Source organism: Delphinapterus leucas, chromosome 11 (genome assembly GCF_059928025.1).
Source record: "Delphinapterus leucas isolate spDelLeu-1000000601 "Yukka" chromosome 11, BTC_Dleu_Yukka2, whole genome shotgun sequence".
NCBI lineage: Eukaryota > Metazoa > Chordata > Mammalia > Artiodactyla > Monodontidae > Delphinapterus > Delphinapterus leucas.
Genome location: NC_143139.1, coordinates 31,560,439 through 31,848,796, shown reverse-complemented (window position 1 = coordinate 31,848,796; position 288,358 = coordinate 31,560,439). Strand labels below are relative to the sequence as shown.

The 288,358-nt window shown below is 35.4% G+C and overlaps 2 protein-coding genes and 1 non-coding gene across 3 annotated transcripts; all 3 read right to left on the bottom strand.

Moving 5' to 3' along the window:
- Positions 1 to 53,269: 53,269 nt before the first annotated feature.
- Positions 53,270 to 167,488, bottom strand: LOC149747983 (contactin-1-like). Its single transcript, XM_089921573.1, has 11 exons — positions 167,431 to 167,488; positions 161,511 to 161,669; positions 150,766 to 150,915; positions 142,208 to 142,278; positions 139,562 to 139,796; positions 137,150 to 137,253; positions 129,725 to 129,911; positions 120,125 to 120,294; positions 119,181 to 119,337; positions 87,190 to 87,311; positions 53,270 to 53,410 (listed from the first exon to the last, which is right to left on the bottom strand). The coding sequence occupies exons 1-11, from the start codon at positions 167,486 to 167,488 to the stop codon at positions 53,270 to 53,272; spliced, it is 1,554 nt and encodes a 517-aa protein (XP_089777699.1).
- Positions 167,489 to 169,245: 1,757 nt separating this feature from the next.
- CNTN1 (contactin 1) lies at positions 169,246 to 240,296 on the bottom strand. The gene is made up of 15 exons (XM_022572461.2): positions 239,939 to 240,296; positions 238,498 to 238,530; positions 229,943 to 230,075; positions 226,346 to 226,518; positions 224,501 to 224,596; positions 217,037 to 217,243; positions 213,607 to 213,706; positions 213,272 to 213,453; positions 209,917 to 210,041; positions 209,141 to 209,258; positions 205,288 to 205,438; positions 199,580 to 199,707; positions 199,094 to 199,269; positions 183,599 to 183,719; positions 169,246 to 169,599 (listed from the first exon to the last, which is right to left on the bottom strand). Exons 1-15 carry the CDS (start codon positions 239,997 to 239,999, stop codon positions 169,520 to 169,522), a joined length of 1,884 nt encoding a protein of 627 aa, XP_022428169.2. The 5' UTR covers positions 240,000 to 240,296; the 3' UTR covers positions 169,246 to 169,519.
- On the bottom strand, positions 196,298 to 196,428 carry LOC115803539 (small nucleolar RNA SNORA18). Its single transcript, XR_004024278.1, has one exon. It is a non-coding gene; the product is annotated as a small nucleolar RNA SNORA18 (small nucleolar RNA).
- Positions 240,297 to 288,358: the final 48,062 nt, after the last annotated feature.

Sequence of the window (288,358 nt, the reverse complement as noted above, 5' to 3'; positions counted from 1 at the left end):
AAGTGCACAGTCCAGTAGTGGTAAATATATTCACACTGTTGTACAACCAATCTCCAGATCTTTTTCTTCTTGCAAATCTGAAATCCTATGCACATTAAGCAACAACTCCCCATTTCCTTCCCTAGCAATCCCCTGGCAACCACTCTTCTACTTTCTGTCTCCATGAGTTCAACTACTCTAGGTACTTCATATAAGTGGAATTAGACAGTATTTGTCCTTTTGTTTAGCATATTGTCTTTTTTTTTTTTAACATCGTTATTGGGGTAAAATTGCTTTACAATGGTGTGTTAGTTTCTGCTTTATAACAAAGTGAATCAGTTATACATATACATATGTTCCCATGTGTCCTCCCTCTTGCATCGCCTCCCTCCCACCTTCCCTATCCCACCCATCCAGGTGGTCACAAAGCACCCAGCTGATCTCCCTGTGCTATGCGGCTGCTTCCCACTAGCTATCTATTTTATGTTTGGTAGTGTATATATGTCCATGCCTCTCTCTCACTTTGTCACAGCTTACGCTTCCCCCTCCCCATATCCTCAAGTCCATTCTCTAGTAGGTCTGTGTCTGTATTCCAGTCTTACCCCTAGGTTCTTCATGACATTTTTTTTCTTAGATTCCATATATATGTGTTAGCATACAGTATTTGTCTTTCTCTTTCTGACTTACTTCACTCTGTATGACAGACTCTACGTCCATCCACCTCACTACAAATAACTCAATTTCCTTTCTTTTTATAGCTGAGTAATAGTTCATTGTATATATGTGCCACATCTTCTTTATCCATTCATCTGATGAAGGACACTTAGGTTGTTTCCATCTCCTGGCTATTGTAAATAGAGCTGCAATGAACATTTTGGTACATGACTCTTTTTGAATTATGGTTTTCTCAGGGTATATGCCCAGTAGTGGGATTGCTGGGTCATATGGTAGTTCTATTTGAAGTTTTTTAAGGAACCTCCATACTGTTCTCCATAGTGGCTGTACCAATTCACATTCCCACCAGCAGTGCAAGAGCGTTCCCTTTTCTCCACACCTTCTCCAGCATTTATTGTTTCTAGATTTTTTGATGATGGCCATTCTGACCGGTGTGAAATATCTCATTGTAATTTTGATTTTCATTTCTCTAATGATTAATGATGTTGAGCATTCTTTCATCTGTTTGTTGGCAATCTGTATATCTTCTTTGGAGAAATGTCTATTTAGGCCTTCTGCCCATTTTTGGATTGGGTTGTGGTTTTTTTTGTTGTTATTGAGCTGCATGAGCTAAACAGTGTCTTTTGTGTTGTTGAAATCTCAGCTTTGTCAATACAACAAAACTTTAATACAGTTTGTAATAATTCAGCATATGATTGTAGCTGGACAAGTTTTTAACAGACTTGATTTGCTAGCAAATTAATACTATAGCCCAAATATCAGGTTGTAAATTGAATATATTTAAGAGACTCTGTTCACTCAAGGCAATTTAAAATATTCACTCATATATGGTGTGCAGTCAGAGGAAATCAATCCCATCACCATTTACTCAATATCAGTTTTTGATGACTCTCTGTTCTACTGGGAATTATTATTAGGCAAACACATCAAGTTAATATCCCACCTTGGGAAAAAAAACCCAAAACACAATTATACACCCAAATCACATGAAATAATTTTTGTACATATAGAAGTTATTAGAAAAAATATTCCAAAATTAAAAGAATACTTCTAAATTATTTGTTGCTGAGATATATTTTAGACAACACTGTGAAAAATAATAATCAGTTTCTTGACCTGCTTTAAATAAACTCTCATTCTATTGAAACTGAAAAATGGGTGTTTAGTCATTATTGTAGGCAACATCTAAGAAATTTTCATGTCTTCCCTGTCGGGGAAATGTCCCTAATTATAATCTCACAGGTGATCATTTTCCAAGCAGGCACACAGCCCCTGAGCTGAGGTGACTGTCATTCAGCACCCAGGGTGGGGTCTGGATGAACTAGCCTGGCCAGGGGCTCGTTGTCCTGAAGCCCAGTTGGGTATTGCAGTGTCTAGATTAGTTTCCCAAAGGCCAAAGTGGGGTCTGGAAAATACGTTCTGCTTCACAGTATTTCTTTTGAAATGACAATCTTACCCTGGAGTCTTCTCTGTGTTTTAGGGCATTTCTGTGCTGAGGTAGAGAAGGGATTGAGTGAGCTGGACTTTGCAATTCCCAATCTTATTTCAATCAGAGTGACTCTACTTTTATATTGGATTCCCGGTAAATTGCTTTATGAAGAAAGGATTCACTGAACAAAAGAGAAAATAAGTGTGTTAAAACAAAACAAAACAAAAAAAAAAAACTACTACAGAGTATCAGAGAAATGACTGTTATGATAGGATAAAAGGTAGATGCTACTACATATTTTTTAAAATCTGCAAAGCCAAAAGTATCTTTCATCATATGAAATACCTAAGACAAAATTACTAAAATTAGCAATCAAGTAGCCTTATTAACACTTAAAAGAACCTATATTTGTGGTGCTGTTACAGCATAACACTTCATGGTCAAGCATTTTTTAAATGACAAGTCAAAGCTATCTCTGTAGGTAGAAAATTTAGTACTCAAAGATTTTAGAGAAAAATGAGACTATGAGTTATTATTCCTCTTACATATATAAGTGTATTTTTCTCACCCTATTATCTTTTTCCATGATTATTTCCTTAAAGAGAGAAGAACACTTTATTTATGACATACAAAGCTTACATTTGGGTAATACCTCAAAATCCAATTATTACTTTTAATAATCGTGTTATTAAAATTATAAAGAAAAAAGAGGAAGAAGAGGAGAAAAAATCCAATTTAGAGGAAAAAATAACTATCTATAGTTAAAAAAGTCATCTGTGGCATCAGGAGCTCTGTTTGAAACCCTCTCACCTAATATGTACTATGACTTCTCTGAACTCCTGTTTCTTCATCTGTGAACTGAGTTAATGACAACTTTTAACGTGGAATGCCGGATACTTTTCTAAGTATATTGTGTTCATTAATACAATTCTCACATAACCCTATGAGATGGTTGCTACTATGATCATCATCTTTCAGATGAGGAATGTTGAAATCAGTTGCAGTGAAGTAACTCATCCAAGATCACATAGCAAAGAATGGTAAAGTAAATGCTAAAGCTGGGCTTCCAACCCAAGCACTCTGACTCCAAGGTTACACGTTTTAACAGCTACCTTACGTTGACTCTATGGGGAGTTGAGCCCAGACATTAAGATTACTGTCTTTGTTCTTTACCCCTAGTTCAATCACTTATTTAATCATTCATTCTACAGATATTTATTTACATCTATTAAGTGTAGGTTGCAATGAGGACAGAGCTCAGAATGAAAGCAGGAAAAATGGTCACTCTCATGATGCTTATGATGTAGCGGGGGGGGGGAACAAAACAAACAAAATGTATATAATATGTCAGACGATAATAAATGCTAAGAAGAAAAACAGCTTAGGAAAAGGGGACTGAGATGATAAGAGGAATTTCTATTTAGGTAGGTTTATAAAGACTTTATATGGCTTTCCTGATAGAGTGATGTTTGAACAGAAATAGAAATAAAATGAGTGAATCTTTCAGAGCAGTTTGAGGATTACATGACATAAGTACAGCAAGTACCTAAAACAGTGCCTGTCTCATCATAGGGACTGGCTAAAAGTTTCTTTCTTCTCCCCTTAGAGTTAAAAGAAATTGAGAGGGGGAAATTTAGCTCTATGAAAAGACAAAGTGTTGATGGGAAGTTTGTTGATTCAAACTTTTTTTTTTTTATGAAATAGTAAAAAATAAACATGATCAACAGTCCCCAAATTCCCTTGAGCATTCAAATTTACAAAAGCAAGTGCATCACAAACTGAGAAAGGAAGTGTAAGCTGTGGGGTGTGTGTGTGTGTGTGTGTGTGTGTGAGAGAGAGAGAGAGAGAGAGAGAGAGAGAGAGAGAGAGAGAGAGAGAAACAGGGCAAAAGAGCAAAAGTGGATAGGGACATTCAAAGGTTTAAGCAGAATGTGCCGACAGACTTGTGAGCATTTCAGAGCTTGAAGCATCTACTGGGCTAATAAATAATGTTTCTGGCAGATCAGAATTCAGAACTTTTGTGCAGAGATGGGAAGAGGAGTATTTGCTTCTGGATTTCATCCTGTTCAATTAATATCATATATATATATATATATATATATATATATATATATATATATATGACTCACCCAAATCCATAAATCAGAGGTAAAATTACCATTATTTTTCTAATAGTGCCATGACTATCATAATGCCATGCAGAGAAATTCAAGTTTCCTTTGGGAAAATTATGTGAACATTAAAATTTTATATGACTAACTGGAGAATAAACATGGAAATATAATAGCTCTAAACTTCTTTTTATAATATATAACTGTAGCTATCATATCAAATCATCTAACTTGACTGAGTCCACCGGTGCATTTAGGGTGACTTCATTTCAGGGTTTTGGTATTAAATTAAGGTGAAATTTGTATAAAAACCAACCTGAAATTTATTACAGAACCCAGGTGCAGGGATTGTTAAATGGCAATTACTTTGGTGTTCTTGGCATGGACAGATGGATCAGATGAAGTCAGTGTTAACTTATATTACACTGCTGCTGTTATTTCAACCACTTCCTGATATTCACACCCATCATATTTAATCTGTAAATATGTAGTCAGTAGATAAAATGAACGGAGGTTTGAGTATTGGAAGTTTCTGGATATAAACGTGCTTTCGTTTCTCTATGGTAACAAAAGTCCTTTGCAGGAGGAAATAACCAAGGAAACTCTAATCCAGGGGACAGCTCACTGTCGAATTTATTTCAGGATGTGATGAATCTTCCGGCTTCCCCAGGGGAGCTCCTGCAGGGAGTGGGGGCTTCAGGGAGAGCGTGCCTTCCCAGCACTTCTTCCCTCTGCTCTTCCATCTTGTCCTTTCCTTCACCCAACACCTATCCCTTCGCTTTTGCAGACCTCTGCATGTCATGTGCTCTTGCCCAAACTGTTGCACTCCTCCAGACTGAGACTCAGATTATTTTATCTGAGGAAGGAATTCCCCCAACTTAAGGCACAAGGCATGCAATATTTCAGTTACATAATAAAATTTGTTAGTCTGACTTCAGGCCACAGCTCTTTAAAATAGATCAGATTAGAGCTGCAAAACTGGAAACTGTCAGAAGGAACAGTGTGTCACTCCTGTCCATGGCTGAAGCCTCTATTCATCTTCTCCCTGAATTTCTCCATAAAAACTAGGCCTAATTTTTTTTGAAAGAGGCAGTAAGTAGTATGTACTCTGCATATCCAGAGAATGGATTCATTCTTTTGAAGCACAGTATTTTTTTACTTAATAGGTTAATAGTAAAATCAGATACTAATAATAAATGTAGTCCCTCAAATCAAGCTGTATAGAAGGGATAATTTCTGAGAGTAGATCTAGCCATATCTATCTCCAAAAGACTAAATTATATGAAACTTTAAAATGTCTTCCTCATTAACAGAAAAAAGCATAGAAGATTTGTCCCCTTTATTTTTAGACATATATTCCATATAAATTTTAAATAATCATTTAAATTGAATTTCATATTTTAGCAACCAAGTAACATTAAAAAATACAGTGGCCTATCACACAGTGCGTGATCTGGGTAATAGTATTGTAACTATGGAAACAGCTTTGATCAAAAACACCGTCAAGGGCTTCCCTGGTGGCACAGTGGTTAAGAATCTGCCTGCCAATGCAGGGGACATGGGTTTGAGCCCTGGTCCGGGAAGATCCCACATGCCGAGGAGCAACTAAGCCTGTGTGCCACAACTACTGAAGCCCACACACCTAGCGCCCGTGCTCCGCAACAAGAGAAGCCACCGCAGTGAGAAGTCCGCGCACTGCAATGAAGAGTAGCCCCCACTCGCCTCAACTAGAGAACGTCCGCATACAGCAATGAAAACACACCACCACCAAAAATAAACCAAAATACTGTCAAGACACAGACCTTTTCATGAGTGTTGCATTCAATGTGCACACCCTTTCTAGCTGTGGTATGACATTTTTTCATTCCTTGTAAAATCTAAATACTAAATATAAATAATGCTGACCGTATAGTTTACACTGTAACAGATAATTTCCATTTCAGAAAGCTACATTTCTGATTTTAGAGTAGTATGGATCACTAATACATTTAAATCATATCTTAACACTTAGAGGAAACTTATTGCACATCCTGTCATGAAACTCAAAAGAGACAATTTGTTATTCTAAACAAAGCATTCTTTCCTTTGTACTGGTGGCTTAAGCCTACGAATTTGATTCAAAAAAGGTTCCTTTATCTCCATGGACATTCGTTGTAATTTTGAGGTACAGTCCCAAGTCCAATAGTCTTTTGTCAAGGGAGATAGTGGGCAAGTGTATGAATTTAATGTTAAATAGGAACTGTTTTGTTGTATTTTCAGACCTGTGAATCACTTTCCAGATTCACTTCTAATCAGTTAATACATCAATCAGCCTGCCTTTTGAGGCATGTACAATGTATGGGAAAAGCAAAATTTCCTGTGCCTATTTATAATCTAATTGGGCCATCTTGAAATGTGAAATATATATGACAAAATATAATCAAGTGTTAAGGGGTGTGATATAATTGGAAGGGGCTAAATAAATTCATAGGAGTAAATAGGTTTCAAACATTGTCAGAGAATTCAAGGCCGCCTGCCCTTGATGAATGGGCAAAGAATGAAGATGCAGGAAGACAAGGAAGAGATTTCAGGAGAAAGACACTAAGCTTTGGAGGAGAAGTGGATCTGGTTAAGAACATCCTCCAGAAATGGAAGGAATTCCTCTGACCAGAATTTGACAGAAAATGAAATTAGACTGTTTGAGTGAAGGTAGATAATAAATGACTTTGAAATCTTGGTAGGGAATGGACTTAAAATAGTGAGCTTTTTACACTCAATTTTTGTAGAATTTTCAGCAGGTACATGAAAACTATATATGAGAAATTTTGACATGGATTGGAATGGAGAGAAACTGTAGTCATAAGACCTAAAATCAGGTAGAAGCTTGTTTTTTTTCTTCTAATTTTCAGATAATAATCCTAGCAAAGAATTAACTGCCTGTGGAGAGATAAGTTGGAAAAGCCATCAAAATCAAAGGAAGGTGTAGTTATTCTGAACTAATAGTTACAGACTAGTGGAAGCTTCAAAAATATTTGTGGAATTTATCAGGTCAACCAGAGATGTATACTGTTTGTTTCCCAAATGTGGCCTGGCTACTTCCTATTGCCATATTTAGGTTCTGCAAACTGAGCATTATTTTCTTTGGAATGCACTTACTCTTCCTTGTTATTTATAAAAATAATAGCACCTGATATTTACAGAGTGGTTTCTTTTTTAATTAATTAATTTATTTTTGGCTGCGTTGGGTCTTCGTTGCTGTGTGAGGGCTTTCTCTAGTTGTGGCAAGTGGGGGCTACTCTTCATTGCGGTGCGCGAGCTTCTCATTGCAGTGGTTTCTCTTGTTGTGGAACATGGGCTCTAGGCACGTGGGCTTCAGTAGTTGTGGCACGTGGACTCAGTAGTTGTGGCTTGTGGGCTCTAGAGTGCAACCTCAGTAGTTGTGGCACACAGGCTTAGTTGCTCCGCGGCATGTGGGATCTTCCCGAACCAGGGCTCGAACCTGTGTCCCCTGCATTGTCAGGCGGATTCTTAACCACTGTGCCACCAGGGAAGCCCTATAGAGTGTTTTATACTTATGACTTTGGGAAATGGTTAGCTTTGCTTTAAAGATGGGACCAGAAGAAAGTGATTTGTCCAATCACATAATCTGAGATAAGATACATGCCATTTGATACCAGTATTAGCCTTTGAGGTATCTAATAGTGCTACAAAAATATAACCTCTAACAAGCCTAAATAAATTATAAAACATGGAGCTCAACTATGAAGAGATTCCTAGGACTTGCTATGGGTGATGGTAGCTATTAGCATGTTGGCATGTCAACTTGTCAAATTAGGGATGATTGGTTGACTCTTCATCCTTTTGTTCAGTCTTTCCTAGAGTAGATTTATAATCTTTACACCTTATACCTCCATACTGTGTATTGATGGAAAATTCACCTGTTTCCTCTTTGGCCCTATGCTTAGAGAGAACATAGTTGAATGGCCTCTCAATGGGTCTAAAATTTTGCACTGAATACTGTTGTTTCCACATAGAATCTGTTTTCTAGGCAGAACGTCCAGTTTCATTTACATTCTTGTTTATTAGTTGTTCAACATTCCACATGCTCTTCAGCCTACTGCTTTGTGAATACGTTCACATTTGGCTTGCTGTTCTGTAAAAGGAGCAGTGCCATTTTAAGACAGGGAATGGATGTATATCTGCAATGGGATAAAATTTGTAATTCTGAGATTTTTATGCTCTGCCGTTCATACAAGAACATTTCCTGACTGCTGTGGGGCTACACTGAGGAAAAGAGCCTTTCTGAGGTTCACACATGTTGTCATGGCAATACCTGGCATAACAAAAATGTAGGAAAATTAAGAAAAAATTGGATTCATGGGCTAGCAATAATATGCCAGTTTTTTTTTTTAACAGATTTTATTTCAAGTGATTTTTCAATAATTTGTGGGTTGTAGAACAGCTTGGGGCATGTGGGTTACAGTCAGTTAACATGTTTCATGTATTAATGGGTGAAAAGTATTATTTGTGTGTGTGTGTGTCTGTGAGAGAGAGACAGAGACAGAGACAGAGAGACTTTTCCCTTACTCTTCTATTCTTGCCATGGTTGGCTATAAATTACCTAAATAAAAATATGTATTCAGTCGTAACTTAACAGAAAAAGTATGATGAAACAGTCCCACTTAGATGAAGGTGCCCCCTCTACTACTATGAATCAATGGAAGAAGGTACATTTTTTGGTGACTTGTATCAATTAAAACTTATAGAATTTTTATTTCACTATTTATGGCACTGTGAGAGATACTACTGTGGATGCCAAGCTTGGTAGAAGTTTAATCAGGGGAAGGGGAGAAAGGGAGTGATGGTCACAGTGAGCTATTTGTAAAAGTAAGTGGGCTTTCAATAAAGTGAGACACATTGGGAGATAGAAGGTGTCTTGTGTTTTGTAGGATAGTGGGAAATGGAAAGATAGCAGCAATGGTTGAAACTGGTAGGCAAGGGCAAGGTAACATATTGTATGTTATTCAAAAGGATTCATAATTTATTCTGGACAGTTCCATGTGAGGGTGTAATGGATTTACTTTGTCTGTCCCAAATTGGTGTGTTGAAACCCTACCCCTCAATGTGGTGGTATCAGAAGGTGAGGCTTTTGGGAAGGGATTAGGATTAGATGAAGTCATGACGGTGGAGCCCTCATGAGTGGGATTAGTGCCTTTATAAGAGTCCTGTGAGACCTTGCTTCCTCTCTCTGCTCTTGCCATGTAAGGATACAATAAGATGTTGGCAGGCTGCAACCAGGAAGAGGGCACTCACCAGAAATTGAAAATGCTAGTAACCTGATCTTGGACTTCCATGCTCTAGAACTGTGAGAAATAAATTTCAATTGTTTATAAACCACCCAGTCTATTGTGCTGTGTCATAGCAGTCTGAACTAAGCCAGAAATTGATACCAAAATGTGGGAATGCTGCTGTAACAAATACCTAAAAATGTGGAAGCAGCTTTGGAACTGAGTAATGAGTAGGGGCCGGAAGACTTATTGTTTAAAAAACTGAGGCAAAGTTGATTTACAATGTATTAGTTTCATGTGCATAGCATACTGATTCAAATTTTTATAGATTATACTCCATTTAAAGTTATTATAAAATATTGGCTATATTCCCTGTGTTGTGCAATGCATCCTTGTAGCTTGTAGCTTGTTTATTTTAGAGAAAGTAGTTTGTACCTCTTAATCCCCTGCTCCAATCTTGCCCCTCCCCCCTCCCCTCTCCCCACTGGTAACCACTAGTTTGTTCTCTACATCTGTGAGTCTGCTTCTGTTTTGTTGTATTCATTCCTTTGTTTTATTTTTCAGATTCCACATATAAGTGATAACATACAGTATTTGTTTTTCTGTCAGTCCATTCCATAGATTTTGGATTATTATGTTTACATTTGCAATAGTTTGCAGGTATTTTTAAATTTCTTTTTTGATTTCTTCATTTGTTGTTTAGCAATATACTGATAAACCTCCATGTGGTTGTGGTTTTCTGCAGTATTTTACTTGTAATTAATTTCTAGTCTCATAGCACTGTGGCTGAAAATATGCTAGATATGATTTCAATTTTCCTAAATTTACTGAGACTTATTTTGTTGCCCAGCATGTGATCTATCCTGGAGAATGTTCCATATGCACTTGAAAAGAATGTGTATTCTACTGCATTTGGATGGAATGTCATATGCACATATATATATGAACATCCATTCATTTAGTCTGGTGTGTCATTCAAGGCCAGAGTTTTCTTATTGATTTACTGTCTGAACAACATGCCCATTGTTGTAAGTGGAGTGTTAAAGTCCCCTACTATTATTGTGTTATTGTCAATTTCCCATCATGTCTGTTAATATTTGCTTTAGGTATTTAGATGATCTTAGGGTGAATATATATTTATAATGTTAGATCTTGTTCTTGGATTGATCCCTGACCGTTCTGTTATGTTTTTCTTTGTCTCTTTTCTTTGTCTTTCTTTAAAATCTATTAGGGAGATTGGTTCAAGACAGCAGAGTAGAAGGACGTATGCTCACTCCCTATTGCAAGAACACCGGAATCACAATTAACTGCTGAACAATCATCAGTAGGAAGACACTGGAACTCACCAAGAAAGATGCCCCACATACAAGGACAGGGGAGAAGCCACAATGAGATGGTAGGAGGGGCACAATAACAATAAAATCAAATCCCATGGCCACTGGGAGGGTGACTCAAAAACTGGAGAACACTTATACCACAGAGGTCCACCCACTGGAGTGAAGGTTCTGAGCCCCACATCAGGCTTCCAAACCTGGGGGTCCAGCAAAAGGAGGAGGAATTCCTAGAGAATCAAACTTTGAAGGCTGGTGGGATTTGACTGCAGGACTTTCACAGGACTTGGGGAAGTGGAGACTCCACTCTTGGAGGGCATGCACAAAGTAGTGTGCACATTAGGACCCTGGGGAGGGAGTGACCCCATGAGAGACTGAAGCTGACCTACCTGCTAGTGTTAGAGGGTCTCCTGCAGAGATGGGGAGTGGCTGTGGCTCACTGCAGGGACATGGACACTGACAGCAGAAGTTCTGGGAAACACTCCTTGGTGTGAGCCCTCCCAGAGTCCGCCATTAGCCCCATTAGGCTCCAGTGCTGGCTCGCCTCAGACCAAACAGCCAACAGGGAGGGAACCCAGGCCCATCCATCAGCAGACAAGCAGATTAAAGTTTTACTGAGCTCTGCCAACCAGAGCAACACACAGCTCCACCCACCAGCAGTCCCTCCCATCAGGAAGCTTGCACAAGCCTCTTAGACAGCCTCATCCACCAGAGGGCAGACAGCAGAAGCAAGAAGTACAACAATTCTACAGCCTGTATAATGAAAACTGCATTCACAGAAAGATAGGCAAAATGAAAAAGCAGAGGGCTATGTACCAGATGAAGGAACAAGATAAAACCCCAGGAAAAAAAACTAAACCAAGTGAAGATAGGTAACCTCCAGAAAAAGAATTCAGAATAATAATAGGGAAGATGATCCAAGACCTCAGAGAAAGGATGGAGGCAAAGATCAACAAGATGCAAGAAATGTTTAATAAAGACCAAGAAGAACTAAAGAACAAACACTTAGAAGAATTAAAGAACAGACAAACATAGCTGAACAATGCAATAATTGAAATGAAAAATACACTAGAAAGAATCAATAGCAGAATAACTGAGGCAGAAGAACGGATAAGTAACCTGGAAGACAAAATGGTGGAATTCACTGCCACGGAACAGAATAAAGAAAAAAGAATGAAAAGAGATGAAGATAGCCTAAGAGACCTCTAGCACAACATTAACCACACCAACATTGTCATTATAGGGTCCTGAAGGAGAAGAGAGAGAGAAAGGATCCGAGAAAATATTTGAAGACATTACAGTTGAAAAATTCCCTAACATGGGAAAGGAAATAGCCACCCAAGTCCAGGAAACTCACAGAGTCCCAGGTAAGATATACCCAAGGAGAAACAGGCTGAGACACATAGTAATCAAATTGACAAAAATTAAAGACAAAGAAAAATTATTAAAAGCCACAAGAGAAAAATGACAAATAGCATACAAGGGAACTCACATAAGATTAACAGCTGATCTCTGAGCAGAAACACTACAAGCCAGAAGGGAGTGGCATGATATACTTAAAGTGATGAAAGGGAAGAACCAACAACCATGATTACTCTACCTGGCAAGGATCTCATTCCGATTCAGTGGAGAAATCAAAAGCTTTACTGACAGGCAAAAGCTAAGAGAATTCAGCAACACTAAGCCAGCTCTACAACAAATGCTAAAGGAACTTCTCTAAGTGGGAAAGACAGAGAAGGAAGGACATACAAAAACAAACCCAAACAATTAAGAAAATGGTAATAGGAGCATACATATCGCTAATTAACTTAAATGTGAATGGATTAAATGCTCCAACCAAAAGACACAGGCTTGCTGTATGGCTACAAAAACAAAACCCATATATATGCTGTCTACAAGAGACTCACTTCAGACCTAGGGACACATACAGACTGAAAGTGAGGGGATGGAAAAAGATAGTCCATGCAAATGGAAATCAAAAGAAAGCTGGAGTAGCAATACTCATATCAGATGAAAATAGACTTTAAAGTAAAGAATGTTAGAAGAGCCAAGGAAGGACCCTACATAATGATCAAGGGATCAATCCAAGAAGAAGATAAAACAATTATAAATATATATGTACCCAACATAGGAACACCTCAGTACATAAGGTAAATGCTAATAGCTATAAAAGAGGAAACTGACATTAGCACAATAATACTCGGGGACTTTAACACCTCACTTTTACCAATGGAAAGATCATAAAGACAGAAAATTAATACGGAAATGCAAGCTTTAAATGACACAATAGACCAGTAGGTTTAATTGACATTATAGGACATTCCATCCGAAAACACCAGATTACACTTTCTTCTCAAGTGCACACAGAACATTCTTCAGGATAGATCACACCTTGGGTCACAAATCAATCTTTCATAAATTTAAGAAAATTGAAATCATATCAAGCATCTTTTCCAACCACAACGTGATGAGACTAACCTATGACAAAGGAGGCAAGGATATACAATGGAGAAAAGACAGTCTCTTCAGTAAGTGGTGCTGGGGAAACTGGAAAGCTGCATGTAAAAGAATGAAATTAGAACATTCCCTAACACCAGACACAAAAATAAACTCAAAATGGATTAAAGACCAAAATGTAATACTGGACACTATAAAACTGTTAGAGGAAAACATAGGAAGAATACTCTTTGACATAAATCACAGCAAGATCTTTTTTTTTTTTTTTTTTGTGGCATGTGGGCCTCTCACTGTTGTGGCCTCTCCCATTGTGGAGCACAGGCTCCGGACACGCAGGCTCAGTGGCCATGGCTCACAGGCCTAGCCGCTCCGCGACATGTGGGATCTTCCCAGACCGGGGCACAAACCCGTGTCTCCTGCATCAGCAGGCAGACTCTCAACCACTACACCACCAGGGAAGCCCACAGCAAGATCTTTTTTGACCCACCTCCTAGAGTAATGGAAATAAAAACAAAAATAAACAAATGGGACCTAATGAAACTTCAAAGGTTTTGCACAGCAAAGGAAACTATAAACAAGGTGAAAAGACAACCCTCAGAATGGGAGAAAATATTTGCAAACAAATCAATGGACAAAGGATTAATCTCCTAAATATATAAACAGATCATTTGGGTCAATATTAAAAAAACAAACAACCTATTCAAAAAATGGGAAGAAGACCTAAATAGACATCTCTCCAAAGAAGACATACAGATGGCCAAGAGGCATATGAAGAACTGCTCAACATCACTAATTATTAGAGAAATGCAAATCAAAACTACAATGAGGGATCACCTTACACCAGTCAGAATGACCATCATCAAAAAACCTACAAATAAGTGCTGGAGAGGGTGTGGAATAAATGAACCTTCTTGTACTCTTGGTGGGAATGTAAATTTATACAACCACTATGGAGAACAGTATGGAAGTTCCTTAAAAAGTTAAAAATAGAATTACCATATGACCCAGCAATCCCACTACTGGGCAAATACCCAGAGAAAACCATAATTCAAAAAGACACATGCACCCCAATAGTCATTGCAGTACTACTTACAATAGCCAGGTCATGGATGCAACCTAAAAGCCCAATGACAGATGAATGGATAAAGAAGATGTGGTACCTATATACAATGGAATATTACTCAGCCATAAAAAAGAACAAAATTGGATCATTTGTAGAGATGTGGTGGACCTAGAGACTGTTATACGGAGTGAGGTAAGTCAGAAAGAGAAAAACAAATATTGTATGAAGTCTATCATGTTCTGATATAAGTTTTGCTATCCCAGATTTCTGTTGATTTTCATTTGGATGGAATATCTTTTTCCATTCTCTTACTTTCAGTCTCTTTGTGTCTTTAGACCTGAAGTGAGTCTCTTGTAGGCAACATGTATATGAGTCTTGATTTCATTTTTATTTAGCCACTCTATGTTTTATGATTGGCACATTTAGTCTATTTACATTTAAAGTGATTATTAATAAGTACGTACTTATTGCCATTTTAAAAAAAGGTTTAGGGGTGTTTGGATAGTTCTTTTTTGTTCCTTTCTTCACTTGTTCTCTTATGACTTGATGACTACATTTAATGTTATGCTTGAATTTTCTTTGTGTGTGGATCTAGTATAGTTTAAGTGTTTATTACCATGAATTTTATATATAGCAATCTCTCTTTCTCTCTCTTTGTATATATATATATATAATATATGATATATATCATATAAAACATAGTAAGATGTGATATGATATAATATATATTATATATGATATATATGATCATATATGATATATATTGTATATATGTATATATGTATCATATATATATCATAATATACATATATTTTTAAAATATATGTTTAAAAATGATATATTTCATACATAATATATATGATATATAATGTTATATGATATATATAGTATATATCATATTTGTGATATATTTATATTATTATAAGTTGTATTATTATTATATATTATTATATAATAATAAATTATATATTTATTTTATTATTATGAATAATAATTTTAATGATAGTAATTAAATTATATAATTCAATGTATATTATAATTATTATAATTAAAAATACTACCAATAGTAATTAAATAATAATTTTTATTATGAATACATATTTATAATATTACATTTATTGTATATATGAATATATATTTATTATACTATATGTATTGCATACATAATAAATATATGTATTAATATATTTATTATATTATTATAATAATAAATAAATTATATTTCATTTATATATTTTTATATGTCTATTATACATATATTTATAATATATATTTATTTATATATTATACATATATATTTTTAAAATGCTTATTTATATATTTTAAAATATATATAATATATATTTATTTATGTATATATATTTACATATGATTATTTGCTGATGTATTAATTTCAAACAAATTTTAATAGTCCTGCATTTTTACTCCTCCACCTCAATTACTGTTCTCCCATGATATAATAATATATATACATATATACATGTATATCATAGTGTATACTATGATACATATATAATTATTTATTTTATATGATATATAATATATTTTACATTGTATATTATAATATAATTGTATAGTATATTATAATAATATATGATTATTTTATAATATAATAGTATAAAATTATTATATATTATATATTATTATATCATCTTATAATATATATTATTATATAAGTAATAATATTATATTAATACTAACAATATTATATATAATATATAGTTATATATAATATTATATATTATACTATTAAATTTATAAATATTAAAATATTATATTTATAAGTGTATGATTTATAAATATACCAATATAATATATTATTTGTATATTATATGTGTTATAAGATATATAATAATATACATTGTAATATTATATATTATTTTATTAATAATTATATAATATATTATAATATATAGTAGAATAAATTATATTAATATTCATAATATTATAGAATTACACTGTTATATAACATATCGTATAAGTGATATATGGTACATAATTTTTATTTATTAAATTATCATTACTACTACATATTATTATGTAATAATACATTATATATATTTTATTATTATCATGGTATATATGTATTATATTATATTTATTCCATTTTTATTCACATATATTTATTATATTATTATAAATGTATATTATCTATACATATATAATATGTATCATTATATATTTATTTATATATTATACATATATATTTGCATTTACATATGATATGTATAATATACATATCATACGTATATGATAATTTGCTGATATATTTATTTCAAACAATTTTTTAACAACCCTGCATTTGTACTTCTACCACCACCACAATTACTGTTTTGTTTTTTTTTTTTTTAATAATTTCTTTTTTTTTTGTGGTACGTGGGCCTCCCACTGCTATGGCCTCCCCCATTGCGGAGCACAGGCTCCAGATGCACAGGCCCAGTGGCCACGGCTCACGGACCCAGCTGCTCCGCGGCATGCGGGATCTTCCCGGACCGGGGCACGAACCCGTGTCCCCTGCAGCGGCAGGCGGACTCTCAACCACTGCGCCACCAGGGAAGCCCCAATTACTGTTTTTCATGTCATGTTTTACAGCTTTTTGTTTTGTGCATCCTTTAACTACTTATGCTGGAAATAGATGATTTTACTATTTTGTCTTTTACCTTCCTACTGCTAGCTTTGTACATTGTTAATTTACTATGATTACTATGTATTTATCTTTACCAATGAGCCTTTTCCTTTTGTAGTTTTATGTTTCTAGTTGTGGCCTGTTCTTTTTTGCTTAGAGAATTCCCTTTTACATTTCTGGTAAATCTGGTTTGTGTGCTAAACTCTTTTAGCTTTTGTCTGTCTGTTAAACATTAGATTTTTCCATCAAATCTGTAAAAAGTCCTTGCCTGGTGGAGTATTCTTGGTTGTTTTTCCCTATTATCACCTTAGATATATTATGTAACCTCCTCTGGTCTGGGGTTTCCACTGAAAAGTAGCCTTATGCAGGTGTCCTTGTATATAGCTTTTCCCTTGCTGCTTTTAGTATTCTCTCTTTATGTTTAATTTTTGCTATTTAAACTACAATGTGTCTTGGGTTGGTCCCCTTTGATCAATCCTGTTTAGGACTCTCTGTGCTCCCTAGACCTAGATATCTTTTCCTCTCCCAAGAAACTTAGGGAAGTTTTCAGCTTTTATATCTTTAAATATGTGCCCCTTTCTCTCTTTTTTCTCCTTCTGGTATCCCTATAATGCAGATATTACTATGCTTGATGTTGTCACAGAGGTCTCTTAAACTGTCCTCATTTCCTTTTATTTTTCTCGTCAGCTTCAGTGATTTCCATTACTCTATTTTCCAGCTCACCTTTCAGTTCTGCTGTGTATTCTAATCCACTGCTGATTCCTTCTACTGTATTTTTTATTTCAGTTATTATTTTCTTCAGCTCTGTTGGCTTCTCCTGACTCTTTCTTAAATTAGTCACTTTGTTCATCCATTCTTCTCTGAGTTTTTAGATCATCTTTAAATTGTTATCTTGAACTCTTTCTAAGGTAGATTGCCTGTCTCCTCTTCACTTAATTCTGGGGTCTTATCTTGTTCCTTCATTTGGAACATGTTTCTCTGTCACCAAAAATTTGCCTAATTTGCTTTTTTTTTGCGGTACACGGGCCTCTCACTGTTGTGGCCTCTCCCGTTGCGGAGCACAGGCTCCAGACGTGCAGACTCAGCGGCCATGGCTCACGGGCCCCACTGCTCCATGGCATGTGGGATCTTCCCGGACCGGGGCACGAACCTGTGTCCCCTGCATCGGCAGGCGGACTCGCAACCACTGTGCCACCAGGGAAGCCCTAATTTGCTTTTTTAAATTCCTATGTATCTAGTAAGTTGGTTATATTCCTCAACTTTGAAGAAGTGGCCTTTTGTAGGAGAAATTCTGTGAGTCCTAGCAGTCCACTCCCCTCTGGTCACCAGAGCTATGTGCTCCAGGGGTACCCCCTGTGTGAACTATGTGTGACCCTCTATTGTGGCAGGCTGACTACTGTAGGCTCTATGGTCGGTGTGGTCGGCCACTGGACTTGTTGTTTGGCAGTCCTTGCCTTGTGCAGAGGCTGCTGGACCTTGGTTGTGGGGGCTGGGTGACAAAGTGGCTGGCTGAGGAATCCTGGTCGGTTACAGGGCTAGTGCTGGCTCACTTATGGTCAGAGCAGGGTCCTGGGGTGGTTTTAGTGCTGACGTTCTCAGATATCCTGTCAGCCTGCTTGTCAAGCGGTCACTTCCTGACATGGATGGCTGCAGGTCACAAGGTTTCCCAAAGCTGGTGCTGGCTTGCTGGTGGGGGGGCTGGGGCCAGGGCTCAGGGGTTCTGGGGCTGATGTCAGCCTGCTTGTGAGCAAAGTTGTGTACTGAGGTCTCTGACTGCAGGGCCCTTGGGGTCCCAGGGCTAGTGCTCATACACTGGTATGTGGTCTTGGGTCCCGGTTCCTCTGGTTTATACAGCCATGTGCCGGGGTGGCTGTGGGATCAGGAGGTCTTACAGCAGCCTGCCTTCAGGTTGGTGACACTGTGTCCCCTCCTGGCTAGTTGCTTGAGCTAAAGTTTTCCAGTACTTGTCGCTAAAGGCCGGTGGGGCCAGGTCCCAGTGCTAGTAAACTAGAGGAAGGATTCCAAAATGACATTTGCCAGCACCAGTGTACATGTGGTAGAACGAGCTCCCCCAAATGGCTGCCACCTGTGTCTTTGTCCCCAGGGTGAGCTCCAGTTGCCTCCTGCTTCTCTGGGGGACTCTCCAAGTTCAGCAGGTGGGTCTGAACCTCCTTTCAAATTACTGCTTCTGCCCTGGGTCCTGGAGCATCTAAAACTTTGTGTGTGCCCTTTAAAAGGCAGTCTCTATTTTCCACAACCCTCTGGAGCTCCCAAAAGTAAGCCCCACTGGCCTTCAAAGCTAAATGTTCTGGGAGCTCATCTGTCTAGTACAGGACCCCCAGGGTGGGAAGCCAAAGTGGGGCTCAGACCTATTGCTCCTTGGGGAGAACCTTTGCAATTGTAATTATCCTCCTGTTTGTGGGTCACCCACCCAGGGTTATGGGTCTTGACTATACTGTGACTGCCCCTCCTACCCATCTCATTGTGATTTCTTCTTCATATCTTTAGTTGTAGAAGATATTTTATGCTAGATTCCTGTCTTTTTCATCAATAGTTGCTCTGTAGATGGTTGCAATTTTGGTGTGCCTGTGAGAGGAGGTGAGCTCAGGGTCTTCATACCATCTTGGCCTGAAATCTGAGGAGCCAGAAGAATTTTGAGGTGCTTGCTACAAAAAGCGTACATTGCTTTGAGTGGGCCTTTAAAGGCAGTTCTGGTGAAAGCTCAGAAAGAAAAGAGGAGAGCCATAGAGAAAGCCTTAGTTTTTTTTGAAGAATGCATAAGAAATCCTTAACAGAATGTGGGTAGAAATATGGACAGTAAAGGTCATTTTAATGAGATCTCAGACACAAATGAGGAATGTATTATTGGAAACTGGAGGAAAGGTGAAGTGGCAAAGAACTTGGCTGGTTGTGTGTGTGTCCTAGTTTTTTTGTGGAAAGAAGAGCATGCAAGTGATAAAATTGGATATTAGCCTGAAGAGATTTCTAAGCAAAGTGTTGAAGGTGCAGCTTGGCTTCTGACTGCTTATAGTAAAATGCAAGAAGAGAGAAATGACTTAAAGGTGGAATTTTTTAGCAAAGCGAAATAATAGGTAAAAGATTTGGAAACGTCTTAGTATCCATATCGTGAAAAATGAGAAAGCATGTTCAGAAGAAAACAGTAAAGGTGTGGCCAGCATCTGGTTGACAAGATGAGTATATATCTGAACCATAGACTCAATAAGCCATCGCAGCAGGAAACTGCCAGTTTGAACTGAAGAGGAAGGAGATAAGAAAGAATGAAGGAAGGCTGTGGATTTCTTGGATTTTATAGGACAGTATCATAGAGCTATTCAGCTCTGAACTTGCACTATTCTTCAGGACAGGGAAGAATGACCCTGAAGGTGATTCAGAGATCATCAGGCTGTGCCCTTTGTTTCAAAAAGGAGATTGACCATCATCTTGCTTTCAACAGGCCAGTTGGCCTCTGCCCAAAGCCCTGGGGACTGGGCCACCTGGCAGAGTTCTGGTGGGTGCAGAACTACTATTTCAGGACTACCACCTCAGTGGGCCTGGAAAGCAGACCATCAAGCCAAAGAGGTTTATTCTCAAGACTTAAGTTCTAATGTATTTTGCTCTGCTAGGTTTTGGACTTGCTTGGGACCTGTCACCCATTCCTTCTTTCCTGTTTCTCCTTTTTGGAATGAGAATATCTATTCTATGTCTGTCTTACCATTGTATTTTGGAAGTATAACTTATTTGGTTTTACAGGTTCTCAGCTGGAGAGAAATTCTGTCTCAGGATGAATAGTGTCTCCAGTCTCACCCAACTCTGATGTAAATGATATTTATATGAAACTTTGGACTTTAGAGTTAATGTTAGAATGAGTTAAGAGTTTTGGGATCATTGGGATGGAATGAATATATTTACATGTGAGAAGGACATGGATTTTGAGGGGCCAGGGACAGAATGTTATGCACTAAATATTTGTGTCCCCCCAAAATTCATATGTTGAAATCCTACTCCCTAATGTGATGCTATTATGAGGTGAGGCCTTTGGGAAGTAATTAACATTAGATTAGGCCATGAGGGTGTAACCCTCATGAGTCATATTAGTGCCCTTATAACATCACGAGAGTGCTTGCTTCCTCTCTCTGCTCTTGCTATGTAAGGATACAATGAAAAGTTGCAGTCTGCAACCATAGAGAGGGCTCCCACCAGAATGTGACCATGCAGGCACCATGATTATGGACTTCCATCTTCCAGAACTGTGAGAAATAAATTTCTGTTGTTTATAATCCTACCAGTCTATGGCAGTTTGTCATAGGAGCTGAACTAGGATGGGGTAACCATCATTTAGACATAGACCATGGTATTTTGGTTTCTGATCTCTCTTCTTTTGCCCATACCCCACTAACTCTGAAATAATAGGTGAGAATAGTAAGACAATCCCCTTAATCTTATCTTTATCAGCAGTCTCACGAAGTTTTGTAGATACTAGTCTCTAAGGATGGCTTCAGTTTGGGTATAGATATTATTGGCTATTTCATGCACTAAGATTTCAAATTCCTGGATTCTCAGTCAATTTAGACTATAGGTCAGGGGCAGTATCTTTCTTAACAAAGCTTTATTTCCCTTTGTCTCTGCTTGCAGACTAGTTCACTCTAATGTGAATTCATTGCAGAAATTTTTTGATTAATTTGTTTACTGGAAGTATCAATTGGCAGCCATTACATAAGGCCATTCTGCTTTTTTCACTAGTTATTTACCTAATGCTACAGTCTTGGCTGGCACTTGATCTGCCTTCCAAAGTACTGTAGATGATATTTTGAACAAATGCTTTGCCATTTCTTAACAAGAGTTACCATGTTTCCAACCTCCAATATCTAGCTCCTCTCTGCCTCCACTAAGTTGATGCTAACTTTTAGGTTGGTTATTTGTTATATCCTACTCCTAGTTATCAAATGTTGCAGCTGATAAAACTAATAAACAAATATATGGAAAAATTTCAATTTTGTTAATTTTCAAATATCTTTTTAAAAAATAATGGAACACATCGTCTTTCAAATTAGAAAAATAATTTTTAATCATGTTATAAGTGATAAAAACATGCAGCAAAACTGGTACTTTCATACGTGCATATTGGGAAGACCATGCTTTAGTTTAATTAGGCAATATAAATTGACTATAATTTATATTTTAATAAAGTAGTAACATTTGTGAAAACCATTCTAAGAAATAATTAATAAAATGAAAATGATGTGCATGATTTGTTTCCTATTGCTGCCAAAATAGGAACAACTTGAAAATTAAAATGAAGAAAAATGGGTGATAAAATTATGATAGATCTATTAAATGGAATAGTATGTAACTGTTAAAATAATTAGGAAAACTATGTTGCTACATGAACAAGTAAGTGTAAATGCTGCAGTGTAAAAATCAGGATATAAAATTACATGTGTGCAAGGATTGCAAGCAAGTGAAGTAATATATGGAGAATTATTAGATCGGAGTATAACAAAATGATTGTAGTTAGATGTTCTGTTGGGTGGTGAGATCATGTTGCTCTCCTACAATTTCCAATTTTCTGTCTGGGAAAAAAACCTAAAGATTTATGACCTATAAACTGACATGACTTACCTTTAAAACATAAAAAAGTGAACCTATATTATTAAATATTAATTTAATAAAATTAAATTATTAAAACTAAAGATTAAAAGAGGCACATCATTAAAATCTGGTGGGTAAAGTTAGATGCAACATACTATTGTTTGTGTTGGACATTGTGCTATTCACAGGACAGCTGTCTTCATCATTCTATCCTTTAATTATTCTTTACAATGTATTTATTTAAATTCTTAAACAAACTGCCAGTAATTAATTATCTGAATTAAATCTTATCAGATCTCCTTTAAAAGTGTTCAGAATACAGTTAAAATTATGTTTATTTAAAGATACAAAAATTCCACAATATTTCTGTAACTTTTTATGAAATTACTTTCCATTTCCTATTCTTACTATTTATTTTTCTTACATTGGGCTGCTTCCATTTCAATAATTCTGCCAAACTATGCCTATGGTATTTAAAACACTTAACATGTCCACAAAATGATTTTTTTATAGGTAATGGGGGAGAATGTTAATATAAATTTTATAGGTAGAAGATTTAAAAAAGGCATGTTTGATACACACATATTAGTAAATTCCCCCCATTCGGGATCCTGTTACCCAAGTTTAGTTAGGTCCACATTCTTTTTGTTTTCTCCATGGACCTCTGGTATTCACTACATGAGTCTATTCTCCATTTTAACGGTTTACTAAAAATAATTGTTGTAATGTTTTATGGTGAAGCTTGTGTGCCACACATATTTTCCCTTCCAACCATGTATCTCAAGATAATATTTTTCCTTTGAACAAATTATATTACCTTCCTTGAAAGAAGATTGCTTTTAGAAATTTTGCAGGTTGGATTCTGAATTATGTTCTAATAGTTGTGGTAGCCTCCTCAGGAATAACTATAATACTTGAGTTCACTCACCATTATCTCTCCTTTACGTTATATCTTACGACTTTTAACGGTCTTTTCCATCTCCAACCTGGGGGAGTTTCTAAAGTCTGTCTTCAAGCTATTGATTTTCATTATTACTTCATTTTTTAGTTAATTAAATTTGTTTTTCCTCTACCCCATTTATGTCCATCACATCTATATTCTCTTATCTGTGAACTTTGAATCTATACCTGCTTTTATAATTCTTTCTGGTCCTGAGTCTGGGTCTTTTTTTCTTAATTTAAGATGTCAATTTCCTAAAATTTCCATCTGGTTTAGTAAACATTGTTATTCCTCTGAATCTTTATGCTGCTGGACCTTTTCACTTGTTCTGCAATAATTTTGCATGGTCATTATGTATGGCTTTTTAAAAACTCAACCTTGGCTTCACAGAGATCATGACAGAACATGACACAGGCAGAAAACTGAAGTTGGTGATTTGCTCTGTTGATTTGATTGATATGAACTCTTATCACTTAAGTGATGATCACAACTAGTCAGATATATTGCTTCTGGATGTCTACAGCTCCAAACCACCAAATCAATGTCTAACTTATATCTGAGGGGCAGATATGGAACATCTTAGAATTTCTTAGCCTGTTACTTTGACATAAAACAAAAATATATATTAAAAAATTACCCCCTCACTGTTAATATTTCCACATTTTTCCAGTGTCTACTCTACCTATATAATTTTCTTGTAGGGACTCTGTTTCCAGAGTTGCAACATGACATCACTAATATCATTCCTTCCTACTTACGTATCTCCCTTCAATAGCATTGCCTTTTTCCAGCAAACTCCCAACTCAATCCCCACCACACCACCTGCTTTATATCAAATACTCTTGGAATTTTAAGCCCCTGACTAGATATAGCAGGAAAAAAAAGGGGAGAGAGAAATATGGCATTGAAGAATTAGTACCCAAGAAATTGAGGGTCAAAAGTTCAATTTTTCTAGTTTATCACACCATCAGTTAAGCTTCTCTATATGCCAGGGACTGAGCTAGGTGGTGGAAATACAACCTTAGCAAAGTAATAATAATAAACCAAAAAACTATGATCTCTGTGTTCGTGAACCTCACATTCTTGTAGGAAGTAAACATGAATAATTAAGATCTATTTTTCTATTTCTCAGGTTTCCTTTTATTTTTTATTATAAAGTGTGGTAAATATAACAAAGGGAAAGTATACAATGCCATTAGAGAACAGAGTGTTAAATAGATTAGTGGTTCAGAGAATGATTCTCTGGGTAAAAGGCATTTGAGTTGAGGACTAAAGTATGAAAAAGGGTTAATCATGTGATGAGTACATATGTGCTTGTTAGGTGATGGTGAGCAGGCAGAAGGAACACAGCCTGCTACGTGTCCTGAGGTAGAAAAGAACTTGGCCCAAATCTCATGTCTGTGAAACAAAAATCATGCAGTGAAGGAGATAAGAAGCATGATTTTCCCTGCAAGTGAACCTGATACACATAGGCCACCATCCTTTCATTATTGCTTTATTTTGTTACTTCTATTTCAACAGGTAGATTATAAATTCTGTTTTAGTGATATCATGGATTTTCAATCTTTAACAGAATATTTATAAGTATTTTTGTTGGCAGTTAGCAGAATTTGCAGCACAACTTGTTAACCAGATGGCATTTTAAGAAGACTCTATCAAGTGGTCAAACATTCCAAAAGCAGCATCATGGTGGTAACAGGCCACAGGTTGCCTTGTTACCCTACCATAGATTTGGCCAGTACAGAGTCAATGGCCCCAAATAGATTTAGACAGTTTACTACTTATGTCAAAGCAAAGTGAGATCAACATGGTCCCAGCTCCCCAAATTCTCAGTTTCACATTATGAATCTAAACCAGAAATGTCAGATGACAGACAACACAGGTGATTGGTCACTCTGTCATTGGGGATCAGTTTCTAAACCACAGCAAGCAGTTATGTAAATTTACACAGAAGCCTGCAGCTGTACTACAGAGATGAGGTGCAGTGGAAAGTCCTGTGCTCAGCTGAAACTAGGGAGATGACCAGGAATTAGCTCTGCGTCCGTCATTCACAAGATCAGGATGAAAAAATGCCTTGTGGCAGTTTCTCACAAGGCTTACCTCTGGTTGCTCCAAAACGAGTCACAGGACTCTGGATCAAAACTTGGGTTAGACTATGGTCACAGTTGGCCACACGGATTATGTGGAGGCAAAATCACTAGGGCACCATGGCGGAGCCATTTCCTTATAGAATCCCCAGTCTATTTTTAATGCTGCTTTGTGTCCTTGTGTCTTTATAATCATCAGAAATATTATATAGAAGTGACTTACAGAAAAATAGTGTAAACTAATATGATACTAGACTAAAATGCCAACTCTCTATCTCTAAATATCTGTCTGTGTATTTATCTATTTATATTTCTAAAGTAGAGGTATTTGCCCTAAGTATTTGTGTTCAAGATGATTATATTGGATCTCTGTCCTCTTATTAGGGCGATTTGGATAATGCCTAAATAATTTTAAGACTACAGAGTAATATACAGGCAGTAAGCATAGAGGTTTGTACAATTATCTATAACCCAGAGAAGAGAAATCTTAGCCTCGTTTGAGGAACTCAGGAAAGTCTTCTGGAAAAACATGACAACAAGGCTAATACCTAAAGGAAGAGAATGAATCTAGCATGTAGTTCCCAAGCTTTATCCTTGGCATATGTTGTGGCTGGAAATGAAGTAAAAAATAAGTCAGTATATGGTCTTGCATAATAGTCTAACAATCTAAGTATTATAGATTTTATCTAGAGGGAGTGTAACTTTAGGAATTAAAATTGAAAGGTGATATATTTGTGTGCCAGATAGCCCTGGTGGCAGGGACTATAGATTTAATACTGCACCCCTTCCCTCCCCAAACTAAATCAAACCAAAATAGAACAAATAAAGCAAATAGATTCACAGTTTTTCAAAATGGAAATTGACAACCTTATTCTAAAATTTATTTAGAAATACAAAAAAAGCAAGAATAATTGAGATAATCTTGAAGGCAAAGAAAGGGTAGAAAGGCTTGCTTTAATGGATATCGATGTTTGTTATAAAGGTAATACAGAGAGTGTGACTAAAGAATAGACAAATAAGCCAATGCGACAGATTAAATAACCCAGAAAGAAACCCACATTAGATATAGACATTTTATCTACGCAAAAGTTAGCACTTCCAAGAAATGGGAGAAAAATGGTCTACTTGATAAAGTGTTGAGTCAATTGGAGAGCTATGTGGGGAGAAAAAATGACCTTTTCCTCATGCCTTACTGAAAAAATTATTTTCAGATAGATTTTAGATTTTAAAGATGTGAAAGGAAAAACAAAGATAAAGATAACATAGGAAAAGCACTTCCCTTGCGGTCCAGTGGTTAAGATATTGCACTTCCATTTCAGGGGGCGTGGGTTTGATCCCTGGTTGGGGCACTAAGACCCCACATGGCACATGGTGTGGCCAAAAATTAAAAAGAAAACAAACAAACAAAATAAAATAGGAGAATATCTTCATGACCATTGGTAGGAAATCGTTTTTTAAAATAAAACAAAAAAGCATTATTCATGTGTTTCTTAAACTGACTACTTCAAAATTAAGTAAATCTTATCAAAATATACCATTTGAGAGTGAAAAAGCAGATTATAGAGTGGGAGAAGTATTTACATCATCTATAACTGAACCCCAAAGTAATATAAAATATTCCTACCAATCAATAAGAAAACGACAACTCAGCACGGAAAAAAGGCAGGAGGCTTGAACAAGCCCTTCACAAAAAAACTCTCAAGAGCCAATACATATGCGAAAGGGTATTGATACCATCAGAGCTCTGGATAGGAAAACAGAAGCCACATTATGTATTTGGGGTATGAAGCATTTTACTATCACAAATTAGAAGCTTAAATAGACATTTAAAGAGTCTGAGGAGTAAAGCTCAGGGAAGCTCCCATTTCTCTTCCTCTGCATCAGTAATGTGAGCTGTGCTCAAGAGCTCGTCAGAAGCTGCTGAGATCTCATATCTGTCAGTCTGACTACAACCTTCTCTAGGAAATATGACCTTTCCTTCCCTTCTTAAAATTCTCTCAACGTCAGACTTTAATCCAGAATCAAACAGACAGGAAGTTCTTGGAAATGCAATCTCTGGCTTCTCCTCTGTAACAAAGAGAACGTCTTGGTAGTGATGCCAAGTTGAGAACAGATAAATCAGAACAATGTCCAACCTCACTGGTAATTGGAGATATAGGAGTAAGCCTGCAAATGGGTTTACTACACAACCACCAGGTGGCTAGAAATAAAAAGACTGGCAATTGGAATTTTTGGCAAATATGTGGAGTGAGAGCAATTCTCCTACATCATGGGTGAAAGCGTAAATTGGTAAAACCGCACTGGAAAACCATTTGGCATTGTCGATGAAGTTGAGCATAGACATATCATATGACTCATTCTATTCCTAAGTATGTATCCAACAAAAACGTGTGAAATATGTAGCAAGGACCATGTCCAATAGTGTCCACAGCTGCCTGGCATATTTGAGGAAGCCAGTGTGGCTGGAGTGAGGTTGTAGGAGATGAAGTGAAATGAGGAACAGGGTGAGATTGTGCAGGGCCATGCTGGCCATTGTTAAGACTTTGAAGGGTTTCCCTCAAAGGGTTAAAATAACTGTATTGTTTTTATAAAAGGATCATTCTGGCTCTGTGTTGAGAAGTGACTGAGGGGGCACAAGGGCAAAGCAGGAAGACCAGGTAGGACGCTGTTGCAAAGACCCTGGTGAGATTGATGGTGTCTTTTACCTGGGTGGTGGGGGTGAAAGTGCTGAGAAGATGGGCAGATTCTGAATATACTTAGAAGGTAGAGCCAGGCAGGATTTATTTACGGTCTGGATGTGGGGTGAGAAAGAAGGAGAGGCTCAAGAACGACCCCAGGTTTCATGTACTGAGCAACCAGAAGACTAGAGCTGCAGATAACCAAGATGGACAAGACTGTGGAAGAATAGGTTTTACGCTCCTGGCGAGCTAGGTGTTGGGCATAATAAAGTTTGAAAGGCTTATTAGGAGGCCGAATAGTCACAGAATACGGTGTAAGTGATATAAAACCTTCATAATGTAATAAAAAACAAAATACTATCTAAACAAACAAGAAGCATAGACAGTATAACAAATGTTTAGCTATGTGGAAGAACAGGAGGTAGGTGGTAGCAGGATGAATTTGAATGTTCATTTCTTCATCTTCATAATAGGCAGTCAGTTACTACTCTCTGAACCTGAGATATTTAGTTCAAAAAATAATATAACATCTTTAGGTTTTCATGAACATTTAAAATTGAATTTGGAAAGATATTTTAGGATATGCTATCTTTTTTGGTGAAGAAACAATTACCAAAACTTCAATAATTCATTTAGTTTCAATTCATCTTTTTTCTTTTAAATTAAAATAAAATGACATTGATAATTTTTAAAATAAAAGAAGCAAGTACAGTTCCATTTTAATAACATTATTTTGGTCTCTCAATCTAGATATCTGTATCTCTATGTTTATGTAGGAATAGACAAATGTCTGGATTATGGTCACTTAAATTTAACAATGATTATACCTAGGTGATGGAATAGTTTGTTGCTTTTTTAAACTTGTTTTTTTTTTTACACTGAATAGCTTGGATACTTTTTAAACATGCAAATTTTATCTTCAAATAAACGTACAGGAGTTTCTATATTTAAGGGTAATAACAAAGTACAGATTATACAAATTTTTTTATTTCATATTTTTAAAATTTGCAAGATATTAAGCAAAATGTCTGACAGTACTTCTGGGAAGCCCATCTCCAAGCCAGACTCATGCCTAGGTGTGTCTATATTTACCACATCGATGGTGGTAAACTTATAAACAAACACCTGTTATCTAAGGTGAATAATGTATTATTTTGTTTGCAAAACTAAGTGAATATAATCACTTTTGTGGATCAGTAGTTTATCACATTAAATAATGAGTCCTGATTATTCACTAGCAGAATGGTTGACACCAAACAACATTCAGAGGTAAGAGTAAAGCAATCAATTGGTTTATCCATTTTGGGATGACTTAATCCATTGTCTATCCATCCCTACCCAGAGGAGCTGAGTTGCTTCAATTAGTTTCACTGTTTCTCTTTTCTTATAATTAAAAATAGTTATCATTCCTTTGGTTGAGTAGGTAGTCTACAGCCTATAGCTGCAATGTTCAACATAGTAGTCACTACTCATGAGGGTATTTAAATTTGTTAAAATTAAATAAAACCTAAAATTCAGTTTCTCCTTATATTGGCACATTCCAAGTGGTCAATGGCTAGTGGGTACCATTTTGAACCTTGAAGATAGAGAAAATTTTCATTATCTCAGAATGTTCTAAAGGACAGTGCTTTGTTCCATGAAGAAAGCTTTTTAAAATGCTTCTCTAAAATGTGTTATCTCTCTTTTATTTCTCTAGATCACTTTTTTTAAATTGCCTTTGCAAAATAATCAAGGTATGTTATGCATTATCCAGTGATTTAACTATTGTAAGAATTTGGAACAAAATATGAAAAATAACTTCTTGTAAGTAGGTGTTAAAGTTGACTTTTAACTGATGATGTCACTGTAGAAAGAGCTCTGATCCCAGGGCTAACAAGGATCTGAAAAAATCTTCAAATCTGAATATAAAAATATTGGCCATAGAGTTGCATATAGGGTTAATCTAACAACAAAGGATCATGAAAGTTATAATTCAGAGTAAATGCAAAAAATTTTTCATTACTTTAGGTTTGTTTCTGAGGCATTTTATAAAGCTTATAAAATATTTATTGAACACATCAAAAGTTCATTCTTAGATGTATTGGCGTAATTTTTCTATTTCTGGGAATTTAAATAGTGACTGCATCAAGTACATTACTTTGGAAGATGACTTTGTTCTTTAACAACTCAGGATCTGAGCTAATAATGGCAGTCAGCCACCCAATTTCATAGATTAGTTTAAAATATCTCTTGCTTACTAAGCAAAATGTCAAGGCCTTAGATATTAGCATTTACTTAATTTCCTCTGCCTAAGAATAATCAACACCTCTCCCTATAACTTGGGAAAAGCATTTATATTAATGAGTTACTCTGTTGACACCCATTTAATATCAATAATTTATATTAATTGCTTTTCAAAAATAATAGTGTTTGTGGTTTCCAGTACTACACACATATCATTATTCATCAGCATTTAAAACACATTTTTCTGTGAACTTGGAATTGCTTTCTGTAAATGTTCCAAGAACTTGTGATGAGATTGATGTTGCAAGCAGCTATGCTTTGTACATTTTAGCACAGAAAGATTCCCTATTCTGCAGTATTTCAGGTATTTGGTTTCACATTTTCCAAGTTTGTGTTTCCAAATATGTGCTTGCAAACAAATTCCCATCTTGTTGCATGAAAGTTGAAGACACAATTTAATTTTTATGTTGTATAATTGAAAATATAGTCTTCCTAGTTATATTTCAGGAGTTAAGAATTTTCTTATCTGTCTTATTATTGTTTATAGAGTAAAACAAACAAACCAATTATAAAACACAAAAAAATAAAATCAGGGTGTATTAAAAAAATCTACTCAAAGTATTTGGTTGATTGATTATTGGTCTTATTTTCTAAATTGCAAAATTTTATATACACATTTTCCATCTTGAGCATTTTTGAATACTCAGTAAATACTACTCGGGGTAAATACTACGTTTACATAATTATCACTTTACTGCTGAAGTAGAAGTTTAGCCCAGACAGAAAAAAAGTCTTCATGTCTTAAAGGCTAAAGTTCCACATGCTTGTGATCTTCTCTTTCCAAAGATGTCATGGAAATAATGGAATAAAGTCAGTGTTGGACAAGGGTGTTTGGGAGTGCACATGGATTCTTTAACCTAATACAAGAGGCTTGGTAGGATTCACACATTCCTGGAATCTGGGGATCCTCAAGAATCAAGACTGACCCAGTGAAAGATGTCTTCTGTGTCTTGCTGTTTACAACATGGCAGAAGGGAAGAAGGTGCTGAAGACCAGTGACTTATGTGGGACCTACCTCTCTGTTGAATCTCTGAGTGAAGTCCCTGAACTGTAGCTATTTTGGATTGCCCAGTTAGTTATCTCCTCAGCATATTGGAGGCTCTGCCTCCATTCTCTAGCTGCACTGAACCCACTTATACTAACTGATTTCTGCTGAGATTAACTGCCTTTGCTCTGTGAGTTAGGAGATCTATATGTCTGACAATAGCAAAATAACAATTATCTGTATGAAAAAGCACCATGTAAACAAAGTTAAAAGTAAAATCATTGACTGAAAAAAAGTATGCAACAACATATAACAGAAAATAAATAGCCAGAATATTCCATAATGTTTATAAGAAAAGACAAAAACACAGCAGAAAAATAGGCAAAATTTTGAACAAACCATTTGCAAAAGAGGAAATACAAATAAAGGATGTTTGCCTTAAAAAGGAAGCAAGGAAATGCAAATTAATGCAACTGTGAAATATCTTATTCTCCCATCAGATTGAGAAAAAAAGTGGTAATATCAAGTGTTGATGAAGATTCTGGGATATTAATATTCTCGTATCTGTTGATTAACTTAAATTGCTTTAGTTTTTTTTAATCCTAGGAATATCCTAGTTATAAGTAATAATAATGAACATTTTTTTACCCAATTGTCTTGATTATTCAATATCTATGCACCCTTTCTTTTTTTGTAATAAAATTCTGATATTCCTTTGGGAATCCAACTCATCTTCATTCGATTAAATCTTGTTGGAATTACTAATCACACTCCCCAAGGACAAGGGATTATCATGTGGTTTAAGTAAGGTTCCTCAGTGCCCTCTTTGGAATTAGAATCTCAATCAAAATTACAAGGACCTAAAATTATAGGAGTGCTAAAGACATTTCAGATTTTCAGATTTCATCAGTTTAAGATGCCATACATGCAAGATGCAACATTATTGCATGTATCACCTAAAAAGGGGCACCAATTACACAGATAATGCTTTCCTTTCACTTAGAAATTTTTATATTTAGTAAACAAGCTCCTTTAGATATACTTACAAATTCATTTTTGTCATATTTCACTAATGAACATAAAAAGAAAAATATAAGTGAAATAAATTGACTAAGGAATACCTAAATCCTTTGTGAATCACTTTTTTTCTCAGACTTATCAGTATTCTTGATTCTCTGGGCTAATTGAGAGAGAGTAATTGATGGAGTATGTTTTAGTCTCAGATATACTTTTCCAAGCCACTGATACCCATTCATCACATGTTGGTGCCTGTAGTCATTTCTTCAATGATGAATATTAAATTCACTAATAAAACATTTATGCACTGCTGTTGCTTTTATGTGTTTTTGCATACACAATCATTTAAAAATAAATATGACTTAATAGTATAATCAAGATATTTTAAATGTAATTAAACCAAATGTGTAGGGTGTCAATCAAACTCATTAATTAACTGTAGTAAGAACATTATTGACAACATGACCAAGTTCTCACATGCTCAGACAATGTCATCTACTTTAAAGTGCCTCAGCCCAACCAGAATTGTGATACTTCATTTAAAATATATTTTAAATATATTATAAAAAAATACAAAGTTTGAAAATGATTTATTCAGAGATATCTGTATGCTACCTAAAAGAGACTTTAGATTTAAAGACACACACAGACTGAAAGTAATAGGATAGAAAAAGCTATTCCATGCAATTGAAAATGAAAAGAAAGTGTGGGGTTACAGTACTTGTATCAGACAAAATGTTCACCCAACTTAGGAGTACCTAAATACATAGAGCAAATATTAACAAACATAAAGGGAGAAATTGACAGTAACACAATAATAGTAAGTATTGTTAACACCCCAGTTACATCAATGGACAGATCATCTAGACTAAGAACAAAACAAAACAAAACAAATAAAGAAACAAACAAAAAAACCATTAAGAAAACACTGGCCTTAAACAACACACAAGATCATTTGGACTTAACAGATGCATAGAGAACATTTCATCCAAAAGCAACAGAATACACATTATTTTCAAAAGGACATGGAACATTCTCCAGCATAGAACACATGCTAGACCACAAAACAAGTCTCAATAAATTTGAGAAGATTGAAACAACAGCACTATGAGACTAGAAATCAACTGCAAGACAAAAACTGCAATAAAACTACAAAAAATGGAGGTTAAACAGTATGCTACTAAACAACAAATGGGGCATTGAGTAGCAAAGAGAAAAAAAATACCTGGACACAAATGAAAATGAAAACAATGATCAAAAATCTATGGGGGAGGAGAGGGGGAAGATGGTGGAAGAGTAAGACGTGGAGATCACCTTCCTCCCCACAGATACACAAGAAATACATCTACCTGTGGAACAACTCCTACAGAACACCTACTGAATGCTGGCAGAAGACCTCAGACTTCCCAAAAGGCAAGAAAATACCCACATACCAGGGTAGGGCAAAAGAATAAACAGAGACAAAAGGATAGGGACAGGACCTGCACCAGTGGGAGGGAGCTGTGAGGGAGGAAAGGTTTCCACACACTAGGAAGCCCCTTCACGGGCAGAGACTGCGGGTGGCGGAGGGGGGAAGCTTTGGAGCCACGGAGGAGAGCACAGCAACAGGGGTGAGGAGGGCAAAGTGGAGAGATTCCCGCACAGAGGATTGGTGCAGACCTGCACTCACAAGCCCAGGAGGCTTGTCTGCTCACCCGCCAGGATGGGCGGGGCTGGGAGCTGAGGTTCGGGCTTCGGTCAGAGCCCAGGGAGAGGAATGGGGTTGGCAGCGTGAAAACAGCTTGCATGGGGTTAGTGCACCTCGGATAGCCAGGAGGGAGTTGGGGGAAATAGTCTGGACCTGCCAAAGAGGCAAGAGACTTTTTCTCCCCTCTTTGTTTCCTAGTGCGCGAGGAGAGGGGATTAAGAGCACAGTTAAAGGAGCTCCAGAGACGGGCGCAAGCTGCAGCTAACAGGGCGGACCCCAGAGATGGGCATGAGACACTAAGGCTGTTGCTGCCGCCACCAAGAAGCCTGTGTGTGAGCACAGGTCACTACCCACACCTCCCTTCCGGGGGGCCTGTGCAGCCTGCCACTGCCAGAGTCCCAGGATCCAGGGACAACTTCCCCAGGAGAATGCACAGCATGCCTCAGGCTGGTACAATGACCCGTCAGCCTCTGCCGCCACAGGCTCACCCAGCATCCACACCCCTCCCTCCCTCCGGCCTGAATGAGCCAGAGCCTCCAAGTCAGCTGCTCCTTTAACCCCGTCCTGGCTGAGCAAAGAACAGATGCCCTCCAGCGACCTACACGCAAAGATGGGGCCAAATCCAAAGCTGAGCCTCGGGAGCTGTGCGAACAAAGAAGAGAAAGGGAAATCTCTCCCAACAGCCTCAAAAGTAGCAGATTAAAAAGCTCCACAATCAACTTGGTGTACCCTGCATCTGTGGAATACATGAATAGACAACGATTCACCGCAAATTGAGGAGGTGGACTTTGAGAGCAAGATTTATTATTTTTTCCCCTTTTCCTCTTTTTGTGAGTGTGTATGTGTATACTTCTGTGTGAGATTTTGTCTGTATAGTGTTGCTTTCACCATTTGTCCTAGGGTTCTATCCATCTTTTTTCTTTTAATATTTTTTCCTAATAATTATTTTTTATTTTAATAACTTTATTTTATTTTATCTTTATTTTATTTTATGTTATCCTTTTTCTTTCTCTCTTTCTTTCTTTCTAATTTTTCCCCCTTTTATTCTGAGCCATGTGGATGAAAGGCTTTTGGTGCTGCAGCCAGGAGTCAGTGCTGTGTCTCTGAGGTGGGAACGCCAACTTCAGGACACTGGTCCACAAGAGACCTCCCAGCTCCACATAATATCAAATGGCAAAAATCTCCCAGAGATCTCCAGCTTCACTCAAAGACCAGCAAGCTACAGTACTGGACACCCTATGCCAAACAACTAGCAAGACAGGAACACAATCCCACCCATTAGCAGAGAGGCTTCCTAAAATCATAATAAGTCCACAGACACGCCAAAACACACCACCAGACGTGGACCTGCCCACCAGAAAGGCAAGATCCAGGCCTCATCCACCAGAGCACAAGCACTAGTCTCCTCCATCAGGAAGCCTACACAACCCACTGAAACAACTTTAGCCACTGGGCACAGACACCAAAAACAACGGGAACTATGAACCTGCAGCCTGCAAAAAGGACACTCCAAACACAATAAAATAAGCAAAATGAGAAGACAGAAAAACACACAGCAGATGAAGGAGCAAGATAAAAACCCACTAGACCTAACAAATGAAGAGGAAATAGGCAGTCTACCTGAAAAATAACTCAGGATAATGATAGTAAAAATGATCCAAAATCTTGGAAATAGAATGGACAAAATGCCGAAACATTTAACAAGGACCTAGAAGGACTAAAGATGAAACAAGCAACAATGAACAACACAATAGATGAAATTAAAAATACTCTAGATGGGATCAAGATCAGAATAACTGAGGCAAAAGAATGGATAAGTGACCTGGATGATAAAATAGTGGAAATAACTACTGCAGAGCAGAATAAAGAAAAAAAGAATGAAAAGAATTGAGGACAGTCTCGGAGACCTCTGGGACAACATTAAACGCACCAACGTTCGAATTATAGGGGTTCCAGAACAGGAAGAGAAAAAGAAAGGGACTGAGAAAATATTTGAAGACATTATAGTTGAAAACTTCCCTAATATGGCAAAGGAAATAGTTAATCAAGCCTAGGAAGAACAGAGAGTCCCATACAGGATAAATCCAAGAAGAAACATGCCAAGACACATATTAATCAAACTGTCAAAAATTAAATACAAAGAAAACATATTAAAAGCAGCAAGGGAAAAACAACAAATAACACACAAGGGAATCCCTATAAGGTTAACAGCTGATCTTTCAGCAGAAACTCCGCAAGCAAGAAGGGACTGGCAGGACATATTTAAAGTGATGAAGGAGAAAAACCTACAGCCAAGATTACTCTACCCAGTAAATATCTCATTCAGATTTGATGGAGAAATCAAAACCTTTACGGACAAGTAAAAGCTGAGAGAGTTCAGCACCACAAAACCAGCTTTACAACAAATGCTAAAGGAACTTCTCTAGGCAAGAAGCACAAGAGAAGGAAAAGACCTACAATAACAAACACAAAACAATTAAGAAAATGGGAATAGGAACATACATATCAATAATTACCTTAAATGTAAATGAATTAAATGCTCTCACCAAAAGACACAGACTGGCTGAATGGATATAAAAGCAAGACCCATATATATGCTGTCTACAAGAGACCCACTTCAGACCTAGAGACATGTACAGACTGAAAGTAAGGGCATGGAAAAAGATATTCCATGAAAATGGAAACCAAAAGAAAGCTGGAGTAGCAATCCTCATATCAGACAAAATAGACTTTAAAATAAAGAATATTAGAAGAGACAAAGAAGGACACTACATAATGATCAAGGGATCGATCCAAGAAGAAGATATAACAAATGTAAATATTTATGCACCCAACATGGGATCACCTTAATACATAAGGCAAATACTAACAGCCATAAAAGGGGAAATCAACAGTAACACATTCATAGTAGGGGACATTAACACCCCACTTTCACCAATGGACAGGTCATCCCAAATGAAAATAAAGTAGGAAACACAAGCTTTAAATGATACATTAAACAAGATGGACTTAATTGATATTTATAGGACATTCCATCCAAAAACAACAGAATACACATTTTTCTCAAGTGCTCATGGAACATTATCCAGGATAGATCATATCTTGGGTCACAAATCAAGCATTGGTAAATTTAAGAAAATTAAAATCATATCAAGTATCTTTTCTGACCACAATGCTATGAGACTAGACATCAATTACAAGAAAAGATCTGTAAAAAATACAAACACGGGGAGGCTAAACAATACACTACTTAATAACGAAGTGACCACTGAAGAAATCAAAGAGGAAATAAAAAAATACCTAGAAACAAATGACAATGGAGACACGATGACCCAAAACCTATGGGATGCAGCAAAAGCAGTTCTAAGAGGGAAGTTTATAGCAATACAATCCTACCTTAAGAAACAGGACACATCTCGAATAAACAACCTAACCTTGTACCTAATGCAATTAGAGAAATAAGAAGAAAAAAAAACCCAAAGTAGCAGAAGGAAAGAAATCATAAAGATCAGATCAGATATAAATGAAAAAGAAATGAAGGAAATGATAGAAAAGATCAATAAAACTAAAAGCTGGTTCTTTGAGAAGATAAACAAAATTGATAAACCATTATCCAGACTCATCAAGAAAAAAAGGGAGGAAACTCAAATCAATAGAATTAGAAATGAAAAAGAAGAAGTAACAACGGACACTGCAGATATACAAAGGATCATGAGAGATTACTACAAGCAACTCTGTGCCAATAAAATGTACATCCTGGAAGAAATGGACAAATTCCTAGAAATGCACAACCTGCGAAGACTGAACCAGGAATAAATAGAAAATATGAACAGACCAATCACAAACACTGAAATTGAAACTGTGATTAAAAATCTTCCAACAAACAAAGGCCCAGGAACAGATGGCTTCACAAAAAATTCTATCAAACATTTAGAGAAGAGCTAACACCTATCCTTCTCAAACTCTTCCAAAATACAGCAGAGGGAGGAACACTCCCAAACTCATTGTATGAGGCCGCCATCATCCTGATGCCAAAACGAGACAAAGGTGTCGCAAAGAAAGAAAACTACAGGCCAATATCACTGATGAACATAGATGCAAAAATCTTCAACAAAATACTAGCAAACAGAATCCAACAGCACATTAAAAGGATCATACACCTTGATCAAGTGGGGTTTATTCCAGGAATGCAAGGGTTCTTCAATATACGCAAATCCATCAATGTGATACACCATATTTACAAACTGAAGGAGAAAAACCATATGATCATCTCAGTACATGCAGAGAAAGCTTTCAACAAAATTCAACACCCATTTATGATAAAAACCCTGCAAAAAGTAGGCATAGAGGGAACTTTCCTCAACATAATAAAGGCCATATATGACAAACCCACAGCCAACATCATCCTCAATGGTGAAAAACTGAATGCATTTCCACTAAGATCAGTAACAAGATAAGGTTGCTCACTCTCACAACTGTTATTCAACATAACAGTTTTAGCCATAGCAATCAGAGAAGAAAAGGAAATAAAAGGAATCCAAATCTGAAAAGAAGTAAAGCTATAACTGTTTGCAGATGACATGACACTCTGCATAGAGAATCCTAAAGATGTTACCAGAAAACTTCTAGAGCTAATCAATGAATTTGGTAAAGTAGCAGGATACAAAATTAATGCAGAGAAATATCTGGCATTCCTATACACTAATGATGAAAAATCTGAAAGTGAAATTAAAAAAAACACTCCCATTTACCATTGCAACAAAAAGAATAAAATATTTAGGAATAAACCTGCCTAAGGAGACAAAAGACCTGTATGCAGAAAATTATAAGACACTGATGAAAGAAATTAAAGATCATACATTGTGAAAATGAATCTACTACCCAACGAAATCTACAGATTCATTGCAATCCCAATTAAACTACAACAGGCATTTTTCTCAAAAAATTTCACAATTTGTATGGAAACACAAAAGACCCCGAATAGCAAAAGCAATCTTGAGAATGAAAAACGGAGCTGGAGGAATCAGGATCCCAGACTTCAGACTATCCTACAAAGCTACAGTAATCAATACAGTATAGTACTGGCACATAAACAGAAAGAGAGATCAATGGAACAGGATAGGAAGCCCAGAGATAAACCCATACACCTATGGTCACCTTATCTTTGATAAAGGAGGCAGGAATGTACAGTGGAGAAAGGACAACCTCTTCAATAAGTGGTGCTGGGAAAACTGGACAGGTACATGTAAATGTATGAGATTAGAACTCTCCCTAACACCATACACAAAAATAAGCTCAAAATGGATTAAAGACCTAAATGTAAGGCCAGAAACTATCAAACTCTTAGAGGAGAACATAGGCAGAACACTCTATGACATAAATCACAGCAAGATCCTTTTTGACCCACCTCCTAGAGAAATGGAAATGAAAACAAAAATAAACAAATGGGACCTAATGAAACTTCAAAGCTTTTGCACAGCAAAGGAAACCATAAACAAGACCAAAAGACAGCCCTCAGAATGGGAGAGAATATTTGCAAATGAAGCAACTGACAAAGGATTAATCTCCAAAATTTATAAGCAGCTCATGCAGCTCGATAACAAAAAAACAAACAACCCAATCCAAAAATGGGCAGAAGACCTAAAGAGACATTTCTCCAAAGAAGATATACAGATTGCCAACAAACACATGAAAGAATGCTCAACATCATTAATCATTAGAGAAATGCAGATCAAAACTACAATGAGGTATCATCTCACACTGGTCAGAGTGGCCATCATTAAAATATCTAGAAACAATAAATGTGGGAGAGGGTGTGGAGAAACAGGAACACTTGCACTGCTGGTCGGAATGTGAATTGATACAGCCACTATGGAGAACAGTATGGAGGTTCCTTAAAAAACTTCAAATAGAACTACCATATGACCCAGCAATCCCACTACTGGGCATATACCCTGAGAAAACCATAATTCAAAAAGAGTCATGTACCAAAATGTTCATTGCAGCTCTATTTACAATAGCCAGGAGATGGAACCAACCTAAGTGTCCATCATCGGATGAATGGATAAAGAAGATGTGGCACATATATAGAATGGAATATTACTCAGCCATAAAAAGAAAGGAAATTGAGTTATTTGTAGTGAGTTGGATGGACCTAGGGTCTGTCATACAGAGTGAAGTAAGTGAGAAAGAGAAAGGCATATACTGTATGCTAACACATATATATGGAATCTAAGAAAAAAAATGTTATGAAGAATCTAGGGGTAAGACTGGAATACAGACACAGACCTACTAGAGAATGGACTTGAGGATATGGGGAGGGGGAAGGGTAAGTTATGACAAAGTGAGAGAGTGGCATGGACATATATACACTACCAGATGTAAAATAGATAGCTAGTGGGAAGCAGCCGCATAGCACAGGGAGATCAGCTCAGTGCTTTGTGACCACCTGGATGGGTGGTATAGGGAGGGTGGGAGGGAGGGAGATGCAAGAGGGAGGAGATATGGGCACATATGTATATGTATAACTGATTCACTTTGTTATAAAGCAGAAACTAACACACCATTGTAAAGTAATTATACTCCAATACAGATGAAAAAAAAAAAAAAAAGGGACAGAGAAAGGCCAGTTCTATGAGGGAAGTTTATAGTAATACAAGCCTACCTCAGGAAACAAGAAAAATTTGAAATAAACAACCTAACTTTATACCCAAAGGAAATAGAATAAGAACAAACAAAACCCAAAGTTAGTAGAAAGAAAGAAATCATGAATATCAGAGCAGACATTAATGAAATAGAGACTAAAAAAAAAAAAAATAGGAAAGATTAACAAAGCTGAGAGCTGCTTCCTTGAGAAGATAATCAAAATTAATAAACCTTTAGGGAGACTCATCAAGAAAAAAGAGAAAGGGTTAAAATAATCAGAAATGAAAAAGGAGAAATTACCACTGACACAAGAGAAATACAAAGAATCATAAGAAGTTACTGTGAACAGTTATACACAAATAAAATGGACAACCTAGAAAAAGCTGGACAAATTTCTAGAGACATACAATCTCCTAAAACTGAATCAGGAAGAAATATAAAATATGAAAAGTTGATTACCTGTAATGAAATTGAATCAGTAATGAAAAAAAATCCCAGCAAACAAAAATCCACAACCAGATGGCTTCAGAGGCGAATTTTACCAAACATCTAAAGAACAGTTAATGGCTATCCTTCTCAAAGTGTTCTAAAATCCTGAGGTTGACTTTTGAAATCATTCTATAAGGCCAGCATCACCCTGGCCAAAATCAGATAAAGACACCACACAAAAATAAAATTACATGTCAATATCACTGATGAATAGGAACATAAAAATCCTCAACAAATATGAGAAAACCAAATCCAAGAATGCATTAAACTGATCACACACCATTATCAAGTGGGATGCATTCCAGGGATGCAAAGATGGTTTAATATCTGCAAATCAATTGATGTGTTATACCACATTAACAAACTGAAAAATAAAAATCATATGATCATCTCTATAGATGCTGAAAAATATTTTGACAAAATTCAACATCAATTTATGGACAAAAAACTCTCCAGAAAGTGGATATAGAGGGAACATACCTCCACATAATAAAGACCATATATGACAAACCCATAGGTAACATCATACTCAGTGGTGAAAAGCCGAAAGCATTTCCTATAAGATCAGGAACAAGACAAGGTTGCTCACTTTCACCACTTTTATTTCACATAGTATCAGAACTCCTAGCCATAGCAGTCAGACAAGAAAAAGAAATAAAAGGATTCCAATCTGGAGAGGAAGATGTAAAGCTGTCACTGTTTGCAGATGACATGATACTATTGATATATATAGAAAATCCTAAAGATGACACCAAAAATGATTAGAACTAGAGTGAAATTAGTAAAATTATGGGATACAAAAATAATATAAAGAAATCTGTTGCATTTCTATATACAGCGATGAACTATTAGAAAGAGAAATTAAGGAATAAATTCTGGTAACCATTGCATTCAAAATAAACAAAAAATACCTAGGAATAAATCTAACCAAGATGGTAAAACACTTGTACTCAGAAACCTATAAGATTCTGATGAAAAAAAAGGGTAAGACGACACAAGCAGATGGAAATAAGTACCATGTTCATGGGCTGGAAGAATTAATATTGTTAAAATGACAATACTGGGCTTCCCTGGTGGCGCAGTGGTTGAGCGTCCGCCTGCCAATGCAGGTGATGTGGGTTCGTGCCCCGGTCCGGGAAGATCCCACGTGCCGTGGAGCGGCTGGGCCCGTGAGCCACGGCCAGTGAGCCTGCGTGTCCGGAGCCTGTGCTTCTCAATGGGAGAGGCCACAACAGTGAGAGCCCTGCGTACCGCAAAAAAATAAATAAATAAAATAAAAATGACAATACTATCTAAGGCAATCTACAGATTCAATGCAATCCCTATCAAAAATACCAATGGAATTTTTCAGAGAACTAGAACAAATAGTTCTAAAATCTGTATGGAAACACAAAAGACCTCAAACAGCCAAAATTATACTGAGAAAAAAAGAGCAAATCTAGAGGTATCTTGCTCTGATTTCAAACTATATTACAAAGTTACAGTAATCAAAGTGGTATGATACTGGCACAAAAGCACACATGTAGAATAGAGAGCCCTGAAATGAACTCACATTTATATGGTCAATTAATCTATGACAAAGAAGGGAAGAGTATACAGTGGGAAAAAGACAGCCTCTTCAATAATTGGTATTGGAAAAACTGGACATGCAAAAAAATCAAACTGGAACTCTTTGTCATACCATGTGCAAAAATAAACTCAAAATGGATTAAAGACTTAAAAATAAGAACTCAAAATGATAAAACTGCTAGGAAAAATAAAACAAGACAATATGCTCTTTGATGTTGGTCTTAGCAATATCTTTTCCTTTTCAGGCAAAGGAAACCAAAGCAAAAATAAATAGTTGAGATCACATCAAACTCAAAAGCTTTTGCACAGCCAGGGAAACTTATCAACAAATGAAAAGACTGCCTACTGAATGGGAGAAGATATTTGTAAACGATGTATCTGAAAATGGGTTAATTTCCAGAATTTACAAAGAACTCATACAACTTAATATCAAAAACTAAACAACTTGATTAAAAAATGGACAGAGGACCTGAAGAGACATTTTTCCAAAGAAGACATACAGATGGCCAACAGGCACATGCAAAGATGCTCAGCATTGCCAATCATCAGGGAAATGCAAATCAAAACCACAATGAGATATCACCTCACACTTATCAGAATGACTATTATCAAAACAAAAACAAATAACAAGTGCTGGAAAGGATATGGTGAAAAGAACATTTGTACATTGTTAGTGGGAATGTAAATAGGCAAAGCCACTATAGAAAACAGATGGAGATTCCTCAAAAAAGTAAAATATAACTACCATACAATCCAGCTATTCCACTTCTGGTTATTTTCCAAAGAAAACAAAAACACTAGAAAAGATATATACATCCGGGGCTTCCCTGGTGGCACAGTGGTTGAGAGTCTGCCTGCTAGTGCAGGGGACATGGGTTCAAGCCCTGGTCTGGGAGGATCCCACATGCCGCAAAGCAACTAGGCCCGTGAGCCACAAATACTGAGCCTGCGCGTCTGGAGCCTGTGCTCCGCAACAAGAGAGGCCGCGATAGTGAGAGGCCCGCACACCGCGATGAAGAGTGGCCCCCGCTCACCACAACTAGAGAAAGCCCTCGCACAGAAACGAAGACCCAACACAGCCAAAAATAAATAAATTAATTAATAAACTCCTACCCCCAACATCTAAAAAAAAAAAAAAAGAAATGCTCTATTTAAAAAAAAAAAAAAAGAAAAAGAAAAGATATATACATCCGTATGTTCACTGCAGCATTATTTGCAATAACCAATACATGGAAGCAACTAATGTCTCCATCAATAAATGAATGAATGAAGAAGATATATATATATATACACACACACAATGGAAAATTAATCAGTTACAAAAAGGATGAAATTTTGTCATTTGCAAAAGTATGTATGGACCTCGAGGGTATTATTGTAAGTGAAATAAGTCAGACAGAGGAAGACAAATACATACAATTTCATTTATATGTGGAATCTAAAGAATAAAACAAATGGATAAACAAAATAGAAACAGACTCATAGATACAGAAAAGAAACAGATGGTTGCTACAGGTGCAGGGGGTGGGGGAATGAGTGAAATAGGTGAGGGAGATTAAGAAGTACAAACTTCCAGTTACAAAATAAATGAGTTATGGGGATGAAATATACAGCATGGAGAATATTAATAATATTGTCATAATTTTTATTGTGACACAAGATAACGAGACATTTTTATGATTATTTTGTAATGTATAGCAATTTTTTTTTTTTTTTTTTTGCCGTACGCGGGCCTCTCACTGTTGTGGCCTCTCCCGTTGGGAAGCACAGGCTCCGGACACGCAGGCCCAGCGACCATGGCTCACGGGCCCAGCTGCTCCGCGGCACGTGGGATCCTCCCGGACCGGGGCACGAACCCGTGTCCCCTGCATCGGCAGGCAGACTCTAAACCACTGCGCCACCAGGGAAGCCCTGTATAGCAATTATGAATCCCTACGATTTGCAACTGGAACTAACACAGTGTTCTAGGTCAGTTATACTTCAATTTTAAAAAAGCAAAAACATGTAATCACACTGTTCTAATAGGTTCTGCAGTGGACAACATTTACATCATTATAATGATGCAAATGCTAATTATTGATGTAATTAAAAGTATGATAAAATGGTTAGAGAATGAAGGAGATATTAAATCTTCATCTCTTATACATTTATAAATTTTAAAATAGCTTTTTTTCTTTTTATTGTATCTATTTGCAATGATAGATGTTAACTAAACCTATTATGGTAATCATTTCACAGTATGTGTTATCCAAACTATCATGCTGTACATTTTAAACTTATACAGTGACATATGTCAATTATTTCTCAATAAAAATGGACAAAATAGCAATATGTAAAAATGATAATACATCACACTCAACCGGTGTCATCCCAAGAATACAAGATTGGTTTAACTTTTCTAAATCAATCAATATGATTTACAACATTAGTAGAATAATGAAAAACATGACAATTTACTAGTCAGCCCCTCTCATTTTATTGTACGCAAGAGCCCTCATTTCTTCTCTCATTTCTCCTTCCTTCCTGCCCCCATTCCTCTCTCCTTCCCTCCCTCCCTCCCTCCTTCTTTCCTTCCTTCCTTCCTCTTTCCCTCCCTTCCCCCTTCCTCCTTTCCTCCCTTCCTTTGTCCCTTTCTTCCAGCTTTCTTCTCTCCTTTACCACCCTCTCTGATTCTCTCTTTCTCTGACTCTGTTCCTCTCTCTCTCTCTCTCTTTCCTCATTATGGGCTCATGGATACCCATTTTTTAAGGATTTGTAATTCATTTAACTGTTCTTAATTGTCTTGTTCAAATTGTCCTGGATTTGACTACTAGTGCTGCCAAAAATCTTAGCTCCCTGTGCACTGATGTTGGATAGAAATATGGAGACAGAGATTTGGAGGATGAGAAATAGAGAGGCTTTTTATTTTCTTTGCCAGGCAAAGGGAAGATACAGCAGGCTAGCACCTCAAGAACTGTGCCCCCCTCTCCTGAGGAATTACAGGGATTCTTATAGGGGGAGTTTGCAGTCCAAAGTGAGTGATAAGGATCAAAATGGTGAAGGTCTTGTATTCTTCTTCTTTTTGCGTTGTTTCAAAACAGTCACCGCTGGGGTCAGGCAACCCAGTAATTGGGTCTGGCAGCCCGGTAATTGGGTCCTTTAGTTTCTGGATTACCTGCCTGTGACCTCCTTTCTGAAATGTAAACAGCTACTAGGGGTGATTTGCTACAAAAGATTACAGGGAGAGTAAATGCCAGGTGCAGGATTTAAATTACACAGAATTAGGGGTGACAGGTTAGCTTGGTGAAGGACTAATCTAGTTAGAGAAACTACAGATTAGTAACAGTTAAAATAAAACTAGCATTGATTAACACTTTACGCCAGTTTATGTTTCTTCTCTAGCCTGTTCACTGTCCCCTTTACTTTCCTTGTTTTCAGGAGAGAAAAAACTTAATTTCTATTTTTGTTGTAACAAATTCCACGCTGCTAGTTCATTTCCTCCATATCAATGGAGGAAGGGAAACGCTCATCGTTCTTGTCTGGTTGAGGACAAAATTCCAGAGGTGTAAGCATCTGCATTGTCTGTAGTTTGGACTTAGTCTTTAAATCATTCAGAAACAAAGCTATATTTCCTGACTCATCTGGTATGAAAGTGCAACACTCAGTAAACACGATAGCACATGTTCCCCCTTGGGCTGCCATCCGGTTTTGTAAGACGGCTTTTCACATTAGTGTAACTTCAGTATTCAGTAAAGACAGACTTTTTTGAGTACCACTGAGGGCCTGCTTGGTAAACTTAGCTGATGCTTCTATATGTAATGGCACACTTTCTAGGCTGATATTTGGGACAAAGAAATTTAGGTGATCGTACCATTTAAAAATGCATCTGGCCCATCTAGAGTGGATATACTGTAAATTAGCAATCTTGGTTTTTGGTAAGGACTCTTCTCGGTGTCCTTGGGCCCATGGAAATCCTAACGTACATTTGCCTATCCACCCTAGAGGGAGCCATGGCCACAGGTTGGTTCCACAAAGCCAGCGGGTCCCACTGGGGGCTCTCCAATAAATACCAGGTCTTAGATCCCAACGTGTGGCAAACCAGTCACTATTCCTTAATAACATGATGTTTTGACAATGTTCTAGAGGCATCCAACCCAGATGTCTAGTGGAATTTATCCACTGCTGGTATGAATGGTTTCTGTTCCCAGCACAACGGTGCCTGTCACTCAGGCAGCCATATTCAGGGGTTAGCCAAAATAGTCCATACCAAATTTGGATGTGCCCTTTTATTATAAGCTATAGGTTTTGTACTGGCCCAGGCTTTTTTTCTCTCTAGTGTTTTTGTAGTTGCCACATCTAAGTATATTGTGGCACCACGAGAGAAGGTGAAATTATGGCCTGGCTGATTGATTGTGTCTTTAATTGGCCATTCAGTGGGGAGGAAATTGGTGACTTCAGAAGTGACACCCCCAGCTTCCATTACTTCAAGAATGAATTCTGCCAAATGTTTCCAATCAGAGCCTTTAGGGGGAAAACCCACCAGGGCAATCTGGAGGACGCAGACACAGGTAGTTGGCAACATATCCAGCAATTAGAGTGCTTAAAAGAGTCAGCAAATGAATAAGCCCATTGCAAAAAGATATTTCTTAAATTAGGAGAGAACATAGTTACCAGTATAATACAAAGCTCTAGCCATCATTTCTCTTGCTTAAAGTGATACTTAAGGTCTCCAGTGGGATGTGAAGTCCGCTCTTGAGGCTTCCTTTCAGTGGTTGGAGTCAGCTCTGAAGTCCCGGGGTGTGGGTCCATCTCTGGAGGTCTTTTCACCTGGGGTGTGGTGGATCCATGGCTTCACCCTTTCAAGCTTGAGAGACATATGAGTGGTTAGAAGATCGTCATATGGTCCCTTCCACTTTTCTTCAAGTTGATGATCAGGCCCTTGTTCTTTCCACACTTTTAATAGCACTTGATCTCCGGCCTTGAAGGGATGTAGAGGAACTTCCAGGTGCAGAGGAGACCTGTAAAATATAAACTCATTCATAGAAATTATAACATCGTTGAGCTGTTGGACATAGTGTTTTACTTTGGACTCATGTAAGAGAGTAACATTTCCTAATTCCCTATGATGAGCAAAGAATGATCTCCCATAAAGAATTTCACAGGGGCTTAAACCTAGCCTGCTTCTAGGGGCCACCCGTATACGGAGGAGAGCAATAGGCAACCCTCTGTCCCATTTTAGCTGAGTCTCTTGGCATAGCTTGGCAAGGTTTTCTTTAATGTGTGGTTCATCTTTTTTGTTTTTCCTATTGATCGGGGTCTCCAGGCTGAGTGAAGCTTCCACTTTATTCCTAGAATTCTACTTATGGTTTCAGTTATTTCTGCTATAAAGGCCGATCCGTTATCACTTTGTATGGATGAAGGAAGGCCATACCTGGGTATAATTTCTTTAAGTAAGACTTTTGTCACTTCTTGAGATTTCTCAGTCCTGGTTGGGAAGGCCTCAACCCAACCTGAAAAGGTATCAATAAACACAAGTAAGTATTTTATGCAGCCCCTAGTCTTTGGCAGTTGGGTGAAATCTACCTGACAGTCAGCACCTGGGTGTTCTCCAGCACGTTGGATTCCTTCAGGTAGTCCTAGCTTACCTGGCTTAGGATTGCTTTTTATACAAATGGGGCAGCTTTCACTTACCCTTTGTATAGTTTGGTGTAAGTTTGGTCCACGTATATGAGGTTTGATATAAACCATTAGTGCCTCTTGGCCGTAGTGAGTGTTGTCATGTAGATGTTTTATTATTGGCCACACTAGGGCAGCAGGTAGCAAGATAAGACCATGTGGGTTAATTTTCCATTGTCCACTCAGGTTTGTGGAATCAAAGCCTCACTCTTTTGCTCTCTGATTATCTTCTACAGTATACTGGGGATGGTACTGTGACCAGTCTATTTGGGGAAGCAAGGGTCCCACCATTACCCTTTTTAATGCAGCTTGTTTTGCTGTGGCATCTGTGTTTTGGTTCCCTCTGGCTATGAATGATGTAGGTTTTTGATGTCCCGGGCGGTGCGTTATAGCTATAGCCTTTAACTCAGTCACTGCTCTCAAGAGGGCTAGAATTTCTGGAGCATGTTTGATGTCCTTATTGTTTGAATTCAGTAGCCCTCGTTCCTTCCATATGGCTCCGTGGGCATGCAAAACCATAAAGGCATATTTAGAGTTTGTATAGATGTTGGCCCTTTTCCCTTTTGATAAAGTTAGGGCTCAGGTTAGAGCAATCAGCTCTGCTTTCTGTGCAGAGGTGCCGGGAGGACTGCGGCAGGGCCAACACCTCAATTACCTGTTGTTCCGTAGCCACTATATATCCTGCATATCTTTGTCCCTCCTTCACAAAACTACTGCCGTCAGTAAACAGGTCCCAATCAGCCTTGCTCAGAGGTTTATCAGATAAATCCAGTGAGCTAGAATAAACAGTCTCTAATACCTTCAAACAGTCATGGAGGATGTCCTTTTCAGGGAGTGAGGGAAGCAGGGTAGCAGGATTTAAAGAACTGCTCACTGGAACAGTGACATTGGGGTCATGAAGGAGAATTGCCTGACATTTTCACATCCTCCGTGATGTCAACCAGTATCCACCCTTTTGTTCCAGGAGCACTAAGACTTGATGTGGGACATATACTGCTGTTGGCTGACCCAAAGTGAATTTTTCTGCCTATTTTAGCAGAGCACAGGTGGCGGCTACTGAGCATAAGCAAGGGGGCCAGCCGGCGGCTGTGGTATCCAGTTGTTTTGAAAGATAAGCCACTGGTCTGGGGATGTCTCCCACCGGTTGGTTGCATGAGTGTGCCCAGGGCCAGCCCCTGTACATACAGTTTAAATTCTTTCTGAAGGTCAGGCAGGCCCAGGGCTCATGAAGTCATGAATTTAAGTTTTAAAGTCTCGTAAGCCTTTTGGCAGTCTCCTGTCCAAACCAAGGGCTCAGAGTCTGCACTTTTCAAATCATGATATAAAGGCTTTGCAATTAACCCGAAGTTGGGTGTCCGTATGTGACAAAATCCAGCCATCCCTAGGAAACCCTGGAGTTGTCGGCGGCTTTTTGGAATGTCTAAATTACAGATAGTCTGTTTTCTGTTGGCTAACAAGCTCCGAGTTCCTTCTTGTAATTGGAATCCTAAGTAAGTGACCTGTTGTTGACAGATTTGAGCTTTCTTTTGCGAGACTTTGCAGCCACACCAGGCCAAGTGATTTAATACTGTGACAGTGTTAGATAAGCAGTGTTCTATATCTGAGCTTGCTATTAACAAATCATCCACATATGTAGGAGGACTCCTTGGTTTAAATGTAGTCCCTGTAAATCTTTGGCCAGAATTTCATTGAAAATAGTTCTTAAATCCTTGGGACAGTACTGTCCAACAGTACTGACTGATTGCTTTTGTTTTCAGGTCTTACCATTCAAATGTAAATAGCAACTGTGATTCCTCCTCTACCAGTATGCAAAAGAAGGCATCTTTCAAGTCAGGTACTGTACAGTGGAGTACTCATAGTCTCCTGGAATGTTAGTGAACAACGTATATGGGTTGGCCATGGGTTGAATATCCTGCAAGATCTCGTTAACGGCTTAGGTCCTGAACAAACCGGTATTCATTTGTGTGGGTTTTCTTTACCAGCAATATTGGGATATTGCATGGGGATCTGCAGGGTCTGATGAGATCATGTTCCAAAAATCGTGTCAGCACCGGTTGGGTTCCTTGAGTTGCTTCCCTTTTTAATGGATAATGTTTCTTTCTGGGGCATTTTACTCCATCCTGTAGGGTGATGGAAACTGGAATGGCAAATCTGGCATGCCCAGGCACCCCATTGGCCCAGACAGCTGTACTCACTTTTTCTTTGATTTGCTCCAGAATCGGTTCCATTTTATCTTCTTCCTCTTCCAGTGACTGGTGAAATCTCAGGGCACTTTCCGGCGTTATCTCTAGGCACAAAAGCCACTTTTCAGGTGGGAAAGTTATTTGAGCATTCGGTTTGCACAGCATATCCCTCCCTAATAGAGGAATGGGACAATCAGGCATGTAGAGGCTTTTTGTCCCCAATCTGACATTCCAGTGGTTTCAGGAACAGACGGTTTTGCCCATTCCTGCCCTGAGACTCCTGCTACTGATATTGCATTTTTGCTCAGGGAAGTCAGTTTGCAATTGAGAACTGAGTGGTTGGCCCCAGTATCCACCAAAAAGTCCATCATTTTGCTCCCCGCTGCTAGTTGTACCCAAGGCTCCTCTTTTGCTATGTTAATGGCAGCTGTGGGAAACTGAGCTCCTTCATTCACAGTCACCACACTCTTCCTCAGAGCTTTCTTTACTTGAGACCCCAATTGTTTTGTTTTCCCCAAGCTTCTGGGTCTCTCTGTATTGTCTGTTCAGCTTTGGGCATTCCTTTTTCCAATACTCTTTTTCTTTACAATATGCACATTGACCCCTGTCTAATTTGTCCCTATCCTCTTTATTTTCTTGCCTAGGCTCCTGTTTTTGTTCTTTGCCAGGAGACTTTTCCCTTGTATTTAGAATTGTTTGATTTGTAAGTGCTTACTTTTTTTTTTAAAGCCAATTAAATAGAGCTCATTTACAAATTAACCTCGGCAATATCACCCAAAGACAAAGACACATACTGAGACATACACATATATCCAGACAGACAGAGACCTCATAGTTTCCACTTGAGATTTAAAATGTCTCTTTGCCTCTTTTTTTTTTTTTTTCTCTTGCCTTGAAGTTCTACTAATTAACCCAAGGCTGAAGTCTCAGGCAACGTGGGCTGTGTTTGTAGCTCAAGGACATGATAAGAATTAACTTCAAGCTTTGTCCTAGGCATATTTTTATTTTCTCAGGGTCAGAATTTTGAAAAGTATTTTAACAAGATAGCTTTTTCTAATTGCACATGCAAAAAGAACTGGTTTTGCAATTTTAAAAAAGTTTTATTTTAACCAATTTTCTCCGGAGTTTAAAGAATATTGTGGCCATACTATCAAAAATCATCTTTCTCTTTCTGTGGTCATGGTTTCATAGCTAAAATTTAAACCAGATAGTGCTCAAATTGACTCTGATAACAGGGGCAGACTGGCTGATAAAATGTTGTCCCAACAGGAATTTTCCCTCTTGGGAGGTGGGGTCTTAGTTTGATCTCAAGGAGTAAAGGAACTTGCAGAAGTGGGGGAAGCTTTGTTCCCCACCCCCTGAGAGTTGGGAGAAGTTAGAAGGGGATCATTTAGAATGTGAGGAGAGTTTTTCTGATTGCTCAGGCTTTTGATTATAGGAGAAAGTCCTAGACATAAGGGAGCCGCAGTCCATTTTTCCAATCCTGTGGCAATAAAGATCTAATTGTAGGAGACCTATTTTCAGGCCATTTTTCTTTGTCATTGGATCATAGCTATAGGACGACCAGTCATTTAAAAATTTCCCCAAGGGTTCCCAGTAGCGGTGCAACCTTAGAGGAAGCGCTTCCCATTTTAGCTGGAGCTAGTACCAGATGTCTGCGCGCTGAAACCAAAGTAACCAAACCAAACCAAAACCTCGCCAGCAGGAAGTCACAAAGTAAAACAAACAGCAAAGAAATGCCAAGAAATCAAAAATCAAATGGCAGAAATGCCCCCAAATGTGACTTCCAAGTCCTGCTAAGCCTGTGACGTTTGTCCAAAGTGGTGCCTTGTAAATGGAATTTCCAAGATTGGAACCGAAGTTACCAAAATGCACAAAGTAAAAAGATCTCGGGGTGCACCCCGGGGACTTACCAAAATGCCAGCGGGTGAGTCGCGAGGTACCAAATGCCATCTTTCTGATCCTCCAAGAGTTAATGCCTTCTCGGAGTAGAAGTCCGGGCCGATGTGGGGAAGGGGAAAAGAAGCTGTCCTCCAAGCAAAGAAAGCCTCAGCAGCGGCTAGGGCAACCTCTCCACCATTCCCCGCCGCAGACTCGGAGTTCCGCAGCCGAGTAGGCAGGTCGGGTGTGATCGAGGCATGGTCCTGCCGCAGGGAGGCCCTGCCTATCTGGCTTCAGAGAAATCCCTCAACCCTCTGCTCTCCCAGAGGAGGCTGGTGTGAAGAGAAATCTCCAAGCATCTATTCAAGCCGAGGGGCCCTGCGGGGCCACCTGCCCATTATCAGATCCCAGACGAGCCCCCCAAATTTTGTTGTTCCCGGTGCACGATGCTGAATAGAAATAGGGAGGCAGAGATTTGGAGGATGAGAAATAAGAGAGGCTTTTTATTTTCTTTCAGGCAAAGGGAAGACACAGCAGGCTAGCACCTCAAGAACTGTGCCCCCCTCTCCTGGGGAATTACAAGGATTCTTATAGGGGGAGTTCGCAGTCCAAAGTGAGTGATAAGGATCAACATCGTGAAGGTCTAGCCTTCTTCTTCTTGCATTGTTTCAAAACAGTCACCGCTGGGGTCAGGCAACCCAGTAATTGGGTCTGGCAGCCTGGTAATTGGGCCGGTTAGTTTCTGGATTATCTGCCTGTGACTTCCTTTCTGAATTGTAAACAGCTACAAGGGGTGATTTGCTACAAGAGATTACAGGGAGAGTTAATGCCAGGTGCAGGATGTAAATTACACAGAATTAGGGGTGACAGGTTAGCTTGGTGAAGGACTAATCTAGTTAGAGAAACTACAGATTAGTAACAGTTAAAATAAAACTAGGATTGATTAGGCCAGTTTATGTTTCTTCTCTAGCCTGTTCACTGTCCCCTTTACTTTTTTTGTTTTCAGGATAGGAAAAACTTCATTTCTATTTTTGTTGTAACACTGACAGTCTTAAAGCCAGTTCCCATTTCATTGAGAAGTACATCATATCATTTATTGGGTATCTTCTTACTTTCTGGCATAACAAGTGTTCCAGGTTCATCTTTATCTACCCTGCCTTAGCCCTGGAATTAACCATTAGCCGGAAGAGCTCTGGTCCCTTTTAAGTTTGAATGGTAGTAGAGACTAAAATCTGGGAGCTGAATATGCTGCTTGCAGTCATTGCTATTGAGGTGTCTTTGTCTTTTCAGTAGAGAGGTCTAAAAATATGTGCATGCATATTCACATGCATACACACTCACATACATCATATATATGTTCATGTAGATAATCATACACATAAAGACATTCATATATACACATACACAGGTAGATAAACATATATACACATTCATACATATGTATATATGTATTTATACACACACACGTATATATATAAATTATACACGTATTTTGGAAATCATGAATTTAAACTATTATCTGCAATTCCAATCCATCCCCATGGGGTTCTTTCTTGCCTTGCCCCATGTCATATTTATATGTCCATTCTTCTAGGTGGGAGGGCATTTTTGTGTTTTGGTTTCATTTTTGGTTTCTAGCTCTATTCATTAAGATCAAAGAGTGCTTCTGAATAGTTCTAATTCATGGAACTTACTGTTTTTGAATGTGTGTGTCCTAATAACTGTCAATTTTTGTGACTATTCAAGTGTAGTTGAGAAAAAGATATATTATCTTTTACTGAGGTATAGTATTTGATATATATCCAAAAAATCTATAGTACTACATTGTGTAGAACTTTTATATCTTTATTTATTTTTTGGCCACTTGATCTGTCTTGTACTGAGGAGAATATGTTAAAGTCTCCTGTCATTAGTATGTTTCTATTTACTTCTCATTGCATCTCTTGTAGTTTCTGTTATATATAGGTAATCGCTGTGTTACTTGGTGCAAAACATCCATAAATCATATTTTCATTGTAGAATATCCATGGCTTTAATACTTTAATAAAATGGGTCCTTTTAGTCATTTGGCTAACGTTGGGTCATTTGACTAATGTTTTTCCCTTGAATTCTACATTTTATAATTTCAAGATCTCCACTCCTGGAAAACCTTCAAGATGGTGGAGGAGTAAGACATGGAGATCATCTTCCTACCCACAAATACAACAAAAATACATCTACATGTGGAACAACTCCTACAGAACACCGACTGAACACTGGCAGAAGACCTCAGACTTCCCAAAAGCCGTGTGGCTGACAGGGTCATGGTGCTCTGGCTGGGTGTTAGGCCTGAACCTCTGACATGGGAGAGCCACGTTCAGGACATTGGACTACAGGAGACATACCGGCCCCACATATCAATTAGTGAGAGTTCTACCAGAGATCTCTGTCTCAATGCTAAGACCCAGCTCCACTCAATGACCAGCATGCTACAGTGCTGGACACACCATGCCAAATAACTAGCAAGACAGGCACACAACCCCTCTCATTAGCAGAGAGGCTGAAATCATAATAAGTTCAAAGACACCCCAAAACACAACACTGGAAGTGACCTGCCCTTCAGAAAGACAAGATCCAACCTCATCCACCAGAACACAGGCACCAGTCCCCTTCACCAGGAATCCTACACAACCCTCTGAACTAACCTTACCAACTGAGGGCAAACACCCAAATCAATGGGAACTATGAACCAGCAGCCTGTGAAAAGGAGACCCCAAGCACACTAAGTTAAGCACAATGAGAAGACAGAGAAATACACAGCAGATGAAGGAACAAGGTAAAAACCCACCAGACCAAACAAATGAAGAGGAAATAGGCAGTCTACCTGAAAAAGAATTCAGACTAATGGTAGTAAAGATGATCCAAAATCTTGGAAATAGAGTGGAAAAAATACAAGAAATGTTTAACAAGTAACTAGAAGAACTAAAGAGCAAACAAACAGTGATGAACAGCACAATAAATGAAATTAAAAATTCTCAAGAAGGAATCAATAGCAGAATACCTGAGGCAGAAGAATGGATAAGTGACCTTGAAGATAAAATAGTGGAAATAACTACTGCAGAGCAGAATAAAGAAAAAAGAATGAAAAGAACTGAGGACAGTCTCAGAGAACTCTGGGACAACATTAAACACACCAACATTCGAATTATAGGGGTTCCAGAACAGGAAGAGAAAAAGAAAGAGACTGAGAAGATATTTGAAGAGATTATAGTTGAAAACTTCCCTAATATGGGAAAGGAAATAGTTAATCAAGTCCAGGAAGTGAAGAGAGTCCCATACAGGATAAATCCAAGGAGAAACATGCCAAGACACATATTAATCAAACTACCAAAAATTAAATACAAAGAAAAAATATTAAAAGCAGCAAGGGAAAATCAACAAATAACATACAAGGAATCCCAATAAGGTTAACAGCTGATCTTACAGCAGAAACCCTGCAAGCCATAAGGGAATGGCAAGACATATTTAAAGTGATGAAAGGGAAGAACATACAACCAAGATTACTCTACCCAGGAAGGATCTCATTCAGATTCAATGGAGAAATTAAAAACTTTACAGATGCTCAAAAGCTAAGATAATTCAGCAGCACCAAACCAGCTTTACAACAAATGCTAAAGGAACTTCTCTAGGCAGGAAACACAAGAGAAGAAAAAAACCTACAATAACAAAACCAAAACAATTAAGAAAATGGTAATAAGAACATACATATCGATAATTACCTTAAATGTAAATGGATTAAGTGCTCCAACCAAAAGGCACAGACTGGCTGAATGGATGCAAAAACAAGACCTGTATATATGCTGTCTAAAGAGACCCACTTCAGACCTAGAGACACATACAGACTGAAAGTGAGGGGATGGAAGAAGATATTCCATGCAAATGGAAATCAAAAGAAAGCTGGAGTAGCAATACTCATATCAGACAAAATAGATTTTAAAGTAAAGATGATTACAAGAGGCAAAGAAGGACACTACATAATGATCAAAGCATCAATCCAAGAAGAAGATATAACAATTGTAAATATTTATGCACTCAACATAGGAGCACCTCAATACATAAGGAAAATGCTAGCAGCCATAAAAGGGTTAATGAACAATAACACAATAATACTAGGGGACTTTAACACTTCACTTTCACCAATAGACAGATCATCCAAAATGAAAATAAAGTAGGAAACACAAGCTTTAAATGATACATTGAACAAGATGTACTTAGTTGATATTTATAGGACATTCCATCCAAAAACAACAGGATACACTTTCTTCTCAAGTGCTCATGGAACATTCTCCAGGATAGATCATGTCTTGGGTCACAAATCAAGCCTTTGTAAATTTAAGAAAATTGAAACATATCAAGTATTTTTTCCAACCACAGCTCTATGAGACTAGATATCAATTACAGGAAAAAAATCTGTAAGAAATACAAACAAATGGAAGCTAAAGAACACATTAGTAAATAACCAGTGATCACAGAAGAAATCAAAGAGGAAATCAGAAAATACCAAGAAACAAATGACATTGAAAACACAATGACCTAAAACCTATGGGATGCAGCAAAAGCAGTTCTAAGAGGTTTATAAGAAGTTTAAGTTTATTTAAGTTTATTTAAGTTCTAAGAAGGTTATAGCAATAAAATCCTAACTTAAGAAACAAGAAACATCTCAAATAAACCATCTAACCTTACACCTAAAGCAAGTAGAGAAAGAACAAAAAACCCCAAAGTTAGCAGAAGGAAAGAAATAATAAAGATCAGATCAGATATAAATGAAAAAGAAATGAAGGAAATGATAGAAAAGATCAATAAAACTAAAAGCTGGTTCTTTGAGAAGATAAACAAAATTGACAAACCATTAGCAAGACTCATCGCAAAAAAAAGGGAGAAGACTCAAATCAATAGAATTAGAAATGAAAACGGAGAAGTAACAACTGACACTGCAGAAATACAAAGGATCATGAGAGATTACTATAAGCAACTATATGCCAATAAAATGGACAACCTGGAGGAAATGGACAAATTCTTAGAAAAACACAACCTTCCATGACTGAACAAGGAAGAAATACAAAAACAAACAAACAAACAAAAAAAAAACAGACCAGTCACAAGCACTGAAATTGAAACTGTGATTAACTTCTTCCGACAAACAAAAGCCCAGGATCAGATGGCTTCACTGGCAAATTCTATTGAACATTTAGGGAAGAGCTAACACCTAACCTTTGCAAACTCTTCCAAAATATAGCAGAGAGAGGAACACTCCCAAACTGATTCTACAAGGCCACCATCACCCTGATACCAAAACAAGACAAAGATGTCACATATAAAGAAAACGACAGACCAATATCACTGATGAACATAGATGCAAAAATCCTCAACAAAATACTAGCAAACAGAATCTAACAGCACATTAAAAGGATCATACACCATGATCAAATGGGGTTTACCCCAGGAATGCAAGGTTTCTTCAATATATGCAAATCAATCAACGTGATACACCATATTAACAAATTGAAGGATAAAAACCATATGATAATTTTAATAGATGCAAAAAAAGCTTTGGACAAAATTCGACACCATTTATGATAAAAACCATCCAGAAAGCAGGCAAAGAGGGAACTTACTTCAGCGTAATAAAGGCCATATATGACAAATCCACAGCAAACATAGTTCTCAATGGTAAAAGACTGAAACCATTTCCACTAAGATCAGGAATAAGAAAAGGTTGCCCACTCTCACCATTATCATTTAACATGGTTTTGGAATTTTTAGCCAGAGCAATCAGAGAAGAAAAAGAAATAAAAGGAATCCAAATCGGAAAAGAAGAAGTAAAAATGTCACTGTTTGCATATCACATGATACTATATATAGAGAAGCCTAAGGATGCTACCAGAAAATTACACGAGCTAATCAATGAATTTAGTAAAGTAGCAGGATACAAAATTAATGCACAGAACTCTCTTGCATTCCTATACACTAATGATGAAAAATCTGAAAGAGAAATTAAGGAAACACTCCCATTTACCATTGCAACACAAAGAATAAAATACCTAGGAATAAACCTACCTAAGGAGGCAAAAGACCTGTATGTAGAAAACTATGACAGTAATGAAAGAGATTAAAGATAATACAAACAGATGGAGTGATATACCATGATCTTGGATTGCAAGAATCAACATTGTGAAAATTACTCTACAACCCAAAACAATCTACAGATTCAATGCAATCCCTATCAAATTACCAATGGCATTTTTCACAGAGCTAGAACAAAAAATTGCACAATTTGTATGGCAACACAAAAGACCCCAAATAGCCAAAGCAATCTTGAGAAAGAAAAACGGAGCTGGAGGAATAAGGCTCCCAGACTTCAGACTATATTACAAAGCTACAGTAATCAAGACAGTGTGGTACTGGCACAAAAACAGAAATATAGATCAATGGATCAGCATAGAAAGCTCAGAGATAAACCCACGCACATATGGTCACCTTATCTTTGATAAAGGAGGCAAGAATATACAATGGAGAAAAAACAGCCTCTTCAATTATTGGTGCTGGGAAAACTGGTTAACTAATGTAAAAGAATGAAATTAGAGCACTCCCTAACACCATACACAAAAATAAACTCAAAGTGGATTAATGACCTAAATGTAAGTCCAGACACTATCAAACTCTTAGAGGAAAACATAGGCAGAACACTCTATGACATAAATCATAGCAAGATCCTTTTTGACCCACCTCCTAGAGCAATGGAAATAAAACCAAAAGTAAACAAATGGGACCTAATGAAACTTAAAATCTTTTGCACAGCAGAGGAAACCATAAACAAGATAAAAAGACAACCCTCAGAATGGGAGAAAGTGTTTGCAAATGAAGCAACTGACAAAGGATTAATCTCCGAAACATAGCTCAATATAACAAAAAAACAAACAACCCAATCCAAAAATGGGCAGAAGACCTAAATAGTCATTTCTCCAAAGAAGATACACAGATTGCCAACAAACACATGAAAGGATGCTGAACATCACTAATCATTAGAGAAATGAAAATCAAAACTACAATGAGATATCACCTCATACCAGTCAGAATGGCCATCATCAAAAAACCTACAAACAATAAATGCTGGAGAGCGTTTGGAGAAAACGAACCTTCTTGCACTGTTGGTGGGAATGTAAATTGATATAGCCACTATGGCGAACAGTATGGAGGTTCCTTAAAAAACTACAAATAGAACTACCATATGACCCAGCAATCCCACTACTGGGCATATACCCTGAGAAAACCATAATTCAAAAAGAGTCATGTACCACAATGTTCATTGCAGCTCTATTTATAATAGCCAGGACATGGAACCAACATAATTGTCCATCAGCTGTTGAATAGATAAAGAAGATGTGGCACATATATATAATGGAATATTACTCAGCCATAAAAATAAATGAAACTGAGTTATTTGTAGTTAGGTGGATGGACCTAGAGTCTGTCATACAGAGTGAAGTAAGTCAGAAAGAGAAAAACAAATACCATATGCTAACACATATAAGAAAAAAAGAAAAAAAAAAAGTGGTTCTGAAAAACCTAGGGGCAGGAGAGGAATAAAGACGCAGATGTAGAGAAAGGACATGAGGACATGGGGAAGGGGAAGGGTAAGCTGGGAGCATGTGAGAGAGTAGCACTGACATATATAAACTACCAAATGTAGAATAGATAGCTAGTGGGAAGCAGCTGCATAGGACAGGGAGATTGGCTTGGTGATTTGTGACCACCTAGAGGGGTGGGATAGGGAGGGTGGGAGAGAGACACAAGAGCGAGGTTATATGGAGATATATGTATATGTGTAAGTGATTCACTTTGTTAAACATCAAAAACTAACACACCATTGTAAAGCAGTTATACTCCAATAAAGATGTTAAAAAAATTAACATAAGTCATTAACTGTATAAGGCTCAAATTGCTTATGGGAATCTATTTATTGAAATTGTCACTCTTAGAAAAGAAGTATAAGTTGAAAGAACAGATGATTTTTCTTGTAAGCTGGATAATGTTCCCCAAAGATGTTAGATCTTTATCCCAGTAATCCAAATTTATACTTGTAAATGCTAATTTATACAGCAAAGACTTTGCAGATGTGATTAAGGATATTGAGATGGGAAGACTCTCCTGGATAATCAGAGTGACCCTACATGCAATCCCTTACAAGAGGGAGGTTGAAGGGCATTTGACTACATATAGAAGAGGAAAATTTGATGTGACTGTGGAGGCAGAGATTGGAATGATGTGGCTACAGGCCAAGAAATGCCAACAGCTACCCAAAACTGGGTATGAAATGTACAGCAAGGAACGTGCTCTCCACTAGGGCCTCCAGAGGGAGTATGGCCCTGACAACACCTTGATTTTAGTTCAGTGATATTGATTTAGGATCACTGGCCTTGATAACTGTGAGAGAATAAATTTATATTATTTTATGCCACCAAGCTTGTGGTAATTTGTTATAGCAGCCACAAGAATCTAATACAGTTATCAAAGGAGATGGCAATTATTTTCTAAAGAAATATCAATTTTGCCACCTAAGAGATTATACATTGGAAATTATCTAATGAGCTATTATTATATGTGATCTACAATTGTATAATTCTTGGATGCCACTGGCTGTGGGAGAAAATAACAGAAATTCACTGTGAAAGTTTAAATAAGTCTATATTTACCTTTGCACACCTTTTGGATCAGCTTCCCAGAGATAATAACCAAAAATCTAACCAAATCCTACCAAATCTGGTAGACTCTCTAAATAAATAAAGAGAAAATATATTTAATTGCTTTAAAATAGTCTGCATTCAAGTGTGTCATGAGGTGCCCTTCAGCTCATGAGAAGCAAATGTTGTCTATTACTCACCTCTCCACCCTCCCTTGATTTTATGGGTCTGCTTCTTTAAAGCCAGAACAGTCCAACCTCCAATCTTTTAAAATTTCTTTTCCAAATAGCAATTGCCAGATTTTCTGTGGTTTAGGTTTTTAAGTGGCTGCATATTTAAATAAAATATTGACATCATATAAGCCCCATAGGAACTTTCTAGAACACTAGGTTCTTTAGAAGTATTATCAAATGACTCAGGTAAATGAAAGAATGAATGTTAAGATCTCCTTTTTGATAGCAGATTCTAAAGAATGTGCAGAAAGCAAAAGCTGCTCAGGCACCCAATCTTAAGGTGAGTCTGTTTCAGTAGGTAGAGGCAGATGGGACAAGCTGGAGATCAAAGAGTTTCCTGTCACTATTCCAGACAACTGAAATCTGAGGCAACTCTTTGCTTTTGGTGTTGCCTACCCACGTGGCATTTTATGCTTCTCTAGAATGGCTACCAAAACTAAGCTTTTCTGAGTGCCAGACAACAGATTATGTCATGGAAAAAAAGTGGAGATCTAACCATCTTGGTTTTATTTGCGTTGAAGAGACTTCAATAGGTAAAACATTGTTACATTAATTAGAAGTTTTAAAAAAAGGAGTTTGGGGGGAGAAAAGAAAGAAAAAAAATCAAACTAAAAAGCCAAAACAGATTCTTGGCAAAGAAATATTTTAGGAAGTTGGAAAGGTCACATTCTTTATTTGATCATTAATGAACAAAGATTTTGTATAGTTCTGTAGTGGCCTTGAGGCACCATTCCTCTGGTGAAAGAGAAATGATTATGCCAAATAAACAGGAAAATAAATTCATTGTAGAGTCCTGGGGATAGGTTCTTTTCCTGGGGGTGGCAATAAAAAAGACCAAAATGATTTTTTTTCAAAGATTGAGACAATAAAAACAGCATAAAAATATAGTGTATTTCTGTAGTTGAAGCACAGAAGTAGCTTTTTTGTCAGTAGTTAAGATTTAGCACACAGGCTCTTAGGAGCAAGCACAATTTTAGGGTGTGATGTTAATACTCTTTATATGATACGTGTGAGATCCAATGGAATAATTATAGGGAGAAATAATTTATTTCTCTTTTTGTTTAATATTAATTTTGGAGAGGTTTACTATGCAGATTAAAGGAAATTTCTTTAGCTGTAGGTTTAATGATACAGAGGAGTTGAGCCTGTGATTATTTTTGCCAACTTCCTCCTGCTATAGGGAACAAAACTTAAACCCATAGGAATCGTGAAGCTAGCTCAATATCACTAGATCTGAGACTCAGGTTTGTGGTTTAAGACTCCGGTAGATTATTTGTGTCAAAGAACTGTTGTATTTCCTAAGATTTTTCAAATGGTAAAATCCTTCCCAAACTGGACTGCTTGGAATATTGTATTTCATACCAAATTAACAATTTCTAAAGTATATAATCTGTCAGTTCTTAATAGAATTATTTAAAAAATAAACATTTCTGTTCAAATCAAAGAAAATCATGAACATGCAGGATCAATGGCGTTTCATATGCCAAAAATGCCGATCATTCAATCTTTTCTGAAAGCTTGTTTGCTTCAGTTAGCAACATAAAAAATTCTCTCTGAGGATTGAAACTGTTTATTTTAGAAGTCTACCTCTTTGCTTTTTTGAGCACTTTAATTCTATATCAGCATGGCTGAATTGAATAGAATAATATACTGCATCTATAATATTTACTAATGTCACAATTTTTTTTAAGTATCTATATTATGCTTTACATTCTTCCTCAGATCCTTTTTAATCATCTTCTTCTCTCTCCTGTATTATGGTCACTTTGGTCCCTGTTACCTAGTGCCTTCTAGTATCTTCCAAAAGTTTCATATCATCATTATAAATTCTTTACTTACAAATGCTTTATTTCCTAACCCCTTAACTCCAGCCAAAGACGATTGTCCTTCTTTTTCTTGACGGTCTTTTCCTTCTCTACTTTGTTTAAGTTAGAGTGTGAAAAGATCTGGTGTGCTATTCTTTACAAATATTGAATAATATTTGCATTTTAGCTCTTGCCTATCAAGGCTTAATCCAGTGTTCCTCAAGCTGGGCCTAGTCAGAGAAATTGCTTTCCACAAATTCTGAGAGTTCTCAAGGAGAATGTAAAAGTTTTGATCATCTTTGGATGATAGCTTTAAAAATAATGTAAGCATGTTCTGGATCCTCTGACTGCTGGATAGCTTAATATTGCCTATAATTTTAGCCGTGGAATTTGTATGTATAAGTCCATTGGTGCCAAGTGGTACTATTTTATTGTCTCTGGATAATAAGAAATAAAGAGATATGCACTTAATGGTAAATGATGAGCTTGCACTAAGTGATGCCCAAATGTCAGCACTGCTTGCCAGAAATCTTTATTGTAATTAGCATTGAGAAATGGCCGAAGAAGTCAGTCATCTGGTACAGGGCTGCAAGCAGCAAATTAACTATGGCAAAACAACATCAATAACCATATTAAATCAATTATTAATTTCAATATTGCTTGCCTTGTATCTTTGTATATTTATTTATTTATTTATTTATGGCTGTGTTGGGTCTTCATTGCTGCGTGCAGGCTTTCTCTAGTTGCGGAGAGCTGGGGCTACTCTTCGTTGCGGTGTGTGGACTTCTCACCGCAGTGGCTTCTCTTGTTGCAGAGCACCGACTCTAGGTGCACAGGCTTCAGTAGTTGTAGCATGCAGGCTCAGTAGCTGTGGCTCGCGGGCTCTAGAGCACAGGCTCAGTGGTTATGGCGCACAGGCTTAGTTGCTTCACGGCATGTGGGATCTTCCCAGACAAGGGATCGAACCCGTGTTCCCTGCATTGGCAGGCAGATTCTTAACCACTGTGCCACCAGGGCAGTCCATTGTATAATTTTTAAATGTACTTTGGTGTGAGTTATGAGTACAATAAATTTATAACTAATTTTATGCTGTATATATTTAGGTAACATTTTAATAATCATAATTTTAGTTAACATGGATAGCTGTGGTTGTTTGATTTTAGCTGTGCTTTTCTCAAGTTTAAGGGCCACAAAGCCAAAAGAATAAATAATACAGAAGTCTAAAATTCATTAGACAGGTGTCCTTCTGGCAATTCTCAAATCATACAGTACCAGAAGCTGCCTTCCAATATTTGGCTTTGGAAATGGCCAACATGTAAGCAGTCGATGAATGTTTCTAAGGACAGCAGATTAAATGAGAAAGGGAATGTTAACTTACTCTCTTTTAAAGTATCTGTATGACCATGTTCTCAAGAGAGATCTGAAAGCTCCTCATTGATAAACCACAAAAAAATTAGAGAAACTTTGGAACAATCTGATTTATCTCTGCACACGTAAGCAAGTCTTTTCAGTCTCATGAAGATATTTCAGACTTTTACTTTACTTCATCAGGTTATCATGCATTAAGCTGTCCTCCTCCAGATATTGTATTATTTTTTTCTAGTCATGGCCATGAACAGTATGAGCATAATATAAATGCTATAATTATAAAGATTCAGTGCAAATATTTAAAAGTACTCAAAATCATATCTGAAGTCATTTGAAAGCATTGGTTATTTTTTAGGAAAAATAGCTAAACCTGAAACAAGTAAATAATTCTCAACATTTTTCATTTCTTCTATGTACCATATCCAATCAAATGATGAGTTCTCTTAATTTGGCTTATTAGACATCTCTAACGCCTGTCTACTTTCTTTATTTTCCTCCACAACAAAAGGATTTCAGGCCACCATCCTTTCTACCTGGATTATTGCTACTACTGGCCTCTAACTGGTTTCCCTCACTCCAGTACTGCTCATTTCCAAGCCACTGTCTACACTGTAGTCTGAACTAGGCTTAAAAGGCAAACCTTATTATTTCACCCTCCAATGTGGTAAATTAAAGCCCAGTTTCATTACCAGGACTCACAGGGCCCTCATGATCCGCTAAGATATCACTCCAGCCTTGATGCTCATACTCCAGCCATACAGTCCTTTCAACTTCTAAATCTCACCTAGCCACTCTCAGCTTGGTCCCTTCACAGTGACTTTCCCTTGCCAGGCACATTCTTCTCATCTCAGCATTAACACTCTCTCCCAGCATCCCCACGCCGCCACCCCCCACACATCAGGTAGTACCTTAAACATTATCCTCTCTGAGAAGTTTTTCTTGATTCCTGGACTGCATTGCCAAGCCCACTCTACTCTGATAGCTTCTTGAATTCTCCCTATCATAGGACTTATCGTACTTGGTTATAATTTCTTCTTCAGTCATCTTTCTTGTTGATTGAGAATAATGTTTTATAACTCCTTTGTGGGAGATATATGTGAAGTCACATCTCCTAACAATGTTAATTTAAGACATAATTAGAAATGTAGACTTATGCACAATTAGGTTTATTGAATTTTTAACCAAATCTATTTTTTGAAACATACTATGCATATTGAAAAATGCATGAGTTCTAAGTGTAGAGATTAATGAATTTTCACACAGTGCAATTACCACCAAATCAGGAAAAGCCATCACCCCAGAAGTCTCTTCATATTCCCTGCCAGTCACTACCTTTACCCATCTTCTCAAAGGTAAGCAAGTATCCTGACTTCTAATGAAACAGATCAGTTTTGAACACTTTAACCTTGAACATTTTTTTTTAAATTTTTATTTATTTATTTATTTATGGCTGTATTGGGTCTTTGTTTCTGTGTGAGGGCTTTCTCCAGTTGTGGCAAGCGGGGGCCACTCTTCATCGCAGTGCGCGGGCCTCTCACTATCGCGGCCTCTCTTGTTGCAGAGTACAGGCTCCAGACGCGCAGGCTCAGTAGTTGTGGCTCACGGTCCTAGTTGCTCCGCAGCATGTGGGATCTTCCCAGACCAGGGCTCGAACCCGTGTCCCCTGCATTGGCAGGCAGATTCTCAATCACTGCGCCACCAGGGAAGCCCTTAACCTTGAACTTTTAAAACAGTACAGCATGCACTCTTTTGTGTCTAGCTTGAAAAACATGTGCATGTAAAATTCACTCTTATTGTGTGTAGCAGTAGAATATTCATATTATTTACTGTATGATATTCTATTATATTAAAAATACCATAGTGAATTTATCTAAGCCACTATTGATGGGCATTTGGGTTGATTCCAAGTTTGAGTTATATGAACAATGCTAACATTGGTACTTGCTAACTTGGTACACCTATGCACACATTTTTCTATCACACATACCCATGAGTGAAATTGCTTATTCACAGGATATGCAAATCTTCATCTTCAAGGTTTCTATAGACTGTTAAGATTTTTTTATAGGCAGTTCATAGGAGAAGAATATATGTATCGTAATCATGAAAAGAGATACTCAGGATATTTAGTAGTCAGAGAAATAAAAATTAAAGCTCTTCACACCTGGTTAGACAGGCTAAACTTTGTATCTATATAACTTTAAGTTCAGATGGGAAAATGGAAGCCATCAGGCGCTGGAAGAAGAAAAATTGGAGCCACCATTTTAAACTGGTGTCACTTTCTTTTGTTTATTGCTATACCTTCAACCACAGGTATAAGACAATATAAGTTATATACTATAACTTAATAAACTTCCACACTGAATATATACCCCAGGAAAGTTCTCCCAGAGGTGCATAAAAAGGCATGTAAAAAGATGTTTGTTTTCAAATTGTTTTTAGTGAGGAGATTTTAAGAGAGAATGGCAATGAAATGTAATAAAGGCAGCTAGAGGAATAAACTAAACTTACATAGAACAACATGGACAGATTAGAACAAATAATATTAATTGAAAGAACTGAGAAACAGAATAAAATATGCAGTGAAGTATAATTTATGTAAATAAAACCAAATATAACAATGCTATTTATTGTTCATACAACAACATGTGTAAATAAAACAAAGAAGATGAACTGAAGTGACAGTGAATGCATGGCAGGATACGGAATTGGAGTTAAATGGAAAAAACATAATACAATATATAAATAAATACATAAATAAATAAATGATAAGTATGAGAGACATTGTGCTCAGACAGTACTTAGTGTGTGCCACAAATTGCAGAATATTATTGATCATATCAACCTGATCCTGTGCTCCTGAGGTGTGAACATTTAGAAATAAAGTGTTACAGAAATAATACTCAGAGAAGGAGGTACTGGCTATTCTCTGAAAGTACAAGTGTAGATGAATCTCTTCCTCTTTGGTGATGGCCTGTTCCCCACCCAGATGTTTTCACAAACTCACACTTGTAAACACAACATTGTCAAAAGCTTATTATTCTCTTGTAATATTAAAATATTCAAATATTGCAATATTAGAATATTGTTCTCTTATAATATTAGAATATATGTAATTATCATTATTATTATATCAATCAAGTAATATGAAAATTATTTATAGAAATGCACTAAAACACTGAAAACTTAAAAATTTGTTTTTCATTCAATAATCCATTCAATATATATATATATATGTACTGAGTTCTTATTACATACAAGGTCTTATGCTACTCTATGAGGATGAAAAGAAACACACTTCAGCCTGGTAGAACACTTTGAGCTGTAATCTTTATGGTAGATGTAAATGTAGAGAGGCTATTTCCCTTGGCAGCCATGCTCATCTCAGCTCACCACTGCGATTCCAGCCACTAAGCTGGTGTCTTTCTTCTTCAGTGAACTAAACAAAACAAATTCAGCAACCTAACCTAAACATAACTCTCATCTTTAACTCAAATTTGGTCCAGAAGCTGTAAGTATTCATAAGGGTTGTTAAATACCATATTTTATCATTTCTAGTACACCCAGTGATTTTTCCATGTTAATATCTCTGAAAATGGAATGTATCTTGCAATTTATGGCACCTCTTAATGGCTGTCAGTCAGAAGACAATAATGACTTAGTTGTCACTGCCTGCGCATATGTGACTTTGGTCATAGCTGTTTATATTGGCATTACTTCAGTTGAGTTAGGAGTATTTTGGGGATAACACATGTTGAGTTTAATTGCTTTTTAAATGTCTTATGATTCATCATTAAAACCAAAATTTTTTTATGTACAGAAATTTATGGAAATAGAGCATCTGGACATATAGGGCTAACATTTTTTATTCCTGTTGGCCAGATCAGACAATTTCATTTGCTTAAAATTCTTGTCAGCAAGAGTCTTTATTTTATTCTATGTATAACATACTACCCCCAAAACTTAGTGGCCTGAAACATCAAATATTTGTTATCTCATGCAGTTTCTGAGGGTCATGAACCTGGGAGCATTTCTGTTGGGTAGCTCTTGCTCAGTGTCTTTCAAAGACTGCAATTACGCTTTTAGCCAAGGCTGTAGTCATGTGAAAGCTTGACTGGGACTGGAATGTACTTGCAAGATGGCTCACTCACATGGTTGTTGGTAGGGGCCTCAGTTTCTCACTATGTGGGCATCTTCATAGGGCTGCCTGAATGCTTCCACAACATGGCAGTTAGCATTTCCCAGAACAACTGATCTGAGAAGGAGAGAGAGAGAGACAGACAGACAGACAGACCAAAATGGAAACCATGGAAACCACATTGGCTTTTTATGACCTAGTTTCCAAAGTCCTGCACTGTCACTTCTGCTTTATTCTATTCACTAGAAATGAGTCATTAAGTCCAGCACAACCTCAAGAGGAGAATTAGTTTCTACCTCCTGAAGGGAGTACTATCAAAGAATTTATGGACATATTTTTTTAAATGTCCCTAATAACTGTCCATTAATGCCTGATAAGATTGAGAAAGTACTGGCAGAATGAGCATCAGAAGCTTGAAATAAATACTGAAGCATTCTTTTAAGAAATGATGCATATACCAATACCACCAAAGAATAGTATTTTGTGGCAAAACACAAATATCATTTACTGAGTTTAAGTTTGATTTAGAAGAGTCATATTCTGAATGTGGAAATATTTAGGACTATATTACACAATTTATTTCCTTCTTGTCTATGCATAAGAATCACAAGTCATAAAATTTTTGTGTAAATAACTATTTCCATAAATATAAAATAAAATTCTACATGATAAACAAACGTGTTATAATTTAATTTGGAGTATTTTTTCTTTCTTAATGGTAGAATTAATGGCCTTTTAGATCCAATGGGATTTGGTAAATGTGGTAGACTGCATCGTTTGGCTCCAATTCATCAGTATTCCCTATATCCACACCCTTTGCTGGTAACTATAAGGTGCCCACCCATATACGTGAATGACCTGCCCTTCTTCTTGGCTCTGGGTTTTATAATGTGACTTGATTTGGTTAATAGGATATTAGCAGTCATGAGGCAAGCGAAGGCTTTGAAAGTGTACCTGCACGTTTTCATTTGCTTCCTTGCACCTCTGCAGCTGTCATGACAACATGCCAGAATTAGCCTGTTGGAAGATGAGAGAAAAGTGGAGCAGATCCAAGTTGCCCTAAAGGCCCCAACTAAAGGCAGCCTCTAACATTTGACAGTCAGACTGCTCTCAAGCGAGTGAGAAAGCCCAGTTCACATTAGCAAAGCCACATTTCTGATCTACTGCTGACCCTGATGTGTGAGCAATTAATGTTTATTGTTACATGTCACTGAGGTTTTGTGGTTGTGTTTCTGCAGCATTATTGTGGTGATAAATAACTAATATAGTTCACTTAAAATGGTGTACGTGTTTTCACCACTTTAATATGGTGTGCCCCTTCCCATTGATTAATTGGCATGATAATCTATGTGGATAAGATTTTCCACTGAAGTTCTGAAGTCCCTTGAAAACTTGTACTATGTCTGGATATACACATCATTCTTTCTTAGAAATAATGAAAAAAGTGTAGACAGAACTGTTTGACAGTGGTTTCCCCTCACCCCTCATCATTGAAAATGTTATACATTTAAATGTAGTAAAAGGAAGATTTCAGAGCCAACAGACCCTTTTCCTTATTCTTTTACTTTCTGCTATTGCATTCAGTTCAACTAAATCAGCTCTACCTGACCAAGGATAGGTGACTTTGAGTTGACTGTGAATGCTAAGCTCTGTTCTAGATATAAACAGACAGCTATGCAATCACCTGAATTAAGATTTTTAGAAGCCCTAAATGCTAATTTGCATATATCTGGTGAAAAGTCATGGTGGGAGAGGAAATTTAAGATTTTGGGGGAATATATTAATACTATATGCCAGGCATTTTAACTCTATCATCTTTTTAACTCATAGAATTTTAGGAAGAATAAATGGAGTAGAGAATGTTTTTGTCTGTCCAATACCCTCCTTCTGTTAATAGCACCTGATATTTCTTTTAGGGGAATCATCCCTTTCTACTCCATGTGGCCCTGGTGGAATTTCTATTACAGCGCTCTTGCCACCTTCCAATTATTCAGAAGGACAGGCAGGAGGCCAATGATGGCCCCTGATGGCCAACCTCCTGGGCATAATATGAGTCTTTAATGAGATTTGGTATCTGTATTAGGTCAGAAAAAGAGTCCCTATTTCTTTGGGACCACCAGCCAGCAGAATGTAGGCTTGGAACGGTCAGCACCCATGATTCCTGTCACAAGGAGATAGCCTGCCTAAAAATGAAACGTGTGCACAGAGAGAACTAGAATCAGTGGATGGAGAGACAGTCTGCTGAGAACATTACTTAAGCCTTTAAATCCTGCCCTTATATCTCGCAGATGGCATTATTTGAGCCAATAAATTCCTTGTTTTTCTTAAGCTTATTTGAGTTGGGTATCTGTCCTTTGCAACTGAAAGAATTCTGAATGATTGAAAAGTGTTATCCTCACTTTATGGGAAAGGAAATTATCTTCCAAATGTCACATTACTTGCCCAAGGTCTCACAAGGTATCTCACAAGGTAATAACAGAGTTAGAACATGATCACAGGTTTGTCCAATGCCCATGATCTTTGCATAACTGCATTTTAAAAGTTTTTAAAATGTATATGCAGTAAAACTCACCCTTTTGTTGTACAGTTGTATGAGTTTTGACCAATAGATTTGCATCACTGCCACCAGTTTTGCACCCCCAAGACTTCCTCATGCTGTCCCTTTGTAGTCAAACCCTCCTTTTTTTTTTTTTTTTTTTTTGCGGTACGCGGGCCTCTCACTGTTGTGGCCTCTCCCGTTGCGGAGCACAGGCTCTGGATGCGCAGGCTCAGCAGCCATGGATCACGGGCCCAGCCGCTCCGCGGCATGTGGGATCTTCCCAGATCGGGGCACGAACCCGCGTCCCCTGCATCAGCAGGCGGACTCTCAACCACTGCGCCACCAGGGAAGCCCCCTCCTCCTACTCTTAATGCTTCATAACCACTGACTTGTTCTCTGTCCCTAGAGTTTTGTCTTTTCCAGAATGTCATATAAATGGAATCACACAGCCTTTCGAATCTGGCTTCTATTCATTTAGCCTAATGCATTTGAAATCCATCCATACTGTTGTATGTTATCAACATAAATGTTTTATGAAAGCATGCTTAGAGCAGCTTTTCAATCATATACTCATTAGTGTGAGTGGGGCATATACAGGTTCTAAAAAGATGAAAAGAATGTATACTGGGTTGAATAATATTCTACCAAGATTTATATCCAGCTGGAATCTATGATATGAACCAAGATTTATATCCAGCTGGAATCTATTTGGAAATAAGGTCTTTGCAGATGTAATCAAGTTAAGATGATGTCAGACTGGATTAGGGTGGGCCCTAATCCAATGACTGGTGCTCTTATGAGAAGAGAAAAATTTAGACACAAAGATACAAAGGGAGAATGTCACATGACAATAGAAGCAGAGATTGGAGACATGCAGCTGCAAACCAAGAAACACCAAGAACTGCCTGCAACCACAAGAAGCTACAAGAGAGGCATGGAACAGACAGACTGTCCCTCAGAGAACCAACCTTGCTGACACCTTGATTTCTGACTTCCAGCTTCCAGAACTGTAAGAGATAGATTTCTGTTATTGGAAGCACTCAGTTTGTGGTTATTTGTTGTGGCAGCCCTACGAAACTAATACAAGAAGGTATGAAGGTATAGGGGATTGCTTTTAGGGCAACTTCCATCAAGCAAAAGAGCCCAACTGAGGAGGTAGGAGAGATGAAGAGCAAGTTCTTTCACTTTACAGTTTTGCCTTAGGACGAGCCTGACTGAATTCTAGAGCCAAACTGTAATAGCATCACGGGTACTGGTATATTTCCCCAAGCATCAAATCTATTACTAGTAACTGAAAGTGAAACCTGTTTTTAAAATGTGATAAACAATGTACAAACCTAATTTTGGCCTCCCCATCAACTAATTTTGAAGTCAACTCATTCAAAACCGCCATGTTTCCATTGTGAAGGAAGAAAAATATTCAAGTTGGGGAGGGGCACCTTTCATCAATCTTTTTATTAAGCATCTCCAGAAGATTATAGACTCAGGAAATTAGGTATTAAAATTTAATTAACTTTCCAAGTTACTTGAAGAAAAAAGAAAGAAAAAAGTAAAATCCACATTCCTCTGGAGAAAAAAGTCTTCTGAAGTGCATTTCAGTCTGCTGCTTGGATTTTAGACACAAACAAATTAGGGGATATTTTTAATAGACAGAAAGTATATAGCCTTTTGATACTTAAGACTTAGAAGCAAAAGAGAGCAAATGAACAAATTAGCATTTTAGACAAATCAAGAGAATGGATTTTTTTCTAAGAGATATTTAAATTACGTATCCATGATGTTAATATTGTTGATTAAGTTTAAAACATCAGCTAATCTACCTTGTAATAATGATGAAAATCTGTGATTCTCAAACCTGGCTCCTTTTCAGACACTCCTGAACAACCTAGAAAGATCCCTATGCCTCACTGCCCAGATTCTGATTTGGTAAGTCTGAACTAACACCTAAGGAATCTATTTATTTTTTCAAATTCTCCAGGTCATCCTGATGGACGATCAGGTTTGAGAACTAACATAGAAAATGCTCTCACAGAAAGAAGCTTTGATCTCCCAAAGCCTGGGGAATAAGAGATGGGGTCAATCCAAGGTCAAATACCAAAAGCAAAATATTAGAATGGAAGTAATATAATCCTTAAGGTCAAGAAACAGAGGCAGGGTCTAAAAGGGAAACCAGGATGCAGGGTGGAAGCAAGCTTCATGAAACAGGAAAGGAGGTCAGAATGCCAATGAGAAATCACAATCAGAACACAGGGGAGGATTGTAAGCCAGAAACACAGGAAGCTCTGGCATTTAGAATTTGGGGCTCAGTCTGGCTCAGGACTCAGAGAAAGCTTTACCTGAACCAGATTCCTGTCTGTAGAGTTATGCTTTTATGTAAATTCCTCTATTAAGAGTATCAGTTCATTCAGGGTTTATCTAGTCTCTTATTTTTTCAGCATCTAGCAGCTTGCTTTAGTGTCCGGCATTAGACTGAGTAATATGCACTGACCTCTCCATAAACTGAAGTTATCTCTCAGGCGAGAGTATTTCACTGTAATAATGCCTGTGTGTGTGTAGCTCTATGTTTGTTTGTATATTTTTTGTAGAATGCTTCAAACATTGAACTGTTGTTTAACATGTAACATTTTTTCCCATGCTATTAAACTTTTAATGAAAACCCTTTAAAAACGAATTTTCAACTTCAGGTAAATTGAAAGGACAATTGTTATTTCTTGGGTAACAGTAAGACATTTATTTCTTTATAATTTGTTTTCATTCATAAAAAGGACAAAGCACAGTCCTATACTACTCCATTGAAAAAATGATAAAAAATAACTAAAAAAATCAATTCAATATTTATCAGTATCAAATAAAACTACTATCACCTTTCCTTGAAATACAAAGAAACAACATATGTATCTATATCTATATAAAGTTTAATTAAGAATCTTGCGTCTTAAAGCAGATGATACATTAGTTAGTTTGACAACAGTTTAAAACTGATGGTCCCAGTCAAATTTGTACACTTGTATGAGGAAATGAAAGGCTTGAGTTATCAGTGTATGAGAGATTTTAATCTACCTTATCTCTGCCACAAAGTTAAAATTAAACAAACAACCTCCAAAGTCTGTTTTCTTCTTACCGTTCAGAACCATTTCATGCAAAACCAGTTTTGCTCTTTATTATCACACATTAGAAAATAAAAGGCAAGCATGCATTTGGCAAAAGATTTAGTTGTTGACTATATAAAAATGCCCAACATGGGTCACATTGCAAAAGGAAAACCTCAAAGTGTAACAATGAAAACACAAACGTGTACAGAAGGCTCACAGAGTATTCGTTTCCCTAAAGTATGAAGAGATTTTTTTTTTCAAATAATTAAATATTTTATGAAATCTGGTAACGATCTCAAGACTGTTGACATACTTCCACTGGAGAATCATCCCTTTCACTTATTTTTAAAAAGTTTCATTTTATAACAAAGAGTTAAATGTAAACTAATGAAATATTTATTGGTATTTTCATAATGAAAACTCTAAACATTTATACATAGATATATAGTACAAAAATTATACAAATTAAAGAAAGGGGGGTAAAATAGTAATAGATCTATTTTGCTTCCTGTAAATATTTTTTTTATGAACCTATAAGGTATCCTTTCTAAAAAGATAAATTCTATCTCTAATTAGCTAGCAAGGTTGTGCTAATAAAATAGGATTATACCTCTTGAAGCATCAGACATTGCACTATTTCATAAGCCAGCTAATCCTGTATTACTTGATTTCTTTCACATCCACACTCAAACACATCTCCGTGCACACCATGGAGAATGAAGAAATGTGCATCTTCCTTTTCACAACTTATAAAATCCTAAAGCACCAACACTTGGGAGACCACTGGACAGACACGTTATTTGTCTCCTCCCGGCCTTCCAGTTTTGCATACTCTTCAAAGTACCATTAGCAACATCTTGATTTGGTATTCATAGCCAGTTTTCGGTATTGCATTGAAGCAGGAAATGAGTTTAAAACTAAATTAAAAAAAATAGGGAATACTGTAGTTTTTCCGAGCTACAGGTGATTTCTTGATTCCATACCTTTAATAAAGAGAGGTTTTACTTAGAATGAAGCACAAAAACAAAGTCACTAGAATATTAGATAATTCTGATATTCACTTAACTGTCATTTATTCCTAGCTGTGTAAAGACTGTCACATCTCAATTAAAAAATGGAAGCACTCTACTTCTCAAAATTCATCAGTTCACGTATGAATAAATACAGCAACATGATATACTCTAACACAAGGGCTGTGATTTTTTTGAGGTTTGAAATTGATGATAAGAAAAACATAAAATAATGTCAGAGTAGAATACAAAAGTAAAAAAAAAAAACTTCATGTAGTATATTAATTTTATTATTAAAAAGCTAACTTAAAAGTATTACTGATTCTGAAGACCAAATATTTAGAAAATTACTTACTTCCAAAACAAGAATACTGAAAGTAAGCTCTAGAATTTGGTCTTCAATATTCAAAATCATCCAACTCATTCAGTAGAATGTTTTGGTATTGGAAATTATGTTAAATGCTTTAGTTGTACTTTTTTCTTAAAGAAAACTCAAAATGCCATGATAGGGGCCATTCAAAAATATGCAGGACCCAAAACAGAGAGGATAGTACAAGAGACTGTATTACTCTTACATTTACCACATACGATCAACGTTTCAACCTCTATTATATTTCACAACTTGTTATTAAATTTAAAGCACCTGTGTATGGTGATTTTACTTTCACTCTACAGCCTATGGTGTTGAATTGAACACTGTAAATTGTCCCATTGGATTAAATCATGCAACTGTCACAGAATTAGGTTAAGTGGTTTATAAGGCATATTGGAACGAGTTAAAAATCATTTTATATCCATTTAAAAGTTTATTCTTTTGGATGAAGGGGTTCCTGAATGCCTCAGTCATAACATATGCTGTAAATCAGTTGGATAGTTTGTTAAAGTATAATTTATTTGGCTTAGGATGGAGTTGCAGGACTTGGAAGGAATTGTAGTCATCACAGAGATGGAGGGTGTCCTCTGAGCTGGGCTGGGAGCAGCAGTTGTCATGCCACATTCAGAATTCCAAGTACACAAGGATGCCAAGGACAGGCAGCAGGAAGCCAAGAAGACATGGTGATAGGATGGATGCACCTATAATGTAAACCAAAAAAGTGCATATTATTTCATTGATAACAGTCACTGTTGCTCATTTACCCTGCTATGGGTATTATGTAACCATGAAACTCAAGTGGTTCCTTTAAAAAAATACTAGCTTCACTTAGTCTTAAGTGACTTAAGAAAAACAAAAATGTTTGATCAAGGATTTTGTGTGTGAGACTGTGTGGACTGTTTATACCAAAAGTTCATATAAATCATTTAAGATAATAAGATCACAAATGTTTCTGTTTTTCCTGTGATCCAGCAGTCCCAAACTCCTACCATAAGGCACTAGGTCAGGAAACATGTATAAATAAGTGAAAAATTGTAAGTAAGCTGTGAAAAAATAAGATAAAGAGATGCAGCAAAAATGCTAATAATGTTACATGGGGCAATGACATCATAGGTATACTGGAAGGTCCTACATGATTTCATATCCTAATGGTTTTAAAACATTTAGGGGCTTATACGCAATGATTTTAGAAATGTACTTTTGATAATAATAAATAATCTATTCAAATTTTTATCTAAAGAACAATTGCCCTGAGAGATGTTATGTAAATGAAGAATAAAAATGATGTAATATTCTACAGACTTAAATTACGTCTTGAATGCCACCTAGAAGGGCTCTTCCTGTGGTCAGGTAAGTTTATGGGTCAAAGTCCAGCTTCACTGGAATTCTTGAGAAAGGGCTGAAAAGTGGGACCAAGAAGGTACACTCTTCCTTTCAACTCTCCACAATTATTAGGTGCTCTCTTCAATGAGCAAAAAATACAGTCAACAGCTTGTAAATATAATAGATTTGTGTCCATTTTGGGAAGTTTATTCTCTAAATTTGAAACTTTAAATCATTGTTATCTACTATATCAACAGTTGCCTAAATAGACCTTTCTTTGGAATATTCCTCTTAAGTTTAGGAAGACTCAAGGCCATTTCTCTCGAATTTGGTCATTGAAAGCACAGTCATACTCCCTGTAAGGTGGAAGATGATTGTGTCTACCTGCATTCCACTATTGCCCTGTTAGCAGCATTCAGTGCTGCATGGAAAATATAAGACAGAAAACATTATCAGACACTGATAAAGGGGTTCTTAGAAATGAGCAGGACAGCGAAGGTAAAAGTGAGGGCAGAACAGCAAGCACTATATAAACAGCCCTCGAGTAGCTGCTTATAGCCTCTTTATGATAATGCATAACGGCATTATCGGTAGCAATGATGACACAAATAATGACCATGATAGCTGCTGTTCTACAGCAGCTACAGTTCACTGTTCTACAGCCACAAGACAGACATCACACTGGCCATTTATATGTATTATGACATTTATACAATAGATTATGATGGCAGGTCTTATTTTCCTGACTTTATAGATTATGTAACTCAGATTCAGGTAGAATGACTTGTTCAAAGCCAGTGGCCAGTAGAAGGCAGAGCCAGGATTAGATCTCAGATTGGCCTGGCTCCAAAGCCCATGCTCTTTCTACCTCTCTGCCACTTTCTACAGATAACTTTGGAAAGGTACCAGTTCTAGAAAAGCATTAGGACATTACATCTTGCACTTAAAGTGTCAAGGCAAGGGCACAGGAGGAAAACAAATGACATACGGGAAAGCAGAGCACCTAAGCTGTTTCAAAGTGTGTTTATTCTTGCAGCATTTTTTCCTTCTATTTTTCTACACAGATATTTTAAAACAATGTCACAGCCCACATATTATTTTATTCAATAAGATGACCAATAATAAACCTTAATCACACAGAAAAACATTAGCTTTCAATGTTTGACCTAATTTAAATGATTTTTCCTGAAGACCTTTGTCTGAGAATGACTGCAAGGTCTCTGCAACGCTCTGTCTTTGCCCACGAATTACATCAGTGATGGGTACACATTCATGTATTTGCCTGAATATGTGGGTTGGCTAAGTACAAACTGTGGCCAAGGAAAGAAGGTTAGTCAATTGTGGATGCCATTTTGAAGTTTTGGTGTTAGTATGAAAACCAAACACAATTTCATAATTTGTGGCTTCAACATCAGGATATTTGATTTATTTAAAATAAACTCTTCATGTTTATGTGTGTTATATTTAATTTCTCTAGTGGCTCAAGCTTATGTAACTGTGGTCTTCATCTTCAATTCTCTTCCACATTGCAAACACAAATTAAAGACCTGACTGAATTACTATTTTAAAGTCATTTTAAATGTGGGATCCCTATATTCTTGAGGGGTTTTAAACATATATTGGTTTTCCATCTAGCAAAATGTATATCAAGCATAATTTCAGTACTTAACATGGTATGTAGTAAATGTATATTTTTCTTTTCACATAGCTACTGAATATCAAACATGAAAAAGTCATCAGTCTGGTTAATTACTTTTGCCTATAAGAACAAATGTAAGGCCAATTTAGAATACTATGTCTCTTCCATTGGGTTTCTTGACTTTTTTTTAACCTAAACTGCCCAGATTTATTTTTCCCTCAGGAAGGATTCCTCTAGAGGGAGTTATATATTGAGAAGAGAAATTTAATTAAAAGTTAAGCAGTGCTTAACAATCTCTCCAGGTTTTATGCTAAATAGACAGCCACTCTAGTCAGTTTTTAATACAAATCCCTTTTCTGATGCTTAAGTTTAGATACCATGGTCCAATCCAAATTGTTAATGTTTACTATTAATACTTGGAATTTTCTCCTTGTGGTGTCATGTTTATGATCACACCTGTTAATATCTCTAGATTTTGAACAACTTCAGGACAGGGAATATATCCAAATCATATTTTCATCTGTGTTGTCTAATACCAAGCCCAGCATATAGTGAGTTCTTGAACCATAAAGTTATAATATGAATAATTCTTCCAGTTAAAAGCCCTGAACCTTTTCTGATTGCAGAACACAAGGTGGGAGAGAAAGTGAAGGGGTAGGACACAGGGGTTTAAAGAAGACAAAGGCAACCACTGTGACATGCATCTCTTATCAGAGAGATGATATTAAAAATCTGCAGTATCAGAAAGGCCTTATTTTACTGCTCAGCCCGAGGGGTTCTCTAACTTTTCTTGATAGGATGTTACTCTGGATTCCTTCAAAGCCTTATAACCCTGGGCTGAGGGAAGAAAGCGTTTTGATAAGATGATTGATCCCCATGCCTAGGGGTATGTTTCATATATATTAGGTGTGTTAAGTACACATCAGTGGGTGTTTGATGTTGAAATTTGTCGAATTCAATAAAACTCCTGCTGGGATAGCAGCAAGTTTAGAGAAACATAAGAGTAAAAGTCTGTTTGGGATTGAGAGTAAAAAATCAGCTCAGAGGGAAAAAGAGCAAAGTCACCTGCCTTTATTCAGGTTAGTAGTATGACAGACACAGATAGTGCCTTGAACTTGAACTTAAATGGAGACACTGCCAAGGTCATGCAGCAGCTGGCAAATGCACAAATGACCCCTTCATTGAGTGGCTAGTGCTGTGTTACCAGTGCTATTCCATACCTGCTTTACACTTCCCATCTTTTACTAGGAACACGCAATTGCTAAACTACTCTCCCCTTGAGACGGCTCCCAACCCTAGTTAATTCCTGATACTCCTGCCCTCATCTTAGAAACAGCAACTGATCCAGAACTGATTGCTTCTTCCCTTAGACCTTCCTCTGGAATTTTCAGTAAGAACTCAAACCTTACATAAGATGTTTCTCCTTCCCACTTGAGTGGTGTTCCACAACTGCTCTGGGGTACGTTTCCTTGTTACATCCAGTCAATTACAGGGAGTCCGACTATCTATCAGACTACAGCTTTGTAACTGGTCCTTGGTTGTTTAGATTTTGAGAACAAACAGGCAAATATGAGGGTCTGTAAGCAGGTCACTGTCCTAGCAGGAGATGTAAGGGGATAGTGGGAATAGTGTAATGGGGCTCTAGAGCCAGGCAAAGAAAGCAAGAGTCCAAATACTGCCTCTGCCTTTTATTGGCTAGGTCATCTTGAGCATGTTCCTTAATATTTTTATGCCCTAGTTCCTTCAAGTATAAAACAGGGGTAATATATCTCATAGCTTTATTGTGAGTATGGAGAAGATGTATATCAATGGTTCTTAGATATATTTTAGCAGCATAACCTTTCTTCAGAAACAATCATATGTGGAAGCCCATTTACTGAACAAGCAGGGAGAGGGGATACTTTATTTAAAGATGGGCCTGGGGCAGGAGACCACAGATTTGTTGCCTCCTTTATGTTCATGCTTGTACCTGTACTCCCCCAAGCCCATCACTCCAGGCAATGTGTAGGGCTCTGCTTATCACAGTTTGAAAACAGCTGCTTTATGTAGCGCACTTCAAAAAGTGCATAGCTGGTAGAAAACTTCTGTAAATGATAGTGATTCATATTACATTTGATGTTGTTCATCTCTTTATACAGTCCTACACTGTATTTTTTGAAAAGTAGTTGGATAAAAACCAAGCAAAACAATAGATAAAGCAGGTGTCCCCTGCAGACAACTTACATTTGAGACCTGTATGTCTACTTACTGTTCCCTAGTCACACATTGTGTCCTTTTAGATCACAAACATTCCTGAAATGTCCTTTCACCTATCAACATGGGGCATATTGGACTTTTCTGTAGTAGTATAGCTCAAGTTGATCTCCTCTGTGACATGGTAGTCTGGGATCTTTGGTTTTAAGTAACTGGAGCTCAACTGAAGAAAAAGCTGATTTTACACTGCTTTGGGACAACTAGAGCTAGTTAACTGAATACCTGTGTGTGCCACATTTCTGACTTTCATGTCTTCTTCCTTTGCAGATTGCCTCACATTCTCAGACTGACTTCTCAAGGTAGACAAGAGAGTCAAGTTCACAATCATACATTCTCAAGATCAAAGAGATGATATTGTTTTTACTCCAATTCCAGTGAGAAAACTCTCAAGGAAAGATTCTTATTTGCAAAGTCTGAGTCATATACGTACTTTCAGACCAATACTGTGGCTGAATTAGTGCATTTGTGTGATTGAACTAGCTTGGAACAGGTTCCCATCCCTCAACCAATCACTGTGGCCAAGGAGGAGGGTCGCTTAAGAAGACATCAACACTTTCTGATCTCAGGTATTGATTACAAGCTTTGTTTTTGGAGTTAGCCTGACCCGTTGGCAATTCTGGGTCTATCATTTACTGGCTGTGTACACTTTGGAAAATTATTTGTGTCCATTTACCCATTAGATTGTTGTGAGGTTTAAGTGAGAAAATGGCACTTATTTTCTTAAATTTTGTGGCAGAAATGGGTGAAAACAAAAGTTAAAGGAGGAAGAGCTGTTTTTTACTTTCAGATACTGACATATAACTTAATGTATGAATGAATTTTCTGACCAAGAAAATTTTTTAAAAATTCATGTACTCTAATTTTCTTGCAGGACTTAACACTTAAAGGATGTGAAGCCATTGAGGCAAAAACAAATACTTCAAAATTTGTCTTGACCGCTGGGATTTTACAGAATGTCTGAGACAAAACAATTATAGATTTGTTATTGGTTAATTCATTTCTGGAATTTCTATCTTATATGTCTCTTCTCCCTTTCATATTTTCTTTTTCATGATTCCCCCCGACCCTTTTCCTGATTCCCACACGATTTTTTACCCTTGACTAGAAACTGGTATAGAATTTGGAATAAAACTTCTGTAACTCAGTGAGGTTAATGTTAAAATTTTCTTTGGGCCATATATCAGAATTTTTATTTTTATAAATTGTCTAATGCTTATTAAGAATTAAAAGATGTATCTCTTTAAAAAGTTAGTTGGCTCTGCTTCAAATAGGTCTCTTGGGGAAAATGCTGTTACAGCTTTCAATTTTAAATCCATTATTATAAGCATAACTACCTGCCTTTGACAAAATGGAGTTATGGATATTTACCCCAATCGGTTTTAAGAGTTTCTGGAAAAGAAAACAAAAGAGAAATCAGAAAATAAGATGGATTTTTTCTTTGAGATACAGAAGACTTTTTATATTTGATGATTGTTTTGGCCTTTGATATCTATTTTATTATAGTGTCTATGTGTATCAGCTTGCTTATTCTGTTTGAGAATTTTATCTCCTTATGCTTCTTTGAGATAGCAAAATACTAAGCTATGTGAAGAAGAAGAAGAAAAAAAGATAATTTAAGACCTATTTGCAGTTCTGTCAATAGCTAGTTGTGTAACTTTGGGCAAAAGAGAATATTTGGACTCAAAATATGGCTCTGAGGCTGGTGTGATCTTTGGCCATTTTACTTGTCAAGGCTGTGGATTTTTCCTTCTGTAAAATGATAGGGTTCAATATTATAACTCCTTAGGTTCCTAGCATTGCCATTAGTCTATGATTCTATGCAAACCATAATGTGTTCAAGAATATCAAGCATTGAGCCTAAAATTTGCAAAGATATTTGTTATATTTCCCCTTATTTATGATAAAGTTGATATGTGTTTATATATATACATTAAAAGCTTGATCATATAAGTGATAGTGGCTATGATGTTTTTTTTCAAACTGGTGAAACCCACTAATCTTGCTGCTCCTACTTACTTGGCAATTATAAACACATATGTCAAACAAAATAGTTTTTGGTTTTTTTTGGCAAGGGTGTATGGTTTGCTGACAGCTTATCCTGGCAGTCATATATTTTCCTTACTCTGGTCCTTTCCCTATCAGGAAATGTGAGATTACAAGGATGCATTTCTTCTTTGAGAAAGGATCAAGTATCTCCGTTAGAGTGATGACCAATTATTTGCTGGGAAATATAAAAGTAACTTCTAACAGTCCATTCGCTAACAAACACATTCTAAATAACCTAATTCTGATATAATTGGGGGGCAAGATGAGACTATAATTCTGAGGACTTTTAAAACTGGTTTACCTACTTTTTTAGAAATGCAAGGTAAGATTTTCACAAAAGCTTGAGACTTGGCATTAGAAAGAATTCTACTTGAATACTGTTGCCCTCGCTTGAGTGTGTGACCTCCGCTAGGTACTTAATCTCTCAGAGCCTCCATTTCCTTATCTGGAAAATGGGGAGTACAATATTTCCACAGCAGGGTATTTGTGATAATTAAATGAAAAAAAAGTTAAAAATACATAGTAAATGCCATTTGATAATTGTGAATCTGAAATATGAAATTTAGTGTGTTCATTTAAAAATTATTATATAGTGAATATGAGAATACCCTAAGCATGGGATGAGACATAAGAGACTCAGAACTCTCTCCTATTCTATAAAATGTTCAACATACATATAATGCATTTCATGGGTTTAATTTTTTCCTCAACTTATACAAAATCTTTAACAAATAACACTCAAGTTCCTTATTCACAAACAACCAGAGCCAGCTTATTAGATCATCTTTGCATTTGGTATTGGAAATAGCTGTTTGGCAGAATATGCTTACTTGGGTAACCCTGGTTTTGTGGAATGCATCAAACTAGGACTGGGATCAGTTTTTCTCAACATCAATAAAATTTAGAGAGCCTGGGGACTTTCAGATGCTCATTCTATTTTGCAATATTCATAAAAACAAATCTTAAATTATTCCCTCCACTGCCCCAGCCTTGCCTTTCCCCAATCAGTTTTTGAGGCAAAGCAATAACAAGTAGAGCTAGAGAAAAAGTTTAAAAATTTGTGTGTGCTCCATGCCAAGGCTAATGGTTCCTCTTTAGTGCTAGGCTTGAGGGCCCATTTGAACACATCTATGACTAAGACTTCCTAGACAACTTCAGGAGCTACAGACACATACCCTACCAGGTTTACTTAAGAAGAAGTACTGCTCCCTGAACCTATCCTACATCCCCCACAGACATACTTGCTTCTTCTATAGTTTTGCCACTTTACATTTTTAGGAGAACAACTGGTGTTTTGCAGTACTGACAATGAAGAGTAGGAGTAAAACTAGTTGGACATGACAGTCAATTTTCCTTAAACTTATCAGTGTATATAATCAAAAGAAAGCTAAACAAAGGGAAGCAGGCAGGTATGTCTTCTTACAAAGCCCACCGAATTTTTCGTAGCTGTTCTTTTACATAAATTTGAGCAAAGGATATTTTGCTGATTTTAATACTAATGCTCAAGGTCATGATGGGCACAATGTTTGCTTGTAGGTGAGACCATAGAACTAAAAAGGTTTAGTCTATCATGCTCCTGGATGTCATGACTATTTATTCATGGAGGGTCTATTTTGTTCAGGCACCCCTAAAATTATAGGAGAGATGAAGTACTTTTAGCAGACACATATCTGCATGCCTATTTCTAGTACCAATATTTGTGGGACAAATCATTCCCCAGTTCTAGGAAAGGATAGGTATTTTGCCTTTTAAATTTGCTTAGAACAGCAGGCTTTTCAAGAGATGAGAGGATGGGATGACACAGAAAAGCCCCTGTTAAGCTTTGGCATTGTGAGCCCCAAAGTGGCAACTATATCCAGTTTCATGTGACTCTTTTGTGGGACGGAACTAGCAGCCATCATTCACCCAGCTGGCCTTCCTGGGGGTGGTTTCCAATTCACATGTCAGGTTTTATCAAAGTATAGATGCAGATTAATTTCAATTTAAGTATTACCTCTGTTTTTCTTTTAAATCAAATCCTCTTCTGTGAGGAAAACTCCAAAAATTTAAATGTACAGATAGCTATTATATAAGAATAATAATAAGATTTCTTTAAATCATTTATTCATAAGTTTTCTGGACAGTCTGGTCTACAGCATGTCCTCAACAAATATTTGTTCGATGGATTATTATTATTTTTTAATTTATTAAGTGCCTATTCTGTCCAGGGAACTTTTGCAACATGTTATTTTGTTTAATTCTTATAATACATGTATGTCTCATATATATACAATATATACATGTACATATACATTCTTATAATATGTATTATAATATTATATTATATTAATATAATATTATATATTATAATATGTATATACATATACATTCTTATAATACATGTATGTCTCATATATAATACAAGTATGCCTCATTATCCTCATTTGCAGATTAAAGGTCTAAGAGTCAGATTTGCTGACCTAGCACAAGGCAAAATTGGTTATTGAACTAAAACCTGGTTCTAAGCCCAGTGCTATTTTCTCTACCCCAAAGATGCTTCATGAATCCTTCTTAATATGGCCAGACAATGCAGTGGTCTAACTTTCCTTAATGTAATGAGTTGAGAGTTGGATTTTATTACCAGTATATAAACACCCCCATGTCACAACAGCCAAGGATCCTAGTCCCCCACTGATTTCATGTGGTGGTTCAGAGTCACAAATACCTGGGAAGCTTTCCCAGGGCAAACCAGAGCAGAAGTCCCATTTGATTTTTCTTGATTCATCTTTACTTTGGGGCTATGACAAATGAATGACTCACCTGTTTGAGGTGGTATTTTGTTATTTAAGATTTTCGTCCCTAATATAATCCTCAACTCATTTGTTTGTCAGACCTCGGGGCCTTACTGTAGGCCCCCTACTTACTGTAGGATTCAGTGTCATCCATCTATCAGCAAGGATTAATTGGTGCTTCTCTGTTTTTCCACATGCACATGAAGTTCTTATAAGAAACAGTCTGAATTCATTGAATCTTCACAACTATTAAGAGGATCAAAATCAACTGAATCTTCTTTTTGTACTTTCACAGAAGAAACAATTTCTCAGCTATTTTCACAATAGTCTGAAACATGTAAGGAGGTACTGGCTGAAATCAACACTAATTACTCCAAAGGATTTCTAAGAGTTTCTGCTTATTCAGTAGAAGATATAAAATAATTTCAATCACTTTGGATGGCATCTACATGGAATTTTTGTTATTTTTATATATTTTTCAGAGTTCTTTTTTTTCCAGAAGGCTCATTCTTAGTCATGTTTTCATGGTGCTAAACCCTGAAATTTTAAATTCTTTCCAAATTCTTTTTAGGTTAAAAAAAGTGGAAAAAAAAGAAGGTTGACTTTCATTATGTCTGTAAGGAGTTTATTTTAAAAAATCAACAGAGTAGTTACTCCTTGCTAACCAACAGAAATTCTGGGGAATGCTTTAAGAAACCATTTTGTTTATCCTGAACAAATCAAATTCTCTCACTCTGAGTGGGAATTGAAATTCTTTTGTCAACATCTATATTTCTAACCAGTAATACCAGTCTTCTCCCAGTCATTTCATTATAAAATTTTGGGAGCCATTATTGACTATCTCTCCATAAGACTTGTGCCTTGTGTCTCCATGACTCGTGAGAGTGTGTTTTATACAGAGGGACTTTTGGATGTTGATTGATGATGATATACTAATATGCTTAAAATAACATAATTAGTTTTCAAGATATTGAAAGAAATATAAAATCTAGAAAGAAGTTTGAGACCAATGATTTGCTTTGACATTTATTTCACCTGGACTGTCCTACCTCTTGTTTCCCTTTCCTGGCTTTTCCATATTAGGTTCTTCAGAGTTTGTCAGAGCACCACTTCTCTTGCCCTCTACACCATCTGTTCCATCCTTATTCTTATAGCATTTTCCCATCCTTCTAAGTTACTTAGCTCAGTTAATGATTGCCATGTAATCAGAATGTTAAACATAGAGTCATTTTCAAAGTGCTTTTTCCTCTCACTTGCAATACACTCTCTTGGTCACCAAGTACAATTGATTCCATCTCCAACATCACTCTAGAATCTCTCTGCTCCACTTTCTCTCCTGTCTCTGCCCAGTGATCCAGGACCTCATCACCTCTTACTTAAACACAAGAAAAGTAAAAAGATGAAAAAACCAAAACCCACAAATCCAATCTGCCCCCTTTTCACAGTCTGTAATAACCTATACTCCAATTATACTACCTCCCTCTCCTTTTTGAATCCTGCATTAGAGACTCACTGAATGTGATGCCATTTTTACATATTCTCAGAGTCAACACTTGTTTCCTCAAACTCATACGCCCTATTATCCCCTTTTATGCCTGGAAAATGCTCATTGATCTTAAAAGACTCATCAAAGTATCATTCTTTTAGGTAACTGTGCATGAATTTAATGACTTCCTCCTCAGTGCTTGCTTGTACAACACTTAATACATTGTGCTGCCAATTATTTTTTCACCTGTCTTATTTATCTGTGACTTTATGGTTCCTTAAGAACAGAGACCATGTTCTTATTCATCTTCCAACTTCCAGGGACCAAGTCCTACCTAAGACATGTGGTGCTCAGTACATTTTTGTTGAATGAGTTGAACTAATTGTCCTGCTTCGGACCCCTCTCTGCTGTCATTCTACCCATGATCTCTCTTTCTCTAGGCATGTGTGAGAAGGACCATTCTTGAGAAAATGTGGTGCAATGAATTTTTTTCCCTATCAATTCTCCACTTCTTTGTAGAATCAAAATCAAGCAATCATCCCTTTTAACCAACATCCAGTAGAGTGCTCAAGATGTAAATATGAACAAACAAGGCTCTTCACTGATAGTCCATATTCTGAGGATGACTGTTAGCCAGAGGTTATTTTATAATTTGGATCAAAAGGAAATAGAATTCACTGAGAGAAATTAGCTGCACGTCAAAACTTTGCTATTTTTTCTTCTTGTGAGAGTTCTGCTAATAAACTTGTGAGCTTTTAAGTGTTATTTAACATCTTTCTTGCTTTCTGTAGTGTCTTGGCCAATTTTAAGTTGCAACTGTGTTCAGAATATAATCTTGGACCAGGAATACAAGACTGTTCCTTTAAAGGGACATATTTAGATAATATTTTAATTTGAACACATAATTTGTGCTTTAAGAATTTTAACTTTAAATCAGGTGAATTTTCCACTTGTACAGATAGAGTCTAAATAATTAAAAGAAAGTAATCTGAGTTTATTTAACTTCTTCAATGACCATTTGGATGCTGCCTCATTAGATAATGGTAGAGGCTGTGACAGATCCTGTCTACATAGTTAACAAAATGTGGTTTGGGTTTGGGTGCTGGAAATCTCACTTCTTCCTATCTGGCATTTACTACTCATTCTGCAATAATGAATTACTTATAGAAAGACCTTGGTATTTCTGGGTGTTTTCATTTATCCTCCATTGTGCCATGTCATTTCCCAGTATCAGGTTTTTGTTAAAAATTGCCACACAACATTAATCTTCTCTGGACATAGTATAGAGATTAAGAGTACACATATTAGAGCTATAAGTCATTTGAATCCTGACGTCTCTTTAACAGCGATGTGATTCTGGGCAAGTTACTTAAACTCTGATGCTCAGTTACTTCATCAGTCAAATGAGGTTAGTTTTACCTAATTGTGTCTTATAACAATAAAAGGTACAGAAAGTGCATTGCTATTATATAAAAATATGTCAGAGTTGGCAGCTTTTCCTATTGAAATTACTGGGAAGTTGTTTTTCTGATCTGTTCCATTTGTCAAGGAATAGATTGCCACTTATCTGTGGTAGCTGCAGGCCACATTCCAAAGAATTCTTTACTGGACTCAGGAAGGAAAAGGTACTGGGCCAAGCCCAAACTGAAGGGCATTTGCAAGGTAACAACTAAAATCTAGAAAACCATTCAAGACTAGCCACAAGGCATCACACTGTACTGACTACAATTTAGCCACTCTGGATTTCGAAGGTTGTACAAATTTGAAAACGGATCTTAGGTACTGAAGTGAGGCCTCTGCTTCTTTTAAAGTAAGAGCAGACCCTAGGCTATAATGCCCCAAATAGAAGCTGAGAAGACAGAGAAGGAAGTCACTGCTGAGAAAGGTACACAGACATGATCTACCTTGTAGTTAGAGTTACTGGATGTCTTAGCTAAGTAGGCAGTAACCATCTGGATGTGATTGAAATTTAATTCTGATCAACTCTGCTTCGATTTTTTTTTCTTTTTAAGATAGCTTCTCTAAGGTTTCATAGAAGAAAAAGAGCTTAACTGCCTAATATTTGTTCATGAATTCAATTTATACATAGTGAGAGCCTACTACTATTCTGCCCAGTGCTAGGGCAGAAACAGACTTTCTTCCCCCTGGAGATCACAGCTGAATCACAAGTCAACCACACTGGAGTGTTTTTTGTGCTCAGAATGCCCAAGACACCATGGAAGCAAAACTGAAATGAGGGGCAGCTGCAGGTGGTGGCACAAAAGGAGTTTTCTGGAGGAAAAGGGACCTGAGCTAAGAAAGAAGAGATGGGACAAAATATATGTATGTGCTTCACAAATGCCCTTCTATTGTGATAATAAAATATTTACCAAGAAATGCATACTAAAAACAGAGAATCTAATGAAAAGTAACCCTTGATATTCAAAAGGAAATAAACTCTTATTCTAAGCCACTGCTTTATAATAATCTAATTTTACTTAGTTATAGTTAATCCCCTCAGAGATATTAATTTCCATTTCATTAATCCATAGAACACTCCAAAATTATAAAAACATGAAAATACTTTAAAATTTAAGAAGATATTTCATCATGATATTCTTGAACATAAATTTAATAGAAGATGAATACACATTTTGTTAGACTGTATTTCAAATATAGTTGCTCAATGTAAGAGAAGTTATTAACCTGAGAAAATAGCCACAACAGAAACATCTACTACTTGGAAAAATATGTAATCTTTCATTTTAAAACTGGCAATGTTGCATTCCATCTACTTTTTAAAAGCCTGAGGATAAGCCACAGAGGATATTCTCTTCACTGACCATATAGCATATCGGTATAGAAAATATATTAAACATTAGAGACGTGGCATTTTAAAATTAACACAAATAAATAGGAATTTATCAAATTTGCACAAATGCATCCTATGACTTGACAATCTCTAAATCTAAATGTATATAAATACATTTAGTTCATCTTGTCACTAAAAAAATAATTCTCTAAATATGACATGGCAATTGATAATGTGATATGAAGACATTATTCTGTGTAAAGTACATTATTCATGTACTGGCTTGTACTGTTCACTGTAACTGCTGAAGATTAAATAAAATTATTGAGTAATTGCTATGCACTGTGATAAGCATTCTTGCCTATGCTATCAATAGGTTAATTTTAAAGACAAGAAATTTGCTCAAGTTTAAAGTAAGGAGAGAATACCATTTCATTTCTTGCTAAAGCAAAAACTGTCTGATCATATTCTCACTGTGATTTTCCATCTTTTATATAGCTAACGTTGCCTCATACACCTGACATGACAGCAAAACATATAATCTAGGATACTAGGCATTGACAACAATCATTAATTTATAGAGAAATGATTACAATCAAATGTGCTCTAGGAAATACTTATAACACTGAATTTAATATTGCCTGTAAAATATATGTCTTACTTTTCTTCCCAATATCAATGCTGGAACTCCTAGCATAATTTATTACTAATTTTATTAATCTCAAATTTTAGTAAAATAAATATTCATCCAGAAAGAATAACAAAGAGATTTTAAAATATGATATAATTTCGGGGCTTCCCTGGTGGCGCAGTGGTTGAGAGTCGGCCTGTGGATGCAGGGGACACGGGTTCGTGCCCTGGTCTGGGAAGATCCCACATGCCGCAGAGCGGCTAGCCCGTGAGCCATGGCCGCTGAGCCTGAGCGACCGGAGGCTGAGCTCCGCAACGGGAGAGGCCACAACAGTGAGAGGCCTGCGTACCGCAAAAAAAAAAAAAAAAAAAAAAAAAATCGTCCCTATTTTCACTTTAATTTCTTTGAGAACAATGTAAATTTCCCCCTTTCTGAATTAGGGAACTAGTTTATAAAATTTAGATATAGAATATTTGTATACTTCTTTTATCTGACCTAAAATATTGATTATTTAAATAAAATAACTGAATATAATTAATAGTTACAACTATATCTAATAGAAACTACTCCTTGAAGAATTAGAGAATAAGAAGACAATAGAGTAATTGGGGCTCTTGATTTAGTGATAAATTATATTCAATTGATAAACAGGCAAAAAAGAATTTAAAAAATCAAAGCAAGAAAACTCTATGTTAAATAATTCTCTTATGTTTTAACTGAACCTAAAGTTCTACAAAAGTGTAATAACTGAATAAATATGAGATATCTTTTTTGTAATGTAATTTAAATATACCTTAGTTTAAATATATTAATAATCATTTAAATTTTTTTGATAAAGACAGTGTTTTAATCCTAAGAAAAACACAAAATAATATGTGGCTTCAGAGAGCTGCAAAAAGATGTGTTCAACTATCAAAATCATCCATATAAAGGGCAAAGTTATTAACAAAACCATAAAATAACCAGGGTTTCCAGAAATGAGCGATCTTCTAAAGGACCAACTCTATGTTACCAGCAGAAAAATATATTCAATGAAAACATAAGAGACAGAAGCTAAATAATTTATCTGCATAGTACTTTATTCTCTACATCAAATTCACTTTGGATATCAGGTACCCATGACAATATATTTATATGTTTGGAGGGTTAGGCAGCCACTTATGGTGACAGTATAAAAAGAAAGAACATGTTTTCATTTATAAAAACCAAAGATTTCTCAAAAACCTTAGAATACATGAAGTTACTAAATTACTTGACGTACTTGGATGAATATAAGAATTATGATGGCCAAATGTTTCAAACGTGATGGCATCATTTTTTTATGCTTCCAATCTTTTTTCTTTTAAATTTGTTTGCTTTATGTTTTGGTTTGCTCCTTGGATTACAATCTCTTTGTAATTTTAGAATCACATATGTCAGTTTTCCATTTGTCATGAAAATTATTATAGTAAAAATATAAGCACTTTAAAATTGTGTCAATTTTTCTTCATTTTTAGCATTTTTTCTTTAGATTTTATTGGATCTTACATTTTACAATACACTCTTTATGACTTTATATGTTTTAAGAATTCTTTTTAACTTACATTTTAATCATAAAGCATATATTGGGAATCAAATACATGTGTCTTATAGTTCTAGAGAGTCAACACATGTTCTTAAGGCATTTATGATCTAAGTCTTTGAAGCATTTTAGTACATCAGTATTAATTTAGATCACTTACTTTTGCTAGTTTAATTGAAAAAATAAATATTGAGTCAAAATTCTTTGCCAGGTTCTTTGGAGAATAAAACATAAATATTTACTTATGAGTTATATGCTACCTCATTTTAAAAAGGCTTTAAGATAGTTTACAAAGATACATAAATTATGATAAAGAAAAAATATTAATTGAGGGGAAGGGAAATAAGTTTAGAAAAAATGAGACAAAGCTGAGATAATGATACATAAATAGCAACAACATCCACTAATGCTACTATTGAAAAACACTTTACCTATATTCACCTACATTCAGTTAAAATATACAATTCTCTATGTACTGATACTTTGCTGAAGGTATGTTGGAAATATGGCATTGAGTTTTGGCCAGGCAATTCAAATAGAAAAATAGATCAATCATATAGTTGAAAGATAAAAACAAGTATTGTGCTCAAGAAAAGTGTTCTACTTCTGGTCCTCAGACCAGAGAAAGGATGCAGCTTAAGGGACAGTGTCTCCCAGGGCAGTACCTGGAATAAAGGATGCTACACAATACTGGAAATGCATCTTCTCCCCCTACCATCACCCCTAGATCTTCTAAAGGAGAGTACTGTATTGAAGGAAGATATTGATAACCTATTTAGAGTGTGTATGTGTGGAGAATAAGGTTCCTATTAAATATGGTCCAGTAAGTAATATCTAAGGTGCCTACAGAGGACAATGGATTTATTTAGCTGTATGAATTTTTCTTGTGTGTGTGTGTGAAGCATGGGGTGGTGTTGAGAAGATAAATTTTTCTAGTATTTAGACAGAAGCGGTCTTTCTTCATATACTTCCTCTAATAAGATCTCACCTTCTCCATTAAATTGTGTACAGGAATTTGAAACATACTGATTTAATATTAAATATCAGACATTTTATTTAAATATTTATTTATTAGCCTGGCCCAGTGTCTTCACTTCTCTAAGTTCCACCTCACCTGAGAAAATTTTCAATCATGTTTCCATAAAAGGAGGACACTGTAGTACAGCAAACCATATCCTCAACTATCAAGGAATAGTATGGTATCAGATTTCGTGTAATTGTTTTTTGCTTTTGTTGGTTTTCTTCCTATAATGTTCCTCAATATAAGCCAATAGCACAATACCAAAGTACAATTCAATAAAAATCAATCCTATGAAGATGGAAAACACTGTCTTCTAAAGACACAGCTCACTGAAGTTTTAGATTGATCAGTTTATAAAATTGATTGGATCTCCTGGGAACAGATGGAAGGGGGTATCTGCATAGCCCATGCATTCTCTACAGGGACAATATGGCTTCCACGGAGGTGAAAATTGGTTCTTGTGAGGTGAAGAATATCTGGGCTATTACAATGTTTTTTGCATCTCCAAAGGGCTACAGTACATAAACAGATATGCAGTATTTCTGTGGTATTAAAATTTCATGGGTGGAAACAGCTGCTAAGAAAAAACATGTAAAAAGGCTTATGAGGGAGAAAAATAATGAAAAAAGATTGAGAAACTCTGGTACAGAGTATTATCTCTCCCAATCATTCTTCTATTTGGAATTGGGTGGCAAAGTTGTAAGGTACAGGAAAATAGATGTTAATTAATTAATTAATTAATTAATTATTATTTATTACTCACATAAAATATGGACACTATTGTTCTCATTTTACATGTAAAATATAGAATATACCTATGCTAAATAATCAAACCATATAAATAATAAAAATATATACAAATATATAAGAATATTGTAGGCCTCTTGATTAGAGGAGTTAAATTTGCAAATTTGCAAGATAATGGAAAAACAATTTAAAATCTCACAGAAACAGATTTATGATTTATGAGTTAGAGAGTTAATGGAAATGACCAAGGTTGACAAAAATCAGACAGAATATAAGTATGAATATGATCTAGTCCCATTCTGAGAAGATGAAAGTCATTGGAGGTTTTTGCATAGTTATTAAGACCTGACATATTTTTAAATGATCACTGTGGTCGTTCTGCTGAGAATGAATTGTAGGGTTGTAGCTAAGTGTAAATCAGAGAAAACAGTTGGATGGCTAATCAGTAATCCTGGAGACAAAGCATGATGGCTGGATCATGATGGTGGCAGCAGAGGTGGAGGTTTCTAGATATATTTTAGTGGTAAAATGAATAGGATTTCTTGATGAAATGAAACTAGTATATAGGAGGAAAAAAGAAGTCAAAGATGACTTCCAGGAAGACTGGAGATGCATTGTGGAGACAGGTGAAAGTGTAGGAAAAGTAAATATATATAAAGAAAAAAGTTTAATTTAGATATCCAAGTGGAGATAGTGATTAGACAGTTGGAGAAATCAGGGATTTATGTTTGAGAGTTTTTAGCATTTATTGCCTTGAAACAATAAGATTGCTTATGGGCTAAGAAGTATAGAGTTATTGGAAGGATGATCAAGAACCAGCAAAAGAGACATAGAACAGCATCTTATTAGGGAGGAGGAAAATTACAAGAGACTGGTGCCCAGAAAGCCAAGAAGGAGAAAGTGATCAACTGTATTCAAGCTGCTAAGAAATGGAGTAGGAGAGAACTAACTTCTGCATTAAAAATATGAAGGTCATTGGTGATCTTGACAAAGGCTATTTTGATAGAGGGTTGGGAGGATGCAAATTCAAAACAGGATTTGAGAAGGGGAATTAGAAACACTGAAGAGGGACAAATTATTTTTTGCATTTTGCTCTGTAGAAAATCATAGAACAATGCATTAGTTACAAGGGGAGATTTTCCTTTTTTCTTGTTGTTGTTGTTTGTTTGTTTTTATTTTCCCTTAACAATGGGCAAAATTGCAGAATTCTTGCATAGTGATGAGACAAATCAAATAGAAAAAAAAATGATGCAGAAGAGAAAAGAAAGAATGGCTGAAGCAATTTTCATGAATTAACAAGAGGCTATGGCATCTGGTTCACATGTGGACGGCTGCCCTTAGATAAGAATATGAAGCTCAGCCAGGGCATTAAGAAGGAAGGCAGAGCACATGGACACATATTTATGTGTTGGTTGCTTCCAATTCCTTCTATTTTCTCAGGGAAGCGGGAAGCAAGTTATTGACTAAAAAGGGAAGATAGGAAAGATACTTTGGAAATTTAAGGAAGAAGGAGGTATGTAATTGTTGTATAAGGGAGAGAAGAATAAAGATACTAGGAAAACCTAGTGGAATGGCCCAGTAGCACTGTGGGCCCACTTGACATGGTCATGAGTTCAAGGTGTAACCAGTCTTAATTTGGGGTATTTTTCTCTAGCCACCATTAAATGTGAGAGTGTAGGTTTTGAGTAAGTGGACAGTTAGATTTAATCCACAATTTTTCCAAGTGAGTATGATGAAGTGAGAGAAGTAAAAGGGTACCGGTATGTATGCCAAGGAGTAATGATAATTTATGGCTGTGGGATTTCAGCTAGATATGGAGAGATTGAGAAAGGTAGGGGACATAAGAAAAGTGGTGAGATAAAGGGTTTGTGGTTCCTGGTGGGTCAAAATTTTTCAGGAACCTGAGTACTAAAAAAAGTGAGAAGAAAATTAGGTGTCTTTCAGAGATGAGAATATTTGAGATTATGAAGACAGCAATGATAAGGGTAAAAGTGGAGCCATGGCAAGGACAACACAAATTGGATTAAGTGTTTCAAAGAACTGAGAGGACAGTGTGATGTAAGGATCATCGACATGTACATGGAAATCAGCAAAAGGTAGGAGAGAAGTAGTGTTGGAGAGAGTGCCAGTGCACCAAAATCTTCAAGGAATGAGTAGGAATGATCTCAGGGATTCATAGAAAACTTCAGGAAGGGGAAATAAGTGAGAGAAGTGGATGATATGAGGTTCTAAGCAGAGAACTTGAGACAAGAAAGAAGGAGGTTACAATGGAAGCATCATCAGGAAGGAAGGAGAGCACCTATCTTGCCACGAGGCCCAGTGTTCAAGGCATATGAATAGACTGCAGGAGGAGCAACATCATTGGGAGCGGAGTGGGCGGGGGGTGGAGTAAGGTTTCTGATAAATTAAGAAGGTGAAGGAAACATTCAGTGAAGAGATGAATATTATAAGAGGCTACTGATGACTGATAATGAATTCCAGAGGCAGAGTAGGAAGGTTTTAAGAACTAAGTTTGAACATAAATGATGCCAGAAAATGGGGCACAGAGTAGTATTAATCTGTTAGACTTGAGGGTCTCCAGGCAGTAGTGCTGGGGAAGTGGTGAATGCTGGGGATGGGGATTGAAGAGGAGATCTTGGTGGGAGTACATGGAGTTCTGCTTGTATGCAGGCATAAAATATGAGAAAAGTTGTGTTTAATCAAAATTTGGATTCAACCATGTGAGGAGCATAAAGAGAGAATGAGGCAAGGTATAGTGGTTTTAATTATGAACTATGGAATCTGAGCTCTTTAAGGCCGCAACTGAGGACATCAAGGAGAATGAGGGAAAGGAAAACAAGTGATAGGGTCAGTGGCAGGTCTGGATGGGGGAAGGTGAAAGAACTGTTGGAGATGGAAGGAGATTTGAAGGAATGAACTGGAAAGATAACAGTTAGTGGTCAGAGAATAAAAGCTTAAACTTAAAATTTTAATTTTTTGTAGCTATTGGTAAAGCCAAGATTTGCAAGGATTTTTGTGTCATAGACACCTTGGCATCCTGTGAATCTCTGAGAACACTGAAAATAATGCTTTTACATACATAAAATACAATACATAGAGTTAAAAGGAAACACATTACATTAAAATGCATTTTTAAAATATCAAGAAAACAAATATATGTTTGTTAACACATAAAATAGTGTGCTTATTAGAACATTACATAATAAGAAATTGGATATAGTCTAATAAATATATTTTTTGAAGAAGCGATATTGCAACAGGTGAACTATTATATGAGAATATCTGGGATTGTTACTGGTGACAGTGATTTGTAGCTTAAATTCATATTTGAAGAAATCATAAATTTTAGTTAGAAATTAATTAAATGTTTTATTAATTATTTCTCAGTCAAGTTTCAGGGACCACTCAAGTTCTAATTCACATTCAAGTCTGTGAAGCCCTGTCTAGATTGTAATCATGGGTGGGTGGCTGAGGCAGGCAGAGGGCAAAATCATCAAGAAACAGGAATTAAGAGGCCAGGACATTGGAAGGATCATCTCCACACATGTTGATATTCAAAGATTTCAGAACTTCCAGGTATATCTAGACTTTGAGGCAATGACTTTGGGCTAAGTGTCTTGTTGCGCTACTCCTTTGTAATCTACAGTATCCTTGACTCTTCCTAAGTCCTCTGTAACCTACAACAAACACCCTTCCATCTTTCTGCTTCTCACCGCCACGTGAGGAAGGCTGGCGATTTGCTTTAGAGATGAGAGGCAATTTTTCAGGGTTTGCCTGGAGTGATAGGTTGTAGAAGAAAGACTACTGGATGGAGAAATTCATACTCTTGGATTATGTTCCAAATGATTTATTTTCTCTTTATCTGGCTCATTTTGCATAGAAAGTGCCCTTGGAATGTCATTTGCTTCATTACATTGCTTTTATACTGTGAATAACCTACCAAAGAATCTGGCTTTTAGCCGTACTCAACTATGAAAAGTACTTTGAGACCTAAACATTCCTTCATCAATCACTAAAGTTGGTCCCTAATGTAGTATCAAATGGGCCATTTTAATATGCTGATATATCACTTGCCAGTTTAAGTGTTATATTCCCTCTTATTGGAGCATTAAAGGTTTCCTGTTCTATTTGTGACAATTTTGCAGGAATTTATTTTTAAAAATAACAAGCTCATTTTCTTTTCTAAATGGTTTTCAGATTTATGTTACAGTGAGTAAGTGTGAAACCTCAGGAGAGAAAATTTAAAACCCAACTCTCTTTCTCAGCACAGACAATTGCCTCTATATATTCCTAAGAAGGTTACAAATTTCAACAGAGCCTATAATTTTTCATAGGAAAATTAATTTTGAAATAGTACTTTAATGGTTGATGTATATATCATTTTAAGATAATATAATTATTTTAATTCACTTATTTGTTGCTCTTCTTTCAGGAGAGAATATAAAGTAATATCTTTTTAAAAATTTTTTTTAGTCTTTTTTTTTTTTTACATCTTTATTGGAGTATAATTGCTTTACAATAGTGTGCTAGTTTCTGCTTTATAACAAAGTGAATCAGTTATACATATACATATGTTCTCATATCTCTTACCTCTTGCGTCTCCCTCCCTCCCACCCTCCCAATCCCACCCCTCTAGATGGTCGCAAAGCACCGAGCTGATCTCCCTGTGCTCTGCGGCTGCTTCCCACTAGCTATCTATTTTACGTTTGGTAGTGTGTATATGTACATGCCACTCTCTCGCTTTGTCACAGCTTACCCTTCCTCCTCCCCATATCCTCAAGTCCATTCTCTAGTAGGTCTGTGTCTTTATTCCTGTCTTACCCCTAGGTTCTTCATGACATTTTTTTTTTCTTAAATTCTATATATATGTGTTAGCATACGGTATTTGACTTTCTCTTTCTGACTGACTTCACTCTGTATGACACACTCTAGGTCCATCGACCTCATTACAAATAGCTCAATTTCGTTTCTTTTTATGGCTGAGTAATATTCCATTGTGTATATGTGCCACATCTTTTTTATCCATTCATCTGATGATGGACACTTAGGTGGTTTCCATCTCCCGGCTTTTGTAAATAGAGCTGCAATGAACATTTTGGTACATGACTCTTTTTGAATTATGGTTTTCTCAGGGTATATGCCCAGCAGTGGGATTGCTGGGTCATATGGTAGTTCTATTTGTAGATTTTTAAGGAACCTCCATACTGTTCTCCATAGTGGCTGTACCAATTCACATTCCTACCAGCAGTGCAAGAGTGTTCCCTTTTTCCCACACCCTCTCCATCATTTATTGTTTCTAGATGTTTTGCTGATGGCCATTCTGACTGGTGTGAGGTGATATCTCATTATAGTTTTGATTTGCATTTCTCTAATGATTATGAAGTTGAGCATTCTTTCATGTGTTTGTTGGCAGTCTGTATATCTTCTTTGGAGAAATGTCTATTTAGGTCTTCTGCCCATTTTTGGATTGGGTTGTTTGTTTTTTTGTTATCGAGCTGCATGAGCTGCTTTTAATTTTTGGAGATTAATCCTTTGTCAGTTGCTCCATTTACAAATATTGTCTCCCATTCTGAGGGTTGTCTTTGGGTCTTGTTTATGGTTTCCTTAGCTGTGCAAAAGCTTTTAAGTTTCATTAGGTCCCATTTGTTTATTTTTGTTTTTATTTCCATTTCTCTAGCAGGTGGGTCAAAAAGGATCTTGCTGTGAATTATGTCATAGAGTGTTCTGCCTATGTTTTCCTCTAAGAGTTTGATAGCTTCTGGCCTTACATTTAGGTCTTTAATCCATTTTGAGCTTATTTTTGTGTATGGTGTTAGGGAGTGATCTAATCTCATACATTTACATGTACCTGTCCCGTTTTTCCAGCACTAATTATTGAAGAGGCTGTCTTTTCTCCACTTTACATTCCTATATCCTTTATCAGAGACAAGGTGACCATATGTGTGTGGGTTTATCTCTGGGCTTTCTATCCTGTTCCATTGATCTATATTTCTGTTTTTGTGCCAGTACCATACTGTCTTGATTACTGTAGCATTGTAGTTTAGTCTGAAGTCAGGGAGCCTGATTCCTCCAGCTCTGTTTTTCTTTCTCAAGATTGCTTTGGCTATTCGGGGTCTTTTGTGTTTCCATACAAATTGTGAAATTTTTTGTTCTAGTTCTCTGAAAAATACCAGTGGTAGTTTGATAAGGATTGCATTGAATCTATAGATTGCTTTGGGTAGTAGAGTCATTTTCACAATATTGATTCTTCCAATCCAAGAACATGGTATATCTCTCCATCTACTTGTATCATCTTTAATTTCTTTCATCAGTGTCTTATAATTTTCTGCATACAGGTCTTTTGTCTCCTTAGGTAGGTTTATTCCTAGATATTTTATTCTTTGTGTTGCACTGGTAAATGGGAGTGTTTTCTTGATTTCACTTTCAGATTTTTCATCATTAGTGTATAGGAATGCCAGAGATTTCTGTGCATTAATTTTGTTTCCTGCTACTTTACCAAATTCATTGATTAGCTCGAGTAGTTTTCTGGTAGCATTTTTAGGATTCTCTATGTATAGTATCATGTCATCTGCAAACAGTGACAGCTATACTTCTTCTTTTCCGATTTGGATTCTTTTTATTTCCTTTTCTTCTCTGATTGCTGTGGCTAAAACTTCCAAAACTATGTTGAATAAGAGTGGTGAGAGTGGGCAACCCTGTGTTGCTCCTGATCTTAGTGGAAATGGTTTCAGTTTTTCACCATCGAGGACGATGTTGGCTGTGGGTTTTTCATATATGGCCTTTATTATGTTGAGGAAAGGTCCCTCTATGCCTACTTTCTGGAGGGTTTTTATCATAAATGGTGTTGAATTTTGTCGAAAGCTTTCTCTGCATCTATTGAGATGATCATATGTATTTTCTCCTTCAATTTTTTAATATGATGTATCACATTGGTTGATTTGCATATATTAAAGAATCCTTGCATTCCTAGAATAAACCCCACTTGATCATGGTGTATGATCCTTTTAATGTGCTGTTGGATTCTGCTTCCTAGTTTTTTGTTGAGGATTTTTGCATCTATGTTCATCAGTGATATTGGCCTGTAGTTTTCTTTCTCTGTGACATGCTTGTCTGGTTTTGGTATCAGGGTGATGGTGGCCTCGTAGAATGAGTTTGGGAGTATTCCTCCCTCTGCTATATTTTGGAAGAGTTTGAGAAGGATAGGTGTTAGCTCTTCTCTAAATGCTTGGTAGAATTCACCTGTGAAGCCATCTGGTCCTGGGCTTTTGTTTGTTGTTAGATTTTTGATCACAGTTTCAATTTCAGTGCTTGTGATTGGTCTGTTCATATTTTCTATTTCTTCCTGATTCAGTCTTGGCAGGTTGTGCTTTTCTAAGAATTTGTCCATTTCTTCGAGGTTGTCCATTTTATTGGCATAGAGTTGCTTATAGTAATCTCTCATGATCTTTGGTATTTCTGCAGTGTCAGTTGTTACTTCTCCTTTTACATTTCTAATTCTATTCATTTGAGTCTTCTCCCTTTTTTTCTTCATGGGTCTGGCTAATGGTTTATCAATTTTGTTTATCTTCTCAAAGAACCAGCTTTTAGTTTTATTGATCTTTTCTATCATTTCCTTCATTTCTTTTTCATTTATTTCTGATCTGATCTTTATGATTTCTTTCCTTCTGTTAACTTTGGGGTTTTTTTGTTCTTCTTCCTCTAATTGATTTAGGTGCAAGGTTAGGTTGTTTATTCGAGATGTTTCCTGTTTCTTAAGGCAGGATTTTATTGCTATAAACTTCCCTCTTAGAATTGCTTTTGCTGTATCCCATAGGTTTTGGGTCATCGTGTCTCCATTGTCATTTGTTTCTAGGTATTTTTTGATTTCCTCTTTGATTTCTTCAGTGATCACTTCGTTATTAAGTAGTGTATTGTTTAGCCTTCATGTGTTTGTATTTTTTACAGATCTTTTCCTGTAATTGATATCTAGTCTCATAACGTTTTGGTCGGAAAAGATACTTGATACAATTTCAATTTTTTTAAATTTACCAAGGCTTGATTTGTGACCCAAGATATGACCTATCCTAGAGAATGTTCCATGAGCACTTGAGAAAAATGTGTTTTCTATTGTTTTTGAATGGAATGTCCTATAAATATCAACTAAGTCCATCTTGTTTAATGTATCATTTAAAGCTTGTGTTTCCTTATTTATTTTTATTTTGGATGATCTGTCCATTGGTGAAAGTGGGGTGTTAAAGTCCCCTACTCTGAATGTGTTACTGTTGATTTCCCCTTTTATGGCTGTTAGTATTTGCCTTATGTATTGAGGTGCTCCTATATTGGGTTCATAAATATTTACAATTGTTATATCTTCTTCTTGGATCGATCCCTTGATCATTATGTAGTGTCCTTCTTTGTCTCTTCTAATAGTCTTTATTTTAAAGTCTATTTTGTCTGATTGCTACTCCAGCTTTCTTCTGATTTCCATTTGCATGGAATATCTTTTTCCATCCCCTCACTTTCAGTCTGTATGTGTCTCTAGGTCTGAAGTGGGTCTCTTGTAGACAGCATATATATGGGTCTTGTTTTTGTATCCATTCAGCCCGTCTGTGTCTTTTGGTGGGAGCATTCATCCAGTTATATTTAATGTAATGATTGATATGTAAGTTCTTATTCCCATTTTCTTATTTGTTTTGTGTTTGTTATTGTAGGTCTTTTCCTTCTCTTGTGTATCTTGCTTAGAGAAGTTCCTTTAGCATTTGTTGTAAAGCTGGTTTGGTGGTGCTGAACTCTCTCAGCTTTTGCTTCTCTGTAAATGTTTTAATTTCTCCATCAAATCTGAATGAGATATTTACTGGGTAGAGTAATCTTGGTTGTAGGTTTTTCTCCTTCATCACTTTAAATATGTCCTGCCAGTCCCTTCTGGCTTGCAGAGTTTCTGCTGAAAGATCAGCTGTTAACCTTATGGGGATTCCCTTGTGTGTTATTTGTAGTTTTTCCCTTACTGCTTTTAATATGTTTTCTTTGTATTTAATTTTTGACAGTTTGATTAATATGTTTCTTGGTGTGTTTCTCCTTGGATTTATCCTGTATGGGACTCTCTGTGCTTCCTGGACTTGATTAACTATTTCCTTTCCCATATAAGGGAAGTTTTCAACTATAATGTCTTCAAATATTTTCTCAGTCCCTTTCTTTTACTCTTCTTCTTCTGGAAGCCCTATAATTTGAATGTTGGTGCATTTAATGTTGTCCCAGAGGTCTCTGAGACTGTCCTCAGTTCTTTTCATTGTTTTTTTTTTCTTTTTTCTGCTCTGGAGTAGTTATTTCCACTATTTTATCTTCCCGGTCACTTATCCGTTCTTCTGCCTCGGTTATTCTGCTATTGATCCCATCTAGAGTATTTTTAATTTCATTTATTGTGTTGTTCATCATTGTTTGTTTCATCTTTAGTTCTTCTATGTCCTTGTTAAATGTTTCTTTCATTTTCCCTATTCTATTTCCAAGATTTTGGATCATCTTTACTATCATTATTCTGAATTCTTTTTCAGGTAGAGTGCCTATTTCCTTTTCTTTTGTTAGGTCTGGTGGGTTTTTATCTTGCTCCTTCATCTTCTGTGTGTTTTTCTGTCTTCTCACTTTGCTTATCTTACTGTGTTTGGGGTCTCCTTTTTGCAGGCTGCAGGTTCGTAGTTCCTGTTGTTTTTGGTGTCTGTCCCCAGTGGCTAAAGTTGGTTCAGTGGGTTGTGTAGGCTTCCTCGTGGAGGGGGCTAGTGCCTGTGTTCTGGTGGATGAGGCTGGATCTTGTATTTCTGGTGGGCAGGTCCACGTCTGGTGCTGTGTTTTGAGGTGTCTGTGGACTTATTATGATTTTAGGCAGCCTTTCTGCTAATGGGTGGGGTTGTGTTCCTGTCTTTCTGGTTGTTTGGCATAGGGTGTCCAGCACTGTAGCTTGCTGGTCGTTGAGTGAAGCTGGGTGCTGGTGTTGAGATGGAGATCTCTGGGAGATTTTCGCCATTTGATATTATGTGGAGCTGGGAGGTCACTTGTGGACCAGTGTCCTGAAGTTGGCTCTCCCACCTCAGAGGCAGAGCCCTAACTCCTGGCTGCAGCACCAAGAGCCTTTCATCCACACGGCTCAGAATAAAAGGGAGAAACATTAGAAAGAAAGAAAGAAAGTAAGAAAGAGAAAGAAAGAAAGAAAGAAAGAAAGAAAGAAAGAAAGAAAGAAGGAAAGAAAGAAGGGAGGGAGGGAGGGAGGGAGGGAAGGAAGGAGGAAAGAAAAAAAGAAAGGAAGAAAGAAAGAGAGTGAAAGAAAGAAAGAAAGAGAAAGGAAGGAAGGAAAGAGGGAAGGAAGGAAGGAAGGAAGAAAGAAAGAAAAGAAAGAAAGAAGGAAAGAGGATAAAATAAATTAAAGTAAGATAAAATAAAGTTATTAAAATAAAAAATTATTAAGAAAACAATTTTTTTAAAAAAGAAAAAAAAAAAAACAAAAAAACGGACGGATAGAACCCTAGGACAAATGGTGACAGCAAAGCTATACAGACAAAATCTCACACAGAAGCATACACATACATACTCACAAAAAGAGGAAAAAATAATAAATCTTGCTCTCAAAGTCCACCTCCTCAATTTGGGATGATTCGTTGTCTATTCATGTATTCCACAGATGCAAGGTACATCAAGTTAATTGTGGAGCTTTAATCCTCTGCTTCTGAGGCTGCTGGGAGAGATTTCCCTTTCTCTTCTTTGTTCGCACAGCTCCCGGGGCTCAGATTTGTATTTGGCCCTGCCTCTGCGTGTAGGTCGCCAGAGGGCGTCTTTTTTCGCTCAGACAGGACGGGGTTAAAGGAGCAGCTGCTTCGGGGACTCACTCACTCAGGCCGGGGGGGGAGGGAGGGGCACAGAGTGCGGGGCGAGCCTGCGGCGGCAGAGGCCGGCAGGACGTTGCACCAGCCTGAGGCGCGCTGTGCGTTCTCCTGGGGAAGTTGTCCCTGGATCCCCGGACCCTGGCAGTGGCAGGCTGCACAGGCTCCCCAGAAGGGAGGTGTGGATAGTGACCTGTGCTCGCACACAGGCCCCTTGGTGGCGGCAGCAGCAGCCTTAGCGTCTCCCGCCTGTCTCTGGGGTCCGCCCTGTTTAGCCACGGCTCGCGCCCATCTCTGGAGCTCCTTTAAGCAGCACTCTTAATCCCCTCTCCTAGCGCACCAGGAAAGAAAGAGGGAAGGAAAAGTCTCTTGCCTCTTCGGCAGGTCCAGACTTTTCCCCAGACTCCCCCCGCGGCTAGCTGTGGTGCACTAACCCCCTGCAGGCTGTGTTCACGCCGCCAACCCCAGTCCTCTCCCTGGGTTCTAAGCTTTAAAGCCCGAGCTTCAGCTCCCAGCCCTGCCCACCCCGGTGGGTGGGCAGATAAGCCTCTCCGACTGGTGAGTGCTGGTCGGCACCGATCCTCTGTGCAGGAATCTCTCTGCTTTGCCCTCTGCACCCCTGTGGCTGTGCTCTCCTGCGTGGCTCCGAAGCTTTCCCCCTCTGCCACCCACAGTCTCCGCCTGCGAAGGGGCTTCCTAGTGGGTGGAAAGTTTTCCTCCTTCACAGCTCCCTCCCACTGGTGCAGGTTCTGTCCGTTTTCTTTTGTCTCTGTTTATTCTTTTTTCTTTTGCCCTACCCAGGTACGTGGGGGAGTTTCTTGCCTTTGGGGAGGTCTGAGGTCTTCTGCCAGCATTCAGTAGGTTTTCTGTAGGAGTTGTTCCACGTATAGATGTATTCCTGGTGTATCTGTGGGGAGGAAGGTGATCTCCGCGTCTTACTCTTCCGCCATCTTCCTGATTCCCCTAAAGTAATATCTTATAATTTGAGGGAGGTACATTTATCCTAATATTCCTTCCTTAGGATCATAGAATATTTCCAACCCACTTGAGTGTACAGAACAGATATCTTAATGTACTATTTTAAGCCACCAATATATAAACATTCATAAAATGCAAAATTGAGTTTACTAATAATTAAAACTATACATTTAAGATATACCATTGCACAAGATTACCCATCTTATGACTAATTTATTGATGCATAATATTATGACCCATTATAATATTTGTTGAAACTTTATATTCCACAAAACTTGGTATTATGCAAACAAGGTAAAATAAACAGATTACTATTTAGTAAGACTGTAATTTTGCTGATACCCAAAATTCAGAAAAAGAAAGCCCATTTTGAATGTACCATTGGTTCATTTTCTGAAACTTCTTCAATGTACTTACATTCTTCAAAAATGTTAAATTCCTTAATTTACGACTCTGTTTCGGAAAGCACTTATTACATATGGAAATCCCTTCTCAAGCTTGGTTCCAATTTTAGTTACATCAACAGTATTCTTTCTAGATTCCATCCTCCTAGTATAATTTCCTAAATGTAGAAAATACCACCAAATGCAGCTCTTGAGGGGAAGGGATTGTCTCACAGATTTAAGTATTGTGGACTATATAATCTAAAATGCAAAACAAAACAAAGACATGTAGAATTCTCCTGTGACAGTAATAACTTAAACTGTTCCTATGCCTATTTACCTACTTACATGTTCTTTAACAGTGGTAGTGACAAATATATAATTTTAAGGATAAACTTGTGTTTACTGACTTTGGATTAGAGTTCTCTCAACTTAGTTTATTGACATACTCTTTGGTTACTTGTTTGACATCGTAAATCTTTGTTTTACTCTCAGGATCCATGTTGGTGATCACTGTTTATTATCTAAATAAAAAATAATCCTGCCTAAATTTTCTGCTTTTGAAGCTAACTTTCTAGACTTCCTATAACATTCCTCTCTCTTCTTCTGCATTTTTATGAAGTTGCCTTTGACCTAGTTTCTTCTTCTTCCTTTTCCTACATCCATGTTTATTTACCTCTCTATTTAATTTTTAATATTAAGCAGAAATCTTTTTCTCTTTGCTTCCTTGTGAATACAGTCTCCATTTTTTGCTCAGATGTTCATTCCTCAATAATGATTTTTCCATCTTCAGATTTGTGGTAAATTTTATCACATTGAGCAATCATGGAAATGCCATATTATTTATTTAAGGGTAGACTTGTGACTCAGTTCTAGACAATATGGGAAAGATTTTCTGAGGGCCTTCTGGGAAAGGTCATTCATTTTAAGAATAGAGTTTCAAAAGAGAGAGACCCCTTCTTTCTTGGACATCATCAGGCCTCTTTGTAATAATTCCTAGCACTGCAGCAGCCATCTTGCAACCACAGAGAGGCTTAGATGAGCCTTAGAATGAACCTGATTCTGAAACCTCCCAAGTAGAGAAAGCTGGGGAGGGGGGAGGGGAAACTGGTCCTTGATTATATGTTTGAGACACTGATTTCACGAAAGACATAAGACCTACCTATCTCTCAAGCAATTTTGAGTTGAGAGTTTGTTACTGACAGCTGGAAATATTCTAATAGATTAAAAACTCTCTGTCCAGCTATTTAAATTTTTCTTTAACTAAAAGTAATGAATCCTTTTTTCCCTTGATCTCCTATTATATTAACAATAACTTTGGGCAACACCAACAACAATCTGCTATCTCTATTTCTGTATCAGACTGGTATGGGTTGTAGATACGTATACAATTATGCCAAGTGGTTCTCTGACAAATTCATTATCTGATCTCAGCTGGATTCTCAGTTTTGCTAGATAATTTTTTAAAAATCATATACACCTGGATGTCTAATAGATGTAGTATGAGGTAGCATGCCAAAATTTGAACTCCTAATTATTTTCTCTAGTGATCTATTTTCAGTAGATGATTCTGTTAAGTAGATATTCTGTTGGCCATTTAAGTAGATGATTCCACTGGTTAATCTAAATTCCTAAGAGTTATGCCAATTCCTTTTTCACACCCCTTATCATCAGAAAATATTGTTAGGTCTTCTTCCAAATAAATACTGACTATAACTATTTCTCACTTCTTCTACTGTGACCACGCTAGTCAAAGCTGACTTCATCTCTTACTTGGACTATCATCACCTTTTGGCTACTATTTCCTGCCCTCCTTATTTTCTGATATTTACAGAGATTTTCCCCACAATTCACAGGATTTCTACTTCCTTTCAAGGAATAGCAAACATACAACTTGTATAATATAAATCTGATCATATCAGTCCACATTTTAAAATACTTCAGTAGTTTCTTGTCACACTTAGAGTAAATTCCAAAGTCCTTAAGCTTGTTATGATTCAGGTCCTATCTACCTCTCCAGACTCGTTGTGCCCACTCTCCCCATGGCTTGCTCGGCCCCAGTCACACTGGCCTCCTTGCTGGAACACTGAACATTCAAACCTATTCTTTGCTTGGGGCTTTTTAATGTTCTTGTAGAAATATTTTTCTTTCCAGATAACTGCATGGACAATTTCCTCACTTCATTTGATTTTCTTTTCCACCCCGTCAGAGCAGGCTTTTCCTGCCACTCTTATTGAAAAACATGTTTTGAAAGGATAAATGTACCCTAATGTCCATTGCAGCACTCTTTACAATAGCCAAGACATGGAAGCAACCTAAACATCCATCAACAGATGAATGGGTAAAGAAGATGTGGTACATATATACCATGGAATATTACTCAACCATTAAAAAGAATGAAATAATGCCATTTGCAGCAACCTGGATGGACCTGGAGATTATCATCCTAAATGAAGTAAGTCAGACAGAGAAAGACAAATATCATATGATATCACTTATATGCAGAATCTAAAAAAAAAAATATGATACAAATGAACTTATTTACAAAACAAGAACAGACTCACAAACTTAGAGAATGAATTTATGGTTACCAGGGAAGGGCAGAGGGGAGAGATAGACTGGGGGTTTGGGATTGACATGTACACACTGCTATGTTTAAAATAAAATGCCTTTCCATGGGACAGAAAAGAAAAAGAAAACATAGGCTCTAGCCCTCTTCCATCCCTCCTTACCCACCTGCCTCTGCTTTATTTTCTTCATACATTATCTCTATCTGACAAAATGTTATATATCAATAGATTGATTTTACCTCCTCCCTATAGTATGTAAGTTCTGTGTGGTTTGCATAGAGAAATAAGACCTTCACCCACACTATTTTATGGAAGTTTTTCTCTTGAAATTACCAATGATTTTATTATGGGCTGAATTTTACCCCTGAAAATTCATATGTTGAAGCCCTAATCCTTAGTACCTCATAATGTGACTGTATTGGGAGACAGAGTCTTTAAAGGGGTAATTAAGTTAAAATAGGTTATTGGGGTGGGCTCTAGTCCAATATGATTGGTGTTCTTATAAGAAGGGGAAATTAGAACACAGACCTACACAGAGGGAAGACCATGTGAGGACAGAGGGAGAAAATGGCCATCTACAAGCCAAAAAGAGAGGCCTCCAAAGAAGCCAAACCTGCCAACACCTTCATCTCAGACTTCTAGTCTTCAGAATTGAAAGAAAATACATTTCTGTTGTTTAAATCAGTCTGTGATACTTTGTTATGGCAGGCCTAGCCAACAAATACAGACCTGTAAAATACCAAATTCAATAGTTTTTCTCCACTCTTCAATTTTGTCAAACCCCTTTTTAGTCTTACAACTTTGAAATAAATTATGTAAATTAGTATTTTTAAAAATACTATTTAAAAACAACAGAAAACACCTGTATACTTATCAGCAGGCAAACAAATATTGATAACATTGTTACCATCCTATAAGCTTCTTCCTGATTGCCCCTCACAACACTGTGCTGAATTTTGTGTTAATCATTCTCTTTTGGGGGAAGCTTTACAGGTCATATATGTATCACTTTAAAGGTTGCTTTATTATATTCTTTTTGAACTTCATATAAATAAATTTACATTGTATCTATTATTCTATTACTTCTTGTTTATGTGCAATAAATATCTGAGAATTTTTATAACTGTTCATTATTTTGCTTAAAAATTAAACATATTGGGCTTCCCTGGTGGCGCAGTGGTTGAGAGTCCACCTGCCGATGCAGGGGACACGGGTTCGTGCCCCGGTCTGGGAAGATCCCACATGCCGCGGAGCAGCTGGGCCTGTGAGCCATGCCCTCTGAGCCTGCGCGTCCGGAGCCTGTGCTCCGCAACGGGAGAGGCCACAACAGTGAGAGGCCCACGTACCACAGAAAAAATAAAAAATAAAAATAAAACATATCAATCTAGTGTCAATAACATTTAAATACAAGTTTGAAAAATATTTGCTACAAATATGGCATGAAAATATTAAAAATCTTGCTTTATAAATTGGTCATAACAATTTAAAGAAAGTAATTAATAGTAAACAAAAAAAGAATATAAACAGAACTTCATAGAACTGAAACTAAGTAGCTATTAAATATAATATATTCATTGCAATAGTAATTAAATAATAAAAATTATGAGATAATATCTTTGCTTAATTAATGAAAAATTTTTGAATAGCAAAATGCTAGTAAAAAAAGACTTGTTTAATGATAAAATGTGGGCCTCGCTATTTGGATAGCAATTTGGCAATTGTCAAGTGTTTGCCAAGTCTTTGAAAAGTCCTGCCCTTTAATCCTGTATTTCCACTTCTAGGAATCTTTTCTAAGAAAAACTTGGAAATTCAGAAAAAAGGTCTGTATGCAGTAATATCCATTATGATGTTATCATAATACTGAAAAAGGAAATATGGGGAGTGACCAAATATAGTAGCCACATTGTTATCTGTGAGTCCTAGTGATCAGGTGATATTAATCATTATTTTCCATATCTTGGGCAAATCTCCCTTTTAGATATTTTCATGATATAGCTTTAATATCTTCAGCTTCTCTTATCCTATAATTTTAATGGTGCTTCTAATAATATGAATTTCTGTATCATGAAGTCAGTTTAGAAGTTAAAACATATTTATTTTCTCTCTTTTATTTAATTTAACTTTCCCTAAAAATCCATATTTAGCTTGGTTCTTCTTGTTAGTTTTGATGTAAACCTACTTATTTTTGGAGAAGGACATATTTTTCTTGGAATTTCATCACCATTCCTCTTGCTCCCTATGACCTCCTGACTATCTCTGGGGTAGAAATGTGAAAACAATATTTCCTAGATCTCTTGACACTGAGAGGCACTAAGGGGGTGAACTGGGAGGTCATAGAAAAGCAGAAGCCACTGCTGCTCTGGCTGTGGTGGGCAGGACTGTGGGCCTCAGCTGATATCAAAGGAAGGTGGTGCCACTGCCTTTGGGATTCATCTGTGGATCCCCTACTTTGGGACTGCAAGCAGATGGAACACCAGTGGGGGTTCCTTTCAACTACTTTGCTTTTCTTAAAACCAGCAGACATTCATTCTCACAGTTCTTGTAAAAGGTTTTCTTTTTTAAGACTCTAAATTAAATTATCCAGAGAGGTTTCATTTTTTTCCTGAAAGCTGCACCATCTTTCACTGACAGAGGAGAGAGAGGAAAGAATTTTATAGTATATGTGGGTCGATCCTGATTTTATTGGAAACTAGTTCAATCATTATAGAATTGATCAGAGATCTGTAATCTGTTGATTAAAGCTATTGATAGTCTAAGGGCTGCTTGTAAAATGGGTGAATTCCCTCCTCATCACCAACAGTGTTTAAGCTGATGTTGAGAGAGCATAAGTCATCAATGTCCTGCAGAGAATTCCAGCCCTTGGGAAGGAGTTGAACAAGATGGTCTAGACATTTCCCTCCAGCAAGCCTATGAATACTTTTATAATATTTTTATCTCTAACTTTTATATTCCACCTGAAAATTTTTACAAGAAACATTCTAAAATGTACATTTTTACCCTCTGAATAGTATGTAATATCTTCTTTAGTCATTTATCCTCAAAAAGATCTTGTAATTTGCTTTGTTTGCAGAGCAAGAAAAAAGTAAACTATCCTATATATTGATTCTTTCTGAAGAAGAATCTGCTTGTGCTGATTGGGTTTCATACTTTCTCTTTACTCACCAACCCCACCAATTCCCCTTTTGTTCCACTCCAATTTATTTTCTGCACTATAGCAAAAATGATCTTAAATCAGATTGCATCACTCATCTCCTAAAGGCTCCTCAATGTTTTCCCATTGAACATAGAATAAGGTACAAACTTCTGACAAAAGCCTTTAAGGACGGGATGAGGGAGAAAGTTAAAATGAGAGGAGAAGGGTATGAGATGAGTCTGATATGGAATCAAGGCCGTTCATGGCTTTTCCCCTCTCATCTCTCCAACTCATCCCACACCTCTACATAATGGTCACACTGGTCTCCTTGAACATGTCAGGCTCCTTCCCGGTACCTAGCACTCCTAGCCCCACTTGAGGGGTCTGGCTAGTTCCTTTTCTTTAGGCTTCAGCCTAAACATTTCCTACTTAAGGGAGGCTTGAACTGATCATCTCATTTAAATCAGTGTTACCTCTTTTATTCTCTATATTAGCCACTTATATTTTCCTTATAATCCTTAATAAAGCTAAATATAAATAAACTTTATTATTTGGTGTTAGTTCTTTATTTTCCTGATATCTACTAGTTTTCTTATTTTTTTAAATTGATTTACAATGTTGTGTTAGCTGCTGGTGTATGGCAAAGTAATTCAGTTTTATATATATATAGTTTTATATTTTTTTCCATTATAGTTTATTACAAGAGACTGAATGTAGTTCCCTGTGCTATACAGTAGTTACTTGTTTATCTATTTTATATAGAGTACTGTGTATCTGTTAATCTGAAACTCCTAATTTATCCCTCCCCCACCCCCTTTCCCCTTTGGTAACCATAAGTTTGTTTTCTATGTCTGTGAGTCTTTTTCTGTTTTGTAAATAAGTTCATTTGTATCATATTTTAGATTCCACATATAAGTGATATCATATGATATTTGTCTTTCTCTGTCTGACTTAGTTCACTTAGTATGATAATTTCTAGGTCTACCCATGTTGCTGCATGTAAGCTTCGGAGGGCTTGCCAATTATTGTAACCAGTAACCTAGCAGAATGCCTGACATATTGTAGGTGTTCAGTAGATGTTTAATGAATGAATCAATTTCCTGGAGAGTAAAAGTGTTATACAAATATGGACTATTTTAAGAGTAAGGTTTATTTATCAGAGGAAAATACTATTTGCACATTGTAACACTAAAGTATAGCTTTAGAGACTAAGACCAAATTTTATAAAACAAAATTATTTTGGTAGTAAGTAAATCTTGGAGTATTATTTTTAATTTTCCCTTCTATTTTTATAATGTATTCCACTGATTAATTTTCCTATCAAATTATGTCTGAATCTAAGTAAATGAACAAATTATGTTGGGATTGTTGTGTGAATTTACTAGTAGCTAAAAAATCCATTGGGGAAGATTCAGGAGAACCTGAGTTAATTTAGATGCAGAGATGCCATCCATGGCCTGACAAAGTGGCAAAATCTGCTTCTAGAACTACTGCTCAAAGCTTCTGAAGGGTAAGTAAACCTCTGAGAACTCCCTTTGCTGGGAGTTCCTAGCCCTGTCCATCAACTGCTGAAACAACACTGAGTCATTCATAGAGCTACATTAACAATAATCAAGGCAGTCACTGTTCTAAGTCAAATTTAGAAATGCAAAAAAAATGTTTGTTCAGATAACTTCTCGTCCTTTTTCATGTTTTTTGTAAAACAAGGAATGCTATACAGTTGGAAAGGTTTTAAGTGTGTAGTCAGGACTGAATGGTAATAAAAGGAATTTATATTTTAGAGGTAATTTTAAATGTAAGCTACTTGTCAGCCTAGAAATACATAGGTTGAATTCACCCTCTTAAACTCTTGAATCCCACACAACATGTAGCAAAGTAAAGCAAAATATTTGGTAATTTCAAAATAGTTAGGGTGATAGCATTTCATGAATGATAATATCTGATTGTGTCATAATTACAAATACAAGACTTTAAAGTTATGATGATGGACCTATAAGAATGGCAAGCAACTGTAACATTATTGTCATATAATATACCATTCCAAAATTTTAGGTTAGTAGTTAATTTATTTATTGAAATCTATTTTTCCAAATGATACAGGACATTTACAAAGTTACAGATTTGGGGATCACTTAATTATATAGCATCCTGTCATTAAAGAAGGCAGGATAAAGTAAACCTAAGACCACCATGCATATTACCCTCTCCTTCTATATACAGACTATTGTACAAAATTAGATGCTCAAACTATTTTTTGGTTTTGAAAATGCTTACCAAGGATATTTTGCAAAATTGCTGACATTAATTCTTTATGAATTTTAATTTCATAAAGCATGCATTAAATCTAAACATTCTGACTATCCTCTTGTTCCTTTTATACTACACTACTTACATGGGTAATGGAGAAAGGAGCATGTGAGTAATGGAATCAAACATCTAAAGTTTCCACCTAAAGACTGGTTTACTAGCCCTTTGTCTTCTGCTACTGGGAAGAAAGGACAAAGTGAAAAAAAAATGTGTTTTTCATCAGTATTGAAGTCAGTGGCTTTGGTTTTATATATATAGTTTAACTTAATAGCTTGGAGTTACCAAAAATAGTAGGTTAAATGTTTAGATTAAATCATCTATGGTGACATCAGGATAAATTACAGATTTATTCAAAGACATGAAGTCAGCAAAATAAATATATAGTACCTTTAAATCAAGTGGAAAAGATGCCTTGTTCTTTTAGAACCTACCATAGACTTTACCACTACCCTCTTTCCAGTCCAGACCATCATCATCTTAATCCTTCTATGGCAATAACCTTGTAATTCATCTCCTTATATCTTACTCCCCTACTATATATATTTTCCATAATCATGAAAGTGATTTTTCAAGTGCAAATATCTTATCATATTACTCCCACCTTAAAGATTTCAAATGACTACTTTTTGCCCTCAGGAAGAAGTCCAGACTCTAAAATGTCCTTGAAAGTCTTCATTTGACTAAGATAGCTATAGTGTGTTTAAAACTAAAAGAAAAATAAAAGCTCAAAGTATGCACATTCACACATTAGTAATGAAATACACGCTTCTCTGTGGACATTTATGACCAAAGATCCTTGTTAATCTATATTCTAACATTCGTAAGTGAATGTCATAAGCTAAATTAATGTATTAAAATTTATATTTAGAATATTGTAGCTATCTTCACCAGATTCTTAATTTAACTCACAATGATCTATAAAAACAAAAGATTCTTAAAAGACAATATAGAATGTATTAGACATAGTATGTTTGTGATGAAACATTTACAGTATTATGTTTGCCTCACTGTGAGCTATAAACATCTGATAGGGAACAATTTATTAAGACAGCAGCTGACAGTGTTCAGGTCAGAGATAAGTGGAGTTACAGATTACCATGTCTAATAAATTTTCTAGAATATCTCTAAGTCTTAATCTTTGTAAGAATCAAACTTGTGGATGAGTATGTCATAATGTAAATCACGTACCCAATGGGAAAGCATTATCAACATTCTAGACATCTAAATTATAGTTTAAGTTGCCAAATTATTCTTACTCTATACAGAAATCATGAATTTATTCAAGAATTATTTGTTAAAACCCTGTTATGTTCCAGATATGTCCTCTGCGTTCTGGGGATTCAAGGGTTGAACAAGGCAGGCAAGAGCTTGCCTCCTCAGAGCTTACATTCAAGTAAAGATAAAGATAGACAATAAACAGTATAAATTAATAAGATAATTCTAAACAGCTATACATATTATGAATAAATTTTAAAAGTGACATGATATGACAAAACATTGGAGTAGAGGGCTATCTTACATTGATGGCTGTATAATTATTCTTCATTGAGAAGGTGACATCTGAGCAGAAACAAAAATGACAAGAATGACCTGCTGTGCCAAGATCCAGAGAATCCCAGGCAGCAGCAAGAAAAAGTACAGGTGGTTAAAGGTAATACGAACAATGTTGGTATGTTCAAGAAGCAAAAAGAGGTCAATGCACCAAGGGTGAAATCAATTAACTGAGGGGAGAGAGTTTGGCAGGGCCAGATTATAAAGATAGGTGGTGAGGAATTAGATTTCATTTTATAGGATATCTTTCTAAGAGGAAAGTTATAAGATTTGACATGTTTGAAAGGATCAGTCTGGCTGCTGCATAGGGAATGGACTATAGGAAGTCAAAACTGGAAGCTTAAAAAATTTTTAGAATTGTAATAGAGCCAGCGAGGAATGAATGTGATGTGGACTCGAAGGCATGTGGAAATGTACAAATGGTAGTACATTTTAAGTATGTAAACTATGCCTCACATATTTTAGGCATTTAATGTATATTTGTTGAATGAATGAATCAATGAATGGACAGCATAATGCATATAAATATGAAAATGTAGCAGTGTATTATATTCACGGCTACATATTTTAGGCATGAAAACTGAAACAAAGGAAAGTAGTGGGAAACTTTTAAACTTATGAGAAAGCTTAAAATTTTCATTTGTATTTAAGTGCTTTTCTCACTACAAATAATTTAAACAATTTGAAAATAAATCCAAACTTAAATGAGAAAATTCTAGAATGGTGCTATTCACCAAACATCTGACATTTCCTAATGTTAATTCTACAGGTTTTTTTTTTTTTGTACAGTTATGGTCAGATTGAGATAAATAATAGAAATTCTGCATTAATAAGAATATTTTCCATTATTTAGCAAAAACAGAGGAAACTATGTTTGAGGTTTCTAAAAAATCATACTCTGTGTCTTCTGCACATGGGCTGTTTACACTGGGCAATCAGACTATAAACTTGGTGTGCTGCAGCTGGTCCGTACTACCTTCCAAAAGGCAACCATCACATTTTAAGGAAGCTTAAGAGTTAGTTGTTGAAAACACTGTTATTAAAATTGAAATTATGTAAACTTTTTAGTTAAATGAAAAAGTTTAAAACAAAGGTAGTAAATATTCAGTCTCTTCACTTCCTAATTATTTACTACATTTTAATTGTCTTCAATGCTCTTGAGGTTATGCCTGTTGCGTCTGTATGGTGACAATCCTATCACAGTGTGCTCCTAACCACCTCTTTCCAACTCCACATTTAGTGACATCATGTGGGAACCTTGAAATCGGACATGATGAAATATTTACATCACAAAAATTGGCAAACACTATAAACCAGGGCTTCCCCCTACCCAGGAGAGTCAATTGTTTAACATTTACCAGCACACCACTAGTTATAACTGTACTAATGCTACTGTCACTGTTACAGCATCTGTCCCTGCTAAGAACTTCTATAGTCTAAATTCCAGAAACTACGTTCTGCTTTGCATTAGGAATGAATCAAGGGTAAAAATGAAGAGAGCAACAGTGTGCCACTGCTGGCTTTTAGACAGGGAAGGTCAGTGTTCAAAAGTACTTTACTTAGTTCGTTTGCATTTTACCACCCTCAAAATAATGTCCACATTTGCCTCTCATTTCCTTTTGTGAAACAGCCCTGCTAAGTGTGAAACTATTGAAGCTGTGTGTTATCAAAGTTCAAAATTTAGAAAAAGTTTCAAAAATAAAAAGATGCCATTTTCTCCTATTAAAATAGTGATGACTTAAAAGAAAGAGACTAATGTTGGAGTGGTGCAACATTAGTACTCATACAAAATGAAAATAGGAATATAAGTTGATAAATATTTTAAAATAAATTTTGAAATATAGAAGTAAAACTCTTTAACTTATTGTTTAAATTTAACCTGCAGAAAGATTATTTAAATTTAACCTGCAGAAATATTTATAAAAATGCACTCAAAATAGTGTTATTTATGATAGGAAAAACTGAAATGGGTAGATAACTTTTGTACATTTGTTTGAGAGAATATTATGTATAATTTTAAATAAAATGCATAAAGTTTTCAATGACATGGGGGATGTTCATAAAACATAATTGATAAAATTTGGATATGACACGATATATTAAATCACATGAAACTATATATGTATATAGGTTAACTAAAAGTAAATTCCACTGAACATTAGTTAAGCAGTTAGAGTGTTTGGAATATGACTATTTTCTTTTCCTTTCATATTTTCGCAATTTTCTAAAAAGACATAATAATACTGTCTAAACTAAAAGTGTTTTCAATGTAAATAATTTGAATTTATAAGAAAACCTAAAATTTCCATTTGTATTTACATGCTTTCTCACTACAAATAATTTAAATAATTTGCAAATAAATCCAAACATATTTTTTAAAAGTCTAGAATAGTACTATTCACTTAACATCTGACATTTCCTAATGTTAATTCAACAGTTTCTTTGCATAACCATGATTGGACAAAAAACACTGGAATTGTTTCAAAGGATTTTTATTTTAGGTTCATATGTAACATATTCATCTATTTAGCTATAAATCACCAAATTTTCTTCTAGATCAATTATTGCCATCTTTGCTTTAGCATCTTCTAGCACTTCATAGTCTCATAAAATTCTCAAAATGACCTCAATTTTAATTCAGTATAATTAAACTATACCATGCATACAGCGTGAGTGAAAATATCAAAATTTTTTAAATTAGTAGAGTTCTACAGGAAGAAATAACTGCCTTAAATATTTATTTCAAATTAACCAATGCTGTGAGAAATAATTAGAGTCTGCAGAAAAGGAATAGCTATACTGAGACAAATAGACATACTGGTAAAGGAAGGAACTATCATCTACTGTCTTTCTATCTTATCATATTAATATGTGTAAGATAAAGAAAAGGGGGTGAGAAGAATACTGATAGTTGTCCAGTGAATTTCCTTTTGATATAAGAGAATTTTGGATATTATTATCTAATGATCTAGTATTATGTACCATTTTAATGCATTATGGTATTTTAATTGTGCTTTGCTGTCCAGATAATAACCAAAAGGTATCTGATAGGTTGCAAATATACTTTGTGACTCATAAAGGGAGAAGTTTCAAGTTTCAGGGCATCCTTACCATTTCAAATCTGCTTACAAATGATACTGATATTCGTGTGAATATCAGTCCCACATTTACCCTTGAGAAGTCATATGGGCCTAGAACTTACGAGTACTTAATTAAAATGTGCCTTAAATGATTGGCTTACCTGAAATTTTGACTTGAGACACCACTCCATCTCCTCCATCACTGTGTGCACGAACCTCTACAACATATTCTCCATCCCTGGGGATTGGGACTTCTATGGAGTGTTTATGAGTTGAATACAGCTTGCCATCATGCTGGCCATCAGGTCTATAGAGTACCTTTAAAATTTTCAAAATATTTATATTTAATAAATTGGCAATAAGGAGTCAATGCCCTAACATTAAAACCAGAATAAAAACACTTATACTTTTATTAATTAAAAAAAAATCTTAGGGAGCTGTGTGTAATACTAGCTGGAAAATTCATGTTATTTTTAATTCACAGAAATTGATTTCATCTATTTTTAGGGTGATCCAAGAGGATGCATCTTAAGCATCTAAATTTTATTTTTTGAAATTACCAAAATAGAGAGAATGTGTCATTTTATGAAAAAGGTAAAAAATGAGGGCTCTTTCAATATATTAAATTAGTCTAAAAATTGCCTAGTAATTAAAATTTTTTCACACTGTTTCTAAAAGTTAGTGTTGACTGAAAAATGTGATAGTGTGATATAGAGAATATATAGAAATAACCTTTTATTCCATTTTTGTTCATTTACAGAGGGTACCTCATACATCAAAGAATTCACTGTGTGCTTGGCGACACTATCTTAATCATTGTCAAACAAAAATGGATTCTTTCTTTCTCTCTTTTTTAAACACTAATTATTCTAACAACTCTATTCTTTAAAGCAGTTATTCTATCTTGCTCATTTGACATAGTATTTTTCTAGAATTCACTGAAGATCTTTTCTCATTTCAAAATTTACCATGTCATCTGATTCTGCTTCACAGCTAGAATAAAAGAGAGCTGGATGGGTTTTGGCAAAAAAAACCCACCAAACATCAGTCATTCTTTGTAAGAATGAAGCTTGTGTGGGAAATAATCTAGTAATCTTTTATATACCTTATATCCTGTCACTGTGGATTCATTTGATAGTGCAACCACATGATCCCAGGTGATTATGTAGCGTGAACCAGACCTTACGGAACTGATGATCCTTGGAGGCTGGCTTGGAGCTGTGAAAGTAATAACATGCAACTGATAGTCACCATATCCAATTTCAATTCTGCAAGCTGTATCACATTGGGAATTATAATACTGATAATGACGTGACAACAAAAATGGCTAATTCTGATGTTTGTACTGTTTGCCTGGCACCATGGTATGCACTTTACATCCATGGGTTCATTTAATACACTGGGATCCTGGGAGGTAGGTAATAAAATGATCTCTTATTCTCTTCTCATCAACCTTCATTTGGATGTCTCTCTCCACCAGTCTTTTCCTTTTTTCTTTTTTTTTTGCGGTACGTGGGCCTCTCACTGTTGTGGCCTCTGCCGTTGCGGAGCACAGGCTCCGGACGCGCAGGCTCAGCGGCCATGGCTCACGGGCCCAGCCGCTCTGCGGCATGTGGGATCCTCCCAGACCGGGGCACAAACCCGCGTCCCCTGCATCAGCAGGCTGACTCTCAACCACTGCGCCACGAGGGAAGCCCCTCCACCAGTCTTTTGAAACTTCTGTTTTCAAGGTCATCAATCATCTCCACTTGGCCAAATCTAATGTCACTTTTTTATTCTTTTAAAACTTAGCATCTTTGCAGTATGTCACAGAGTTGACCTTCCAATTCTTTCTTGAATATCTTTTCTTAAATTTCATAATCTCTTATAATCTTTCCTCCTATCTCTCAGGTTCTTCCTTCTCATTAATCATCCTTTGCTAGCTCCATGTCCTCTGCCCAGTTTCCAAATGGTGGAATGACTTAGGACTTGACTCTGAGCACACTTCTCTCCTCTATATATGAATCTTCTCTAAACCTCTCACCTGGGCCCATGGTTTTGAGTACACACAATTTTATCTCAAGCTCATCTCTCTCTCGACCTCTAGACATATATGTGCAACTTCCTATCTCCTCCTAAATGTCTAAAAGGTTTCTCAAATGCAATATAATCAAGACAGAACATTTACTATGTACCCCCAAATCTGTCTTTCTGTGAGACTTTACCATATTTACTAAATGGTACAACCAAACCCCCAATTTCTCAAGCCAAAATCGATTCAGTCTTCCATTCCATTTATTGCCAACATCCAAATTAGCTGCAAATTTTCAACTCTGCCTGCTGAAAATTTTCCACTCCTTTCTATCTCCATTATCACCTAATGCTGGCTACCAACGTTTCTTCCTCAAATACTAAAAAAGGTCTCCTAATTTGCTATTCTGCCTCAAATACTAAAAAAGTCTCCTAATTTGTTATTCTGCTTTCACTTTTATTCCACCAATATCCATTGTCTACCCAGAACAATTAAAAAAAAAACATAAATTTGATATCACTCTCTGCCTTACTATCTTCCAATGATTTCTTATCACACTTAGAAAGAATTTTAACTCCTTACTATGATCTATAAGACCCTTCTTATTATGACTCCAGCACACTTCTTTCTCCTTAACTCAGAGCCTATGCTCTGGAATTATTGACCTTTCTACAAGTAAAGCATACCACACTCTTTTCATATAAAGGCTTTGTGCTAGTCATTTTATCTGCCTGATAGAATCTCCTCTGCAAAGATTTCCTTCTTATTACTCATATCCTAGGTCAAATGGCATCTTCTCTAAGAGGATATTCCCAACCATCAGATTCGAATTTGGCTCCCACCCAGGCAGTTTTAAATTGTATTATCTGTTTATTTATTGTATTTTATTTATTACTTAATTCTAATTGAAGTGTAGTTGATTTACTATATTATATTACTTTCAGGTGTACAACAGTGATTCAATATTTTTATTGATTCTACCGCTTTAAAAGTTACAAAATATTGGCTATATTCCCTATGCTGTACAATATAGCCCTGTAGTTTATTTATTTTATATATAGCAGTCTGTACCTCTTAATCCTACCCCTATTTTACTCCACCCCCTTTCCCTCTCTGCACTGGCAACCACTGGTTTGTTCTCTATATCTGTGAGTCTGCTTCTATATTGTTATGTTCATTCATCTGTTTTATATTTTATTCCACATATAAGTGATAACATTAAGTATTTGACTTTGTCTGACTTACTTCACTAAGCACAATACCCTTCAGGTCCATCCACATTGTTGCAAATGGCAAAATTTCATTCCTTCTTTAATGGCTGAGTAATACTCCATTGTATATATATACCACAGCTACTTTGTCCCTTCATCTATTGATGGACATTTAGGTTGCTTCCATATCTTGGCTGTTATAAATAATGCTATGAAGGCTGGAGTGCATGCATCGTTTCAAATTAGGGTGTTTATTTTCTTCAGATATATATCTAGGAGTGAAATTGCTGGATTTAAGTTTTTTGAGGACCTTCATATCACCTACCATAGTGGCTGCATCAATTTACATTCCAACCAATGATATACTAGGGTTCCCTTTTCTTCACATCCTTGCCAACATTTGATATTTGCAGTATTTTTGATGACAGCCATTCTGACAACTGTGAGGTGATATCTCATTTTGTTTTTGATTTGACTTTGTCAGTGATTAGTGATGTTGAGCATCTTTTCATGTGCCTATTGGCCATCTGTATGTCTTTTTGGAAAAATGCCTATTCAGATCTTCTGCCCATTTTTTTAATGGGTTGTTTGTTGTTTTGATATTGAGTTAAATGAACTGTTTACATATTTTTGATATTAATTGCTTATCTGTTATATAATATGCACATATTTTCTCCCACTCAGTAGGTTACCTTTTCATTTTTTCAACGATTTCCTTTGCTGTGCAAAAGCTTTTAGGTTTAATTTGGTTCCATTTGTTTATTTTTGCTTTTGTTTCCTTTGCCTGAGGAAACAGACCCCAAAAAATGTCAAATAGTATTCAGCCTATCTTTTCTTATAGGAATTTTATGGTTTCTGGTCTTACATTTAGCTCTTTAATCCATTTTGAGCTTATTTTTGCATATGGTATTAAGAAATCTTCTAATTTCATTCTTTTGTGTGTATCTATCCAGTTTTCCCAGTACCACTTATTGAAGAGGCTCTTTTCCCCTTTGTATACTCTTCTTTTTTTTTTTTTGCAGTACGCGGGCCTCTCACTGTTGTGGTCTCTCCTGTTGCGGAGCTCAGGCTCCGGACGCGCAGGCTCAGCGGCCATGGCTCACGGGCCCAGCCACTCTGCGGCATGTGGGATCTTCCCGGACCGGGGCACGAACCCGTGTCCCCTGCATTGGCAGGCGGACTCTCAACCACTGCGCCACCAGGGAAGCCCCTCCTCTTTGCATACTCTTGTTTCCTTTATCATATATTAATTGACTATAAGAACATGAGTTTATTTCTGGGCTCTCTATTCTGTTCTATTGACCTATGTGTCTGTATTGTGCCACTACCATACTGTTTTGATTATTGTAGCTTTGTAGTATAGTCTGAAGTCAGCAAGCATGATACCTCCAGCTCTGGTTCTTCATTCTCAGAATTATTTTGGCCATTCGGGGTATTTGTCGTTCCATAAAATTTTAGAATTATTTCTTCTAGTTGTGTGAAAATGTCATGGGTATTTTGATACGAATTGCATTAAATCTTCTCAATTGATTCATTTTGGTCTGAATTTTATTTATTTCCTCTCTTATCTTTATTATTTCCTTATTTCTGTTGATTTTAGGCTCTGTTTCCTCTTCTTTTTCTAATTCCTTTAGATGGTAGTTTAGGTTGTTTATTCAGATATTTCTTCTTTCTTCAGGTAGGCCTGTATGGCTATAAACTTCCCTCTTAGAACTACTTTTGCTGTGTCCCATAGATTTTGAAAAGCTGTGTTTTGATTTTCATTTGTCTCTAGGTATTTTCTCATTTTCTCTTTGATTTCCTTCATTGACCCATTGGTTTTTTAGTAGTATGCTTTTTAGTTCCCTAGATTTATGTCTTTCCCATTTTTCTTCCTGCAATTGATTTCTAGTTTCACACCATTTTCACTATAAAAGATGATTGATATAATTTTTATCCTCTTAAGTTTTTTGAGATTTGTTTTTTGGCCTAGCATGTGATCTATCCTGGGAAGCATGCCATTTGAACTTGAAAGAAATGTGTACTCTGCTGTTTTTGGGTGGAATGTTCTATAGATATCTATTAAGTGCAACTGGTCTACTGTGTCATTTAAGGTCACTGTTTCTTTTTTTTAATCTTTTTTTTTTAACATTGTTATTGGAGTATAATTGCTTTACAATGTTGTATTAGTTTCTGCTGTATAACAAAGTGAATTAGCTATATATATACACATATATCCCCATATCCACTCCCTCTTGTGTCTCCCTCCCAACCTCCCTACTCCACCCCTCTAGGTGGTCACAAAGCACCGAGCTGATCTCCCTGTGTTATGCAGCTGCTTCCCATTAGCCATCTATTTTACATTTGGTAGTGTATATATGTCAATGCCACTCTCACACTTCGTCCCAGCTTATGCTTGCCCCTCCCTGTGTCCTCAAGTCCATTCTCTATGTCTGAGTCCTTATTCCTGTCCTTCCCCTACGTTCTTCAGAATCTTTTTTTTTTTTTTAGATTCCATATATATGTGTTAGCATACGCTATTTGTTTATCTCTTTCTTTTTTTTTTTTTTTTTTTTGTGGTATGCGGGCCTCTCACTTCTGTGGCATCTCCCGCTGTGGAGCGCAGGCTCCAGACACGCAGGCTCAGCAGCCTCAGCTCACGGGCCCAGCCGCTCCGCAGCACGTGGGATCTTCCCAGACCAGGTCACGAACCTGTGTCCCCTGCATCGGCAGGCAGACTCTCAACCACTGTGCCACCAGGGAAGTCCTGTTTTTCTCTTTCTGACTTACTTCACTCTGTATGACAGACTCTAGGTCCATCCACCTCACTACAAATAACTCAATTCCGTTTCTTTTCATGGCTGAGTAATATTCCATTGCATATATGTGCCACATCTTCTTTACCCATTCATCTGTTGATGGACACTTAGGTTGCTTCCATGTTCTGGCTATTGTAAATAGTGCTGCAATGAACACTGGGGTGCATGTGTCTTTTTGAATTATGGTTTTCTCAGGGTATATGCCCAGTACTGGGATTTCTGGGTCATATGGTAGCTCTATTTTTAGATTTTTAAGGAACCTCCATACTCTTCTCCATAGTGGCTGTATGAATTTACATTCCCACCAACAGTGCAAGAAGGTTCCCTTTTCTCCACACCCTCTCCAGCATTTATTGTTTGTAGATTTTTTGATGATGAAGGCCACTGTTTCTTTATTGATAATCTGTCTGGATAATCTACCCGTTGATGTAAGTGGGATGTTAAAGTTCCCTACTGTTATTGTATTAGTGTCAATTTCTCCCTTTTTGTCTGTTAATATTTGATTTATATGTTTAGGTGCATACATGATAACAAATGTTATACCCTCTTCTTGCATCACTTCCTTTACCATTTTATTATATTATGCACTTCTCTATCTTTTGTTATAGACTGTATCTGTTATGAGTATTGCTACCTCAGCTTTCTTTTAGTTTCCATTTGCATGAATCTCTTTCCATCTCCTCACTTTCAGTCTCTGTGTGTCTTTAGCTCTGAAGTGAGTTTCTTGTAAGTAACAGATAGATGGGACTTTTTCCCTATTTAATCAACCACTCTGTGTCTTTTAACTGGAGCATTTAGTGTATTGACATTTGAAGTGATTATTGATAGATATATACATATTGCCATCCTGTTACTTGTTTTCTGGTCATTTTGTAGTTGTCTTTTAGTTTCTTCCCTTGTGGTTTGATTTTCTCTATTGGCGTGCTCGTGTTCCTTTCTCTCCAGTTTTTGTGTATCTATAATTGTGGGTTTTGACTTGTAGTTACCATGGAGTCCATATATGTTGACCTACAACTATAACTACTTGTTTTAAACTGATAATCATTTAAATTCAAACACATTCTAAAAGATCTACTTTTTAAACTCCCATCCACACATTTTCTGTTTTGATGTCATATTTTGCTTCTTCATGTTTATCCTTTAACAGTCTATTGTAGTTATAGTTGATTTTACAATTTTCATTTTTTAATCTTCATAGTTGCTTATTTAAGTGGTGATCCACAGCCTTTACTATATATTTGCTCTTACTAGTAGGGTTTTTTATTTCATATCAACTCTTACTACTTGTTGTAGCCTTTTCTTTTCCACTTAGAGAAGACCCTCTAAAATTTTTTGTAAGGTTGGCTTTGTATTGAAAAACTCTTTATAGTTTTTGCTTCTCCTATCTCTCCTTCAATTCTGAATGATAACCTTGCTGAGTAGAGTACCCTAGTTTGTAAGTTTTTCCCTTTCAGCACTTTAAATATATTATGCCACTCCCTTCTGGCCTGCAAAGCTTCTGTAGAAATATCAGCTAATAGCCTTATGGGGGTTCCCTTGTAAGTGATTCTTTGTTTTTCTCTTGCTGCCTTTAGAATTCTCTCCTTATCTTTAACTTTTGCCATTTCTTTATGATATGTCTTGGGTCTCTTTGGGTTCATCTTGTTTGGGATCCTCTGTGCTTCCTGTATCTGGATATCTGTTTCCTTCCTCAGGTTTGGAAAGTTTTCAGCCATAATTTCATCAAACACACTTTTGACCCCCTTCTCTCTTCTTCTTCTGGGACCCGCATAATAAAAATGTTAGTAAGGGGGCTTCCCTGGTGGCGCAGTGGTTGAGAATCTGCCTGCCAATGCAGGGGACACGGGTTCGAGCCCTGGTCTGGGAAGATCCCACATGCCGCGCAGCAACTAGGCCTGTGAGCCACAACTACTGAGCCTGCACGTCTTGAGCTTGTGCTCTGCAACAAGAGAGGCCACAACAGTGAGAGGCCCGTGCACCGAGACGAAGAGTGGTCCCCGCACACCGCAACCAGAGAAAGCCCTCTCACAGAAACAAAGACCCAACACAGCCAAAAATAAATAAATTTAAAAAAAAATGTTAGTATGCTTGATATTGTCACAGAGGTCCCTTAAACTGTTCTCAATTTTTTAAAATCTGTTTTTCTTTTGCTGTTCTGATTGGATTATTTCCATTATTCTATCATCCAGATTGCTTATGTGTTCTTCTGTATCATGTAGTCAGCTGTTAATTCCATCTAGTGTTTTTCATTTCAGTTATTGCATTCTTCAGTTGTGACTTGTTCTTTTTTACATTTTCTAATTCCTAGTTAAGATCTTCACTGTCTTCATCTATTCTTTTCCCAAGTTCAGTTAGCATTCTTATTACTAATGCTTTAAACTCTTTATCTCTGCTTCATTAGTTGTTTTTTTTACAGAGGTTCTTTTCTTTTTCTTTTGCTTGAAACTAATTTCTCTGTCTTCATATTTAACTTTCTCAGTCTCTTTGAAATTAGGTGAAACATTTAACTATTCAGTTCTTGAAGGAGTGTTTTTGTGTTGTAGTGCCCCTATCAATCTCTGTGTGTCCAGTGTCTTTGGTGGGAGAACTGGATCTGAAGTGAGCATGGGTCACATCTCCTCTTATGGTGTGCTGGTAACTATCATTCTGCTGGAATGTGGGGTTGGAGACAGAAGGACTAGGTCCAGAGCCAGGTGTGTACTGGAGCTTCTCCTATGCTCAGTGGCCATCACCACCCTACTGGGGGCAGTTTTGAGTCCCAAGGTGCTGGAGCAGAAGCCCTGAGGGTCAGGTCTAAGCTGGTTCCATTCCCTCTAAATGTGTCCTCTCCCTCCCCACAGCAACAGAATCATTGCCTCAGAGGGGAGCAGTGCTAGAGCAAGGGGGCCAGAGTGGGTGCCCAGTGTAGGCCAGAGCATGTGATAAGACAGTCCTGGCAAGCCAGTCAGAGCTTGAGACAGCTCCCAATGCGGAGCCTCTGTGAGCACAAGTAATGGCTGCCCTTGCCCCATTCAGATGCAGTGCTGGTTCTTTTCCAGTTCCTTCCCCCACAACTGCACACTGTCCTTGGCAATGTAGACTTTGTCCTATCTGGGAACTTTTCTGAAGAAGGCAACTGGTGCAGGTTGGAACACATGCTGGGAAAGCCCAAGGAAAGCCATCAGAGGATTTTCAATCTGATTCCTCTGTCGTGTTCCCAGGAGTAAGCAACTGTGTGTGCACACTCTTCATGAGTGGAGTCTTGTTTTCTACAGCCCTCTTGTAAGTCCCACTGGTGGTTTAATCTGCCATGGGGACTCATCTTCCTGGTGTTGGACCCCAGGGTTGGGGTGTCTGATATGTGGCTCAAACCCCTCATTCCCCAGGAGATCTCTGAGTCTGTGATATCCCCCTCTTCTTTTATGTCCCGTACTGGGGTCATGAGTCCCAACCTGATTACTTCTTCTCCCTTCCTACTTGACTCCATGTGGATATTACTTTACAGCCTTGGTTGTAGAAGAGTATTTCTGCCAATCTTCAGTTTGTTTTCAGTGAGAATTGCTCCATGTCTAGATGTATTTTTAATGTGTTCATGGGTGGAGGTGAGCTCAGGTCCTCTACTCTGCCATCTTGGTCTCCTCCTCCCATATTATCTGTTTATTCACTTTATTGTTCTGTCACCTGATGTTATACTTATTTATTTGTCATATTTCTCTCCCTTTCTCTCTCTTCCTCTCTTTCCATTAGTTTGTTAAACCCTTTGAGAAGAGGATCTGGGTCTTGCTTCATCCTTTCTGTATCGTCAACACTTAGACCTGTTCTGGGCATGTAGCATATTTTTCATGAATGAATAAATTGAACAAAGAACAAAGGAATGAATGCTCTTTTTACAAATTAGAAAGCTGAGGTTTAAAGATTTGATGTAATATGTCTACTGTCACACACTGAGTAAGTGATAGAGACAGATTAGAAACCCCTGTCTGATACCAAAGCCTGGATCTTACCACCATGTTTTATTATTTCATTAGAACTTTCTTTTCCCCCAAGTGAATTTCATAAATTTTCAAACTCTAATGGTAATCATGTCTTCAAATTCTTGTGAAGTTTCCCTAAATTCTGAATATAAGTTCTCCTCTTCCATCTGTTCAACTTGGGTTCAAAAAAGAGCTATCATAGTGAAGTCAGGGAGATGGGTATGACCAAAAAATGTGAGCAGGGCAGGTGGTCTTGTTATATTAACAATGAGAACATACAGTAATAAGAGAGTGAACATAATGCTACAACATTTAACTTGTATTTCACTGTGCAGTGACGAAGGTTTATAAATCAAAGCATAGAAAAATTATAGAATTTTCATTTTCTCATGTTGTTGATGCATTCCTATAAAACCAAGTTTAAAACAATAACAAATTAATTGTCTAATGATACAAAATTTTGTGGGCAGTCTTTACAAAGGGAGGTTCTGTAATGGAGCATTAAATGTGTGAAGGTATTCTCCACTTTTTTTCATCATCTACAATAACTATCAATGCTTTTGTTTGTTTTTGTTTTTGTTTTTTTAAATCTTGTGTGATTTTTAAAGGTTAAAATTGAAAACCAAAAGTGCTCGGACTACTGGGTAGTAATTTTCTCTCAAATATACCTGCATCATCACTGAATCAATTGGGAGTTTTTGACAAGTATAAAATGCAAATATTGAGACTCACGTGCTTTCTTGGTGAAGGTCTCAATCATATCACTGGGAGGTCCACACCCTGCGCTATTGCAGGCCCTGACTTCCATAAAGTACTGGGTGTCAGGCAGAAGGTTCTCCAGCCTGGCAGAGTATTCTTGGCTAGTGACTTGCACTCTGTGTGCAGCTGCTTCTTTATCATGGACAGCCCAGTACCGAATCTGCAAACATACAAGTTGAGTAATATTTTTTCATGATTCAGACACTTCAGTTGCAAAAAATTCTTTTCAAGTTGTTCTGACACTTGATGTTGGCTGAGCATCATATTCTCAAATGTTACTTAATGTTACTTACGTTTCTGTCAGTCTTAGAAAATGGCAAGGCACACAATGCATATCTGATTAGAAGTGTCAAAAGCAAATTAAAGGCTCACCTCATTGCCTGAAATAGTCACACACAGACGAAAAAAGAGAAAAAGCCAAAAAAATGTGCATAAGATTTGCTCTCAAACTATAAAACTGGTTTCTGTTTGGAATTTTTTGCCACAATAATTTATATAATTTATTTCCAGCTTTATTTGTGTTTACATGATTGCAAATTTGTTAAGAGCCATTGATAAACAAAAATAGTCATGAGGCCTAAACATGCTAGCTTAATTACTTTCTGCCAGCTTATTTCAGAAGTATGTATATAAAATTATTTCCTTTGAACTTATATAGAGGCCAGATATCAAAGAAATATTATACCTAATAACTTCAGAAGTATTTCAGAAGTATGTATATAAAATTATTTCCTTTGAACTTATATACAGGCCAGATATCAAAGAAATATTATACCTAATAACTTGATTAGCTGTAGAAGTTATCTTTAAAATAAGTTTTAAAAAATTTCATTCATGTTGTGATTAGAAATAATTACTTTTACCAACCAGCATATCAATAACAGCCTTCCTTGTCTCTTAAAGTTTAAGTAAAAGCTATGAATTATAATATTCATTCTTCCAATAAGGCTGTTTTATTGGTTAGAAATCTATAATTACATCTCAGTTATAAATAAAAAGGAGAGGATTGTTTATAAGTATACTGCAATTTTATATTTTAGATGCCCTGTCTATAAAATAATGGGATTTTAATTTCACAATTAACCAACATACTAGAAGATAATATCTAATATTTATATAATCCTGAAATGTTTATTTACATAAACACATAAAAAAACATTATAAAATGGAACTGGATGGCTCAAATTCCCTTACTAACAAAGTGAGGTTTATATGAAGAATGAGCACATTTCAGAACAAAGGCTAGTTACTACTTGCTTATTGGTTTCCTTTGTGATATTTTTATTTTGTATACTAGGGCTCATTTTTTCTGATGCCAATAATATATTTCCTAATAGTTTTGATGGAATCTCTTGGGCTTTTCTGTCCTCTGACCATAAGGATGGCTTCAGAACCGAGGAAGCGGAATATTACAAGTGGCTCCAAAGGCAGATCTCAGTTGGCAGAGAAAAGACTTTATGAGGATGGGACCCTCCTTGTGAAGGTATGAGTTTCCTGGTGTTGGAAGCATCCAGGCAGTGCCTACATTCATCTGAGAAGGAGGAAGACGGCCTATATTTTAGTGGAAATTTGAACTGTGTGACATGTAAGGCCTCTTCCACTGCTTGACTGAAGAGAAATAAAATGAACATTTATATTCTAGTGAAATGCCAGGTACTAAAGTAGGATCATCCATGTGTATTATTTTCTCAACAAACCAATAATGGTAGTATTTAGCCTGTTTTATAGCAATCAAAACTGATGTCCCCGAGGTTCAGACATTTTTATGTGGATACTTGTTGACTGAGAGCACATTTTAAAATTTTATTCATTCATTATAACAACTTTTCTATCCCGTTTAAAGAGGAGAAGATTTTTAACTAGACCATTTCTAAAAGACACTAAATATTAAAATGAGGACTTAAAGTGACAAATTTTTTTGACAGTTTACCCAAAATTCCATGAGGCATTTTGGCAATACAAAAGGAAAGAACAAAATTTTCTTTAATTTACTCTTTGCACCTATATCTTAAATGGCCAATTAGTTTATTCATCTGATTTTGGTAGGGATCTATATTACACAGTCTCCATTGAAATTCACAATAAATTTAAGCAGTGCCTTAGTTATGCCCTGGTAACTAGGGAACAGAGAGAGTTATTGAGTGTATCAAATAATCTCTGACTTTCTTATTTTAGAATATGAGATTTTTTACAGACACTTTTACAGTATTTTAAACCTCTACTAATGAAAGCATCCAATACAAAATTATTTTGGTTGAATAATCTGTCTCTCCTTAATTTAAAGCATACCTTTAGATTTAACTTGCAATGTTTTCAAAGAATTCTAAAATAAGTAGTGGATATATGTAAAATTTAGCATTATTTTTTTTTTCATCTGAACTAGGCACTGGCCATGCACTTAGAAATAATTTCCAAATAGATAATTTGGACCACTGTGTTTGATCCCTGCAGTAAGTTGCCCATTGTGGTGAAGAACCAATATTAATCTGTGAGAAAATTGTTTGGAGTGAAGGGTTGAACCTGTAGTCATGGAGCAGAACAAATGCACTCCTTTTGATTAATCACTAGGGAGACCAAAAGGCAGCTTGGATGAACTAGTGGAAAAAAATAAATAAATGAAGCAGGTCCTGCTTTATGGACAGTAGACCATAAATTCATTTTCACATGCTAGAGCAACATATAGTGTATTTATTTCTATTTAACACTGTGGCATTATATAAATTTAACTCTTTACTTACATGTTCCTAAAATCTCCACAACATCCCATGTCTAGTATTAACTTATCTTAGTGCTTATTAAACAATTATGGAATTGCCCCATTACTGGTCTCTACTATTGCTAGGTTATAAACTCCTTGAGGACAGGTATTCATTATTTCGAATGCTGTGTACATAGGACTGCATTTGATGTATGGCACTCATTCATTCATTGAACAAATATTTTCTGGGTATCTACTTTGTACCAGCTATGTGCTAGATGCTAGGAATATAGGAGTGAACCAAGCAAACATGTTTTTTTCCTCCATAGATCTTATAAATAAAGTAAGAAATCAAAATGTTTAAGTTCACATAAAATTACTAATATATTTGATAGGATGATCTAAGTGTATAATTTTGTCCCAAGAAAATTTACTCTTTATAACAGTATTGGGAAGCTGAAAAGAAAAGACTCAGAAAAAGGGCTAAATCATATAACAAAGAATAATTATAATTTCCATACATTTATGAACTACAATAACACCACTTTTGTACAAAGATAATAGTTATATCCCTTCCGAGGAAAATTTAAGAAATTTGTAGGAAAAACAGCTCTTTAATCTCATTTTCTCCAAAGAGGCTTAGAATAAAACCTGGATGTTACAATTGTGGAAGTATTTAAAGATATTTAGTACTTTTGAAAATTAGGCTTGCTCCATTTTATTATTTTCCACTTCAGTAAACTTTTGTATCAGATTTCCAAACTTTCTTCTTCAAATTCTGAATTTTCTGAAAAAAATATCTTCTGACACCTGAATATTCTTTTGTTATGGATTTAATACAGTTTTTAGGAAAAAAATCTAAACACAGTTATTTAAGTGAAAAATATCTAAAAGAGATATTATATAATAACTTTATATTATCCAGATCCCAGACTAATTCAAGTATTAGTACATTCTATGCGTTAGGAATAGTAATAATATATATCACTCAAAATCTGTATTCTCACACTTCTTGGAACCTATTCAAAGTTCTTTTTTATTCTACCCATTGGTGCAGGAACCAAACAATTCTATGTGGGCTTCAACCAGCTTCCCATAAGTACTACCAGTTAGTAGTTTTCCTCTGCTATTGCTGCTAACTTCTCACTCCCTGTCTTGGGTCATCCTTGATGCTGCAGTGTGAACCTTGTCCTGCAATCAGTGCAGGGAGGGGAGGTGATGCCCCTGGGGCCACTCTTAACCAATGGGGAATAGCAGTGGATGAACGCTTCCCCTTTCATTCTATGTGGGGTAATTCTCAACCACATTTATGAAGCTCCTTAAAGATCACAAGGGATGGAGTACCAGTGCCCACAGTGGTTGCCAACAAGATAAAGCATTTTTCTAACCCTCTCCTGTTCATTCTGCTTTTTCCTCATATCTGCTCCCTGGGATCATATTTAAAACAAACAACAATAACAACAAAAACACTAACTTCTTCTATACCTGTGTGTCAGACTTTGCTTTGGGGAGATCCAGATGAAGATAGATGCCTTCTCCAAAATAAGAAAATACAGCACTTCCTAAATATGAGCTTATGCTCACCATAATAATTTAACTTTTAAAGACATCTGTGTAAACTACTCAGGATGGTTAATCTTTTAAGATAGTTGTGAAATCAATCATCAGCATTAATCTCCAATTCAGCTGCTAAGAGGTTTTGTATTTATTATTCCTGATAGAATATTTTACTTGTTTTCATTAAGTGAATTCTTTACCTGCTGGGTGAGTAAACTAAGTCTTTTGTGGATTCCTGGGCAGGAGCCCAAATTTCTAATAAGCCTTTGATAAGAAATACTTCTTGCATTCTTCTAGTTCACCTACACTGCAGGAAATTAAGATTAAAAGTGGGGAGCTCTTTAACTAGGCCAGGGGGGGAAAAGAATAAAACTTAAACTTTCTACAAGATACACTTTAAAACCACAAGGGATTTTTTTAAATCCAATTGCCAACAGTTCTCACTTGAAATGTCAGGAAATTAACCTTGAGATGGGGTCAATCACACAGGACTTGGGCTTTTCCAACTTTTAATTTATCTTATTATATTAATGTCCTGCTTTTTTTCTCTGTTTCTTTATAACTTAGACCCATAGTACACTTTCATGGGAAGTGCAGTAGGATATTAGTTTTCTTGATCGTCTATCTTGTTAAACCACCGGCTTCTTCCTTCACATCTAAAAATAGTAACAATAACCGTATTATAGTGAGTCAAGCTTTTCCCCCATAAAGGGGCATTTTCTTACAGGAGAATAAATGTTACAGATTTTCTCTTTTAAGCTTTCATGCTTGTCTCTTTGATATTTAAATCTCTGTATGAAAGACTTAAAGGCTTTTTAAAGAAAGAATAAATGGAAACAATAATTCTATGATTTATTTCCAACATTTTTTTTTTTTTTTTTTTTGTGGTACGTGCCCTCTCACTGTTGTGGCCTCTCCCATTGCGGAGCACAGGCTCCGGACACGCAGGCTCAGCGGCCAGGGCTCACAGGCCCAGCCGCTCCGCGGCATGTGGGATCCTCCCGGACCGGGGCACGAACCCGTGTCCCCCACATCGGCAGGCGGACTCTCAACCACTGCGCCACCAGGGAAGCCCTTCCAACATTTTTAATTAACCATTCTCTGGAGAGGCAAGACCTAGGTTCAAGTCAGTTTATACCAATTATTACTCAGATAAATGTTTTTAACTTCAAGTTCTTCACCTTTAAAATGGAGAAAATAATAGTGTTTATCTCCTGGGATTGTGTGGATTCAATACGATGAGCTTAATTAAATGTTTGACATCATAGGGCTCAACAAATATTATCATTCTTATCATTATTAACATTATCATCATTGTCGTCATCATCATCGTCATCATTGTCTTCAAATGTCCAATGATATAAAACAGGGAAAAGCGTTAAACACAGGTTATTTCATTTATTCCACACAACAGGATATGAGGCATTGATTACTCTCAGCTTTAAAAGTGAGGAAACTAGGGCCCAGAAAGTTTGAATAAATTTTCCACAAAGTTTCTAAGTGACAGAGCTGAGAGATAACCCCACGTCTGTTCAGCAGCAGAGCTCATAATTTTCTCGTATGGAGTTGTGAAACGTCAGAAATCTGTGAAACTAAACTTCTCCACGGCATACGGTTTTTGATCATTTGAGAAAATCTTAGCTGTTAAGGTTATTTTTTGCTATTTAATTGAGAATCTTCTACTTAGCTTATTCCGCATCAAGAGCGTATATTCTGATTATGGTCTAAATTCACTGGTGCCAGTGCATTGTTTCACATCTCATATTTCCATTTTACTCTGCATGTCAGAAGTTATAAAATAGTCAACATATAATTCTCAGACAAAGAAAATATCTACTTCTGTGGCATGTTTTTAGCAAAGTAATAATACATCTTTAGCACTTTGAGTTAATGCATGGGTTATATATTAAATAATCATTTTTTTTCTCTTTTTTATTGCTTACAAATGAATAATATTAAAAAAAAGAAGAAATCCTAAGTCCAAAATATGGCTTGAAAGCTCTAAATATTGATGTGTTCTCCCAAGATACCTCAGACTTATTTATTACAGGGCTTTCTAACATCTAGTGAATTTCTCTCTCTTTTCCATTTCCATTTCTTTTCCACCAGATGCAAATGTAAGTTTAATAAGTTATGAATATTGGAACTTCACAGTCCACTCCTATAATTCCACTCTCTTGGTGACAACTTCAGCTGATCACTTGCAAAGATGATCTGAAAACATTTTAACATCTACCCAAATCATAACCTATGATACCAAGAAAAAAAGCTTCCTGTTAGCTTGTGAGTTTAAAACTTAAAACCTGGGGCTGCTTTTGTGGTTCTATCTCAGAAACAGGGTCTTGAGAAAGCCAGGTTGCAGCACTTTATTTGAGTATATTAGTGCTAACTAAGGCCAGTTGTTGAATCTCTCTGGTATCCATTTTCTCATCTGCAAAGGTAGGACGATGTCAGTTCCTCTTAATTTTCACTCTTTGTGCTTAAAAATATGAGACGACTTCACTTTTCCTACAAAATCAAGTCTAAATTTCATATTAAAGATCCCAGCAGAACTAGCTTCAATTCCCCAGGTCTTATTTCTGTTGACTAAGACAAGTCCTCCCCTATCCTTCTGGATAAATCCTACTACACTTTTAATACTTATTTTGAAGGAAGTTTCCTTTGAGACATTTTGAATGTTGTCAATTTTCTGCCTTCGTAGATAGCATAATGGGATACATATTTAGTATATTTAGAAGTATTTCCTTTGGAGGGCTTTTTGGAAGTGGAATTAATGAGTCAAATAGGGTAAAAAAATTAAATTACCAAACTACCAAAATGATTTCCCCAAAATTTGAGATTTACCAGCATTTTATGAGCAAAAAGATTGTGCTTAAGCCCGAGTGTTATTACCTTAGTTTTTATTTTGGCCAATTATTTACCTACACACAGGACTCTACATCTCTTATAGATAAGTCAGTTTGGAACCCCTGCTTTACTCATAATTTAGTTAATAAATATCCAACATATTAAACACAGAGAATATAGTGTTAGTTGTCACATAAATCAGAAGGACACAGAACGTTGAGAGATGCAACATATTTGAAAAGGTATGCTGATAATTATGAGCCAAGTGTATTTAGTTTGGTAAAAATTGAACTCACCTGATAGCTTTCCACTATTTTTTCTACAACATGCTCCCAATGAACAGATATCTCAGAAGATGATAAGACTTTTACGCCTACTGCTGTTGGGGCTTCACTGGGAGCTGAAATTTGATGAGAACATTACATTCTTACATAAGATGCTTATTTCGTGGTCATCAGTAATACATGCACACACACATATTCATATACATGAATGTTAATACAGACAGATACATATACATACACATATATACACACACTTATACAAAATATGGAAATCCATAAGGATTTCTCTGATATCTGTGAGCAAGAGCCATACTAATATTTTGTATTTCTTTTAACTAACCTGTTTATGAAAGCCTGTGGATGCAAATTAAAATTTATTATGTTTAGCTTATCAACTCTATATTGTCAAAGATAGGAAATTTGGTATTTATTATAGAAAATTAGTCATTACAATTAATTTTCAACTCTCTCACACTTCCTATTTAATATGAGCTAAAGATATATAGCAATACTTCCTTCTTTCTCTTTTATGTTTAAGCTAAGATCTTTTTTTTTTTTCTTTTTTTAAGATCCTTTGAAACAAGTTGTGACATCCACCGCTTCTTGTGCTCAGGAAAGCCTTTATAAGTCTAATCGTCCAACTGGGCATCTAGTCAAATATGTATCAAAAGGCTCTGTTCAGTGAAAAAAAAAGTAATTTACATCCCTTACAAAAATTACACAAAGTAACTAAGGAAATCTTAAGCAGGAGTGATCAGTTTTTATTGTCTTTTATTAATAAACCATAACCCTCTTTTATGCTAAAATGTCCTGCACATGAACACTGTCGTCTTTCCAAATCAAGGTAAACGTGTGGCACTGTGACTGATTTCTTAGCAGTAGCAGTGAAGATGAACACTTAAACAAATTTTGTCACATGCACGTTTTATGAGACTCATGAAACATTTAGGAAAGAAATGTAATTAAATACAGATGGCCATAACCAAAGAGATGACAAGCATGGCTTTTGCCTGATTACTTTATCATCGAGTAAAAAAAAAAATCATATTGGGTGAGAAGGTAACTTGTAAAATGCTTTACACTTTCATTTTCTCGTGAGATGTACTTAAGTTGTTCAAACTATTGAGTCAAGTTATCATACTTCTGCTGAATCAGAATGAGTGTAGAAAATGTGGGATTAATTACTCAGGATTAAATAGTCCTGAATTGATTATTAACTTAGAAATTTCTACTTGTTATTCTTTCTATGTATTTCATTGAGCTAACTTTAGAAAAGTATGCACGTGTTTGTGTGTGTGTGTAAACATATATACATATATATGATTGTCTTTCATGTTTGTATTGAAAGTAAAGATCATGGGATGATTTGAATAGATATTAAATTTTTAACAAATACGAAAGCTAATAACTCTATGACTGAAGAGCATAAATTCTAAGGGATAGCTGAATGTTTATTGTGGACTAAAATTAGTTTAAATTGGGTAAATTAATAGATATTGTTTTTCCTCTAAGAGATCAGAAGAGTACTTCACATAGTTTTAAGTTTAAAATCCCTTCCATTTTTACTTCTCACACATGTGCAAAGGGAAACTTGTCCAAGCACAAATGTGTTAGGTCAGAAGGCAACGAAAATCTCTACTTGCCTTTCTAGCCATTAATTATTTGCATAATGCATGTGAGTACAAAGGTATAATAAGGAAGTCTTACCTTTTTAAATAGGAAGATAAATAATAAAAAAAAGTGTAGCAGCTTAAATGGGAAGCCATAGAAATCAATGTAATTAAGTTTAATATAAAAATATGTATCATTTAGCAGAGATATATAAAGTCCTCCAGAAGTATGCTCAGTTCAGTTAAAGTTTCTAGAAAAACAAAGAGCCAGTATCTGTATTTTTTTTCCCCTGAATAGCCTTTCAGATATCTTTTTTCTTTCCAAGAAAAAAATTTCAACTTGCTTTCTGACTCCTTTTTCATAGAATTATGCCTAAGTTCACTTTAATGAAATTCTATCATGCTACTGTAATGACAAAAGAAGTTACATAAATGATACAATACACAATTTTGAGTTAAAAGGAGAAATTTTATCAAAAAAAAGTGTATGTTAAGATTCCATCAAGTCTGGAGAATTTCTGACTGCAAAATTATAATCAAGAGTCCAGGAACAGCGGTCTAAGCCAAGGATTTTAGTGGAGATTTCCTAACTACCATAAACATGATCTAAAGGATGAAAGAGATTTTGGCAACGTTCCTGTCATTTAAATGAAGAGACTGACATTTTAATTTGGCTCAAAATTTACTAACTCATTTACAAAATGTGTGGTATCTTAAAAAGATCTTAATAACTAGGCTCGAAAGACAGCAAACAAAATGTCTACTGGAGAAACAGAATCCCTCATCAGGTCAGTGGGGTCTTTCTTTCACCTACCATCTTGCGCGGAGTGGATGACGGCTGTGAGGCTGTATGGTCCATCTCCTTTGTTGTTGAAAGCTTTGACTTTGACTTGAAATGCAGTGGAAGGGCGCATGGTCTCATCTTTATGAACGTAGCGGCCAGTATCTGGGTTAGTAACTGTCACTTTTTTCCATTCTTCCCCATCAAATGGCTTAAATGCCACTATGTAACCAAAATTGTTGCCGTAGTGGTATTCTCTTGACAAAGGCTGAATAGAAATTGAAATATTTAATAGGTTTAAGCAATACGGTTAACACGGGGAAAATCCTATGCAAACAATAAATATGCTACACATGGAACCATGCTTTCTGTAAAAACATTCTTAGTTCATAAGTGAGAGCTGCCTGAAAAGGCCAGGGCACAAATGTGCTCCAACATGTGGTGACTTCATTTACCAAATTCGTTATTTCTGGAACACCCCACGGGGGCTCCCACTCTGGGCTTTTTTACTTTCAGTTCCTTCCTTCTAGGATGCTTTCCCATTTGTCAGAAGGTCCCTCTCTCACTTTCTTGAGGTTAAAAAGCCACTTGATGTTTTTCCTGGCCACAGGATCTGCCATTTCAAGACTCTGCAATAATCCATATAGAATCCCCCCACTTTATTTTTTTCTCTTTAATACAATAATAATGATCTACACTACATATTCTACTTATTGTCTACTTTACTGTCTCTCTCCACTAGTATAACATAAGTTTCATGAGGGCAGGGTTATTGTCAGTTTCATTTACCTAGACTCTAGAGCAAAGCCTCAAGTAGTATTTATTCAATGGATAAGTAAATGAATTTCTTTAGAGTTGAAAGGCTATGGTAAGACAGTTAACAATACTCTGGAATATCTGTATTGTAACCAAGCAATAGAAACTGGTCAGAGGAAAAAGAATGCAAAAGGAGGAAGGGATAACATTGCACTGATCTGTAGGAGGCTGGCTATGGGTCCTGTCTGACTCCAGGGCTGAAGTAAGAGCTTTGTTTTGCATTATTTTCTCAGAGTTATTATTATATAACAATTGCTCAATAAAGAAGTCTGTGTCAGCCCTAACAATCCATTATTTATAAATACTGACTCAAAGCAAGTTCTACTGAGTATCCATCATTTAGTCTTTTTTAGCCAATAAAGTAAATGTGCCCATTGTATATTGACTTTTTTCACCAGAATATCAAAGTTACGGTGTCTTGAGGAAAAACCTTGAACTAAATACAACACAGTAGCTTGAATATCCATAGGTTAAACAGGAATGTCTGTAAATGTACAAAGTTCAAAGGGAAAAGAAGTTGTTCTTGGTTGCACAATATAGAAATCCTGAAGCATGATCACAAGGATGTACAAAATATGATTTTACATTATTAATAGAATAGCCTAACATTCCCACCATAATTTAAATATTTTTTCTTATTGATAGTTCTATACTTAGTTTTTGCAATTTAGTAGATCAGAATTAGCTATGGAGTTTTCAAAAATTAGTGATTCTCAGGCCCTAGTCTCAGAGAATTGATTTCAAATTTTTGAAATAGGAATTCCCAATTCTGAATTTTTTGACAAGCTCCTCATCTTATTGTGACGCACATATCTACACAGTTTAAGAAAATCAAGCCTAAAGAAAGGAGGAAAATGTTAAAATTTTTCCAATATCTTCACTTTTGTGTGATACACTGACACTAGAACTGACAAATCATTTGAGATTTGAATGAAGAAAAGGCATTTTTTTTCTAAATCTTACTTAAAAATGTGATTTAAATGCCAAGTATAAAATATGACTACAGAGCACAGAGTGAAGTCAATTTCTGCTAAATATCCATTTATTATATAAATCAATTTAACTCATGTAAAGAATAAAACCTGTCATTTTTCCTGTAGTTCTCAGAATCCTTTGGAGCCTTAGTTGTGTTCTTTGACTTTCTGCAGTGATTAAATACTAAAAATATTTAACGGATACATAGAGCTATACAAAACATGTTACCTAGATAAACGCCAGATGTCTAATTCAGGCAAATCTATGTTACCAAAGCCTTTCCCACCCCCAGTATCTCTCTCACTTCAAAAATTCAGCTAAGACGCATTGTTTTCCAGACATCATAGTCTCTGAAAAAAAACTCCCCTTTGGGTCATAAAAATTTAATACAATGTTTTGGACACCTCAATAACAAGTCATTTGGGGGGACTTCTAAGACTGACCAATGATAGATTACACATGGTGATGAAAGTAAGTCTCAAGTGAGAAAGCAAGCTCCAATTTTAAAACAGATGCTGATACAAAAGATTTTTTAACTGAATCGTTGGAGTTCTGAAAGTCCAGAGCAAATGTGAATTGCAATTGGGTTACCAGGCCACAGAGAGTACAAAATATCTCTGGAATGAGAGAGTTGAATGTTTGTTTAATCTTTAAACCTACAGATACTTTAGCATCAATAATCTGTTTTGGTATAAGAATTGCACTAAGCCATAGTAAGCCAGGTAAAATCTGGCATGCATTTAAGAAAAAAAAATAATTTTAGTAATTTATTGTTGTTTGGGTTTGGGGCATTGTCTTTTATTTCAATTTATTTCAGGAAGCAAAATGGGTTTGAGATTAAGTGTAGGTAAAGCAGCCTATTAACATATGCAACTTCTTAGCACTTACCGCCCATGTTATGGTCAGTTCTCTGTTGCTTCCACCCCCACCTCCTACATCTGAAGGAGCCACGTTAGGTGCTGAAACAAATAAACAAAGCTACAAATGAGAGGCCCTGTAATTATTTTCTTATGTTAGAGTTCTTATTCACTTAGAAACTGTACACGTTTTCTTTCACCAGGAAAGACAATCTGCACACATGATCCAATGCCGCATAGTTGCTGTAATAATGTTTTACTGCCAAGAAAAGAATTGGTTCAGTGCCACAGGAAATGTACTAGTTTCCTTCAACAAAGTAGTGAAGCAAATTTGTCTTCCCATCTTTTTTTTCCTGTGTCCTTTTATTTAATATGGTTTTGAAAGATTAGACGTATTTTATTGGTAAAATATTTCACAGCTCGCTTTGAACTCTATGACCTAACAACTCACTGTTGTGTTAGTTTTATGCCTCAATCTACAAATAACTGTTAAGAAACAGTGCATGTGCATTAACATAGGATTATGCTTCCCTGAAATATTTGGAAACAGAAATCTAATGCTGTTCTTATGCTCTTATTTTCAATGCCTAAATCTCTTCTGGAACCCTGTCCCATCAGTGACTCCAGTTCTCACCTACTTCCATCTTTTTACATTATCCTTCTATTTTTCAGTCTCTACTGTAATGACTATCCTTTTCAGTCTCTCCAGCCTTAAAAATCATCCTGTAATACTGTTTTCCTCTTAATCTTACCCTTTCCTGTCACTGAACTGCAAAGAATGATATATGACTATTTTTATACTTCACTCCATAATCACTTTTTAACAACCCATAATCTGTTTCCACTTCATATTACTGAAATCACTCTCTCAAAAATCACAAAATTTCTTTTAACTACCAAGTGCAATGGCCTCTTTGTTTTTCTCCAAGTTATTCTCTCTCCTTGGAAGTCCTTCAAGGTGGGTGCTATATCTTATCAGATTTGCATACTCTTATCTTCTTGTAGCCTTTACCTTATTGGATTTGCATCTAATTGGAGTTGTACAGATAATGCTAAAGCATAGTTTGTTCCTGCACTCCAGGCAGTTGGAGACCAGCTACCCAGCTACGCAAGTGAAGACCATGTTTTTACTGAGGACATACATTTTCCCACACAACCGCTGTGGTTCAGTCTGAAATATCATTCCCGGCTCTTTTAACATTTTAAAGAACAGATGACATGTCAGTTCTTCCATGACTCCCCAAATAGTCCTTCCCTAAAGGAAACTGTCACACCTTCTACAGAGTACTCATTTACTGAGTTAGAGATCCTAACAAGTAATTGTGATTCACAGATAAATACTTCAAAACTTCCTCTATGTTAGCCACATAAATTCTTTGCTGAACTATGCACATTAATTGCACAGAAACAAACAAAATACAGGCTTTTCTTTATATCTATAAAACTATATGGTTTCCTTTCCTGATTAAGAAATTAATGTAAAGCTTGAGAGATTATATTTTATTATTCTATTTTATTTTATTATTTTATTATTTATTATTAACTGTCACCACTTGAGTGTTAGAAATTAAATTGAGTGCATGGGGGTGTTAAAAGGTAATTTACTTGTAGCACTTTAGATGAAATACATATTGAAGGCTGGGACATTAAAATACTGCTGGAAGCCCTTTAAGCCCCATAACTCATATTCTGAGGTTAAAATTTTACATGCTATACAGAAACAAAGAACATGTCTTATAATCAATGAATAAATCAAATTTTGTGTTTAAGTACAAATATTGTGGTCACAGGCAAATAATTTCAAAAATAACTCTAGAATAATTTAATTTATTATATTGCAATTTGTTGAATCAAATATTGCCTTCACCAGGACAAGTATTATTTGCCAAAGCATTTCACTATAATCTTTTAAGTTATAATCAATATTAACCTTTGTTATTTAGAACAGAGCTAAAAATAGAGTATGTTTATGTTAGAGTGAATATTTTTCCCATTTCGTCACTTTTAGTTTCAGGTCTAACACACTTCAAATAAGTAATTCAAGATTATTTTCCTCCTCAAAGATCATCCATTGAGTTCATCCATTGAGTTACATTGAGTTCACGATGCTGAAAATAAGACAGAACAAAAGCACAGAAATAAAGGTAGCTATATCTCTTTTTCTTTTTTTTTTCCGGTACGCGGGCCTCTCACTGTTGTGGCCTCTCCCGTTGTGGAGCACAGGCTCCGCGGCCATGGCTCACGGGCCCAGCCACTCCGTGGCATATGGGATCTTCGCGGACTGGGGCACGAACCCTTGTCTCCTGCATCAGCAGGCAGACTCTCAACCACTGCGCCACCAGGGAAGCCCTAGCTATATCTCTTAATAGAGTGTTTTATATCTTACTTGGAATAATAGAGTTATATTTTAGTTTCCTTCTTTAAGCTTTGAACATTCATTTGTAGCTTTAGGAGCTAAGGGATATTTTTTCACAAGTGGAATTGGCATATAACCTACGTATTTGACATGTATCTGAATACCTAACTACTCTGTATTTGTATTCAGCCCTGCAGAAAACAGGAGGACTTGGCCAAATACTGATTCCTTTCAGGGAAGTAAATCACCCTGAGCATAAGGAAGTTTACGTAACTTTAGGCTCCAGGGCATCTGATAGTGAGCGAAATAGACTTTCTCTTAACAATAAATTACTAAAAAGAATTTAAACAAATATTTAGGAAAAATACAAAATTCTTGAATTAACAATGAATAAACAATTTAAAATAGTGAGGCTTTTAAACTTGTCTTTTTGCAATGATTTCAGTCTAATAATGATTCCTTAATGATGTTTATAGGAAGGCTTTTGTATTTCAGTTGTAGATCTAAAAAATATTTAAAAAGAAAATCAAGCCAATGTCATGATTATTCTTTCCTATGAAAAGAAACTGTTGCCAATTTTACTTGTAAATTTGAATGCTTAAATATTTGCATATAAGTAACATTTGAGGCTTTGGCGTTTTATTTAACAATGTACAAACTGTCCCGTGACAAATCCTAAATTATAAAAATCATGGAGTATCGGAAGAAAGGCCCTTGATTTAAAATATATGGACTACTCAGTTTTTGTTAATTATTGCTTTCCATTTTTACAGAAATAAAGTTACCATGAATGTAGCTTGTCATTTCAATTTGCATCAGAATTTCACTGTGATTTAAAACAATTTTTTTAGTAAGAGATTCAAAATGGCATGTAAGTAATGCTCTAGGGGCTAGATAAACAAAGGGATTAAAGCCTTACATCTGCTTTTATTCTATATATAAATATATTTTCTTTCTGAAGTCATTAATAAAATCAAATGAACTGTATAATATTTGGATATTCAAATGAGTTCTTCATAACTCTTATGATCTCCTGCTCTGATGGTGGACCAGATTGCTAACATTCTTTATGCATCTACCATGTTAAATTGATGCTCTTCCCAGGTAAAAATTATATAGGGTCTGAAATTGTTCACAAAAACATTAATGTCTTTAGATCTTATCAGGCCAAAATTGTAGTTTGCTTATTAATCTAGATTTTGTTCTCAAACAGGAAAGTTAAATGGGCGTAGCAGAGTAAATTCGTTAACTGCTCAACAGAACGATAGTCTAAAGACAAGTCATCTGGGGGAATGTTTAGATGGGCAGAAAAGAATGCTACAAACTGAAATAAGCATAATGCATAGTAAAGTTATTATAAAGAACCCAAACTGATTATGGATTTTTCACTTAAGTGAAAGAATGAACACTTCCTAGTTTATCTCAGTGTATTAAAAACAAAAGCATCTAATACATATGTTAACCTTGTTTCAAACAAAACATATTATATTTGGTAATATATTTTTCTAAATTTTAATATGCAAATATCACAGTAGGTTTGATCACTACTTTTCATTATCCTCTATTAACTTACAATTGCAAGAACCATCCTCTTTCCCTTCTTGTTCCTCTCTTTTCCTTCTATAAATAATTTTAAGAACCAGTTATAGACACTGTGTTGTGTTAAGCACTAAAGTTAACAATATGAATAAAATCTGATTCTGGTCCTGAAGATGTTAGTGTAGTAAAATTAAATATGTATAACTGGTTTTAATTCAATGTGTTAAATATCCTCAATGTGTTAAAAATCCCTGGTAGAAGTTTGCTGGATGAATGGATGAATGAATAAATGAATAAAAAAGCCCAGCTTATTAAAAGACTCATCTAGAACTTAGAAATGATTTTTACATATCGTACCTAATTGGATGCTCAGGTCAGCACTTTAAAATAAATATACAGAAAAGCAGCATTATTCTTTTTTTTATAAAATAGGCAAATGAGTCCCAAAAGTAGTTAGTTAACTAGCCCAGGTCACACTACTCACATGTAGAGAAGCTGCAACTTTAACTCAGGCCTCCTGATGACTTAAAAATCTACACTCTTTGCTTCTTTAAAAAAAAAAAAAAAAGATTTTTCTATTACAGAACTAGTGACAGCTGCTAACTTTAACATAGCACCTTACTAGCTATAAAACATGTTCTTAGCACCATCCTCCTCCTTTATCAAACATATCTAAAAAAATAAAAATAAAAATAAATGACACAGCCGAATAGCTTCATTAGACATGACATTAAAGCTCTCTACGTAGTATGAAAGTGCTGATTACAGTGTTATGTTATTTTTTTCTCTTTTCCTTCTTAGCTTGATCTGGCAAATAAATAGCAAAGTTGTCAAAACAAACCTGAATGTACCATTTTAGGATATCGACTTACCAACTGCACCTGCAGAGCTATTAGCTATGGGGGTATGTCTTACAATGACACATCACTTTGAAGGATGCTTCTGTTATCTCTTATTTACAGTCAAAATTAAATGGGTTACAATGATTACAAACACATCTTCTAATTCTTCATTCGGGCCATCCATTTTATAATGCACTTGTCTGAAACCAAAGAATATACCCAACTGTGCCTGGCAATCTTAAAATTAAGTAATTGGACAGATAAGGGCATATGCCGCACTAGATAATGTCCTGTCTTTCAATCAGTATAATGAGGCACAGGAGCAACCTTTCCATCAAATGGGAACCAGCCTTTATCCCACATAACATATGCTGGCATCTCTTAGAGAGTTGTTATAATGGTACGTGACGAGACAAATATCCCCCTGTTTCAGAAAGTATTTTTATTTTTTTGTAAGGATAAAAAATGTAAATGTCCAATTTTATGAATATTCAATTTTTCAAAAACAGGATGAAATGAAAAACAGAAATTAAAGAGAAAGTCTGTTGGATTGTATTGTATTAAATATATAAATTATTCCTTTAAGATGATTAAAATTACATGAAGTTATATGATCCTCTTTTATGTTAATAAAAATGGAAATATATTGCCAAAAGAGGTGATCAATATTTTCTTATAAGCATATTAAAGCTTAAAATGAGCATTAATGGCATAATAAAAATTTTATTCAGAAAATATTATGCCCTAGACAGCACTAAATTTGCTTTCCTTACATGTTTTTAATCATAAAAAAATTCATAAGATAAATAATTTCCACTTAGAGATGAGAAAACTGAGGCTCAGAGAGGTTAAGTAACATGCCTCTAATCACAGAGTTTTAAATGATGGAACCAGTATTCTACTAAAGGATCAGTGTCTCAGAGCTTTAATACTGCATATTGCCCTCCTAGAAAATTATTTAGGAATGAAGCTTTTAGAATTGCAAAGCCCTGAATTTGAATACTAGCTCTGCTTCACATTAACCAAGTGTAATCTTGACTTCTTTGTCTGTAAAATTAGGATAAATAATACCAGTTGCATAAAGTCATTGTGGGAATTAAGTGGAGCAATGCAAGTAGAGAATTTAGCACTCTGTGATAGCATACAGCAAGTGCATAAATGATAGTAGCCATAAAACTTGATTAATAAAGGATCCAAAAATATTTTCTTATGAAAGATTAACAAATGTATTAGAGGTTATAGGATTTATTTTTTCACAACTGAAAGGAAGGCATCATCTTATTATATCATGATTGGGCCAAATCTTGCATTGTGAATAAGACCGTTATCACTTCATATGTTTGTTTTGTGTCTGAAAGCCTTTAAGAGAAGTTATTTTCCAAGTACACTAGAGAGAGAATTAATTCCTTAACAAAATACCATTTGAGCAAACATGTTAGAGGTCATGCTTAATGAAGGTGATGCCAAAAGTTGTTAGTTGAAAGTAACAACCTTACCAAAATTTTAGGTTTGATATCACTAAAACAAATTTTTCCCAGCATTTCTAAAGATAAGAAGACATTAAGGTTTGAAAGTCTTCAGAGTTACATACAAACTACAGGTAGCAAGCACATCAAAAAGTATTCTTATCTTCTAAATATGATACTAAATATAAATTATATTTATAGATTCACATATGAAAGAATCAGATTGAATCTTTCTTTCTGAAACATGTTTTGCTGTTGCTGTTCTTAAAAACATTTAATTTAATCAAATATACACTGAGGTTAAAAAAAAAATCCAAGTTCTTATAATTCTGTCCAGACAATCAACCGAAGTATACTAAAGCAATCATTTTTGAAATAAATAATACATAATTTTTTGGTAACAGAGTTCCTACAATTTTTTGGTAACAGCGGGGAGGGTCTACTCCTATCATCAATGCCAGAGAAAGTATCTTCCCTCCCCATGAACAATGTTGTTTTTGGATCAGAATTAATTCATATTGTGCTAGTCAACAGATCACAGAAAATTAACCAAGCTCAATGAGATAAAAAAAGGCCTATATCTGAGATAAGCATGTTATAATTTTTAACTGAAATAAGTTTGCTTAGACCAACTTAATCATTGGATATTTTTGCAATTTTATTTTGAAAATGAATACTTGTTATATCAAAGCAAGTGCATGATCTCTCAGCATGAATTATGTGGTTGAAACCACCAGTCAGATAATGTGCCAGTTCCTTTTTATTTTTGTTTTTCAAGAAAGGGCAACTGTGTTCAGTCCATCACACAGAAACTTCTATTACAAACATAGGAGGCTCTAGGGAATAATCAAAACCAAACAAACACAAGGATCCTGGCTATGTGGTATCTGTGTTCTCTAAAGCTGCAACATATATTACCTCCGTATCCTAATGAGATTTCTGCAAGGCAGAGAAAAAGAAACAATTGTGTTCATTTCACAGGTGGATATACTAAAACAAAAAACGGTGTTTAAGTCATATCTAGCTCTGTAACTTAGAATGAAATATGAGCTTCTACTAGAACACAAAAATAAAGGTTCATATAAATGGCTGTGTGTTTAGGAGTCCTGCTTGAGAAAACACCTTTAAGAGAGAAAGTTGAATGTATCAGGTCTGTGTTTGAATTCTGAATCTTGCAAGTAGTTATATTAACCTAGGTAAACTGTTCAGTGTTTCTGAGTCTACTGCCTATTAATGAGGGTTGGATTGTAATACCTACCTCAAAATATTATTGTGAGGATTAACTGAAATGTATCTGAAAATGGTCAGCACAGATCAGTATTTTAGTGTTTCTGTTCTTCCTTTATTACAGAATCATCAGTTTTATCTGATAAATTACATGAAATTACATGAAACTTTAAGAGATAATTTATTGATGACAGTCTCTGTGAATAACTTGGCTTTAAAAACTAAAGACAGTACAATTCATAATTCTATTTAGAAGTTAGGCCAAGGAATTGACGTAGCCAGAAATGTGGATAAGTGATATTAAGATATCACAGCAGAATTTTAATGGCATTCTGTCATCCATTTAAAATATTTTTCCCCAAATAAAGCACTGAAGTTTGGCAAGGCGCAGTAAAAATAGAGAGTCTACAAAACATTTTCTTTTTCATAGACAGGGAATAATAAAGAAGAGTTATTATTAGAATTTGCCTAGAAATTCAAGGGAGAAGGAAAACAGAGTGGGGTATTTCTTGTATAAAAGGCTATTAAAATGGAGTTGGTATTTAGCATAAAAATGTGAACCTAAATTGGAAGAATAGCCATGGTTGAGCTGTGATAAAAGAGCACATTTAGAGTGACACCTAATATTAAAAGAACACATTATAGCTATTTCTGAGATGCTCTGACTCCTCAGGTGGTATAGATCCAAGAGACCCCATCACATTCCCTCCTTGCCAGGCTCACCCTGCTCTCCTGCCCATACCCTCCATCCACGTGGCTGTTCGGTTATCCATGTCTTTGAGAGAGAAAACAAATTGTGAGCCTTCTAAATCATGGAATCTGCTTAACCATGACTCTGCCCGGTTAAGATTCACAATTTACATTAAAGTTTATATTCTAAACACAAACTTCATTTAAGTGGTGTTCAGTGGATCATATAGTTGCCTCTATTTACCTCTTTTCCATTAATTATGTAAGAATATTCTAAAGCTTTATATTTTCTCTTTTGGTTTTTGACTGTCTTGACACAGAATGCACACACCTGTGTGAGATACATATACACACATTTTTTAGATAAACTACTTACCTCAGAGCATTATTTCCAAATACATTCAATTATATGCTAAAGTGTCACTGAATTTATAGACATTTTAAATTTTAAAAAGTTTCTTCTACATACCAGCACCATCTGTTTTAATTTTGCTTGATGGTATACTGGGCTCTCCTATACCCAATGTATTGGTTGCTAGCACACGAAATTCATATTCCATCCACGGGATTAAATCCACTGCTCTTGCTGCCTCCATATTTCCTTCAATAATCGGAGGATCTAAATAAAATAAATATTAAATAGAGAATATTAGTTGAGTAACATCATTCTTATAATTCTCTCTTTTTACTTTACTGTTTTGAGAAAATGGCACATGTTCCATTGAGTTGAAATAAAAATAAAAAGTAGGAATGACAAAATGTTAAGTTCAAGGGAGTGAGAGGAGAGGTCCTTAATAGATAACACGTTAGAAAGAGAGATATGCACATGGATCATTTATTTATTAAGTACAGGGTGGGAGCACTGAGATTCTGCATTTCTAACTGGCTCCCAGCTCTTGCTTCTGCTGCTCGTCCACTGTCTACAACCCGAACAGCGAGGGGCTGTATTCTGAAGACAGAATCCAGAAAGATTTCTTGAGGCAAAGGTACAACTTGTGCAGTTAAAATTTTTATGGAATGCCACTGATGTAGTGTATGGGTAGTGAATGATTTATTACTAGGGTACCTGTATGTTTATACTCTTTTGTAGTTAGCTTTTTAGATTTATACCCAAATCCTTTGGGACACTGATAATAGAGGTTATAATAATTCATTCAGATTTATTAAGTATTTCTCAGAATTGATGCTACTAGATACTAACAGGAAAATTATAACTTAGGGGTAAGATACGTTCAAGACTGCTTATTTAATTGAGGTATGATAAAACATACAACCAAGGCAGGATTATACATTATTTTAAGCTCCCCTAAAATATTCTCACATGTGTTTTTAATAATTAACTTACACATACATATGCATGTAAATACCTGTACATCACTTATTGGAAAATGTGTTCCCTTAGGCTTATATATGACTCATTATCTTATTACTCAAGGAATTTTTATCTGGCACTGCAGATCATGAATAAATAGCTTTTTAAGATGTTGTACCCATCATCACAATAAATGTTAAGCATCCCAGTGCCCAGTTTCTACTTATAGACAAGTTCCTAATGGCTCAGACTATCCCATGCCTCACACTGTCACGTGTGGCACGTGTGGCATAACTCTCCTAGACACTAGTTTTGCCATCCAGTCTCTTATTTTGTTAAGAATTTGTTTTATATATTTGACATATATTTTTGACTTTCTGATTAAAAGTTTGGCTTTCCTTCTCCTCTGTTTTAATTCTGCCTCTTTATCTCCTGTTTTCTCTACCCCTTCCTCACACCAAATTGGGATTTGTTTGTCTTACTTCGTGTACATAGGAAGTTATTTTAGGTAATTGGAAGAGGGAAGATGAATTTTTGATTTGCAAAGGACTCTTCATGGAGAAAAGGAAAACACAGAGCTGGTTGTTATGACACTGGGTAGAGTGGCCTCCTTCTTCACTAGATGCCTTTTTATGATTTTGAGCCTCCTATAGAAGGAGCCATTGTAGTGGGTTGAATGGTGACTCCCCCCACACAAGAGATATGTCTATGTTCAAATCACCAGAACCTATGAATGTGAGCTTATTTGGAAAAAGGGTCTTGTAGACCATTTTAATTTTAAGACAAATTAAGTTAAGAATCTTTGGATAAGATATCCTGGATTATCTAGATGGGCCCTAAATCCAATGACAAGTGTCCTTATAAAAGAAACACAGCAAAGAGACACATAGAAGAGTGAAATGTGACCACAAAGGCAGAAATTGAAGTGATGCAGCCACAAGCCAAGGAGTATTTGGAGCCTCTGGAAGCTAGAAGAGGCAAGGAATCGGTTGTTCCCTGAGATCCTTGGAGAAGGTGCAGCCCTTTCAACACCTTAGTTTTGTACTTCTGTTGTTTCAAACCATCAAATCTGTGGTAATGTGTTATGACAGACATAGGGAATTAATACAGAGGTTTAGAGGCTGAAGCTGATGGAAATATTTGTGAGTTTGTGAGTCCGGGGTTTCCAAGTAAAAAAGTATAATAGAAGGGTCAAGGAGGCAGTCTGATCTTCTCTCCTGCTTCTTATGCTGCAAAACCCCAGCACCATTTAAATGCTTGAAGAATGGAAATACGGGAACCATTCTAAAGGGTCCCTCTTGACTAGGGCATGGTGTTCTCACGATGGTAAAGGTTACCCTGGGGCTTTTTCCAAGCAGCTGGGCAGTCAACAAGTAGGGGCAGGTGAAGGCTGGATCAGACAGGAAGAGCCAGATGGATATGCAGTGAAAACTAGAGCTGACAGACTGATTCTGAGCATGTATGAGGATCCAGTATGAAAATATCTCCAAACAAATGGAAGATCAGGAATATGTTCAAAGGGTAGAAATTCATGCTTTACTACAGAAAACATTTGGAAGAATGGGGAGAGATAAAGAAAGAAAAGTCAACTGGTGTCATTTTAGGGTAGGTTTTAGATTCCAGATGAGGAGTAAGGCCTGTGACTAAATGAAGTCTGAGATGAAGAGAGGAAGAAGAATAAGCAGAAAGCCTTGGAGTTACAACCATGAGGAGACAGACCTCAGTGGGAAACCCTTGACCCAGTGATGCAAACAGCTTTCAAAAGGGGAAGCTGGAAGTGGATGTTAGGAAGATGGACTTCCAGAATGTACCTTCCAAATGATTAAGGAAAGAATTTGATATCTATAAGTTAATAATATAGTCTACAAGGATAGCTAACAGTTGTGAACACCTCTCTTTTTAGAACAAAACCAATTATGATCATTGTTAATACACACTAACATCAGTACTTATGAGAAGATAAGTATCTAAAACAAATAAATTTTTGGCATATCTTTATAATACCCCCTCTATAAAACCATTTATATAAGTAATAGGGCTAACTTAGCAAAAAAATGACTAAAGCCAATCATTTTATAAAAATGTATTTAGAATTAAAAATGGCTCTGTATATGGCCTGCTTTCCTTCCCCAGAGGGGGACAGGACTTTGGATGCATACCACATCATAAGAACAGGGTTTAAAACTTTGCTTTCTAACTTTTTTCCAGTCCAATCTTGAGCTCGGTAGCCCATATCACCACTTTACAACTTGAACTTCAAGACCGGCTATGTCCATACCAGGCCACACCTATAATATGTCTCTATGTCCCCCCTTGTTTGTTCCTGGTTATTATTTATGGACATACATATGTTTCTTTTACTTCTTATTCATGTTTGGGAACCACTCAGTGCCTGGTACACCTAGAATGATGTTTTGTAAGTAGAAGTACTTTATAAATATTTGTAAAAAATACAAATAAACTACAAATACAAAAGTTGTGCTTATTTAGAGTCGACAATGTCTTAATGCAAGAAGCACAACCGTGTGTATAAGTTTATTGTCTCCTTCAACCCTGAATCAGGCAGGCAACTGGTAGAAGAAAAGAGGGCACTCTGTTACCTTGTCCCACTACAAAATATCCACGCTCTATGGCTCTTATGCCTGTATTTAGCTCATAAATCATCCTGCCCTGTCTAAAGCAGAGGGTAGACCTCATCTCCATCCTCTTAAGCTCTCTCCCACCCTCTTTAACTCTGAGTTGATCCTTTTCAATTTCTCTCCTCCACTGCTACTGTGTTTTACCTCTAGTACCCATTTTTATTTATTTTATTCTGGGCCTTAAATGTCCCTATAAAAGGATTTGTACTTCTCCAACCCCTTCAGCCCTGGTAGGAACTATTGGATGGAGTTTATTTTTCCAAAACCACCCACATAGATAGGTTGGAAGCAAAGGTCATCTTTGCTTTGGAAAGAGATTCTTGCTCCAAGCCAAATGCACAATAATCAGGAGAAGAGGGACTTTGTGTTCCCTCTCTTCAGCCAAGTTCCTTGCAACCTGTTTGCTATTCCTGGAGTCAGAAAGAGAGGAGAGTACTTGGCAAAATAGAGGCAAGTACCAGGAATCAGGACTGTGGTCTCAAGTTCCTGAGTTTTAACTGGGTCATTTCTGAGTCAGGCCACTTTTTACAGACAATTTCAGTTTTGGAAATCAGATTTTAACTGTATAAAGGCTGTCAGAGGCTTCTTTCTATAAAAAACTAAAATGTTGTATATTAACCTGGTAGCTATTTAAATCTTGGTTTTACTTCTAAGTGTAAATTTCAAGCAAAGGGATACAGAATAAGAGATATACTCCTTACTTTAATATTCAGGTCAAAAGGCCCCCTTTAGAAGGTTTTATTTTGATAACCAGCCATGAGCACTAATCTACAGGTCTATTTTCAAATACCTTTAGTCCATAAGGCTCAGAATAAAAAAAATTCTGACTATTCTTTGGAGGAAAAGAGAAGCAAGCCTCATGGGTATCCCAAGGCCAATAGTCACAATCGCCTGGCAACCATGCTTTGTGGTGCTCTGCCTTCAGACCACAACAACTAGTTCCTTGAGCAGCTTCAGAACTAGGCACAATGACCTCCAGACTAAAAAGCAGATGTTTCAAAAATAACTCCAGGCAATATAATCACACCTGTTCTAGATTATTGGAAGTTGCCATAGTGAGTTCTGCTATTTCCTCGGGGTTTAAATACAGTTTGAACCCTTAGGATCCTCCATCTAAATCTAAAACCCAAGTATTTGAAACTATTCAGAAAGAATTACCCACTTGGGGATCTAGCTGAAAAAGTTGGTCCATTGTTTCAGAATGAAAATGGACAATTAAAGGCCTCTCTCTGGCTCTGACACACCTACTCAGTGTGATGTTAGAGGCTCTAGACCCAACCTGTAGATCATCTGGCAGGACTCAGAGAAGAGCCAGAGGTGTGAAAATGTTCCTTGCAGAGAAAGAGAATCGGATTGTCCTCTGAATTCCCAGAAAATGTGATTCATTGTTTCTTCTCTATGGAAAGTTTGCATGCTGCCTCATAAAAACCCAGAAGTTTATCTTTGAAATAAGAGCAACAAAAGTGAAGCTATGGAAAGGCAAAAAATAAAACAGTAAATTCTAAAATGCAAATGTCCTACAAGGAGCCTAATGCTTTTTCATTTTTTTAACCTATCAATTTGACAAAGATTTAAAAAGAAAATACTAAATACTAAGTAAAGGTATGGTGGAAGAGACACTTATATACTGTTGATTGGAATAAAACTTATTCCACCTTTCTACAGCATAATTTTGTAGTAAGCTCATGGGCTTAAGCATGCATACACTCAATAATTTAACTCACAAATGTCTGTTCTGAGGAAATAGTCTAAAATTCAGAGGAACATTTATGTGCCACGACGATAATTGCAGAGGATTGGTAACAATTAATTCTAGTCTTCCGCAAGACAGAACTTTAAATATAAAGACACTTTTCTTCTCCTTTTTCAAGAACATATCTGAGGTTCTCTCAATTGCTCCTCATAGCACAGTTTCCAGGCCATTTTATATTCTGGCCAACATTCCTTTTCCACACAAACACACACACACACACACACACACACACCATCGCCAACAATATCCTATAACGTTTCCTCTGAAAGTAGCAGCACGGAATCCAACACACATTCTAAATGTGACCTGAGCATCTTGTAGAACCCTAGGAATGTTATCAGGTTTCTGTTGTCCATCCCCAAAAATGTTCCAGAGAAGTAATGCTTACAGTTGATTGTTTTAAAGATCTACAGTCTATTATTCTCATTATTCTAAATTTAATCATTGGAATGCTGAAAGTTGGTATCTTTGAAAAATATTTATTGGACACCTTAACTAATTACCTGCATGAAACTGAATTTAATCCTATACCTTCTTTTTTCAGTGGACACCACTGTAAATAAGAACCACGTGATTTTTATTTCTACATTGGTTATAAATTTTTTTTTTCACTTCCACTTAGAACACAGTCACAATAACTTTACTGACCAACTAACAGGAAGAACATGCAAGATAATCTACAAAATAATAGTTTTTTTTAGAGCCCATTGGAGAGCTGAGTTTGTGAAGAAATCCAATGAACTAAAGTCATCATCAGTAGAGTCATGGGGAGAGGAGGATTTAGTCATAGACGTTCATAAGAAAAAGGCAGTTTAACTTTTCATAGATATTTAAAGATAAAGTGCAGTCTGGCATGGCTATTTTGAATCCCTGGGAGCCCCAAATCAAGGAGAGTCCTTACCTGTTGACTAACTCTTTCTCTGTAGGCTTTACCAGATGCATTCAAGAAAGTTCAGAAGCCGGACAAGAGTGCTGAGAGACCACCCTTAAAGGCATAGACACCTCAGATCTGCTCAAATCTAAGAGCACAGCAGGAAAATTGAGACCCTGCATGCACTCTGAGCCTTACACTGGATATAAGTGAGTGCCCACGTGTGGCTGGGTGAGTGGTAAGAGGGTAACAGAGATTTGCCTCCCATCTGAGGAGCAGGTGCTTTGGATCTGTGAAGTCTGAGGGAAGGATAGGAGAACTGAGAAAATTCTCCCCCACTGCCCCAGCACTCTGTGCTTTAGACTGATTATCAGACAACAGCTGTCTGGGACAGGAGCAGGGGAGGAGCAAGAGCCCTCTCTGATGTTCAAGCTGGAGAAGAAAGCTGAAGTCTGATAGGAAGACTGGAAAACCTCCAGCCATGCAATATGGGGGAAAGGTTGTGATCCTGTACTCAAAACACTTTAAGCCTGTATAGAACTGAATTTAACAGCAAAGCTCAGATCATCTCAATGACAGATTAGATTGACTCAACCCCTGAAAGAATGACATGAATTTTCCTGGGAAAAAAATATCTCCTCAGCCTCTTCTGTTCTTTTACACACAATGTTTGAAAATCAATCAACACACACACACACACACACACACACACACACACACAGTGTCCACAATCTGTGGAACACATCAAACAATCTAACATATATTTCACTAGAGACCAAGAAGAGCAAGAGTGGGACAGAGGAATATCTAAAGGGATAATGTCTGAGAATTTCCAAGGCTGAAGGAAGATATCACCTCAAAGGTCTAAGATGCCAGTAAACTGCATCTGGATAAATATATTCTCATCAAACTGAAAAGCAAATACAAAGTGAAACCTTGAGAGCAGCTAGAGAATATGAACACATTAAATACAGGAATATGAGGTAAAAAGAATAGTTGACTTCTTGTCAGAAACAATGAAGGCAAAAAGACAAAGACACTTTATTAAGTGCTCAAAAAAAGCAGCTTAGAACATATATCCAAAAAATCACTTAAACATTAAAAGAAAACTATTTGTTAGTGTAAAAAAAAGCTGAAGGTCTTTGACTTCAGCAACCTGAAGAGTTAGACATGTTAAAAGAAGTTCCTTACTTAGAAAAATTATAACAGATAGAAATCCAGTTCTACAGAAAGCAATGGAAAACCCAGAAATAGAAAATATATTGGTAAGTATGAAGGACTTAGAAACAACTTTCAGCAACTGAGAATAGAAAAGAACTTCCATCCAAGGTGCCCTTTATCACCAGGGGCATAAAGGGGGGAAAAAAGCTGTCAACCAAGAAAATAAAACTACCTTTTAAAAATGAAAGCAAAATAAAGACATTCCCAGATAAACAAAAACAGAGAATTTGTTGGGAGCAGACCTGACTTACAAGAAATATTCCGAAAAGCTCTTCAGGCTGAAAGCAGTTGACCATTGGCAGTAATTTGAAAAAAAAAACATCCAAAAAAAATAAGGAGCACTGATAAAGGTAATTATGTAATTAGAAAAGTATAAATACATATTTCTTCTTTCTTCTCTTATCTGATTTAAAGGCCATTGTAGAGAATATCTATTTATCTATCTTTATCTATCTACTTATGCATCTACCCATACACATATACATATGTATAAATGTATATATACGGTGTGTGTATGTAATAAAATTGTGTTGTTGGGCTTACAGCATATAGAAATGTAATATATTTGACATAACTTTAAGGGACAGGTAGAAGCGAAGTTGTATTACAGTAAGAAAATAACATAAGATGATAATTCAAATTGATAGAAACAAATGAGGAGGATCAGAAATGTTAAATATTTAATATGTTACTTAATATAACAAACCATAAATATATACTTGTTTTCCTTTCTTCTCTTAGCTTCTTTAAAAGACATTAAAATTATAGAAAGCAATAATTTCAGCAGAAGTTTATTGAATTTGCAACATACATAGGTGTATAATATATATAATATAGATGTATGAATAATAATCCACAGCACAAAAAAGGGGCAGAATGGAATAGTGCTAAGAGTAATGTTTCTATATCTCTCTGATATTGTTGGTAAAAATATGAAGTTTATTGTGATAAATTCCATTATACCAGGTAAGCTCTAGAGTAATCATTAAGTTTTTATATTTAGAGAATTTCATTAAATTAGTTGAATTTTTATGCTAGAAAATATTCATTTAATGCAAAAGAAAGCAATAAAGAAGAAATAAAAGGACATAAACAAATGGAACATTTAGAAAGCAAAAATACAGTGGCAGGTATAAATTCAGCTACATCAATGATAATATTAAATATCAATGGATTAAATAATCTAATCAAAAGGCAGAGATTGTCAGACTGGATAAAAAATAAGATCCAACTATATGCTGTCAACAGAAAATATACTTTAGATTCAAACATACAAATAGGTTGGCAATTGTAAAAGATATAACATGCAAACAGGTACCATAACAAATTGGAGTAGCTATGCTAATATTAGGAGCATCCTATTTAAATGCAAGTCTTGCCTCCCCATCTCCCTTCTCTGTTGTTTTTCTTTATCACTAATCACCATATGACTTATTATATATTTTAATTAGTTGTTTATTACCATCTCTCCTACTAGAATGTAAGCTCCTTGAAGGTAGGGTTGTGGCTTTTCTTTTGACTTTTTTTTTCTGTTTTATTCACTGCTGGTCAACTATGTATCTAGGACAGGTTCAGGCACACAGTGGGAGCTCAATAAATATGTATTTAATGAATGAGCACTATGGGCTCTGATCTAGTTGCTAGGGATAGTACAGTGAATCAAACAAAAGTCTTCCCCCTCATGGAACTTAATTTATAGTGGAAAAAATTTTTTTAATGGGAAGCATATTTTAATTGAGCCATATGTTAAGCATAATGTGGTAAGCATGGTAAGAACTAATGGAGATGATTGCAATCATTATTCTTTTTTCAAAGCCAAACCAAATTTTAACCATATGTTTATTTCATTTGCTCTCTAGTATCTATAATTAATGTAAATTTGGCTAGATATAAATGATCATCTATTGTTTTATCATTATCATCCATTTTCATTCTTAGAGAAGTAGAAACTGCTCGTGCTTTATGTTTATCAAATATCTAAATGGTTTTTAAAATTGTTTTTCAAAAGGTCTGATTTTGCCAAGTATATTTATAGATAATTCTTACACTCACAAGCATAATGTAATAGAAATGTTTCACTTGTTTCTAATTCTTCTAACTTCATACACTTATGTGGAGAATTACTTAATGCTAAAATATATCCTAAACCCTTGTAACAGATTTCAAGTTTATATTTCATTTATTTCCCATGATAGGAAGAAATTATCAAAAACAAAAGGTGAATCTAAATTAAAACTTCTCAAGGAGCAATACAAATAAATTCTGTTATGTTAAGATTAAAGTGAGCAGGTTTAAGATATGCTGGGGTTAATTCTTTTTCATTTTTTAAAAAAGAGGAACATTCTATTCACTTTTGTCTTTTTTTCTCCCCTCTGGTGACAACTGAGAACATATTTCTATGCCTCTTCTTTATACATGTGAAAAAAATTCTGACAACTGCAAGTTTGGTTAAAAATATTGTCAACAATGACAAAGATAAACAGGTTATTTTATCAAAACAATCCTCTATCTTCCTTCATGTTCTATGAGAAAATATGCTGATGTGTGATATTTGAAGACTAGTGATGACAAATGGCAATGGTAATAACTTATACACAAGGAAAAGTACCCACTTGCTCTTAATTAGTTTTTGTCTGTTAGAAAATCTTAATATGAGAGAAAAAAAAAAGTTGAGGTACTAGACTTCTTTAAAAACCTGTTTTGAGGAAATTCAAGCCAGATAAGAACATATTCAGAAAGTAAAAAGTTATGGTAGTAAGATTTAGGTGCTTAATCTTTATGATTAATTGTGCCTTTTTTTAGAATGCAGAACTATAGTGCCTATATAATTGGGTAAAAAGGGTCATAAATAATAAGTTATAGATGCCATTTGCCAAATCTACCTTCCTTATAATTTTTTCCTAGTACATTTTAGACTTAACACGTAGCTCAAATAAGAAACCCAGGAGACCTCTTTGCTTCCCCGTTATAGATTTAGGCATGCTGCTTCTTCCCCTATAGCTTTAAAACATTTAGTTTGCTGTGGTTTTCTTTACTACTAAAACATTGGGATTGTTTGTTTTAAGAAAATTTTCAGGGTCGATGATAAAATTATTAAAACATCCAGGTTTTTTTTGTTTGTTTTTGATGAAAGAATTCATCTCAAGGGCTTCCCTGGTGGCGCAGTGGTTGAGAGTCCGCCTGCCGATGCAGGGGACACAGGTTTGTGCCCCGGTCCGGGAAGATCCCACATGCCGCGGAGCGGCTGGGTCTGTGAGCCATGGCCGCTGAGCCTGCACGTCTGGAGCCTGTGCTCCGCCGCAACGGGAGAGGTCACAACAGTGAGAGGCCCGCGTACCGCAAAAAAAAAAAAAAAAAAAAAAAAAAAAAAAAATTCATCTCAAAATATGAACAGATTAATCAAACAAAAAAAACTCACCTGTCTTTGCATCTTTCCAGTCATCTGAAAGAATAGTCTTGGTCTGGATAGTGTATTTAGATATAGGACTATGATTGTCTGAACCACGGCTCCAAGTAAGTCCCACAGAAGTGGCCCTAATGTCTTCTATTCGCAGACCACCTGGAGGGCCTGGAGGGCCTGAAATGAAAATTTGGGTAATGAATCAATGAATCCCAGCTAATGAATTAAGTACACATTAGAATACAAAAATGCCCTCTTTGCAATTAATCTAAAGAACATATACACGATGAAATCAGTGGTGTCATAGTCCATTTAAACATAAACTATAAGAAGCAGTAATAATGGTGTTTATGGTTTTTACTAAATGCTTTCGTGATGTCTCTTTTTATGAAAGGAGATAAATTCTGTCCTTTAAAAATGGCATTATTATTATAACAAACATATGATACTCCTTGACTCATAAAATGCATTTGGCATCAAATGAACCTGACATAACAGATTGTAGCATAGCAGTAGTTAATGGATGTTTGCTGAATACATGGATCAGAGCTGACAGCACAGTCCAGATATGAGGGTAGTCAGTCGTATGTTTCATTCTGTCTACCCAAAAGGAGGCAGGACATATAACTCTAAATGTTATAGATAATTTATGTTACTTGGAGTAGAAATTTCTGAGAATGCTTGTATATATCATTTTGGATAATACATTTCATGTTAGTTAAACTAATAGAAATAAATGATATTAAAAGAAATACTTCTATTTATATAAAATGTAGAAAACAACTGTCAATTCAGATATACGAGGAATGATCTGAAAACATCAAATAATATACTGAAGAGTCTTAGGCCAGAAGAATTATTACTGCAGAACATAAAACAATGTTAAAAATAGGCTTTCAGAGATGCTTCGTAATTCAGTATTAATATTCTTCTCTAAACTGAGAACACTGTTCTGGGTGGTAGAGATGACAAGATAAATGAGACATAACTTTTAGGTTTTGAACAGCACTTTGTCTTGAAAAGGGTGAATTGGCCCGGTAAATAAATAACAGTAATAGACAGTAGTGAATGCCAGGATTATGGCATACATGGTATACAAGATACTTATACTTTGCATCATGATTTCTTCTTTGTAAAAATGTAACAAAAAGTCCTTTAGGTGGTAATGTGGCATCTATCACTTACAATGCTAAAGAAGGCTCTCAGTTGCCAGAGAACTCCTAGAATAGACATTTCAGACAGTGACATCACTTGTTTTCTTTGCACCAGAAAGGAGGCCATCCCCAACTGAATTAGGCATAGTGAATATAATAATCAACAACTTTTTAAAGTGGCAACTTTTTTTGTTGAAAAAGTATTAAATAAAACAAAGTTTTAATCTTTTAGCTGAAAATAAGTGCCTTCCTATTTAAATGTCATATCAGATGCTTTGTCTACTTGGCCTTTTTTCTCCACATGGGCTTTGGTCTTTGCAAAGGTATAGAGAACACCACAAACCTTCACCAATTTCCTTGCGGTTGGTCTCAAGGAGGAAAACGTGTGTGTAGATCAACAAAACTGCATTACTACTAATATTAAAATAACACAGGACACAGCCTATTGATGGTAGTAAATTTTATTTGGAATTATATAACAAATTAATAAAGGTAAATAAATTTTTGTAAATGTATAATCTGTAATAGTATTCTTATACTTCCTGATGTTAATTAAAAGTAATAATAATACACCATCCACAATTAATGAAAATAGCCACATAAATTATATAAAACACATTTGATATTCAGAAAGAACACATTGTATTTTTCATATGTAAAAAACACATTGAAATACAATGCACATTCTTGATCAGAACCACCAAGTTCCTTATTTCACATGAAGTATCATCCCAAGTCAATTACTGAATATTTCAGAGTATTAAAATTAAAAATTAGAAATGAAAAATAAAAATTTTAAAAGGAAGAGAAAGTCTTATAGTGAAGGCATTCAGACACTTTTTCTGAGCATAAAGTTATGGCATTCAGAAAATGTTAAAGGGAATTTAAGGCAAAATTGCCATAGGTTAGTCTTTTACCATTAAAGTGAAAATCATTTCCCTACTATTATTCTGTGAAGTTCTTTGATGGCAAATGAATGACCTTCACAAAGTCAGATTAAAGTCACATACTATTAGTGTATTTGTTGGGACATTATATGCATGATAATTTCTCCAGTCACCCATTCACTGAAGAACAATATTGTTGAGCAAAAGACTGTAATTATACTTATGCATTTTTTTCTCTGATACATGCCTGGCCTATAGTGAGTTCTTAGTAAATATTTGGTGAAGACATAAATAAATTTATCGCATTGACCTTCAGACAGTTCTGTAAACATAACAGTCATTCACAATACAATCTGCATTGAAATACTGTATCATCATAAGAAGGTGAAATTGAGAAAACAAATGGAAAGGGGTTGGTTGATATTCCCAAAACCACTGCGTGGCAATATTATTTGGTAATGGCTCACTTTGATATAAAGTAGATTTTTCCATCTAGTAATTAAATACAAATATCCCCCAGAAAATACCTGAGAGAAAATATACTATTAGAGCAGAGATTTTAGAGTTAAAAAAGGCTTGACTTTAAATCCAGTTCCTTGATCTATCTTGGGCAAGTTTCTCAAATTTACTCAACTTTCATTTTCTCATCTATAAAATAGGAGTAATAAAAATTGACCAGATAGGATTGTTGTTAGGATTGAAATAAAACCTTTAAAGAATGTAGTGTTAGGCCCGGTCCACAGGAAGTCCTTAGTAAATTTTAGCTATTAATGTTATTATTACACCTGTAAGAGCTTTCTGGGCATCTGAACTATAGGACAGGAGTAATACTTGTTAATAATTAACAGGGATTTGTTTACCCGATTGTTCATTTATCACTTGTTTCCACTCAAAAGTAAGGTGTTTCTAGTAAATTTGATGGAGGTAAGGAATGGCTGGGGATGTGAAGGCCCTCTAATGTGTACTAGGGAACCAAGATGCAGAAAAAATAGAGTGGTTCTATGGAGACAAACTGGGCCAGCCCTGCACTGTCTCCCAGAAGGAAGGTTTTCTAAGCAGTGTAGCTGATGTTACTTGTTCAGATTTTCTGTTCAGAATGGAGAAAAAAGTGTTGTGGTAGAAAATGAAATAGTGCAGGCACTAGTTCCTCAGCACAAAGGCAGGCATTTAGGAACTGGCAGTCCTTCTGATTCTTTCTTCAGTGACAAAAAAGCAATACATAATTCTGACTCAGAGTCTGTTTGTTTCTTTTTTAGGCTCTCATCACTGTGCAAACACTTTCAAGAAATCTTTAAGGAAAGAATTGAAGCTAGGGAAAATGTAAGTGAATAGACAGCTAGATACAGGTTATTTCACTATTACTCTATCGGTATACCTTTCCAGTTTCTTAGGTGTCCTCAGGCAGATAGCTAATGATTGCTAAGAACACTATATATACCAAATTTAAATTATCATGAAACAGAGAAATTGGTCAGAGGGAAAGGACCTTTGGAATTTGACCTGTATTTTAAATGCATAAGTATATCAGATGACAAATTATTTTATTCTTCCATTTTTTTCTGTCTTTTGTTTTCATCATTAATGATCCATAGTGGGAATAAAAAAAGAAGGAACTGGAATATTTCTCTGACTAGCCCTGCAAAGGCTTTTCATCAGTTCTTCTCACTATTAGTAAATACTAAGGGAGTTGGAAAGAGAAGAAAATGAGAAAAAGAGAAAAAGAGATAGGAAGGAGGGGATTAAAAAGTTATTCCAAGTATGCTTTTTGGTTTTAGTTTTTATGAATATGGTTTTATCTATACTACTTGCATACCCCCCATGCCCTGGAGTTCTGAAATTCATTTTATTAAGCTTATGTATCATGTCCATAAAACAGTGCTGCTATTTTTGTTTTCTGATTCTTCCAAATGCTGACAGATGTCGTTAAGTGTGGACATCACTAACTGTGTTAGGTCTGTCCAGCTGACTAAATCCCTCCTTTATAAATTAACAGTACAGACTTCAATGTTGATTCTTTGCATCTTCTTTTCCTTTTCAATATCGCAGTGTTCAACCACTACCTTTCTGTACTTCTTCAGGTAGAGGCTGCCACTATGGACTGTTCTTCCTTCTTTATTTGCATTACCCTCTATCTTTCAATTCTTGTTTTTCACCATTATAACCTTTCTCTCTGGCTTTAAATATCTCTCTCAGAGATTACTGACTGAGAAAGCTCCAAAAAACCTCACCTATGGGGGATAACTAGTAGTCTATCAAGATCCTTGTTAGTGTTATGTTTCTACATTGTGATTTCTTCAAAATCAGGCAAAAGGAGTCTATAATTACTGAGGCTTTTTTCTGTCACATTTTTTTTACATAGTGGAGGCTTTGGAAATAGCCAGAATGGACCTTTATCATCTGTGGTTCAATGCAGTTTCACTGGCCACATCCATATTCTCTTTTCCTAAATTTTTCTAGGTTCTCAATGTTTTTACTATTAAATCACTGACTACAGGCAAATATTGAAAACACTTGGCTATGTAATGTAGGTCACACACACTTTAGAGATCACTGAAGCCAATACCTGTACATTTTACAAAAGGTTGCTGCAGTTCAGAAAGGTTATTGCCAGAATGAAACAGTTGGTCTGTGACAGTACAGAAAAAGACAAGAGACTGAGTTTCCTGGTACAACCCAGGCAAGGCGAGAAGAAGCCCGTTTGAAATTCAAATCATGCAGCCCAAACATGTCTGTCCACAAAAAGCCTGCAGAGAACTACCTGACAACTAGCACATTTATACTGTGCTTCTCTTGGATTTGCCTGCATTTTTAAAAAAGTATGAACTCATAAGAGCATAAAATGTTAGTGAATCCAAAAAAGGAAATTTATATTGTCTATTTTAATAAAAGTAATATATTTTACTAAGTAAGGAAATTTATATTGTCTATTTTAATAAAAGTAATATATTTTACTAAGTCCTTATTACATCTGAGTCATTGCTAAATCTTTTATAATTCTTACAAATAACGCTATGATGTAGGCACTATTATTTTCACTATTTTACAAATGAGGAAACCCAGACTAAATAAAATAACCACAGTCATCCAGCTAGCAAATGGCAAAGCTAAGACTTGAACTCAACTGATTTGCCATGAGACTTTTCATTAACTATAGTAAAAACAATCATTTAAAAACAGCATTAGCAGCTTCAAATTCAAAAATGGTATTTACTGCTTTCCTTTAGAGACCTTTTTTGTTGGGGAGAATATGAATTACTTGGGCACTAGTGTATATTGTGGGAAAAATGACAAAAACTGCGATATATTGACTACAGCTTTTTAAATCATTTTGTGATCTGTTAGTTCAGATAAGTGAAGGTAAAGATATCACCCATTTATAAATTCCTACTACATGCCCAGTTTTTTTTATTATCATGAAGGGATTTGTTAAACTTTCCTGAATTTTACTAGTGTTTTTAGAAAAAAAATACCTATGTGTGAACAAAATACAGATGTGATTTCCACTCAGTTTTCTTTCACATGTAAAGTAATTAGAAGGAAAAATGAACATAAATACAATTATTTCTCAATTCTGCCATATCTTCTTTAGGAATGTAGTAACACTCAGTGAAGTAGTTTTTAGACATTTGAGGAAAAATAGCAGGAAAAAAATTTTCAAAATGATTATTCACACATTATAAGCTGACTGTATTTTCTCAATCAATAACTGAGACTAATTTTCCCATAAGTCCAGTGGGATAGAAGATTTGAAACTGGGATCCTCCAGGATTAAACACGATGGATGCATAGTGCCCATGACTATACATACCCCAGGCGTCACTTGAGTCAGCGCCAATACTTAGGCAGTAACCCTAACGCACTTTCTCCCTCCAAAAGGCCTACCGGCTCTCTAAATACCTGTAGTTAGAACTGGACCCAAAAAAACTGCTGGTCCCTCGGGGACTCCACTCCGCATAGCACACATTTAATGCAAGCCTTGGCACTAAGCAGGAAAGACATCTCAGTGTCATCCTATTTCCATTTGTAATTACTCCGTAAGTAATTAAAAGCAAAGCACCACATACGAATATCCCGTGGTTCACCGTTTATTTTTACCAAAAGAGCAAATTTTAATGAAAAGTTTAAATGTTAAGAAAACAAAAAACTTTCAGTACAAATTATCATCCCTTTTAAAATAAAATAATCTGAAAATAACAATGCTGAAACAACATCAGTTATTATCAAGGCACATGGCTTCTTCTTTACCAAAACATGTCAGTTAGAGTCTCTTTATTACTACATGCCCGTTCTTGCTCTGAAAATTATTTAAGACAACAGCTTTATTATAAGGTAATAAAACACAAATTTGCATGCTCTTGTTAAAGCGTTAAGACTGTACTAAGATGAAGCTGAATATTAAACATCTCTACCATTTAATAGGAATATTGTAGTTTTTCAACCTCTAAAATTGGTATTTTAACCTCTTACATTGTTAAAAATGAACATAGATCCCTATTAGAAATGAGAATGAGGATAAAGGAGCTAAATGAATCTATGTAATTCTAGTTGATATTGATGCAGTTTATCTAAACAAAAATATTCTCCTTTTCCTGCCACTTGTCAAATTGTTATGTGGTTTCCTTTCCAATTTTTATTCTGTCTTTCCAAAACTATATTCCTATCTGATCTTGGTGGTATACTTTCAGTGATGGACTATGGACCACAATGCTGGTTCATGCACATCTCCATGGCAACATTTATGGTTACATGACAATTTTGAATTATTTTAAAATATCTTATTAAAATGACAGTTGCCCTAGATCTCCAGTATAACTCCTAAGATGCTTCCTTCTATGACAATAATTAACACTAGAAAATGAAAAATGGTGGAAATAAGTAACATTTTGAGCCAGAGACATGTATTCCTTTACGATGACTAATCAATTATTTTTTAACTACATACATATTTAGGGGTCATTACATATCTCTCAAAGCTTTCCTAAGAGTTCTTCCAACCACAGATGGGAATTTTAGAGTTACTAAATGAGAACTTCATATAATATCCCACCCTTAACCATAAACCTGTTTAAGAAGAGCAAATTATTTCTTGTGAAGAAATAAGAATTTTAAGCATGTCTCTTTGACCAAAGGGCGGAAATGAAAATATTTTCAAATAATGAAATTTAAGCAGTTCCAGAAAGAATTATATACACTTCAATTTTAATCTGCCATTTCTGTTCATGTCCTTCCAAAAAGTCTTGACCTTCCTCTCAAAACAAAAGATCCAAGAAGGCTGATGCTAGGAGTTAACAGAATTAAATATGCATACATGCTGTTAATGGCTTAGTCATCTTCACTTAAATCTTGCTACTGAGATGACAGTTTTCTCCACATGCTGACCAATTTCACTTCCCAGTCCCAGGAATTGTTCCAAAAACCTTACAGAGCCATGGGTGGTCTTCAGTTGTTTATTGCTGCTTTTGATCTTTTCTTGCCAAAGAATATATATGGCACCAGGATACAAAAGGCCACTGGAATAATGCCCCTTAGCTTACATCCTAATTAAGATGACTCATTAGTGAATTTGACAACAACAGTGTTCATTACCTGCTTGGGTAAATCAAACAGTCCATTCAGTGGCAACACTCCTGTATTATAATTCACCAGTTCTTCATTTTTTTTTTCAGATAATGAACTAATTTCTGAGATATGTAATTTCAAAGAAAAACAGGATATGAAAACACGAAATTTTTACTTGGCCATTATATGATGTACTGGGTTAGTTCAGTAGGCATTTTTCAGATATTAATGAAGCTATACAATTATATTTTAAAATATCATTCTGCTCAAAGTATGTTTAGATGTTCAAAAGGGAAAAAAATCCTCTAAGAACTAGATTTTGGCAGGGGGAACTGCAGAAGCTACAAGATTGAGTTAATTAGTAAAATCTAATATAATATGTTAAAAAAAAAAAAAAGGTTTTCCCACAAAGAGTGAGTGTCAACGATCACCAGGTTGGAGGCAGGCTTGCACAGACGGGGAGAAAAGGATCCGCCATGTTTTTCTCTCCATCTTTTCTGTTTTTACCTGAAAGAGGAAAGATCAAGGCTGAAGGGCAAGTGTGGATGCCCATTTAGGAGCAGGAAGCCATATACTTCAGGAATTTGCCAAGTATCCTTAATGGGTAAGTTGAAATAATGAACAAAGAAAAACATCTTCTAAACACTGTAGATGGGAGTCCAAAAAGGAGAAGGCTGAAGTGACAAGCTTTGGCTCAATCAAACCTGTTTCCCTCAGAAATAGTGACTGACTTTGTAAGGAACAAGAGTTGTAACTGGATCCCTTCCTCCCCTTAAAAAAAACCTCAAATTCCTAGAGCCTTTGTAATTCCACTCCACATAGTACAAGTTTACCTACCCAAACCTATGCTCATGCCTTCAAGGCTTCTAAGTAAGAAAAAAATCCTGAGGATAAATTTAAGCAGCGATTTATGAAATTTAATCAGAGGTTGGGGCTGGAAGTCATGGGAACCTGTGTCTTGATTAATATTATATTTATTGTTTATGTCTATATAGACGTTAATAGCAAAAGGGAGGGAAGTAAAAGAAAATGTTTATAGAAAGCCATCATGGGCAACGTGTGAACTGGAGTTGTTATTCTCTTTCATAAATATGGACTCTGAGGCTTATGATGATTAACTGACTGGCCTAAGACCACAGGTTATTCAGCAGGTGAAGTGGATTTCTAATCTATGTTTGCCTAATGCCAAAAGCCATACATTTTCCATTGTGCCATGCGGATCTTTTAATGACTATATGCATATATTAGTATAACTATATTATTATAGAAAAGTATGGTATTAACAAGATGATCATCCTCCTATGTTCCCTAACCATAACTAGGGATAGTTTGATTATTATAATTAGACCACTTTATAACTACTAGTGCCCCCCTGGTTATAGTTATTTAAGTAGGAGAAATAGTATCTAGGAAAACTGCTGACTGCTTATTGCAAATTTAGTCCTATGATAAATGGTAACAAAGGTCACAAAAACGCACTTGTCTCTTACATTTGTCTTTCAAACATAAGAGATTTCCAAGTCTTTTGATGAGAATTGAAATTGCTAATTTTAAATATATTCTTTTTTCTCCCTTTTACATGAAGTTTTGGTAGTTTTGTGGAGAGAGGGGGCTGTGAACAGTCACACAGGGAGCCTCCCCAAACTGTTGCACATTGGAGTGCCATTTCTTGAATTAGTAACAGAGGCTTCCAACCTCTGCAGGAACATATCAAACAGTGGTCCTCCAACTTGTTTAAACCACAAACATCAGAAGTACCTGGTGTGTTCCAAACAGGGACAGTCCCTTGCCCCAGAGAAATTCTCAGGGATGTGGGGGGGGGGGGCTCAAGCACTAGCTGTTGAGAGCCACTAAGACTGTAGTGGGATGATGCTCAGAAGTATATTCCTCAGTGTGACAGAGCCCAGACTGTTCAATGACACACAAGGGGTTGCTACCTTCTAGTGAGTCACAAGTTATTTGCTACTAAGAATATTGAAAATTCATGAGTTTGTACATTATTTTTTTGTGTAAAAATGAAGTGTATTCAAGGTTATCCTTTTAATTATGCTAGCTCTTGTTCACTGTTCACTTTCATCCCAATGCATTTTCAGATAAGGGAGTTGGTATTCCAGCAGTGCCCTGGGAAATGCATGTGGGCCACAACCAAGTCCCTCACCTCATCCCATGTCAACAGAGTGACCATGACAAGCATTGGGCAATTAGAAATTAAAATGGTGTTTTAATTTTTTGGAAAAAAAAAAAAGACCCTTTGGATTTATTCCACAATCTGCATTCACTCATGAGTGTATTGGGCAGTTAAAATTATAATAGAAAGGTGCTGTGGCAGAGAGAAGATTGGGAGCTCCCTGCTGTGTTGATCTAATGAGATGTCCTAAGCCAAATTTAGATAACGGATGGGAGATGGGGTTCTTTCACACAAGGACTGGATCCTGTAGTCACCTCTGAAGAGGAAATAGGGAAGGCACAAACTATGGAATAGCTGGACTTGTAGGATACCAATGGAGATTCCATAGTTGCTTGTAGTACCCTTTTACATTTCTCCCTTTCCCTTTGAGTATGTCTCTATTAATCCCAGTGATGATGGTAGTTTGGACCTGTGTGATAGGAATTTAAAAGGACTAAATTGGAATTTAAAAGGACTAAAAGGACCTATGTGATAGGAATTTAAAAGGACTAAAATCTCCTCTCTACAGCTTGTTATACTGACCACAGGTTTAGAGGGTAAAAGTTTTCTCTGAGTTTCCTTCATTTTCATTTACTTAGGTGTAAGAAATTCTGTGACCCAATCAAATTCCCAGGGCCTGGGCTGATGAGGTTGGCTGGTGGGAAGGAGATAGATGGTGGTGGCAGGAAGCCAGTCTGCAAAAGGTACCACAAGGAAATAATTGCACATTCCTGAGACCTGAAATGGCAGACTTTACAAAAATCACACCAAAAAAATAGTTTTGCTTAAAAGGGATTTTATACCATTGAGTCTTCTATTGGTTATTTTTTCAATAATGAAGCTAAAGCATTTTGTCTTCTTTTTTAAATAAAATGAACCAAAAAGAGAAGATATTATGAAATTCTAATTTCAAATAACTTAAAATTTTACTCTCTGAATTAACTTTGAATTATCAATGCTTCAGAGTATTTGGGTGGACAATTTAACAAACAAACCATATACCAATGTGAAACAGATGTACAATAAAATTATCTGATCTGATTTTTATATTTGGGAAGTTAAACACTAAAGAGAAGTGAGAAAAAGTAAGTTATGTAGTGAATTTGAAACACTGATAACTGGCCAAGTTCTGGCTTGATCATGTGAACTCTGAGGAATATTTTCATTTTCTTTTTCTTCTTGTTTTAAACTTCCTTTGCCTATGAATGTATTACCAGTCCTTGCATGACTACCACACAGCGGTTTTGTTAGGATGACATGATAAAATTTATATGAAAGTCCTGTAGAAATATACATTCTAATCTAAAACACTTAAACATTTTGAATGTACTATTTTTAAGGCCAAATAACACATTATAAAATCAAGCTTAAAACCATCTACTATGATTTATTGTTTTTGCTGTTGTAATTATAATTGTATGACACTGACTACATGAAAAAAAATTTTAATTATTATAGCTTTCCCTTTTTATTAGACCAGTCATAAATATATTATGGGCAAAAATAAAATTGCAAAATTTGCATCAGTAACTTTTCTATAGAATAAACATTTCCTACCAAAAAAGAAAAAAGCCTACATTTTAATTTTTCCACATTGATTATTTTATCTCATTGAATATATCTGAATTAGTGTTTGATTATATTATGTTATAGCAATGAACTGGGTGTTATATGTGAAGACAGACTGCTTATATTCAAATCTTGTCCTTTTACTTAGTAGCTAAATGATCTTGGGCAAGTAACTTAGCCTCTCTGGTACTCAATTTCCTTATGTGTAAAATGGGGATAATGATCGTATCCATCTCTTAACATAGTGTTGTTAAAATTAGCCTTTAGGGACTTCTCTGGTGGCACAGTGGATAAGAATCTGCCCACAAATGCAGGGGACACGGGTTGGATCCCTAGTCTGGGAGGATCCCACATGCTGCAGAGCAACTAAGTCTGTGCGCCACAACTACTAAGCCTGCGCTCTAGAGCCCACGAACCACAACTACTGAGCCCGCATGCCACAACTACTGAAGCCCGTGTGCCTAGAGCCCATGCTCTGCAACAAGAGAAGCCACAGTAATGGGAAGCCCGAGCACCACGCAAAGAGTAGACCCTGCTCGTCGCAACTAGAGGAAGCCCATGCACAGCAACAAAGACACAACGCAGCCAAAAAATAAATAAAATAAAATAAATTAAAAAAAAATAAGGCTTTAATAAATATTACGTATCCTAACATAATAAATATATGCTATGTAATTTGTATTTTGTTATAAAATATACTATATAATTATGTCATATTATACATTAACATATAATTACATATCTTTATTTTTTAATTTTATATTCATAATATATGTCTTTTCACAGGATATAGATTAGAGTTGGAAACATATTTTGCCAGCATAATTTAAAGTTTGTTTTAAAATATGAACTAATTGCCATTTATTCATGTCCATAAAGACTTTTGGATATCACTGGTTATCTGTACTGCTTGTAATTTGATGTAATTGTCAGCTTAATTTGACATTACTGTCTGGTAAGTAGACACTGATGTATAAAGCCCATGATGGGTCAGTGAAGTGGAGTGTCTAAAAGCCTGCCAGACTATTAAGTTCTGTAAATCTTTCCTGCTTTCCCTCCTGGAATCAGAGTGAGGAGAAGCAAGTTTGCTGATTATTTTTTAAGGGAATCATGGATACAGGCTGACTGTGTAGCAAAGAATAAATTCCAGTTTGCCAAAAGCTGATCAGTTTGATTATAAGACAAAGAGAGTCAGGAGCAATTAATTGAAGAAGAGAAGAAATCCTACAAGGAAACTTCTCTCACTGTACTCCAATGAGGAAAAAGAAAAGTAATCTAAATTTATATCAGTGCATCCTTCACAGTGTCATCTACCAGTTTATAACCCTCACACAGTTATGCTTCAATTTTTGAATTTGTAAAATGAAGGGATAGACTAAATCACTTTCAAGATCAATCTTAAAGCTTAAAATATCATGACTCATTCTGAATGAACTACATACTTTGTTGATATATTTGAACACTTCCTTGAATTTATGTCAATTTACATTGAACTGACTTTGAAAAATACAGTTTCAAATTATTGATGTACTTCATAACTTTAGTAGTAATTGGGAAAGCTGCTACTTTTACTAGAGCTTTTATCAAATAGAACTACTTGTAAGTTCTAGCTTTGAAACAATCAGGCTACCTTGTAAATTCTGTATTTATTATAAACAGATACACCTTTCAGCTCATTATTTCAGCTTTAGCTACAACAGTTATGGAGAACTGGCCCTTAGCAGCTTTTGAATTTGTTGATTCTCAATGGAAATGAGAAAGCTTAATTTCTGGGCAGGCTTCACTATTAATAGATGTATGGCTGTGGTTTAGTGCCAAGTGGGGTCAGGATGCCTCCGAATGGCGCCCTGTCAGTCGTTGCTCCAGCCAATGTGGGCAATGAGGGCCATTTTCCTGTCTCAGTCCTACAAGGACTGATGAGATGGAATCTTTAGTCTGTCTCTGTGGCAAACTTTCTTGGCCAAAGCAAGTGGAAAGCAGAGGCAATTATCCAAGTATCTGAGGTAAATGTGTGTTTTCTGACCCAAATACTTGAAAAACTACCTCAACTATTCTCTTTGATTTGACTCTGATGATCTGGACACATCTTTCTGCCTGTATAAGTGAATCTCTTTTCTGGATGTCTTCACATATGCATGTGTATGTGAGGCAGGTGGAGGTGGTAAGCTGTGTGTGTACTCGTGCATCTGTCTGGCTTTGTGTGCACACCACGTGCAACTTTTTAATCTGTTCTTCCTAATTTTATAGTGATTAAATTAATTAATTTAAAAGTCCTTTTGAATTAATTTAGGCATGCCATGCTTAAATAATAATTTTGAACATAAATCCACATTTGGTTATTAATAATAACTTGAATATAGGAATTCTTGACCACTGGGTAAATATTTATGCCAGATACTGCAGAAATCTAAATCCTGATTTAGCACCAAGAGTTCCACTAACTTTTAGCATGACGGCAGACTCACCGTCTTTCTGCTTTCACAAATAGCCAGGGTCCCTGAGTTAGCCATACAAATAGAATGCTAAATAATCCAACAGGTGGTAATTTAACCTTTTAAAATAAATGTCTTTGGCTTTATTTTTCCCACAATGTTTTAAAAACACAACTACTATTTATTAGCATGTGCTGGACAATGGATGGGAAAACAAGAAGAGCTGAACTGCAGTCAGTAACTTTCACCATTTAGTAGCAGCAATTCTAGAACAGACTTGGTAATCGTTTGGGTACTATACCAAATTAACTATTGAAAGTTTTAGAGTATTAAACTATTAAAATTTTAAAGCACTAACTACAGAAGTTTTAGAAATTAACTATAGATTTTATTTATTCTTACAGTCTGGAAGAAGCCTAGGTTCCAAAATGATTATTATGAAATAGATGGGTAATACAAGACAAGCCTCTTTCTCTTGAAGTCTGAATTTTGTAGTATAAAGGGATGGAAATTTTCTAGATGACCTCCAGGATTAATTCTAGATTTAAAATTGTATATTCCAATTTTAACATAAATGCAGATATTTCATGTAGCTACTCTGAAGAAGTTGGAAGGAAAAAAGATGTAACTGGTGCATGATTTTCCAATAATAAGACCATTAGCACTCTTTTATCTGAGACAAAGAAAATGTTTACTTCATATTTTTTTAAGAAAGAGTACTAATTAATCTGGAACAACATCTCTACGTAAATGGTTCAAAATTGTTTGCCTGGATAGCAAAGAGAGGTGTGCTCTGGATATAAACTCTGCTAACATAGAACATCTGGGAGTAACAAATACTCAAGAGCATTTTCTGTAGAAAAGACCATTGGCCAACCATTATGATTGTTTAAAATACAGCAGTATTATTCAGACTAAAAAGTATATTGACAGCTTCCAGCAGGTTATTTATTTGGCTATATTACCTTAACTTAGCCAACACAGGATTTAAAAGTGGGTTAGTCATCAACCAAAATGACCTCCTTAAGAAAGAATCTGGTAACCATGTCATTAGGCCAAGTACTAAAAACTTCAGGGGATTACATCAAATAAAGATGACGTCTAACATATCCATTTCCATTCTGCAACTGTATTTTGGCATTAGAAATACACACATTTTGGCATTCATACATACACACATGCACACACACAATATTCTAATCTAAATGAAAATCTACATAAAACTATGAATATAAACTTTTAATATAAAAATATAAATAATACAAACTTAATTTGGGGATGCAATGATTTACACAGTTTTGTATTATCCACTGGACCTTTAGTTACACTTTTTCCTAAATGTTTCCAAATTTCACATAGCACAGGTTAGTGTTGAGAATCAGACTAAAGTCTTTTTCTTTTGTTTGTTTTTAAATCTCAGCCTTGTATTAAGAAATTTTGTTTAATATGGTATATAAGATGTAAAAGAGGGGGCAGATGTGAAAAGTATAATCATGATTGCATTTTCTGTTTTGGCAATTTTAGTGACAAACATTATGTTCAGCCAGGTGTCAGGAAGGTCCTCCTAACGGTCGGTAGCATTGCCAAGGATATTTATAATACAGCAGAAATGCTGTGGAAAGTAGTAAAAAACAGACGTCAAAGCCTCATTTCTTGCTTTTGTGGCCTAATTTTATGGTCCATTTTTGAATGTTGTCCAAAAGTGTACTCATAAAAGAGAATTTAGATTTGGCAAGCTACATAAATGTTCCCACAAGTGCTGTCAGATAAATCCTGAAACACCTTTCCTTCTAAATGACACTTTTTTTTTAACTGAAAAGCACTAAGTCCTCCAGAAACATTTTTTGCTAAAAACATTCATACAGAGCTGTTGATGTGCATCAAAACTTACTTGATGAAACAACCTGAAATACACTTTTGTGGGACCTATTTAGTACAACCTTTATTACAATAACAACAACAAAAAGGAAATTTGTATCGATCCTCTTGATTTGGATTTTTATATAAGAAGCCTAAAACCATTTGAAGTCTAATAGCTGGTTATTTTTTTTTAACTAAAAATAGTTTTAAACTGTAAAGGTCTTCTAGATATTAAGCAATTTGTAGCTGTTTGAGTTCTAAATCCCTTTGGCTATATTATATGCACCTCTGTTTTAAAGTTTTATTCTGAAATTACCTCTTTCACTAATACAATAATAATTTAAATTGATGTCAATATGTGCTCTGATAGAAAAAATATTAGTAAAATCTTTTATAAATTACTTGAAATGCCATATTACCAAGAAATGGCATTACAATCTCTTGTAAAGTTATCTTCATTTTTATATAAGTGCTCTAGCTGGGAAATATTTCATCATATTTTGTTTTTGTTTTTTTATTTACTTACTGTTGATACATAGATTGAGCGGTTCTTGATTAACTTTAGAGTTTTTGAAGCTATCTTATTTGGTGTGACTTAGGGCTTAAGTGTAGCTGTGCTAAAATGATATGAGGGTAAGGGAAAAAAGAGTTAACTCTTTTTCTCACCACCTGGACTGCCTTCCTGCGTTTCCATGCCACTCCTGTCCTTACATCAGAGCTCCCTTCCCTGACTTCTAGCCAAATATTCATAACAGTTTTTCAATTGTCTGTTGATTCACTTCTATTTGGTTTGAACAGGATGAATTGGAGGAAAAGGGGACCTTACCATCTTTTTGAAACACATTTCTAATGTAATTTACCCATTCCATAAACAAAATAATAGGACTTTCAAACTATTTTCCAAGAATTCCCTAGAACAATAATTTCCAAAAACCATTTAAAGACCACTTCATCACAAGCATCATGGGGCATTATTAAAAATACAGATTTGCCAGCCCAGGCCAGGTTTAAACACTTGGTCACTCTGGAATGCTGTAATTTGATGCCCTCCGTAATGACATTCTTTAAAAATATATCCAGTATTTATTTAAAGGGGAGACAGAAATGCATAGGGAAAAAGGAGTGAAGGAGGGTTCTGGGGAAAGAAATAGAACACACACTCTCTTCTACTGCCTTCAGTAATTCAACCCTCGTTCCAAAACTGCAACCCCACTAGGTCCTTCCCAGGCCTGGATCCACTTCCTCAGAAGGCAGTTTGGTGGCCACCACTTGTTCAAACATTACCTCTGGGTGTGCCATACTCTTTGCCTTCTAGTCATATTATACTATTTTTGAAAAAAGAGCTCATATGTACATATTTTCTTTATATTTTCAGTGTATATTATGCCCAGTGATTTTTTTCTTAAACTTTTTTTTGGAGATAATTATAGATTCACATGCAACTGTGAAAATTAATACAGGAAGGTCCTGCATATCCTTCACTCATTTACTCACCATAACTTTCTGTATAACTAAATACAATAACAGAACCAGAAAATTGACATTGACATAATCCATCAACCTTATAGTACAGATTTTGCTAGTTTTACATTCATTCATTTGTGTGTTTATGTGTTTGTTTAGTTCTAAGAAACTTTTAGTTTTATCACATGTGTAGACTTCTGGGACCATGACCACAGTTAAAATACAGAACAATTTCATCATGAGGATCCCCTGTTGTACACTTTCATGGCTATAGCTACTCCCCTTCCTCTAGCCTCCCTAAGACACCATTAATCTACTCTCCATCTCTATAATTTTGTCATTTCAAGAATGCTAAATAAATGGAATCATACAGTATGTAACCTTTTGAGGTTGGCTTTCTTTCACTCAGCATTAATTCCCTTGAGATATATCCAAATTGCACACATCAATAGATCATTCTTCTCTTATTGCTAAGTAATAGTCCATGGTACTAATATACCACAGTTTGTTTAACCACTCATCTGTTTAAGGGCATTTGTTTCCAGTGTTGGGCTATCATGAATAAAACAGCTATGAACATTTGTGTATATATATTTTATGTGGACATAAGTTTTAATGTCTTTGAGATAAATGTCCAAGAGTGCAACTACTGGGTCCTGTAGTAAGCACATGTTTAGAAACAGCCATACTCTTTTCCAGGGTGGCTGTACAATTCTACATTTTCACCAGCAATGTGTGAGTGAGTGACTCTGTTGTTTTGCATCACTATTTCTTTTATATTTTAGCCATTCATATAGGTATGTAGTGATATATGACTGTGGCTTTAAATGTGCATTTGCCTAATGGTTAATGACATTGAACATCTTTTATGTGTTTATCTACCATTTGTATATCATCTTCGATGAAATGTCTGTTCACATCTTTTATCTTTTTTCATATTAGGTTATTTTAATTTTGAGTTTTGAGAGTTATTTATATGTTTTACATACAAACCTTTCTTGGATATATGGTTTGCAAATATTTTCTCCCAGTCTGTTGCTTGTCTTTTCATCATCTTCACAGGGACTTTCACAAAGCAAAAGTTTTTAATTTTGATGAAGTTCAGTTTATCATTTTTTCATTTTATGCATTATGCTTTTGGTGTCAAGTCTAAGAACTCTTCATCTAGCCCTAAGGGCTGAAGATTTTCATCTATACTTTTTTTTTTCTAAAAGTTTCATAGCTTAAAATTTACAAATAAGTCCATGATCCATTTCAAGTTAATTATGTATAAGGTCTGAGGTTTAGATCAAGGTCCTTTTTTTTTTTTTGAACTATGAATCCTCATTTGTCCTAGCACCATTTATTGCAAAGTCTAATCTTCCTCCACTGAATTAATTTTCATTTTTGTTAAAAATCAGTTGAGCATATGTGTATGGGTCAATTTCTGTGTCCAGTGTTGATGCACCATGGTTCACCAGGCCAATCTTTAAGCTAGCTTTGCTAAACCCATCCCAGAGCTATTAATTTAGAAACTTCCAAGAGAGGCTTAGAATTGTGTATTTAAAATTAATTGTAGTAGTAAATCTGATGTACAGCCAAGTCTGGCACCTGCACCCAGAGGTTACACAAAGATTTTTCATGAATCTTTTCTGAAAAGGTTGGTGGAGAGGAAGTAGGGGATAGCAGGTCACCCTGTTTAATTAAATTAAATATATTGAGAAATATTTAACATTTAGGTAAAGCTGTATAAAATAAGAAATGACCACCTAAAAACTCACCATTCAGGTTAAGAAATAAAACATTACTTATTCAGATGTAGCCTTTTGTGGGTCCCCTCCCTCCTTAACCACACTCACCTCCTCTCCTATCTCCAACCCAGGGATAACCACTCCCCTATATTTCGTGATTATCATTTTCATGCATTCTCTATATTTGACCATATAAAATATGCACACATATTCATATACATACATACATACATACATATATATGTCAGATTTGTTGTTTTAATAGAAACTTGAAGTAAAAGCAACTATCAACTTGATCAGTGTGCAACTTATTCTTGCCAGTTCTCAAACCCAGACCACAGCATATTCTGAAGTCTAGTTTAGCTCTGTTTGCTTAGATTTGGATATGTTTACTGTTTTCTTTGTTCATCATTTTATTTGATGTCTCAGAACTTTACTCTGGCATTATTTTCCTTCTTCCTGAAATTTACCCATTAAATATTCCTTTAGACATAAGAGTCTCTTGGGAAATAAACTCTGTTTCTGTTGGTCTAAATATAACTATTTTTCCTCATTATGAAATGATAACTTGTCTGTATATATACTTCTTGGTGGAGAGTTATTTTTCTTTCAGCACATTCCATGGTTGTATTAGTTATCTACTGCTGCATAACAAATTACCCCAGGCCTGAGTGGCTTAAAACAATAGTAAACAGTTCTCTCTCTCTTTTTTTTTAACATCTTTATTGGAGTATAGTTGCTTTACAATTGTATGTTAGTTTCTGCTTTATAACAAAGTGAATCAGCTATACATATAAACAGTTATGTCTTACAGTTTCTGTGGATTAAGAATTCTTGAGTGGCTTAGCTGAATAATTCTTGATCAGGGTCTGCCATGAATTTTATAATCAAACTGTTGGCCAAGGCTACAGTCATCTGAAAGCTTGACTGGAAGATCTGCTCTCTAGATGACTCACTCAAATGACTGGGAAGTTGGTATTGGTTATTAATAGGAGGTCTCGTTTCCTCTTCCTGTGGGCTTCTCTACAAGATTGTTGAAATATCCTCATGACATGGTAGCTGGCTTCCTCCAAAATGAGAATTCCAAAAACCAAGGCAGAAGCAGCAATGTGATTTATGACAATGTTCAGCACTGTCACTTCTGCTGGCACATACACCAACCCTAAGTGTTAGAGGGATTACACAGGGGTTGGTTTATCAGAAAGCAAGGATCACTGAGGGTCACCTTGAAGTCTGGATCCCCCAATTACTTTGTGACTTTTATTACTGCTGCTGAGTTGTTGGCCATCAGAATGCAGCTATGCAGAAATGTATTTGACTATTTGAATAGCAAATTTCTCTTGATATAAAATGAATACCTTTTATATTATTAGAAATAACGTTTGGAGAATGATTACAACTTTCAGACTTTTATCAGTGTTAAGCAATACTTTTTATCTACCTGTATAGTTTTTTCAACATCCTGCTATAGTGCAGGGACTTAAAATGCTATATCATATTTCTACTAAGTGCACTTGCCAGATTGCTTTGCTTTAAGTTATATTTCCTATGACTAAAGGGCTTTAGAAAAAAAAATAAAACTTTATATTTTCACATAATACCTGCTATACCTTTTTTATATTGGTTTTTCTGTAAAAAAAATACAGAGTATGATGATTATTAATTACCTAAGTATGAGTGGATAAGATTATTAATATTCTTTGACTACATCTGTAAAACTTCGTCTTCCCTGTAAATACTGGGAGTTTGCTGCAATGTAATTATATGAAGACACTGATGCACAGGCATTGTAACATAACCCCTATTGTAACACTAGTGATAATCTTTTAATATGCAAATAATTTCAATTAAATACAAGCATAGAGTATTGCTGGAAGTGACTTAACAGCTAGTGGTCTGACTAGAAAGAACAGTGAATAGTCCCTCTCCCTGATAACTCTCACAGACAGTAGATGTCCCAGATAACAAAATATTCCTAATGGAAATACTGAACCTAAATGAACTTCCTTTAATTTAGCATTTTGTAGCCTTGGAGTTTTATTAATTTTCAATTAATCCAGAATGGGTATTAAGACAAACCATGAATATCATCTCATTTACTAATTGTTTATCTGATTGTGCAAAAGATGACTGAAAAAAAAAGTGCAATAAATAATGGTCAATAAATATTTCTAGTAGGTAAAATTGTGAAAAAAAACAAAATTTAACATGTCACTGAGACAGAGGGAAAAAGAGAACAATGAAACTATGAGATTGAATTCTGCAACTCACTAAATATTAATAAAAATGCATATGTGAATTTCACAACTTAGTAGAGAAGGTAACTCATATGTACAGATTGCTATAAAACACATTAGAGAAAGTAGTAATTGTTATGAGAGTTTAGAAGAGAGGGCTCATATTTGGGACCTCACAAAAATGACTCATGAGTTTGTTACTTCTTGAGCCAAGTCTTCAAGGATGGATAAGATTTGGGCAACAATCAATGAAAACAGCATGTAGAAGGAATGCTGTGAACCAAGGAACAGAGGTAGAAATCCTAGGGTATTTCTGTGGACTAGTTGGTCAGGAGGAATGGTGAGAGATTAAAGCTAAACAGGCCGAGGTCACCACACCTCATGGAACTTCTTGGGCACTTAGCTAAAAGGAATGGTCTTCATTCTGTAGGCAGGGAGTAAAGAGCCGATGAATGATTTTAAATAAAGTAAGGCATATTCTGAGCTGGCCTCACAGCTATATAGCAGAGGCCAGTAGCAAAGGCGTTGTATTTTCAATAAGCATGTATCCAAGCACATTCTCAATCATTTATAAGAACAAAAGCACTAGTCTGAAAATCAGTAACAAATAGAAACATGATACATGTACAAATCATTTTTTATTCTAAGATGATACTGGTAAATGTATAACACTTGAGGTTATAATAAACAGCACCAGTGTATTTTTTCCATAAAAAATAAAAAAGGAAACAAAACTCTACTCAACACATGAAAAGTATTAGCAGGAACTGAGAACTTCTGGTAAGTACTAAGTTTAAAAGCACAAGCATTTAGTAGGAGGTATGTGGTGTAAGTTGCTAAAAAATACGTAGTTAGTAAAACAAACAAAATCAGTTCTGTTTACTACTTGGCTGGCATAAATCAGTCTTAGGCATGGGTGAAGAACTGTTCTCAAGGATCGAGACTCTAAATATATAAGAATTCGTACCAGAGTTACCAGAAGATTATACATATTTATGTAAGTCATATAGCTTTGGTTTTGTGATTCCAAAATGTTGAAACTCTTACCTCGCACAACAAGGTCAGCTGAGGCTGAAGAATTGTCCACAATTGTCTGAGCGGTGCACGTGTACCTCCCAGCGTGTTTTAGCTGGGCATTTCGGATGAGCAGTTCCCCATTGGAATCCAGCTGTCGGCAAAAACAGCAGTCATTCAAATCAGTACATTTTTTTCACAAATTAAATGGTATTTAGGATATGAGAGGTACATTTTCCCCTAACAAAATGAACACCTGTTCGAGATGTGCTAACTGTCTGTGTGTTCTTAGGTTACTTAAACTCTGGGCTTTGGTATCTCAAGTGAAAAATAGAGTGAATTACCTAAGGTCCTTTTTAGCTTTAATGTCTTTAGTATTCTATTATTTATATAATCAGAGGGTATTTTGAGAGAAAACACAGGATGAAACTATTTCATTGATGTCTTTTAAAAAGAAATGTGAAGGTCCAAAAATCTTGATGCTCAATGTCAATGAAGATACATAAATGCTGTATGGCTAGGGAGAATTATTAATCTGGTTATGTAAAACCAATCTAAGCAACTAATTTCAAGACGTGCCACAGTTCATTTTACAAAGATACTAAAAGTGTGAAGAAACTGTCAAAATGGACAATTCTACTAACATGTTCTGTTTTGGCCAAATATAACCTCCTTGTGGGCAAGGATTTTTGTCTTGTTCACTGCTCTATTCCCAGTGCTTAGAATAGTGTTTAACATATGTTTTTTTTAAGGAGGCTTGAGGGAATTTTGCTTGTGAATGATAAGGCACCATCCCAATGCAATTTCTAAAAATAGCTAATATTTATAGAATGCCTCCTCTCTACAGATCCTGGGATTCTCTTCTGAAAACAGTCCTATGAGATAGGTCCTATTTTGTCCATTTTACTAAAGATAAAAGTGAGACTTAGAGTAGCCAAGTAATTTAACTATGGTTACTCGGTTTGCTTGGTTGGAGGAGCATAACATAGTCCATGCTCATTATCTCCAAAATACTCTCTTAAGAGAAAAATCTGGAAAACTCGATTTTTAAATAGACATTTGGTTTCCCTGAGACACAAAAATATTGATTTACTATTGCAATTATAGATATCCAGATAGATTAAAGGATGAAAAACTAATGATTAGGTTAATATTTCACGTAATAGATGAAGGTATTGTTTCTGTTATATGACAGACCTGCAAATTTTAATTATTTAATGACTATATGTGGAATAAATGCTCTGCTTCACCATTGGTTCTACTGGTGGCCCCTTCACATATTAAATTCCCTGCTCTTGGAAAGTATTTGGGTTGCAATCCTTGCTTGATTAATAAGATTAATTAAAAATAATAGCTAGTTATCATCTGAGCAGATTGATTCAATTGGTTGTAATAGAATACTACTATCTCCATATAAAGAACTGGTCAGTGGCCACACACCTTGTTCCTTGGTTTCAGTAATTAAAATCTCTGAAAAATGAAACTAGAGGTCATACAATTTAATGTTAATTGGGGTCTTCCTGTCCCTTGAGGTCTAAGATTGGGTAAAAATCCAGTTTCCAAGATTTCTTCAAATTCCTAAGGTAGGGGAATTCTTTCCTTCTGTTCTCTTGACCAAGGAGATCCAGACCAACCTTTTCTCTATTTTGCCATGAAACCTACTAGCACAAAGTATTCCCTAGTAAAGTAGGTGTACTAAAGAGTTAAATGTCATGGAATTGGTTGTATCCCACAAAGTAGGGCAATTATCATCCACTGTATATTTCTATTTTTAAAAGTCCTGTTGGTCATACTTTTACTAAGGATTTCTCAGTGACCTTCACCTCTCTCTGTTCCCTATCATCTTGTTGGCACTCACTCCCACTCCCATATCTTACCTCTCTCTGCTCTTCTCTTCTTTCCCTGGAAACAAACAACTATTCTTCTTTCCTCATGTTAAGCTGCTTAATTATTGGATGGTTGCTTGGATTCTGACAATAATTCTTCCTCAAACCCTTACTTTCTGTTTTTAGCTTTTGCCGTTTCTTTACCTCTTACCCCTCAGTCCATTTTAATCTGGTTTCCAACTCTTCAACTCATTTTACTTGACTTCTAATAGCATTTGAACTTTCTTCCCCAAACACCCAACTTTTCTAGTCATCTGTGACAGCACATTTTCCAGAAAGTTTGAGAAAATTCTTAACCTCTCATCTTCTTCAACTTCCTTATAATTCCATAATAAATTATTGAATTTATCCCTTCCTTTTCTTCAACACTTCCTCTGTCCTTGTCCAAGCTACCAACATCTCTCACTGAACTACTATGTCCTATTTGGTCATGACCCTCACCCCTGTCCCATCTATTCTTTTCTCTACTTAGCACTCAGGGTGACCTTTAAAAAATGCAAATTATGATCAAATCATCCCTTTCTATAAAAACAAACTAAAACCTTTAAAAATGTTCCACTTCTTGGAATAAAAGCCGTAAGTGTTATGATAGTCACCTTGGCTCCATTCTCTAAATTCTGTCCAATATTCCAGCTCAACTAGTGCCACCATTGCACTTACACTCTGCTCTCCAGAAGAACATTCCCTTTTTAAGACCTTAAATGTATCTTGTTATCTCCTGTCTCTGGTTCTCCAAGGTGTTTCCTTTCCTGGAATTTGATCTCTTCATACCCCACCATCTTACCACCTTCATCTAAATAACATTTACCCTCCCCCACCAATATCAGTTCAAATCATTTCCTTAAGCAAGTCTTTCTGTTTTCTGTTGTTACATTTTGCCATAGCACATTTTACTTAATGTGATATTATATATATCATTTACAATAAAATATTTTTGCAATTATATGATTAAAGTTGGTTTCCCTGAAGGACTGTAAGTTTTATGAGAGGAGGAAACATACCTGATTTCTTCAGCATTGTATCCCTGTGTTACATGTGTACAGCTGTATGTGCTGTATCCCTAAGACCAGCACAGTCCCAGGGATATAACAACACCAAATATACATTGTTTGAGTGAATTTTTCAGCATGCTTATTAAGACTTCTGGCATCTGCTCTTAAGATAATACATGTTTACTTCTTTTCAGGTACAAGCAGAGTTAGGATAGCAAGTTCATATAGCCCATCACAATGGCAGAATTTTGTAAGCACATAATGAGACATTGTGATGTCAGGGTGAAGTACACACTCTTGTTACCTCTTTTCCCACTTCCTGTGCCCCAGAAACTTACATTTTACCATGTGTTCTCTTTCCTGCAGACCTTTGTACATATCACTTGCATTGCCTGGATTCTCCCATCTCCCACTATCACTTGGCTAACTTCAAGTCGTGGTTTAGATACCCCTTTCTTCTCTAGAATCCAAAGTCCTGGTTAGGGGATTGCCCCTTGCATGTTTTCATTTTAACTATCCCTTTCTATTCTAATTATTTAGTTGTTCATTTCTTCTACTAGACTGTAATTCTTTGAGGAAGGGACTAGGTCTTATTTATTATTACATACAAATTATGTATTGTGATATCTGACATACAGGAGGAATTCAACAAATAAATATTGCATAAATGAATTAAAATACCTATTATCTAAAATGTTTTTTATTAAATTCTTTTAGTAATTTCATATGATTTTTCAGGTAAGATAATGATAATATTATAAGATAAAATAGCTGAATTGAGAACAACTATTGCTATCCATATACCTGAGATCAGCTATCAATTAATAATATATTTCAAATTATTTGTAAACAATTTCATGAGTAAATATAAATGTTTTAGGAATAATGTGTAAATTTATAGAGAAAAGAATGCAGTTGACATATAAGAAAATGGACACCTCTAAGTTTTTCAACCACCCATATTTGTTGTAAAGAATTAGGCCTTTACAAATTCAAAATTTGTAATACAAATCACAAATTTACAGAGAGATCTGCCCTTTCTGTCAGCTTCTGGAAGGTAACCTGTAGTATTCTTTCTTTGCCTGGGCATCTTGGGTCATACTGAATAGTTCTAACCATGTGATTTAGGGTGGAAGTTAGCCACACCTGTATAGTTTTAGAGTAGGGGCTGACCATGCCAAAAAGACTAACATTGTGGCTTAGGGTAGGGGCTTTGGGTCATGTGTTATCAATCAACCTAGATATTGAGATTAACCATTTGGGCAATCAATCAGTCAATCAATGCCTACATGATTAAGCCCTGGTTAAATCTCTAGATATCAAAGCTCAGGAAAGCATCCCTGGTTGGCAATACTCTGTGCCTACTGCCACAGACCATAGCTGGTAGAGTAATGCATCCTGACTCCATGGGGAGAGAACAATGGAAGCTCTATGTTTGGTACATCTCCTGGACTCTGCCCCATGCATTTCTTCCCTTTGTTGATTTTAATCTGCATGCTATTTGGGTAATAAATTGTAACCATGAGCATAATAGCTTTCAGGGAATTCTGTGAGTTCCCTCTAGCACAAGGAAACTGATGCTGGTTTTGGCAACTCCTGGAACTTGCAGTTGGTTTCAGAACTGAAGATGGTCTTGAGGACTCTGCCTGACTTTGTAGTTGGCCAATTCTACATATCATACTAAATAGAATTCACCTAAGGGGGGAGGGGTAAAGAAATATTATTTTATTACCTATAGCTATCTTTTTAAAAATATTTAAAGTAAGAAGAGAGTAAAGTTGTGTATATGGGGAAGGTAATAATAAAAGAGTTTTTCTTGAGCCATTGTAGGTGCTAACTGACATATTTCTGAGACAATTTCTAGTGAGAAAAAATAAAATAATATAAAATAATTACCGTAAAATAAAATAATTTAAACACTATATATTAATAAAACAGACTGCTTTAATGTGCTTTAACATCCTTAAATTTCAATGCATCATAGTACTGAACTTTGACATTAAATATTCATTAATGGAAAGATATTAAAAAATATTTTTAAACTATCATGACACAAGATAATAGCTATATTTGAGAAAGAATAATGTTTGCATAAAATTAAAAGCACTTAGCTCTATTGCATGCTTTTATTATGTTAACTCACTACTTGGGTTGCTTTATGTATCCAAATGAAAGATAATCCTGTTGCTAAACTTCCACTATTTCAGTGAACCATGGGATTAGATTGGAATTTAAAAAATAAAATACTTCAGAAATTAAAATTTTAAAAAAACTCAACCTTATAATAAAAAAAGGAAAGCAGGAAAATAATATAAAAATAATTTGTGACAGCATAATTACCCTTTGTAAAATATTTGAATGCTGTACACCTAATAATCTTCTTTAATGAAATTGTTATAATTTTCCCCAAAATCTCAGTTTGAAACACAGTGCTGTTTTCATATTCACTTATTTAATCCTGAGAGGAATAATGTTGTTATGCTTTTCATACTTTTCACATGTAATGAAAAACACAAACTATTTTGTCTTAAAATATCATATTAAAGTTATACTTACTGAATCTTCAGAATAAACTCCTTAAAAACTTTTAATTAAACTATTCTAAAAGTTTAATGCTAAACTCATTTTAAAAGTTAGGCTTGTTTTAAACATTAGGACTTAGGTAGGTAATGATAGGCCGATTTGCATAAAGCAGTAATAAGCGACTTTAACATTTATTCTCATTCGATCTATATTTGGTGAAGGTGTGGCACTCAAACACCTCAAAAGGAAAATAAAGAAAAAATATGCAATATCATTTCCAATTGAGTTGTGTATGTATAAAAGCTTTGCTGACGTTTTTATAAATGGCACTAGCACTTTCCATACCTCAGGAGAAGTTGAGGTTCTCAGTGGTCGACAGAACGCTTACAAAGCAAGTAAAGATCATGGCTCTCAGCACATTCTAGCCACAAATTAGACACGAATGCTCTCTCTATTTTCACTAAAAACCACAGCTTGGCTGAATTACAAAATGCTTCCCTTCATATGAGGAGAGTTGAATCACATACTGGAAATTGTGATAGCACAGCTCAGGGATGTTCCAAAGTGTATATGTGGTTTACCACTTAGAAACTTCCCAAGTTTAAATCAAAAGACTTCCAAAATATAAATGCCTATTCCTTCCTTTCCACTCCCCCATGAACTAACTTTGAAAAATCAGTCCTGCAGTATAAATGAGTCTGAATTACTAAGTTGTATTAACAAATTCAGTTAATCATAATGAACAAAGAAATATGCCATAAAGTATATACAAGGTCTAGATAAAGCTTAGAGGTCATAATGGCTCTATAAAAACATCTCTTTTGTTCCATTGAAGTTCAGAATGAAGAGACAAATATGGAAGACTGGAGGAAAGCATAGCCTTTAAAGAGAATACTCTAGAAACCTGTAAGCAAAAATTATTAAATATGTATGATACACGCTATATCCATGAAAAATAAACATTTTTCTTTTTTACTTTTGGCTTCCTAGGTTAAAGAAGGAATAACTGTAGCAAATTCATCAGATGCAACTGCAAACTTTAACACCACCATCACCAACACACGAGCAAAAAAAAAAAAAAAGAAAATAAGTAAGGGTTTTATAGGTGCCAGGGGCTATTATAAATACTTTACATGTGCAAATTCACTTATAACAACAACCCTGGGAAAGGGTTACTATTCTTAACTGTATTTCAGAGATGAGGACACAATAATACTGTAACTACAACCACCACTACTGCTACCACTGTTGCCGTTAATAGGATACTACTACTGCTGCTATTAATATCAATATTAAGATTGCTACTACAACTTCTGCTATTGTTTCTGTCATTGCTGTAGCTACTATGAACTCCTACTAATACCTGATCTAGCTTATTAAATGCCCTTAAGATGCCTTGCAATGTGCTAGCTACTTTACATATATGTTTCCTATTTAATTTTTATAAGACTCAGAGAGATATGTTTAATCTTCCCATTTTACAGATAAGGAATTTTAGATTTTAAGTTAAGCTACTGGTAGAAGGCTCAGTAGTTAACCTGTTTTCTCCAAGTTAAGCTGTTGCCAAAGTAGTGCTTCGTGGATCAAACAATTGAACTTAGATTCATAGTTTGGTAGGTAAAAGTGGATATTTTCTCATAACAGGAAAAATACAATATGTTATATTTTCTTTCTTTCTTTCTTTAATTTTTAACCTATTTAAATGCTCAAACATAAGGAAATAGAAAGAATAGTACAATGGCCACCCATATACTAACCAGTTAGATTCAACAGTTGTAAACTTCTTGCCATATTCACTTTATCTAATTATCTAGCTGTCTATCTATTGTTGAACCCTTAAAAAACAAATTACTGATACCATCGTAATTCATTCGTCAAAATATTAAATTGAATCTCCAAAACGGTAAAAACATTCACTTAAATAATCACAGAACCATTTTCACACACAACATAATTAACATTAATTTCCTAATATGATCTAATATTCAAGTTAGTGTTATTTTAAATAATGCATCAGCATTAAGTTTGCCTGAATGTAAAAATTTTAAAAAGACATAACTTACAAAATCTTATGAAAATGAGTATTATCATTACAAATATACATACTTAAATATATTAGGGAAATAGTTTAGGATAATTACTGAGAGGTCACCCCGTACTTACTCGATCAATGGAGATGTTGAATATCCCTGAATTTGGCTATTTTGATGGCTGAAGAGTTCAATTTTGATCAATCGGACCATTTTAAATTAAAACTCATAAGGAAGGAAATTTTCTTTTCGATGTCTACTAAGCATTTTAAATGATGGACAAAACCATCAAAGCCTTGGGTTTAGAACCCATATTTTTGAGTTGAAAGAAAACTTGAACACTGTTTAATTTATATGGTTTTTAAATTGGTTTCCATTAGCCTTAGGGTTCTGAAGACCTTCATGGATCACTTGGTAGAAAGAAGGGATCAGAATGGGATGTGTTTTGGGATAGGAAGATGTGAGATGCCCTATAGTTAAGGCTTTGGTCTCCTACACATGCTCACAAACATGGGTACAATTTTTTCAGTCAGACCAACTTTACCTTCATCTTTGATATTTATTGGGGTTCTAATTTAAATTTTCTTTGCAAAAATAATTCTGCTGCTAAAAGCCTTCTGTTGCTGTTTTTCAAAACTTCTGGTGTGGCCCAACTTCCTCATATGACAGATGAGGGGCCTGAGGCACAGATTGGCTGTTTTGCCCAAGATCATATAACTTGTCAAGGGCAAAACAACAACAAAATTCCAGATCTTTAGATAATGTTCTGTTTTAAAAACTAGTTTTTTAAAAAATTAGTTTTTTGGGAATGTGAGAGCTAATGACAAAATAGTATATTTCTAGTGTGATATAGTAAATAAAACATCAAAATTGACAATGTAAAATTATAAAATAAAATTCCTAGGAGACCAAAAGTTTATATGTTTATTTCCCCTTCTTTTTATTTTATATACACACTGTATTTTGCAAGCATAAAGAGCCAGAATAATTATTCCAGTGATGATTAAGTATGCAAGGAGTTCTATGTAAAACAAATGGGACTTTAATTTTGAATGAATTTTTAGAAATTTCTCCAAACCAGTACATTTCTGAAGAAAAAAGACTTGCTGCTATATGTGCTTAATTCCAAATATTTAACCTTATCTTTGACAAATGCTTCCTAAAGTCTAGACTCTGGGAGTCTCTGTTAGAGAATAGCTTTAGCTGGCATGATCTCTGCCCTGGAAGTGTGATGATCTAGAAAATAGCAAAATAAAATAGAACAGTTAGGTGTAAGTCAAGTTTTATTAGGGTAATGAAAGGGAGGAAGAGAAAGTTCAGACAGAATGAGGGATGATAGAATTCTCTCTTTTCCAGTTAATTACTCTTAGTAGAGAAATAATTTGGGCACAGGTAGCCTGCCTTTGTGGGTTTTGTGTGGACCACAGAACTATGTCAGGGGACATTTCACATATTTCTTTCTTTCTCCCAAAATTTAAAGAGTCTTGAATTCGTGAAACACATGCAATCTATCCTCTACTTCTGATACTATTTTGAAAAATGCTTTATCCTCTTATAATTTCCTTTTTTGTCTTCAGCACTCTCATTTGCTCAAAATAATATAACTTCTCTTTGTTTCCAACATACTATGCTTAAAACTTTTCAGTCCCTTTTTCCTTAAGTCTTTTTTAAAAAAATCTCCCTTGAGAACAGCATTTCTCAATCTTGACCCTATGGATAATTTGGACCAGTTAATTCTCTGTTGTGGAGGACTGTCCTCAGCATTAGGGGATATTTAGCAGCACCCGTGCTAGACAGGTGCCCGTAATACACCACTTGCCTGCAGTTGTGATAAACAAAAATGTCTCCAAATTTCCCTAGGGAGAAAAATTGTTCCTGGTTTAGAACAACCATTTTAGGGCTTACATCATCTCACTGTGCCCTCTTGGCTTTCCGCTGTTTCTTCAGCTCTAATTTGATTCTTGTCTTAGTCTGGATTATGGCCTAACACTCCTTTTCTGCTGTAACCTGTTGCCCCATAACTCTGGACAATCTTTACCTTCTTGTTCAATAATGACAGAGAGCCAATGAAATTGAAAAAACAAAAAAAAATGACTTCTGTTTATTACTGCTTCTCTTTCTCTCTTTTTGCATGCACAGAAGCAAAACATCTGTTCAAATTCTGTTCTTCTAGTATGAGATACATGTTTCAGATTTAAACACATTTTTGTGACATGTTCAGTAGAATTAATATTTTCTTTCAGCCTTAGGGTAAGAAATCTGTCTACTTTGGTTTTGAATGCTGTCTATACAGTCAGAACAAATGCATGTCCACACACCTGCAAACACACACACATAACCTATCTCTCTAAAGGAGATCACTAAGAGCTGCCTAGAGTTTTATAGTTAGGCAATCTGAAACTCTGTAGACTTGACTTACAATGTGATGCAAAGGTTTCTAATCGTGTAGGAAGAATAAAGTAATGTGGATGACTTTGAACATAAAAAGTTCATTAAACAAGATTATAGAATAAGTTAGGAGTTGAACTGCTGTTCAACTGCTGTCTTATAGTGTTTCAAATAATGGGAGGGAGGTTATTTAAATAGATATAGACATGAGTACCAGTCAATGGATTAGAAACAAGTGGTGAAGACCACAGGGTCTACAATCAAACCACCTTGGTTTCAAATCCTCTCTCTGCCACCAGTAAGTTGTATGACTTTAGACAAGTTACTTAATGTTTCAAATCTTGTTTCCCCACCTCAGAAATTGAGAAAAAAATCACAGTAATATGTGCTCCGTAGAGGACTGCTATGAAGATCACCTGAGAAATACATGAAAAGCATTTAATCCAATGCTGGCTAAACAGCAAGCACTCAGTAAAATGTTGACTATTATTACCTCTCCATTGTCCTCAGCAAGGAAATACCTAGAATCTTTTGTCTCAAAGTAGGCATCCAGTAGAGCAAGCAGTGCAAAATATAAATCATGAAAAATGAGATCTATAACCAGAAAAAAACTATCTGGCAAAAGCTTCTGGAATTTTCGATGTAGAATGATTGCTCTATTATAAAAAGTATTAGTAATAACCTGACAGATCTTGTGCCAAGAACTTTATAAAATTCTCACAAAAATATTATGAAGTAACCAGTATTGCAAACCCAATGAAGTAACCTGAATGAAATAAGTGAATTACTAATAAAATTTTACAGAGGGGAAAATCTGAAACTTAGAGAGGCTTAATCACTGACTCTAGATTAAGCTTAATGGAGCCTAGAGCTCTGGTTGTGGCAAAGCCTCTGAACAATTCATATGATATTTATGAATTCAAAGCAGGTATGTAAAATCTTCTAACTGAACTATAATTTTAACATTTATTTGTAAACAGAAAAAAAGGTATTATAGCAGCAATACCAGAATTAGAAAGTTTAAGAAACTCAACGTGGTTAACTAAAATAATGGCTCTGACAGGGAGAACTGTCAAATAGTTGAAGGAAAATGACTCAAAGTGGGTGTCAAAAGTTAGATAGCTCCTGAAAAAAAATTTCTGCAGATCAGGTACCACCATGAGAGAGGCATAAAATGATATATTACAAATACATATTTTTTGGTAGATAGTCTTACATCCTTTATAGAACAAAAGGGATTATAAATTAAATTGGTAAGTAAAATGACTCCGCTTTTGTATTTACTCTAAACGAGTAAGTAGCTATTGAACTGGAAAATCAAAATAGAAATCATTTTATATTTGGACTTGAAAAATATAGGTATTTGCCATATAAATTTGACAGAATAAAAGAATGCCAGATAAACTACTTATAAGCTTATTGTATCAAAGTTCCAAAGTTATAAAATTTGTAATTCATATATATATGTATATATACATACATATACTTAACATCAACGCATAAATTCAAGTTCAAATGAAACATTTACTGACCCTAATTACATAATGATGTAACACTCAGTGAATATTTATTGAATAGTGAAAGAATAAATAACATGACAGGTAAATTAGATATTTAACTTCTTAATATTTTTTCTATAATCAGTATTGTTTACTTACAACTTTAAAATTAATAGCTACATTTTAAAACTAATTAATTCAAAAGAGTTTTACATAAAACAGGATCATAAATGTAATAGAAATGTTATTTATATATTTAAATTTTATAGGTCACTATAAATTCTTAAAAGAAATGCACATCTTCAAAAATATATAGTTACTTTTTTCCTGATAATTATATTAATATAATTGGAAAAAGTATAAAGAAAAAAATTTAAATCACACATCTTAGATATAATTAATTTGATATAGATATATATCAAATTATATATCTTAGATATAATTAATTTGATATAGATATATTAGATATATATTAGATATATTATAATTTTATATATATGATAGATATATTATAATTTGTTTAATTTCATAAAGCTTCAAGTTCCAAGTAGGTCAGGCTGTGAAATTTGAAACCTTATGCACGGTTGCCACATGGTGGTCAAGATCAAGAATAGCAAGCTAAACTCACAGCATGCTTGATTATTGAATATAATGTATTATTGAAGCCAAACTTGAAAATAAAAACTTAGGTTCTTAAAATTAAAAGTGTAAATTTTTATGTCTATATTCTTCATGAATTAGAGTTTCTGATATTAATTTTTAGCAATTAAAATTATTAAAACATGATGGTGACAATGACACTGACAATGACAATGACAATAACTGTGATAGCTACCAAGTCATTTATACTTAAATTTTAAACTAATAGGGTAGCTCTGATTTATTTTGGATCAGAGCTTGTGCTTGTCTTTTGTTCCTACAAAAAGTGTAAAGGTTTTTTTGTTATTATGTGTAACACAGGCAAAATTATTTAAGTCAATACATTTTTAAGGAATTTCACATGTTCTGATTCCTTCCACTGCCAATCACCTTGGTTTCTCCAATGTTTGATCCATAATTTTCAAGATAACCCTTTCAAAAAGAATTTTGTCTCAATCCACAGTTGTCATGTTGTCGGTCCACAATTCTTTTAGTTGGGCTTCTTTGATCTCCAGTGGAATATGGACACACTTCAAAATTCCCCACCTGTAATCTTTGGGATCCAATTTCCTCAAGCAATTTACTTTAGGACCATGTTTAGGGTCAAAGGAGATGGATCTGCCTGGCACTGAATTTTAGACACCCTCTAAACATGCGTTAAGTTCAAACCATATCCACTCTTAAGCTATCACACCTTAGAACAGTACAGATCGTTGGGATATGCCAATACCCAAGATAAAATGTTTGACTGTTAGGTTTTTCATAGTTTATTAGCAGCTATCTTGAAATTCTTTCCCACAGATCTAACACGTAGTTCTCTCAGTAAAGGAAACCACACGGTTACTCTATGAGGCATTTCCAACAATGTAGGTCTGCAGAAAAAGTCCCACTGGGATAGACCTCAACAGTGCCTGTGTTCGTCTTATTCACTGTTTTATACACCCTAGTGCCTATCACTATTCCTGCTGTGGTATGGGTTCAGTACTATATTTTTAAATGAACAAGTGAAGTTCAATAATTGAAATGTTGCCAGAATTAAATAAAATATAGAAACATGATTTAAAAAACCAAAAAATTATATACTGACATATTTGCTAGTGCAATTTGAATAACAGACAAACGCAGGCAGCAGTGTTCCTTCCTTCGAATTTGCTTTCCCCAATACCTGCCATCCCTGTTATGTTTTCATTCACTGAGCTTTAGGTTGGAAGAACCCCTCCTTCTGAGTGTTCTATTAGTGACCCCAGAAGCAATTACTAGCCATTAGGACTGGCTTCCAAAAGGTGGATCAGACCCATACAGTGTTTTACTCAAATTTGTGTGGTACATTTAGCAGTGAAGTGTGACTTTGAAGTTTGCTTTAAAAGAGAAGGAGGATGCAAGGGAAAGCTTCATAGATCTTTCTTAGGTTCAAAAGGCAGAATTAAGTTTAATAATTCAAAATACATTTCTTATCTGGGTTTTTAAATTATTTACAGAGTTAAATCGACTTGTCCATCTACAAAGTGCTAAAAATATGTTTTTGATACTTTTACTCACTGAAGTTGCATACTTAACCAGTGAGTATGTTTTATGCCGCTGATTGTTACTATGCTTCTTATATGGTGGAATGAAGCAGAAACTGAGCCCCTGAAGCCAGAGTATGGGCTCAGAGTCAGGGTCTGCTCTGGCTTCCCTGAGGGGCAACAACCTAAACCCCTGTGGCTAACATCCACAAAAGGAAGGAGTACAGTTAGTGATGACCAAAGTCTCTTACATTGTTATGACCTAATGTAATATTTATTTCTTAATTAGTCTTTCAGTGGTTTACTTTTCTCTTTTTTCAAGCCATGGGTCTCTTTTATCTTATTTCTCTCTTTTTTTGTCTTTTTCTCTCTCCTCCTCCTCCTCCCTCACCTCTCTCTTTCTTTCTCTTCTTTCCATCCCTCCCTCCCTTCCTTCCTTCCTTCATTTCTTTTTTTGAAATGTTTATTTACGTCAATCAACATAAAGTAACTTATTTTAAAGAACATAATGAGGCTCCACATATGAAGTTTCAGCTTAATTTAGGGTAAGTTATACCTTCAAATCTATTTTCAGAGACTCTACTGCAGCTATAAGTAACTACTTGTATAAACTATGCTTGTTGCATGTTAGAAAATATTCAATATATAACATCAAGCAAATACAAAAGTCTACTTTTTTTAAATAAAATCTCTGTTTAGCTCACTTCTTTTCTTCAAATGAGTAAAAACTGAGTGGTATTTGCTTTTCTTGCAAAACAAAACACAATTTGAAGAAATTATTAAAGACAATGGTGCCAAATTTATTAATGTTGGGCATTCTTACAATTAAGCACATCAAAATAGATATATAAAGAAAAAATATCACATGGTATAATGTTAAAATCATTCTCTACAAATTCCCAGTTGTTTATTTTTAAAGTATAAATTTGTTTCAGAAACTGAAAGACAGTAGATTCACTGTAGATGTACAGTTTTAGCTAGATCTGTTAGATTAAAAAGAAAGAAACTGGAATTACAGTTAACATATAGAAGGCACAAACATTGATACTGTATTGATAATTGTTCTATGAATCTATCTATTAAAAATTTAAGAATAAATGTTTCCATCCAATTAAAAACAATCTTAACCTGACTGAAAACTTGTTTTGGCTTTTTAAAGTGGAAAGTTCTAGAAGAATTTTTGTAAAAGAGTTAGACAATTTGAAAACATAATATTATAATAGATACATATCAAACTTCAGAGTTCGTAGGACTTGAAAATCTTAAATATTCTACTGAGTTAATTCAAACTTTTATTAAAAATCGACTTCTAAAATTAGAATTAAAGTTTTCTTGACTAAACATATGTTCTAAATAGGTCTTTAGGTTCCTAAATGATTGCCTTTCTAAAGAACAGACTGGAAGAAGAAGTGATCAATTTGCCCTTTAAATACACTGTAATTTAGGCAGCCCTATCAGTGCAACAAGTGTGTTCTTATGCAAGTTGTTATACTTGCGTTACTTCCCAGTCTTTTTCCTCTATTTTCATTTCTATACAACGATACCACTATGCTTAATTATAGGACTTGTATCATGTAAGCTTTCTTATTCTTAAAATACAGCCATTTAACCCTTTTAAAAATTGCATGGACTAGTTCTCCAAACCCTCCCACATATATAGCTTGTCTATTTCTTACCCTCAAAGAATAAAATAAGTGCCATAAAGTCATCACTATAACAAAGGATAAGTTCTGCGCTCTTACTTAGTTTAAAATGAATGTGAAGGCACTTAGAACCTATAGTACAGATATAATGAGGCAGAGTACACATTAATATAAAAATTGTATTATAATAAAGAGGAAGTGGACCTAAAGCACAATGAATATTTATTGATTAATATTGCTACCAAAATCCTCAGGGCTAGCCATTTTTAGAAAGGTTCAGGATACTACAATTAATATAAGGAGACCCATGAAAAAATTTTGCCTGTTTTCCAGTCTCATGTACATGATTATGGTAATAGCAGGTGCAATGCAGACACATGGGGGGCGTTGGGATGTTAATAAGATGAAAAATAAAACACATACCATAAAATTCCGCTGGTAATGAATGTTCTCTTTGTTAAAGTCGATCACATAGCCATTGAAGGACCAAACAAATGTGAGATCCAGTGCAGGATCAAAGGAAGCGGCACACTGCATGGTTGCATTTTCTCCAACAGTGATATCGGCATTAATTGGAGCCAATATAATTCGTGTGGGATCTATACATTTTTAAATAAAGGAGTAAACCACAATTCAAAAAAATATGAGACACCATATTATCTAGTACATTAAAAAATAAAAATCAATATAGTTGAAATCTCTGTGCAAAACAATAAGATGTTTACAAATTTAAATTCCAAGAATAGTTTCATCAAACAAGAGATTTGCACAGAAGACTTTTGAAATGGAAACATCAAAAGGTGGATTGTCTTATAAGCTTAGTGCTGAATCACGTCTTATAGTACATTAGAAATTAAGCACTGTCAAATTAAAAAAAAAAAAAGTAAAGTTAATCAAATGGTTTCTTACCTGTGATAACAAGAGTCCCAGTGCTATTAGCCTTCCCTTTATTATTTTCTACAAAACATGTATAGACACCTCCATCATTCCTTGTAATGTTGTTGATTTCCAAGCTGCCATCTTCCCAAATGACTATTCTATTGAAATGAAAGAAATACATATTTCACAAAATTAATTTAGTGAAATACGTTACTATTTTATGTCTTAGATTAAAAACACTAACATCTTAGTATCATTAAAGTTTTACATAAATTGCTTGACAGAGACTTTTTTCAAGATGAAACATTCTAGCCTTTGTTTAGAATATTCTTTCTCAGCATCAAGTTTTTTTGGAAAACCACCTTCATCTTTTTCTTGGACTTATCACAGTAATCTCGAACTGTCCTCCTGCTGCCAACCTTGCCTCTACACAGTTTCTTTTCCCACGTGTCAGCCAGACATGAAGACATACACTGCATAAGTAATACAATGTCACTCTTTGGCTCAGTGATGTCACTCTACAGCTCAGAAGCCTCCAGTGAGTTTTCCATCTCATGCATAGTAAAAGCCACAGCCCTTGGTTTGCCCTTTTAGGCCCTGGTCATTTTCACAATCTGTTTCTCACAACCTTCAGGGTTTTGCACAGTGGCACCTTCAGTAAAGCTTTGTCTGATAAATTCTAGTTAGTATGGCATGCACACACCCACCCATGGCACTGCTGCTGTCCTGGCATTCCCCATGATATCCCTCTTCCCAGATTTTTCTTCCTAACACATATTTCATCAGACATACTTCAGCTTTACTTGTTAATCTACCCTTGCATTAGATGGTAGCATCCTGATGTCAGGAATTTGTATCTGCTTTGTTTGTGGCCCCATATCAAGGTAACATATTCGTTAACGTATACAATCATTAGGAAAAAACAAAAAACTATGTTCCAGGAATTCCTTAAGGAGTGAGACATGAAACAATGAGTAGGCACTCAATCAACCTGTTTTTGAATGTATGAACTACATAGAGTTTAACTGAAGCAGTGGCTCTCTACATGCCACCATAAAATGACTTTTAAACCACTGTGAGACAGACTTAGATCAGTCATAGGCCTGAAAGAAGTGAGCCCAGATCTTCCAGGAACGTGACCCCAGGACTTCAGACTTGGTAGTTAGAATGGACTGTCATTTCCACAGCCACAGAAGAATACAAACATATTTTAATTTCAGGAAATTTCAAAGAATGATACTGTAAAACCTACCTTAGTAAAAACTTCCGTAACAGATCACTTTTAGGAAATTCTTCTATGAACAGAAACTAAATCTTTCATACTAATAGAACTTAAATGTATTCCCTCTGCCTGTCTGCCTCTTCCTTGGAGTCAGGAGACCGAAAACTCATTATTTGTAACCTTATTATACCTAACTCTTACATATAATTTATATTACATTAATATTACATATATTATGATATATTACATATAATTTATATATTTATTATATAACTTTACTATATAATGCCTTGCACTTACATTCAATATTGGATTGCCTGTCATTGGATTTTATTTTATTTTTAAATTTTTGATATTCTTTTCCATTATGGTTTACTACAGAATATTGACTACCCCGTGCTTTACAGTAGGACCTTATTGTGTATCCATCCTATATATAATACTTTGCATCTGCTGATCCCAAACTCCCCATCCATCCCCCCACATCTCCTTCCCCCTTGGCAACCACAAGTCTGTTCTCTATGTCTGTGAATGTGTTTCTGTTCTGTAAATAAGTTCATTTGTCATATTTTCGATTTCACATACAAGTGACATTATATAGTATCTTTCTCCTTTTCACTTATTTCATTTAGTATGATAATCTCTAGGCCCATCCATATTACTGCAAATGGCATTATTTCATTCTTCTGTATGGCTGAGTATTATTCCATTGTATATATATACTACATCTTTATCCATTTATCTGTCAATGGACATTTAGGTTGCTTCCATGTCTTGGCTATTGTAAATAATGCTGTATGAACATTGGGGTGCATGTATCTTTTCAAATTATAGTTTTGTCTGGATATATGCTCAGGATTGGGATTGCTGCATCATACGGAAACTCTATTTTTAGTTTTTTGAGGAACCTCCACATCCTCAAAAGGGTGGAGTTTTGCCACGCTTTTGGGTGTGGCAAAGGGTGTAGGAGGGTTGCCTTTTCTCCACACCCTCTCCAGCATTTACTATTTGTAGAGTTTTTAATGATGGCCATTCTGATCAGTGTAAGTGGTACCTCATTGTAGTTTTGATTTGCATTTCTCTAATAATTAACAATGCTGAGCATCTTTTCATTTGCCTATTGGCCATCTGTATGTCTTCTTTGGAGAAATGTCTATTTAGATCTGATTTTTACTTTCCTTAAATATATAATTTCCAAAACCTTAATTTATCTCTGAAGCTTTGTACAAACACATGCCAACAATTCTCCATATATTCCATTTTAAGAGCAGAGTTTCATAAAGGACAATTACTACATACATACTTTATTAATAAAAATCTCCATATAAGAAAACACCAAAAATTTCATCAATAATATATTCCATAATTTCCTTGCTCGTCTTTAACTCCCCAGTTCCAACTTAAGCTCATTTCAGAATACTTTTTACTTATTGAAGAAATAATGTAATAGCATAATATAAACATAAACATAAAAGTAATTATTTGATATTGTGGAAGCTATGCCAATGTCCCTCTATGTTCTCTCACTGTGAGGAGTGTAACTGATCCACAGCTCTAGCTGCTGCACTCAGAAATCCATCACTGTGTTTGAGCCAAAACAACACTTTCCACAGGTTGCTCTCAGCCAATGACTGAGTCCAGGAGGAATTTTACGGCTGCATATTCCAGGTAGACATCAAGCTCCTCTGATGGGCATTTTTAGCTGGAATGCTTTCCAGTGGTCTTACCATACTCTATTAAATCTGCACTGCAGTCCATTTCTACCCAGCCTTTCTTCCTTCCTTCCCTTTCCCCTTCATTTGGAAGCAGACCTGAATCTCAGATGGCTGTCCCAGGCTTCACCAAGAGTCTTCTCTGTTTTCCTTCCTAGGCATTGCCATTAATAAATCTCTTGCATGGCTAATCCCGCATTGTCATCTGCTTCTCATAGAACTCATATTAACACAGTACTAACATTAATGTGTCTCATTTTTTCTCACTAAGCTCTAGTGTAAGTCCTTAGCCAATTTTCCACCCCCACCCCATTTAATTATTTTGTACGTAAAGCAATGAAAATTATCATCAAGTTGCAATGGAAACAACAATAGCAACAATTAATCTTTCTAAAACCCACATTATATTCTTAGTTTTCTCACATATATTAGCTCTCAATTGATCATTGTCATCTTTAAAGGGTATACTTCCTTGTGTTGTTCAGCTCACCTACACTTTCAGGTACTTTGTCCATGACATTAAAATTAATTTCAGTAAGAGTATTTAGGGAACTGGATGTTTTTGAATAATGATCCATATTCTAAAGTCAATGTAGTTAAATTATAAGAATCTTATCCTTATTTTCAGATTAGATCATATAGATAAACAGTCAAACAAGCCAGGAACCATCTGGTCTTTAATAAAGTAGTCACTTATTGTTGCCAAAATTATTCCAGTATAACCTCCATCTTATTTGTTAATGTTTAAAGCACACCAACTCTGGGGTAGAAAAGAATCTTGGAGAGACTCTCATATAAAAGGCTCAGATAAAGACCATTTTAGAGTTGATAGCAGTCCATTGGTTATAAATGAACAACTACAAAGAAATTCTATTGGAGAATGCATATCATTTTAACCTTAAATAAAGTCATACAATTGAGAACTTAATTACAACTTATCAAGATTTATGTTTCCTCTCTCCTGATTGCAAGTACTGCATATGCCATTTTACAAACCATTTACCAGGCACAGAGATAACTTAGTAATGTGGAACAGTTTTTAGGTAATTATATTAATCAGAATGAGATTATAGTTATGCTCAAAGACAGTTATTCAGTTACTCCTTGAATATTATTTTCAACAGAAATATTTCTCCAAAAGTAATTATTAGTTTAACTTTTCTTAATACATACTATTTTATAACATTCAAACTTATTTTTACATGAAATACCAAATCTATAATAAAGAGATACTCAAATAATCTGAGCTACTAATGGGTTAACATGGTGAGCAAAAATTAGATTTATAGACTCTTTCATCAAAAGGTCATACAATTTGATTCAAATACTTTAAAAATATTGACAGGACTAGAATAATAAGATTTTAGGAGCTAGACTTTTCTTTTTTTGAACGCATGTTGGTATTTAGGAAAAACAAATCCATGAAGCATGGTTCTGAGAAATTTGTGGTTGCAGAGGCCCATGGCATGAGTCCTCATCAGAATCAGAGCAAAATTCTTTTCATTAAGGAGAGAGAGCTAACAGTGCAGCCAACAGGGAATGCTATGCTCTAGGCTGTTGCAGTAGTGAATACCTAATATTGGAACTACCTTATGATCATGGTCTGCATCACTCATTATCTGACTGCTAAAGCTTCAACCCTGTATCGCACAGATTGACTTTTCCTTTAACACTGATTCTTCTAGTATCATTTTGTTAAAGTGTTAATAAATCTTAGTCAGACATATTACCTGTAGAATTTAATGTATTCAGGGAAGCAGCTGCTGTCCTTGCACACCCCTCCCCAACCACAGCTTTGTCTCATGCACAACCATACTTGTGATTATCCTAGTAAGAAAACTGTGTTGCCATGTGTTCATTCCATATCAGCATGGCACAAGTTCAAGTTCTGGCTTGGAGATGACTGATACATTTTCAGAAGGTCACTTTAACCTTTCCAGGCTTTAGATACCTCAAAACAGAGATAACACCCACCTTACATTCTTTATTGGATTACTGTAAAGATTTATCTTTTATACTTTTGCTAGAATACTTTTTTAAAGGCAAAAACTACTTTTTCCCTCCCTTATTTAAGCCTTTAGACAGATTTCTACTACTCTTAGATGAAGCCACAGAAAATGTTGTTACTAATGACCTGGCTTACTATGTGTCATCCCTTAAAACTGTTCTCCATTTTATTCTAAAGACAGCCATGTTGGTTTTAGTTCTTACATTCCTTATACATCCTCTGCTCTCTGCCTTAGGGCCTTTGCACATGCTGTGCTCCCTGCTTGAAATATTTGCTGCTCCCCAACCTTCACATCCCAATTCTCCTATTTCCCAACATTCCTTCTCCCCATAGATAGTTAGGAAGATTAGAAGTTCCTGTTCACTTCAGAAGAGGGAAAAGGTGATTTGTACTTTAAAATCACCTTTTATTTCCCTACTGAAATATTTAATAGGCTAATTGCATAAAATTAAATCAAATATGAATGGCTATAGAAGCCCTTGTTAGGGGAAAAATTATAAAGACCCTATTTTATTTCCCATTGTTAATTAGTTTTGTGGCCTTGGGCAATTTGTCACAAACCTCTGAGCCTCAATTTTTAAAATTCCTTATAAACTCTAGAAGTCTAAAAATTGAATTCTGTTTATAATAGATACTGACAGTGATGGTATTTCTGTTTACCTTAGAGCTGTGATATCTTCTGGGGAGAAAAGTTAGAACAAAAATTATTTACACTATGAATATGAAAACAAGTTCTCTACAAAGTAAACTTTCCCAAGTACTGAGTTGCAATCAGATTTCTAGTTTCTGGACTGACCTGCTGCTATTGACAAGCCGCTCTGTACCTTTACTCCATAAAAATTTTGGTTTGGGTGCAGCTTTTGGTTTGCATTCAATTATAACTCTTCCTCCTTTAGCAGCCAGGATCTTTTTCTTCATAGGATTCATTTCAAAAGTTGGAGCCAAAGCTAAAAGAAAGTAAACTATTATTTGTCTCTTTTGCTAAAAAAAGAAACAGAAGTTTCTTCTATACTATAGCATCTTTTATTCCCTTTTGATTAATAATCAATAGAAAAGATTAATCTCACCAAATGTTATCAGCAATGACCAACAGACATTCCATGCCTAATAATAATAATTGTTTTCTTTTATTTAAAACTTTATTGAGGTATATTTTACTTATCAAAAATTTACCCATTTTAAATGTATAATTCTTGGTGATAACTGAATTAATTATTACACATTTAAGTTGTAATCAAATGCTGTATGAATATTTACCTTGAAGGTAATACCTAATTCAAGTGTCTTGACTCAGTTGCACAAGGGAAGTTAAGTGAAAGGATAGAGGAAATTGAGCAATTATTAATATTGACACATATTCATAATCCGTAATCATAGTCACACTTTGACTGAACTGTCCCCAGCTTACGGATGAAAGAACTGATATCTATTAAGATTATATAATTTGCCAAAGGTGCCACAGGCAGTAAGGTATAAAATGGGATTTACATTTGAATCTAGATCTGTCTGATTTGCAAGCATGCTCTTTTCAGTAAACAATATGACTCCTCCTTCATTATACAAACATTTATTGAGTACCAACTGCATGCAGACACTATGAGATGCCTTAATAAACAGAGAGACCCCTGCCTTCAGGACCAACCTACAAAGAGTTATGGGAATGATGTTTTCAATTAATTGAGAAGTACATAATGCACCTGTAGCTCATCCTTACTTCAAAGTACAGATCAATAATTATGAAAACAGGCTATAGAGTCTCAAAATATATTACTCTCTTGATGATATGCTCTAATTTTCTTTAGTGTCCCCACATCTAGCTCATTTCTCAATCTCTTTGTCATTTTGCAGACTCCAGGAGGATTCCATCTTTTTATTTCCACACATCCCAATCATCTATAAAACTGTCCTTTCTGGGGGCTTTTCTAGGCCTAAGTATATCTTTATCCAGGTCTTGACCCTTCATCATCTAGTCTCATGATTCTCAAATTTTATTTGTGCATCATAATCATCTGAGGATCTTGGTAAAATGCTATTTAATAGATCTGGGGTGGACCTGAGATTCAGCACTTCTAACAAGCTCTGAAGAACACACTTTTTATAAAAATGATTTAGGTTATCCCATTGTTCTTTTAGTCTGAGTTTTTATAATTGGAAATAAATAAGTAAACAACCAACCTGTGTTGTACACCTAACACAGCATGTGGTATTTTGTATAGGTTAAATAAATATTGTGGGTGACATATTGCTTATAAAATGAGAGAAATTTTCATCAGATTATATTTAGAAAGTCTAAATTTATCTAGAAAATAAGACTTTTTTCTGAATCTGTTCAGTCTTAATAAAATCGTTGATTTGGTGCAGTCATTTAAATGACCCATGCTTACCTAATGTTTGAATTTCTAGTGACAGAATCTAGACCATGTTCATGTATACATACATATATATATATATATTTTTTCTTTTGTTCTTTATTGAGCCTATTACAGACTAGTATCTGGTGCAGAGTAAGCACTCAATAATCATTTGGTGGATGAATAAATGAATTAACTAAATAACTCAGGAAAGAAGAGAGAGAAACACTGTTCCTAAAGGTAATAAACAAAAATAGATTGAAACAAATATAAAGATGGTCAGGAATTAATCTCAGTCTCAAAATGATCAATTTGCTTAATTACTGCCTTAATAGATTAATGATTGCAAGATTTAGGTTTGAAGACAGAAAGATCTTTCAGTCTGAGCTGTTAAATTTTCATTTTCCCTTGTAATATATAACAATTAACAAGAAATTTTAACAGAAAACAAAAGCATTTACATTTGGAAGGAATTGAAATTCACCTCATATCTTCTCTAAGAGTCAAAATGATTTTATTGCACTTCATACCAAAGTGATAGGGTATGAAGCCTAAGCCTAAATGTTTCCTTGATACCGAAAGAAACTAGATTAAATATATTAGCAAGGAATTTTGACTTTAGGGGGAAGAAATGGAATATGATACTCAGCATTATAAGAAGAGGCAGGAAAAGTTAAAATCAAGAAGGCCTCAACTCTTTTTAAAGATAGCTTTCTTTAATACTTTCTTATAACTGTCTCAGTGTCTTTCATGTGCTTTTAGTGTCACTCAAGTTGCAGTGATACCAATGTTTTAAAAAATTTCCCTTTGGTGTCTCAAGAATAAAAGAGACTGCACTGAGTCATTGTTTTATCTTTTCAGTAATCATTTCTAGCAGAGAAATCCTGCCCACCTGATTTATTACTTACAATATTCCTAAACTTGGTGACAGCCACTTCAAATAGTATGAAAAGGACATGATAGTATGAAAAGGACATGATACTTTTAATTAAAGTAGTTGTAATGAAAATAAGAAGAAAGTAAAAAATCTCAGAGATTTATGGGATAAAAATGAGAAATTTAATAGATGTAATGGGGGGAAAGTATGTAGTGGATTGTGTCATTCTTTAGAACAGTAAATATTTCAGGAGGAGATGATGTGAATGTGTGAGAAATAATGAATTTGGTTTCAGACATGCTGAGTTTGGGATATCTGTGAAGTTACCCAGATGACCATTTCTACCAAGAAGCTTTTATAGTGAGCTTGAAGCTGAGGATAAAATTCTGGGCCAGATGTATAAATTAAGGGGTCCTTGATAGTTAATGGGCAAAGAAGAAGATATCATCCAGGTTTTTTTAAAAATTTAAAATAATAATAATTGAGGAATAATATTATAAAATACATGAAAGAATGAGTAAGAAAATGGAATGCAACCAGAGGAATGGAACTCTAGAAGAGAGCAAGATTTCCAACTGAGCAGGGAAGGGGTAAAAAGGAAAATGAAGGCGATCAAGACAAAATAATCTGGGAGGTATCAGAGCATGGCATCACCAAGGACAAAAGAGAGGAGAATTCAAGAGGAAAGCATGACCAGAAAGAGAGGCAGCCTGAGGATATGCACACACACACACACACACACACACACACATATGCACACGAAGAAAGGGTGTCTGTTGAGGGCAGAGATAAAGGGATTATTTTGGGACAAGATACATTGTCCTCTGGATAAAGAGTATCAAAAGGACAAGTGTAGTAAAGATTCAGATAGTTTTGAAGAGGGATGGGAAGTTGAAATATTTTATTTCAGTGGTTTTCAATTTTCATGGAGAAGTGAGAAAGTAATATGAAAGTAGGAGTGAGTGTGGGGTAAGGGGATTGAGGAATGTCTCGAAGGTTTTCAATAGCAATTTTAACCCAGGGACCCAGGGACTGATAAAGCTACCAAGTGCTAAACGTTCATCTGAGGCTGGCTCACAGGCATTGCGGAAGCATCAATCTTCACTAAGTGATGTCCTGGCAGTGTTTAGCTGCCCAAACATAGGAGAGAACAAGACATAAAAATTGGCATGTGTAAGGTTTGCTTTACCATTAAAAAAGTCTTAAAAACCTTTATACTCCATGTTGCCTCCAATTTATTTACTGTTCATGAATGAAAGGAAAATAATAATATCATTCTATTTCAAACCACATTTTAGAAATGTTTAACTTCTAATTCAAGAAAGTAATGTGAAATTAAATATAATCTGTGTATAATGAAAGATCATTTTAACATGTTGCTTTCTTGCTGATTGTTAACAGAAACCAGAAATAATACTGACCCAAGATCTTCAACTCCGCGTTTGCATAAATGGCTCCATGTGTATTTTCAGCTATGCACTGATACATGCCAGCATTTTCAAAGGTCACGTCATACAGTCTCAATTCCCCTCTATGATACTGGAAAGAACACAAAGTGAAACACATTTTCTTGATAGACTTTAATAGAAATGGTTTCATTTGGGTTTGGGCTTGGTTGTCTTTCCATTTAGGTACATTATTTTTGCCCCCACTGTTAACTAAGTCTAGTGGAGTGAGGTTTTCATGGTATGGGGAAGTAAAACCCACTTACCATGCCCAGTGGCTCTTGTTCTATTCATCCTACAGAGAAGAGAGTCCACCTTTTTCCCTCTTGGCCCAGCTGGGAGATTACAGTGGGAAGGTAGAGAAGGACCCCACTGCTGCTACTTGTCCCCAGGGCTAAAGGTAGGACCTTCATTCTTACCTCTGTTTCTGTGGGGTCAGGGAAACAGTGGCAAGAAAAAGAGGACAATATCAGGTAGTAGAGATGGATGCATAGGAAGAGGGTGAAAAGTGGAACAAAGGAAACAATAAGGAGAGAGAGAGAGAAGGTAGACATAAGATTACAGAAAATGTTTAAGCTGAAAAAAGACACTTTATGTTCACTTTCTGGTTTTTTCTTTTAAAGGAGACTTTTATATTTCAGGGGCTAGATGCCCTTAATCTATTGACACTCCTGCTAACTTTATCCCAGGATCACCCAGAAATGTTACCGGAACATAGGCTCAAGAACTGCAAAGCACTTGAACATACATACCAAATATCCATTTTTCAGCCATCGGATGGTAGGGATGGGCTTCCCTGTGGCCACACAAGGCCAGTAGAGATCACTGCCTATATCCACCTCTGTGTCATTGATGTGTTCTACCCACTCAGGAAATGCTTAAAAGTAAAGAACATTGAAAATTGTCAAATGCAAGTCAACATTCATCATCATCTCAAGAGGACAAATATTACACTTAGTTGATCTTTCTCTAGAAAATACATCAAATACTCTGTGTGTCATAAAATCAATGATAGAGTCAGTGAAATTGTATTTCTACAGGTCAGCAGGTAAACTTTATCTTACAATATTACAGCACTAGGTAACTGTAATTAAATTCATAATTGTTTTTCTATTTGTGAACCACGTTTTGTTGGAAAGCTAATTCACAAATAGCACTAAAATAATTTATCTTTTTCTTATAATGTAAATCTTTCAAAATTACATATAAGGTTTTAAAGAATTATGTGTTAATTTATTATGTAAGAGGGGTAGAGTCTAGGGTACAAGTGGAGATGTTGACCTCAGAGAGCAGCTGAATCTAGAATATAAAGAGATAAGAGTAGAGAAGTAGGTGTCAGTAGATGTGGAGTGGGAGTTTGTGAAAGCTCCAATTTAATTACTACCATTTTCTCTGTGAAATAGGAAGCCAAGTTATTAGCTGAGAGGAAGGTTGAAGGCGGAGGTACTGTGGGTTTGAAGGAAATCATGAAGGCATGAAATGGTCATCTAAGAGAGTGAGAGGTAAGTGAATCTGGAGAATTGTAGTCTAGTTGCCAGGCAACATTAAGGGTCCATTTAAAGTTAATGATGCTTAATTCAAAATGGGCTAATCAGCCTGGTAGTGCTCATCTCAAGTCATATTCAAGTTCCTTGGTTCTGGCACTAAGGCAGAGAGCTAGATTTTTCCAGGATTAGCCTTTGCCAAGGTAGTAAGGCAAAGTGGAGAGAGGAAAGTGAGCTGAGCAGGTGGGCAGGGGAACGATAATGATTGAACCCAGATTTAGGAAAGAGATGGGCAGGGTTAGGGGACGTCAGAGTAAGTTAAAACAGAGTAAGATTAACTGATTATAGTTGCTGGTAGATTCAAAGGATTGTAGGAACCTGGGTATTGGAGCTTGAAGGTGGTGATCAGAGTGAAATGCTTGAACTTGAGATCGTAAAGGGATTTTAACTTGGTAACAATAAGGTCTGAAGCATGGCAGTGGGAGTGAGTTGCTGAGGAAGGTTGTAGGACAAGATCATTGGAGGAAAGGAGTTCAAAGGAACTGAGAGGGCAAACTATTGGAAAAGTTATTATAGTCTACATGATTTTTTTAAAATTAATTAATTTATTTATTTTTGGCTGTGTTGGGTCTTCGTTTCTGTGTGAGGGCTTTTTCTAGTTGCGGTGAGCGGGAGCCACTCTTCATCGTGGTACACAGGCCTCTCACTGTCGCAGCCTCTCTTGCTGTGGAGCACAGGCTCCAGACGCGCAGGCTCAGTAGTTGTGGCTCACGGGCCCAGTTGCTCCGCGGCATGTGGGATCCTCCCGGACCAGGGCTCGAACCCGTGTTCCCTGCACTGGCAGGCCGACTCTCAACCACTGCGCCACCAGGGAAGCCCCTAGCCTACATGATTTTATGTCATCAAGAATGAAGTCAGGAGTAGAGTTGTAGTTGGTGAGAGTTGTCAATAGTGAAAATCTTAGGGCAATGAGTGGGGAGGGGTGATCTGACATAAGATTGTAAACTGGATGATTAAAGGAAAAGAAAGATAGTCTAGCAATGGCAGTGAAGAGCAGGGAGGCAGGTACTGGCAGTACTGCCAGTCACTCCTGGGGATGAGGGCTGTGAAAGAAAAATCGGCCACTGCTTGAGTGGTCTACAGGGGAAAGTGTCTTTAAGGGAGAGCCAAGTTTCAGTTAGAGCAAGAGAATAAAGGGAATGTTCAAAGAAGTTGAGAATATAGGGGATTCTGATAATGGACTATGTGCTCTAGAAGCATAGTATAAAGACTTCAGAAGTTGGGAATGAGGGGGAAATAGTGACTAAGTAGGACATGGGCAGAGCTCTGTGGGTATTAAAGTGCAGGTCATAAGGAGGCCCTGGGGTCCAAGGGCTTCATAAGGCAAATGAAATGCACAGGGTGAAGGTAAAATGATCCTAATCTTAGTGGACTTTATGAGATGGTGGTGGTGAGGCTGCAAATCCTGGGTCATCGGAGACATTTACTTTATTCCGATATAGACAGAGGCCTGGGGTCTGAGAGATAGGGGTAGGGGTTGGACTTGACCCTGCCACAGTACCCTTTCAGCCTTCAGGTATTCCAGTTCAGCTGAGGCATCATCTCCAGTTTTTCCTATCATGTATCTTTTTGATGAGACTAAGGTACCCCTTTGCCATATGCTTTATCAATATCTTATGTAATTTTCCATATCGCACTCTCACTATTTTCTTTATAATTATATATATTGGGGGTATATATTTATTTGACTGTATATGCTTGTATAAATTTGGGGGTTTCGTATGATATGACTAGAGTATGAATTCCTCAAGGACAGAATATTTCCTTTAAGTCCTTGCTCCTCTCATAGTGTCTGCCTCTGAGGACACACTCAGTATACACTTGTTGAAGACTTAGATGTTTATTTAGATGTTTATTTAGACCTGCAAACTTCATATTGTGGATTTGTGAATGTATTTGTAGGGATGATTTCAGCCTGAAAAGTTTCAAGCACTGACTGAGAAACAACATTCTCTCCTCCCAAACATAAGCTTATTTTAATGTGTGAGAATCAAACACTTGTGCCAAGAAAATTGTATTAAAGAAAAATTTTCCTTAGACCAGTTGTTCTCTAAGTGTGGGTCCTGAACCAGTAACATCAACATCTCTCAAGAATTTGTTAGAAATACAAATTCTTGGGTCCCAAATAGACCTTCTAACTCAGAAACTCTGAGGGTGGGAACCAGCAATTTGTGTTTTTAATGAGCCCCCAGATGATTTTAAAACATGCTAAAGTTTGTGAACCACTGGGTTAAACTAAGTCATAATGCCTAGGTTCTTGTACAAATGAAAAAGAGAGCTTGAAGAAAGTCTACAAACTATATGAATTATATTTTCTGAAAATTATCAATAACACTACTATTGATCCATTGGTGTCCCTATGATACCAGTGGCATAAATTCTTAACTTATATACTCATATTTGTGACTTAATTAGACATAAAGATGAATATTTTATCCTTTTGCATAATGTAATTCACATCACTATTTTTAAACTAATCATTTTATGCTAGTTTTTCAAGTATGAAAGTGGCTTTCAATAAGATATTGATTAAATGTATGGAAAATTAAAACAATATCTCTACCTTGAACATAAATTCTTGCCTGGTGTTTATCCTTTCCTCTAATGTTCTCAGCCTCACATTCATATGTGCCTTCATCTTCTAGCTGAATATTGAAGATCTTCAGGACAGCTCCAGAGGTGCTGATCTCAGCCGTGCTTGGCATTGGTTCTAGGACCTTCCGCCAACGGATATCAGGAACAGGACTTAAATAGGAGAAAGTAAGAGCTAATGGTCCACAATTCTTAAAAGACAATTTACTCTATGTTTATAGCTAAACATTTACAACATTTATTTCCTAACAATACAAAATTTAATGTATTTCTATATATGTTAATAAAAACTGTAAGTATACTTACTTGCCAAGTGCAAAACACTCTAAAGTCACATTTTGGCCCATCAATGCATATATGTCCTTGAACTGAACTACAATATCAGCAGGATATGGTTTTGTTGTTCCTAATTTAAGAAAAACAAAAATATCAACTAATTAGTAAGCAGAGTAGCGTTTGTTTAACATTGTGGTTTTTATAGGATTAGAATTGCTTCAGTATGGAAGGCTTTTCTCTGTACAAGTACTGGAAAATATCTGATCATGTCACAATGTATAGATTTGTTTATTTATGCATAGTATGCATACAGTATGAATTTTATTAAGCATTTTCAATCATATTGGCTCATTCTGACTACGGTGTAACCAATTTGACTCAAATCACTAAAAAATTCAACAATTCTTTAGGAAGCATCAAATAGGTATAAAACAAGCATAAAATTCAACAATTCTTTAGGAAGCATCAAATAGGTATAAAACAAGCATAAAATAGGTATGAAACGAGCATCCCAGGCGATTCTGATAAATTGGATTTTTGATCTGTACCTTGAGAAAACATTGACCCAAGGGGCATTCCTTTTGATTCTGCCTCTAAAATACAACTTGGATCTGCCAGGTACTCTATGGGAATCAGGAAAAAAGAGAAAAAGGAAGGAAATGAGGGATAAGGGAAGAAAGAAGAGAGAAGAGTGCAAAAGAAAGAGGCAAGGGAAGAAAGAGGAAGAAAAGAATAAAGGAGTGTCCATAGAGATGAAGGCAAAGAGAAAACAATTTTAAAAGAGGGAAGGAGAGAAGGAAAGAAGAAAATTGTTTATTTAAACATCACCGTGTTCATCAATGACAACACTTATTTAGCATGTCGGTATTGAAGGATGTAATTCCCTCTATCTTACAGTGGAAGAAATAGGCTCAAAAAGTCTAAACACACTGTTTAGTATCACAACATGAGTGTGTATTTTACACTGTATAACACTAGAAAGACAAATAGATACACAAAGACCTGAAATACAAGCCAAAACTAAAGTAAATGCTCTGAAAGAGTGGCAGCCAAGGAGGATTGTTGGAATTATATAGGGGCCAAGGGAATTTCAAGCAAAGAGGGCATTTGAACCAGACCAGTTCAAGTTGAGGAAATAGCATATTATGACACAACTTCAGAAGTGTGCAGGGAATTATAAAAGGTCTAGGAATCAAAATGATATTGAAGCATATGTAGTTGAAGATGAGCTTGAACCTACAACATAGAAGACTTGAAACTGTGATATTAAAGATTTTGAAGCTGATTTCCTCAATGGGTAACTACTAATAGGTTTTGATAAAAGAAGTAATATGAATCTTAATTTTGGTTTAAGTAGAAGAACTTGTTGTCAGTTTTAAAGGAAGGAATATGGAGAAGAAAAATAGCAGCAAGTCAGAGATCTAAGGGAGTGTGTTTCATAAATTCAGAAAAATAGATGAGGGACTAAACGAGGGCACAGTTGCAGTGGGAATAGAAAGGAAAGGGCAGATCCAAGTTGTATTTTACAGGCAAAATCAAAAGAACTGCCCCTTGGATCAATGTTTTCTCAAGGTACAGATCAAAAATCCAATTAATCAGAATCACCTGGGATGCTCGTTGAACCTGCAGATCACATCCTAGGGGTCTAGGATGGGTCACATCCTAGGTCTGCTGAATCACTATCTTTGGGTTCCACATTTTCCTCAAATTTCCCAAGTGCTTATGTCCTAAATGGGAACCGCTGTGCTCACTGTCCTGAGGATGGCAGTGGAGAGGAGTTGAAGATTAAAAATGCTCCCCTGAATTATTGCTAAATGAGAAATATGACAGTACTGCTAAATGAGATGAAGAACACCAGAAGAGGAGGTTTAGAGAGGAGATAAAAGATGTGCTTCGAATATTTCAAACTTAACATCCTTGGGAACTTTCTGTGTGTCAAGCCCAGGATGTAGGTAGAATTCAGAATTAAATATAGGGAAAAGTTTTGGAGATGAAAATTTGGAGTCATCACATAGGGCTACTAGAGAAAGAGGTGTAAATGAGTGAGAATATTTGGAAAAAGATTAGAAAGAAATATTAGAAGGAGGAAGATCTGATGAAGGATACTGCATAGAATTTGTCAGCAAGGCAGGTGGGAGATGAACGGAGGCAGAAGTAGTCAGAAAAAATAGGAAAAGAAGGGAGAGTTCAAGAGAGGCAGAGAGATCAACAAGTGTCAACATTCATACAGTAACAGGCCTGAAAATATCTTGTGGATTTAGCAAATAAGAAGTGGTTTCACTTATTCATTGAATACAAAATAATATGCAGAAGGAAAGGAATGGAGGAGAGTTTGAAGATTCAGAAAAGAAAGGAAAGAGTGATGTAGTGATGTCCTTAAATGAATCAAATGGACTGTGAACCAGGGCGACTGGAGGAAGCAGCCTGAGCAACAGGAGAAGCACTTCTTCCACCGAGAAAGAAAGAAGCACTGAATTTCGAGGGAAGCATAGGGAAGAAAATTAGGGAAATTTTTATATGATAGCTCCTTTTCACTCTGCGAAGTAGTGGTGAGAGTATCTCCTAAGATTTGGGAGGGGAAAAAAAGCCAGAAAATCAGAAGATATTTATTGAATTCTAACCATGTGACTGCTATCTTGAGAAGAATAATAAAAATAGAATCTTTGTGGTATGATGGACTTTTCCCCATTGTTATATACAACTTAAGGTTAGTGGTAGGAACCAAACCTAAGTCTGCCAACAACAGTGCCAGTATTTCTTCAGAAGCTTGAACTCAGCGATATGAGTGTAGCAGCAGGACTGAGATAAAAATAATGTGAAGTAAGAAAACATATTGTGATCTGATTTCTCAGGAAGTGCTACATTAAAAAACGGAATGCAGTTCATCCAATTGAAGCCTGAGAAAAGGCCAGTCAAGAATGTTAGTGGTCATCAAATATGGCACCACGGTAGTCATACCCTACACTACTTACAGTAGAAAGGCAATTTATATACTTATTTGCTTCATGTAAATAGTTCCTTAAAAATATCAAAATAATCCAATTGCCTTCTTCCCCCCGCCCCCCAATTCTGTAATCACTATAGTTTGTTTTGATCTAATCATTCATTCTCTTTCATGAATTTACTAAGAAGTAGGATTGGACATGAAACAAAAAGCAGTTGCTGGTGATTCCCATTGTAAATGATATACTGGTATTTTGCTAATGAATTGATTGGTTCTCTATGCATTCCCTGAGCTAGAGGCAACCAGTCCAAACTCAACCACCTTAGGGACACTTTTATGATGTAAATCTTCTCTATGGGAAAAACTAAGGAAGGGCAAGGCTTACAAAGTACGTATCCTCTGTTTGCTCCGACAGAGCAGTCAGCTGTTCTCCCCACTGGATATCTCTTTTCATTATTGTAAGTATGCCATAAGCAGACAAACTTGCACAAACAGAGGAACAAATATGATACTTACGTTCAGGTAGTGGAATGAGTGGGATAAATTTGCTGAACACACTCTTTGTAATAGAGGGACTGGATACAAAGCAGGAATAATTCCCTTTGTCTGATGCCTCAACATTAGCAATGTAGAGATTGCCATTTGTCTGAGACACAAATCTTCGTTTATCCATTGTGATAAATACAGGAAATTCATTTAGAAGCCAGCGGTAGCTAAGATCATCTAGAAGAAAATATTGTTGACTAAGTATTAAGCTCTTCTCCAAAAGCAAAGATTTTGTTTTCTAATAATAAGCTAGCCCATAACCTAATGTAGGCTTTTAAAATATTGTTGACTAAGTATTAATCTCTTCTCCAAAAGCAAAGATTTTGCTTTCTAGTAATAAGCACATAATCTAATCTAAGCTTTTGTAGAGCCAAGAAGTTGGAAATAGGCCAAGATAAACTGAAAATTTTCTAAAAGCTACTGTAGTTTGAGTGAGTATAAAGTGATGCTAAGCAATTATATCTCTCTCTCAATTATTTATGGATTACTAATTTTTATTTTTTATTTCATTGATGGGCAAAACGAAACTCAGAGAGGTTAAATGACTTGATTAGAATTTCATGGCTGAGAAGAATTAGGATTCTGAATCCAGGTCTAATAATTCCAAATTCCATCTTCCCTACTGCATTTAAAAGATAAAATCAAGATTACTAACCATACTGTGGCTCTATAACTTTTTATTTTTATACTTCTATTTTAAATGATTGATTTAGGAATGAGTTTACATAGCCTATTCTGGCCACATTAAAAAGTGGAAACTACAGAAACAGAGGAAGGCATCTTTTTTTTTTTTTTTTGCTGTATGCGGGCTTCTCACCGCTGTGGCCTCTCCCGTTGGCAGCACAGGCTCCAGACACGCAGGCTCAGCGGCCATGGATCACGGGCCCAGCCGCTCCGCGGCATGTGGTATCTTCCCTTACCGGGGCACGAACCCGTGTCCCCTGCGTCGGCAGGCGGACTCTCAACCACTGCACCACCAGGGAAGCCCGAGGAAGGCATCTTATTTGTTTTCTTAAATATTAGGAAGCAGATCATATGGTAACTTTTAACTGTAGGAAATTCCTTTGGCTAAACATACTGGCTGGCTAGGCCAAAAGTTGAATTTCCTCATTAAATTGCTGTTTTTCATGCAGTTTTCTATTCCTGTATCCCCTTCCAGTTTTGAGGAATGACCCCCCAGTAGTCATGTGCAGCAGTAATGTGCAAGAGGGAACTCTGGGCAATGCGTATTTCTCAGTCACAATATGCTGATTCCCTTTAAAACATCATAACCATGTGAAGACAACTGCCACTAGGAAGATCACCTCAGAAAAAGAGGGGATCTCTTAGTTCAAGTAAGAAAGGATTTTAGATGTAAGATGGTGGAAAGTCATGACCTTTTAAAAATGAAATAATCGTGACATGGGGCTTCCCTGGTGGCGCAGTGGTTGAGAGTCCGCCTGCCGATGCAGGGGACACAGGTTCGTGCCCCGGCCCGGGAAGATACCACATGCCGCGGAGTGGCTGGGCCCGTGAGCCATGGCCGCTGAGCCTGCGCGTCCGGAGCCTGTGCTCTGCAACGGGAGAGGCCACAGCAGTGAGAGGCCCGCGTACCACACACACACAGAAAAAATCGTGACATAATACCCTTTTGCTTTAGGGAACTCAAGGTGATTGGCGAAGCTGCTAATGGGAGTGTGAAAGAGAGCTGAATAGGAAAAACTATAAGAATTGCACACTATATACATTCAGCATGCTTGAGAATAATAATCCAGGGGATTCCATTTAGATTAGCTATGTAATTTTCTCCAACAATATACAATATTATAAAAGCGAATGAAGATGATTATTCTGTTTTTTCATCTTAACTTTTTAATTACAGAAGTTTATTTTTATTAAAATAATAGGAAATACAGATAAAGTTAAAAAGAGAAAGAAAATTAAACCACCATAATTCTCCAACTCAGAGTTATCATTGTTAGCATACATCTTTCTAGGCATTTATATCTGTGAATGATTCTATTATTTTAATTGTTATTCTTATGCTGATTTAAGGTCAGTTAAAAAACACAGGAGAAACAAAATAAGAAGAAACTTTGGGGGCTGCTTAAATTGCTGAAATCAGGTTCTTGGAATTGGGCAACAAATAATTCCATGTAATCTTTGATCCAAAATAATATTTATAGTATATTTTAACAACTGTAAACCTGTCTAATTTTGAAATATTGTTTGTATTCTCACTTAAAAAGAAAATTAATAGTTTTGTAATGATTTCTGCACAAAATTAAATTCCAAAAAGTCAGAAAGAGTCAGGGAAGTATAGATTTCCTTACAGAAGAAGGATTTTCTTAGCTATACAATGATTTCAAGATACCACACACAAAATGCATTCAGAATAGTCTCCATACTCCATAGTTATGTGAATATGGAGAACTGTATTTTAATTCTAGACTAAATATGACTTTGGTCAGTCTATTTTAATTACTATATTATTCAGTTTCTGTAAATTTTAAGAAAGTTTTCTGTTTACCACTCATTAGAAAAGAGGAATGGGATAATGTTTTACTATTTGAATCTTCAAGGGAGAAACACTAGGTCAGAGAAGTTATTTCCATGATGTTGATAGAAACATAAGTGTTGGACTACAGCGCAACTGGCCTGGCTGATTTAATGCCCAATGTGGATTCTCCAGTTTACTGAGTTATCTTCTATGTGTACTAAACAAGACAGATTTGGCCTTTGCCCTTATGGGACTTGTAATATTAATAGTTAATCTAAATTTATTTAACGAATTTTTGCCTATTGATAAGCCATCTACTTGGATGAAAGAATAATTGCAATATGTTGGAAGCTATCATTTCTCATTAAAATAAAGGTAGGAATTGCTATTGCCATTTTTAAACAGGGATACAGAGCTTTAGCTGGTTGACTTCCCCGGGGATATAGAGCAGTAGGGAGGCAGAACAGATCTTCCAACTTCCCTTTCCACCCCAGAACTACCAAAACGGTTCCACGACTGGTGTGGTAGCTGCCCTGCTGCTCGGACTTAAGAACGAGACTGAATTTAGGCAATCAAGAGCCAAACCCTGACCAAGTTCTCACAGGGGCTCAATCGATTATCTATCTGTCTTCCCCTGCCCCATGCAGATGGTAAAATTAACCATCTCTGAAGAAGCAAACACCTGCTTTCTTCATAGCCCTGCTGTCTGGCTTAAAAAATAAATTATTATAAAATCACTTTTTTAGAAAAAGTAATAAGTACCAGCACCTGTTTCAAAAACATTACTTTTATTGATAGATGTCTGGGATGTTTTTTCCTTTGCCTCAAGAGAGTCTGGACCATATTACAGGGGGATTTGTTTTGGCCAATTATACTGCATTTGACTAGTTTCATTGTATTACTTTGAAATACATCACTTATCTAACCTTGATAAATAATATATATTTCTCCTTGAAATAGATTTAAAGTACTTAAGTGTTCCCTGGAAGAATAATTCACAAACTTTTTAGAAGATATTTGTACTTTTTTGTTAATTAACCTCAATATAACAGAATTTACCTATACCAATAAAATCACTATAGCTTCTCATTTTTCTTTGATACTCACAGTAAACTATACATTAAACTCTTTTAGAAAGAAATTTATACCAACTTATACCGTGGGCTCATATATTCCCTACCATGCTCTGGCATTTGTGTCTATTTTTGTGCTTACCTTTTCAGTCTATTGAGATTCATTCAATATCATGTTCACCATTTCATGAGTTATTTTTCTTAGGAGTATTCCCACTTTCTTATTCATTAAAAAAATTCACACCATGTCTATTACTAGGTATTCCATATTTTGTCAATAGTATCCACCCTTTGAACAATGGATTTCATCTTTATTCTCTGACTTAATATGCACATATATGATTTCTATTTTGTGAGATGTATAACTCAATTTCTGATGGTTCTGAAAATTGGCCAGAAACAAAGCATCATGTTTTCATTTTCTGAGGGTCTAGGGGTTTAGGAAGTCTTACACATTCATGAATTATTGATTGCTATTTAATAAAACAAAATCTTAACAGGAAAATTTATCTTTTAATGAAATTGTAATCACTACATATCCACCAATTTAATGAACACATTTATTTACTCTTTCACTCTCTCAATCCTCAAATACTTTTTGGACACTTATTCTGTGCTAGGCATTAGGCAATTCGTTGTATATCAAATGTTGTTATAAAATTGAATCAACATCTGTACTGATATAGTTACGTATAAGTATTCTTGATAAATAAGTAAACTGGTTCAAATCAGAGTTCTCCCCTTTGCAAGAAACTGTAGAACACCCAAATCCATAGAAAAATGTAATGGATTGTAAACAATGAGACTTCCCTTCTAGATCTTTTTCCTGTGCATAAATGAGAAAGACAACATTGCTATAATCGTGAATAAAAAATTCTTAGTAGAGCAAGAAGTACTTTATTTGCTTTAATAATAAGGTTCAAAATACTAAATGTATTTTATTTACTTTAATAATAATCCATTTTAATTATATATCCATTTTATCATTTAAAAATATATTATTAAATTTAAATCTCACAACAAGGTCTATGAAGTAGGTGGCACAGGAATTATTATTCCCAAATTTTAAACAAGGAAATTGAGATGTAGATATGTCTAAGTTGACTTGACTTAGTAAGGACTAAATCCTAGGTTATCAGATCACCAAGTAGAGCAGCAGGGTTTGACAACTATAAATAGTTGCGTATATAACATTCTTTGAGGCTCAGAATCCAAAGGCAGGTTTCTTTACACCTTCAACGCCATTAAGTTTTAAACTGCAAACACAAAACCTTAACTTAACTGCGTATAGGAGGAAGATAGATTTATGGCACAGAGATGGTAAAATAGTACACATACATACACACATTATGGTTTTGAAGCATATGTACATTCTTATGTTTGAAGATGGCATGTCTAATGTTCAAAGAGGTCATAATCCGCTAAGAACACAAGCGGACAAAAGGAGATGAAGAGCTGCTCAGATTCTATTCTATGATTAATGATGTTTCTCCAGCTTATTTAAAAGACCTACTTAATTCCCTGCCCTGCCCCTGCCCATATAAACATATGTATCTTTATCAGGATGAAGAGGTAATTAGTCATTTGGCTTAATGATTTGAAGCTTCTATCAACATTGTTTTGATCCATGAAATTCTTCATTCGGCACAGTAGTAAAGATGTCACAGAGACTTGAAAACAAGACTTATCTCAGAAAAATCTCAAAGCCTGTTCCCTGGACATTTTCCCCCTTCCTATTTGTACTAATTCCCTAAGTTATCACACGTATTCCTATGGCTTTTAAAACTATATAATGATGTATCACAAACTGATATTCCTAGCTCAGATGTTGCCCCTGGGTTCCACATTCACAGAAATGCCAATCTGACAGCTCCTTTTGAAAGTTTAAATCAGGCACCTCACTCTTATGTCCATAGCTATTCCTCCAGGCAATTGCAGCTGCATCCTCTCAAGAGCTCATGACAAAAACTTTGATGTCATCCTTGACTCCTGTTTTTCTCTTATATCTCACAGAAAGTCTACCAGCCAGTCCTCTTGGCTTTTCCTTCAAAATATATCTTGAATTTAACCATTTCTTTCCACCTCCAGTGCCACTGCTCTGGTCCACCATTCATTGCCCAGATGATTGCAATACCTTTGAACTGATCTCCTGGTTTCACCTTTACCCTCCCCTGAGTCTTTTCTTACAGCAGTAGCCAGATTTAACTTTCTATAACTTAAGTGATGTCATATGACTCTTCTGCTTAAATCCCTTCAATGTAACTCTCACTCAAAGTAAAAGCCAATGTAATTGCTATGGATTATAAGGTTCCACCCAATATGTCTCTTGTATCCCTTTGATTTCATTCCTTGCTACCCTGTATCTCATTCAGCAACCTGGCTCACTTTGTCTTCCTCCATACTCCCATTTTGGACCTTTGTTCTTGCTGTGGCATATATCTGGCATGTCCTTCCTTCAAATACCTTCATTTTAGCTTCTTCATTTCCTTCAGGCTTTATTTCAAAGTTACCATCTCAGTGATGCCCTTTATAAAAGTTTAGCCATCCCTTCAACGCTTCCTCTCCCCATTTTCCTGGATTATTTTTTCTCCCTTTCACTTATCTATTAATATCTAACATGCTATGTCTATTAACTATTTATCTTGTCTATTGTCTCTCTCCCTGTAGAAGGTCTCTGAGGGAGAGTAGCTTTTTCTATTTTGCTCACCGAGGTATTTCTGTGGTGTAAACAGTGCCTGATACATAACAAGTGCTCGCAAGAGATTTGTTGAGTGAATGAGTGATTGAATGAAGCCCATCCAGTGTTGAATATGGTCAAATGTAGACACTGGTTACTTATGATCATTCGGTTTGTGGGAAACACTATGAACATGATAGGATTTTTTTTTTCATAATTTTGTCAGTTCTTCCAAAAAAAGACTACTCCCTCTTTGAAATTTTTTTTACAACATTTTGGATTCATAAATTCCTCCTATGTTTATCAATTAATTATCTTTCTCCCATAGCTATTAGAAAGAAAATGATCAAAAAGCAATCTGAATTTATATATACATAATTGGAATAGTATATATATATATATATATGTATATATATGCCATACTAATATATTCCATAGAAAATGATTTATACTAGCCTGTTATGAATCATTCTCTGTGGAGATATTTAAAGACATAATATTTTATGTCTTTATGACATAATATTAAAACTATAAGAACCCAAAACACTTTTTTCTGTGAGAAAAGTGGTGTTAATATATTGTTTGAAGAGGATATTTGATAAATAAAACAAGTGAAATGTATGCAGTGTTCATCTTTTAATTAACACTTTGGTGGCTTTTCTTTTAGCCATATAAAATTACTGAAAACATGTATTCAAAAGTTGAATCTTCTAATAGATGACATTTGATTTAGCTCCTTTCTTCTGGATTGGTACTCCTACAGAGATTAATAATTTATTATGCCTTTATTCCTTTCTAGTGTTTAATTACAGTTCACAGTATACTGTAGATGCTAAATTCTTAATAAAATGGTTGATTATATATTCTTCCTTGGTACTATTCTATTTCAGAGGTCATTTGTAGAAAATCTACAGTGTTTTCTCCTGTGTACCAGGAACTTTAATAGGGACATAATCCAACATATATATTGTTTATAAACTGAAATGACCATAGATTTTTGGAATTAAGGCTCAGTTATTAAGGAATTAAAAAAGCAAACATCTATAATCACTAGTAAGTCATGCATTATAAGGTTACACAAATATTGAGTCTTATTTAATTATAAATGTTCCATTATTATTAAGAAAATAAAACAGAAAAAAGAAAACAGAAACTTCCCCATTTCATTTCCTAGGTGCTTATAATCACAGAAGAGCTAAGTTTACCTGGGAAATGGTATGGAGGGTCACAGAGCAACACCATTCCTTTCCCTTCTTTCACTCTGACCTCGGGACGTTCCTCAGGTGGGAAAGGATCAAGATCTAATCATGAAAACAAAAAGGAAAACATTCACTCTCTGGGCAATAGAAAGATTGATACTCATTAAAGTTTATTTTTCAGCTACTAACTCACTTTTACATACAATAGTTCTCTGTTGGTTTGGTGAAACCTGTCAAAGTCAATTAATTCCCTTTTACACACACTGGGATGTGCACACACTACAGAAGAGTATGGACATTGGTAGCACCTGATAACTATTTGGACAACCCTGAAGATTGAGCATTTCCTAAACTTTGTTTCAGATTTAGGAAGAATCTCCATAAGAGTATCTGGAAATTGTGTGTTCAGATGAACCCAGGGCTCTACCAGAGAAAGTTTTAGGGAGGACTCCAATGGGGAGAAGGAATAAAGATGAAGGGCAGGATGCTAGATGAGGAATGTTAAGGTCAACAATCTCTTGCTCTTTTCCAAATTCTGGGTTTTCCTGTTTTATTTCCTCTACTCTCTCCTGTGTATTTGGAACTCACATTTTGCTTGGTTTTTTGATAGCCTACTATTTGATTCTTCATTTGTTTTACTGGTTCTCATTCTGTTTCAGTCTTGCCTCATCTCTTATTCCTTACATGTGATCAGTACTCGAATTTTAAAATCTAGTTTTTACTTCTCTCAGTATACTTATGTACCTGAAAATTTATCATTCCAATAACTACCTTTTTGCAAAGAACGCTTCAAATCTACTTTTCTTGTCCTGATGCCTCACTGGAATGCCACCCCTGTCCTCAAAACTTAGCTGACATCTATCTCACTGTGGATAACTTAATGTCACCTCTGCATGTGAAGCAACAATTTAAATGCTTCCTCCCATCCTTGAAATTGGTCTTACTTGCGCCCATCCCATTTTAAAGAGAGCAGAATGTTTCTGCCTTTTGACTAGACTTTCCTTAAGAAAATATTGAAGGTCTTTTTCTTTCAATGCAATGCAATCTGTTGTGTATTTCTTCAAGGACTGAGTTTATTATTTACATTCCCACTGTTACCACACCAATTTAATCGGACTGCACTTCCTGACCCTGTCTCACTCCCTCCTGGTAATCACTACCACTTGGGTCCTTTTAAAATGTCACTTTCATCCTATAATTCATTTTGCAGAATATTTAAACGCTGACATAAAATCACGCACGAAGAACACCTAGTCCAGCTCCTCACCCAACACACATTTTTCTTTCAGAATAACCTCTAACTTTTAGTTTAGCACAATGTTTCTCAAAATATTTTTCATTATTATTGCTCCCAAAATGAGAAATTTTATTTAATTTATTCTTAACAAGAAAAATTAAATACTAAGGAATAAAACTTTTGTTGGGTGGGGCTGAGCCTTGGAGAGCCATAGACCATTATGTTGTAATATCTAAGATGATACCACAAAAACCAATTTTCACTACCTTGGGGGTGATATCACCCCCACTGAGAATGCATAGCTTAGCATTTCCATTGATAGTAATCTTTAGAAACTTATTCATGATCTTTTTGAACATGGCCTTAGTTTATTTTCCAGTGTTATCTTTCACTACTTCAAGTACATTCATAACACCCCTCGTGACATTTTGCTCTCCTGAAATTTTTTCTTCTCCACACAGTTAAGGCCCACTAATCTGGTAAGACACACCTCATCTATGGAGTCCTTCACTTTCTTTTTTTCTTGATTTCTCCTTTTGTTAAACTCTTATGATAACATCTAAGTTTTACTTCGCCTAAATGCATTTGCCCTTTTTAAAGTTACAATTACTTACATCCAAAGCTCAAGGTTGCTTCAGTGCTTCTGACCATTCCGTAGTTATTTGATGCTAAACAGTAATATACTCCAGCATCTTTCTGTTTGTCAGGATTGTTGATAACAAGGTTTCCTCCTACCATACTGTACCGATCACTTGTCAGATCAATATCCCCATTATTCATTCTCCATCTATGAAAAGAAGAAATAAATGTTATGTCAAAGGCCAAGAGGACTGCAAACAGTGTACTGGGCTAACATTGTTCTAAAATAATATGAGTATAGCTCCATGTGAAATCAGATGATTAAGTAGTTGACTCAGAGTGGTATTTCTTCACATCCTATAATTCTGTGCCTCTGGGCTCATGATTTATAATTCAGCTCAGGCACAGAAAGGTAAATGTTCAAGTGTATGAATAATTTCCTTTTTTTTCATGAGGCATCCCAAAGGACAAATATTTCATTGAATTTTGCTGCATAAACTGGTTTCTTAGCAGATATACATGGATTATAAATGATAACCTTTTATGCACTAGTTTAGATTAACGCATATAGATATATTGTATAAAATACTAAAAACATTCCTATAGCAGAAATAAAATATAAAATATCAATATCTGATTCTAAATATGAGTCATTTTTGAAAAAAATATACTAATTGAAATCAGGATTCTTCTCAGTAAATGTCATATTCTGACCACTAGAGGTCGATCACACTATTTGAACATGATTAAAGTCAACTGGGTCTTCGTTTCCAAGCCACAAATACACTATTGAAGGTATATTTACATGGAGATGATGTTATGAATAAACCAACTAGAAACAGGAATCTAAGTTTCTTGGTGAGATGATGAGAAGATTGCATATATAAAATAGTTGTCAATTAAGTTGACCACCTGCATAATTTTATAATAATGTACTATCAGGGTTAAGGTTCCATGTCTTCTGCAATGTTATAAGACAAGAGCCATGGTGAACCAGCAGGCTGTGGTCCCATCATTCATTGCCTGGCTGCACAATTCTGATTAGGGTCAGAATCTTGCCAAAGAGGTCTAATGATTTTATAATATTTTTTAATAAATCAAATTACTGGAACATTTTTAGTTTTAATTTTTACTGTGTAGGAAGTAATTCAAAAGCGAACAACAGAAAACTGTGCTTTGCTTCTGAAAACCTACCAAATACCAACCCAATGAATAAATCATCCTCCTCACCCCAGCTGATGGCAATATTGTCCCTGACTGAACCATCCAATGTCAAGTCACTTAGTACTTGCCAAGGCAATGGATTTCTTTGTTAGGCAGTTCCAATTGTTATGTTTTACGCCCCCTCATTATATTTACTTTAAATTTTTATTTATTGCTTTAACTTCTTCCCAGTGGGACTGATTCTGCCCTTGATGTCATATAATGATTAAGTTTTGCTGTGTTAAGGTAAGTTCACAGGTCTATTTTATTTTCAGGAAGATTCACCTTTGCTGTAATTCCTTTTACACAGCTTTAAACACAATTTTTATTGGAGTTCTTGTTATTGTGGGAGACAAGGCAAGATAATGAAAATCTCAAGGCTGATGAGTGAAAGGTAAAGTTCCCTGTTGTAACGTTCATGATGTTGCCACGAATAACAAATTATCACAGAACATGCCATAAATATAAAAGTACTATGTGAATGACAAATTGCATGATTACCAAGGTAAGTATGCCTTGCCCTGAATATTAAGTAAATGTTCATAACTGCAAGTGTTCTTCTGTCAGACAAGCTGCATCATGAGCTGAATATTTTTTATTTTGATGTCAAATGCAGATCACCTTCCTAACAATTAAACGTCTACTTCTCCCCTTCAGCTCTCTACATTAACGTGTAGATAATCAGGCCGTACTTGCCCTGGGGACTTACGTGCGGATGCAACCTTTGCGAGGGAGTTGGTGATGTATTTGCCAAGCAAAGTTTTGCTTTTCATTGTTCTTTTTTATATTTTAATGAGAAGACTAAGTGGGACTAGCAGGAGGGAGCTAGAGAGAGGTGCTAATCAACATGTACAAAATTTTATTGATGTAAAACTTTGCTTCTTACTGTCTGCTGGATGGTGGTAGTGGCGGCAGCAAAGAGAAGTACACGTTCGTAGAACACTATCTGAGAACAGCCTCTGCTGTTCTTTTCTCTTCCATTGGAGCCTGGAGGCTGATTTGCTTAGGTTAGGTGTATGAATGTCAAGGACAGACTGTCACAGAATAACTGTCACAGAATAACCGTCACTGAAATAGTTTTTGAAATGCTATTGACCCTTCTAGATAGATAAATACTGAAAAAAATTATATGTTTCTTTGAAAGTCATAAAACCTGTATTTCAGTCCTGGATCTGTGATTTACTAGCTCTGGAGCAGAGCAAGTCAACTTACTTATTCAGGACTCAGCTTCCTCTCCTATAAAATTTTGTACCTGGATTAAATCTTCTCTAGAGCCCCCATTAGTTATACTATGCCATGTCCACGGTTATGTACATAAACTCCCATTATATATGACTTAAGGGTAGAAATAAATCTAGCCCATCAAATATTTTCAGAACAAATGTGTTATTTATAAAATATCTACTTCTACTTTTATAAAATTATAAAAATAATTTTAAAGAGATAGTGGTTTTATATATAAATTTATATTTATTTTAAGAAAATGTTTGTAATTATAGCCAGAGGCAAGAGAAAATGAGTTCAAGTATAATTAAATGGGGGGAAGGGGTATTCTCCATGATAACAACTTTTTAATAAAAATAGAAAGTTATTTTTCTATCCATGAGAAGAAAAATCTAGTACTAAAATCAACTTTGTTGAATGACAACCTTCAATTAACTCAGGTGACATTAACACACTAGAGCCCCAATTTCCCCATCAATCACTTGCTTTGTTTTCCTGGAACCAAAATCCATTGGCATTTGCTTAAGTTTTAAATCTTATTCTTTACATCAGGCTAGAAACTGTTAGTATACTTTTCTGAACACTCTGAAGCAAGAGAACCAAATGTTACCTTTTATATGATAGCATAAATATGTACCCCAGAAAAACATAAAGAGGTATGTTATATAGATTGTCCGATAAGTAGAGACATTTAAGGAATTTGCTTTGTTGTCTGGAATATAGATTTGAGACTACTGAAAAAATAGTGCTTTCTAGAGTTATCTATGTAAGAAGCTCTTTAAATGTAGTTAACATAGAAATACTATCCATCATCTGTAGGTATGAGTTATCCAGGCCAATACATACAAAACCAGTTTATCCTCAAATGCATATATTTAAATTGTGCATATTATTCATATAACCATTTTCTTACTTAATAGCACGATCTTCATTAGCCAGTTTTTAAGTGGATAATGTCAAATGACACTGACATTATCTGTGCAGGAAATAGGAAGTGAATTATTTGCATATATTTGCGAAAACTATCTATTTGGGTATTAACAACTTTAAAAAAAATAACCTGTATGACAATATTTTTGTTAATGTTCCTGGACTTCATAGAAAGCTTTATGCCATAGCTTTCTCTATAGATACAGGGTCATAGATGCTGATCTGTAATCTTTAGTTCAACACTTCTTTCTGAAAAGAGCAATGAGGTACATTACTTGTAAACTGGGAAAGGGCTGGCTCGTGCCCTACAGTTTAGTGAAACTTTTCCTTCCGGTGACTCCTCTGGATAAATGGTATTGATTGGTTGTTCTTCAAAAATTGGTCCAAATCCTTTGTCTTCCTCAGAAACTATAAGAAAAATACAATTATTTTACATTGTTCTATTTTACAAATCAAAGATAATTTGGGTACATTAAAAAGTTTTTTGAAAAAAAGGTCAGAAACATGGAATCTCCATTTTCATTCAAACCAAAGATATTTGCCACTATAATCCTGAGGAAAATGTTCAGGTTCTTTATTCAAAATTCTTTTCTGCCCATCTCTCAGCGTTTCTTCAAAAGCACTCTGCGGTGCCATGCTTCACTATTTACGGCTCCTCATGCAAGTCATGCTTTCTATGCCTCTGACACTTTGCACTTACTTTTCCTCTTTCTGGAATCACCATCTGACTTTTCTCCTCTTATCAAAATTTGTACACTCCTGGAATCCCTGGTGGCGCAGTGGTTGAGAATCTCCCTGCCAATGCAGGGGACATGGGTTCGAGCCCTGGTCTGGGAAGATCCCACATGCTGTGGAGCAACTAGGTCCGTGAGCCACAACTACTGAGCCCACGTGCCACAACTACTGAAGCCCATACGCCTAGAGCCGGTGCTCTGCAACAAGAGAAGCCACCACAATGAGAAGCCCGAGCGCCACAACAAAGAGTAGCCTCTGCTCACCGCAACTAGAGAAAGCCCGTGCACGGCAACAAAGACCCAATGTAGCCAAAAATAAATAAATAAATTAGAAAAAAAGAAAAAAAAAGTTTAAATCTAAAAAAAAAAAAAAACTTTGTACACTCCTTTATGATTTAGTCATAGCGTTAGTTCCTTCACGAAGCCACCACTCCAACCCCTCCTAGCTTTAGTTGGTCCTCATTTATGTTCTCATAACTCCCTATCAGGCTTATGACACTTAACACACCTGCTGTGATTCTTGATACAACTTTCTGTTTCACTAGATTGTAGATGCCTGGGGACAGGTCTGGAACATACTAGGTACTTAACAACTTTTGAACAACATAACGAATGAATTTCTAGATGCTCTGGGGAAATGAGTCCTTTTTGGGGGTCAGTTCTTGTTTAATTTTTGTTTTTGTCTTTAAACATGTGACCAGCACTAGTACTTAGCAACATCTAGAACAATCAGTAAACTAATTACATGATATGGGATCTGGCCAACTCATTTAAAATCTACCACAAAAATACCACAAAATCTACCACACACAAAAAAAAAATCTACCACAAAAATAGTGTTGAGAAGCAGTTGTTCCTGACTGTGTATCCTCTCTGAAGGGCAGGTGTGACACATCATAGCAGGATGAGGAGAAGAGATTCACTCCCATGTCATCAGTGTGGCACCATTTACAGAGCACAGCTAAGAGCCATATACCCCAAATGAATTAATACTGATGTATATGACTAGAAATGAGGAATAGTCTTACATGGGATCATTGTAATGTCTCTACTTGATCAAAAGCTATGGTTTACTCCTCCAATTTACTTTTTAAGAGAGAGTGTAAGGCAAATGCTACACTGAAATTTTGGTTGTTCTAACATTAAACTTAAGGATAAAAGCTTTCTCCCAGTTTCTCTTAACAAGAAGTTTAATTACGTCTTTTAAATCTTGCTTTAGTACTGTTTAGCAGTGCTTTTGGAAGAATTATTTAATGTCTCCAAGACTCAATATCATGCTTTATAAAATGTGGATAATAATAAAATCTATCTCATTGGACTATTGTGAGAATTACATTGAGACAACCCATGTAGTCAGTAATCAATAACTACTGATTCTCATGAATTTGCCAATGCTTTCAAAATTTAATTTAAATATCTTATGTATATCAGCTCTTAGACTAATTCCAAAAACTTCAGGGGCCAAATTTTATTCATTCTTGTAGCTATGGTGCCATAAGCATTATGTCAATACATATTTCTGTGTACATAGATGACTAACAAAAACCTTCAGTTAGTTTCTCCCAGTATGAAGCATTAATTTTTCTAAACTGACCTGAAATATTTAAAAGGGAGAAGCCTCATTTTTAGTTGGAATTTGCTGAAATTGCCATTCAAGAATTTATAGACCTTAGTTACATTCCAAAACCACCATTCTATTTCAGACCGCAGATAAATTGCTGGATCAGAATTGGAGGAACCAGAGAAACTGGGATTTAGCTCCAGCTGTGCAGTGTTCTAGCCGTTGTTTTATATAAGTTTGTTCTACATGGTATCTACAGTTTAAAAAAAAGAAAGGAATAGGGGCACATGCCCTAAGGACTTCACAGGCCTACTGCAGCCATAAGTAAGACAATGAGTGCAAGGTGTTCACAGAAGTCCTCTGCTAATTCTCTTGAAGTCCTGCTCTGAGCTGTGTCTAGTTCCATATCCCTGAGGTTATAAAAACTAGAAATGCATATAATGTTTTCTGCTTTGCTTCTATAATTTTCCTGATGATGGCCAATGTTGTCTGGCCTTTCAGGATATAATAGCACACTGGGGAAAAATGAGGAATGAAACCCAAATCCCTGATAACTAGACCTTCGTTTGGATGTAGGGTCTAGATTTTCTAATCTCTGAAAGAAATGACCTTGTGCTTATCTATGGTAAAAATCATATGTTATTTTTTCTCCCCACTTGGACAATCTCATAAGCTCTTCCTTGAATCTCTCCAGTTGCACAGCTTTTCTGACTGGAGCAATTTAGTAACACTGCTGCCCTGGAGAGTCTGTTGTTTCTTCCCAACTCCCCACCCCCCCAAAAAAAACAAAAAAGCTTACAAAGACAAGCAGAGGAGTTCAATTTTATTAATATATTTTTATTCTCTTCTGGAAGGTAAGGTGACTTCTATTCTCACTTTACCCCCTGATGAATTATGTTTAGTATGAAATTTTTTGAACAATTAAAAAAATACCTAAATAAACTAAATATTTAGAATACTAAAAATAAAGTGTTTAGGGGAGTTTAAAGCTCATGAATATCTTCTAAGTACATTGTATTTATATACAAGCCTGATGATTATGGTATTACTATCATTACCAATAGAAAAGATCATCAAATTTAAAGAGGAATGGATGTTTGGTGCAATTATGCATATAATTTAAGCAGAAACCCCCTGATCTGCACTGGATTAGATCTTGAGTTTCCATTTGTTACATCAGTGGCAGCATAAGAATTTTAGATGGTCATCTGTGAGTCTACAGTTTGGTGAACTAGAGGTGTTGGTTGTCCTTAATTCAGTCAATGACTTGATTCTGACTTTGCATATGGTGAAGTTTTGAGATATAATGCCAAAAGCATGATCCATGAAAGAAAAAAATTTGATAAGTTGGACTTTATTAAAATTTAAAAGTTATGCTCTGTGAAAGACACTGTTTTAAAAAATTTATTTTTTAAATTAATTAATTCATTCATTTTTGGCCGCCTTGGCTCTTCGTTGCTGCATGTGGGCTTTTTCTAGCTGCAGTGAGCGGGGGCTATTCTTTGTTGTGGTGCGCAGGCTTCTCATTGCGGTGGCTTCTTTTGTTGCGGAGCACGGGCTCTACGTGCACAGGCTTCAGTAGTTGTGGCCCGTGGGCTCAGCAGTTGTGGCTAGCAGGCTCTAGAGCGCAGGCTCAGTAGTTGTGGCACATGTTAGTTGCCCTGTGGCATGTGGGATCCTCCAGGACCAGGGCTCGAACCTCTGTCCCTTGCATTGGCAGGCGGATTCTTAACCACTGTGCCACCAGGGAAGTCCCCTATGAAAGACACTTTTAATAGAATTTCAGGTCTTTAAGGTTAGGGATTTTTCTTTAGGTCGACTCCAACTTACATCAGAGAATTTTGCATTAAGGAGCAAATTGAAAAGACTGTCAACTTAATTAAGTATCTGCTTCGTTTAATAACGGTGATTACACACTATTTCACAAAATTTGAACTCATCTCAATAGGTGCAGGGTTTCATTACCTAAAGATTCTTCAACAGTATTGTATTTCCAATGTAGAAATAGTTAATCCTGGCCTGCTAGCACCTGCTTCTAGAGTGCCGTCTGGTAGTGCCAGTATAGGGTTTGTAATAATCCTGAATTCTCAATTTAATTTATAATTTTATTAGCCTTCTTGAAATAACTATTTTATCACTTTGAAATAAAGTGAGTTTTGTTCATTCCAAGTTGCCTTGATTATTTAAAGTACTGTACAGTGCTTTGAAATACAACAAAGACAGTTGCACATAAACATACATCAATATGGAGGTAGAGATTAGATTTGCATATTTTCATAAAATGCATATTTTTTGATAGTGTATCTTTTTTCATTTTTACTTTATTTTATTTCTTAATATGTTTTTATTGTGGTAAGTCACATAGTATAAAACATACTATTTTAACTATATTTAACTGTACAGTTCAGTGGCACTAAGTACATTCACACTGTCATGCAACTCTCACAATCATCTGTCTCCTGAATTTTTCACCTTCCTAAGCTGAAACTTTGTCCCTGTTAAACACTAACAACTCCCCATTCGCCCTCTCCACCCCCCCACCTCCTGGCCCCTGGCATCTACCAACATACTTTCTGACTCTATGATTTTAAGGTATATGCCTTTGAGATAAAAATCGGTCATCTTTTAGTAAACTGAAAATATTGTTTATAGTTTCTTCATCATGATCATAATGCTTAGTTTTTTTGTTTTTCTGGAAAAGATACCAGCAATGAATATTTCCATTGAAAATAATGGAATGCCACACGTTAATAATGATGGGACTATATCTATTGATAGGCAATCCCTCAAAGGATAGATGTAAAAATAAAACACTTTTGGGATGAGCTGGGTTGAAGTTTATAGGCCAAACTGGATATTATCAGTGTCCCATGCTATTTTTTCTCAATGACAAGTGCTTTTCCAAAATTATATGCAGATATTTTCTAGTACTCCACTTCCATCTGCCCTTTATAGGGGGAGACAAAAAAACATTTAAGGGATAAAAATATGAAGCTAATTTCTGATAAAATATTTAATTTATTTTTCACTTGAGAAAATATTACATTTAAGATATTTCCCTTTGCCCACTTTCTAGAGCAAAAAGCAGAATATGACACACCACATCACATTATTGTTTCTACTCAGTATATTTTATAAATGTGCATTTCTAGCTTTTGTAAAGTTTTCGAGCCTGATTAAAATAATGCATAATATTCCATTAGGTGGTTTACAAATTACTCTATACATTTTATTTTGAGAACATATTTGGGCTCTGGGAAGATAAATTACTCAACACAAGGTTTTGAATTGTTGTGGCATGCTCAGTGTGAACTTCTGAATGTGAACTTCATAACCCCCTTGAATACTATCTGAGCTCATTGCTCTGTTAGCTCAGCTAGAGAGCCCAGATCAAGGAAAAAGAACTTTCAGGGGGAATACAACACAAGGTTCAGCAAAGGATCCATTAATATAAGCATTATAATCTCCATTAACAAGAATTAAGCCATTCATTGCTTTTCTTCTAGGGCCATGGAAATAATTAGATGACAAATGATCATGCTTTGGAAGTATTATGGGGTTAAAGGGTACAAGAAACACATGGATAATATGTTAAAAAATAAGATTATTTTTAAAACACATGCTCTTTTTTGTACTGGATATATTCTTCTAAAAAGGAGCACACAATTATATAGATGACTTCTCAAGCTAATTGAAGACAGCACTTCACTCTTTTTTTGATCTACTCAATGCAAATTTGTGTATTTTCTACCATATAGTGGTAATATATTGCAGAAGTAAGTTCATTTCTTAAATCTGATCAAGATTAATAGAAAAATAGAAATCATGTATGAATATTTGCTGTCAAGTTCACAGATGTGAGCAACAGGCAAAAACTGCTGCTTTTTTCAGTAGCATTATCAGTTTCATGGTTAATGTAATCACTTAGTTGTATGATCTTAAATGGTATTACTTCACCTCTCACTATGTAGAGATGGTCCACTGTAACCTTGCTATCCTATTTTATCTCTGGAAATTGAAAGTATAATTACTATCTGTGCTTGAGAGTTATTTTTTTTTTTGAGAGTTATTTTTTATTCATTTTATATTCATCATGAATCAAATCCTATTTCTCACTCTGTAATATGTCATCTCAATCTGTTAGTTTTCAAACATAATTTTATATAAGTATGCTGTAATAAGATTCTCAGGAAAAAATCTATTAGAAAAAAGCAATGAAAACAAAATTTTAACGCAGTCTAATATTAGAATTTTTACAATATTTACAATGCTACAGTGGTTATGGGATAGGGAGTGTTGTAGGCTCTCTTGAAATACAATAAACTCTCCAAATGAAACAATATTTAAATTGTCTCAAAGCATGCTTCTTGTCTTCATTGTCAATCGTTCCCCACTGATAAGAGAACAAGGACATTTAGGGCTTAGGCTTTGAGTACTCTGGTGCCCTAATTCTTTAGTCTCATGGGTAATAGGTAACATTGCAGTAATTTATCATAACTAAAGTATAAGGAGTTGGCCTTGAGAATGTGCAGAAATCCAATAATTAGAAGGAAGATTAGGATCTGGTTAGCAGAATGGTTAAGTTGACTAATTTTTCCTTAGCATGGCATTACCTGCCTAAGAAGAGCCTATCACATTTCTTGATGGCAACCATTTCCTTGACCTATGGTCCAACCCTGAAGCTCTAGACACTGTGTTTTGCATAACTATCTGGACATCTGTCCACACCTACCTTATGTCTACCTATGTATGCTGCCACAAGCCAAGGAATGATGGGGATACCAGAAGCTGAACGAGGCGAGGAAGGAGCTTTCCCCTACAGGTTTTAGCAGAAGCATGACCCTGATATCTCCTTGGTTTGGGACTTTTAGAACTGTGAGACAATAAATTTCTGTTGTTCTAAGCCACCCAGTTGGTGGCACTTTATTATAGCTATAGCTGTCCGAGGAAACTAATACATATATTACACTTAATAATAAACTGTTGAACTTTAATGAACTAGCCTTTCTCAAATTTATTTGACAATGAAGTCCTACTAACATCCTGCAGAACAAGAGTTCTTTGAATTAGTGATCGAACACAGCCCATATTTGCCCACATCTGCACTTTATTTGTGCCACTGCCTCTAAGAATTAGCTCCATTTCTAATAATTGAAATACTTCGAGTTTCCCTTACCTACTAGCTCCATCATTAAATACTCATTTATTCCTCAAAGTAATTGTTTTAAAATGCTTATTTCTCTTATAAATCTGTTAATCTTCTTTTTATTATTCCCTATTATATGTAAGGTTCTTGAAGTCAAGAAACATATCTCACTGATCTTTATATAGCCTAAATGTAGTTATTCCTAACTCACAAGGAGGAAACAGAAATAGCTTTGATGTGCTTCATGCTAGGACTGTCCTTTTTCTTAATCCCCTACAGATGGAAATTCAGACCCACTCTGGCATGAATATCTCGCTTTGGCATGGAAGTTGTTGCATTGGTTGCTCAGTGATTCTTCCTAATTATTCATTCTCCTACCACTATGCTGTGGCTTTTATCAGTTACCAGTTTTACTATGTTTACTGAGCACTTACTATGTATGTCACTGTGCTGGAAGCTATTGTCACATTATTAATTTTTATTTTTAATTTTTTTGCGGTACACGGGCCTCTCACTGTTGTGGCCTCTCCCGTTGTGGAGCACAGGCTCCGGACGCACAGGCTCAGCAGCCGTGGCTCACAGGCCTAGCCACTCCACGGCATGTGGGATCTTCCCGGACCGGGGCACGAACCCGTGTTCCCTGCATTGGCAGGTGGACTCCCAACCACTGCACCACCAGGGAAGCCCTGTCACATTATTTTTTTAGTTCTCACAAGAATCCTGTGATTGTTACATGTTGGAAACTTGAGTCTCATAGAAGTTGAATAATTTGCACAAGATCACATAACTAGTGAATACCAGGTTGACTATGTAAATCCAGGCTGGCCTTACTCTAGATTCTTTTTTTTGCAGTCTACTATATTGCCTATATTTCTGGCAAGAACTGTTCAGTGGTTGAAATAGAATCTAAACTAGCAGGATTGCTAATTATATTCAATAAAAAATAAACAATAAATTTTGCAAGGTCTTTGGATTTCTAATTAAACTGAATCTTAAGGTTCCAAGTTCATTAACTTTAGTTAAAGTGATGTGTGCAGCAAAGCAGGAGGCTTTCAAAATAAGCTAGATTTTTACAATATTGAAAATATTGCTTCAAAGTTTAGTAGCATAGGATTGTTACAAAGCATGCAGGAAAAAATACAGGTTGCGTTGAATATATTCCATCTGCTACAATCTTCTAGTTGGATATTTGTTCGTGGTGTATCCATTCATTCATTCTGGCAATCAAACAAGTTGCCTGAAGACCCTAGATAAATCATCTTACAAAATTTCCAAGTGCTCTAACATTAATCACTTGCTTGAAGTTTGGAGAATTAATAGCTTAAAGCAGGATGAAATATGATTTATTTGAGGAAAGCTATTTAAAAATTAACCCTTTCATCAACTTACCTCCATGACCATACCTTCTGTGCCATGTAAACTCTAAAAAGAAAAAAAGAAAAAGAAAAAAAATTAATCCCCAAAGCAACTCTTCAGGTTGTGGTCTCAAACATTACTCAGATAACTAAGATATTAGTTAATGAAATAAGATTACTGGCCTTTCACTATTAAGGCTGAAGTATCACCATATCTTTGCAAATATTTATTTCTTGTCTTTGCAATTTTATAGTTGTAGCACTAAAATTTATGGTCAACAGAATTAGTATGGATTTTCAGTACTAATAAGATTATTTTTGTTTTATTTTATTCATAAAGATAATACAGCAATAATAACCTTACCACAAAATTTTTCTTTCTTATATTTATATAATATATAAGCATATAGTTATATATGTGTGTGTGTATAATTACGTGGTTATATCAATGTCATTAAAATTTTTAAGTACTGATAAAATTATTATATTTTTCTTGATTTTGAAGTCATCATAATAAAAATTACTCCCTAAATTAAAATAACTTTTTTATTCCCTTAATAATATATAAGAAATACAATAAGATGCCTATTAAGTTCATCATTAAAGCAATCAAGGGGAACTGATAAATGATAAAATGATATCCAACTAAGTCTTGAACTTAATAACAACTCAACAAGCACTGACCTAAGGTAATTGAGACAAAGGTATCAGAAAAAACTGATTGTTGAAAACATGCTGCTTCAGATAAAAATACAGCGTACCTCTCCTTGTAGAAAATATTTCTGAATATTTCACACTTGTCTTTGAAAGATAGAAATATAGTATTTGTTTGTCCTAAAACTACAGCATTCTTAAAACTGCTTTGTTATTAAGTCCCTGAATACATTGTAGATTATTTCTGAATTGTTTTTCATAAGATTGACCAGCCAATAATAAAAATTAAATTATATTAACTTATAAATAAAAAAGAACAAAGGTAACAAAAGCTTAAAATCCATTATTTTCTAATTATTTTACTGTATTTTACTTTTATGTATGCTAATGAGGTTAAGTCTATTATAATTATATAGTGAACATACTGTATAATGGTGAGCTGTTACATATCTTTTCTGCCACCACATTAAATGATTTCAAGTTGAAATTGAGAATAGTAGGACGACTTACTCTATAGGAATTGGCAAATGCTACACAGCAGGGATTTTTCTTTTCCTCCCAGAGATCCAGATTTTAAACATTTACCAGCACATCACTATATAAGACTGATTAACTAAATCTTGTGAATTTTAATTGAAACTAAAAAAAAAAAAAAAGAAAAGAAAACAAGGGCCAACCTTAATATATATGAATTTACTTGTCTGACCCAGGTGTCAAAAGAAAATATTAATTCTAACTTTATACACCAGATTCAATGAAGTGAACAGCATATTGTTTACATTGACATAATTTTTGGAGATTATACAAAGGATATTTCTTACCTGATAGACAGGTTGTAAAAGATACAATCACAAGGTGATTGACCAGCAACCACATTTTCATCTTGTGTTCAGTAGAGGTTAGGTTCAATTTTCAAAAAAAGTTTTAACTTTATGGCAGTTGGAGAATATTAAACACCTGCATAAAAAGATGAGAGAGAAGAGAAGAAAAGAGAAAGAAGAGAAGGAAAAGGGAAGAAAAGGAAGGGAAAATGTTCATCATTTGGGGTCAACAATATTACCAATTCTATTTTATTTTATATTTCTTTTCTTTTTTTTTTTTTTTGCAGTACGCGGGCCTCTCACTGTCGTGGCCTCTCCCGTTGCGGAGCACAGGCTCCGGACGTGCAGGCTCAGCGGCCATGGCTCACGGGCCCAGCCGCTCCACGGCATGTGGGATCTTCCCAGACCGGGGCACGAACCCGTGTCCCCTGCATCGGCAGGCAGACTCTCAACGACTGCGCCACCAGGGAAGCCCGTATTTTATATTTCTTATTTGTAGAATGTTTTAGTTTATTTATGTACATTTGTAAACCCCATGTTGTAATGAAAAGAGAAGATTCTGCATCAGGGCTTCAGCTGCCTCCCAGTATTGACATGGTAAGAAACATGAGCATGTCACTCAATTGATATGTTTTAGTTTTTAACTTTTTAATAATTGAGCATAGTAATATGTTTTTTACAAATAGCACAGTTGTGAACATTTCAATGTCAATTATTTAAATTGAAGATTAAATTTACTTGAAGGGCTGGTAGAAAGATTTAATAAAAGATATATTTGTATAAGGGCTTTGTAAATGCATAGGCACTGTACAAGAGTTATACGTTAGCATTGCCTGTTGGTGGCTTATGGAAAAATTTTGCCAGAAATGCTAATTTTTAGACATTAAAATGTATTGATTAATAATATATTCATTCCCTTTCCCCTTCTTCATTTCTTTCTTTTATTCATTTAACAGAAAGTAAATAATTACTCCTTATAAGGAAGAATCTAGGTTTTGTGTGGCCAAATCTTTAAAATTTGGAGAACCATCTTTAAAGATAAAAAGATAAAATTACTAATATAAATAAGCTATGAAACTATGCAGCACTCTAAATAAAATATCTTGCTTTTATAAATTCTGCAAAAACTTATGACCACGTGATTATACTGGTGAGGTTTCAGGACGTTGAAATAGCCCCATGTAAGTGAGGGGTCCCATGACTTAAGCTTCATCATATTCTTTGTAAATCCATCTACGACCAAGCATACAGATAAAGGAATCTATATGAAAGACATAGTCTGCTTACCCTTAAGAAGTTCACAGATCAATAGGAACACTTATGTGTACACAAGTCAGTGCAGTGAAACTTTTTTGGATCTACATGCTATTAAACTTGAAAGCATGTTAATAATTTTAATTAAAAGCATTGCAGGGCTTCCCTGGTGGTGCAGTGGTTGAGAGTCCGCCTGCCGATGCATCGGACACGGGTTCGTGCCCCAGTCCGGGAAGATCCCACATGCCGTGGAGTGGCTAGGCCTGTGAGCCATGGCCACTGAGCCTGCGCATCCGGAGCCTGTGCTCCGCAACGGGAGAGACCACAGCAGTGAGAGGCCCGCGTACCGCAAAAAAAAAAAAAAAAAGCATTGCAAAATACATCACAGTGGGAATGGGCCTGGTGGTGACAGGCAGGGCATTATGGTGGAGGTATAACAAATTTTTTAATGTTCCAGGGCATTAGAAAGAGACTTCTTCAATTGGGACACAGTAGTCCCTTCAATTTGAAAGGATATTAAATCAAGTTTTCAAAGATTATATAAGAAATAGGATAGAAAAACCTCATGACATAAAATTGAATGTAAAATATTAAGATAGAGCATAAAAGCAATTCTGAAAAGAAAATATGTAATGTTATGATGATCAATATATAAATATATTTAAATATTATCCAAAACAGCAAAAATAAAATGGTACTTATTTGTTGCATCATAATGACATTTAAAGGTACTACTTATTTTTTTTAATATGTTGGATTTAAAGACTATATTTACCCCCCCCCCCAATTTGCCAGAATCCTAACGTTTGCAGAGACTGGTAAAAATATTTAGTTGGTACTACATGGACCAGGAAAAACATATTTGCCCCTTTTGGTGTATAGGTTATTTTACAGTGAAAAATCATTTATTTCTAGAAAGAAATTGAGTTGAATTCTTAGAGAAAACATAGCAGAAATGGGTCAACTTAGCAACAGGTGATATTTAAAATATCTTTGCAAGAGGAAAAATATTCAAAAGATAATTTTTAAATGCCAGGATTGATTTATGACCAATTTATTTCTCTTGGACATATGTAAGAAGGTGAGAACTGCACATCTCTATAAACTGTATTAAATCTACACTTCTAAATTTAAATTTTATTTTATTTCTTTTACTAAGCAGAACTGATCAGAGAGAAAAAGAAACAGGTAAATAAATGTGAAGAATGAAAAAAAAATCCTTCAGGAGGCAGGGAAATCAATGAAATGATCTATGGAAGGATATTAGCTTTTTATTTTTTTATCATTAATATTTAAATATAACCTAAATTAAAATTATTGAAACCTGTGCACATTGTTTATGTCTCCTAAAGTTTGTCTCAAAAAATGTACATTTCAGCATTTTCTTGGCCTATTGGTTTCTAATTCCTTTCATTGAGTTATGCACACTAATTAGGACAAGTTCCTTTAATGAGGAGGAAGGTAGAAAGGCAAACATAAACTGTGCCAAAACTGCTGTTTCAATCAAACAGTTCTTTTTGTAAAGATTAATTTAGATAATATATTTGCAAACATTTTGCAAATTACAAAGCATGTTCGGTTTAATGTGGCAGTAATTATTGGATTTTAAACAGTTCAAATTTATCAATTAATAAACTGTTATAAATTGATAATTGTAAAGTAATTCTGAACAGTAACTCTACATACTAATAATATTCAACATAAGAGCAAGGGATGCTGCCACAGTTTGTGTATTGTGTGTAGAGGAAGCAGTACTGACCAGAAAGAAAAAGAATCAGGTAAAAATGAAGGACAATTACAGTGAGAGTATCCTTCAGATTAGTAATTTTGATGAATTGTGTGAGTGAGATTTTGGTCTGTTTAACTCATTGAGTCTACAGGGAATCTGGGAAAGAAAGAGGGCAGGTCTAAAGGAAGGTTAGCTGTGTCTACACAGAGCAAGTGATTTCAGGAAATTATAAATAAGGTACAGAAGGAGTTTCTAGGTCAGGGATATTATTTTACATTTCCTTCTTAGACAACACCCACAGTATATGGGAAAGTGAGGTAAGGCATAGTAAAAAGAGATCTGGGGAAGTCAGCCAGACCTTGTCTGAAGTTTGGCTCAACCATTATTTAGCTTGTAACTTTGGGCAAATCACTCAAGCTCTGACTCTAGTTTTCCTCATGCACAAAGTATGAAAAAAATGTCTATTTAATAGGACTATTACAAGCATTGCATAAGACTGTGCAATGTGAAATGTTTACTGTGAAAGTATTCGATAAATATTAACTATTGTTCTACGAGATCTTAGGTCCATCAGGCTACAGGAGAAAACATGTCATTGTTTATTGTTATGCCTCTAATGCCTGGCACATAGAAGCCATTTGATATATATTTATTGAATAAATGAAGAAATGACCGGACCATTCCATAACTGTATTCCAAAACACTTGCCACAAACAAAATTAAACTTTAGTTCCTTAGAATAAGGATAGGATGCTGACAATAGGTAATAAGGAGTGTCTCTTAATGGGGCTCTGGTCTATGATAGAGATTATTGCTGCATATAAATACACTCTAGAAGAGGAATATTCTAAGTAGCAATATTTTAAAGCATTTTTATTATGCACTTTATTGAGTGCTGGAAGTCTCTGTCTTCTGATTTGAATATGCTCACTCTAGTCAGAAGGAAACATTTTTCATTATTTTGAGCCACACTATCTTTTCCTTCACTCCAAAATATTGCCTATTTCAATAGCATAGTGAGTCCTCATTCTGGCAGAATGTATTTTATTTTATTTAATGGATTTCTTGTTGTTTCAGTATAAAAGCATCTCTCGCATGTGTGCACCCATTTGTTTTCTGCTGCTGATTTGTTTTCTTGTGTCCCCAGTTATCCCATCACTGTGACTCCTGATCCTATCCTCTCAGCAGTGCAGTAGAGGAGAGAGGCAGCAAGGCTGTGCCCATGCTTACTAGTGTGGAAGAAATGGCTCTTCTTAATTGTCCCTTGAGGACCTGCCACTCAGTAATCCACAGACAGATCCCAGCCCCCATGGGCCTGAAAGTGTTGCAGCAAGTGAAGTGGCATAGGAAGAAAACAAGTCGGACAAAGATGTGCCAGTTAAAGGAGTGAACATTTTCCTTCTCAATAACCAGAAGAACAGAATGACCAGCTCCTGGAACCCGGGTATGCATTCCTGTCCCCAGGCCATACTGTGCTGTCTAGCTCCCTGGTTTCTGCTGCTCTCAGCCTAGGCCTTACACCAGGCAGTGCAGATGCTTCCCCCCAAAACCCATCACAACTCTATAGGTGTCCAGTGACTGGTGTTTTTCTAACATGTATTGCAACTATAGTAATTTCCAAAGAACTTAACTTCTTTTCTCCAACATCGTTTACTAAATCTCTTCTTACTCATGTATTTAAACAACTACAACAAAAAAAAAATATAATAAGGCAACACAGGGTGACAATCTCTATTCCCTTCCTTCCTTCTCCCTTCTGTCTTTCCATGCTTTTCTTTCTCCGACCTTTCTCTCTTTACTTTAGATGATGCTATTGTTCTCCTTTGAGAACTTTGGTCCATATCTATGTATGTATTTTTTATTCAAAAAAGCTTCAACAGTACATTAACAAACATTTAGCCACTAACAATTATTCACAAAGTATTTAGTGCTGCTGTATAATCAAAGTTTGTTCCATCAATATCAATAAATCTAATATTTCATTGAACCGATGCTTATTCAAGCATTTACATTGAGAGAGAACAAAATTTTAGAAATATTGAGAAAATACTAATATGTATTAGCAAATTGTCACATCTCTTTCAGAAAGAAAAAAGATTTGGGGGGGCATCAGGAAACTATTCTGATTTATCCTCAACACAGCTCATGAAAGGCCATGTTAAAAAATATTTAACCTAAATTTTTACTTATGATACTCATCACTCTGCTCTGGTTCTAAAGAATATTTGCTATAAAGTTCAGTTTCCAGAAGATAGAAGAAGCTTGTTGGTGCTGAGCACAGATGATTCTAGGTGAAAAGGCATCAATAGCTCTTACTCTACAAAACCAGGGGACATTTTATCCTCGACTCAATCTGAAATTCTGCCTTTGCTGCACACATCACTTCATTTTCCTGAGGTGTCAGTCACCCAGTATGTAGAATGGAAATCCAAGTCCATTCTTCAGAAGATTGTTGTGAGGAGTAAATTATTTATGCATATGGATACATGTGTGTAAGTAAAAGCCCTTTGACATCTGTATATAACAGAAGTCAAAACATTAAAGTGAAATTAACTAAAATTTTCCAGAAATAAAATTAGTTTTTTTGGCTGCGCCACACAGCATACAAGATATCTTAGTTCCCTGACCAGGGATTGAACCCATGTCCCCTGCAGTGGAAGCACGGAGTCTTAACCACTGGAGCACCAGGGAAGTCCCAAAATCAGTTATGAATTTAAAAAATGGGAATCTTTTAGAAAAGGAATATTATATATTTAAAAATTCTTATCCTTTAGAAAGGAGATACTGTATATACTACACATTAAGCATTTGTATATCAATATTTTACAGCTCCAGTTAATTTTCAGATTATTAAAAACAATTTAAACATAGGAGACACAACTCCCTCTACCTATATAATTGCATACTTTATATGGTCTTCTCCAGCCTCATACTGACTTCTTTAAACTCTATTATCAAGTTATTATTGTCTCAGTCTAATAGTTTTTAACAGTGTTTTAGCAGCTTACAGATGTAAAAAAATTTGAAGAACATGCTGTTCTAAGCCAAGGAATAACAGTACACAGCGAAGAAAGACACCACATTTTCTGAAAATGATTATAAACATTATCCTTCTTTTCCAGAAGAGTCATACACTGCTCAACTAACAGGTAGAATGTGATGGTTTTCAGATTGCAACTGCCTTAGCTGCTGAAGCAGCCTGCCACTTGATTATGTGTGACGTATATGTAAAAAGAAAAGCAATATAATAAATACATTTCAAAACATTTCAATAAATATAAAATTATCAGACTGTGAAATTAATGACTTGGAGGCTGCTGAGGGAAAAATATCTAAAGGCTTTCTGAAGATATGGGTATTTATTGCATGCTGACAGCACACCTTGCATTTTACAGAAAACTGAATGCTCATATTTTTAGATAATTGGATTTATGATTAAATTAATTATTTGCTTATTTCTAAAATGATGTAATGCCTGCAGAAGGGCTTAAAAATAATGGAACCCTGCTTGTGATATTTATAGCACATATTTCTTGCCAGCCCATGATGTCATGCAAGATTATAACTGATGTAGTCATGCTTTTTGTTCGGATAGTTTCAGTAAACCATCATTTTTATATGATAAATAAGCTGAGAGTCCAACAGACTTTTTGTCCCACATTTCAGGAGTATGTGTATGTGTGGTTAGATATCTCTTGAAATTCAAGAAAATGCAGAAAGTTCCTGCTGATTCTAAACTATTTCCCCAATGGAACTAACATGGTACCAATACTACATAATTATTTTGCTTGAAATTACAAAATTGAGATGCTAATGGAAAATAGGTATAGTAATAATAAGCAAATAACGCAATATGATTTCTTCATTTGCAATTCCAAAAATCATTGATTCAGTCAATGAATAAGGGAGGGGCTGCTTTTCAAGCAAGATTTAAAACCCAAACATATACATGGGGGATTCCACTCAACCTCTTTCTCATCAGTGTACTAATAAGAATCCGTTTATGAGGGAGATCAAGATGACAGGGCAGGAGGATGCTTGGCTGACCTTCCACCATGAACACATCAAAATACATCTACACATGGAACAACTCTTGCTGAAAACAACCTGGAGACTGGCAAGAAAGGCTCTTCCACAACCAAAACTTTAAAGAAAGTTCCACATCAGGTAGGAAGGGAAATCAGGTAGGAAGGGAAAAGAAGTGATTCGGTCAGGGTCCAGGCCCCTAGCAGGGGACACAGAAGAGGAATGAGGATATCGCAGGCTTGAGGATCCTCCCCGGGGATCAAATCACATATGAGGCCCCCCAGCCATGGAGTCAGACCCTGGTGAGATGAGTCCCCTTAGCTGGTTTGAAAACCTGTGAGACTTACCAGAGGGCTATGAGAAACCAAGACTTTTCTTGTGAAGAGTGCTTGCAGATGTTTGCTTACTCCCAGGAGTGGTGCAGAGGCTGTAGATTGAAAATTGCCTGGAATTCTGACCAGTTTCCTGTGATCATCCCAGCACGTACCTCAGCCCATACCAGGCACTGGATCTAGCCCCTCTTGCACTGGTGCTGCTCTCCATTAGGGTGAAAGCTGCCATTGCCAAGGAGACTTTACACAATTAGAATGAAACCAGCTCAGATACAAACTTTAGGGCTTCTGTTCCAGCACCTTGGGCACCAACCCTGCCCTTGATAGGGGGCTGATTGCCACTGAGCACAGGAGAAACCCTGGCTTAAACCTGGCTCTGGTCCTAGCCACTCCATCTTCATCCCTACCTCCCTCCAAGGTGGTATTTGCCAGTACACTCCAAGGGAAAACATGACTCATGCTCACTTCAGATCCGTCTCTCCCACCAAAGCCACTGGATACATGCAGACTGCATAGGAATGCTCCCACACTAGGATAACCCTTCAAGACTGGGGTAGGTAACTGTTACACCTAATATTGTAGAGACAAAGAAAGTTAAACAAAATGAGAAGACTGTTTCAAATGAAAGAACAAAAAAAGAAAAAAATCCTAATGAAATAGAAATAAATAATTTACCAGACACAGAGTTCAAACAAGTAGTACTAAGAATGCTAACTGAACTTGGGGAAAGAATAGATGAACACAGTGAGAATTTTAATAAGAACTAGAAAATATAAAAACCAATTTAATCAGAAAAATATAACGGAACTGAAAAATACACTAGAAGGAACTAACAGCAGAATAAGTGATACAGAAGAATGCATAAGTGATCTGAAAAATAGAATAATGGAAATCACCTAATCAGAAGAGCAAAAGAAAAACAAACTTTAAAAAAATGAGGATAGCTTAAAGGACCTTGGGGACAACATCAAGTGCACTAATATCTGTGTTATACGGATCCCAGGAGGAGAAGAAAGAAAGGGGTAGAAAATGTATTTGATAAAATTATGGCTGAAAATTTCCTGAAGCTGAAGAAAGAAACAAATTTCTAGGTGCAGGAATCATAGAGAGCCCCAAACAAGATGAACCCAAAAAGACTCATAGTTAAAATGGCAAAAGTTAAAATGGCATAGTTAAAATGGCAAAAGTTAAAGATAAAGAGAGAATTTTAAAGGCAGCAAGAGAAAAACAAAGAGTCACTTACAAGTGAATTCCCATAAAGCTTCAGCTGATTTTTTCTGCGGAAATTTTGCAAGCCAGAAGGGAGTGTCATGATATATTTAAAGTGCTGAAATGAAAAACCTAAAACTTAGGAGTCTCTAACCAGTAAGTTTATCATTCAGAATGAAAGGTGAGAAAGATAACTTCTCAGACAAGCAAAAACTAAAAGAGTTCATCAACCCTAAACTGATCTTACAAGAAGTGATAAAGGGTCACCTTTAGTTGGAAAAGAAAAAGCTACAACAAGAATTTATAGGAAAGGGAAAATACCACTAGTAAAGGCAAATATATAATAAAGGCTGTGGATCAACAATTTAAATAAATTAGTATGAAGATTAAAAGACAGTAAATGTAAAATCAATATAACCACAATAAACACTTAAGGGATAGACATGATAATGTAAAATATAACATCAAAAACATAAAGCATGGGGGAGGAGAGTAAAAACTGTACCTCTTTCAGAATGTGTTTGAACTTAAATGACTACCAGTTTAAAACAAGTAGATATAGTTACAAGTCAACATATGTGAACTCCATGGTAACCGAAATCAAAAACATACAATAGATAAACAAAAAACAGGGAGAAAGGAACAAAAACATAACATAAAAGATAGTCATCAAACCACAGAGGAAGAGCCTAAAAAAAGAACAGAGAATAACTACAGGACAAACTGAAACCAAATAAGCAAAGGCAATAAGTACATACTCAGTGATAATCACACTGAATGTCAACAAACTAAACACTCCACTCAAAAGGCATAGGGTAGCTGATTGGATAAAAAAACAAAACAATGTCCTGCCTGCTGTACACTATGGGGTGTTGCTCCGAACCCTTTGTTTTAGATTTGTAAGATCCCTCTCTCCAAAAAATCATTGATGTCTCTGTCAAAAAAAAAAAACAACAACAACAACAAAGTGCTGCCTACAAAAGATTTACTTCAGAGCTAAAGACACACACGGACTGAAAGTAAGGGGATGAAAAAAGGTATTCTATGAAAATGGAAATGAAAAAGGTTGGGATAGCAGTACTCATATCAAACAAAGTAGACTTTAAACCAAAGTTACAAAATACAAAGAAGGGCATTATATAATGATAAAGGGATCATACAAGAACAGGATATAACATTTGTTAACATGTATGTACCTAATACAGGAGCACTTAAATATATGAATCAAATATTAATAGATAAAGGGAGAAATTGACAATAATACAAAAATAATAGGGTACTCTAATACCTCACTTACATCAAAGGACATATTATCCAGACAGAAAAACAATAAGGAAACAGTTGTTTTAAAAGACATATCAGACCAGTTGGAATTAATAGATATCTATAGGACATTCCATCCAAAACCAGCAGAATACACATACTTTTCAACTGCAGATGAAGTGCTCTCCGGGATAGATCACATTCTAGATCACAACACAAGTCTCAAGAAATTTAGGAGGATAGGAATTATATCAAGCATCTTTTCCAACCACAATGGTATGAAACTAGAAATCAATTACAGGAAGAAAAATGTGAAAAACACAAACATGTGAAGCCTAAACAACATGTTACTAAAAATCTAATGGTTCAATGAATAAATCAAAGAAGAAATCAGAAAATACCTTGAGTCAAATAAAAACAAAAGCACAACTTTCCAAAATGTATGGCATGCAGCAAAAGCAGTTCTAAGAGGGAAGTTTGTAGCAATACAGGCCTACCTCAAGAAACAAGAAAAAATCTCCATTAAACAACCTAACCTATCATCTAAAGGAATTAGAAAAAGAACAATCAGAGCCCAAAGTTGGTAGAAGGAAGGAAATAATAAACATCAGAAAGGAGATAAATAAAATTTAGACCAAAAAAAAAAAAAAAATAGAAACGATCAAAGAAACTAAGAGCTAGTTTTTGAAAAGATAATAAAATTGACAAACCTTTAGCCAGGCTTATGAAAAAAAAGAAAGAGGACACAAATAAGCAGAATAAGAAATGCAAGATGAAATATTACAACTGTTATCACAGAGATACCAAAAATAATAAGGAATACTGTGGCAAAAAATGGACATCTTAGAAAAAAAGGATAAATTCCTAGAAACATACAATCTTCCAAGATCGAATCAGGAAGAAATAGATAATCTGAACAGATCAATCACAATAGTGAAATTGAATCAGTATACAAAAATCTCCCAGCAAACAAAAGTCCAGGACTAAATGGCTTCATAGAGGAATTCTACAAAATGTACAATGAAGACTTAATATCTATCCTTCTCAAATTATTCCAAACAACTGAAGAGTAGGGAACACCCCAAATTCACTCTATGAAGCCACAGTTATTTTGATACCAAAACCAGACATAGGCACTACAAAAAAAAAGGAAAATTATAGACCAATATCTCTGATGAATATAGATGCAAAAATCCTTAACAAAATATTAGCAAATCAAATTCAACAACATATAAAAAGGATCATACATCATGATCAAGTGGAATTAATTCCAGGGATGTAAGGATGGTTCAATATCTACAAAACAATCAATATGACATACCATATTAACAAAACAATGGATAAAAATCACATGATCCTCTTTATAACTCTGAAAAAGCATTTGACAAAATTCAACATCCATTTGTGATAAAAGCTTTCATCAAAGTTGGTGTAGAGGGAACATATCTCAACATAATAAAGGCCATTTATGACAAAGCCACAGCTAACATCATACTCAATGGTGAAAAACTAAAGGTTTTCCTCTAAAATCAGGAAGAAGACAGGGATTTTCACTTTCACCATTTCTATTTAACATAGTTTTGGAAGTCCTATCCAGAGCAATCATACAAGAAAAATAAAAGGCATCCAAATTGGAAGGGAAGAGTAATACTGTCACTATTAGCAGATGACCTGATACATTATATAGAAAACCCTAAAGTCTCCACCAAAAAACTATTAGAACTAATAAATGAATTCAGTAAAATTGAAGGATACAAAATTAACATACAAAAATCTGTTGCTTTTCTATACACCAATAATGAACTTTCAGAAAGAGAAAGCAGGAAAACAGTCTTGTTTAAAATCACACCAGAAATAATAAAATACCTTGGAATAAACTTAACCAAGGAGGTGAAAGACCTATACTCTGAAAACTATAAAACATTGTTGAAGGAAATTGAAGATGATACAAAGAAATGGAAATATACCCCATGTTTATGGTTTGGAAGAATTAACATTGTTAAAATGTCCACACTACCCAAAGCAATCAACAGATTTAATGCAATCCTATCTAAATACCCAGGACATTTTTCACAGATGTAGAACAAATAATCCTAAAATTGATATGGAATCACAAAAGACTGTGAAAGCAATCTTGATTAATAAAAAAAGAATAAAGCTGGAGGTTTCACATTCCCTGTATTCAAACTATATGGCAATGCTGCAATAATCAAAACTATGTGTTATTGGGACAAAAACAGACACATAGATTAATGGAACAGAATAGAGAGCCCAGAAATAAGGCCACATATTTATGTTCAATTAATCTACTACAAAGGAGGCAAGAATAAACAATGGAGAAAAGACTGTCTCTTCAACAAGTGGTGCTGGGAAAATGGAACAGTCACATTTAAAACAATGAAATTAGAACAGTCCCTCACACTATATGCAGAAATAAACTCGAAATGGTTTAAAGACCTAAAGTAGGACCTGAAAGCATAAAATTTCTAGAAGATCAGAGGTGAAATACTCTTTGACATAAATTGTAGCAGTGTTTTCTTGGATAAGTCTCTCAAGGCAAAAGAAGTAAAAGCAAAAATAAACAAATTGGGCCTAATTAAACTTAAAAGCTCTTTCACTGCAAAGGAAACCTTCAACAAAAGAAAAGATTTCCTATAAAATGAGAGAAAATATTTGCAAATGATATGAAATTATATACATATAATATACGTGTATAATATAGTATAATTATATATAATATAATATATATATTATATAATATATAGTACTCAGCAATTAAAAAAATGAAACTTTGTCATTTGAAAAAACACTAATGGACCTGGAGGGCATTATGCTTAATGAAATAAGTCAGAGAAAAATAAATACTATATGTTATCATTTACGTGTAGAATCTAAAAGATAAACAAGTGAAAATAACCATACAGAAATAGACTCACAAATATAGAGGATAAACCAGTGGTTACCATTGAGAAGACAGATGGGGTAGGGGATAAGAGGTACACACTGCTATGTATAAAATAAGATATGAGAGTATTGTACAGCACAGGGAATATAGCCAATACTTCATAATAACTTTAAATGGAGTGTAATCTATAAAAATATTGAATCACTACGTTGTACATCTGAAACTAATATAATATTTTAAATCAATGATACTAAATAAAAAAGAATCAGTTTATTATTCAAATTCATAATTTATTCTACTTTGAATCCTCAGAATCTAGTGCTAGCTGTGGCAAAGAATTGCTGTGCAAAATATCAGATAAATGTTAAATGAAAAGTAAAACATAGCTGGTGAGTTTTAGTAAGACTTAGAGAAGGACAGTGGGGAGTGGAACTAATAATCCCTCTGTTGTCAATGATTTACATTATGGTTCATGTCGGAAGGAACTGAACAGAGCCAGGTGGATGAATAAGAAAACTGAAGGTAACAAGGTAACTTCAGACACATGGGAAAAATTAAGGAGCAATAACATGTAAATGTGCTAAAAACTTTACAAGTTCCCAATCTACATATTATCTCATTAGATCTTGCCAAATAGAATGAGTTCTGAGGATCATGGCGATTGCCCAAAGACACACAGCTGGTAACAGAGCCGGGTTTGAATTCTATTCCAGGCAGATTTAAATTCTTTATTTTCTACTGTTTAATTTTTTTTAAAGATACTTAGAATCTGTTCTTGCTCTAAATCATAAGAAATGATATTTTGTACACTCAATGATTAACATATCTTTCAAAACACTGTCAGTGTTTCCCAGAATATGGTCTAGGGGCCACCTACATTAACAGTATTTGGTGTGCTTGTTAATAAAGCAGATTTCTGACAACTCCCAAGAATAATTAGAGTCTCTAAGGGAATAGTCCAGGTGTCTACATTTTAACCAAGCTTCCTAGGTAATTTGTAGGCATACTAAAGTTCAAGAACTATTGCAGTTAATGTGTTAAGTGAAGGTTGGAATATTTCCACTACTCGCAAAGAACATGCAAATGTGTTCTGAATTCATTAGGCCACATCTTTAGCCAGTGCACTCTCCAAATCAAAAGATATGCAACACTTAATAACCTACCTCTTAAAATTATGTCTGCATTGTACCTTGTTGTGGCATTTGGTCTGGGTGAGAATTAAATATCCTCTCTGTCTACATCTGATTTACTTTACTTCTGATTTATCATAATGAACAAGGCATTTTGATATATTACTTTGACAAATACCTGGAAGTTTTCCTACTTTTAAATGAGACTCTCTTATTGGACTATAATGACATGACTGAACGTTCTATTAACCTCTCTTGTTGCCTAACTGAAGTTCAAACTGATCTGAGATAGCTGGACTACTACAAAGAAACGTGCTCTGTGATACCTTCCCTGTGAATCATATCTAAAAATCCAAAGTAGGATTTAATAAGTCTTTGACAGCAGAAAAAATTCCCATGCCAGCAAGATAGAACTTTTGCTTTCCCACACATGCACAAAAGGACAAGACCTGTGAAGAAAAGGTGGCAGGTTGAAACCACTCACTCAATTTACACTGGGAGTTTTAAAGACTTCCTGGACCCTAATCTCCCCTTTGTATGGCTTTATTCCTCTGTGGAAATGGCCATATCTAATAACAAGGCTTCATTGCTGCTGCCACTCTGCTATTGAGGCTCCACTCTAAGTCCTTCTCCCTAAAGCAACTGCAAAGGCCCATGATGTGAGTGACTCCTCCTCACTGCACAGATCTTTCTGTATGTCCTGCATATAAAAGAGCAGACCTTTGTTCTACCTCACCAATCTAAAGGTACATAGAATTTCATACTGTTTTATGACAAGTAACCCGTCCATGATTGCAGAATGAGGCTGATGATCTTGCAACTCCTATTAGCGGTTGTTCAGGTTAAGAGAGATACCACACGAAGGCACAGACCTTCGGAAAGAACAAGATGTAACAATTGACATTTTATTTTAAATAACAGGGAAGAGTCACTGACTCTTGTCATTGTTTCAGTGCTTAAACTCATGACTGATTTCTACCCAGATAATTTAGGCCCTTATTTCTAGAAACAGCATAAGAGAATCATTTTTTAACGTGCTTCAATTCAAACAATTCAATAAGTATTTATTTTTGAAACACATGTAAGATGTCTTTGAATGTTTGTGCAATTTAATAGACCTTGTTTTTTATTGAATGCTGTTCAAAGACCGAGAAGTTTGTTTCATTTTCTTTTGAAGAGTATAAAATAATCATATAAAGGTAGCTGGATGGTAATTTTTAATTATTCATTCATTAATTCCATACATATTTGTGAAGTAGCTACCAAATTGAGACATTTCGCAGCAGCAACATAAGTATTGTTAAATCAAAGATGTATATTCAGTGAGGGAATTTCTAGGTTATAAGTACCTCAATAGAAGATTGTATTTTTCAATGCCCCATATTACCTGATGTGATGTCTTACACATTGCAGATGCTCAATTTAACATCTGTTGAATAAATTTATTGAGCTATTACTAAAAGTAAATCACTGGTGTACATTTGGCTCACAGAGCCAAGCAAGCAGGAGGACGTAGCAATAGTAAAAGCATAAAGTAGGAAAGTATATGTCAAATTCAGAGAACTCAGGTATTTAATATGGCCAGGGCCTATGCTCATGGGAGCATTTAAGAAAGATAAGTGGGGAGAAAATATCGTCAAATTATAGGACCTTAAATGTCGTGTGTTGAACTTTTGGTTTCTTCCACAGGCAGTGAGTAAGTTTCCATTACTGAATTTTTCTGAAAGAAAATGTCATCATAATGTTTAATCCTAAGTGCTTTGGTTGAAAAACACTGTTCTTCAGGCTCCTTTTCAGCATTCCATGACCAGAGCAGATATTGGTGAAACTCCCTAACTCCTGAATCCTTATGTCCTCACAGAATCAAGGTTTCAGATTTATAGTGACAACAAGGTCTAGGGCTGTACCCTTTTTACTCAAATTTGTATCAAAGAGTAATTAAATTACCAGTAAGGCAAGAGTGGATATCCCTCCATTTATATGAAATTACAGAACAAAGATATAGGTTATTAAAAAACTGAAATATAAAAGAGGGATCTATAACTTCTGAAAATAATTTTATTCTCTCTTAATGTAAGTAATGATTTCTTTGTATCAAACCCAAGTCTTATCAGTCAGCAAATACTGACTGGGTACCTAATATGGGAAAGTCCCTATACAAGCCCCAGATGCAAATAGAAGTAGAGGCAAGTTTTCAAACTTCAAAAGCTTTGAGTCTAGTTAAGCACAAGAATCAGTGCAATCTCAATGGATCTGCCTTTGATCCCTGCTACCAAGAGGAACTCTTGCCTATGCACTTGTTATTTTAATGAACATGTATCCAAATATCTGAAACCTAGTGAATAATGTAAAATTAAATTTATCTTTAGAAAATTTAACTTACTTGTGCTCTCTGCTTCAAAATTTATCAGTGATACACCATCACTTCAACAAATATCTATTGAGTATCTATTGTATGTGGTACACATTATACTATGTTACAGAAATAAAAAACTCAATTATAAGTTTTAGCTTAGTAGTTAAGATGTCTACACTCTATTACCTCTCATTTTGTAAGCCAGGCTTTGCTCTAGAAGCTTAAGCATTAACTCAAGTAATCTTTCATGAACCAATAATGTAGCCACTACTATTAACCTCAGTTTATGGATGAGAAAACAAAAACCTCTCCTATTATCAAGACCCAGATCAAGATCATCTTTGTAAGAAAAACTGTCCTCTGACAATATCCTTCTGTGAGGTTCTATCCCTTGTCTAAAGTCTTGGAGCAGCTGTTTGACTCACTGATACCTTATTATTATGTGCTTGCTTGTCTTCCAAATGCAAGGCCACTTCCAAATGAATATAGGGACATTTGATTATTAAACATTTGAAGACAATTTAAGAGATTGAGAAAAAAAAGTATTTTGGAGAAGTGGTTTCTTTGCCAAAATCTGCTATTTCTTTCTTTCTTTTCTTTCTTTTCTTTCTTTCCTTTCTTTCTTTCTTTATTTCTTTCTTTCTTTTTGGCTACATTGGATTTTCGTTGCTGTGCACAGGCTTTCTCTAGTTGCAGCGAGCGAAGGCTACTCTTCATTGCAGTGCATGGGCTTCTCATTGTGGTGGCTTCTCTTGTTGTGGAGCACGAGCTCTAGGCACACGGGCTTCAGTAGTCATGGCACACGGGCTCAGTAGTTGTGGCTCATGGGCTCTAGAGCACAGGCTCAGTAGTTGTGGTGCACGGGCTTAGTTGCTCCGTGGCATGTGGGATCTTCCCGGACCAGGGGTCAAACCCGTGTCCCCCGCATTGACAGGCAGATTCTTAACCACTGTGCCACCAGGGAAGCCCCAAACCTGCTATTTCTGATAGGTCTTGATGGCTTATGAAGAAAATAAGTAGAGTAAAATATCTGACTATGAAACTGTCCTGGGAAATTTATACACATGGTCACAGTATTTTAGATTTTTGTATTATCAAAAGGCAATGAGATTGAGAGACAAGAGTGTGGATAAAGTCAGAACTCACTCATATAGCTAGTCCATTTTGGGCAAGTTATTCCAGCATATGTCAATTGTGAGAATTATTTGAAAAATGTACACATGACATTTGTGTTAATTTCTCATTACCACAAACTAGATTAGAAGTTAGGGAACAGAACATACCTTATACATATATTTATATTCTTATTAAGGATTAAATACTTTGCATGGAAGGTGTGATTAATAAATATATGTGTGTGCACTTGTGTGTGAGTATGTGTGTGTGTGTTTAATGCCACAGAAGGTTTAGATGTCACAGAAGAAAGCTGATAACTAAAGAAAAAGCACCACAGTTGTGAATGGCTATGAAGCTGCTGTCATTTAGAACACTTAAAGCACAAGAATCTCTGTTAAACAGTTAACGCTGACTTGAGGATAATTCCATGCATTTATCTAATTGGGAGGAACAAAATGATACCATTTCTCTTCCAAGAGCTAATGACTTCTCTAATGCAGTGCAGCTGCCAATACAATTTTCAATATAGGTAGGTAAAATCAGCAATTTACTTAGCAGTAGCAGTAGTAGAAGCAGTTATATAGGCAACTTTGTTTTAAAATATTTGTGTCTATCATGTACACTGGGCTAGATCCTAGAGATTTAATAGAGCCAAAATATGTGGCCCTTGGCTTCAAGTATGGACCAGTGAGAAATTAACACTGATTGGAAGTAGGAGGTGAGCAAAAGGAAAGAGTTCAGAGATGAGTCCTTATCTCTTGGCTTGCCCATGGGAGTGGAAGATGCTTCCATTTGGCAAAGGGGAGGTAGTGTTTTGGTGGGAAAGTGAATTGACGAAGAATTTACTTTTGAATGTGCTACATTCAAAAGTTTCCCATTAGACATCCGAGTGGTGATACTTAGTGAACACTTGAGTAAATGAGACCAGAATTTGGAGACAAGCTGGGGGAGAGAACAGGTATTTGGAAGGGATCTGCACAGAGATAATATTTTTGAAGTTCAGTAATAGGTAGAATCTCCTAATCAATTTGTTTTATACAGTGGAGAAATGAAAAGAAGATAAATTAAACAGCAGAAATATAAACCTGAGATTAATTTTTCACCCATCTTGGCCTGCTCACTGACTTAAAAATAAAATAAAAGAACAAAGCAGCTACAGCTGTATATTGGCAGGAATCTTGCAGCTCTTTGCATTCTTGCCAGAATTATTTACTTTCTTTATGATGTTAAAAGAAATATTTTGGCTTTTGTTCAAAATTTCTTGCTGAAAGCTCTATTTACCATACCCAGGACATGGAAGCAACCTAAGTGTCCATCAACAGATGAATGGATAAAAAAGATGTGGCTCATATATACAATGGAATATTACTCAGCCATAAAAAGAAACAAAAGTATTTGTAGCGAGATGGATGGACCTAGAGTCTGTCATACAGAGTGAAGTAAGTCAGAAAGAGATAAACAAATACCATATGCTAACACATATATATGGAATCTAAAAAAAAAAAAAATGGCTCTAAAGAACCTAGGGTCAGGACAGGAATAAAGATGCAGATGTAGAGAATGGACTTGAGGACACAGGGAGGGGGAAGGGTAAGCTAGGGGGAAGGGTAAGCTGGGATGAAGTGAGAGAGTGGCATGGTCATATATACACTACCAAATGTAAAATAGATAGCTAATGGGAAGCAGCCACATCACACAGGGACATCAGCTCCAGTCTTTGTGACCACCTAGAGGGGTGGGATAGGGAGGGTGGGAGGGAGGGAGATGCAAGAGGGAAGAGACATGGGGACATATATATATGTATAACTGATTAACTTTGTTATAAAGCAGAAACTAACACACCATTGAAAAGCAATTATACTCCAATAAAGATGCTTTAAAAAAAAATTTCTTGCTGAACATTTTTAAAAAAGATTTACAAAACAGTTTCTTGGGTGTTCTGAAGATTTAATAAATAACATTAGTGTAGTTTCAGTTTCTTAGAATAAAGATCTCACAAGTTTTAGAATGCAAAAATGTATCTGCTCTTTTGTGAACTAATTTTCAATGCATAATATAAGGTTTATCAGGGCTAGTCAAGGACTTTTAGTCTTAATTAACTATCAGTGTTGAATTCAATATGTCCCTATTTCTGTCCGAAATCTTGAATTATCATTGACATTTAAGGGATTTTTGATTTCACTTGAAAATTAAATTCCTTACATGACTATCATATAACGATCTCTACAGTCAAGGTGAAAAGGAAGGTTTTGTAATTAATCAGGAAACTTCAGGCAAAGGCAATACTTTTACCTGAATTATCTAAGTGACCATTCTTTCTTTATTTGTATTTGAACAATATCTGAAACCTTTAATAATAATAATAGCCAGAATCTTTATGCTTAATTTTGTGTATCTTAATAAGTAATTGTTTCCAATCAATAAATGCATTATGTTTTCAACTCCATCATATTTTTCTTTATTCACCCTCCAGTTGTTTTCATTTTTGTTACATTTGTTTTGATTGATGTCTTGAATTTCTGGGAAAGGGTATTTGTAATGATTTGTATTCTGCTGAACCAAACCTCTCAGCCTTCTAGCAGAAACAAAAAGTACCATATAAAGTACCTTTATATTTCTTTTAAAATACATTATATAATGAGATGTTGGCAAGTTGCCTCACAGACAGCTCAGCTAAAAAGTTACAAAATATCAGATTGCAAATCTCTTGCCCTTGGAGAAATGAACTTCCATTTAAGAAACTATAAGTATGCAGTTGTTGAATAAGTTATGTCACAAAAATGATTAGCATTTCCATCAATGGACAGTCAATATCTCAACTAAATCAGGTGTTATCCCTGACATACACAAGAAGGTTGGTCAGTTATTATAGGCATTCATCCTCAGGGCTTCCTTAAAAATGCCAATAGTAATGATTATTTTGTTATGGTTCTATTGTCTCTTCTGTTGGTCTGTTTCCTTTTATGGGAGGATACCCTTTTGTTTTCTGCAATTAATATTTTTATATGAGTAGGAGTCAATAATATAGTCTTTCACAGTAAAAATTCTTAGTTGGTAAACAATGTTTTGTTGAGAATGAGAAGCTCCCCTGGCCCTTCTGGAGTGTATGTAATCATATAGATTTTGAACCTCAACTATGTTTTGTTGAGAATGAGAAGCTCCCCTGACCCTTCTGGAGTGTATATAGATTTTGAACCTGAATCATATAGATTTTGAATCTATAATCATATAGATTTTGAACCTGAGGTAAGTTCAGCTACACTGTAATTATGTTCTTTCTCTCACCTTCTGCTAAATACTTCTAATCTATACATCCTTCACCCTCAGACAGGCCTGATGCAAAGATGCAACCTCTCAGTGGTAGAACTTTGTTTAACCTCATTAGCCAGCTGGTTATTTGGCCAGTGTTAAGCTGTGGAAGGAAGATAAACTTTTGAGATATGGCTATGGTATGGAGGAGTTCAATTTATTCTTTTATTGAACAAATATTTTAGTAAATTTTCATGCAAAGTTGAAAAGATAGGGAAGAAGATTCAGTACTGTCAAGATGTCAGTTCTTCCCAACTTGATCTATAGATTCAAGATAATCCCAATCCCAATCACAGCAAGTTATTTTATGTTATTTTGTGTATTGACAAACTTTTTCTGAAGTTTATATGGAGAAGCAAAAGACCCAGAATAACCAACACAATACTGAAGAAGAAAAACAAAGTCAGAGAACTGACACTACCCCACTTCAAGACTTAGTATATATCTGTAGTAACCAAGACACTGATATTGGTGAGAAAAGAGACAGATGAATGGAACAGAATAGAGAGCCCAGAAATAGATCAATATAAACATAGGCAACTTTGACCAAGGAGCAAAGGCATTACAGTGCAGCAATGATAATCTTTTCAACAAATGGTATTAGAACAATGAGGTATCCACATGCAAAAAAATGAATCTAGACACAGACTTTACATTCTTCACAAAAAATAAACTCAAAATGGATCACAGACCTAAATATAAAATGCAAACTATAAAACTCCTGGAAGCTACCATAATGTCTAATTACACAAGAAGGACTTAATAAACATTTAAAAAAATCTCTGAATGTATAAATTAACAAATGCCTTGAAAGTCAAAATTAATCTATTGACCTAAAAACAAGCATAATTAGCTAATATTTGCACAATACCTGAAGGGATAAATTGAAGACTGAAAAGTAATGACATACCAAGTGCCCTTTTCCTTTCTTTAATCACATTCTAACTGTACCACCGTGTTAAACTGTCTTAGTAATTTTGTTTTGTTTTAAACCACTCATAATATCCAAAATTTTTGTCTTTTCTGCTTCACATTATGGTCTAAAATTCAGCCAATGAGGCCAGAGATTCTTATTGTAGGCCTAGCTACTTCTCACCAACCTTTTAATGAACCTCTCTCCTACATTAAGTGGATAGATAGGAAGTGAATTTCCTAAGACAAGGTTGAACCCTTACAGAGAATAACCTGAGAAGGAATTTTTAAATGCTTTAATTTTTTACAGCTCTAGTCAGAATACTTTAAATAAATTTCAGGTGACCTTCCCCATGAAGCGAATCTCTGCAGGCCCAAACCTGTGCCCTCACTGGCATATTGTGGAGTGAACTGAGAGGCAGTCAGGGAAGGGAGACTTGTTCTTTGTCCTGATGCATTCCCCTCCCATGAAGGTTTTCTCCTAGCTGCTAAATCAAGAAAGGTGATCTCTTCCCTCTGAGGCATCTCTCACAGGGCTCAATATTTTTTGTTGAGAGCCACTCGGCTTATTCACCTCTTACTCTGATAAAGTGTTCCCATAGTCTCTCCATCAAAACCTGAGAAAGCCCTCTGCCTTCCCTATGAATCAGGCAATTTTATTAGAGAAAATACTTCCTATCTTTTCTCTGTTTCAACAATAGAAATGTGAAAAAGAACAAACACACACAAGACTATTTGTTTGCTTTTTATTTTATCAAATACGTTTATTTACAATTCTATTGTCTAGAACCACAAGTTATTATTGAAAATCACACCCCAACTTATTCCTATGTTTCTTAGGAAGCTTAAGTGATCAATCGTGATTATGCACTTGAATTATGTTTTCAGTATTGTCTTTTAACATTCAAATATATATTTTTTTACATTTAAACTAATGTATCTATAAAGAGTCATTTTTAAGTTATTTTGGAGTTCTGCATAGGTTACTTTACCATATTTCTATGGAAAATCAATAACTGATTTTTGAGAATGTGGATTATTTTTAATATATATACCTATAAGGAAACTAGTAGCACTATACAGGTTCTTTCACATTTAAAAATTCTATAATAGAGAATAAGAACATTTAAATCATCATGAAGTAAAATTAATCAGTATATAACTAAGGTTACAACTTGTTGCTATACATTAAGGTTAATGGTTTTTAACTTCTTATGGCCATTAACTCTTTTGATTATCTAATGGAAGCTATGTAACATCTTCTCTAAATAATGTAAACCCACATAAAACATTTGATAGACTGATACCATGTTAAGACTACAGGATTAAAGTTTTATGAGGACAAGCTCTTTGGCTTTGCTGTCTGTTGGTTTATCCCAAGTGCTATCCACGTATCTGAAACATGGAAAACGCCCATTGAATATTTGGTCAATGAATTTAGCGCTATTCTGGAAGCTTAAGCAAATACAGTTTAAAATGAAGTAAAAATCAGATTTCAAGAATTAGAAAAGGCAAAACTATTATTTGCATACAATATGATTATATGCCAGAATAGCAAAGAAAATAGATTTAAATGAAATACTACAATTAAGAGAGTTCAGCAAAACGGTTAAGCAGAAGATAAATATAAACCAAACGATGGTTTTCTTGTGTACCAACAATTAACTACTTAGAAATAAGGAAAATAGATACTATTTACAATATTAAGAACACATAATTAATTACCTAGTAATGCTCTTAATAAATAGTGTGAAGAATAATAACAAGCTATAAATATCTATTAATAGATCTAAAAGAATCACTGAAAAATTCAAGAAATATACCATTTCCCCTGATAAGAAGACTCAGTATTTTTAAAATTTTCCAGAATACTGTACATTTCAATAAAAAAAGGATGTCTCTGAACTTCACAGAATATCTCAATTTCATTAGAGAATAAAAATGGATGAAAAGGTCATTAAGAACATCTTGAAACAAATAATAGCTAATGCTACCATTACACTTACCACTAACAACTTTAAACATATTTAATTCTCATTTAATCCCCACAGTAAATCTCTGAAATAAATGCCATAAATATCTCAGTTTTACAAATAGAGAAATTAAAACACAAAGATGTGAGGTAATTTACCTAAGGTCACACAGTTAATTAGTTTGGATATTGAGATTCACACTGAGATAGTCTAGCTCTAGAATCCATGTACTTAAATGCCGTGCCAAATTGTTTCCCAAGGCGAATAAAATGAGAAAAATATCAACAGATAGAAAATTATAATAAAGCTCCATTAATAAAAGTGTGATGATATTCTAATATATACAGATTCCATAATAGATAGCATTTTTCTGAGCATTTACTATGTACCAATACTTTAGATACATTACATCACTTACTCCTCATAATATCCCTGTGATTTATACTTTTTCTTTGTGTTTATTTTCAGGATGACACAACTGAGACACATAGATTAAGCAAATTGCCCAAAATGGTGGTGTTAACAAGTAGTGATGTGAGTTTGAAACCATGCTTACATTTCATACTGCTATATTCTCCATTTGTTAAAGCACTAACAGATAAAGATATGAAATATGATTTAATAAAACGCACTAGGTAATCAGATAGCTAGATGGAAAAATCAGTAAATGTTCTAATCTTGCTTCATACATCAACATGAACTCAGATGAATTAAATATTGAAATATAAAAATCAAACCCACTTTGAAAAGCTAATAGAAAAAGGAAATAAATGTAGCAGTCCCTGACTAGAAGAAAACACAAAGAAGAATTTTTAAATTGCATATACAAAAAGGGATGAAGAAATTTAAAAGTGAAAATACAAATGGGAAAAGCTTCAAAAAATTACAGGCTCAGCTATAAGGCACCCACAGTAACAGAGGTAAAAAAATATTAATGTCACAATAGATAAATTGATAAAGGACATGTTTACAAATGTATATGAAAGACTAAATATGAATGACTAATAAACTAATCAAAAATACAAATTCTTTAAAATGCTATGTATATTTTATTTGATCAAATTTTCACAGCATTAAAAATAATAGTACTCAGTGTTGGAATAGATACAATGATTGATATTTTCCTGTATTGCTACAAGAAGTAGTAACTAAGAAAATCTTTTGAGAAAATAATTTTGTACTATATATTAAAAGTTTTAAAATAGTTCAGATATTTTGGTACAGTGATTCTCTACAGAGAAATCTATTATAATTAATTTGAGTTATTTACATTATGATAAGGTAATATGATGAAATATTAGGGAGGCCTTAAAATTATGCTTGCAAGTGCTTTATAAGAATCAGAATCAGAGAAAGTTTATTCTATTATGTGAAAAAGCAGAAGTAAATATTATAGAGTATGACCTCAAATATACAAGGTACAAAAAAACTTTAAATAAAATAGAAGGCAAGAAAGGAGAAAAAAGAGAAAAGAAACAGTATGGGCAGTAAATAAATAAATAAATAAATAAGTGTAGAAATACATCAAGGTACATAAGAAATTACAATAAAAGTAAATGGATTAAATTAATTTATCTGCTAAAAGGCAGGGGACATACTTTATTTTTTGTTTTTTTTGAATTTTATTTTATTTATTTTTTTATACAGCAGGTTCTTATTAGTTACCTATTTTATACATATTAGTGTATATATGTCAATCCCAATCTCCCAATTCATCTCACCACCATCACAACCCCTGCCACTTCACCCCCTTGGTGTCCATACATTTGTTCTCTACATCTGTGTCTCTATTTCTGCCCTGCAAACTGGTTCATCTGTACCATTTTTCTAGGTTCCACATATATGCATTAATGTATGATATTTGTTTTTCTCTTGGGAACATACTTTAAAAAAGAAAAAAAAAAAACTTTAAAAACCCTAGCTAACATGTACTGAGTATTTAGAGGAAATAAAGTATGAAGAAGTAACCCCAAAATATGGTTATTTCTATGTGGTAGCATTATGGATGATCTTTATCTTCTTTATATTTTCCATATATCCAAATTTTCCTGTGATAAAGGATATATTATTTTAATTGTCAGAAAATTATTATTAAAGCAAAAATTAAGATGAGTTTATTTTTCATTTATGTGTATTTCTTTTAAAAGTGATTATTTTGAGAAAGTATTATTATATGCTTACATTTTTATCCTTACACACACACACACACACACACACACACACACACACAAACAGAATATCTGGAAGTTTCAGTGTAACATAAATAAACCAAAACTATTTCCAAAATGAAACTATTTAAATGAAACTATAACAGATTCCCTTTGGTTACACTTTAACAGATTATTTTTCTACATTTAAAATCAGGACATGCTACCACTTTACTTTCTTGTTATGGGATGATAGACAGCTCTGTAGGACATTTCATCTGCAAACTGTGTTACTTAGCAACATTCTTTAAGCCAGAGTGTCTTTTTCATATCTATCACAATATTCTGTGGAGAATGCCTAAAAACATTTCTTTCATCCTGTGAATAAACAATGTGAATTAGGCTAGTAGGCAGCTGCAAAGGGAGAAAAGGAATATCAATTCTGTAATCACTAGCATTCTCTTATTCACTTTGGTATACTACAATGCTTTAAGTGTGGGGGAATATATTTGAATTTTTCATTCACAGTTATATAATTTCAGTAACACTTTTCTTTGTCAAGGGTTTGGACTGAAAAAGAACAGAAACCATAACTATGTTATTGTTTTTCTCTCAAGACCTGAAATAGCCACTGATCCTAAAAAATCAGCCTTCTCATTAGATCACTCACTCTCTACCTTAAATGCAAGGTAGAATCACCGAGAAATCTTTTAAAACATACCAATGCCCGGGTTCAAAACCCAACTTATTACTTCTGGAGTGAGGCTTGACTAAAATCTCCCCAGGTGATAGTAATGTAGTAGAGCCTGGATTGAAAACCACTGCATTATTACAGTGTTCACAGTACCAGTGTTTGTTTCCCTAACAATGTGCAAGGCATTTAGTAAGTGATGAATAAAGTTTCTTAAAAAATGAGTGAAAGATGATACCAGGACATATCTCAAGTATATTAATTTAAACACAGATTTGCTACAATTAGTCAAATGTAAAGTTCAAATAATAAAACAATAAAGAACCCCAAATAAAAAAATCAATGCCTCATATGTTAAAAGCAAGTAAGAAATAGTTTTAAAATGTCTTCATTTTACTATAAACTATTTTACTTATACTAAATATGGAGTATGTTAAATTCAAAGCATTTTAAAAGGAGATTATGTGTGCAACTGTGTGTTAATATTTATATTGGCTATAGAAAGGTGTCCATACCACATGGGTTTATTGAAGATGGAATATTATTTTGAGCCCTAACATACAATTAAATGTGGCACACATCCTAAGGGGTGAGCAATAGGAGGAAGAGGTCCAGATGACATTGTTTCCTCTGATAGGTTTAGATCCAGTGGTCTTAGAAGAGAGAAGATCTATAACAGTGTTCATATTACTCAGTTTTCTGGGTTGCACATTCCAGCCAGTCTGTTAGAGAACTCTTTAGGAAAGTGAATTGAAAACAAAAATCATCTGGGACACTACACCATTTATTTTCACTCTACAATGCTTTAGAGTTGTCTACTTTTATTGTTGTTAATGACGTTTCTTCTCATGTGTAATAGTCTGAATCAAATTAAGAAGGGACACAAATAAACTGATGAGGTTTATTTAACTCATGTGTTTAAATAATCAAAAAGAATCACTAACAGAGTTTAAAGGGTTTAAAAATGCTTGTCAGTTCAACTTGTTCTCTATATATCATTCTGTATGCCTATTTTCCTGATACTTACTTGGCTCTTCTCTTGCCTTATCCAATCATAATCAAGGCTAACTCTTAGAAAACTAAGAAGTGACCCAGGCTACTCATAAGTTATTCTTGCTCTACTTCTGTGTATCTTTCCTGTCCCTGTGCCCCTTTATCTCACCACCTGCTGCCCATTGTAATGAGGCTCCATCCTCCTATCCCTTATCTATTCCCAACAGAAAACTGTTCTCTGATAACTTACAATAAGTTATAAATGGCATAAAAATAACTTCACATGTCCGAAAACAAATCACACTTTGCAAAGGGGGGCAAAATTGTCTAGACTAACTATATAGAAAGGAAATCAATTTCTTCTCCAACTACAAATGCCTTATTTGTAAAATTAGTTTTATCAATTTTTACTTTCTAATCATACTTCATTAATCAGAACTTAAACTGGGAAAAAAATTGGACAAAATTGTATATACCTATTACCTACTTAAGATCTGCATAAGTGAGATTGATACTCCTTTATACACAATGTTACTCAACTAGTATCTGTGAAACTCTTGTACTATCTAATTTTGATTTCCTGATTACTCTTAAGAAGTAATGAAACACTTTTGTAAGTCAATAACTATAGCTATGGTTCAAAAAAGAAGGGACCCATGGGGCATTTAAAATTTTTGGAGTGAAACCCAACCATATTATTTCTCAGACCTAAATACTTATTAAACAGATCTCTTAGGTATTTATTTTGGTGTAGGGATAACATACAAAAAATGACTCAGATATTAAGGCTGCTGTAATTTGAAAAGGTTTGGGAACCTCTGGGCTATAGTATAACTCTAAATCATGTATAACTATGAAAATACCAACTATTGGAACAGCTAATGGATCAACAAGCTAACCATCATCATCATCATCATTACCATCACCACCACCACCTTCGTCACCACCGGTAGCTAATCAATTAACAAGTTATACCAAGTCATCCTTGAAAAATTTTGCATATTGATATTACCCTTTCCATTCCAATTTATATAGATTGGATTCATATAATTTATGTCAATGGTATTTGGTCTTCCTGTTTGGGGGCTTTCTTTCTTCCAATCCACTCTACAACAACATCCTGGAGTGGTATTTTGGCACCAAAATTCACATTCCATTCTCCCTCTCTCCCTCAAGAAGAAATTTGCTCTGAGAAACAAGACTTTCTTGATTCTGATTCATGTGGAAGCGGGGATGGTACACAGGCTCTATGCCCAGTCACTCATAATAATGAATTATTGAATGATTTTATTCACAGGAGGTATGGTTCAAGAACAGGTCTGTGACCCACACCTGGTAAATCTATATAATTCTGTCCTTTTAGCCACGATGATTGGCTCAGAGATAAGTTTGTGACTCTAGAAGTTTCAAGCATAAAATACAGTAACATTATTCAGGAGTTAGATATTTATCTCTCTTTTCTACTGGACTTAATCCTGGGAGGATGTGAGCCTAAAACTGAAGGAAATTACGATATGGAGCCTGAGAATGAAAACAATGTCAAGACAAGGATAAAAACTAACTCCTAATTAAATTACTCCCAAGATATTCCTGAAGCCCTGTTTACCTCTGAATTTTTCAGTGATATGTTCCAGACAAACCCCTTCTTCAGTCAGCTGTAGTTGGGTTTTCTGTTCTAAGTGATGCACACTCTTTCACGATGCCACTTACTTGCTTGAGAGTAGATTCATTTTTGCCCATAACACCAATTGCAAATATCCTGGCTAGTGATTAAAATCTGTCTTTTCTAGAACTTTCACTTCTATTTTAACACAAATCTATTTGTACACTGCATTCTAGCCAAAGTAATTTACTGCTACTAAACCCTGAGAACGCAATGAATTTGCTTTACTCAGTAAATGTACACATACTCTGAAAGAATGCTCTCCCACTTCTTCTTCTAACCAACTTACCCATAAGAACTCAGAAAAAGATAATTCTTCTCTTAAAAGACTTCCTAAATCCTATAACTCACAATGATCTTTCAACCTCTAAAATCTAGTTGACTCTGGATTTTTTGATACTCAACAACAAATAGTTGTTGAATTAATGAATATACTCAGTATGCAATAGCTAAATAATTTGCCTTTTCTTTATTGCTATTCTGTCTTATCTCTCTATTGCATAAATTTTACTTTAACTCTGAATACTTCTCACCCCAAGTAAATTTGTTCCTAAGGAGAACACTCTGTATTACACTGTGTTCCTTACATGTATTAGCTCCCCAGAGCACAGGTATAATTACAGGTATTTTTACAATCTGTATTCAGTTTATTTGATGATAATCCTATTTATTTTCATATAGCATACAACTATCACTAAGAATTTCTTGCTTCTACAGAGTTAACTGTTATTTTTTCTTTTTCTTGTTACAAAATTGAAAATTCCCAACAGATGAACAAACCATGCAGTAAAGTTGTATTCAAGGTAAAAGTCACAATATATGTAGAATTAATTTTAACAAAAAATTATGTATCTCTATGACCCTCTTATTCTCTCTTATTATAGGAAACTGTATTTTCCTCCTATACATGGGAAATCAAGAACAAGACTGAGAGGATTCTCTTAGTCCATCCTTCAGCTAGTTTCTCTATATCCCTTCCTGCTTCCTGGAACATATATCTTGTTATTTTGGGGTGGTAACACTAGTCGCTTCCTCAATTCTAAACTTCTCACTCCTTTCCTGATTTTCTCCTCTTGCTCTTAATCTCCAACCCTTGGATTTATTTTGCATAAATGTAAAGAAAGGAGAGAGGAGAAGAGAAACACTCTGGGGGTGACATAAACTATTTTTCTTCTTGGGAATCCCATATCTGTTATTTCTTCTAGCAGCAGGATCTTTGTTGTTTTCTCAGAATTTTTTTAATAAGCTAAGAGATTCCAAAGAACATATACCAGAGAAATGGAACTTTCTTTATTGTGGGGAGAATATAAGAAAATCTTTCAGAGAAATAGTAAATAAAATACTAATTAGATGAAGAAAAGGGCAAAATGTGCTGTGTATAATATTTGATAAGTGATTTAATACATGTAATTAAGGTCATCTTGGTACTTTAAAATCTCAACTTGAAAAACCATTACATTGATTTAATTCCTGCACATGAGCCAACTCCAAGACACAGTTAGTTATTAATCAATCTCTGAATAAACCAAGGCTGAGAGTTCTGACCTTAGCAACCTTCAGAGTCCCCAGTCATGTTGATTTTTTTTCATATTATTATTAATTTTAGATGGAGTACAAAAAAATTAACCTAAGAAATCTCACAGGAAGCTAAATAGTGTGAACAAATCTCATTAACTGATAGAAAGTGCATTAACCATGTCAACTTCATAAAGATTAAGATGATTTCTTCCTTTGAATGGAAAGACTTAAAAACATGTTTAGGTTTCTCACGTTCATTCTTTCACAAAAAGAAATTCTAGGGTTAAAAACCAGTGTTTGATTAAAATTAAAATTTTAAAGAATTATAGCAAGATGGTGTGGTTGTATTTGTTAATCATTCATAAGTCTATTTTATTGAACACATCATTTTACCTATTAACCTGGAGTAGTTACTAAAGGCACAGTAGCAATTGCAAGGATACTCAAGGTATAAAGTTTCAACTTTCACATGGAAAATTCTAATTAAATATCCCTGACCTTCACAGATCCCAAAGCAGGAGAATTAAACTTAAATGTTAGGGTAGCTATCATGGCACATTGGCAGATGAGGGCTGATGAAAGGGAAACAAGTGAAGTTGTCATGATAACAAGGTCACAAAAAAAGAGAATTCACATTCACAACTATATTGGTGAAATTCAGTTCTTAGAGCAACTCAAAACCAGGTGATTAAATTTCAATAGAAAATTAAGATACACTTGAAATTTTAGGCTTCAAAACATTTTATATAGGTAAATAGTTCATAATTATCTAAGCTAAATTTTCAAGAAAAATAATGCACAGAGGCAAACACATTGGATTTATCAGTTCCTTTATAAATAGACTAAACTCATGAAAATGATAGCATCACAAAGCTCTTCTATTAAAGTTTTGTTAAAAGAGGAAAATAATATGTTTCCTATAGAGGAAGATAATACAATTATGTTTCTGTCTTGACAAACCAGAGAAATCTCTGTTTGCAGCAGGTAGGAAAAGAAAAGCTAACAGCGAATATATGTTCAGTTCATACACTTAGTAGGAAATGTTTTGGTATAGGAATAGACATATTAAAATATTTAAATAACTGTAATAAATTTTAAAAATTTCTGTAATAATTTAATTATATTTCCCATACTCTGGCATTATGCTTTATTTTTGTTGGCTCTAGTGTCATAAAAAATTAAAAAAAACTTTGAGAATAAAGGTGGCTATATTGATGGATTAGTCAAATTTAGCAGAAGATAATACGTGTTTCTAGGATGTGAATATCATTCAATGCTATTCAAGTTTTCCATGAGATTCTATAAAGTTTAAATGTCATTTTATATTCAGTTTACTCTAAAAAGTGTTTTTTTTCTTCAAAGCATCCCTATTATTTTGATTTCAAGTCAATGAACATATTATTAGAAAAATACACTTCCTTTAATTTGGCTGTAGGAGAGTGAACACTGCTTAAGCATTTAGATTGTTTTTTCTCTCATCTGCTATATCTAGAAAACAAAGGTAGGAAAATGAATGAATAATATTAATTTCCTAGTAAACTAGTAGTATGCATCATCAATTAGAAAACCTTAAACAATAAGTTATGTTTTTTCACTAACTAATGCTAGCAGTATTTTTCTAACATTTTTTAAAATTTATTTTATTTTATGTATTTTTATTTTTGGCTGCGTTGGGCCTTCGTTGCTGCGCGCGGGCCCTCCCTAGTTGCGGTGAGTGGGGGCCGCTCTTCGCTGTGGTGTGCGAGCTTCTCACTGCGGTGGCCTCTCCTGCTGTGCAGCACAGGATCTAGGTGTGCAGGCTCAGCAGTTGTGGCACATGGGCTCAGCTGCTCCGTGGCATGTAGGATTTTCCCAGACCAGGGCTCGAACCCATGTCCCCTGCATTGGCAGGCAGACCCCCAACCACTGCACCCCCAGGGAAACCCATGCTAGCAGTATTTAACCTGTGGCTATTTCACGTTTTCCAAGATCTTAGAAATAACATTTATACTCAAAATTAAAAATAAAAGGTTGGTGATAAAAAAAAATCCTCAGAGTAAAAAAATTTAATTTTACCTTGAGATAGACACTGTATTTTACCTTCAAGTGTGATCAAAGAAAGAGGTTGGTGAATTAACATAATTTTTTTAATGTCAAGAATAAGTCAGAATGTCTGCTTCTACGCCTTCTATGCAACTTTATATTTGAGACTTGAGCCATTAGGTCAGAAAAAAATAAAAGACAGAACAACTAGAAAGGATGAAAGAGTGCCATCATTATTCAGAGTATGACTGTCTGCAAAAAAATATCTAAAACAAAAATTACTAACTATAGCTAATAATAGTACAGCAATTTTTCTATAAGATCAAATATATAAATTAGTTGCAATCCTATAGACAAGCAGCAAGTAGTTAAATGTCATAAAAATAATATTTACGTTAACAAAAAAACTATTATACATCTAGGATAATATTTTTACAAAAGTAGTGTGAAACCTTTCTGGAGAAAATTGCAAACTTTTCTAAAAGAGTTTGGAGAAGAGCTCATTTAAATTTAGAGCTAGTATTAAATGTTCTTGGATAGGAAAACTCAATATATTAAAGATTTCAATTTTCTCCCAAATTAGTCTGTAATTGCAGTACAATTCCAGTCAAAATATCAACACTATTTAGTAGAGAATGTAGTAAGATGATTTTAAAACCTATGTCAAAGATCAAACAACTAAGAATAGTCAAAACAATTTTGAAAAAGAAATTAGTATTGTAAATTGTGCTGCAGTGAACATTGGGGTACATGTGTCTTTTTGAATTATGGTTTTCTCAGGGTATATGCCCAGTAGTGGGATTGTTGGGTCATATGGTAGTTCTATTTTTAGTTTTTTAAGGAACCTCCATAAATGTCCATCAACAGATGAATGGATAAAGAAGATGTGATACATATATATAATGGAATATTAGCCATAAAAAGAAGTGAAATTGGGTCATTTGTAGAGATGTGGATGGACCTAGAGTCTGTCATACAGAGTGAAGTAAGTCAGAAAGAGAAAAGCAAATATCATATATTAACACATATATATGGAATCTAGAAAAATGGTACAGATGTACCTATTTGCAGGGCAGGAATAGAAAGGCAGGTGTAGAGAACAAACATGTGGACATGGTGGGGGAAGGGGAGAGTGGGATGAACTGGGAGATTAGGTTTGACATAAATACACTATTATGTGTAAAATAGGTAGCTAGTGGGAACCTGCTGTATAGCACATGGAGCTCAGCTCGATGCTCTGTGATGGCCTAGTTGGGTGGGATGGGGGGAGGGAGCTCCAAGAGGGAGGGGATGTGTGTATGAATATGGCTGATTCACTTCGCTGTGCAGCAGATACTAACACAACATTGTAGAGCAATTATAATCCAGTAAAAATAAAAGAAATAAGTGGGGTCCTTACTTCAGCATATCCACGATTTATTATAATATTATAAGAATTAAGTCAACATAGTAACAGTGCCAGGGTGGAATAATAAGCCAACAGAACCAAATAGAAAGTCCATAAGCAGACCCACCATACAAGGAGACCTGATCAATGATAGAAATATTCCTGCAACTAGTAGGGGAAAGAAGGATCATTTAATAATTGGGAGCTGGGACAACTGATGATCCAAGCAATGGATGATTAGTCTAACCTCACATTAATTCCACATTTAATTTTCTTTTAATTTTTCTTTAAATACATCTGAAGCATAAAACTTCCAGAAAAATATAGAAAGATACTTATGACCTCATAAGGGGAAATAATTTTTTTAAAGAAATAAAAGCACAAATCACAATGAAAAGAGATTATAAATTTGGCTATGTTAAAAAAAAAAAAACCCACAAACTTCTATTCATCAAAAGACACCATGAACAAAATAGAAAAATAAAAAAAAGCCACAGCTCAGAGGAACCTATTTGCAATTCATATAACTAATTAAAGTTTCATGTCCAGAATATGTTAAAAAAGTCACACTAATTAGTATAGAAAAAGACAAAAAAAAGAAATAGACAATTGGGCAGAGACTTTGACCAGGAAGCTTAGAAAAAGCTGCAAAGTTGATAAATGTATAGAAAGATGTTTAATCTCACTAGTAGATTGGTGCAAAACAAAACCATAGTAAAATGTCATTAAACACTCTTCAATCTGCAAACATTTTAAGATTTTGAAAATACCAGGTGATGATGAAGAGTGAGCAACAGATTCACACACAGGAATATAAATGGTCACTTTCATTTTGGAAGCCAATTTGTCAAATTCTAGTAAAGTTGAAACTGTATATGCCCTATGCCCTAGAAATGTCACTCCTAGGTATAAACCCTAGCACAATGATACCCAAATTATGAGAAACTATGAAAATACTCACATGAGGGCTATTCAGAAGTTAAAAAATTAAACACATAACTACTATATGACCCAGCAGTTGTATTCCTGGGTATTTATCCCAGAGGAATGCAAATATATGCTCAAGCAAAACTTATAAGTGATTATTCATAACAGTTTTATATGTAACAGCCAAAAAACTAGAAATGACGGAGATGTCCTTCAACAGGTGAATGGTTAAACAAAACAAACCGCAGCACATCCATACCATGAAAAACCACTAGCAATTAAAGAGGAAAAAGCTATTTTGATACAGGCAACAACCTGGATGAATTTTCAGACAATTATGCTAAGTGAAAAAACTCAATTCCAAGTGGTTATATATTGTATAATTCATTTACATAATATTCTTGAAATGACTGAATTATAGAAATGGAGAACAGAGTTGTCCAGGCTTAAGAGGGGAGTCAGTGGGAGGGAAATGGGTGTGGCTATAGGTGAGCAATAGGAGGGATCTTCGTTGTGATGGAAATGTTTGTATCTTGACACTATTAATGTCAATCCTGGTTGTGATATTGTACTATAGTTTTGCAAGATTTTATCATTGGGGGAAACTGGGTAAATGGTCCATGGGATTGCTCTGTATTATATTTTTACAACTGCATGTAAATTTACAATTACCTCAAAATAAAAATTTAATTTAAAATAAGACTAAAAAATATTTATCTACAGATCCTATCCCGAGACATTTTGAGTCAACTGATCCAGAGAGAGGACTGGGTACATGTCCTTTTTAATTAAGCACCTAGATGGTTCTAACTTGCAGACAGGACTGACAGCCAGTCTTAGACCTGCTCTCAGTTGTGTGCCTAAAGTGCTATATGGTTAAGAGAACTGACTCTTGAGCCAAATTGTCTCATTTGATTTCTAGCAACATCATATACTAGTTCTGTGATGTTGACTCAGTTTCCTCATATGTATGTGGTATAAAATATTAATACTTAAAAAACTGCTGTGGAACTAAATGATTTAATATATGTAAATTACTTAGAACAGTGGCTAAAACATAGTAAGTATGAGAAAAGGGTTTAAATTACTTTCATCATTTTATTATTTCTGTAGCAGTTTATGAAAGAGTAAAATTTTGAAAACAAATATAAATAAACATCAGTAAGAGAATAGATGAAGAAATTTGTTTCATTCATGAAATAGAATACTAGAGAGTAGTGAAATTAAAGGAGCCAGAACTTCATATAATAATTCTGATGACTTACACAAACGTAATATTTATCATTAAAAGCTGGGGTACTGAATATAGTTGGACTTAGTCATTATAAAATTTGAAACCATTTCCATATATTGTTTAATAATTTATACCCCTGCAGTAAATGAATACAAGCATGCATGAGAAGGATAAATATTGAAATTTTAAAAATAGCTATATCTGCAGAAGATAAGAGGTGAATGTAGTTAGGGATGAATACATTTATGTTTCAAATTATTTATAATGCTCTATCTTTTCAGTTTCACCGTGAATACTTTGATATGTATCATATTCTCTTTATAGCTTTTGTATATCTGAAGCATTTCACATAATTAACTTATTTAATCCTTACAGCAAATGAACAAGAAAGTAGGTACCCTTTAGAAGATATTAATGCTGAAGATGGATGGGGTAACAAACAAACAAATAATACAAACCAGAGAAAAATCTAAAATTCTTACCAGTAAAAATACATGAAATATTTATCATTTCACTGACATTTCTGAATTTGATAGATTAAAATAAATCCTGTGTAAAATAAATACACATCCCTTGTAGTTGGTTACACAATCCTCAGATTCTCTAGTTTTCACTTACACAGCATTCACATTCTCTCTGAATTATACCCTGACCTATTTTAGAAATTAGGTTTAAACTACCATTTTTTTAATATAAATCTTTTAATTGAAGTATAGTTGATTTATAATGTTGTGCCAATCTCTGCTGTACAGCACAGTGACTCAGTTATACACATATAGACATTCTTTTATATATATATATATTCTTTTCCATTATGGTTTATCACATGATATTGAATATAGTTCCCTGTGCTACACAGTAGGACCTTGTTGTTTCCAATTTTTATTTTAATGCAGACCAATCTTTGGTTACTTGAACACTCTCTGGTCTATTAATTGGATGAATTAAAATTATAGATTTCTCTATATTGATTTACCCTTCTTAATTTAAAAAATGAATTTGAGTTAGATGTGGTTAGAAATGTTCCACATATTTTGTTTTGATTGACTGATTTGTGGAAATATCTCTATGTGTATTGCCATATTTAAATAAGGCAAGCATAGAAAGTATTGGAATCATTGAATTATTTGAAGATATTTGGAGATGAATGATGTCTTAGTCCATTTGGACTATATAACATAGACTGGGTGCCTTATAAACAACAGAAATTTATTTCTCACAATTCTGGAGGCTAGGAAGTCCAAGATTAAGGCACTGGCAGATTTGGTGTCTGGTAAATCTCACTTCCTGGCTCATAGATGGTGATCTTTTTGTTGAGTCCTCACATGGTGGAAAGCGAAAGAGAGCTTCCTAGCGCCTCTCCAAAAGGGCGCTAATCACGTTTGTGAGGGCTTTTTGATCACTGACCTAATCACTTCTCAAAGGCCCAATTTTTAAAAAAAAAATATTAAATTCTCCATATATAACGTACACACCTTACACAAAGGAAATACAGTTTTCCACTTGATCTCTTCACAGTTCAGCATGTCAATGATAGCTGCTTAAGCCTGTGACCTCACGATAACAGGGCTTAAAAATATTTATGTCACTAAGTACCTTGGCATAATCAGCGGGCTCTATGTAAGATATTACTTTGAAAGGAAGGTGGGGTAGATAACTTTCAAAGTTCCTTCAAATGGCAATAATAATAGAAATAGATACACTCTGTAATCCTGTTTAACAAATTAGATCATAGGCTTTGCTTTGAAATTTTACTTATGAATTACAAATATCTGTCCCAATTAAAAGCTTAATGTAAGAGGGAGGAGATATGCGGATATATGTATATGTATAGCTGATTCACATTGTTATAAAGCAGAAACTAACACATCATTGTAAAGCAATTATACTCCAATAAAGATGTTAAAAAAAAAACATAAAATCTTAATGGCTTCTGTATAAAGAAAACTTAGCATTCAAATGACCACCTACTAATTAATATAAAATTTAAATGGGGACAATTATTTTGGTTTATGGAGATAAAGATCTTATCTACTGGAAGAAAGGAATTACATTATAAATAAAAACTAACAAAGGAAACAGGAGCCATCATCTCAAGAAAGAATGGAATGTAAAAAACCTTAATAAGTTGTGACTTTTGCTCAATGAAACTTTTAATACCTCAAAGTGGGTAATTTTTCCAGTAGTTATTAATAAAGGCAAAGCCATAAATTACAAGTCCCATAATGTTTGAAGTTAAGAAATAATCCAAAGTTATTTCTATTCATACTAAAGCAAACATAAAAGTACCACCAATGATATCAGCAAGAAAAAATAATTATAATAAATAAATAAATAAATAAATAAATCCAGAAAGGCCACCTCTATTCTTCTCTCCCTTTACATAAAGAAGCCAGCATTGATCCTTTATATATTATTAAATATTTAACAAAAAGCAAAATACAAATTAGAAGAAAATAAATTTTGAATATGTTGATCTTCAGTACTAGGTAGGCTTCTACAAATGACTAATCTTTTTAAAACACTCACATATTTCTATATGCTCTAATCAAAGTGACTAGGGAAATTCGTTTAAGGTTTATAGGATAATTATAATTAGATGCATGGAGTTGCTATTAAGTATATAGGGAAATTCATTTAAGGTTTATAGGATAATTATAATTAGATGCATGGAGTTGCTATTAAGTATATACAAGTGATTCATAACTGCACAATCAAGAACATGATCCATTCAGGAGCAACTAAAATTTAACTTGATTTATTGTTTTAAAATCTGACTAGACCACAATTATTTTCAGCCTGGAAGGCCATTATTCTTTCTCTATCCAGAAAGACAGGATTCATGTGTCACTTCCTTTGACTCTGAGAATTAAAACCTGAACTTCTCCAATAGCCCAAGGCAAAGTTAAACACTGTCTCTTCTTGTATCCCTCTAGCATTTTGGATAATGCTGTACATATTACATTACCTTCTGGTAATGTAATGTCTGTCCCCAGTACTCCTTATCTTCATTTTCTAAGTGATTCTATTGTTCTAAGCATATTGTGTGTGCTAAATAATTTTTTTTAATAAAAGCATTAATTAATGAATAGATTAGAAAGTCAGTACTGTGCTTGACAGTACTGTGCTTGAAAGAAGGCTTTGGTAAAATAGTAGGTTCATATTGATTTTATGATGATAAAATGTTTTAATAATTGGCAGAGACTACAAACACTATCTTTTTGCTCTTCTCTTCTGCATTTATAAGTTTAGAGCCTTATGACTGCTTTTGACCAATGAAACGTAGATAGCAATGGCATAAGGCCTTTTTCTAAGCCTGGCTCTTAAAATTCTCTAGCCATCTCTCTCCCTAACACAGTGGCCTTTGAGGCAACATATTCCAAATGGCAAAGTAACAGATGTGATGTGAGTAAATAAGCCTTTTAGGTTAAAACAGATATTTAGATTGTTTATAGCTACAGCATAGTTTAACATGTTTGACTAATAAAGAAATTGGTACCTTAAAGAGGGATGCTGCTGCAAATTCAAAACTCATCCTAAAGTGTGAGACAAGAGTATAATGGTCAGATTGTGAGCAGTGGGAAGCTAATATTGGATGCTAGAAAGACCTTGATTCATGTTAAGCAATGGCAAATTTTGGTAAAGATGTTTCTTGCAGAATCCTGGGAAGCAGATCACATGAGTACTGGTTTAGCATATAAAGTCTTGTAGTGAGTGTTGATTATTGCTGGTTGTGTTTTGCTAAGTATTATCAAAAATAAATTAGCTCAGGAAACAACTTACCAATTTGCAAGAGGAATATAAAGGAATAGAGTAAGTCCAGAAATGAATAGTCTTTCAGGGTTGAAAAAGACAAATGCTTGTAGATACCAAATGATAAGATAAAATAATAAAACAGGTTTTAAATGACAAAGGCCCAGGAAAACTCATTTAAATAGAGCAGAGAAAAGCTTGATTAAGGGTGTGGCCTTCGCATCAATTGTTCCAGATACCCTTGGTAGCTGCCATAGAGTTGATAGGCAGATGAAGGAAGTGTCATGATAAAGGGGAAAAAAATAAATCAGATTTCAGAACAATGTTTAGAAAATATTTTGAGGTGTGTTTACTAGAACATGGTCAAACCAGAAGTAAAACATCAGGTCTTACTAAAATTGTGGAGAGAATTTTGTTCCAAAGATTCTAAGAACTCATGCCAACAAAGTTTCTGAATTTGAAAACCTAAACCAAACTGTCCATAAACTATGAAAATTTTGTAGATTCCCCAACGGTATGACTCCAAAACGTGCACTCAATGAGGAAGAGGAAGAGGGCAGAGCAAGGGTCCAGAAAGGAAAACAGACAAGAAATTTTCATCTGGACAACAGATCATGAGTCATCAGGGAACTCTCCCCACTTCCAGGGCAGAGAGACTGCACAAATTGTCCAGTCACCACATTTCTGTAGGCAAGTCATCTTTGTATGTTATCCAGGCTTCCATTTTCTGAATGGTACATGTGGTTATACTTTTTCTGCCCCCACCGCACTGTTTATGCTAGGTGCATTTATGAATGCAGAGGAGGGCAGAAAGACCTTGTCTTTTTATTTTTCAGATCAGTAGACCAAGCAGATGCATATGCTGACCTGAGAGTTCCTGGATTTTGAACTGGATGCAGTAATTTTGGATGGAATCTCCCTAGAGAAGAGGGTAATGGGCACACGTGTGTGGAAAAGGATGACTGGAAGATTGGACTATGGCAGAGATTGTTGGCGTTCACCAAATAACACTAATTCTCTACCTTTCCCAGTGCCTCTGGCAGCTAAGTTTGGGTCATGTGTGTGAATTCTGGCATTTGGGATTGGGGCAGATGTGTATATACACCTTTTAAGTTTGGCCTTTTAAACAGTTCTGCACAGAAGTAGATTTCACAGACTATTTCAACCAAATCATTAAAAAAATAAACAAATGTCCCCCAAAATCCAAACAACAACAGTAACAACCTCCTGATAGGGGGGATTGGTATCCAGAGTTGCTATAATATTATTACCTAAATTGTCCAGTTACCAACAAAAATGTATGAGATGTGAAAAGAAACAATGTGACCCTTAAATGTAAAAACTATCAACAAAATACTAACAAAATGAATCCAGCAATATATAGAAAGGATTATACATCATAACTAAGTGGGATTTTTCCCAGGAATGCAGGTTGGTTTAAAATATCAATAGATACAATACATCCTGTTAATATACTAAAGAACAAAACCACATGATCAATTCAAAAGGCACAGAAAAAAACACTTGAGAAAACCCAACACCTTTTACAATAACAATGTTCAATTAACTGGGAATAGCCAGGAACTTTTCAATTTGTAAAGGGCAGCTATGAATCATATTACTGCTTATATATTACTGTAATGATTAATATTACATTTTAACACTGCTAACATCATATTAATGACGAAGGATTGAAATGCTTTCCCTTTGAGATTAGGAACAAGACAAGGATGTCTGCTCTTGTCACTTCTGTTGAATATTTTGATCAAGGTTCTAGCCAGGGCAATTAGACCAAAAAAAAAAAAAAAAGATTGTAAAGGAAGAAGTAAAACTAGCAGTGTTTCTCTGTTTGCAAATGACTGATCTTATACACAGAAAATCTCAAGGAACCCAATTTTAAAAAGCTATAGAATTAATAGATGAGTTCAGCAAGGGTGCAGAATACAGGGTCAACATACAAAAATCAATCACTACTGAAAATGAAATTTGAACAGTTACATTTATAATAACATCAAGAAGAATAATATGCTTAGGTATAAATTAACAAAAGTGTAAAAATTTTACATTGAAAATTACAAAACATTGTTTAAGAAACTAAAGAAGACCTAAAATAAAGGACACCCATCTTGTTTTTGAGGATCAGAAGTCTTAACATCTTTAAGACGTCAATATTCCCCAAAGTGTTCTACAGATTGAATGTGATCCCTTTCAAGATCCCATCTGGCTTTTCCGCAGAATTTGACAAGTCAATCCTAAAATTAATATGGAAATCCAAAGGACCCAGAATAGTCAAAGGAACAGTGAAAATAAGCACAAAGTTGGTGAATTCATAGTTCCAAATTTCAAATTTACTATAAAGCAACAGTAATCAAGACAGTGTAGTCTGGTATAATGATAGACATATAAATCAATAGAATAGAATTCAGAGTATGGGAGTAAACTTTTACCTTTATGTTCACTTGATTTTGAAGAGAGTTTTATGGAATCGTGATTTGTAAGAAATATACATGTGGTCATTCAGATGGCCAAAATATATTTTTTATTTATATTTTGCCTTTGTCCACAGTTCCTGGCTCATAGCTCCCCAAACAACTGATATTTCCAATGTGTTGAAAGTGATACAGGTGTCTTTTGCTACATTAATAAGGTGACTTTTGGAAAGCACCTGAGAATGGGGGCTGGTTGCCAAAGGAGCCAACAATGTTATTAAAGGGTTAGAATTTGATGTTATCTCTAGGGTGATAGTGTCAAAATTGAGTTGAATTCTTGGATACCCAGCTAGTGTCTGGAGAATTGCTTGTTTTACAAGAGGTATTTCAAATATTTTTAACTGTATAATGATGAGGATGGACTCTCAATACTCTTCAGACTCTTAAAGGATATATTTAGGAGTGAAACAACAGATTTATTTTAAAATGTCAAAATTTACAATATGCTGAAAATTACATCTTTTTCAACTGTTTAAACTTATGATGAGTTTGTAAGTCAGTTCATAAGTATATGAGAGAATATTTAACTTTAAAAATTCTTTAGGGGGAGTTTAAGGAAAAAGGTTTGACAAGCACTAGTCTAAGCCATTTTTATCTCTCACCAAGGTTACTGCAATATCTTCTAATATTCTTCCTGCTTGGCAGCCATTCCCCACTCAAAAATGTCTTCAAAACTGCGGCAAGAGTGATCATGCTTAAATGCAAAAATTCAATCAAGTTACTACTTAATACAATACAATGGTTTCTCAGTGTCTTTCCTTGTGTACCTTTCCAGTTACTGTTGCCACTGCTGCTCTTTACCACCATCCCATGGAAACTGAACTGCAAGACATCCCAGCTTCCTGTCTCTGGGCCCTTTCTCAAATTCTTCTCCCTTCCTGATTCATTCTCACTCCCTTCCTCCTCTTGCCCTGCTTCCACCATCTGCCCTTCTCCAAATTCACTGCTAATCATCACTCTGGTCTCAATTCTGAAATCACTTGCTTTAGAAAATATTCCTTGGCCCTCCAATTATGAGTTAGAAATCCCCTTAATGTGTTGGCATAGCACATGTCTTCAGATTAAGAAACAGAAATAATAATGGAAGCATAACACTTTCACTTGCTCATCTTGCTTTGGCTCCTTGAATCCTCATATTTTAAATGGTTAGATGTCTACACGGTGGTGGTTTTTGTTTCCTTATTTCTCCAGATGATTTCTGATCCAGATTTATAGACACGTAAACTTAAGTTAATTCATATATTCATAAAACAAGACCAAATTTGTAAATCTAGAAGTATGAGAGGATGGACTGAGGCTAACTCCTAATTATTCCCCCATGCTCTGGCTTGGAAAAAAATCCTTACACTTCTGTATTCAAAATAATTGAATTCACACTTCCACCAAGACTGTTTCTACCTTCATCTAAATTAGGTGACAATCTATAGAAAAAAAGAACAGTATATCTATTGCTTAGCACTGAGGTTCCAATGCCTAGCATAAAATCTCACTCATAGTGGGTATTCAATAAATAGATGCTGAATGAGTCAATGAAATCATACCAAGACAATAAACACATGAATGATTTCTGTTTTGTTAATTGTTGAAAATAGTTTTGACTTCATATGTGTCTTGGACTGAGCCCTCAGTTTAGTTTTTCACTAACATTTACCATGTGGGTAGGTCCATTCAACAAGGACTCATCTTCAGTTTCCTATGCTATGCTTTAATTTACCACCCAAAATAGAGCCATTCTTTGAGTTTGAATGAATGCAATCATTTGGAATCTTATCTACCTCTGCTTTTCCCCTAACTCTTAGGGTCATTTGTTTGGACACTTTAATTTTTTTCAACTCTGACTTTCACTCTGCTCAGATCATGTTATCCCTGCTAACAAACCTACACAGGTTAAGGCAAAGATAGAAAAGTTCAGCAAGAAATTCTAAAACTCAGTGTTTTTACATATATTTTCCCCTTTAATTTGAAAATGTACTGGGGAGATATCATGAAATATAGGTAAGTTTCAAGATAGTTAATGTTTACAATAACACAATGGAGGAGATTGGTCCAAGATGGTGGAGTAGAAGGAGGTGCTCTCACTCCCTCTTGTGAGACCACCGGAATCACAACTAAGTGCTGAACAATCATTGACAGGAAGACACTGGAACTCACCAAAAAAGATACCCCACATCCAAAGACAAAGGAGAAGCCACAATGAGATTGTACGAGGGGCACAAAAACAACAAAATCAAATCCCATAACTGCTGGGTGTGTGACTCAAACTGGAGAACACTTATACCACAAAAGCCCACTCACTGGAGTGAAGGTTATGAGCCCCATGTCAGGCTTCCCAACCTGGGGGTCCAGCAACGGGAGGAGGAATTCCTAGAGAATCAGACTTTGAAGGCTAGTGAGATTTGATTGCAGGACTTTGACAAGACTGAGGGAAACAGAGACTCCACTCTTGGAGGGCACACACAAAGTAGTGTGAACATAGGGACTCAGAGGAAGGAGCAGTGACCCCATGGGAGACTGAACCAGACCTACTGCTAGAGTTGGAGGGTCTCCTACAGGCAGGGGGTGGCAATGTCTCACCGTGAGGGCAAGAACACTGGCAGCAGAAGTTCTGGGAAGTACTCCTTGGTGTGAGCCCACCCAGAGTCCACAAATAGCCCCATCAAAGAGCCCAGGTAGGCTCCAGTGTTGGGTCGCCTCAGGCAAAAAAAACAACAGGGAGGGAACCCCGCCCCACCCATCAGCAGACAAGCGGATTAAAGTTTTACTGAGCTCGGCCCACCAGAGCAACAGTCAGCTCTATCCACCACCAGTCCCTCCCACCAGGAAACTTGCACAAACCTCTTAGATAACCTCATCCACCTGAGGGCAGACAGCAGAAGCTAGAAAAACTCCAATCCTGCAGCCTGTGGAAAAAAAAACACATTCACAGAAAAATAGACAAGATGAAAAGGCAGAGGGTTATGTATCAGATGAAGGAACAAGATAAAACCACAGAAAAACAACTAAATGAAGTGGAGATAGGCAACCTTCCAGAAAGGGAATTCAGAATAATGATAGTGAAGATGATCCAAGACCTCGGAAAAAGAATGGAAGCAAAGATGGGGAAGATGGAAGACATGTTTAGCCAAGACATAGAAGAATTAAAGAACAAACACCTAGAAGAATTAAAGAACAAACAAACAGGGATGAACAATACAATAACTGAAATGAAAAATACACTAGAAGGAAGCAATAGCAGAATAACTGAGGCAGAAGAACGGATAAGTGACCTGGAAGACACAATGGTGGAATACACTGCTGTGGAACAGAATAAAGAAAAAAGAATGAAAAGAAATGAAGACAGCCTAAGAGATGTCTGGGACAACATTAAACCCAACAACATTCGCATTATAGGGGTCCCAGAAGGAGAAGAGAGAGAGAAAGGACCCGAGAAAATATTTGAAGAGATTATAATTGAAAACTTCCCTAACGTGGGAAAGGAAATAGTTACCCAAGTCCAGGAAGGGCAGAGTCCCAGGCAGGATAAACCCAAGGAGAAACACACCAAGACACATAGTAATCAAATTGGGAAAAATTAAACACAAAGAAAAATAATTGAAAGCAGCAAGGGAAAAATGACAAATAACATATAAGGGAACCCCCATAAGGTTAACAGCTGATTTCTCAGCAGAAACTCTACAAACCAGAAGGTAGTGGCATGATATATTTAAAGTGATGAAACAGAAGAACCTACAACCAAGATTATGCTACCCAGCAAGGATCACATTCAGATTCAATGGAGAAATCAAAAGCTTTACAGACAAGCAAAAGCTAAATGAATTCAGCACCACCAAACCAGATCTACAACAAATGCTAAAGGAATTTCTCTAAGTGGGAAACACGAGAGAAGAAAAGGACCTACAAACTCAAAACAATTAAGAAAATGGTCATAGGAACATACATATTGATAATTACCTTAAATATGAATGGATTAAATGCTCCAACCAAAAAACACAGGTTTTCTGAATGGATACAAAAACAAGACCCATATATATGCTGTCTACAAGAGACCCACTTCAGACCTAGGGACACCAGACTGAAAGTGAGGGAACAGAAGAAGATATTCCATGCAAATGGAAATCGAAAGAAAGATGGAGTAGCAACACTCATATAAGATATAATAAACTTTAAAATAAAGAATGTTACAAGAGACAAGGAAAGACACTACATAATGATCAAGGGATCAATCCAAAAAGAAGAAATAACAATTATAAATATATATGCACCCAACATAAGAACACCTCAGTACATAAGACAATTGCTAACAGCTATAAAAGAGGAAATCAACAGTAGCACAATAATAGTGGGGGACTTTAACACCTCACTTACACCAATGGACATATCACCCAAATGACAGATCATTTGGATGATTATTAATCATCCAAATTAATAATCAGATCAGAAAATTAATATGGAAACAGAAGCTTTAAATGACACAATAGACCAGATAGATTTAACTGATATTCATAGGATATTACATCCAAAAACAGCAGATTACACTTTCTTCTCAAGTGCACACAGAACATTCTCCAGGATAGATCACATCTTGGGTCACAAATCAAGCCTCAGTAAATTTACAAATGTTGAAATCATATCAAGCATCTTTTCTGACAATAACACTATGAGATTAGAAGTCAGTTACAGGGAAAAAAAATGTAAAAAACACAAACACATGGAGGTTAAACAATACCTGACTAAATAACCAAGAGATCACTGAAGAAATCAAAGAGGAAAATAAAAAATACCTGCAGACAAATTACAATGAACACACGATGATCCAAAACCTATGGGATGCAGCAAAAGCAGTTCTAAGAGGGAAGTTTATAACAATACCATCCTACCTCAAGAAACAACGAACATCTCAAATAAACAATCTAGCCTTACATCTAAAGGAAGGAGAGAAAGAAGAACAAAGAAAAACCAAATTTAGTAGAAAGAAAGAAATCATAAAGATCAGAGCAGAAATAAATGAAATAGCAACAAAGAAAACAATAGCAAAGGTCAATAAAACTAAAAGCTGGTTCTTTGAGAAGATAAACAAAATTGATAAACCATTAGCCAGACTCATCAAGAAAAAGAGGGAGAGGACTCAAATCAATAAAAGTAGAAATGAAAAAGGAGAAGTTACAACAGACACCACAGAAATACAAAGCATCCTAAGAGACTACTACAAGCAACTCTATGCCAGTAGAATGGACAACCTGGAAGAAATGGACAAATTCTTAGAAAAGTATAACCTGCCAAGGCTGAACCAGGAAGAAATGGCAAGTATGAACAGACCAATCACAAGTAATGAAATTGAAACTGTGATTAAAAATCTTCCAACAAGCAAAAGTCCAGGACCAGATGGCTTCTCAGGTGAATTCTATTAAACATTTAGAGAAGAGCTAACACCTATCCTTCTCAAACTATTCCAAAAATTTGTAGAGGAAGGAACACTCCCAAACTCATTCTATGAAGCCACCATCACCCTGATACCAAAACCAGGCAAAGATACTACAAAAAAAAAAGAAAATTACAGACCAATATCACTGATGAATATAGATGCAAAAATCCTCAACAAAATACTAGCAAACAGAATCCAACAGCACATTAAAAGGATCATACACCATGATCAAGTGGGATTTATCCCAGGGATGCAAGGATTGTTCAATATATGCAAATCAATCAATGTGATACACCATATTAACAAATTGAAGAAGAAAAACCTATGATCATCTCAATAGATGCAGAAAAAGGTTTTGACAAAATTCAACACTGATTTATGATAAAAACTCTCCAGAGATTGAGCATAGAGGGAACCAACCTCAACATAATAAAGGCCATATACGACAAACACATAGCAAACATCATTCTCAGTGGTGAAACACTGAAAGCATTTCCTTTAAGATCAGGAAGACCAGGATGTCCACTCTCACCACTAATATTCAACATAGTTTAGGGAGTCTTAGCCACGGCAATCAGAGAAAAAAAAGGAATACAAATTGGAAAAGAACTAAAATTGTCACTCTTTGCAGATGACATGATAGTACACATAGAGAATCCT

Excerpts from the sequence above, each read along its gene's own strand:
- CNTN1 (XM_022572461.2), bottom strand. The coding sequence starts at position 239,999 with ATGAAAATGTGGTTGCTGGTCAATCACCTTGTGATTGTATCTTTTACA. Across the intron at positions 209,259-209,916 it reads GGCTGAAAAATGGATATTTG|TATCATAGAGGGGAATTGAG; the intron begins GTATGTATGTTC and ends TGTTCTTTCCAG. Across the intron at positions 169,600-183,598 it reads AGCTGACCTTGTTGTGCGAG|GTAAAAACAGAAAAGATGGA; the intron begins GTAAGAGTTTCA and ends TTCCTCTTTCAG.
- LOC149747983 (XM_089921573.1), bottom strand. The coding sequence starts at position 167,488 with ATGCGGAGTGGAGTCCCCGAGGGACCAGCAGTTTTTTTGGGTCCAGTT. Across the intron at positions 161,670-167,430 it reads GGGTCCAGTTCTAACTACAG|GCCCTCCAGGCCCTCCAGGT; the intron begins GTATTTAGAGAG and ends TTTTCATTTCAG. Across the intron at positions 137,254-139,561 it reads CATCCACTCCGCGCAAGATG|CTCCCAGTGAAGCCCCAACA; the intron begins GTAGGTGAAAGA and ends ATCAAATTTCAG.